Below are 288,358 nucleotides of genomic sequence, written 5' to 3' on the forward strand. Positions count from 1 at the left end.
AGGCATGAGTATGGAAATTAGCTTGCACATTTTTGTTGTGTGTCCCCAGCTCTTGAATGGGTGCTTTTATTTATTCATCTTAAAGCAGTATTAAACATCAGATGCACATAAAACATAAAAGGGCTCAAAAGGAGCAGAACAGACTGGAAGAGTCAAGGAGTCCATGTACGGCAAGGGGCAGTTCAGTTTCCATGGATGGTGTAGAGGCGAAATGGCCCTGTGCTGGTCGCCTACTCCTGCTGGTTTTTAAGGTTTTCCCCAACACGTGTCTCCATAAAAACAGTCCAATATTGTGCTTTATAATTACCGGCCCCTGTGTCCAATTCCTCTATTTCCACATGCCGTGCAATGTAGACATCCTGTGTTGTGTAAGAAACAGTTTACCTCTAAACCAGCAGCACCTGGGTCACTGTTTAGGCCCTTTTTGTAGGGAAATCTGACATTCAAACACATGTTCACCAGCGCCCCCTACCGGAGAAAGGTACATTTTGGGATGGGATGCGATGTACGGTTGTATGGTCTTAAAATCACTGGTCTTCATTTCACATGAGCCGCGTTATGCAGTCACTGTGATTTCTCCGATAGCGTTGCGTTAGCTGCAGCGCTAATCACCCGCTACACGCTCTGATGCACTTATTACAGAAACGTCCTCACCTCCAGATTCACATGTCCCGGCCTCCACAGAGGTGAAGGTGAGCCTGTGCTGCTTGTAAAGAGGAAAGAGTCATTGCAGCTCAGGCTAGGAGGCTTATGTTTGGGAATGGACGCTCGGCAGAGGACGTGCCGTGGCCGCTGCGTTCTGATGTGCGTTGGCCTTAAAACACAATAAATTGAAATTGCCATATTGATTGAAAAAACTCTTGAAAAGTTTGAATGGTTTCTCCTCATGTGTCTTTTAAGGTATTCAGAGTGTGTTTACAAGGGGTCCATATTTCCGTTTATTCGCAATATTCCAGTTGTAGCAGGTTTTGGGATATGGTGCTTATATGCCACTGGGAAATCAGGAAACTGAAATCAAATATGGAAACCCACTATTTCGTATTTAAGCTCTGTCTGTGCAGGCGCATCCATTACATAATTTTGAGCACAATATGGTGGAAATATTATAAAACCGGCCCTCCATCATCAAACTCTGGCCCTCGAGATGATTTTGAGAAATATTATGAGTCAAATCATAGATCAAATGCCTGTTAAAGTACTCTAGAAATGTTAAAAATACTGTCAATTCCTTAAAATGTCTTAGCAGAGCACCCTTTTAGGCTATAATCCTAAAAGAATACTCTAAGAATACTAAGAAATTACTTAAATCTACTTGAATTAAGAGATTAACCTCTTATCACCCGCCTGAACCAAATGCATTCTGTCCTCTTTGGCCATTATATAGGTCTGTGTAACACCTCATTTGAAAGCTAAGACCCACAAAACTGATCTTTTTCCTCGCGCTGTGTTGTGTAACCTTTTTTATGTTTTTTTTTCTCTTTTTGGTCAAATTTTTGTTGAGTTTTTGCATGTTTTTTTGTTGAGTCTTTGTCACATTTTTGTTGAATTTTGGTCTAATTTTTGTTGAGTCTTTGTCACATTTTTGTTGCGTTTACATCCTTGTTTTCTTCTCAATTTTTGTGGCTGTTTAGGTGCTTTTTTCCCAAGAAGGTTTTTGATTAGGGTAAAGCCAACCTGGAGAAAATGGGATCCGTTCAGGTGGGAGTTAAGAGATTAAAGATTGAGTGGATTTGGTCTGACCTTAAAGCAGATAAAACCTATTCTTGCCGATGGAACAAGCACAAGTTTTTTCTTAATTCAGATCATTTTGTATAATTTCAAGTGAAAAATAAATATTTTTTACAGAAAAGTTAATTTGTTTGATTTCCAGTGGGATTTCTATTGGTTCCATTGGCATTGGTGTTTTTATCTGATCTTAGATTAGTTCAAACCGACTCAAATTTAACATAAAAAACCCTTTATTCAAGTGATTTTAAGTAATTTATCTAATTTACGATGGACATTTTTCCAGTATATGATGTACAACACTGGCATATGTACAAAGTGATGCTTTACTTCAATTGCTTCAATTGGAGGGTGAAGAAAACCGGCCCTTCATCGAGGAAACTTGCCGACCCCTACCCCCGCTCTACATCCTGAGCTACAGCAGACGACAACGATGACAGATTGGGGATAAGTCATTTCCTGGGTCTGTCTTTGCCACCAACGTGCACCAGGGGGAAGGGTAAAGCCGGGGCGTGAGAGAGTGGAGCTGATGGAGTTCACGACAGTTAGCGGAGGAAAAACTTGATCTGTCTCTGTGATATGGTCAACTCCTCTCTGCGTAGACATGCTGTCCGGAGGAAAACCAGCCTTGATACTGTCAACAACAGTTTCGCATTAAATCCACATTACGAAGCTTCTTTTTAAATATTCACTATCTTTAGTTCTTTCATAGTTAAATAAAACACAGTCTCCTCTTCACTCCAGAAACAGGAATGCTACCGCCATGTTTGCTTACTATGAACGGCGCATGCACAAGAAATGTGAAGTTTTGTAAAAGCGGAAAATAGTGTATACATGATTACTGATGGAAAATCCCTGTCAGAAAATCTGGGTTTCTCAAAACCGGGAAACTGCTTTTTTCTGATTCTTTAATCTGGAAACTGCATGTACAGGATTAAAGACGAGATTGGAACGACAAAAACTCCCAATAATAACCGGGAAACTCGAGCCTTTGTAAACACACTCCATGTGAAAAAAGTCATTGCTCAATGTGCAGCCCTGAAGGGTTTCTCTCCCGCGTGGCTCCTCATGTGCTTTGTCAAATAACTATTTCTTGAAAAACTCATTGCACAAACAGAGCATCTGAATGGTTTCTCTCCTGTGTGAGTCCTCATGTGTAACTTCAGGCTACTATTTAGTGAAAACCTCTTTCCACAAACTGAGCATCTGAACGGTTTCTCTCCTGTGTGAGTACTCATGTGTGATTTTAGGCTACCATTTTGTGAAAAACTCTTTCCACAAACCGCACATCTGAATGGTTTCTCTCCTGTGTGGGTCCTCATGTGTTTTGTCAGGAAACTATTTCTTGAAAAACTCACTGCACAAACAGAGCATCTGAATGGTTTCTCTCCTGTGTGAGTCCTCCTGTGTATTTTTAGGCCACTATTTAGTGAAAACCTCTTTCCACAAACAGAACATCTGAATGGTTTCTCTCCTGTGTGAGTCCTCATGTGTTTTGTCAGGAAACTATTTTGTGAAAAACACTTTCCACAAACAGCGCATATGAATGGTTTCTCTCCAGTGTGAGACCTAATGTGGTTTATAAGATCACTATTTTGTGAAAAACTCATTTCACAAACAGAACATCTGAATGGTCTCTCTCCTGTGTGAGTCCTCATGTGTTTTTTCAGAATACCATTTTGTGAAAAACTCATTTCACAAACAGAGCATCTGAATGGTTTCTCTCCTGTGTGAATTCTCAAGTGGTTTGTCAGGAAACTTTTTCGTGCAAACGCTGTTTCACAAACAGAGCATCTGAAGGGTTTCTCTCCTGTGTGAGTCCTCATGTGTTTTGTCAGATAACAATTTTGTGCAAAAGACATTGCACAAATAGAGCATCTGAATGGTTTCTCTCCTGTGTGAGTCCACATGTGTTTTGTCAGATAATTAGTTTGTGTAAAAGTCATTGCACAAACAGAGCATCTGAATGGTTTCTCGCCTGTGTGAGTCCTCATGTGGTTTGTCAGAGAATGATTTCTTGAAAAACTCTTTCCACAAACCGTACACGTGATTGGCTTCTTTCCTGTGTGAATCCGTACGTGCCTCCTTAAATTGAAATGAGTCGAAAACCTCTTCTCACAGTGAGAGCATTTGTGTGGTTTGTCTGAACCTCCATCTCCACTCACATTGCTCCCATGAGCCGGCTCCTGCAGCTGTTCAGTGTGTGTTTGTGGAGTGGGACTTTCAGCTGAAGGAGTCCAGTCTGCAGAGTCGTCAGTGTCAGAGGAATCCTCAGCTTCTACTCCGCCTCTGTCCTCTCTGTTCTCACTCCTCACAGAGACAATGACGGGGAACACTTGGATAGACTCCTGTTTGATATGAATCTCCTTTGGTTCTTCTTTAATCTGGACCAGACTGGAAGCCGCCTCATGTGGACTCTGAACACCTGCAGTGACAGACAGACAACAACAAATATAAAAAACAAGCCTAAAAATCTCTCAGTTGCAGAGCTAGGAGGAGGCCCTGGAGCAACACTGGCTTTGACTGACAACCCCCAGGTGCCAACCCCACCCAGAATGGCTGAAAGATGCGTTTCGAAGGTGTGGGACACACATTTGCAGCGGGGAGGGGGGCGATCCATAACTCCTACCATCGCAAACCTCTGCACTTGTATCTTCACATTTCCCACAAATGCAGATCAAATTGAGTGAAAGGAGAAAGGAAGCCAACATTTACCTGTTAAATTAATTCTTCTGATATTATTTGGCTAAATTAGAGTCCAGACAGTGAGGTTTAACACGCGTGGATGAACACTCGTGCCGGCTCAGTGCAGTTTCCCCAAACTCACGCTACATCAGCTTCATCACCCGCATTGTAAACACATCTAAAACTGATGTTCCTTACCTTTAAGTTACCGGTCAGGCCCTTTGTATCGACGAAGAAGGGAAACACGCTAAGGCTCCTTCATGTGATAATCTGTGAAAAACTCGATGCATGAGTGTCCTTGTGCTTTGGTTTGGTCAAATCTGCCAGTCCGTCCAACGATCAGCCTCTTGTCTTCGTAGTTTAGCCGCTTTATGGCAGTGGAGCCGCATAAACACAGCTACGCAAAGCGGAGCGACATGGCGCGGATAATGCCAACAATTAAACAATTTTTTAATGGAAAATGAGACGCGGGTCAGATTTAATTGTTGCCCCCGGGCCGCCCATTGAATAGGCCCAGTCTTTTTTCATCTTATTTCCACCTGTGGCTCGTCTTTTTGAGACTTTTGTTAGTTTTTCGTTGAGACATTTGTTCTGGTATATTATTAGTTCCTTTTCTGGTTAAATTTCGTTTGCTTAAAGGCATTTTTTTTTTTGCCGGTGATGACGGTGAGGAGACCCCCGTGTGCGTCAGGTGACCGCGGTATGGCGGTAATCCGGTTTCTGCCCCAGGCCTACACGCATGGCACATTCTCAGTGCAACAGACTGAAGCGACTGCTCCACAGATTCTACTGCGCAGGACTAGCTCAGACAAGCCCAGTCAAAGTGGAATTTACTATTTAAGCAGCAACTAGCGGGGGCCATGGAACCGTCCAACTACTCTAATCACAGGGGGGTTTACGCAACATTTTTTAGTTTGGCTTTTCTTACCTCCACAGTCTGGGTCATCTTTGATCGCTCTGTAAAAGAATGAAAAGGTATTAATTACTATGCCCACAAAATATAAACCACACTAATACATTAAAGTTTGTTTCTTCCAGTAAAGAATTTTATAATCAAAATTTAATACTGACACATTCTTGTAACTATTCTACTTACACTGGTAGTTTTGGACCGTCTTTGTATGGGCTGCTTGTAATGGCATGTAGTCGTTTGGAGGTACATAATTTGATAACTAATGGATGGTTATGTCCTACCCGTGTATAACAGAGAGCAAAGTCACGTGTGCCAGTTATGGTCTGGAAACCTTCTCAGTGCAATTATGAATTGATTTTCTTCAGAGTTAGACTCCAGTCAGATCAGTGACAGCAACAACACAATAAGTGTCATTCAACAGCGCAAATGACTACAAAGACTCGCGATGCACTGCTCACAGTACTTCAGTCAAACTGTTAAGTGTCAGGACTAAAGCTTTAGGCTGTTGTGGTGACTAGAGCCAGGGTCCTCACTTAAAGGGGCTAGATGCAAGTTAGTCATTTTGTACTCACTACTGCCACCTCAGGTCATATGTGCAACTGCACCTTCTATTCCTTGAGCTTGTGCATGACGGCAATTCGGACCGAAGTGACACCTTTTTGAGTGACAGTGCAGGATTTTAGAGGCAGTTGTGGTGAACAGGTCTGGGCTCACTCTACACATTAGTACATTGCTGGAACATGTAGGGGGAGGAAATTAGATAATTTTACCATTTTTAAACTCTGTATAGTCCCTTTAACAGACCAGTGGGAGGTTGCACCTCGCACTGGCCCAATAAAGGCCTCTTGTAGTAGGCCTTTATTGCATTGATGAAATGTAGCCAGCATTTTATGAAAATTTAAATACACAACTTGAACCAAACTAACCTGCTGGGGCACCTATAAAAAGGCACCAAATTGGAGGAAGTGCAGTCTGTTCTGTTAAACAATTCTGGTGGAGCACCACCCCTCACCCATTACTGTAAGTAAATGAGTATATAGCTGATTTTCAATTAGTTATTTTTTTTAAAAATATGGGGTGCCCAGAATTATTTTTCTGCCATAGGGGCCAGAAGATCTAGAACCGCCCCTGATGACCCTAAATACAATGTGGCCTTTATTTACAACAAAAAGGCTGAATCAACAAATTACCTAAATTGAAGATTTTCACAGTTGTTACTAAGGACTACTAGAATTGTGTTTATTCTTACATTCAGCAGAAGTAAATTCCAATGCAGAATCTCCATGACTTCCTTCTTCACTTCTCAGTCTGCGACAGAATGAAGTGCAATGAGGCCTCAGCCTTTCAACTGAATATATAGGGCTCACTGTCATTGCTGCTGTCACTCACAGTGTAGCTCTGAAGCCAATCAAATCACAGTGACTCAGAGTGGGTTGGGCTCAAACATGCACCAAACGCTAAGCTCTGAGACAAATAATAATAATAACAGACAGACGGCTTCCGGTAACTGCTGCAGACACGCACACGAAAAAAGATGCAAAAATAAATGAATAAATAAATAAAAAGGTGCAGAAATTGGAAACAAAACGCACATTTTGTTTGTTGATTATGGATGTTTTATTTTACTTCTGGGTTTAATTTCATTGATAAATAGATTGTGTATTTTGCTTGTAGTTTTACACGCTGGTTGGTCCGAGGTCCAGTGATAAGAGAATTAAGCTGTGACAAAATAAAAGACGACTTAACATCAGTCGGTTATAGGTCCACACATTATTACACTATGCACAAGTACTATATTCAAACATGTTGTTACAGATTTTTTCAAACTAGGCTCAAAAGACACACGTGATAAAATAAACTCCATTTCGAGATGATGAACTAACAGTTTGTCAGCGGTTCAGTCGGAGTGTGTGATAAAGTCCCTGATAAAGACACAAAGGCCCCGTGTTGTTGTGGACAGTCCTCTGTATCTGAGAGAGTCCTGTCTTGGCTCTAAACTCACCTGTTTTCCTCCTCCGCGGGCTCCCACAGCTCCTGCTCCTCCTCCAGCTTCACTTCTGACATGTTTCGCTGCGCTCTGTCCGCTTTAAGGCGAAAAGAGTGTCTCACTTCTGTTCAGAGCTAACGCTAACACTGCAGCACAACACAGCGCTCACTTCCGGTCTGACTCATTACTGCCCTCTAGCGGTCTGGATCACAACTGATTCGGTTCTCTTGCTCTTCACGAGTGACTTCATAAAAATACTTCGACAGCCTGTTTCAACTTTGGGTTTGAAGAGGATTGGGGACTATTTTTTTTTTACACAAATTGCTGTAAACGCTATCATTGTAAACTAAATTCAGTGGGTAGACTGCAAAGCTTTCTTAACCTCGTAGCCCCCGCCGTGCATTTTCTACAGTTCAGCTTTAACCCAAAGTAAAGTTCTCTAAAAGCTCCTTGACTGGAGAGCTATAGGCTAGTGTCATTTGAAAGCTAAGACCTACAAAACTGATCTAAAATGATCTTTCCTCTCGCTCTGTTACCTGGATGACACATTTTTCACTTTTTTTCAGAACTGACAAAAATACTAAATTATCCTACATTTAAAGAACAATGAAATCTATGTCCCCTCCTGGAACCGCCACCTTAACGTGGTGGAGAGGTTTGAGCGCCCGAATGATCCTGGAGCTCTGTTATCGGGGGGTGTTGTGCCCCTGGTAGGGTCTCCCATGGCAAACAGGTCCAAGGTGACGGGTCAAACAAAGAGCGGGTCAGAAGCCCCTTATGAGAGACCAACAGGCCTGGTTAGAACCATGAGGCCGTCCTCCTGTGGACCCACCACCTGCAGGAGGAGCCATAGGGGCTGGTGCAATGGGATTTGGGCTCCAACAGCTGCCCCCACGACCCGGAAACGGACAAGTGGAAGAAAATGGATGGATAGGATAATATCACGTTGTCAGCGTTTTTCAATCAAAAGAAATGCAGTGAGAAAAATTCAGGTTGTTTAATTTCAAGCGATACAAATGGCTGCTTTTATCTATTAATTCTAAAGCAGTGTTAAACATCAGATGCAAATAAAACATAAAAGGGCTCAAATGGAGTAGAACAGACTGGAAGAGTTACTGGGAGTCCATGTACAGCAAGGGGCAAGAAACTGGATTGATCAGACGGACGGACAGACCGACCTTTATTGTCCCATGGGGAAATTTGTTTTCACAGCTGTCACAGGGCCCACACATAACAGTCAAACAAAGAACAGTATCAACACAATATGCAAAAAATATGCAGGATTTTCTTAAGTGTGCCCACTCCCACCTCGGAGTCCTGATGGCAGCAGAACGAAGTGTGTGTGGAGACGATGATCAGAGTCCATGGCTGTTGTACGGCAAAGGCTTGTGAATGCTTTGTTATTGACAATAAGGATGGACGGTTGCATGGTCTTAGCATCACTGGTCTTCATTTCACATGAGCCCAGTGATTCCCTCTCTCTCAATTTTTTTCACCTAACGCAATATTATTGGTAAATAAAGGATTCCAAACCACTAACAGTCGTCCAAGAATTTGAGCTTGTCTTTTGTTGTGGTTCTCAGATTCACCTAAATCCGCCCTGTCCACTGTTGCCTTTTTTTTGCCACGGATTCCATTGTTTTGACACTTCCAGTAAAGCGTGAAGTTCGTTTATTAAGCAGAGATTATAATTCACACTATAAAAAGGACTTGACACAAAGCTATCCTTTAATAAATCTGTTGTAATATTTCATTGTTCTCTCCAGCGTGAGTCCTCATGTGTCTTGTCAGACTACCTTTTTCTGAAAATGTCTTTCCACAAACAGAACATCTGTATGGTTTCTCTACTGTGTGAGTAATCATGTGTCTTGTCATATAATGTTTTCGTGAAAACCTCTTTCCACAAACAAAGCATCTGAATGGTTTCTCTTCTGTGTGAGTTATCATGTGCATTTTTAGGGTACCAGTTTGTGAAAAACTCTTTCCACAAACAGAGCATCTGAATGGTTTCTCTCCTGTGTGAGTCCTCATGTGTAATTTCAGGCCATTATTTACTGAAAACCTCTTTCCACAAACAGAGCATGTGAATGGTTTCTCTCCTGTGTGAGTCCTCATGTGGTTTTTCATATCACTATTTTGTAAACAAGATATTCCACAAACAGCGCATCTGAATGGTTTCTCTCCTGTGTGAATCCTCATGTGTTTTCTAAGATTACCACTCTCTGAACAGGTCTTTCCACAAACAGAGCATCTGAATTGTTTATCTACATGAGTCTTCATGTGGTTTGACAGAGAACTATTTCGTGAAAAATTCTTTCCACAAACCGAACACGTGATTGGCCTCTTTCCTGTGTGAGTCTGAACATGCCTCCTTAAATTGGAACCAGTCGAAAGCCTCTTCTCGCAGTGAGGGCATTTGTGCAGTTTTTCTGGACCTCCAACTTCACTCATATTGTTCCCATGAGCCGGCTCCTGCAGCTGTTCAGTGTGTGTTTGCGGAGTGGGACTTTCGGCTGAAGGAGTCCAGTCTGCTGAGCCGTCAGTGTCAGAGAAATTCTCTGCTCGATCTCTGTCCTCTCCGTTCTCCTCTGTCCCTGTTTCATGAAGCAGAAACTCTTCTTCCTCGATCTTCACAGAGAAAATGACTGGGAACGCTTGGATCGACTCCTGTCCGATTTGAATCTCCTTTGGTTCCTCTTTAATCTGGACCAGACTGGGAGCAGCCTCACGTGGACTCTGAACACCTGCAGGGACAGACAGACGACAAAGATAAAACAATAAAATAAAGTCTCTCATTGGCAGAGCTAGATGGAGGCCCTGGGGAACCACTGGCTTTGACTGACAACCCCCAGGTGCCAACCCCACCCAGAATGGTTGAAAGCCTAAGGGGCTGTTTACACATCAATAGGAAAATGCAACATCCTCTGTGAATCTGCTTCCACACCAAAATGATCAGATGTCAACAAAAAACAAGTACACACCTTTGTCCAGCAAATGGCACAGAGGAAGACGGTTTAAAAATGTTTCAACTTCCTGAATACTTTTGGATGTTGTGGCTTTCTGAAGGAACTTTTTTGTTAACATACTTTTATTTGACAAAATATACAGTAAACATGAGAAGCCTATAAACATGATATTGTGTGTTTGTCCCATAGGGGGTTTAAGTGAAAAAAATAATTCATCTGAAAATGACTTTCAACAGTGATATTCCTTCATCAATGCCGGTCAGTGGAGAACATACATGTACTACACAAACTGTATTCTCACACCGCCGGTCCCCTAGATCCCCCGGAGGAGGGTTTAGATGACATTTCCTGCTTTCTGGTGCATTTTCAGGTGGACTTTTTGTAGTTGTTTAAAATGGGTCATTTGCTCAAATTTCCTGTAAGATTTTAGATTGGAGGGGTTTTCTCTGGGTCCAGTTTTATCGATCACAATGGTCTGAGTTACAAAAGCTATGGGTTCAGGAAGTATCAATTTGTTCCAATGTTGAAATGTTCAAAATGTTATTTTTTATCTTTAATAATCTGTACTCAGGCTTATCTAAACACTGTAATGTTTTATTTCGTGGGTGTTCACATTTCCAGGTTTATAATTGGGAAATTACTGAAGTTTGTACCAACAGAAAATACATGTGTATTATCTCCGTATCAGGCTGCTGCAATAAGACAGAAATTATCAAGAGATTTCCAAACCTTCAGAAGCTGCAGTATCACAGTACTTAAAGGCACTATCAGAATCAGAATCGTTTTTTTATTGCCATTGCTTGTAAACAGGTTCACAAACTAGGAATTTATCTAGGTGAGACATGCAACATTAAACATAAAAAACGGAGTTTAGATAAAAATAAGCTATAAACTTTAAACTATAAGGCTTTAGGGGCATAAGAATATTAAAATAAATAAGATAAAAGGAGGTAAAATATAGTAGACAACAACTGACATAGAACTACAGGATTGGATTTACATATGGTGCATAAAGTGATAAAGTAATACGGTGATAAGTGGTGCAGTGGATCTAAGTGTGAGTTATTAGGTCTCTTTATCGTTCATGAGTCTGACAGCGGTGGGGAAAAAACTGTTCAAGTGGCGGGATCTATGGGTCTTGATAGACCGTAACCTCCAGCCTGAGGGGAGGGGGGTGAATAGTCCGTGTCCAGGGTGAGAAGGGTCTGCAGTGATCCGGCCCACGCGCTGTTACGGGCTCCCCCTCTGTAACCTAGAAAGGTACAGTCCAGCCATACTGTGAACCGGGAGTGTTCTACTGAGTTGAGTTTCGGACACAAGCATTGAGTTACCTTGTGTACGAAATGCGAGGTATAAATAAAGTTGCCATGCCTTGCCTTACTGAAAAGTGTATGTTTGGAGACACGCTACGAAAATAAGAGAAGTACTAGTACACCCGTCGCCTGGAGAAACAGTTGTGCAGCAGTGAGCAGAGCAGCACCGTGGACTCGGTGAAGTTTGGAAGCTAGGGTCGGTGGGCTAGCGGCTAACAGCAGACAACATGGCATCGAGCATTCCACCTCCGGAGGAAATGAAGCTAACCGGCGATATTACAAGTAACTGGGACAATTTTATAAGCACAGCCAGGGACCTGCCTGAACTAAACATTGGCCAGTCAATCAGAATGCAGCCACTGCCAGGAGACCGGACGGGCAGGTGGAGGAGAGGTGTCTGCCTCCAACAGGTGGGCCCTCGGTCGTATTTGGTGGATGTTGAAGGGACCGTGTACAGGCGTAACAGAGTAGCCCTAAGACCAGCTGAACCGGACACATCGGATAGACCCATTGAACCACAGGAAGGACAGGTACCAAACGTGGACGCAGCAAGAGCGATAAAAGATATGCAACAAAACACAAATGATCAAAGGCCAGCTAAACAATTTACAACCCATTCACCAGAGACAAGGGAATACAGGACCAGCAGGGGCAGGCTGGTAAAGCCACCAAAAAGACTTGATCTATAATGAAATGAAAAAAGAAAAAAAAGAAAAAAAAGAGAGAGACAGTATTGAAATGTTTTTTTTTAAATTACAACTAAAAGGGGAGATGTTACGGGCTCCCCCTCTGTAACCTAGAATGGTACAGTCCAGCCATACTGTGAGCCGGGAGTGTTCTACTGAAAAGTGTATGTTTGAAGACACGCTACTAAAATAACAGTCCTCCACAAACACACGCCTCCGCGTCCTGGAGGTGAACAGGCCTTGGAGAGATGGAGCTCAAAGCCAATCACCCTCTCAGCAGCAGCACAATGCGCTGTAGTCGGTACTTGTCCCGGTCTGTACGCCGGGGAACCACACGGTGATGGAGGAGGTGAGGATGGACTCGATGATGGTCGTGTGGAACTGCACCAGCATCTTGGTCGGCAGCTTAAGTTTCCTCAGCTGCCGCAGGAAGAACCTCCTCTGCTGGGCCTTCTTGATGAGGGAGCTGATGGTTGGCTCCCATTTGAGTTCCTGGGTGATGGTGAAGGAGTCCACAATGGAGATGGGGGTGGGAGAGTCTGTCAGGACGAGGGGGGACGGTGGGGCTGGTGGGGCTGTGTCTTTCCCGAAGTCCACAACCATCTCCACTGTCTTCTGGCGGCACGGTAGCGCAGCGGTTAGTGCTCTCGCTTCACAGCTAGAAGGTCCGGGTTCGATTCCCACCTGGACGGGCCTTTCTGTGTGGAGTTTGCATGTTCTCCCCGTGTCTGCGTAGGTTTCCTCCGGGTACTCCGGTTTCCCCTACCACTAAAAACATGTACAATAGGCCAGGATGAATGATGTGTGTGCGTGAATGTATGGTGGTGGTCAGAGGGTCCGTTGGCGCAGACGTGTGTAGTCGCGAAAGCGCCTGACAGTCTCCCCCAGGGGAAGCTGAAGCTACAAACATAGTTTACCACCACCGAGTGTGGAGTGAATGTACCATTGTCTCATGTAAAGCGCTTTGTGACTATATGTCTGTGAAAGGCGCTATATAAATAAAGATCTTCTTCTTCTGGGCGTTCAGCTCCAGGTTGTTGTGGCTGCACCAGGACGCCAGCTGTTATTAGCCATTTTAAAATGATCTATTTCCCTCCCCCTACTTACACTAATTGATCAAAATGAAGGAAATCCATCGCAGCGACAGAGTATTTTAGCGCTCGACTTAGCCAATCAGGGTGCAAATCAGGGCAGTGGCAATAAAGAAACAAATGCATGTTTTAGTTTGGATTTTCTTACCTCCACAGTCCGGGTTATCTTTGATCGCTCTGTAAAAGAACAAAAGGTATTAATGCCTATGCCCACAAAATCTAAACCACACTCATACATTAAAGTTTGTTTCTCCCAGAATTTTATCATCAAAATTTCATACTGAGGACAACAAATTCCTTTAATTAATATACTGGTAGTATGACAGTTTTTTTTAATGAGCTGCTTATAATAGCTTGGATATTCTGTTTTTGACTTTTGGATATGGACATTGGACATGGCACACAAAGGCCTCGTGTTGTTGCGGACAGTCCTCTGTATCTGAGAGAGTCCTGTCTTGGCTCTAAACTCACCTGTTTTCCTCCTCCGCGGGCTCCCACAGCTCCTGCTCCTCCCTCAGCTTCACTTCTGACATGTTTCACTGCGCTCTGTCCGCTTTAAGGCGAAGCTTTGGGGGAAAGAGTGTCTCACTTCTGTTCAGAGCTAACGCTAACACAGCAGCGCAACACAGCGCTCACTTCCGGTCTGACTCACTGCTGCCCCCTGGTGCTCAGGATCACAACACATTCGGTTCATTCATTTCATGCTACTTCAAAACTGTTACAGACACATATTATTGCGCAGGGTTTTAACATAAGATGAGCTGAGCTTTTGTCATATTTTTATTGTTTATTCTTTTTTTCTCTTATTGTTTTTTAAATTGTTGTTTATTCTGGTTTTCTTTAACAAAAGACAATAATCAGTGTACTGTGCACTCTGAGCCTGAACAGCGCTTTGGGGGCAGTGATGACTGTTTTGCAAATATGCTTTACAACCTCTTGACCTTCACCTGAACCAAGCACATTATCTCCAGTTTGGCTTTACCCAAATCTAAAAGCTTCTTGACAAGAAAGTGTCATAAGAGCGACAAAAACGAGACAAAAGCGAGGATGAAAATGCAACAAAAGAGCAAAAAAAAACACACCACTGAAGAGCAACAAAAGACTGACAAAAATGTGATGAAAGAGTGACAAAAAAAGAAAGAATAAAAGGGACGACAAGGCGAGGAAAAGGATCTGTTTGTATGAGTTTTCTACTTGTGCTTCCAAATGAGGCGCTGCTCTGGCGTGTAGGCTGTGAGATTTTAGGTTTGGGTAAAGCAGAATTAGCGAAAATGCCCTTGGTTAAGGCAGGGGTTAAGAGGCTTAATGTATATGGGAATTACCCTGTTAATCATCATAACAATTTTGTTGATCTGCAAACACATTGTTGGCGTATTATTAAAAAAAGGGGAATGGTTAGAATTAGAGTCCTGTAGCTGTGGCACTCTATATATATATTTTTGTTTATATTGTAAATTAATCCGCTCATGAACACATAGAAAAAAAGTGTGGTTAAAAATATTCCACCCAGCCCAGCATTGTCATATAGACAGAGCCGGTGCTGGACCTTCTGTGGCTCTAAGCAAAAAACCTCACGGGGGCCCTGCATGGTTATTCGACGAAGAGCGTATCCATTTACGGTCCAAACGGTTCCACTGTGCAGTAGTGCAGGGCAGAAGTGGAAAATAATGACCCCAATTCAGGCCCCTTCCCTCTATGTGAAACCACTAAGCCACTGTAAGACTGGGATTTAGGACGACCACTAGCCTATTGTCCAACTTTTTAAAATGGCAAATGGTCACATTCTCTCACCTCTGGTTCCTGACCCACAGTTTTGGAACCGCTGATTTGGAACAAGAACAGGACATACACAAAATAGGACAACGCCTTCATCAATCAGTGTAACAACACCGTATTGACTAAGATGCGGGGCCCTTGCGGCTGCGGGGGCCCTATGCAACTTGCATAGTTTGCCTATAGGAAACACCGGCTCTGCATATAGATCATAGCGGTTTTTAGTGGTGCAGATGGTAGAGCGGGTCGTCTCTTGATTGGAAGTTCGAATTCCACCTCCTGAAGGTGCACATGGTCATCGTGGGTGGGTGACACTTGACCCATCCACTCCCGGTGAATTCACTTCACTACAGAGGTAGAGGTTCTTCCTCCAATATAACTGTTATGCACGTTTCATGATGCACATGTTCTATTTTTGTTAAGTGAACAAATAATCATCAATCATTTTAGGGAGGGGGGGTGCACAAAATGCTCCCCAATGCTCTCTTAACAGACCTGAGACCATCACAGATCAGATGTATTTGAACTGACATTAGATTACACATATTTAGTCATTTGGTCAACATGTGATCATTCAGAAATCATCAGGCAACTTCTCAAGGCAATAGGTTGCACTAAAAGGAACGATGGTGTGTTACTAGTGTGTGTCTTGCACATTATACATTATACAGGGTTAGTGCTAGATCGTCTGCTCGGGAGGGACGGTCTGCTGTGATTTCGTACAGATCTATGAGTAAAAATACAAATAATCCTGATCCTTACCCTAAAGTTAACAATTTCCCTGGCCCTAACCTTAACCTCTTAACTCCCACCTGAACATGTTTTCTCCAAATTCTCCAAATCTAAAAGCTGCTTCAAAACAGAGGCAAAAAACGAGAAGAAAATGAGGATGTAAACGCAACAAAAAAAAGCTAAAAAGTTACTAAAAGAAGCGACAAAAATTATAAAAACTCAACAAAGAAGTGAAAAAAATCCAGCAAAAAAAAGACAAAAATCCTGCAAAAAGTGACAAAAATCCAGCAAAAAGAGACAAAAATCCAGCAAAAACTGACAAAAATCCAGCAAAAAAGTGACAAAAATCCAGCAAAAAAGTGACAAAAATCCAGCAAAAAAAGACAAAAATTCAGCAAAAAGTGACAAAAATCCAGCAAAAAAAGACAAAAATACAGCAAAAAAGTGACAAAAATACAGCAAAAAGTGACAAAAATCCAGCAAAAAGTGACAAAAATCCAGCAAAAAGTGACAAAAATCCAGCAAAAAAGAGACAAAAATCCAGCAAAAAAAGTGACAAAAATCCAGCAAAAAGTGACAAAAATCCAGCATAAAAAAGTGACAAAAATCCAGCAAAAAGTGACAAAAATCCAGCAAAAAGTGACAAAAATCCAGCAAAAAGTGACAAAAATCCAGCAAAAAAAAGACAAAAATCCAGCAAAAAAAGACAAAAATCCAGCAAAAAAAGACAAAAATCCAGCAAAAAGTGACAAAAATCCAGCAAAAAAGTGACAAAAACACACAAGGGCAATAAAAACAACGACAATGGCATAGAGAGAATGGATTTGGTTTTGGCGGGGGGTAAGAGGTTAATTTGTGTCATGATATCTCATGTTTTCACAGCAGATTGTCCCTCCGGAGCATACGATCTAGCACTAACCATTATACAGTCACGTGGTACGGCCACTTCCGGAGGCTTCGAACGTCACCACACACGTGATCAACACACGCTTCAATAAACACTCCTCCGGATTACTCGGCACACGCTTCGAAGCCTCGACACGATCGGCACATCACTGCTTTTCAGTCTTACAAAATGCCTTCATGGAAGAAATGTGTCTTTGGATGCCAAGACAACTGCACTGTTTTTAGTCTTCCAAAAAATGAGACCGTTCGTCAAAAATGGTTGGACTTTGTTTTTGAAAACGAGCCTCTTCCGAAGAAGACATGCTTTGTTTGTGCGAGACATTTCACTGACGACAGCTTTATGAACAAAAACTTTTTCGACACTGGATTACTTAGCAAGTTGTCGCTAAAAGACAATGCGGTCCCTTCTGTCAAGAGTGCGCCTTCAGAACCAGCACCAGTAAGTTGAATTGCTCTCACGTCGTGTTGTTAGCATAGCATAGCTTACTTTCTAGCACAATCTTGTCTGCTGTATTATTCTGAATCAATCTGAGGAGACCCTATTCCGCGTTTGTAATTTAATACTTCAGTTAGGCATACAGGCGTATTGGCATCACACCTGTGTGTTTTATGGAATATAAATTATTGAATTATTAGCAATCCATCTCGAAATATTGGCCTTTTGTCATGCAATCTGTCGTCAGACATGGGTTATAACAGTAAAAAAAAAGAAACAAAAAAAAATGTTGTATCAAAACAGATAAAAAATAAAATAAAAGACAGGTCATGATGCTCTTACTCTGATTAATCTGCAAGAAAACACGTGAAAGACGTCAAAAAGTAGGCCAACTTTTTATGGTAAGTCTTTTTTATCTTGTCTATCCATCAACATTTTTTAAAGCACTGTACATATTAACAGTATGGTAACTCGGAGTGCTTTACAGTAAAAAAAAATAATGCAAATTTACAATAAGAAACAGAATAAAAGCAGAGAGTTAAAGTCAATACATGTGTCAATATAGTCCTGAAATTCTTTACTGTAATTTCTGATGCCTGTCTTCTGAACACCACAATTTGAGTTTCATTTTTAGTTTGATATTTTGGTTTATTCATTTATATTTGTATTTTTTTGTCAAGAGGCCACCTGCACCTGCAAGCTCCAGATCACATCATTCAGCTTATATGCCTACAACAAGATCAGTGGCTACACAATTGTCAGCTGGAACCTTGAGGAAAGAACACTACAGGAGTAAAGGTAATCAATATATTTACTGCCATGTTTTTGCAAATATCTAACATTTCAAATGCTATTTTGTACAGGTATTCAAGCCAGTGTTAACACTATAAGCAGAGGCACAGGTACACACCAGTCCTTGCCAAAGTTTTCATCAACATCTACTAAACCAACATCTGGGGTTAGTGCAAGACCACCAAAACGGCCTCATCTAGAGGAGGAAGAGGAAGATGACGGGAGCATGTCCATTCCTGCATCTCAAGATTCAACTTATGAGCCAGGAGATACAGCTACAGACCTGTCTGACTTGATGCAAGATTTCCATTTTCATTTGTTGTGATATCTTACATATTTATTTGATGTACTGGCATAACATTATTTTTTTGTGTGAACAGTGAAATGGAGTCTCCTTCTGAGTTTGAAGATGCAAAATATATCGTATTTGAGAGTGCCCTCAGAGAGCTGTTTGACAATTGCCCTGTCTGCAAGAGACACTGCATCGTGGAGCAGCGCAGATGTGGAACTTTAGTTGCTTTCAACCAGGACTGTCCACATTGTTCCTTCACTCGAAAGTGGCAGAGTCAGCCAATGAAGGGCAAGATTCCACAGGGTAATCTGGAGTTGTCGGCGGCCGTATACTTTAATGGGGGATCTTTTGTAAAGATGGAAAAGGTATTTTCTTTATCACAACCCATGATCTAAATGACATGCATGCATAGAATAAAAATACATTTAAAAATCATTAATTTTATTCAACATTTAATTTTTAACCATGTTTTTGTAGATTTGCAAAACCATGAACCTTAAGGTTCATCAATATGATACCTTTAGGAGGCATGCACGAAACCTATTGGAACCTGCAATTTACCACAAGTGGAAGGTGGATCAGAGCAAAGTCTTTGAAGAAATGAAATCCAAAGGCAAAGTAGCCGTTAGTGGTGATATGAGAGCATATTCACCAGGTACTTATTTTACCACCAATCGTTATCATACTGTATTGACTGTTTACTGATAAATTGTTTGGTCCAGGGCACTCGGACAAATTTGGGAGCTACACAATAATGGAGAATGAAGAAAAAAAGGTCCTTGACATTCAACTGGTGCAGGTTTGTTCCTCTTGCCACTGTTTACATACACCCTTCATGCCCCCAGATACTCTGGCACTGTGAGGAGAGGATGCAAACATTTAAAATGAGCAAATACAAGTTAATGCACATAATTGACTATCTGTTGCATGTTTGTTTTGAAATTAAAATGGTTAAAAATGTAGCACCTGTTTTGTTTTATCCAAAGCCAAATTACTCTGAACTATGCTATATTGCATTGTTTTTTTGTTTGTTTTTGTTTTTTTTAGAGTAACGAAGTGGGCAGCAGTGTAAATATGGAAAAAGAAGGACTCAAACGCAGTCTTGATCTTCTGGAGTCCAATTCTGTAAAATTGGACTACATTGTAACGGACAGACATCCTCAAGTACAGAAATATCTTCGGGAGAGAGAGGTTCTTCACTACTATGATGTTTGGCATGTAGTAAAAGGTATAAACTATATTTTCATTTCTCCGTTTGGACTCTTTGGACATATGCCTATTAGTGTTTGCGTAAAGTTGTAAAAAAAAAAAAAAAAGGACCTTAAAAAAAAGATGTGAAAGATTTTTGTATTTTAGGCACATCTAAGAAACTGGACGCTTTAGCCAAAAAGAAGGATTGTGAGGTGGTCCAAAAATGGTTGCCTGGTATCAAAAACCACATGTACTGGACTGCGTGTTCCTCTACATCTGGTTCTGAGAAAGTGGCCAAGTGGACGTCTCTTGTAAATCACATTCAAGATGTCCACGAGCATGAGGATCCTTTATTCCCGAAGTGTGAGCATCCAATCAAAGTTTCCAGGGATCGGAATAAGTGGTTCAAACCTGGTATGTGTGTGTTATTTATCAATGATGTTCATATATCATGAGTTACAGCATTATGTTCATTAACCTTATTGCCAATATTCCAGGCACTGTTGCACTTTATAAAGTGGAAAAACTGCTCCTCAACAAAAGGATCCTCAAAGATGTGCGTAAGATAAGCTCAAAGCATCAGACATCAGCGCTTGAGTCTTTCCATAGCCTGATTTTACGCTTTACACCCAAGAATGTGAATTTCTCCTTCATTGGAATGTTGTGCAGGTGTGTTTATCTGTCATTTTATGGATTTATCATGCTTACGCTTTAGCAAAGGCTAATTGGGTGTACTAATGGCTTGTACGTTTTACAGACTCTATCTGGCTGCTATGCACCATAATGAGAATGGTTGCCACGAGCAGGCTATGGCAAAGGGACAACTTTTGTGGAAATTACTTTTTCCAAAGTCAACAAAGGGACGGGCTACTGCAAGGCCGATCAAAACAGATTCCACATTTGGTACATTAAAAAAAACTTTATTATAAAATATCTTCTACTAAAGTGCACACATTTTCTTCAAGTTTTTACAGTATTTATGATTTCACAGCCTACAGAAGTGACCTGATGCAGCTGGTTTTCAATGAGGTACTTTGCGATCCAAAAAAGTTTCAGAAAGAGCTGCAGAAGGTCCCAGTGCCTCCCACCCTCAGTTCCATGTTTGACAGGCCTTCTACAGAGGATGTTGTGGCCGCTCAGGTGTCTCAGTTTAATCCAGTGGTGGCACAAAGTCAACTGGCTGGAAGCCGACATAGTTCCCACCAGGGTCAGGGAACTCCTGCCGAATCCGCAGAACAGCACATGACGGGATAACAACTCGTACTCTGGCTCCAAGCAATCCCCAGCACCAACTCACCAAACTGTGATATGCCACATATCTGCAACGTCTGCAATTGTGACAAAAATATTGTAAATATTACTGCTTCTTAAAATTGTAATAAATGTTTAGTTATTTTTATAACCGTATTTATATTCTTTCTGTGTTCTTCTCCGGACTGGCCCATAATCAGCTCTGTATACATTATTGATATTTTGGAGAACCCAGCGATTGGACAGTTGACGAGAAATCCTGGATGGTCTGTGATGAAGCTTAGTTCTGTAGGGAACTGGTAGAGTCTTCTCCGAACCTTTTGGGGGAAAAGAACATTTCAATTAGCTTCTCATTTTGTCTAGCTAAGTTAGGATAAACATTTGTATATTTTATTGCATGCTAAGATACAGAGCTTTTATACAGCTTTCCAGAACAGAGATGATACTTGAGCGCCATGAGATTTTTGTTCACAAAAGTGAACATGAGAATTGGCCAGCTTAGACTGACGCTAATCAATTCAGGATGTCTCAGGGAGGTGTCAGGACAGGTGTTATTTCTGTACAATGGAAGAGGTGTGAAGAGCAGCGAGAGCCTGTATCTGATCTATGGTCATGGTGACTGAAGCTGAGCACAGGTTTGATACACTAGCATGATTGAAACATCACAGTGCACACACTAAGACATGTAAGAAGTATTTCAATAACATACCCTAGGGGTCTCCAGGCAGCAAATGTTTTCTGCTTCTGTGGGCATGATGCGGCAACAACCGCAGTCACACCTATGAGGAGAAAACACATTGGTTTCATTGCAAAACATAGTTAATGCTATATCCGATTTAAAGGATCTATATCATGCTATTTTAGCCATTCCAAAGTTAAGTATAGGCATTTATATGATATATTGTACCTCTACCACTATGGAGCACTCATTTTTGTGATAAATATAAGTGTTTTCTGGAGGTATTTTTCGAACCCGGAAGACACAACGCTTCGATTCAGTTAACACATATAACTTTACCGTAATATAAATAAACAGCAATAAGTGAAATTGCTTCACGATGCAGTTATATGGAGTTGACATCTGCAACACAGCTTCATAAATGGCTAACACACACATGCTAATATGCTAACACACAAGCTAACCCGCGTTTGGATTGACTCACCGCTCTGGTCCATCGCTGTTTACATTATGGGACTCGCGTTGGTTATAAAAGTTAATCCACTTTGATGCTGGCGAAGGTTCACAAACATCCATCAGTGACAGTCACAGAAAAACACCATTTTGGTGATAGTCGCCGAATCCCGGAGAAAAAAACAACTTCGAGTGGCCTCTTCTTGAAAAAGGTTGAATAAACTCCCGTCCTCGTAGCCAAACGCGCTTCTTTTTCTCCGTGACATTATCGTTAGTTAAGAATAAAGAACAGGTGTGTCCAGAATAAGTTGCAACGAGCTCCATCTTCAGCTGCAGCGCAAACATGACGTCTGTTCAGACGCTCAGGGGATGTGTTTGTTTTGGCCACAGCTGACCTGGAAGCACCTCGGGCACGTCCTTTCTTTTTCTTTTTTCTTTATTTCCTTTACCTTTATTTCTTTCTCTCTTACAGCAGAAATAATGAAAAGGGTGGTTCACAACACATTCGGTTCTCATTTTCTTCACAAATGAAAAAATATTCTTGTTCTAAAGCGTGTTTCTGCTTTTATCTGTAATAAAACATGCAGAATTATGGATGTCTTGAAAGATATAAACCATGATCTGTCTTGAACTTTTTTTTTTTTTACAAATGAGGTGTCACTCTGGCCTATGTGAGCTTTTAGATTTGGGTAAAGCCGAACTGGAGAAAATGCATTTGACATTTGGCAAGAGATTAAATAAACCTGACCATGACCTACAGTTTCAGAGTCAGAATCATCTTAATTGCCATTGTTTGAGAACAGGTTCACAAACTAGGAACTTTTCTCTGTACAACATTAAACATAAAGCACAAAATCTGACGTAGAACAGCGGAATCATGAAGACGGGAAAGCTCTCTTAACTTCATACCCCCTGCCGTGCATTTTCTCCAGCTTGGCTTTACCCAAATCTAAAAGCTCCATGACTGGAGAGCGATAGGCCAGTGTAACACCTCATTTGAAAGCTAAGACCTACAAAACTGATCTTTTCTCTCGCTCTGTTTGTTTCATTTCATATGATACAAATCTTTATTAATTTCAAAGCAGTATTAAACATCAGATGCACATAAAACATAAAAGGGCTCAAATGGAGTAGACCAGACTGGAAGAGTCCCTCGGAGTACATGTACAGAAAGGGGTAAACAGTTTAGTTTGTTGCCGTTCCATGGATGGGACGGACATTGTGTTGTAAATCGCTGGTACTCATTTCACATGAGCCATATTACTGCCTCCGGCTCTGGCCATTTAAGTGGTCGGCAACCCCGCGGCTCCAACACTGCATGTGGCTCTTTAGCCTCCTCGTCATGACTCTTTGTCCCACTGGCACAGCCATGACGTATATGCCCAGATAGATACCTCGAAAGCATAAGCCTATAAACTAGGATCTGTCCTCTTTTGGCACCGCTGTCATTCTTCCCAGTCAGACGTGCTGGGCCGTCCTGCACCAGCCCAGTCCGTGCTTTCAGCGTATGTGTTTGTGCTCTCATTCATCTGCCCGCTCTCACTGAATGAGCCAATGTACTGACACAACTGTAGTCTCTGTATGAGTAAACAGGGAATATACTGTATCATTCCTTATTGGGACTGGAGGCATCTCTCAAATGACGCTTGGTCAATGTCAGGAGGAGAAGCAGTGCAAACTTCAATCTACCCGCTCGCCTCTGCAGTGCTGAAAACGAATCAGCACCGATCTCACATAATACAAAACGTAAAGTCACAAACGCAATGTCACACACGTCTTCAACACGCCCCCTTCTGGCAAAGGAGTTTGTCAATTGGAGCGATCTGGAGCTGTCCCCGCAGAGCAGAGTGAGGAGAGTGATGGTGGTGAGGGGACGACATGCAGCGAGTGTGGTGAAGCAGGGGCGGAGCAGAGAAAATCTGGTGCCCTATTTACAGTGTTAGAATATCTGGGTTTTGTAGATTTGTATCAATGCAAGTAGCTAAAATATATATCTAAAATGCAACAGAATTCTGAAAGTTGTATTTTATTTGCCAAGCCAAATGACACACTGAAAATGGTTTCTATAGCCAGATCAGGCAGCACAACTGATCGGATCAATATTTTTGACCTGACAAGCTTGGAGAGCTCTTTTTTAGACTTGGAATAACTTCAAACCAACAGATCGTTTTGAATGGTGTCTCCACATGTGTCTTTTCAGGTATCCCTCTAATGAAAAAGTCATTGCACAATGTGAACACCTGAAGGGTTTCTCTACTGTGTGAGTCCTCATGTGTGTTTTTAGGCCACTATTTTGTGCAAAACTCTTTTCACAAACAGAGCAGGTGAAAGGCTTCTCTCCTGTGTGAGTCCTCATGTGGTTTGTCAGATTTTTATTTTGTGAAAAACTCATTGCGCAGACAGAGCACCTAAAAGGCCCCTCCTCTGTGTGAGTCAGCATGTGTGCTTTCAGGCTACCATTTTGTCTAAAACTCATTGCACAAAAAGCACACCTGAATGGTTTCTCTCCTGTGTGACTTCTCATGTGTTTTTTCAGGTTATTATTTTGTGAAAAACTCATTGCACAGACGGAGCATCTGAACGGTTTATCTCCTGTGTGGGTCCTCATGTGTGTTTTCAGATGATCATTTCGCGATAAACTCTTTCCACAAACGGAACACGTGAATGGCTTTTCTCCTGTGTGAGTCCTCATGTGGTTTATCAAATAACTATTTCGTGAAAAACAATTTTCACAAACAGAACATCTGAATGGTTTATCTCCTGTGTGAATCCTCATGTGTGTTTTCAGATGATCATTTCGCGAAAAGCTCTTCCCACAAACTGTACACCTGAGTAGATTTTCTCCTTTCTGGACCTTGTCTGGACCTCCATCTCCACTCTCACCGCTCCCATGAGCCGGCTCCTGCAGCTGTCCAGTGTGTGTTTGTGGAGTGGGACTTTCAGCTGAAGGAGTCCAGTCTCCAGAGTCGTCAGTGTCAGAGGAATTCTCTGCTTCTGCTCCGTCTGTGTCCTCTCTGTTCTCCTCTTTCACTGTTTCATGAAGCGGAGACTCTTCTTTCTCACTCTTCACAGAGACAATGACTGGGAACTCTTGGATCGACTCCTGTTTGATTTGAATCTCCTGTGGTTCTTCTTTAATCTGGACCAGACTGGGAGCAGCCTCATGTGGACTCTGAACACCTGCAGGGACAGACAGACAACAAAGATAAAACACAAGCCTTAAAATAAAGTCTGTCAGTTGCAGAGGCAGAAGGAGGCCCTGGGGAAACACTGACTTTGACTGACGACCCCCAGGTGCCAACCCCACCCTGAATGGCTGAAAGCTTATGGGGCTGTTTACACGAAATAGGAAAACGCAACAATAACATCCTGGATTAATCTGCTTCTGTACAAAAATGATGAGACGTCAACAAACCAAGCACAGGCCTTTGTCCAGCAACTGGCACAGAGGAAGACACTTTAAACCTGTTTTAACTTCCTGAAGACGTTTGGCTTTCTGAAGGACCTGGTGCATTCTAAAGTAAAAGTAAAACATTATGTTTGTTTACAGACTTTAATTTGTCTTAATATACAGTAGACGTGAGAAACCTATAAGCACAATATTCTGTAATTGTGATTTAGTCAATCAGGGTTCAGATCAAGGCAGTAGCAATAAATAAACAAATGCATATTTAAGTTTGGCTTCTCTTACCTCCACAGTCTGGGTCCGCTTTGATCGTTCTATAAAAGAACAAAAAGGTATTAATGACTATGCCCACATAATCTAAACCACACTCACACATTAAAGTTTAATATTTAATTACTGATGGCAACAAATTCTTGTAATTACTTACACTAGTAGTTTTGGGCTGGTTGTAGTAGCTCGGATGTTCTGTTTTTGACTCATGATGCTAAGATTAATAATAATGCTTTAAAGGGGGGGTATTATGCAAAATCAACTTTTTCAAGCTTTACATCATGTTATTATGTCATTCCCTCATTAAAAACATGCCTGAAGTGTTGCCTTGGCACATTCACGTATTTTTGAATAATCTGTAAAAACTCTGATGGCGGCCATTTTAGGGATAGGTTTGCCTGAGTCCTCCTACGAACGCCCCCACCTCCTGGAGACGCCTCCAAGCTTTCGTCACCAGCCGAGTAACCAACCACTGCTCCTCAGCAGAACCCCCTCCCCACTGATGCCACAGACAGCGTGTGGAGGGGGCGTGTCGGAAAGGCTCAGAGGTTCTTAAAGAGACAGAGGCCTATTTCAAGACACTCGCTACAGCCATTTTGAGAGAGCAATTTTATACAAGGCAGTTATTCTAATTTACTGCATTTACAGACCAACAGAAGGTTTGGTCATCATTGTAGTGTGATATAGACTGGTGCTATGTGATTGAAAAAAGCATAATACCCCCCTTTAATTAATAAGGTGTATAGTTTGGAGGTACATCATTTAATAACTAATGAATGGTTATGTCATACCTGTGTGGCGCTACTGACCTCTTGTGGTTGAATAAGAAAATAACAGAGTTTGGAAACAAAATGGACTCTAACCACCTGGTACAAAAGGCGTACATTTTCCTGTTATGATTATAAATGTCTTATCTTTCTTTAAACTTAAATTGTATTAATACATACAGTATATTGTTTTTGCGTGCAGTTTTAATGGTTGGTCGATGTCCAGTAATATAGAATTAAGCTGTGACGAAACATCAGTTGGAGCCACTCAAAATTAATTTTCTTTCTTGCAATTTAGGAGCACAGTCAAAAGATTTTAACAGGGAATTTTAAACATATCTCATGCTACTTCCATCATTCTGTAGCATTTTAGCTGTTTACATCGATTCAGCATTCTACAAAACTTATATTTCAACACTGTAAATGAGACACCAGATTTTGTGCCTCCCAACCCCCGACTTTCTCTGCACTAACCCTGCTCTTTCACTCTCTTCTGTCTGTGGTACGGGGACAGCTCTATTGATCTTATTACAAGCAGCAGACTCCTTTGCCAGGACCCTTGAAGACGTGTTGTTGATATTACATTTGTGACTTTACATTTTGTATTATGCGAGAGCGGCGATGATTCGCTTTCAGCGCTGCTCAAGTTTGTGCTGCTTCTCCTCCTGACATCGATTTGAGCGTCATTTGAGAGATGCCACCAGCCCCAATAAGTTCATGAATGATCGGCTTTACTCATACTGCATGTTTTGGTCTGATGTCTCGTTGCTGTAGCTGAGCTCTCCCCCTCCCCTGTCCTCACAGCGCTGTCGTCTCAGACTCTGCTCTGTCTCTCCCAGGAGTTAAAACTTTGGTGCTGGTCTTCAACAGCACATGTGGAGTAAATAATGATTGTACGAATAGTATAGACGTTATAGAGAGGCTCCACATTAGGGTTGGGCCATATCGTATCGTATATCGTTTTCGCGATATAGTGTTTTACATCGTTGTAATTTTTTATATTGCTGGGGACACGATATAACTTATGTTAACCTCAGCTCCATCAGACCAGCATAAACACGGACTGTGTCGGGCACAGGGGCAGGTGCTTCAAAAGTAAAATGAAATGAAGGACGTAAAATAAATATAAAGAGTGAAATATCTTTGCATTAATCTTCCCAATAGGCGTAAGGCTGGGATTTTGAAGTAATTTGTCCGTTGTCAATTATATCGTCAAATATAACGTTATCGTGATATTTCGGTTTTGTATCGTGATAGAGATTTTAGGCCATATCGCCCAGCTCTACTCCACATCACAAGCTTTTGGCCAGTTTTTAATGTTTGAAAATCTGCCTCTTATACACAGACTTACACCAGCTGAAAAACAGATATGTTTGTGCATTCAATGGCTTGTAGCGCATGAAGCTCGTGTCTCGCTGTATTTCAGGTGAATGAGCCCCTATAGAATCATCACATCCACTGTAAAACATCATTCTCGGAGTCCTGATAGAGGTTTTAGACTTTAGTTTAGTCTGTAGTCACAGCCTGCCTAATTACATTATGTACAGAACTACTAACACACATTATTGCATCGTGTATCTGTACTACTATCAAACACATGCTAGACTATTATTATTATTATTAATATTATTATTATTATTATTACACAGTAAATTATTACAAATTCCGTAGATTCCGTGCATCAAGGGTAGTGTAAAATAAAATGAGACTGAAACATAGACTTTTATGCAATTTCTCCATCTGTGAGATCACTAAAGTACCATCTTATCTTAAAATAATGTAGTAATGCTACGGTATTGGCAAAAGTCTTCATACATTATTTTTTGTTTTATATTTGGGTAAAGCCACACTGGAGAGGGGGTTAACTTTATAAGTATTGGTGAACGCTGCCTCCGTTTTTGACCAAGTAGGCCTACGTATAAATAAACAAAAAGCAACGCACTACGGACTCTACAAGAAACATGTGAATAAAGAAACATCAATTCGAGATGAAAAAAAAAACAGTTCGTCAGCGGTTCAGACGGAGCTGGTCCTGGTCTGTGTGGAGTCCGTGTGTGATAAAGTCCCTGATAAAGACACAAAGGCCTCGTGTTGCTGTGGACAGTCCTCTGTATCTGAGAGAGTCCCGTCCTGGCTCTAAACTCACCTGTTTTCCTCCTCCGCGGGCTCCCACAGCTCCTGCTCCTCCTTCAGCTTCACTTCTGACATGTTTCACTGCGCTCTGTCCGCTTTAAGGAGAAAAGAGTGTCTCACTTCTGTTCAGAGCTAATGCTAACACAGCAGCACAACGCAGCGCTCACTTCCGGGGTCTGAGGAGGCGCTCACTTCCGGTCTGACACACTACTGCCCCCTGGTGCTCAGGATCACAACACATTCGGTTCACTCGGTCTCTTCACAAATGACTTCATAAAAAAATACTTGCTCTAACTTCGACAGCGTGTGTCTGTCTGCATTATATATGTATTCAAATACGCGGAGAAGGATGTGTTTGCTCGTCCGTCCAAGATCTCATTTCAAAAGTAAAGGGGATAGAGCTTTTGCAGGAGCAGGCCCTAAACTGTGGAACTCCCTCCCTCTGAACGTCAGACAGGCTCCTTCAAAACTGCTAAAGACAGACTAATAGACAGACGTGGTTCATAATTCTGTGCAAATATTAACACAAAACTGCTAATAGCTAAAATAGTTAAAATCTGGTTTATCAGCTAAACCCATTTGAGATCTACAAATTTCTTCTTCTGAGTCACTGACGAGGCACCAAGAGCCACCACACCTGCAGCACAGAGGAGGCGTCACAAGAGGAGCTACAGGAAACAAAAAAGGGACAAACGAGGAGAAAGTGAAAGACTATTGTGGAGCGGAGGGAGCTGCAGGAGGAAGAGAAAGGAGGAGGAGCTGACCTGTGCAGGACACCACGCTCTGAAACAGAGACAAACCCACAAGGCACTGCACCGTTTCAGAGGAGACAGAGAGCAGCCAGTCAGGTTTCTTCCGGATGCTCCAGTTTCCCCGACCTCCAAGGTCGTGCGGGTCAGGTTGACACAGTGGCGGCTCTGGACTGACCCCTGAACACTTTTTCGTTGTATGCTTGTATAATGACAATAAAGCACTTACTTACTTACTAATAACACTGCATCAATGGCAAATGGCAGACGGCCCTTCACTGATTGGTTGACTCCGCTTCCTGTTTGCCTTCGTATGCACCGCTGTGCGAAATGGAATTGACCTCTGTTTGTGAACATGGGGAACATGTGTGTCTCCCAATTGGTCAACATTGGAGAAGATAAACGTTGGCGATTTAATAAGAAAAGGAGATGGCCAACCACGAGACGGAGGAGACAGAGGAGACAGAGGAGAGAAGCTAATGGAGAAAAGGAGCTGAAAAGTTCGTGTCCAAACTCAGTAAGTCTGTAGCCGCCGAGCTGAGTAATGAAGCGGACAAGTGGATGTGTTTGCTATCTTTATTTTCCATTGGGTAGTTCTCAGTTCAACAAATTCAATAAACAATCGTTATACAAATCAAAGTTACCTTTTTTCCCCTTTTTCAGCCAAGAGTAGGTTAGATATTATTCATTTTAAAGCAGTTTGAAACATCAGATGCACATAAACCATAAAAGGGCTCAGATAGAGTAGAACAGACTGGAAGAGTCACTCGGAGTCCATGTACGTAATAATGACTTCATTAAAACTACTAATGTGCATTAGTAGTTTCATCCTTTAAGAGCAAGTGAATGGTTATATAATACCTGTGTTGTACTACTGACCTCTTGTGGTCGAATAAGGAAATAACAGAGGGCAAGGCACACGATCAGGCGCCAGTTATGGCCCTTCCAACCTTCTCTGTAAATGCAAATTGATTTTATTCAGAGTTAGACTCCAATCAGACACCATGAGTGACCGTAACATGCCACTAAATACAATGTGGCCTTTATTTTCAACAAAAAGGCTGAGGCCTCATTGCACTTCAGTCTGATACAGGTGAAGAAGAAAGTCATGGAGATTCTGCCTTAGACAGAACTTCAGACTCCTGCAGGATAAAACAGTTAGATCATATTCTGCAACTCAAATATGTAGTAAAAACATACAATATAGAGGAAATTATTATTACCATTACAAAAAACAAACACATGATTGATGAAGGTTGAAAAAATATCTATGTATATCATCTGATGTCGAGTCATGTTTGTCCCAGTTCCTCTGAGTCATGGTGGGTCATGACAGATGTGGACAGGACTGTGGAATGATCAATAATGAACTAAAATCTGAATTAGATTAATTCAGGATTTTCACACTTGCATGTATTCTTCCATTCAGCAGAAGTAAGTTCCAAGGCAGAATCTCCATGACTTCCTTCTTTACTTCTCAGTCTGTGACAGACTAATGGTGCTCCTCTGCTCCTGTGCGGCACGTTTTGAAGCTTTCCGCGCGTTGTAAGCTTTTGACGCGCCTCCAGCGCGGCCCACGCTAGAGTTGGGAAATGTTGAACTTTTTGGAGAAATTTACGAGCGTCGACCAATCAGGAGCTTTCTCCAACAGTGACGTACGTTGTAGCTGAGCCACCGGGGCAGATTCTATGCCGGCCAAGGACAAAAAAAAAATGAAAACAAGTCACGGAGATTTAGCTTCATTGTGAACCGGAGGTACAGCAGCTCTGGGACTTTTACAACGACACACTTCAGTGTTTCTTTACCTAAACACCCAGGATTACAGGCAGCGACAAGAAAACTTATTTCTGTGGCTGAATCTGCGCTGGGAATGTGTTTGGGCCTCGAAGACGCCTGTTGTAGCTACGAACACACGCTGATGTGCCAGAGCGTGATAAGCGTCTGACTTCAGGTAAGCACAAGCGTCTTACTACGGGCTTTAGGCACGATTTTGACGCTCGAAACGCACCTTAAAAGGGTTCAGATGGAGAACAGACTGAAAGAGTCACTCGGAGTCCATGCACAACAAGAGGCAAAAAAACAAGAGTTTAGTTTGTTGCCATTCTATGGATGAGATGGATGTTTGAGGAGTTTTAAAATCACTGGTCTCCTTTTCACATGAGCCGTGTAGTTGCTTTTTCTTGACCTCTCCAGTCCTATGTCTATGACTGTTTTCCGCCTCTGTGTCTGTGAATTTGCGGCTCTGTGTGGCCTTTATAATTGCCCCTAGGGGACAAATAGTGTTTTAATTGAATTGAATATGCTAACTAATAGAAGTGATGGAGCGGGCACACTTCATGGTGGTGTCCACAGGAACTTCCGGAATTAGGTGAATAGACCACCAGTGGCTTCCAACCTGGGTCCACACCCCAGGTTGTAAACCACTGCTGAAGACCATTCTCAGTCATGTGACTTCTGGTTGACAATCAGCTGTTTGGAACTGTGCCTATTTAAATATAAATTAAAATGGAAGCACAAATTAATGGACATATTCAATAACAACAAATCTGTAGTGGTGGGCGGAGTTACAATCAGCTGATTTGCCAACCAAAATGGCAGACTGAGAATGGTATATATATCCAGTTCAGGAAGCACACATTGGACGTTTTCTCAACTTTGTGAGCTTTCTGACCTCTGAGCAGCCTGTGTATGGACTCATGACATTTTACTGTGGCTTAATGTGATCAGTTGATCGGATCAATATTTTAACCTGAAAAGCTCAGCTTTAGACTTGAAATAACTTCAAACTAATTGATCGTTTAAATGGCTTCTCTTTATGTGTTTTGTCAGATTACCATTTTGTGAAAAAGTCATTGCACAATGTGCACACCTGAAAGGTTTCTCTCCTGCGTGAGTCCTCATGTGTATTTTTAGGCCACCATTTTGTCTAAAACTCATTGCACAAACAGTACAGCTGAATGGTTTCTCTCCTGTGTGAGTCCTCATGTGTTTTGTCAGATTACCATTTTCTGAAAAACTCTTTCCACAAACAGAGCATCTGAATGGTTTATCGCGTGTGTGAGTCCTCATGTGGCTTTTCAGATAACTATTTTGTGAGAAACTCAATGCACAGACAGAACACTTGAATGGTTTATGTCCGATGTGAGTCCTCATGTGTTTTGCCAGATTATCATTTACTGAAAAACTCTTTCCACAAATGGAGCATCTGAATGGTTTATCGCTTGTGTGAGTCCTCGTGTGTTTTATCAGATAACTATTTCGTAAAAAACTCTTTCCACAAACAGAGCATGTGAATGGTTTCTCTCCAGTGTGAGTCCTCATGTGGCTTTTCAGATAACTATTTTGTGAAAAACTCTTTCCACAATCAGAACATCTGAATGGTTTCTCCACTGCGTGAGTCCGCATGTGTCTTTTCAGCTCATTATTTTGTGAAAAACTCACTGCACAAACAGTACACCTGAATGGTTTAAGTCCGGTGTGAGTCCTCATGTGTGTTTTTAGGCTAGCATTTTGTCTAAAACTCACTGCACAGACAGTACACCTGAATGGTTTCTCTCCTGTGTGAGTCCTCATGTGTTTTGTCAGATTTCCACTTTCTGAAAAAGTCTTTCCACAAACGGAGCATCTGAATGGTTTAACTCCTGTGTGAGTCCTCATGTGGTTTTTCAGGTAACTATTTTGTGAAAAACTCAGTACACAGACAGAACACTTGAATGGTTTATATCCGATATGAGTCCTCATATGGCTTATCAGATGGCTATTTCGTAAAAAACTCTTTCCACAATCAGGGCATCTGAATAGTTTCTCTCCTGTGTGAGTCAACATGTGGCTTTGCAGATAATGGTTATCTGAAAAACCCTTTCCGCAAACAGAACATCTGAATGGTTTCTCTCCTGTGTGAGTCCTCATATGGCTTTTCAGTCTACCATTTTGTGAAAAACTCTTTCCACAAATAGAGCATTTGAATGGTTTCTCTTCTGTGTGAGTCGTCATGTGTGTTTTCAATCTAGCATTTTGTGAAAAACTCTTTCCACAAACAAAACATCTGAATGGCTTTTCTCCTGAATGAATCTGCATGTGTGTCGTTAGGTTACTTTTTGATACAAACCACTTGGCACAAACCGTACACTTAAATGGCTTCTCTCCTGTGTGAGTCCTTATGTGTGTCCTTAAATTGAAACGAGTCGAAAGCCTCTTCCCACAGTGAGGGCATTTGTGTGGTTTGTCTGGACCTCCATCTCCACTCCCATTGTTACCATGAGCCGCCTCCTGCAGCTGTTCAGTGTGTGCTTGTGGAGTGGGACTTTCAGCTGAAGGAGTCCAGTCTGCAGAGTCGTCAGTGTCAGAGGAATTCTCTGCTTCTGCTCGATCTCCGTCCTCTCTGTTCTCCTCTTTCACTGTTTCATGAAGCAGAGACTCTTCTTTCTCACTCTTCACAGAGCCAATGCCTGGGAACACTTGGATCGACTCCTGTTTGATTTGAATCTCCTTTGGTTCCTCTTTAATCTGGACCAGACTGGGAGCCGCCTCATGTGGACTCTGAACACCTGCAGTGACAGACAGACAACAACAAATATAAAACACAAGCCTAAAAATAAAGTCTCTCAATGGCAGAGCTTGAAGGAGGCCCTGGGGCTACACTGGCTTTGACTGACAACCCCCAGGTGCCCCTCCCACCCATGGCTGAAAGCTTATGGAGCGGTTTACACGTAAATAGGAAAACGCAACAATAACATCCTCGGTCAATCTGCTTTTGCACAAAAATTATGAGAAGTCAACAAACCAAGGACAGGCCTTTGTCCAGCAAACGGCACAGAGGAAAACAGTTTAAACTAGAAAGTTTAGAGTGTTCAAGTTTTCATTTAGGCTCAGTCCCAGAGCTTACGGTCAAATCTAACCAACAGCCGGTGATTAACAAAACATTTAATCCTTCATTTACTAGATACAAATACATCTTGGTCTGTATTTGTATTTAACTTCCCATATATTAAGTGTATGTAAGCTAATTCCAAATAAAACAGGTCCAAATGTAGAGAAAATGTGTAATAAAAAGTGCAACAAAGAATAAATATAGGCCTAGGCTAGTTAGACAGAAGGACATCAAACTTTTCCTCCTTTAAAAGTACCGATAAGAGCACTGTTAAAGTACGGATCGATAAGGAGTATCGATAAGAATAGTAGTATCAATAAATCCTTAACTATATCCAACCTTAATTATGACACGAAAATACTTTGTTGATCTCACAATGAAGATAAGAGGACCGTTCACTTTTTCCCTCAGAGAAAGCCACTTTTCAGTAAGTCTCTTGGTATCGGTTAATATCGGCAGATACTCAAACCCCAGTATCGGTGTAGCGGCCAGAATGCCTGCCTGACCTCTAGGAGTCACTGTGGCTGATTCCTCCTCATGCTTCTTGCCCTGGCCCTATTTAAGCCTGGCAATTAGTGGTGCCAGGTGTTGCAAAGTGAGGAGGAACAGTCTTTTGACCGTGCTGAGCTCAAGTAAATAAAGGAACATATTACAAGATTACTGCGCTCCCTTTTTGATTGGAACACGCGTCTGAGAGCCTTCAAAACTTTGCATCCTAGTGGTTTGTGTGGCACAAGGCCACACGGCCTCTACATTAGTCAAAAGACTCCTCGTTTGGTTACAACAGACGACAAGGTGGAGAGCTGGAGCTGTTCGACACAGCCGTGTGGGTTGCTACAGGCAGTATTTGGACCACTTGTGGCGTGGAATCTTTCGAGTTGGTGCTGTGGACAAGCAGTGCAGAAGGTTGGAACGAAGATTACCATTTTGAGTCATTCACCGCTGGATCTGGACACTGATTACACGGTTAAATGCAAGAAACTGCAAATGTGTTCATGTTAAAGCTGTTGAACTTTCAATGGAACTCTTGCAAAGACAAAGTTTATAGCATATTTAAGTTTAAATGTACAAATGTTTGCGATGAACTATTTCCAAGGGGAAAGTTGTTTAAAATCCACCATTGCTGCTCAATTACAAGTTGAAAGTGAAATCGCAGCGCTTTTGGTCCGAAAGGCTGTGTTTGAAGAGAAATATGCATTGGAAGAACGACTGGCAAACATCAGAAGAAGAAAGGAACAACTTGATCTTGAAATAAAAATTGCAGATGCTAAATGTGCCTTACTAAATGCTACAAAAAAGAGTAAGAGGCCCACGCCCGGTTTAAAGGAACTGAAGAAACCAACTGTGGAGCTACCTGATCAACATGCAGTTGCTAAAAAACAGTCATCCTCTCTGGTATGTGAAGATACAGGGGCCGGGACATGTGACCCCTCGACTGTTGCAGAGACAATTCTACACACATCCATTACATCTGATCAGACATCTCATGTAACTTCTCCATGTCAAGAGGAACAAATAACCACCTCAATCTCCAGTGAAGTTGAACCCTCTGATTTGTTGGATTCCCCAGATGTGGTCAACAGTGCAGGCATAGGGCCAAATGCTGTTAATACCCTATTGGAAAAGGGTTTAGGAGGCCCTCTGGGGAAAGAGCAGGGAAGGATAGGTCTCCCTGTGTTAGGTTTTGTGGACAGAGGGAAGAGGAAGAGATTGGCAATGGCTGATGGAGGACCATTGTACATGGACATGATGAGAGCTGCTTATGAGTTGTTTTCTGACTTGGATGATGTTTTTTGGTCATTGCAAGGTCTGGACAAAGTGGAAGGCCTTTTCTGTTTAAAACGACCAAAGGCTTTCAAGAGAAAACGGTGGAAATCATAATGTTATCTTTTTGAATATTTGTATCTATGTATCTATGCATCTATAAGTGACTGAAATGTGCATTGCTAACACTGGTCAGAAGCTCTAAAATGTTTCCAAATGTCATTGTATATTGCTAAAAAAAAAAAAAAAAAATTCTGAATTGTTTTCCTTGATGAATTATTGTTAATGTTTGTAATTGTTCTGGCTGAGCAGAGACAATTAAGGGGCCGGTGTGTAGCGGCCAGAATGCCTGCCTGACCTCTAGGAGTCACTGTGGCTGATTCCTCCTCATGCTTCTTGCCCTGGCCCTATTTAAGCCTGGCAATTAGTGGTGCCAGGTGTTGCAAAGTGAGGAGGAACAGTCTTTTGACCGTGCTGAGCTCAAGTAAATAAAGGAACATATTACAAGATTACTGCGCTCCCTTTTTGATTGGAACACGCGTCTGAGAGCCTTCAAAACTTTGCATCCTAGTGGTTTGTGTGGCACAAGGCCACACGGCCTCTACAATCGGTATTTGAAGCACAAAAGCTGCATGTAGTTTAAACCTGTTCGAACTTCCTGAAACTTTTGGTTGTTGTGGCTTTCTGACGGAACTCTGGTGCATTCTAAAGGAAAAGTAAATCACTACATTTTAGTTTACAGACTTCTATTTTACTAAATAAACAGTAAACATGAGAAGCCTATAAGCACAATATTATGTAATTGTGATTTAGCCAATCAGGGCAGTGGCAGTAAATAAACAAATGCATATTTAAGTTTGGATTTTCTTACCTCCACAGTCTGGGTCTGCTTTGATCGTCCTGTAAAAAAACAAAAAGGTATTAATGACTACGCCCACATAATCTAAACCACAGTTAATCACTTTTTCATTTGTTTTGGCCTTTTCATCCTTATTATATTGACACGTTTGTTTCTCCAGAAGCTTTTCGATTTGCGTAAAGCCAAACTAGAGAAAGGTCCTCAGTTCAGATGGGGGTTAAAAGGGATAATGACAGATAGCTTCCAGTAAGTGCTGCAAACACGGACACAAAAAGGTACAGAAATTGGAAACAAACTGGACTAAAAATGGACTCTAGCCACTTCTTTATGTTTACAGCAGGCACACACGGTATGTAATTTTCTTTGATGATCATGGGTGTTTTATTTGACTTTCAGTGTCATTTTATTGATACATATATTGTTTTTGCTTATAGTTTTTCACTGAGGTCCAACAATATTTAAATGTTACGTTATGGCAAAACTGATGATAAAAAAACGTCAATTTGAGATGAAGAAATAAAACAGTGTGTGTGGAGTCCGTGTGTGATGAAGTCCCTGATAAAGACCCAAAGGCCTCGTGTTGTTGTGGACAGTCCTCTGTATCTGAGAGAGTCCTGTCTTGGCTCTAAACTCACCTGTTTTCATCCTCCGCGGGCTCCCACAGCTCCTGCTCCTCCTTCAGCGTCACTTCTGACATGTTTCACTGCGCTCTGTCCGCTTTAAGGAGAAAAGAGTGTCTCACTTCTGTTCAGAGCTAACGCTAACACAGCAGCACAACACAGCGCTCACTTCCGGGGTCTGAGCAGGTTCTTCTTCTGTGTCTGCTTAACGGCGGATGCGGACTGACTTAGCGCATTACCGCCACCCTTCGGAAAAATTGTGCATGAACGTCATTATGGCTTACATCTTTGGGAATAATGTAGCCTGCAAGCTACACAGGAATAAAAAAAAAAACTTTTACTCTATCAGTGAGTCTGGTGAGTTTTAAAAACGTATATTTCATTACTCAATGATGTGACGTCTTAGATAAACTGTCTTTTAAGATAAACCTTTTCCCACTGTCCTTTATTTTCCTTTTCATTAAAACCCTTCCTCCATCAAATTTCCTACACATCATTAAAGGAGCTATATCAAACAAAACTTTTTGGAGCTTTAAAGATAAGATAAGATGATACTTTATTTATCTCACAGATGGAGAAATTGCATTCGATGAGAGAGCATCCGGCAGCAGCACCCATTCAGTGCGCACCACTCTTTTTCCACTCTTTTTTTTCTTTGGTGAAAGATCGTTGTGTCGCGGCCGCCATCTTCACTGTTTTGGTCACAGGAGGAGCACTGGTTGATGGGAAATCTGTAGACGATGACCACGGCGGTGGAGCTCTTGCGCTTGGCCCCGATGTTCTTGGCCACACAGGTGTAGTTGGCCGTGTCAGACAGACGCGCCTGCTTGATGATCAGGTTGTGGTCCACAAGCCATGTTTTTTATGCTATTTCCTTATCAAAAACACCCCAAGAGTGTTTTTTGGCTTAATTCACGCAGTTCTCAGCAATCCTCCTGAATCCTGCTAAAACAGCGTTTTCAATATTTCTGTTGTAAAAAAGAAATAAAGGGAAAAAAAAGAAAAAAGAAAGGAAGTTCCCGGTCAGTGCTGCCCCTGCAGACAAAACGAACGCACCCCCTGAGCATCTGAACAGATGTCATGTTTGCACTGGGAGCTGTGAAGAAAGAGCTCTTTCTAACCTACTCTGGACACACCTGGTCTTTTTTCAGAGAGAGAGGGGGCGGAGTTAACTGAATCCAAGCGTCTTGTCTACCGGGTTTGAAAAATACCTCCAGAAAATACTTTAAAAATTGCCTCTTCTTTTCAACACCTTACTACCGGGCGACCCTGACCAACCTCAAGATTTACACTATAAAAACCCCTCCCTTTAGCCCCCCTGTCCCATTCATCGTGCCACAACTTTTTTACATGTTTTTTTAAACATTGACTTGGCCTCTGATTTTGAAACTTTACACTGAATCACATTTGTAGGTCTTTGTTTTATTTTCTCACATTTTCGGCCTATTTGCACACCCTGAGTGTTTCTAAGAGCTGTATGTGACAAGTACATTTCTCCATTGTGAGATCAATGAAGGCTTATCTTATCTTATCTTTCAAATATGGCGTTACACTATTGCTCTCAAGTCCAGAAACTGTAAGATTTGGGTAAAGCCGAACTGGAGAAAATGGGCGCGTGGTAAGAGGTTGAAATGTGTCTTTTCCTTCTTTGTGGAAGTATCGCATTGTTATTTGGGCCAGGCTGGTCAGAATCCAGGGCTGTTTTTCAGTCCCAGTCCGCCCCTGTTCATGGGTCTCAGAGGGTTTAGACAGCACTTCATCAGTTTCAGTACCTGATACATAAAAGGACGATCAGTTTCATTGCAGAAAACAAGAGAGCAGAGCCTGTTCCCTTTTAAATGTAAAGACGGCCTTTTTACTGAGCTGTTGGACACACCCGCCTCTTCATTCATAGAGAGGTGTGAACTGTTGACTCCCCAACAGCAAACCTGTCCTCCATTGGCTCCTCTCTGTGGGAGGGTATCGTCTGCATCTTCACTGCAGAGCTTAAACAATTGGAGATTGGAGGGAAGACACTGATGCAGTTTCTGTTGGAGCACAGGGAAGGATACAGCACTAAGGTACGTGTCGTTCGTGTTTGTTCTTGTGCTACAATTGTATAAAACAGGAGAGCTCTATTGTAACTTTTGTTGTTCTTTTGTGGCATTTGTGTGACTTTTTGTTGCGGTTTTGTTGCATTCTCATCCCCGTTTTTGCTTCTTTTTTTTTGCAAGAAGCTTTTATATTTGGGTAAAACTGAACTGGACAAAATTTGCTTGGTTCAGGTTAACAGGGGATTTGATCTCTTAATTGTGTAATAATATTTCTCATCTTGGGGGCCAGAGGTTCTGTGCTGGAGGGCCAGATTTGGCTCCTGGACCTGACGTTGCCCAGCCCCGGTCTAAAGCATGGCCCATTTTGTCTAATAGAATAAACATCAGATGCTAAGTCGACATTATGTAGGTCTGTGATAACCAGTGTGATAATGTATTACAAAAGTTTTGAGTTACTTTTTTTGCTCTTACCTGAGCCCATTTTCTCCTGTTTGGTTTTACACAAATCTTAAAGCATCTCAGTGTCTCATTTGAAAGCCAACTCCTCAAAGCAATTGATAACCATATCACTTTGGAAAAATCTACTACTACAGCATTTTTGCCTTGACGTCTCCTCCTCCGACTCTGATACAGACTCCCCCTCCACCCGGTCCTCCTTCTCAGACTTCATACAGAAAAATATATCATTGTTCTTTCTCTTTATGTATTGAATTGGTTTTTAAAATTTAACAGTTTCATTAACCCTGTTTTTCGACATCTATATAGACTCAAAAATGCAGAAAAGAAAAAAGGATAAAAAAAGAAAAAAGGCAACGCAGAAAACAAGTAACAGTGGATACAAATACATGTGTATAATAATAGCAATAACAATGTTCATGAGTATATCAAAAGTGAACCCAAAATGGAACAAACTCCACATTACAACACATTATCCCTCAGCTTTTAATCCAACACAAAACTCTCACATTGATACAACACATCACTAAGTGAGCTGGTCGTAACCACACCCGAACAGGCATGAGTTTACTGTTAATCAAGAGGGATTACGGCCCTACGGCCCATTGAATTGTAAAGAATTTGACTCACATGTATGTGTGCCTGCTTTATGGATATGTATGTATGCGTGTATGTGTGTACATATGTATATACATATAATGATGATTATTATTATTATGTTGAAGTAATGATCATTGTCATTATAACCAAATGACAATGAAACACTCATCTTCATGATCAATTTATCACTATTTTCAGCCTGCTTTTGTGATGTTCGTCACTATTTTGACATTTTTTTTTCAAGACGCTTTTAGATTTGGACAAAGCAAAACTGGGGAAAATGTGCTTGGTTCAGGTGGGAGTTAAGAGATGAAACATAATATGGTAATATATTTGTCATCACAGTTTTCCTTCTCACCCCCCGCCTTAACCGAGTGCATTTTCTCCTGTTCAGTTTTACCCAAATCTAAAAGCTCACAGCCTACAGGCCACAGTGACGCTTCATTTGAAAGCTAAGAAATAGAAAACTCATTGAAATATATATTTTTCCTTGAGTTATCATCTTTTCTTTTCTTTTTAATTACTTTAATTTAAGGTGGTTTGGAAGTTAAACTCTGGTGAATAAGATCTGCAGTTGTGTGTAGCTAATGTTGAGAGAATGAGAATGGGGGAAAGAGAAGGAAAAGTAAATCTTCGACTTCTTCCTTTCTTTTTGTATCTCTGTACACCAAACAGGCTCATTTATGTATGCATTTATTTTTTCAGGCTAACTGGTTCTTTGCTGTTCTCCCATGCACTCCCAAAGCCTTGAGATCCTCAACTTGGATTAAATAAAGACACAGAAGAAACGCCGAGACTCCAGACAGGACGTTTACATAAACCCTTTGCAAAGGACGTAAGATGTTCACTCTTGAGCTCCCCGCCGAGATGTGGACCCTCGCGTTTGGACATCTCTCTTTCGCGGACAGACTCAGGGTCCGTGTTATGTTTTCAATAAAACATAGAAAATCAGACGTGTGGGTCAGCTTAGCCTTTTATTACAACGTGGCTGCTGCATTCAAGTAACAACATCAACTGACGTCCTTACGCTGCTTCTACTATCTAGCGAGTAGGTTTAGCTCAGACAGCCCCCTAGTGGTGTAGCTGTATATAACAATACTACTATCAGCACATCCCTCTTTCTTTAGATGAAAACTGAATTATAACAATACCTGGCAATCACATATTGCATACTTGTAGTTACATCACCAATAGATGATTAATAACAAACAATTTAACAAGCATTTGTATTTTCTTTGAGCATAAGAACTTTTTTTTTTTTTTTTTTTTTACTTTGTCACTTATTTAAAGATTCAGTCTATCAGGTGGTTTGACAGTGCGTGCAGATCTTCTGAGCTCAGGTGATTGGTCACCTTGCTCAACACTGTCCTTTACAGGTGAGGCTGGTACAGGCATTTTGTTGTTTTCCTCAAACTGTTCATCTTGTGATCTCATAGTCTCTTGTGTACGCAACAAACTCCTCCGGTTTCTTCTTAGTATCAGTCCATCTTCAGTTTTTACATTGTATGATCTCGGATTCACTTCCTCCAGTACAGTTGCTTTCTTTGTCCATACTTTAGCATCTTCCACTCTGACAGTGTCATTGGGTGCAAGTGGTTTTAAAGTTTTTGTGGACTTGTCATAGTTGACCTTTTGTCTCTTCTGCAACCGTCTCATTTTGTCTTTCACTTGTTTGTGTTTCTTGGTCATTGTGTAAGGAAGAGTGGTTCGTAGTTGCCTTCCCATTAGTAGTTCGGCGGGAGATCTTCCATGTTCTAATGGTGAAGCTCTGTAGCTCAGTAGCGCCAAGTAAGGATCTGCCTTACTGTCTTGTGCTTTCTTAAGTAACTGTTTCACTATGTGTACCCCTTTCTCTGCCTTCCCATTGGACTGAGGATATAGTGGGCTTGAGGTCACATGTTTAAAGTCATATTCTTGAGCAAATAGTTGGAATTCTCTACAACTATAGCAAGGTCCATTGTCACTGTAAACAATCTGCGGTATTCCATGTCTCGCAAAGATTGATTTCATGTGCGTTATGACACAAGTAGCTGACATGTTGGACAATAGTGCCATCTCTGGGTAGTTCGACAGGTAATCAATAACTAACAAGTAGTTTTTACCATCCAGGTGGAAAATGTCTGTCCCTACCTTTTGCCATGGTTCCTCTGGAATGTCTGTTATTGTCAAAGGCTCTTTTGGTTGTTTTGCCTGGTGTTTGATACATGTCTCACAAGTTGCAACGACTCTCTCAATGTCTGCATTTATGCCTGGCCAATAGACTGCTGTTCTGGCTCTTCGTTTGCATTTCTCTATGCCAAGATGTCCCTCATGCAGTCTTCTCAGCATTTCCTGTCTCAGTGAGTGTGGAATTACAACTCTGTCTTTTCTTAGCAAATGTCCATTCACAACACTCAACTCTGCTCTTATGTTGTAGTATGGTTGGCATTCACCTCTTGGCCATTTACCATTTAACAGTGTTATGACTTTTTGCAGACAAGTGTCTTTTTGTGTCTCAACGGCGATTTGCTTTGATTTCATGTCTGACATAGGAAGCGACTTAGCAACCAGGTTTACATGTCCATCCACATCAGTCTCTGTGGAGCTTTGCTCTTTGTTTTGTGTTGTGGCCCTTGAGAGAGCGTCTGCTAACACAATGAGTTTACCTGGTGTGTAGATCAAGTTGAAATCGTATCGTTGAAGCTTCATCATGAGCCGTTGAATTCGGGGAGACATTTCACTCAAGTTTTTCTTGATGATGGCTATCAACGGCTTGTGGTCTGTCTCTGCCACAAATGTTGGTAACCCGTAGACATAGCTGTGGAACTTCTCAAATCCATACACTAGCCCTAAAGTCTCTTTTTCAATTTGGGCGTAACGGCATTCTGATGCCGTCATTGTTCTTGAGGCGTAGGCTACTGGCCTCCAGTTGTCTCCATAAGCTTGTAATAACACCGCTCCAATGCCATCTTTTGATGCATCTGTGGATATTTTCGTCTTCCTCCTTGGATCAAAATATGCCAAGACTGGTTCTGTTGTCAGTGTCTTTTTCAGTTGCTGCCATTCTGTGTCAAGTTTGTCACTCCATGTGAACTCGCATCCATTGTGTAGAAGTTGTCTCAGGTGCACTGTTTTTGAAGACAGATTAGGGATGAATTTTCCGATAAAGTTGATCATTCCAAGTACTCTCAGAACACCCTTTTTGTCTTCAGGACGTGGCATCTCTAGTATAGCCCTTATTTTATTCTTATCCGGCTCGATGCCCTCTGCTGTCAGCTTGTCCCCGAGGAAGGTGATGTCTGTAACTCCAAACTGACATTTTGCTCTGTTCAGTTTAAGTCCGTATTGTTTGACTCTTTGTAGCACCTTAGTGAGTCGCTCATTGTGCTGCTCAAGTGTGGATCCCCACAAAACGATGTCATCCACATACACTCTGACTCCATCAATGCCTTCAATCATGTGCTCCATTGTCCTGTGGAAAATCTCAGGAGCTGAAGAGATCCCAAAAGGCATTCTCAGGAAACAGTAGCGTCCGAATGGCGTATTGAAGGTACAGTATTTTGTACTGTCCTCATGAAGCTTGAGTTGCCAAAATCCTTGTGACGCGTCGAGTTTACTAAAAAACCTTGCGCCTGCCATTTCACTTGTTATTTCATCCCTTGTAGGTATTTGGTAGTGCTCTCTTTTTATGTTAGCATTTAAGTCCTTTGGATCCATGCACACTCTAAGAGCACCTGTTGGCTTGTTAATGCACACCATAGAGTTAACCCATTCAGTGGGTTCCTCCACTTTTCGTATCACTTTCAGTGACTCCATTCGATCCAGTTCCTCTTTAAGCTTGTCCTTAAGCGCAGCTGGAACGCGACGAGGTGCATGAATTACAGGCTGAGCTCCATCTTTCAGCTGTATCTTGTAGGTGAAAGGTAAGACTCCAAACCCTTTAAAGATGTCTGGGTACTGGTTCACTATACATTTTACACTGCATGGCTCAGAACTGTTTATTGTGTAGACCCGTCTGACTAGGCCTAGCTTCTCACATGCTTTGTCTCCTAACAGTGACTCATGTCCTTCTGGTACGATGATAAACATCAGACTGTGATATTTCCCTTTAACTTGTACTTTGAGTCTGCATTTACCTTTGGTGTTGATTGGCTGTCCATTATATGCTTGGAGTGAACTGTTGTTTTGGTAAATGTGTGGTTTTACCTTCATTGCTTTCACATCCAACTCATTCACCAGATTAGCTTTGGCTCCTGTGTCCAGTTTAAATGTGACCAGGGCTCCATTCACTGGTAATGTCTCTGTCCATTTGTCCGGCTCCACTGTATGGATCGTCACCTGCTCCATGGGTGTGTCCTGCTGTGACACCAGTCCCACGAAAAACGTGTCACTGAGAGAAGTTTCCTCCACTGTGTGCACTTTGTCTTTATGGAATTGTTTGTTCTTTGAAAAACATTGTTTAGCAAAATGGTTTTGTCCCTTACACTTATTGCACATCTTGCCATATGCTGGACATTGCTGCCTTCCATGTTTTGTGCCACATTTCATTTCATTTCATTTCATTTTATTTATTCTTTTTTCAAGGTAATGCAACCTAAAATAAAGCAACAATCCAACAAAAAACAAACAAACAATACATTCCATGAAAAGAAGAACAGGAGTTGGATGAAGAAAAAAAATCTTATAAACTCCAACCCCATTCTTGAAGAGAAACTTACAAACTAGATGGCCTAACCGATGTAAAAAACAGCAACAACAAAAACAACAACAATTACATATACACATACATACACATATACACACATATACATACATTTACACACATATACACACAATACACACATATACATACATTTACACACATATACACACGCAAAAAACAGATGTAATCAACTTTCGATTTTAACTTTTTATTTTTTTATTTTTATTATTATTATTACTATTATTATTAATGATTGTTTGCTAAAACAACAGTGATGCAATGGTGACAACAGTGGCAATGGAAACAACGACGAGGCCACCAGACCACACAACGCACACCCACACACGCACACAGGCAGGCATGCACGGGCACACACAGGCACACACACAGCACACACACAAAAGGAAGAAGAGGAGGATGTATGGATGTATATGTGATGAGCCCTATGCTGTGTATTGCATTAAAAAACAAGGTTTGAGTGGGCATCTGTCGAAAGATGTTTACCCTCTCACAGCTGCCCAGCACCTGCTTGTCCTACATTTGTGATTGACTGTGTGATGCCCTAAAATAGGTGGTGTGTTTAAAAAAGAGACAGGAGTTAGCAGAAGTCCAGAGGTGCTACGCCCCAGACATTCCCCCACTCCTGCATCACATATACTGAGGAGGATGTGTATATTCGTGATGAGCCCTATGCTGTATGGTGTGTTAAAAAGCCAGGTTTGTGTGGGCAGATGTTGACAGATGTATGACCTCCCACAGCTGCCCAGCACCTGCTTACCCTGCACTAAAGAATCTTTAATGATTTTATTATTATTGTTTTTTCCTCTTTATTACTTTTTTTAAATTATACTTTTGTTTCATATACTGTAAGCATACCCGTATGCACCCATACACACACACCCATACACATGCATAGGTACACGCCACACAACCAGACAGTCCCGCCACCGCCCCCATCACCACCACATCTTTTGCAATGAAATGTCTCTGTGTCTTTTGATCCTTTATTTTGCACCTTTTTATACATGCGTCCTTCATGCCGTGTGGTCACTGCAGCCACCGCTGTCCCTTCCGCGTCCATTTCCTTCACTGGACCGCTAAAGGTTTTTGCATGTTGTAGAGCAAGTTCACTGGCATGGCAAATTTTTACTGCGCCTTCCAATGTTAAATCTGCCTCTCGTAGAAGTCTTTCTCTCATTTTCTTGTCCTTTATACCAAATACGATCTGATCCCTTATCATGGACTCCTGTAGCTGTCCAAAATTGCATGTTCTCGCTTTTAGCTTTAAGTCAGTCAGAAACGTATCAAAACTTTCTGCGGGTTGTTGTAAACGTGAGCGAAAGACGTACCGCTCGAACGTTTCATTCTTTTTGGGTGAACAGTGTTCATCAAACTTCCCCACTACCACGTCAAACTTTTCTTTATCTTCTGCAGTCGCGAAAACAAACGTGTTGTATACCTCCACCGCTTGTGGACCCGCTACGGTAAGAAGCAGTGCAATCTTCCGTGCATCAGGCTTGCCATCCAGGCCGACAGCTTGCAGGTATAGCGTAAACCGTTGTTTAAAAGTTCGCCACTCACAGTCCACATTTCCAGTCCAATTGACGGCATCTGGCGGCTTCACACTTTCCATCACATCCGTCTTTGCTGGTCCACTCCTGGTACCATGTTATGTTTTCAATAAAACATAGAAAATCAGACGTGTGGGTCAGCTTAGCCTTTTATTACAACGTGGCTGCTGCATTCAAGTAACAACATCAACTGACGTCCTTACGCTGCTTCTACTATCTAGCGAGTAGGTTTAGCTCAGACAGCCCCCTAGTGGTGTAGCTGTATATAACAATACTACTATCAGCACAGGTCCGGGCCACGTGTAAATACTTCCGGGACCTGGTGGATAACACTCGATGGAGCGACTGGATCGTGGACTTGAAGAAGTCCGGTGAAGAGTATGAAGATGACTTCTGGTGCTTGCTCCGCCGCTGGAGAGTGACCTCTGTGCGACTGTTTTCGGACCACGGCTGCGAACGCGTGGCCGATGAGCTCCCGCAACTAACCCATCTGATAATAAACATCAGATACTATACCATGCCGGACTTCAGGATATTCAACAACTTGGATCGTCTGCATGTAATACATCACACTGCGGTAGATTTGGACTTGTTGTTCCGCACGTTGCCGCGCCGGTTGACGCACCTCAGAGTTTGCCAATGCTTTAACGTCAGCGCTCCCATTCTCCCCTTCGGCATCTACCCAAATTCACAGTTGAAGAAGCTCAAGTCGTTCGCTTTCCACTGTGTGTCTGACACCCATCCAGTGGAGACGCTGCACTTTTTCCTGTACTATTTACCTCAGCTGCAGCACTTCTCCATGGACATGTACACAGATGATCCCTATTATGGCATCATATCAGACCTGCGTCCACTGCACAACAGCTCCCTCTCAAGTTTGGAGCTGATAGGCTGCCAGACCGAGTGTTTACCAATGGACTTGGCAGAGATGTTGCGCACGTTACCTTCCCTGCGGAGCTTGGCCATGTATTGCACCAAATATGAGAGTATTGATGCATCCCTGAAGCTGTCTGCCTGGCTGAGGGACCTTCCTGCTCTCACCTCTTTGGTCGTGGAGTCCAATGATACGCATGGGATTGTAGGGTCTATCCCCTCTTCGGTGACCCGCCTCTCCCTACTCCCGTTGTACGTCGACCGTCAGATCATGACAGCTTTATCCGCGCAGGTCCCAAACATCCAGCATCTGCACGTGGAGCCAAATGACCCTCTGGGCTCCGACGCCGCGCTCATCCCGCAGCTCTTCCCCAGACTGAATACTTTGCGCCTGTGCCACAGCCAGGTCCCAGAGGACGCCTTCCTTAGTCTGGCTTCGCTGAAGGAGCTGGAGATCCTGGAGATGCAGGACGATGAGCCTCCGCCCGCCGGGCTCGTGTCCAAACTCCGAGCACTGACCAACAACAGAGTCATGATCAACAAGAAACCAGACTCGAATAAGCTGTGGATGAAGTACTGTAGCTGCATGCCTCATGTCCCAACACACTACTGGGCATGAGTGAAAGGTCAAAGTCAGGACTACGCCTTGTTTAAACTCACCTTGTTTAAGCAGGTTCATGAATAAAGCAATGTTGTTGAAATCCAATTGTGTTGGATTTTAGAGGCTTATTTCTCGTTCACATCATGCTACAGTTGGTACATGTAAGTTGCAATAAAGATCGTCAACTGCGATCATTCTTCCTATGAAGTGCTTTACGTCCATTTACAGTCTCATGTAAATGTGACCACCTGACCCTTTTAAGGTCGTGATGCACAGCCAATTCATCCTTTATCCCATCTGTTAAGATAATACGTCTTTCTGTCACTTTTTAGTTATGTTTTTGGCGCTTTTTAATTGTGTAGTTGCTGCTTTTCCGGCACGTTTTTATCTCAATTTTGAGGCTTTTTTTTTTTCAAGAATCTCGCAAATCTCGCAAATTTCCATTCATTTGTTGCATTTGAACAGAGGTGGGTAGAGTAGCCAAAATATTTACTCAAGTAGGAGTAAAAATGTTCTTACTGGAGTATTGTGAGTAACCGAGTAACTGAGCAAAAAAGTCAGATTTATTTTCAATGACGCCATCAATTGTGGGAAACAAAACATAAAATCATGTGGAATTCGTGACATTTCCCAAGTAAATTCTCAGAAAATTTCAGAAAATATAGAAAAAAACAAGAACAAACAACAAAGAACAACGAGCATGAGACCATTTACATCTGTTTTACTGATAAAAATGAAGCATTTGCTATTTAAAGCAGAACTAAGTAAGTCATGCCCCTAGAGGCCATCAGCGCAACTGCAGGGGTCCTAGCATGTTACGTTTGTTTAACTTAATTAATTGTTTGTGAGAGTAAATATTACACTGACAGAAAAGGCGAAGGGAGAGGGAGATACTATACATCCAATTGCACACTGGACATATTTTTTTCACCCATACATGGCTGTAAATACTGTTGAAAGCGCCGCAAGCCCGAAGCTAGCTTTGACTGTTAGCCTGTTAGCGTCTTCTTAGTGATTCTATTAGTGTGTATTGGTTGTTCTTGTCCGGTGGCAGTCAAGTTGCAATTGTGGTTTTCTGGCCTGAGACACCGGGGGGGATGAAAGACCCCCCAATCATCCCATTAACACTTGTATTACCCCCAGAGGGACTACGGAAAGCGTTTATGAAGGTAAACACGTTACTTAGTACTGCTTTGAAGCAGAACTAAATAACTCATACCCCTGCAGGTGTCGTAGCATGTTGCGCTTTTTTTTCCTCATTAATTGTCTGTGAGACTCAATACTACACTGACAGAAAAGACAAAGGGAGAGAGGGATATTGTTCATCCAACTACACAATGGAGATCTTTTTTTTTTCACTCAAACTTGGCTGTAAATACTGTTTAAGCGGCGCAAGCCCACAGCTAAACCTCGCCCCGGTTACATTTAAAATCTCTCCTTCAGCCTGTTTACATGTATAGCTTTGCTGCAGCGGCTAGTTTTGTTGTGTCTTAACTTTAAAGCCTTGTTGGCCAAATCAGTGACTTAAAGATCATTTACATGATCTGTAACACATTAGCCTATGTACAGCAGGTACATCATCAACCATGTACCAGGTTTGTGTATAACCTTGGTTGTTGTACATTGGCCAATTGTTAAAGCTTGACGGCATGTTGAGCTTTGTCGCTTTATGTTAAAGGGGCTAGATGCATGTTTGCCATTTTATACTCACTACTGCCATCTCAGGTCATACGTGTAACAGCACCTTCTATATTAAGCTTGTGCATGACGTCACTTTGGACCCGAATTAACACCTTTTTGAGTGATAGTGCAGGATTTTAGAGGCAGTTGTGGTGAACAGGTCTGGGCTCATTCTACACATTAGGACATGGCTCTAGTCCCTTTAATGAATTATTGAATGAATTATTGAGCAAACAATTCATTTGATTATTGAATGAATTATTGGATGTGGACTGCGTAATTTAGTCCCTAAGGATAATTGTGATCATGATTACCGGTAAGTGTGAATTTAATTGTTTTATTTTGACCTTTATTTCCAGGTCAGGTTTTTTTTATACCCATTCACCCCATGAACTGAACCCCTGGCGAGCTGGTAGAACAATCTTTTCTGTTTTGTTCCCCTGTGATCCTTGGAATATGGACTTGAGCTTTTATTTTCCAACTACTCAAATATGGATTAAAAACTGAACTTCTGCGAACAAAGTCATTCAGACACAGTAAATCTCAATTCTGTTTTTGATTGTTGTTTTATTTGTGGTTAATATCCCATGTCATTTCCCCCTTCATACTAATGAATGCACTTTCTTATTTACAACTTATTGGTCTTTTGTCATTCAAACCCCACAAGCTCCATGAGTACAGTCATATTATCATATTGGCATAACCCTAATCTTCAAACATATACAGTGTTACATACACCACGAGTGAAATGTAAATCAGCTGCATTTCCTCCGTTTTCCAAATTAACCGCGTTCATGCACTTCTCCCTCATGTTGTATGTCGTCCTCAGCCCTTCTCAAATAGGCTCCAATCGCTGTGAGAAAGCCGCCATGCCTCAGAAATAGGGCCTGAACGTCTCCCTATAAAAGCAAAAAGCATTGACGACATTAACATCCCAACAGATAAAACATTGATTTGGAAAGAAAGTCTTTGCCTTTGTTAAGAAAGTGATCAAATTGGAGATTGTGCGCTTGCTCGAAGGCTGTCCTCCAATGAAGAAGCCGCCAAAGTAAATTCTGGATATGTTTTGGACCTTGGCGTGTAGACAGGCCAGCTGCCCGATGTCACTGCTGATCATGTGCAGTAAACTCGCAGCCAAATCATCTTTCGAAAACTCTGAAATCAAAAAGGACATTCAAATGTGTTCAATAAACCCAACAAATAAAAGGATTGATAGTTATAACATGATTGTGCTGCACCTTGATCGGTGGTAGCTGACTTGCCAAAGCTACTTGCAACAATGTCCTCTGCGTAGGAGTTATATGATCCGTCATAGATGTCTTTAACGAGCAGATCGACTTTCTTACATTGTCCCTTTGAGGCCAGTTGTAGCAATTCATCAAAGCTCTGCAAAAACATAAAAAAACAAACAGGTATTGGGAACTAGAAAAGTTGAAAAATTTGATTTTTCCCAAAGGACGACGTGGGCCCACCCTGAGTACTCAATACCGGCAGAGTCGGGTGCAGAAAGCACTGGGCAGTAGTTGAGGCCAGGTGCCATGACGGCCCAGAATCTGGCTGTTGGCACGTGGAATGTCACCTCGCTGGGGGTAAGGAGCTTGTGCAGGAGGTTCAGAGGTACTGATTGGATACAGCTCTGGCACTGCCCACGGTGAGAGACGACAGGCTGGGGTGGGCTTGCTTATAGCCCCTGAGCTCAACTGTCACAGTGAACAAAAGGGTTGCTACGCCTTTGGGTCGGGGACAGACTCTCACCATTGTCTCGGCCTACGGGCATAACATCGGTGCAGAGTACCCGGCCTTCTTGGAGTCCCTGGGAGGGGTACTAAACATTGTTCTACTGGGGGACTTTAAACGCCCACGTGGAGAACGACAGTGAGACCTGGACAGTCCGGTTTTGGTCTTCTGTGCTAGTAAAAGTTTGTCCATAACTTACACCAGGCTCATACACAAGGGTGTCCCTAAGTGCATGTGGGGACATAGTGGGGTGCTGGAGAGGAGAGAAACAGTGTGGTTTTCATCTCGGTTGTGACAAACTGGACTAGCTCTATATCTTCCATCGGGTATGAGGTCCGGGACATTCTATGTTGGAGTTTGGTTCATTGTCGGCAACCAGTCAGACCTGTTCCCAGTGCAGGTTGGTCTCCGTCAGGGCTGTGCTTTGTCATTGGTTCTATTCATTATTTTTTTTGAACAGTTATTTAACCAGGGGCTGGAGGGTGTCCAGTTTGGGGACCATGGGATCTAATCTCTGCTGTTGCTGATGTTCTGAATTTACATGCACATGTACATAGTAAAACAAATGAGTAATTTGATATGAAGTGACTGTGATTCAAATGAAAAAATTATACAATAAAATTAGGAAAAGGAAATACCTTTGCTTGGGTTAACAGTTTTCCTAATCCCCCAAAAGTCGTTCCAGTTATTAAACTTCCTCCAAGCAGCTCAAATGTATCTTCTGATTCAACCTGTTGGTGAAATGTGCAACACTGTTATTGGCTAAGGATTCTGAAGGTCAGTGGTGGACCGTCAGGTAGGGGAAGGTGAGGCGTGTGTTGGGGATGAGGAGAGGGAGGTGCGGAGCTGCTGAGGATAGCTTTAATATAATAACAAAGAGTCAATGTCACCACTTCTAATGGCCAGTTGGACGTGTTCAGTGCCGAGGTACCTTAATGCACTTCCGTTGTGTTGAGCCTGTCGAAGTGGATGGCTACTGGACTTTTTGTGTTGTGGGTCTTAATATTAGATCTATGTTTTCCGATTCCTCAGTGGCCTGGTTGTTTTGCCAATATATGCCAGGCTGCATAGGCATTTTAACGTATAAATTAGCCTACATTGTTTGTATTGCAACTGATGACAGCTTTTCAGATTTTTGTGATGTGTGTGTCTTCCTAATGTACTGGGACTCAGCCAGGAACAGGTGCAGGACTACAAGTCCTAATAGGAATCCCACATAGCACCAAACTGTGGGTCTAGTATCTTTTTATTACTTTGCATTTTGCGTTGGGTTGATCTCGGGATGTCTCACCCGGGTAACCACTAAACTGCAACCTTAGGGTTAGGGTTGACAATTATTTACATTGAAATTTCAAAGCGTATTGACTGGAGAACTTGCAGCCTATATGCCAGCGTGATACCTAATTTGAAAGCCAATACCTTCTAGTTGCTAAAAAAAAGATCTGTGAGAGTGAAACAAAACTTACGCTACATTTGCCATTCTTAAAGGAACAGGCCACCGTTTTTCCGGACTGAGATATGTTCTTACCTGGGCTTAGACGAGTTGATGCGTACCTGTCAAGTAAGCCCTCAGTCAAGCAAGACGACCAAAGATGTTGTTAGCATTTGGCGTCTCCCAACATATTCCTATAGCTCCAAATGGGGGTGAAGTTGGAACTAAGCTACTTGCTACTAAGATAATCCAAGGGCACGCACAAAGACCAGACAGGTACGTATCAACTCGTCTAAGCTCAGGTAGGAACATATCACAGTATGAAAAAACGCTGGTCTGTTCCTTTAAGCTCTTTAGCCCCACCTGAACAGAGCACATTTTCTCCAATTTGGCTTTACCCAAATCTAAAAACTTCTTGCACAAAGCGTCAAAAAAGCGAAAAAAAAGAAAGAAAGAAAACAAGCATGAAAACCAAAAAAAACAACATAAAAAGTAACAAAATAAAGCCACAAAAGAGCTACAAAGGAGTAACAGAAAAGTTACAAAAATGTGACCAAAATGTAACAAAAAAGCAAGGAAAGTGCAGCAAAAAAAGTGAGAAAAACAATGCAAAAATGTATTGAAAACGCAACAAAAAAATCCACAAAAGGGCAACAGAAGAGCAACAAAAAGTGGCAAAAAATAGATGAAAAAAAAGTTTAAAAAAAAAGTGATGACAACACAGCAACGATGCGAGGAAAAAGATCAGTTTAGATTACTTTTGTAGGTCTGAGCTTTCAAATGAGGCATTACCCTTGGAGAAGCTTTTAGATTTGGGAAAAGCTGGAGTGGAGACAATGTGCTTGTTAAGGCGGGTGGTTATGAGGTTAACTGTAATTACATCCTTATTAGGTTTTAACTAACCCTAGCCCCGTGATCGGGGGGAAGGCAGGTAATGGGGGGGGGGGGACTGCTGCTTTGGTTTGCATTGGTGAACTTCGGTGAACAAAAACACCACGTAAAATAGCGGTTTATCCATTGTGCCTTTCTCAATCAATTCATATGCTTTAGAGTGAACCCAGGTTGCTGCTGGAGGCCCTGACTGAAGCCCCACAGCACGCCACTACTAAAAGTCTGCATCGTCGTTACATTACCTTGAGGATGGAGGCACCAGAGCCGACGTTTACCAGTAGATAAGGGAAGATATCTGGGCGAGTTTTCTGAAATTTGAACTCAGAGTCTGCGTTGTCGGCAAACACAAAAGCTTCGTTGGGAACGTTCCTCAAGACAAAATTGCAACCCTTTATCAGACAAAGCATCTCATCCTCTTCATCCACCCTGCCACAAGAGAAAAAACATTAACTTGTCATTGTTAGTCTCCTGGTATAGTTGCCTAAGTTAGTGTTGTAGACAAGTCAGGACAAGATAAGGACAAGACGAAGTTATTACTTGAGTCCAAGTTTCTTTTCAATAACATCTTTGAACCTTTGAGCTCCTCCCCCTGTGGCTTGAATAACTTTGGATTCTGCATTCATCAGGTGATCTTTGATAAAGTCCAAGTATGTCTCAAAACAAGCATTTTGGAACATGATAAACCTCAGGCTTGCAGGGATTTCTTTCCGGGCTGATATTTCATACAGCTTGCTGTGTGCCTCCTTAAAAATTTGCAAAAAACAGAAACACCCTTAGGGTAAATCGACCCCAAATCTCATATAATCCATCAATCTTTCCAAAAGACAGAACTTAAGAATTTCCACATTACCTTGGCAGCGTGGTTCTCTGAGTGCACGTTTGTCACTTCATATTGAACAGTTGAGTAATAAGCGATTTTAGTAAGAGATGCACCTGAAGAAATGATTTGGATCAGCCACAACTTGCTTGTTTACTTGCTTGCATAAGCTTAACCATTAAGATTTAAAGCACGCCAAAATGCACTGCCACGCCTTACATTTCACTTACCATACATATAAACTTACAGGAACATTGCTACACAGACACTAAACACCACATTTTCAACATTGCAATAGCCGAGTATCATGCAAACAACAAACACACACACACACATACACACACACACACACACACACACACGTCAAAGAAAATATGGACATATCGATACCTATATCAATTGCAAAAGGCATTGCATTCTCAAAGTGGTGGAAGATTTCATCAGGAGGAAGAGGAATGCTTAAGTCCATGGTGTCCATTATTACTCTGAAAAATAAGCAACATGTTGACAATGTTAAAATGAGACAAATAAAGGAAACTGACCTTCAAGTTCCTTATTCAACCTCAGAATCAGACTCAAGAAGAATGGGTTGCTTTTTGAGAACAAAAGCTCTTTTCTTTTACAATCGAATGTTGATCTCTTTTGGAAGTCAGACGACTAGAAGCTCATCCAAGTTTTTTCACAATTTATTCAGCTTTGGTTACAGGTTAAGCCAGATTACTCATTGTAATGTTGCCTTGACATACAGTATGTCTTGACATACAGTATGTCAAGGCGACGTCACAAAAGTTATTGAACAAGAGCTGGTGTTTATTTGCACTAGAACTAACAAAAGATACTGCAGCACATCCCGGGATGGTACAGAGCCTCTCGAATGTATTCATACACCTTGAACTTTTGCACATTTTGTCATGTTTACAACCCTAAACATAAAGATTTTATTTTGATTTTTTTACTGAACGTTCACACACAAGTAACCGAAAACTGTGAAGTGAAAGCAAAATGACACATGATTCTGTTATTTTTCAAAAAATAGAAAAGTGAAAAGTGGGGCGTGCATAAGTATTCATACAGCATTTTCTGAGTGCATTAAATTGCCTTTATAATAATTATAATGACTCCAGAATGTTCACACCTTGGCCTAACCATTAAATAGAGGCCACCTGTGTGTAATCTACTCTCAGTATAATTTCAGCTGTTCTTTTTGGCCCTCAGAGCTATGGTCGGAGTGTATTGGTCACTAAACAACATTATGAAGGCCAAGGAGCACCAGAGAGGTCAGGGATAAAGCTGTGGAGAAGTTTAAAGCAGCATTAAGTTATACAAATATTTCTCAAGATTTAAACATCTCCCGGAGCACTGTTCAATCCATCATTCAGAAATGGAAAGAGTAGAGCACCACTGCCAACTTACAAAGACACGGCTGTTCACGTAAACTAACAAACTGAACAAGGAGAGCACTGGTCAGAAATGCAACCAAGTGCCCCAAGATAACTCTGGAGGAGCTGTGAAGTCCTGCCGCTGAGCTGGGGGAATCTGTACATGGGACAAATGTAAGTCGTATCTACACAAATCTGGCCTTCATGGACGAGTGGAAGAAGAAAGCCATTATTGAAAGGAGGCATAAGAAATCCTGTTTGAAGTTTGCTAGAAGTCATATGGAGGACACAGCTCCATGTGGAAGAAGGGGCTTTGGTCAGATGAGACAAAAATTGAACTTTTTGGCCCAAATGTGAAACGTTATGTATGGAGCAAACCTAACACTGCTCATCGTCCTGAGTGCACCATCCCCAGTGTCAAATATACGGGGCGGAGCATCATGCTGTGGGGCTGCTTTTCCTCAGCGGGGACTGGGGAGCTTGTAAGAATAGTTGGGAACATGGATGGAGCCAAATACAGAGACATTTTGGAGGAAAACCTGCTGGAGTCAGCAAGAGAACTGAGGCTGGGGCGGAGATTCACCTTCAGCAGGACAATGACCCTAAACACAAAGATAAATCTACAATGGAATGGTTCAATAAAAACATATGCATGTGTTAGAATGGCCCAGTCAAAGTCCTGACCTAAATCCTATTGAAAATCTGTGGAAAGGTCTGAAAACTGTTGTTCACAAACGTTCTCCTTCTTATTTGACAGAGCTTGAGTTGTTTTGTAAAGAGGAATGGGCTAAAATGTAAGTCTCTACATGTGCTAATCTTGTAGAGTAAGACACCAGAAGACTTGCTGCTGCTATTGCAACAAAAGGGGGTTCCACAAAGTATTCATTCATGCTGTATGAATACTTATGCACGCCCCTCTTTTCGGTTTTCTATTTTTTGAAAAATAACAGAATCATGTATCATTTTGCTTTCACTTCACAGTTGTCGGTTACTTGTGTGTGAACGTTCAGTAAAAAAAATCAAAATAAAATCTTTATGTTTAGGGTTGTAAACATGACAAAATGTGCAAAGGTTCAAGGTGTATGAATACTTTCGAGAGGCACTGTATGCTGCATTTACCGACCACTTAGTGTGGAAATAACATTCACCATTCATTACATCTCCCCCTCTGTTTGAGAAAGTAACATCCATGAAATTATCACCACGGCAGTATATTGGACAAATATAAACTGCTGAACTGGGAAAATGTTGCGAAATTTTACTATGCTAATCTGTTTTTTTAGAATCTTGCGTGATTTGGCCCCTCCATCCCTTTCTAATTTTGTAATTCTAGACTAGATCCGCTACCTCATATAACCAGTTGTGGGCCGTCAAGGTCAGCAGCTAGTCTTAGCAAAATGAAGAATAAAAAAGTTTAAAATGTCTATTTAGCTTCTAATTAATTTGTGAAATGTACAATACAGTTGCTTGGTATTATTGTCGAGGTTAAACTCAATTTTCCACCTTAAAAAGTGTCGAGCTGCTCCTCCTTTGGGTCTTCTACACAAATTCATCTGGCCTTGTGTTATAAAGCCACACAAATGACTAATCACTAGCATGACTGACAGAATAATCAGCCAATCAAAATTTGACAAACAATGAGAGCGCATCCCCCAGGCCTAGCTCTGTGCCATTAGCTACTTTGGTTATTTTCACATTGTATGTGAACGTTATTTTAATAAAAAGGCCGCTGCTGCCGCTGTGCCCTTCACCTAAAATAGGACATTATTGGAAATAGAAAACCCACACCAAACCTGGATTCACTATCACAGACCAGTAACTGTTGTGTAAGGCATTTTAAAGACAGTATATGAGCACTATGAGTGGCTAACAGTGTGAGTGAACACACCAAGCTATTTTGCTTTTCAACCCAAACAGAGGTACATGGAATTAAACTGGTTTTAGCCATTTGCACAGCTTCACAAAGGCAGCACTTAAGTACCAAAGCTCCGAGTGGCATATGATGTGTGTGATGTATGGCATAAAATGTTACCCAAAAAACAAAACTGAAATGCAAGCATTTATTTTATGACAAATATTTTCATCATTGAAAAAGACCTCATAAACACATGCCTTTACTGTGAGCGGTTCACCTCTCCTAAGACATGACTGTAACTTCACCGGGAGTGGGTACGTCTCCAGCTCGTCTCCATGGAGATGTAAGATTTGAGACTGAAACAGGTTAGGTCCTCATCCAGATCCAATTCTTTGATTACCCACTGCAGTAATAGCACTTTCTGTGTCGAGCTGCTCATTGGGATCATGTTTTGTATTGATGGAAACGGTATAGTCTAAACTGTTACGCAGTGTGCCTTTGAGGACAAGGAATCAAATAAGGCAACTTCCTTCACATTGGTTTTCTACATGATGCAACATTGAAACATTCTGAAAAAGGCTACAACATAATTGAAGTTGTAAACTTTTTATTGAATTGCTCTGTAAAGGGCAAAATTCCTTCAGCACATGTAGAAAAGGCCAGAGTTATAGTTATGTTCGGATCAAAGACATGACTTTGAAATCGATTCTTATAAGAAATACTAATAATACTAATACAAAAAACATGTTAGAATGTGTTGTAAACCTGAGCACTGGGGGGCAGTAGTGAGTCAGACCGGAAGTGAGCGCTGTGTTGTGCTGCTGTGTTAGCGTTAGCTCTGAACAGAAGTGAGACACTCTTTTCCCCAAAGCTTCGCCTTAAAGCGGACAGAGCGCAGTGAAACATGGAGGAAGTGAAGCTGAAGGAGGAGCAGGAGCTGTGGGAGCCCGCGGAGGAGGAAAACAGGTGAGTTTAGAGCCAAGACACGACTGTCCAACACGAAGCCTCTGTGCCTTTATCAGGAACATTATCACACACGGACTCCTCACAAACTGAGACCATCGCCGCCTGAACCGCTGACGAACTGCTTTGTTTCATCGTTTTCATTTATTTCATTCATCTATACATACTTGGCGCATGCGCGTTTCACACCTCTTCCTTGCTTTGCGGCATATCGTAAAGCTTATTTGTCAACAAACGAAGCTAGCAGGCACTTGCATTTACACAGCATTCACCAAATACTTAAAACGTCAAAATCTAATGCAGGTTGTAATACAGGGTAAAAAGTCTTTAAGGAATGTTCTATCCTGCAGGTACCCCCAAAAAGTTGGTTACTTGGTTGTTTAAGCTCAAATAAATGTTATTTTTAAAAAAACGTTATTTCTGTATTCTGGTTCACTATGACAAACACTTTTGGACAGGCATTGAAGTTCAGCTCTCAGCATTATAAACTAAGTGAAAGTACTGGTATATAAAATGTAGCGATACCCAGCCCGACACAACAGTGCACAGGGTTTTTCACATTTACAATGTAGTTCTATGGTGCCAAATGACGTTTGCCTCACTACAAGAACATAATCTGATTACCACAGCTTTAAAACCTTTTGTTCTTTTACAGAACGATCAAAGAGGACTCAGACTGTGGAGGTAAGAAAAGTCCAGCCGCAGGGATAAAGCCCGACCCGAGCCCGAGCAATCAACTTGAATTTTCGACGTAAATAATTATTTCAATTAGGTATTAAGTCTCGGTCTGAGAGCAGTGTGTTCAGCAGCAGTGACACCGAGAGGAGCGTGTCGTGTGTGAGAGGGTACGTGCACGGCACACGTGCGTTACCGGCCTGCCCGGTGTTTGAACAGGACACGCTCCAGCACTCCTCCCTCCTCTTTCTCTCCCTTCTCCTCCTCGTTGTTCATAAGCATTGCGCTGTATTTACAATACGATAGCCTACTTTTTACGCACATCAGTAGCCAAACTGCTTATTTATCCTCTGTAAATGAAACACTGTCCTAAGAGAAAGAGTGAATAGCGAGTGATGTTCCCTATGTAGCGCCAGCATCACAGAGATTGCCTTGCCATGCTGCAAAAACGGGACAACACCATCGTTCTCCCGGCGAGGGAGGGAAATGGTGCTGCATAGTTTGCGTCCAATAGATTAAGGCTATAGTTTAGATTTTTACGCGAGATAATAATGACATTAATGATAAGAGATGCTTGGAACACCTCTCGCCTTCCGCGGGAGGTGTTCCAGGCATGTCCTAGTGGGACAAGACCTCGTGGAAGGCCCAGGGCACGTTGTTGGGACTATGTCTCCGAGCTGACCTGGTGTCGCCTCAAGGTCCCCCCAGAACAGCTGGAGGAGGTGTGCGTGGATCGGGAAGTTTGGGCATCTCTGCTGAGACTGCTGCCTCTGCGACCCGACCCCGGATAAAGCGGAAGAAAATGGATGGATGGATGATAAGAGGGAGAAAAGGATGCTATTACTTTATTCAATGGGGGTCCCGAGTTGTTTACTTGTCGATTTTTGGGGTCTCCACCAAAAACGTTTGGGAACCCCTGACTTAAGTTATGTCAAATGTCCCACAAATTATTTTTAATTTTTATTCTATTATACTAATGATTTAGCAAAACATTTAAACTTGCAGACTCACTTTGATGCCAACCCTCAGAACTGTGGATCACTTTGGATCACCTTTTTAGGTTCAGTTTTGGCTTTTGAAGCACCTTCTGAACACTCACACGTGGTTTAAGAGACTCGAGGTAAAAGCAATTTGAAGCTTATGTAAAATTCACCTTTTTGTGCTTTTATCATATTCCCTCATCAATAACATACTCTATGTGTATTGAGCCACCCGCCCCTGTCTAAGTGATCTTTAAATGGCACCTTGACAGCAGCTTATGCCCTGAGCTCCTCACGTGTTCATTGTGTCTGTCTGCAGGTGTCGAGAGTCCACATGAGGCGGCTTCCAGTCTGGTCCAGATTAAAGAGGAACCAAAGGAGATTCAAATCAAACAGGAGTCGATCCAAGCGTTCCCAGTCATTGTCTCTGTGAGGAGCGAGAAAGAAGAGTCTCTGCTTCATGAAACACTGAAAGAGGAGAACAGAGAGGACGGAGACGGAGCAGAAGCAGAGAATTCCTCTGACACTGACGACTCTGGAGACTGGACTCCTTCAGCTGAAAGTCCCACTCCACAAATACACACTGAACAGCTGCAGGAGCCGGCTCATGGGAACAACATGAGTGGAAATGGAGTTCGAGACAAACCGCACAAATGCCCTCACTGCGGGAAGAGGTTTTCAGCTTGTTTCAATTTAAGGAGGCACGTACGGACCCACACGGGAGAGAAGCCCTTCAGGTGTCCAGAGTGCGCTCAGGAGTTTACATGCAGCAGCAACCTAAAGAGACACGTGATGTATCATAAAGCCGAGAAGCCATTCAGTTGTTCTTTTTGTGCGATGGGCTTTTATCAAAATGATCACCTGAAAAGACACATGAGGACACACACGGGGGAGAAACCATACAGGTGTCCAGATTGTGCTAAGGAGTTCACATGTGGCAGCAATTTAAGGAGGCACAAGAGGTTTCACACCCAAGAGAAGCAATTCAAATGTTCCGTGTGCGCTATGAGTTTTTCAGGAAATGGTTTCTTGAAAAGACACATGAGCTCTCACGCCGGACAGAAGCCGTTCAAGTGTTCGGTTTGTGCTATGAGTTTCTCACAAAATCGTCACCTGCAGAAACACATGAGGTCCCACATCAAACCGAAGCCGTTCAGTTGTTCCGTTTGTTCGAGTACTTTTTCACAAAATAAATACTTGAAAAGACACATGAAGACCCACGCAGGAGAGAAGCCATTCAGCTGTGCCGTTTGCTCAATGTGCTTTTCTAACCGCGCGAGCCGAATGAAACACATGCGCTCTCACACAGGGGAGAAACCGTTGGAGTGTTCGTTTTGCGCCAGGGAGTTTGCGTTCAGGTGTGATCTAAAGAGACACATGAGGACGCACACAGGGGAGAAGCCATTCAGGTGTTCTGTGTGCATGAAGAGCTTCTCACAAAATAGTGTCCTGAAAACTCACATGGGGACTCACATAACATGAAACCGTTGAGATGATCACATTGTAAAGACATGTATAAATGTATAAATGTGCTGATTGTTTACTGAGGGTCTTTAGCCGGTCACACAATAGAGAATTTGTATTACTATTACTTTTTGTAATTCTGAAGTTGATTCAAAGGGCACAGGCTACACACTTAAAGGGGGGGGGGGGGGGGGGTATTATGCAAAATGGACTTTTTCAAGCTTTACATCATGTTGTGATGTCATTCCCTCATTAAATTTTCCCCATTTTAGGGATAGGTTTGCCTGAGTCCTCCTAGGAACGCCCCCACCTCCTGGAGACGCCTCCGAGCTTTCATCACCACCGAGTAACCAACCACTGCTCCTCAGCAGAACCGTGTCTGAAAGGGTCAGAGGTTCTTAAAGAGACAGAGGCCTATTTTAAGACATTCACTACAGCCATTTTGAGAGAGCAATTTTATACACAGCAGTTATTCTCATTTACTGCATTTACAGACCAACAGAAGGTTTGGTCATCATTGTAGTGTGATATAGACTGGTGCTATGTGACTGAAAAAAGCATAATACCCCCTCTTTAAGGACCTTTTCCCACAGTTAATCTCCCACTTGTTCTCACAGACTGAATGTTTCCGTGACCCACATGAGAGTGTTTTTTTTTTCCAAATGGCTTCTCCAGTCTGGTGATCAGAACAGACACAACATTTGCTCGAGGAAGATCAACCCCAAAACATTCAATGCCACAAACCTCTGAAGAATCGTCTCTCAGCAAATTATGAGGAGTTTACCAAACTAACTAGCATGAAGGGCGCACAGCGGGATATCAACGAAAAACAACAACTCCCACAGCTTTCAGTTACGGAGACACTAGAGCGACGGCAACTGTTCAGGAAAGATGGTAAAAAACATAAAGGAAGAAACGGAAATATGCACAAAGGTTATTGGAAAAATGCTGGATTCAAACACCAAATGTCATGGATCCACATAACAAAATGCCATCATGGAAATGTTTTACTGATGTCTGCCTGCCGAAGCTTTACCACCTCTGTATGCTCACAATTACACACTTTTAAAAGACGACATCACCGCAATAAGCTTTACGAGTGGCATTTGGACTTTGAGTGTGTGCCCCATGTGCCCCACTTCAATCTTCAAGGTGGAAGATTAGACACGGAAGAAGCCTTTGTCTCTGATTTTAACATGTTCAAGTCATGGGGGATCCTGAAGTAAAAGGTGCAAAGTCTACCATGCATGGCACACACCCTCCAGCTAGTGGACTGTTTCAGAGGACTTTAATTCAGTGGACAAAAAGTGACATTATAGCAGCTGAACGGCGCATCGTGGGGCACTTTGAACATTCACAGCCTGCTTACTCTCGACTCAATGAGATTCAGACAAGGCTCAGTCAGTCTGTAAAAACACCGCAGTAAGATGTCCCTTTGAGATGGAATAGTTCCTTCTCCAAGTGAAACTGGGAAAATCAGAATTCAACTTAAAATGTGAAACTGATTTATGATATAGACCAGGGGTAGGCAAGTTTTCTTGGCGGAGGGCCGATTTTCTTATCGTAAATAGGGGCCGAAGCCACTGATTATTAGCCCAAAGTAAAGCACAACACTGGAAAAATGACCATCTTAAAGGAGATAAATGACTAAATTGCTTGTATTAAAGATCTTCTATGTTGAATTCTAGTATAATTTGAATTTCAAGATAGAATCCAAGATACAAATGTTAGCGCCAATGGAACAAATAACTACTACTAAAGGTTTTATCTCGTCTAAGACCAGACCAAATCTACTCAAACCTTAGATTTAATCTGTTAATTCATGTAAATTTATGTCATTTCTTCCTTAAAACGAGAGTGCACTTCTTTCAAATGCCAGTGTTGTACATATATACTTATAATGTTAAAAGTACTCTCTGATTTGTGTAATAATGTTTCTCAAAATCATCTTGAGGGCCAGCGGTTCTGTGCTGGAGGGCCGGATTTGGCCCCCGGGCCTGACGTTGCCTACCCCTGATATAGACTCATTACATGCAAAGGGACAGTGACATGTCTGTGGCTTACAGTCCATTTTCAAAATATTCCTATTTTGTGAGATTTTTTATTTGGGGGTTTTACGAGCTGAGCCATAATAATCAAAATGATAACAAATAAAGGCTCTACATATCTCACTTTGCAGGTAATGACTCTATCATATGTTAGTTTCACAGTTTAAGGACAGAAATGAATGCACTTTTGAACGATATTCTGATTTTCCGAGTTTCACCTGTTTATGTTTCAGAGCCTGTGCAGCTGATTATTACTAAAGGTGCGTCCACACCAAACCGGTCAAATCGCATTACCATTTGGTCACTTGAAACGTTCTATCTGGACCTCCCTGGATGGTAATTGTAAATATTGTAAAAAATAAAGAAATAATACCATGAGTGCAGATATCATAAGATTGCTCTTCCCATTGCTCCTTTTCATTTAAACTGCGTTGACTTAGCAGTTTTTTTTTTTGCTTAATCGATTTGATGTGAATAATTTCAAAATACAGAGACATTTGAGGCCACTCAGGACGGATTTGCATTTGCATTGTTTTTCCCCATGTAATTAAGTCTAATTTTATCTAATTTTATATGAGGTTGGAAAAAGGTCTGCAGGAAGATTAACGGCTTGCTGTTAATTGAGTTCCAACTGATAAATAAATATATATATAAACAAGCCTCCCACGACATGTGTTAGAAATTACCTTTAACACTTCTGTGTAATAGTTAGGCTTTGTCCATATCAAATAGTCGATTTTTTAAATTAGAAGTAAATAAAACTAACACGCTGTAGGAGTTGGAACACGATTTTTTTTAAATTTGAGAAAACAATGAACAGAATGTGTTGTAAATCTGAGCGCCAGGGGGCAGCAGTGAGCTGTACCCGGAAGTGAGCGCTGTGTTGTGCTGCTGTGTTAGCGTTAGCTCTGAACAGAAGTGAGACACTCTTTTCTCCTTAAAGCGGACAGAGCGCAGTGAAACATGTCAGAAGTGAAGCTGAAGGAGGAGCAGGAGCTGTGGGAGCCCGCGGAGGAGGAAAACAGGTGAGTTTAGAGCCAAGACAGGACTCTCTCAGATACAGAGGACTGTCCACAACAACACGAGGCCTTTAGGTCTTTATCAGGGACTTTTCACACACGGACTTCACACAGACTGAAACCAGCTCCGTCTGAACCGCTGACGAACTGTTTTGTTCTCTCTACCTTTCCTGACGAAGACCGACACGACGCATGCGCACTTTTTACTCTTTCCTTGCTTTACGGCATTCCTTTAAAATATTAAAAGTTTGCAGGCAAACAGCAATCACCAGGGATGTCAAAAGCTGAAGTGCAATATGGGTATAATACTGAGACGGCGTGTTAGGGCCATCTTTAAACATGCAAGTTCATGAGAAGAAAAAAAGTCTCAAATTTAGCCTACTGTGTTGGCCTCCAAAATAAAAGCAGCTGAACTGAAGACTTTGCTTAGAGCGGTTGTATTACAAAATATCTAGCCTTGCTCATGTTTTGATTGCTCAAATTGATTTATTTGCTCGGGAACATGAGCAGTGTCATAAACGTGAGAAGATGCTTTATCCCAGACTGTAACTGGCAGAGCTCATTTCCATCTGCTCGCCTTATAGTAGAAATAAGAAAGGAGTAGTTCGACATCTGCGCAGTAATATCTTCACTTTACTGTGTGGAAGTACTTCTGGTATTATTACGCCTTACAAAACACCTCCCCTTTTTATTCGCTTAGAAAATCCACATTGTTTAATTTTGTGTTACTATTCTTTATCATGTAACACTTCACATAACCATATTTAAATAGGGAAAACGTGGAAGAGCTTGGTAGCTTCTATGTTGACCTGGTTTGGAGCTATAGAGGCTAAAGGCTAACGCTGCCTGTGCTGTGTTTACGTGACTGAGGGCACGCGTGAGTCCAGACAGGTACAAATGAACTCGTCTAAGCTAAGCTAATTTGTCACATAATTGTCTGTTTTGTCAGCTGCTTTAAGTCAAACTAGTCTATCTTCTCATGTTTATGATAATGTACATGTTCCCGGTAAAAAAAAAATCTAATTTTAACATAAACAAGGCTAGATGTTTTGTAGTATAACCGCTCTAAGCAAAGTATGCAGTTCAGCTGCTTTTACTTTGGAGGCCAACACAGTAGGCTGACATGATTATTTTTTCTGAGCAAATTTTCAACTTTATTTTCTCAGTTTCTTTTTTGTCACTAGATGGCCCTAATACGCCGTCGTAGTAAGACAGTGCCAATTGTGTGTAAAGAATTTTGCCATTACATATCCAAACATTTCATCGTTATAAGTAAAAGACAAACGACCAAAGCAGTCCATAAAAAAAAGAACTGTCATTTACAACATAACCAACTAAACTATAGAGCTCAACAGTCCCACCCACTCCCAGTCACGTCTCTGGATCCGACGTAAAATATATCCCATATATTTTTAGCATCGACTTTTCGAAAAATGTAAATATTAAAGGGGGGGTATTATGCAAAATGGACTTTTTCAAGCTTTACTTCATGTTATTATGTCATTCCCTCATTAAAAACATGCCTGAAGTGTTGCCTTGGCACATTCACATATTTTTGAGTAATCTGTAAAAACTCTGATGGCGGCCATTTTAGGGATAGGTTTGCCTGAGTCCTCCCAGGAACGCCCCCACCTCCTGGAGACGCCTCCGAGCTTTCGTCACCAGCCGAGTAACCAATCACTGCTCCTCAGCAGAACCCCCTCCCATAGACTGTAAAAAATAATGGACGTCTTATGCTTACTCCTCCCCATTTACCATAATGACCACGGTCGTGGGGGAAGTCATGGCGGATTTACAGACTCCTCCTCCCCAGCTCTGACGAAGCATGTTCCTAAAAAGGACATAAGGGCGGGATTTTCACTGTAGACTCGGCCATTGTGTGACATGTAGCTCGCGCTGCTCCAATGCTAACAGTCCGACCCTCATTAAGTACGAGATTTCAAAAATTCTTTTTACGAAAACCAGCCTGGTTTCACATATTGTGACAAACCCAGCGTTACCTCAGGAGGAAGATCGAGCCTAGTCTAGTGTTGAACCAGGCGTTAAAGGTGTTTTTAAGTTGTCTAAACTCCAATGCTTTTCAATGGGGGCCTAGCGGCGATATGGAGGTACTGCAGCGGCGCAGTGTCGTGGTCATATAACAGAGCAGCCAGCGGCCATTGCCCCCTCCCCACTGATGCCACAGACAGCGTGTGGAGGGGTCGTGTCGGAAAGAGTCAGAGGTTCTTAAAGAGACAGAGGCCTATTTCAAGACATTCGCTACAGCCATTTTGAGAGAGATTTTATACAAGGCAGTTATTCAAATTTACTGCATTTACAGACTAACAGAAGGTTTGGTCATCATTGTAGTGTGATATAGACTGGTGCTATGTGACTGAAAAAAGCATACCCCCTCTTTAAGCATTGTGCATCAGCGATGTGCCAACTCATGGACATAAAACACACAAGATTAATTGAAGATTTGTCTAAAACACACTGAAAAATAAAAATAAAATAATTTTGGCGTATTGGTCGGTACAGTTAGCTGATTAGCCTGCGTCGTGCTTTTAAACTATTTGAAATTTCCAAAAGTCTATGCTAAACATGAATGGGATATTTTACTTTCTTTTACTTTCTTTTACAGAAGGATCAAAGAGGACCCAGACTACGGAGGTAAGAAAAGTCTGGCCCCAGTGAATGCATGCATTTATTTATCGCTTCCCAGAAAACATAATTACAGCAAGACATACCACAACACATAATAATGGGCGGCGTGGTGGCGCAGCAGTTAGCACTCGTGCTTCACAGCTAGAAGGTCCCGGGTTTGGTCCTCTGGAGTTGGCATGTTCTTCCCGTGTCTGTGTAGGGTTCCTCTGGGTACTCTGGTTTCCCTACCAATAAAAGCATGTGCCAGGTGTTACTGACCTGGTTCTGGAGGTGGTCCTATGTGGCTCTTTGAGTAATAGGAATTGCTGTTTTGTTCCTTTTTATGGACTATTTGAGAACAGAAGGACACTTGTACTATTTAAAGAACTCTGGCCTCTTGAATTAGACCAACAGGTCCACATACAACATTTTTCTAATGTTTATTCCCATGTTCATTAATTTCCCCCCCTCATAAGATCATGTAAGCCCAGCTTGTCTTAAAAAATGTGAAGGTGCATTTGAAATACGGTGTTTTGTAATCCCATTAAAAAGAACAGGCCACTGTTTTTACACATCTTTTAAAGTGGAAAAATGTACAGGTGAGAGGAAGTACCCTGAAATCCCCTCAGACCTCTCAGAGTTTTAAGCACTTCAGTTTAATGGTATGTACTAGAGCAAAAGTCACTAAATGAGCTATGTGACATGGCTCATGCTTCACATCTAGAAAGTCCTGGGTTCGATTCTCCACCCTTTCTGTGGAGTTTGCATGTTCTCCCCGTGTCTGTGTAGGTTTCCTCCGGGCACTCCAGTTTCCCCTACTAGTGATGCGCGGGTTGCGGGTTCCACCGCGGGCCCCGCGGTCTGCCCGCGGTTCGGGTCGGGTCGTGAAATTCTCCTTCGATCGCGGGGCGGGTTGGGGCGGGTCAAAAAATGCCGGTCGCGGGCACTGTATGCCTCCGTACGCGCATTCATTGAATTCATTCACAACTTATTCCGTCGTCTTTACAGCAGGTTTTTAGCGTAAATATACGTCGGATTTTCATAAAACAAGCAGCGTTTTGCAGCTTGTGATCCAGAGAACGCTTTTGTGGAGCTCATGTTTCCTATTTTCCACCGTATGTGCGGCTGTGTGTCACTTCGCGTTAGGCCGACCTCTGCTCTCTTCCTCTCTCCCTCTTGCCCAGCGCTCTTCGGAGGGGGAGAGAGAGAGAGAGCGCGCGCGCGCGCGAGGGGCTGACACGCCGGTGCTGTTCATACGGATCATAGTTGTAACGCGTAATTTTTAATGGTTGCGGGTGCGGGTGCGGGGCGGGGCGGGGCGGGCTGTAAAAATAGAACAACGTTGCGGGGCGGGCCGGGTCGGGTTAGAACCTGCTCCAAATGCGGGACCCGCGGGTTGAAAAAAACCCTGACCCGCGCATCACTATCCCCTACCACAAAAAAACATGTGCAATCCTCCAGCCAGGTGATTCTGACCAGCCTGGCGCTACATCATGGAGCCTGGACTAAACCGGTACTATACCAGGACTAGGGCTGGGCGATATGGACCAAAAGTCATATCCTGATAGAAAGGTTGAATATCGATATACGATATATATCCTGATATTTTACCGCAAAGTGAGAGCTGTGAAATGAAATGTTGAATCAAAGCCAAATACTAGTAGTTTTATTGAAAACTCACGATAAAATGTAAACAAAGCTCTGTAAGGTGCACATTTAAATAAAAAAAAATATCCTAGAAAGCCTAGAAAATAAAATAGGTCAATCTTTTTCTGACGGCAGCATTTATATATAAAGAGATAGCAAAATAAAATGCTCAGTTTAAGATAAATCTTTTTAAAAATCAGCTTGAATCCTTTCACCCTCTGCACAGCCCACTGTAAGGTCTGAGGAGCACGTTCAGTGACAGACTGGTCCTTCCCATATGCGCCATTGAGCTCTTTCCTCCGAAAAGCTAATAGACTGTAAAACTCCTCTCTCTGTAGCACTTAATTATGCTTTTGGATTCTTTTTATTGGAGCATAAATAAAGTGTTCTGATTTAGATGAAATACTGCTGTTTTAAAGACTTGTCATTTGCTGATCAAGTGTTTATTGTGTCTGTCACTGCAGGTGTTCAGAGTCCACATGAGGCGGCTCCCAGTCCAGTCCAGATTAAAGAAGAACCAAAGGAAATTCAAATAAAACAGGAGTCGATCCAAGCGTTCCCAGTCATTGTCTCTGTGAGGAGTGAGAAAGAAGACTCTCTGCTTCATGTAACAGTAGAGGATGGGGATGGAGCAGAAGCAGAGAATTCCTGTGACACTGACGACTCCGGAGACTGGACTCCTTCAGCTGGAAGTCCCACTCTACATACTCACGCTGAACAGCTGCAGGAGCCGGCTCATGGGAGCAATGTGAGTGAAGATGGAGGCCCAGACAAACCGCACAAATGCTCTGACTGTGGGAAGAGCTTTCCGACGAGCTTCAGGTTAAAGCTGCACATACGGACTCACACGAGGGAGAAACCATTCAAGTGTTCTGATTGTGCAATGAGTTTTATACACATGAGTAAACTGAAAAAACACAGGAGGAGCCACACGGGAGAGAAGCCATACAGATGTTCATATTGTAATAAGGACTTTGCATATAGGAGTAATCTACAGAAACACATCAGATGTCACAAGGGAGAAAGACCATTCAGGTGCCCTGTTTGTGCAATGACTTTTTTAGAAAAGGGTAACATGAAAAGACACATGAGGGTTCACACAAGAGAGACACCATTCAGCTGTACTGTTTGTGCGTTGAGTTTTTCACAGAATAGTCACCTGAAAGCACACATGATGGCTCACACAGGAGACGCACCATTCAGGTGTTCAGACTGTGACAAGGCGTTTGCGCGTCGGGGTGATCTCAAGAGGCACATCAGATCTCATCACATGGGAGAAAAGCCATTCCTGTGTTTTGTCTGTGCAATGAGTTTTTCACAAAATGGCAACCTAATAAGACACATGAGGTCTCACACGGGAGAGAAACCGTTCAGCTGCACCGTTTGTACATTGAGTTTTTCAGAAAAATGTTCTCTTAAAAGACACATGAGAACTCACTCGGGAGAGAAACAGTTTAGGTGTCCAGTTTGTGCTAAAGGGATCGCATGTAAGCGTGATGTGACGAGACACATGAGGACTGACACAGGAGAGAAACCGTTCAGGTGTTCATATTGTGCTCAGGAGTTTGCATGTAAGCGTGACGTAACGAGACACAAGAGGACTCACACAGGAGAGAAACCATTCGGGTGTTCAGATTGCGCTAAGGAGTTTGCCTGTAAGCGGGATCTTAAGCGACACCACCAAAGGACCCACCAGAGAGAGAGAGGGCCTGGTCGGTGCTTGGATGGGAGACTGTTTGGTAACACCAGGAAGTCTAGCGAATGTGAGTGAGTGGTTGGTGGTGGTCGGAGGGGCTGATGGCGCAGACTGGTTGCCTTGCTTTCGTCAGTCTATCCCAGGGCAGCTGTGGCGGCAATAGTAGCTTACCCCCACCAAGTATGGGGTATATGAATAATGCAATGTAAAGCGTCTTTGAGTGTCCAGAAAAGCGCTATGATGGGCCTGTCACACCTTGACGATTTCGCCAGCGTCTTGACGTACTTGACGTGTGTGTCAGCGAGCTTCAGCGTGCTCGTAACTTATACAAAACTTACCCATAACTTATCCAAGGTACACCAGCGCATTTGCCAAATTTTTCATACATCGGCATATGCTGGCTAAATCATCACGGTGTGACAGCCCCGTAAAACCGATGCATTATTATTATTATTATTATTTTTATTTAAAGGGAGGGTATTATGCAAAATGGACTTTTTCAAGCTTTACATCATGTTATTCTGTCATTCCCTCATTAAAAACATGCCTGAAGTGTTGCCTTGGCACATTCACGTATTTTTGAGTAATCTGTAAAAACTCTGATGGCGGCCATTTTAGGGATAGGTTTGCCTGAGTCCTCCTAGGAACGCCCCCACCTCCTGGAGACGCCTCCGAGCTTTCGTCAACAGCCGAGTAACCAACCACTGCTCCTCAGCAGAACCCCCTCCCCACTGATGCCACAGACAGCGTGTGGAGGGGGCGTGTCTGAAAGGTTCAGAGGTTCTTAAAGAGACAGAGGCCTATTTCAAGACATTCACTACAGCCATTTTTAGAGAGCTATTTTATACAAGGCACTTATTCTAATTTACTGCATTTACAGACCAACAGAAGGTTTGGTCATCATTGTAGTGTGATATAGACTGGTGCTATGTGGCTGAAAAAAGCAGAATACCCCCTCTTTAAAAAAGAGCCACATTTGCTCTATGTGTTGTTTTTTATTTTAGATAAATGGATTTTTCATGTGTTTAAAGCGCTGCACGGTTTCAGAAAAGCCATTGAAATGCCGTTGTGCAGCAAGCGCCAGTTTGTGTTGGCACGGCACATGGCGCTGGACTTGATAAAACTCGGGACTTGTCGGGACTCCCTCGGGAGGACAGTCCCGTGGCAGACTCTGGAGCGGACAGGAGGACGTCGGGAGCGGATGGAAGCGGGATTGAAAATCCATTCCCGAGCAAGTTTCTAACATGGAGTTACACCGTTGCACATCTCCATGTCTCCTGATGACACCAGGCCGATGGAGGTGAAGTTATAGTTGTAGTGAAGTCATGGCTCCCTGTGATCAGGATCCAGTTTAAGGTTGAAGTTTTTTGTTTTTTTAAATGTCTTAATGGTCTTGGTCCTTCTTATCTTTCAGAACTCCTTGAATGATGAATTCCAGATGAAACAAAAAGAAAAATGCTACTTTTTCTTTAGCATATTTTTAAATAAAAAAAGAAAACAGCCTATAATTTGTGAAATCCATTCAATTATTCAAAAATAAACAGTTTAAATACATATTCACTTGATTTTGAAATGTTTTCCTCTCCTTAAGTAGATGCAACAAAATTATATAGTGGAAAGATTTGTTTAGATGAGTTTTGTAGGCCTATAGGCTGTGACCTTTTACATTTGGGTAAAGCTGAACTGGAGAAAATGCACTTGATTAATTGGGGGGTTAAGAAGTTAAACAATTTCTAAAGGTAAAAATGTGATTGTTTAATCCGTGATTGTGTAACTGATGGTAGCTGTGGATGGTATAATCAGGTTGATTTAGCTAAAATCAATTCCTAGAACTGTGATTCTGAGGGATATATGTTAACATTAAAATACCAAGAACATTTGTTTGATTTAAAGGTACTGAAATGCTTCTCTAAAATGACTGTTGAAATGTTAAATCTATATATTTAACCTTTAGTTAACGTTTTCTTTTGGTCAATTGAGCTAGTTTTCCTCCTTGGACCTGGCAACCCTTCCCAGACCCCGGAAGTGAGCGCTGTGTTGTGCTGCTGTGTTAGCGTTAGCTCTGAACAGAAGTGAGACACTCTTTTCTCCTTAAAGCGGACAGAGCGCAGTGAAACATGTCAGAAGTGAAGCTGAAGGAGGAGCAGGAGCTGTGGGAGCCCGCGGAGGAGGAAAACGGGTGAGTTTAGAGCCAAGACAGGACTCTCAGATACAGAGGACTGTCCACAACAACACGAGGCCTTTGTGTCTTTATCAGGGACACTCACGGACTCCACACAGACCGGGACCAGCTCCGTCTGAACCGCTGACGAACTGGTGTATTTCAATACAACGATCAATATAGTCAATATTAGCCTGGTTTTACCATACCCTGGTGCTCATTGCATTTCATACAAGGGTATGGACCTTCTCAATTGAGCTCCGTTGTCAGGTGGGAGGGCGGAACTCTTTTGAAACGATTGGATCGGATTTTCGCTAGTGTTTGGTCGTGATGTATGTAATGCGTCCGAGTGAGTGAAGCAGCCATTATAACTCTATCATAACTGTCTCATAACTCTATCATAACTCTATCATAACTCTGTCATAACTCTGTCATAACTCTGTCATAACTCTATCATAACTCTGTCATAACTCTATCATAGCTCTATCATAGCTCTATCATAGCTCTATCATAGCTCTATCATAGCTCTATCATAACTCTATCATAGCTCTGTCATAGCTCTGTCATAGCTCTGTCATAGCTCTGTCATAGCTCTATCATAACTCTATCATAACTCTATCATAACTCTATCACAGCTCTATCACAACTCTATCATAACTCTATCACAGCTCTATCACAGCTCTATCACAGCTCTATCACAACTCTATCACAACTCTATCACAGCTCTATCACAGCTCTATCACAGCTCTATCACAACTCTATCATAACTGTCTCATAACTCTGTCATAACTCTATCATAACTCTGTCATAACTCTGTCATAACTCTATCACAACTCTATCACAACTCTATCATAACTGTCTCATAACTCTGTCATAACTCTATCATAACTCTGTCATAACTCTGTCATAACTCTATCATAACTCTATCATAGCTCTATCATAACTCTATCATAACTCTATCATAACTCTGTCATAACTCTATCATAACTGTCTCATAACTCTGTCATAACTCTATCATAACTCTGTCATAACTCTATCATAACTCTGTCAGCTCTATCATAGCTCTATCATAACTCTGTCATAACTCTATCATAACTCTATCACAGCTCTATCACAGCTCTATCACAGCTCTATCACAACTCTATCATAACTCTATCATAACTCTATCATAGCTCTATCATAACTCTGTCATAACTCTATCATAACTCTATCACAGCTCTATCACAGCTCTATCACAGCTCTATCACAACTCTATCACAACTCTATCATAACTCTATCATAACTCTATCATAACTCTATCACAGCTCTATCACAACTCTATCATAACTCTATCACAGCTCTATCACAGCTCAATCACAACTCTATCATAACTCTATCACAGCTCTATCACAGCTCTATCACAACTCTATCACAACTCTATCATAACTGTCTCATAACTCTGTCATAACTCTATCATAACTCTGTCATAACTCTGTCATAACTCTATCATAACTCTATCATAGCTCTATCATAACTCTATCATAACTCTATCATAACTCTGTCATAACTCTATCATAGCTCTGTTATAGCTCTGTCATAGCTCTATCATAGCTCTATCATAACTCTATCATAACTGTCTCATAACTCTGTCATAACTCTATCATAACTGTCTCATAACTCTGTCATAACTCTATCATAACTCTGTCATAACTCTATCATAACTCTGTCATAGCTCTATCATAGCTCTATCATAACTCTGTCATAACTCTATCATAACTCTATCATAACTCTGTCATAACTCTATCATAACTCTATCATAGCTCTATCATAACTCTGTCATAACTCTATCATAGCTCTATCATAACTCTGTCATAACTCTATCATAACTATCATAGCTCTATCATAGCTCTATCATAGCTCTATCATAGCTCTATCATAGCTCTGTCATAACTCTGTCATAACTCTGTCATAACTCTATCATAACTCTATCATAGCTCTATCATAACTCTATCATAGCTCTATCATAGCTCTATCATAGCTCTATCATAGCTCTATCATAGCTCTATCATAGCGCTGTCATAGCTCTGTCATAGCTCTGTCATAACTCTGTCATAACTCTGTCATAACTCTGTCATAACTCTATCATAACTCTATCACAGCTCTATCACAGCTCTATCACAGCTCTATCACAGCTCTAGCACAGCTCTATCACAACTCTATCATAACTCTGTCATAACTCTGTCATAACTCTATCATAACTCTGTCATAACTCTGTCATAACTCTGTCATAGCTCTATCATAGCTCTATCATAACTCTATCATAACTCTATCATAACTCTATCATAACTCTATCATAACTCTATCATAGCTCTATCATAGCTCTGTCATAACTCTGTCATAACTCTATCATAACTCTATCACAGCTCTATCACAGCTCTATCACAGCTCTATCACAACTCTATCACAACTCTATCATAACTCTATCACAGCTCTATCACAGCTCTATCACAACTCTATCACAACTCTATCATAACTCTATCACAGCTCTATCACAGCTCTATCACAACTCTATCATAACTCTGTCATAACTCTGTCATAACTCTATCATAACTCTGTCATAACTCTGTCATAACTCTGTCATAGCTCTATCATAGCTCTATCATAACTCTGTCATAACTCTATCACAACTCTATCACAACTCTATCATAACTCTATCATAACTCTATCACAGCTCTATCACAACTCTATCATAACTCTATCACAGCTCTATCACAGCTCTATCACAGCTCTATCACAACTCTATCACAACTCTATCACAGCTCTATCACAGCTCTATCACAACTCTATCACAACTCTATCATAACTCTATCACAGCTCTATCACAGCTCTATCACAACTCTATCACAACTCTATCATAACTCTATCACAACTCTATCATAACTGTCTCATAACTCTGTCATAACTCTATCATAACTCTGTCATAACTCTGTCATAACTCTGTCATAACTCTATCATAACTCTGTCATAACTCTGTCATAACTCTGTCATAACTCTGTCATAACTCTGTCATAACTCTGTCATAGCTCTATCATAGCTCTATCATAGCTCTATCATAACTCTATCATAACTCTATCATAACTCTATCATAGCTCTATCATAGCTCTATCATAACTCTGTCATAACTCTATCATAACTCTATCACAGCTCTATCACAGCTCTATCACAGCTCTATCACAACTCTATCACAACTCTATCATAACTCTATCATAACTCTATCACAACTCTATCACAGCTCTATCACAACTCTATCACAACTCTATCACAGCTCTATCACAGCTCTATCACAGCTCTATCACAACTCTATCATAACTCTATCACAGCTCTATCACAGCTCTATCACAACTCTATCACAACTCTATCATAACTGTCTCATAACTCTGTCATAACTCTATCATAACTCTGTCATAACTCTGTCATAACTCTGTCATAACTCTGTCATAACTCTATCATAACTCTATCATAGCTCTATCATAACTCTATCATAACTCTGTCATAACTCTATCATAACTCTATCACAGCTCTATCACAGCTCTATCACAGCTCTATCACAGCTCTATCACAACTCTATCATAACTCTATCACAGCTCTATCACAGCTCTATCACAACTCTATCACAACTCTATCACAGCTCTATCACAGCTCTATCACAGCTCTATCACAACTCTATCACAACTCTATCACAGCTCTATCACAGCTCTATCACAACTCTATCACAACTCTATCATAACTGTCTCATAACTCTGTCATAACTCTATCATAACTCTATCATAGCTCTATCATAACTCTGTCATAACTCTATCATAGCTCTGTCATAGCTCTGTTATAGCTCTGTCATAGCTCTATCATAGCTCTATCATAACTCTATCATAACTCTATCATAACTGTCTCATAACTCTGTCATAACTCTATCATAACTCTGTCATAACTCTATCATAACTCTGTCATAGCTCTATCATAGCTCTATCATAACTCTGTCATAACTCTATCATAACTCTGTCATAGCTCTATCATAGCTCTATCATAACTATCACAGCTCTATCATAACTCTATCATAGCTCTATCATAACTCTATCATAACTCTGTCATAACTCTATCATAACTCTATCATAGCTCTATCATAACTCTGTCATAACTCTATCATAGCTCTATCATAACTCTGTCATAACTCTATCATAGCTCTATCATAGCTCTATCATAGCTCTATCGTAGCTCTGTCATAACTCTGTCATAACTCTGTCATAACTCTATCATAACTCTATCATAGCTCTATCATAACTCTATCATAACTCTATCATAGCTCTATCATAGCTCTATCATAGCTCTATCATAGCTCTATCATAGCTCTATCATAGCGCTGTCATAGCTCTGTCATAGCTCTGTCATAACTCTGTCATAACTCTATCATAACTCTATCACAGCTCTATCACAGCTCTATCACAGCTCTATCACAGCTCTAGCACAGCTCTATCACAACTCTATCATAACTCTGTCATAACTCTGTCATAACTCTATCATAACTCTGTCATAATTCTGTCATAACTCTGTCATAACTCTCATAACTCTATCACAGCTCTATCACAGCTCTATCATAACTCTATCATAACTCTATCATAGCTCTATCATAACTCTGTCATAACTCCGTCATAACTCTATCACAGCTCTATCATAACTCTTGGGGAGTCCATTCCAAGGCTTTAGTTTATATTTCTGGATATTTGGGAGCTGAGCCAGACCGGACTGAAGAGCTTCCATTACTTTCGTATCGGCCGCCATTGCCAAACTACAACCAGCAAATGTGGCGCAAATGCTTGACGTCACCTACAAGCCCCGCCTCCCCCGCTCACTGAATGGTTGGTTGAAATTCAACCGATGTAAAGCGGCCACTGAGATCAAGCCCAGACGTACATGTAGGGAAATGATAATTGGCCGGCGTTTACGGATGGCTAAGGCAACACTGTAAAAACCTAATATCCAAGCCATTACAAGCTGCCCCTATACAAAAATATAAAAAAAAACAACAACAAAAATGAGTAAAATAATCACAAGAATTGGTTGACAATACTATAATGTATTTATGTTCTTTACATGTTATGTGCACAGTTATTAACACACTTCAATCTTTTGCAGATCGATCAAAGAGGACCCAGACTGTGGAGGTAAGAAAACCAAACTACAGGGCCGTGCAGAGAGTTACAGAGGGACAGGGCTCAGAAATCAAACACATTTTCACTTTGTCAGATACCAAGAGCCCCCTGCTAAAAGAATAAGGACATCAAAAACTCACTGCAATCACCTTAATTTCGTATTCCCAAATCCAAAAACTAAGAAAAAAAAATGGGGGGGATAATCGCCACTTCGCCGATATATTTATTATTTGATTTTTGTTGTTTGTTTGTATGCTTTATTGTCCCCGTAGGGAAATGTGTCCTCTGCATTTAATCCATCCTTTGATGCCGCTGGGGCGACCCGTAAGGAGCAGTGGTTCTTTGCATGTTTATGTGTGCGTGCACCCTGAAGAAAGACCTCAGCATCCCTGAAGCTTCTCCTGCAACAAATGTCAAATGGTGCCACTGCAGGCTGTGGCTGACAACAGGGACTTGGGAAAGATATCAATTATTGAGAGTGTTACATACTTTTATTTCACATTCATAGAACCTGGGTTAAGTGACCTTCCAGACTCAGCCATTCTGCTTGGCTCTTGGCTCTTGGGGGTGGCCAGTCAAAGCCAGTGCGGCCCCAGGCCCTCCCTCTTTTCTGCCGTTGAGAAACTTAATATTTTTAGTTTTGTGTTTTATTTGAATCTTTCTGACTGAAGTTTTAGAAGAAGCACTGCTGTTTTAAAGACTTTTATTTGGTGATGAAGTGTTTATGGTGTCTGTTTGTCATTGCAGGGGTTCAGAGTCCACATGAGGCTGCTCCCAGTCCAGTCCAGATTAAAGAGGAGCCAAAGGAGATTCAAATCAAAGAGGAGTCGATCCAAGTCATTGTCATTGGAAAGAGTGAGGATGAAGAGTCTCTGCTTCATGAAACGGTGAAAGAGAACGGAGAGGACAGAGACGGAGCAGAAGAAGAGAATTCTTCTGACACTGATGACTCTGCAGACTGGACTCCTTCAGCTGAAAGTCCCACTTCACAAACACACACTGAGCAGCTGCAGGAGCCGACTCATGGGAGCAATGTGAGTGAAGATGGAGGTCCGGACAAACCACACAAATGCTCTCACTGTGAGAAAGGGTTTTCGAAAAGATTCAATTTATGGAGGCACTTGCGGACCCACATGAAGGATCATATAGTAGAGAAGCCATTCAAGTGTTTTGTTTGTGCAAAGAGTTTTTTACAAAATACTCATCTGAAAGACTCACATGAGGACTCACACAGGAGAGAAGCCATTCAGGTGTTCTGTTTGTGCAAAGAGTTTTTTACAAAATATTCATCTGAAGACTCACATGAGGACTCACACTGGAGAGAAGCCATTCAGGTGTTCAGATTGTGATAAGGCGTTTGCACAGAGGGGTGATCTAAAGAGACACATCAGAGCTCACGTGGGAGAGAAACCATTCAGGTGTTCTGTTTGTGCAATGAGTTTTTCACAACATGGGACCCTGATAAGACACATGAGGACTCACACGGGAGAGAAACCGTTCGAGTGCAATGTTTGCAAATCAATATTTTCTAAGAATTGTACTCTACAAAGACACATGAGGACTCACACAGGAGAGAAACCATTTAGGTGTCCAGATTGTGCAAAGGCATTTAGATATAAACATGATCTATCGAGACATGTGGCGGGACGGCGGTGCAGTGGTTAGCACTTGTGCTTCACGGCTGGAAAGTCCCGGGGTCGATTCCCACTAGGGATGCAACGAAGACCTTTTGTCACGATTCAATAAGTATTTCAATATGAAGATCACGATTTCGATTCTATTCATTACACTTAACGCACTGAAAAAGAAACGTCCTATTTTTTTTTGAATGGACAGAATGGACATCTTCACAGAGTTTACTAGATTAAGTGTTCAAAACAATATTTTTATCTGATCCACTGTTAAGTCACAAAAGGCGTCATTCGTAACTTCAACGCTTTGACAACAAATGTTCCAACAGCGCAAGTCATTTTTCTCATGTTTATCGGAGGCGAAGGAAGCTAAAGCTGGCGACAATTCTCTGAGCAGTTTTTTTTTTTTTTACCTTTTCTAGGTTTGTGGAGATTTCTTAAATGGAAGTTGCCATTTTTGTCCCCAATATCTGTGACCGGATTTTTCCTTGATCATTATTAGAGCGGGACAGCAAATGGCCTGTTTGGCTGAAATTCGTAGTAGTTCCCAGTCACGTCAGGATAATTGTCTTCAGTCTCTTCGGTCTTCATTTACTCCCACAGTAGCAAATTCAAAATTTTACTTAAACTTCAATATGCAAGAATTTAATAAACACCTTTCAAATCCTGTGGACACTGTGGAGAAGGAGGTGGACATGAAGAGTGTCTTGTTGTCGTTTGCTGCTCAAAGTTTTGTGATCTTTCAAACTCCCCCACATGTTTGTCACTCCTGCCAATGCACGTGTGGAAGAGATAAACCTTAACACCATTCAGTTACTCAGCTCCACTTTTGTTGCTTGTTTTTTCCCACTTTCTGTCCACTATCATTAGTTTTGTTTACTCTGCCCACTGACACAACTGAAAACAGCCTAATTAAACCAAACTCCAATGTTTATATGAACAAAAGGAGCTAAAATATAAAATTATGTTTTAATGGAAATATATTAAATCAATGTTTACTGAAATTTTGAATATTTAAAAAGTTCTGGTCATTTCTCTTTTTAGGTCACACTGATCTCCATTCGTTTCAATGGAAGGGGCGGGACTAAAGATGCTGATTTTGAACTAGAAACCGCTGTAACTTTCTTCATACTGAACATACACACACATTACGGGGTTACTGCATCTTTCCACTTAAACTATTTACTTGCCTTTCTATTGAGTTTGAACATTTTATCCACATGCCTACCTTTTCTGTCCTGCTCGCTGACAGCTGACCAAGCCGGGCATGACGCCGTAGATGGAGCTCATGTTGGTTGTTTTCGGACAACATTGTCTTCCACTGGTCGTTCTAATCATATCAAAATCCTGCCACAGCTGATCTGTGTTGCCCAAATGGTCCCGGTGTCTGCTAGAAGCTAATAATGCTATAAACACCAGCTGGCTGTCATGTGTTGCTCCCTCACAGGAGGAAGGGGAGGGGGGCAGTGAGAGCACACAGGAGAAATGGCTGAAAACTGATTAAAAATGTGTTGAGCTCTGCTGTGAAGAGCATTATTGAAGTCGGTGCTACATATGGTTCAGTGGCAGCTTTTTATAGCCACACTAGAGGGCGCTGTTTGCTGGTACTGATATAGAATATGTGAATTGGTATTCCTCTCTTCTCTTCCAAAATAACTTTTTATCAATACAAGTGATTTGACATGTGACAGTTTTTAATTATTATTATTTTTTTTTACCACGTTTACTTTTTTCAAATTCACATCCCCTTTGGCCAAATATTTTTTGTTGAAACTATATATGAATTAAAGAAGAAGCATTTGCTGAAACAACACTTAAGTTGAACAAGAAAATGTAAAATTCCAAGGGTTTGTCAAGTGAGCTAGTTTTCATTCTCGGATCTGGCAACCCTGCCCAGACCCCGGAAGTGGACGCTGTGTTGTGCTGCTGCGTTAGCGTTAGCTCTGAACAGAAGTGAGACACTCTTTTCGCCTTAAAGCGGACAGAGCGCAGTGAAACATGTCAGAAGTGAAGCTGAAGGAGGAGCAGGAGCTGTGGGAGCCCGCGGAGGAGGAAAACAGGTGAGTTTAGAGCCAAGACAGGACTCTCTCAGATACAGAGGACTGTCCACAACAACAGGAGGCCTTTGTGTCTTTATCAGGGACTTTATCTCACACGGACTTTTACTGTCAATAAGGTTTTGTTTTTTATAAATAAATAAATGGTTAATAATTAAATTACAAGAAACCCATGTACAAAAACTATAAAATAATCACACGCATTTGTTGTCTTTAATATTGATGATGCTATAATGCATTAGTGTATTATGGTGATATTATGTGCACAGTCATTAAAACATTTGGTTCTTTTACAGATCGATCAAAGAGGACCCAGACTGTGCAGGTAAGAAAGGCCAAACTGCAGGGCCGTGCAGAGAAGCTACAGAGGGGCAGGGGCTCAGAAAATCAATTCATCAATTTTATCACGATATCACACAACGTGATTTCCAAATCGCAGAGGCAGGTGATTTTTATCTGGCCACAGAAGTGAATGGATCAGACCTCATCCGCTCCACTGCGAGCTTTTGTTTATTTCTCAGTCTAGTTAATGTTCACAGTAGATCGTGGATGTACAGTGAAAATATCAGTCTTTATATTGCAGCCACCATGAAGGACTATTCTATTGCTTTATTCTCCGTTAGCATATTGCTTTGGCCGCAGCGCTAATCACTCCATTCAGAGTCCTTCACTGCTACTCGCTGATGCCCTGATCACAGAAACTCCTGTCACGTCAATAATCTCACCTCTGACTGCCTCCACAGAGACAAGGGTGAGCCTGTGCTTCATAAAGAGTCGTTTGCAGCTCAGTTGGGACCTTTTAAAACCTAAAACGAGGCTTATGTTTTGGAATGTTTTGGATAAAGATAAGAACTTATCTCATTAGCACAGAGTAAAAACACAATTAAGATGCAAATAGAAAGAAATTATTACGCCATTTACACACAATATAACAGTATACAATTATATAAATGTGGGATGTTTCGAAATATATTTAAAAAGTAAGTAATACCGTTTCCTAACCTTTAACAAGTCAGTTGTAAATATTTCATGAGCAATAACATTGTCTCAGTTTAGGCAACATTTTAGATACAAGCAAAACAAAGTTATTCATGATTAATGGGGGGAAAAGTCTGGAAACATTTTGATATTGATTTTTGGCAAAAATGGTTCAGCCCGTGTGTGTGTTTTGTCTTAATCTTTCTCAGAGGCTGTTGTGAAGTGATGGTTGTAGCTCAGGGCCCGTTTTTAAGAGCAGACTCAAGACCCACCTTTTCAGTTTAGTCTTTAACTGATATTTATTCTCGCTAGGCCTATTTATTTATCTCAGCACCTTATAATTAGTATTAATTGCTATTAAATTGTTTCCCGCTGTGCCTCGGGGGTGGGGACTGGGGTGCTGTCCTGTGGGTGTCTGAGTGGAGGCGTGGTGTCGCTGCCGTGCCTCCACTGGGAACCCTGTGCTGGTCCCTGTGGCTGCAGCTGAGGTTCTGCTCCCGATGCAGTGTGTGTGGTGTGTCACTGGGGAGGTGGATGGGGCGAATGTGATTGTGAGAATGTATTTGTGGGAGGAGATGGGTTTGAGGGAATGTTTTTAAATCTGTAATGCACTTTGTGTTACATGAAATGTATGGAAAATCTTTATGAATAAAGAGCGATTGATCGATTGTTGTCTGTCCCTGCAGATGTTGAGAGTCCACAAGAAGATGATCCCAGTCTGGTCCAGATTAAAGAGGAGCCAAATGAGATTCAAATCAAAGAGGAGTTGATCCAAGTCATTGTCATTGGAAAGAGTGAAAATGAAGAGTCTCTGCTTCACGAAACTGTGAGTGAGGAGAACAGAGAGGACGGAGACGGAGCAGAGAATTCCTCTGACACTGACGACTCTGGAGACTGGACTTCTTCAGCTGAAAATCCCGCTCCACAAACACACACTGAACAGCTGCAGGAGCCGGCTCATGGGGACAATGTGAGTGGAGATGGAGCTCCAGACAAACCGCACAAATGCTCTCACTGTGGAAAGGGGTTTCTGAAACGTTACAACTTAAGGATGCATGTACGAACTCACACAGGAGAGAAGCCATTCAGGTGTTCTGTTTGTGAAAAGACTTTTTCTCAAAATAGTTGCCTGAAAAGGCACATGTGGACTCACTCAGAAGATAAACCATTCAGGTGCGCAGACTGTGCCAAGGCATTTCCATGTAGCAGTGATCTAAAAATTCACCTGAGGACTCACACGGGAGAGAAACCATTCATGTGTTTGGTTTGTGCAATGAGTTTTTCAGAAAATGGCACATTGAAAAGACACATGAGGACCCACACAGGAGAGAAACCATTTAAGTGTTCCATTTGTGCTATGACTTTTTCAAAAAACGGTAGCCTGAAAGTACACATGAGAACTCACACTGGGGAGAAACCATTCAGGTGTGCTGTTTGTACTATTAGTTTTTCTGAAAATGGCAGCCTGAAAAGACACATGATGACTCACACTGGAGAGAAACCCTTCAGGTGCCCAGATTGTGCCATGGTGTTTGCATTGAAGGATGCTTTAAAAACACACATGAGGAAACACACAGGAGAGAAACCGTTCACGTGTTCTGTTTGTACAATGAGATTTTCACGAAGTGGTGCCTTGAAGCGACACATGAGGACTCACACAGGGGAGAGATCGGTCGCAATCAAATAATTAATGGAAACCTGAAAAGACACGTTGATGATTCCAGGTCTTTGAAGAAAGAAATGCTTGTTTGTTGAGGGTTAACTGAGGGTCCCAAGTCTGTTACACAGTAGAGCAGTGGTGCCCAACCAGGCGATTGAGCTGGTAGATCGAACTGGTCGACCGCAGACTGATCCCAAGTCGATCACGAGGGGTCCAGGCAAAGAGAAAAAGGCAGGATTTTGTGATCGCTATCTAACACGTGTTAGTCGTGGTTGTCCTTCAGTCTCATTTCTCTTCTATTGGACCTTTTTTGTATCTGACAGACAGTTAGAACCACATCTCGGGTTAATGGATCTTCTCTGCCTCAGACACAGGACTTGTTTGATAAGCGTTGTGAATAAAAGGCTCTCGGTATTATGGAGGACCCGAGCCATCCTGCACATTCCCTCTTCTCCTGCCTCCCTTCGGGGAGACGACATGAACATTAGCATAAAGGAGAGCTGAGGCTTTTAATTGCTGGAATGCTGTGTCATGTTGTATTGATGTTTTTATTTATAGATGAGCTTCCTGTTCAGCAGAGAGAGCGCCAGGGCAAAAGGGGATGTGTCATGTGATGTCTAGTGGTTGTGTGACAATAAGAAAACTTGTAAGGTTAGTTACTGCAGGAAGAACATGTTGACTGTGTTTACAGGAGAGCACAGCAAAGGCTTTTCCTGCTGCGGCAGCTGAGAGGTTTTTAAATCTGTGACCATATCGCAACAAGGGTTTATCAGTGTTTAATTGAGAGCACACTGATATTTCAACTCAACTTCAACTCAAGGTTCAACTTTATTATTATTATGTCCCGAAGGAAATTATTATGCAGCAGGTGTCCACACATAATAGAGCAAAAACAAACAAAAAAACACAGTGAGACAACAATTGTGTTTGGGACAAAGATCATACAGTCACAGCATCCTCAGTCCGGCTCTGGAGCTGAGAGACAATCAGCAAAAGATCAAATAAAGCCTCATTTGCAGCAGCTTCACAGAGCAACATATGATGATTTACCTTCGCAACAGCCTCTGGAATAAAAGAGTCCCTGGCCCGACGAGTTTGAGTACAGGGCATTCTTAGCCTGCGTCCGGAGGGGAGGAGGTTAAACTCCTTAAAAAGCGGATGGTGGTAAAACGTACGTAAAACCCTTTGGCTCTAAAGGTCATGTAAAGGTCATACAGCTGAGTCTGCTGTGCACCAATGATTTTACCTGCTACTCTGACCAACTTCATCAGACAATTTTTGTTGGTCACAGAAAGAGCCCCAAACCAAGATACAAAACAAAATGTTAAAACTGACTCAATAAAGGACTGGTAAAAGATCGTCATGAGGACATTACAAACTCTAAATGAATTCATTTTCTGAAAAAGAAGAGTCTTTGCTGCACCTTTTTGCAGATGGCGTCAGTGTTCGACTCAAAGCGCAAGTCCTTGTCAATAATAGACCCGAGGTACTTGTATTCGGAGACTGCTTCAACCGGGTTTCCCTGGATCACAGTGTTGGTGCCACTAGGGGGCGCCTTGCGGAAATCTATCAACATCGTCTCAACTGTCACAAACGAAGCTAAACTTGGCAGAGTTGTTCAACAGGGCAGTAAAATCACAGGCCAACAACAAATCCAATTTTACAATAAGGAAGTGCTTTGTGTCTGCAATAAGGTCACAGATGATGATATCCATCCACTGTCCCGTTTGAGCTCCTTCCATCAGGGCAGAGGAGCTGAATAAGTTCTAATGTTGCTCAGTCTGTTCTGTTCCTTTTCTTTAGCTGTGTCTGCAACAAACTGATTTTATAATGGATTTTAATGTACTATGTATTTTTATTTCATTGCTGGGCAAATGTATCGAATGTGTGAGCAAGCCAAAGGTACATTTCTGCCATCACTGTGCATGGTACACAGTAAAGTTTTTCTATTCTGTTCTATTCTATTCATGTGTGCAGGTTTACAACGTTGACTCTGAGCTGGTGGATCTCGGGAGGTTGGCTACTTGAAAGATATAGCTTGGGCCAAAAAAGGTTGGGCACCCCTGCACTAGAGCGTTATGTCAGACTCAAGACCCGAGGCCGAGATGATTTTAAAAAAATTATAATCAATGACAACGTAGTGTACATGTTGTTTAAATGTGAAAATTCACTATCCCCTCAACACAACTCGAGAAAACTTAAATCTTAACTGTCTGAAGGCTTAACCCTAGTGTACATGTTATTCTTGAGCTAATTGTCAAATAGTTTTTATGGCGTCTTCAATGAAGGTATTCAAGTCGTCTTCTGTACTCAGTGGTTGAAGTCTCAAACGTTTCGCCTCTCATCCAAAAGGCTTCGTCAGCAAAAACTAAAGTTATGTTCAGCTCGCAGCCTAGATAAAGACCAAAAGGGGAGGAGTTGGGGTAGGCCCGGTCCCTCCCCAGAAACTACCGGTACCCTCCCTGTGCGTGTGTTTTTATGGTGCTTGTTTTATAAATGTCACTGGTGCCTCGAAAAAGAGATTCATGTCAAGACTTTCAGGTGAAATAAATGTTCAATAAAAACTGCCTTTGATGTCGGCCAGGCAGCGTGGTGACGTGTCCGGTCCCGACAGACCGGTCTAGCTGTGAAACTGCTCCAGGCCCCAGTACTGCAGGGGTCTGGGGTTGGAGAGGTCCTGAACCCCCTTTGGGTGCCGAGAGGTTCACTTTTGTGTAAACATCTGCATTGCGCTCTGGCCGGTCCCGGTCCACTCTTATGGAAAAGCAGATTCAGGCGCACCGTTTGTTTAATCTTTATGCCCCGTTCTGTGTATGTCGATGCTTTGCACCGCCAAAAAAATCCTCATATATTGATGGATTTTAAATTTTCTTTTCTTTTTCTCGTGAAGAGGTTCTCTCAAAAATGATGCGGTGCTTTCATCCATTATCTTAAATCATTAACCTTTTAGACGTCAATTTGAAAAACACGTCTCCTTATGGAGAGTTTTGTCCATTCTGTGTGTTTTGATCTTTAAACTACCATAAAATCATCAACATTTTCCTTTTTTTATTTCATGAAAGAGCCCTCTTTATATGTTTAAACTTGATAAATGATCAGATCATATTAAACCTTTAGTATTTGCCGTATGGGTCTTTCTCATTTATTGCCACTGCTCATCATGTGGTTCAATAATTATAGCAAAACTTGTATTTAATACTTAATAAAACATCACATTTCTGTTGCTGAAATATGAATGTCTGTCACACTTTGTTCAGGTGAATGGTATTCCTAAAAGTTTTTCATCAGTTTTATCCAATTAACAGAAAAAAAAGAAGTCTGAACTATATGACTTATATGACATTATTATAGTATAACTTTAAGTATAAGTTGTATTTTTTTTTTAAAAACTAAAAGTAATGAATATAAATAAAAGGAAATGTATAATTTCCAGGTAAATCAGTCGCACCACATTTTTTTTTAAGGCTACGTCCAAGTCATTACTTAAAAAAAATGGATTTGTCAATTGACCTAGTTTTACCTCTTGGACCTGGCAACCCTCCTCAGACCCCGGAAGTGGGCGCTGTGTTGTGCTGCTGTGTTAGCGTTAGCTCTGAACAGAAGTGAGAAAATCTTTTCTCCTTAAAGCGGACAGAGCGCAGTGAAACATGTCAGAAGTGAAGCTGAAGGAGGAGCAGGAGCTGTGGGAGCCCGCGGAGGAGGAAAACAGGTGAGTTTAGAGCCAAGACAGGACTCTCTCAGATACAGAGGACTGTCCACAACAACACGAGGCCTTTGTGTCTTTATCAGGGACTTTATCACACAGGGACTGTAATTAGGGCAAATTCGCCTGAGTGTCCAGAGATTTGAGTGTAGGGGAACTCTTAACAGCAGGTCCTTTGTTTATTGATTTGCCGATCGACCCCCTTGGGGGTCCCTACCCCCAGGTTGAGAACCACTGTTTTACATCACAACTCTTTCAGCCCCCACCATTTATTGTAAGCACACAGCATCTCTTCTTCCGTTTTGATTTCCCTACGTTGACCTGATCCCTACGTTGATTTGTCACACCGGCTTTTTTTGCTCCTTAAGATCTTTGCTTTTACCCATTAAGCTGCCTATTTTTACTCTTTAACTCTTTGCACATTTCCTATCTCTTTTGCACACCCTGAGTGATTTGATTGAGAGCCAAGTGAATTTCTCCATTGTGAGATCAAAAGGATTATCTTATCTTGCACATCCATGATTTTGCACTTTCTATAATGTATTAGTGTTGTTTAAGTTTTATTGGTCTAATCATTAAAACATTTGTTATTTTACAGATTGATCAAAGAAGACCCAGACTGTGAGGGTAAGAAAAGCCAGACTGTGTCGAGAGCAGCAGAGGGGCAGGGGCTAAAGGGCATCGGCCCCACCCACCCCACCAAACCCACCACGACTCTGCCCACTCCCTGTTGATAAATGTGTACACTTCACACAAAAGCTGCATTATGCAAGTTTTTATGTGTAAGAAATATTCAATGTTTACACAGACCCACTAATTATACTTTTACCCATTTACTTAATCAAGTAAAAATTATATTTTTGAAGGAAAAGGTGACACTATGTTTGTTCGACAGCGGGGGCCTTAAAAGCAAAATGATTTGGCCGATATCATTTATAATTTATATATAGTGTGTTATTTTCAGGAAAGAATTATGCCTCCCACCCAAAAAAGTCCACATTTAGTTTAACTTGTTCGTAGAAGCACAGATTCTCACCCTCGATATTTTTTATGATGCTTTGTTGATGTACCACAGTTTTGATGCACATTTCACATTGGGATTAGCGTGCGGGATTAGCGTATCCCAATTGACCTTTGACCGGAATCGCTAATTTGACTTAGAAGGTCCTGTGTTCGATTCCCACCTGGACGGGGCCTTTCTGTGTGGAGTTTGCACGTTCTCCCCGTGTCTGCGTAGGTTTCCTCTGCCTTCTCCGGTTTCTCCTACCAGCCCGGTGATTCTGACCGTCAACCTGGCTTCACATCTGGAGATTTTTTTGCAAAAGATACCAACCTTTTGTGAATTTCACCAGCCGTCTTCTCTGCACCAAATAGGAACAGCTTCCACGCTTCCAGGGATGATCGCTGATGGAAACGCGCTGTGTGTGCATGTGCGTGTAGGCTGTGTGACAGAGGGACAGCACCGAACACATGCAGCTTAACACTAGGGTTCTGTACGATGCATGTTTTAAACAGCGTTACAAATAAATAACAAAACGCAATATGTGGCAGTCGGTGCTGCTTCTGTGGCTTCTGTGTTCTTCTACTGCCACTAATTAGTCTATTTGTGGGGAACACTGGATTGGTATAATCGTATCGGCAGATATGGAGCGACATAAAGTCCTTTCAGTTTCCAGATTATTAAACAGCCATTGTTGAGTTTCTGACTGTTTGAAGCTGTTCACTGTTTCTACTGTTTGGTTGTTGATGACAGTGGGTGGTTGTGGTGAGGTGTGAAGTGGAGTTGAATACGAGTTCCTTTGTTTTATTAACATTGAGGTGTAGGTGATTCTCTTCACACCATTTGGTGAAGTGTCTGACAGTGAGGTTGTCATCCAGGCCCATATTAGGGTCATTGTCTGTATACAAAGAAAGAATGCCAGTGTCGTCTGAGTATTTTAAGAAATATGATGTGTGGTGCGGGACGGATGCTGTCATTTATGTACAGTGTGTAGAGGAAAGGGCTGAGAACACAACCTTGTGGAACCCCACTGTTTATGGTGAAAGCATCTGATGTGGTAGATCCCAGCCGCACAAACTGTTGCTCAGGAAGTTGTGGAGGAGCTGAATCATCAGAGGGTAAAAAAAAAGATTAAAAACTAACTAGCTTGAACCATGAGGAAATGTTTTCCTCAAAGTAATAAAGCAATAAGCTATAAACCAATACAGCTTTGTACTGATATCAGTAATAATAAATAATCCTAATAAAGTTAAAGGTAAAACAGGACAATGTACAGATTTGTAGCCAGTATATAATATTCAATTAGAAATATACATTTATAATAAAGTCACACAATTCACATTTATTTTCACTATAAAATGACGAATCATAATTCATAATAGGCCACTCTGGCCATCTGTAGGAGCAGTGCGCAGTAGTGATGGCGCTCCGGAGCTTGTATCGCTCTTCCTGAAGCAGATGCTTTGAAACACTGCGTCGGAGCCTCTTTCAGTAACATCTGGTCACGTGACTGACTCGAAAACCGCTTCATTCTGTGAGTTGTGTATCGTGTCTCAAAGTGGGTCATCGGCTCAGGACGTCTCTGAGCTGCCTTTAGCGGCGAGGAGCTAAACAACAGAGGTTTCCTCGTCTATATAGTGATAAATAAATGTGCTGTATTTCACCATTTCCCATTTAACCACGTTCATGTGGAGAAAGACTGTGAGCCAGAATAAGATAATAAAGCAGAAGTGGAGCTGATCAGGCGAGGGAAACATAAGGAGTGCCAACTACAGCAAATAGTGCCAAAATGAGCTCTGACTGAATGAAGTAAAAAGATCACGCATTGATGTCCTGCCTTTAGCAGCAGAGCCGCAGGTGACTGAGGCCCCGCCCACTGGAGCTCCGCCCACAGACCCACGTTACAAAGAAAATGACTCTTATTTATCGGCCATTCAAACATCAATATCAGACCGCAAATAATAAAACTGCCACACGTCTGTTGGAAGCTTCTATTCCGCATGATTGTGTTGATGCTTCAGTCGTGTTTATGAGACGTCACAATAACAAAGTTTGTCCACAAGAGGTCAGTGTTCAAACAGAATGAAACAGCTCAGAGACTTCGAAGCATACCACACTTTTTTGCTAGGAAAGCCTCAAAGTGTTACAAGGCTTCACTCGCCCATCACCAGTGAGCAGTAATGGTCAGAACCACCTGGCCAGAGAATTACCCGGAGGAAACCTACACCCACGGGGAGAACATGCAAAGTCCACACAAGAAGCACAAGCACTAACCACTGTACTACCGCGCCTCTGACAGTTCCTTTTTATCCTAGTTTTGCAGCTTACTCTGCGCAGAGAGGGTGACTGCCTACCAGTGAGTCAGTTGTTTGTGGCTGTGTGTTTGTGCTTTATCTGTGTTTCACGTTAGGTGCAGAATGACTCTGGTGATGACTATTGTCAATCAGCTAATCTCTCACTGATAAGATGTAGTCGCGAGAGACTTACTTTTATATCTTAATCTTTCTGAGTTTTAGATTGAATACTGCTGCTTTAAAGACTCGTCCATTGGGGATCATGTGCTTATGGTGTCTGTTTGTCACTGTAGGTGTTCAGAGTCCAGATGAGATTAAAGAGGAACCAAAGGAGATTCACATCAAACAGGAGTCGATCCAAGCGTTCCCAGTCATTGTCTCTGTGCGGAGTGAGAAAGAAGATTCTCTGCTTCATGAAACAGTGAAAGAGGAGGACAGTGATGGAACAGAGGCAGAGAATTCCTCTGACACCGACGACTCTGCAGACTGGACTCCAACTGAAAGTCCCACTCCACAAACATACAACGAACAGGCGCCCGCTCATGGGAACAATGTGAGGGAAGATGGAGGTCCAGACAAACGGCACGAATGCTCTCACTGTGGGAAGAGGTTTTCATCTCGGTCTCATTTACGGGTACACACTCGGATTCACACAGGAGAGAAGCCATTCAGTTGTTCTGTTTGTGGAAAGGGTTTCTCACGAAATAGTTGCCTGGTTGCACACGTGAGGACTCACACGGGAGAGAAACCATTCAGATGTACTCTTTGTCCATTGAGTTTTGCAGAAAATAGTAACCTGAACCAACACATAAGGACTCACATTGGAGAGAAACCATTCAGATGTCAAGAGTGCGCCAAGGGGTTTGCACGTAGGCATGCTTTAAAGGTTCACATTATGACTCACACGGGAGAGAAACCATACAGGTGTCCAGATTGTGATAAGGCCTTTGCATGTAGGACTGTGCTTAAGAGACACATCATGTCTCATAAGGGAGAGAAACCATTCAGATGTACACTTTGTCCAGTGAGGTGTTCTGTAAAAGGTGGTCTGAAAATACACATGAGGACTCACACGGGAGAGAAACCATTCAAGTGTGATGTTTGTGCAAAGACCTTTTTAAGAAATGGCCACCTGATAAGACACGCGAGGATTCACACAGGAGAGAAACCATTTAAGTGTCCACTTTGTGCAAAGGGTTTTTCCCAAAAGACTTACATGAAAACACACATGAGTATTCACACAGGAGAGAAGCCATCCAGGTGTTCTGTTTGTGCAAAGACTTTTTCAGATATTGCTAACATGAAAAGACACATGGGAACCCACGCAGGAGAGAAACCATTCAGGTGTGCAGATTGTGATAAGGCGTTTGCACGTAACTGTGATCTTAAGAGACACGCCATTTCTCATAAGGGAGATAAACCGTTCGGGTGTTCGGTTTGCCCAATGAGTTTTTCCCAAAAAAGTCATCTGAAAATACACATGAGGACTCACACAGGAGAGAAACCATCCAGCTGTTCTCTTTGCACAAAGAGTTTTTTAGATAATGGACACCTGATGAAACACATGAGGACTCACACAGGAGAGAAACCATTCAGTTGTACGGTTTGTGAAAAGACTTTTGGCGATATTGGTAACATGAAAAAACACACGAGGACTCACAAAGGAGAGGCACATTTCAGCGGCACAGATTGTGATTACGGCATTTGCCTGTAGGACTGATCCAAACCGGAACAGGACGTCTCAGAAGAGAAGTAGCAATTTAGCTGGACTATGTGCGCAATGAATTTTACACAAACACACGGGAATGTGAAATTGTCTTGATCCAGGCCAGTTTTTATTGGGACTCCCAAAGCAATGTATTCTTATCCTACATTTTTGAAAACATTTTTTTTTGGAAAAGTATATTCATCAAGTGGATGATGGACAAACACAGAGAGGTAGAGTGAGATACGTGCTAACTTGAGAGGAAATTATTATTCGTGTATAGATATTTGACAGTCTCTTACAGAATACCTGCCGGGAGATGTTATTATTAAAGGCTCAGGTACAGTAGCCTGATCTTTTAAATAAATAATGCTTTTAATTAATCTGATGATGTTGCCTGTGTTGGAAGAAAGTATTTTTTATTTCCTTTTTTTTCCATGTTGTGCCCTTTGTATGCTTATTTCCTGTTTATTTTGTTTATTTTTCATTTGTTTTACATAGTCTACTCAGTCAGGGTTCCCAGGGGTCTTCAAAAGTCTTAAATTTGATTTTGTAAAAATAAGTCCCAAACAAGTCTTAAATTTGCTGAAAATGTGGGATTAGGTCTTACATTTGAATTTTTAAGACCTTGTTGGGTGCATCAATGATCTGAACGCAAAAAATCGCACAACCAAAAATGCGTATGTTCGGTTGTGACATAGGCTTAGCCTTCTCATCACTGCCAATAACAACTAGTCAGTCTTTTAATTTTGATCGCTTGTTCCTTATTGTTATGACTTAAATGCTTTTAATGGACACAATATTAATGAGTGTGTATTGTGTTATCAACGACCATATTATATGATTTATTAATATTGTATTTATTCCATATTATTTGCAATTATATTGTTGATAACTAATTTATTATAATATTATTGTATTATTCTTATTCTTATTCTTTTTATTCTTTTTTTATTATTATTTGGTTTGTTTGTTCAGGACAGTGCATGTTAACCCCTTAACTCCCACCTGAACCGAGCACATTTTCTCCAGTTTGGCTTTACCCCAGTCCAAAAGCTTCTGGAAAAAAGCTGTGAAAATAGCAACAAAACTGAGATGAAAACAATGATGGAAATGTGACAAAAAAGTGAGAAAACATTGAGAAAAAGTGACGAAAAATTGATGAAAATGTTGCAAAAATGTCACAAGAAATTGACAAAAAATTGATAAAAATGTGACCAAAAAATGACAAAAATGTGACAAAAAAATTATAAAAAATTGAGAAAAAACGTATGAAAAAAATGTGACAAAAAATGACCAAAAAAAAGACAAAAATGTTACAAAATGTGACAAAAAATGACAAATATGTGACAAAGAAAGTGATGAAAAATTGATGAAAAAAATGACAAAAAATTGACTAAAAATGACAAAAATGTGACAAAAATAAGTTGAACACCCAACAAAAAAAATGATGGAAAAATAAATCTGATGACGTGAGGAAAAAGATCCTCTCGGTTCAGGCGGGAGTTAAGAGGTTAATGAGCATATTATTTTTTATTGTTTTTAATTCATATTCAGGCACTTCATTGTCACCATCTACAGCAGACTGTGATGGAGAGAGCCCTATTCTGTGAGGTACATTACACAGCGGTGTGTGGGCCAGCCGGGAGGGGGCAGTGACCCCCAATCAACAGGCCCAACCCTGCTGCCCTGAGTAGTGACTGTACAAGTGAATGTTGGTCATCTGTGCTGTGTGATGCACTACATGACGAGTTTAATGAGCCAAAAGGTCCATGTTTCGCCTGCCCTTATCCTTTGTATAGTTGAGGAGCAGTGATGGTGACAAGCAGCCACAATAGTGTGTTTCTTGAGTTTACTCTTGGTTTCTTTTAGTTTAGTTACAACACATCAGGTGAGAGCAAATGATTACGTTACACTTTATTTGTATGTGATAAATAAGTTTACATTCTGCCAGAAAACGGCCCAAAAGAGTGAAAATTGTTTTCCCCAAAAGATACTTCCATCCCCTCGGCGAGGCCACGCCCCCTTCTGTGACGCGATGCAGACTATCTATTGAGCCGGTTTTCCTTCTTGGACCTGGCAACCCTGCTCAGAGCGGAAGTGAGCGCTGTGTTTGTGCTGCTGTGTTAGCGTTAGCTCTGAACAGAAGTGAGACACTCTTTCCCCCAAAGCTTCGCCTTAAAGCGGACAGAGCGCAGTGAAACATGTCAGAAGTGACGCTGAAGGAGGAGCAGGAGCTGTGGGAGCCCGCGGAGGAGGAAAACAGGTGAGTTTAGAGCCAAGACAGGACTCTCTCAGATACAGAGGACTGTCCACAACAACACGAGGCCTTCGTGTCTTCATCAGGGACTTTATCACACACAGACTCCACACAGACTGATTGTGTCAAGTGGGCCGTTATCCGCACTGAGACCCGTCAAGCCTGCTGCAAAGCTGATTCATTTTTTACGCAGGACAATTACGGCCAATACGCTGATATTTAGCGACAGTGATCATGTGACGATGTGGCGTGTTGACATTTTGCGCAAGCTGTGCGCCATCATGGCCCATTGGCTGTTGTGGACCTGCCGTCTCCCCCTGCAGTTTTGACAGCAACAGGGAAAGATTGCTCTGAAATAAATATTATGATAATAATAATAGTGCATTGGTTTTATAGGCTTTTATGGACTCTCTAAGATGCTTTACATTGCATTATTCATTCACTCCATACAGCTGCCTTGGGGTAGACTGATGGAAGCGAGGCAACCAGTCCGCGCCATCGGCCCCTTGGACCACCAACCACTCACCCACTCACTACATTCACCCAGGTTTGCTGGTGTTCCCAAACGGTCGGTCACGCATCCAAATACCAACCAGGCCCTTGCCTGCTTAGCTTCCGAGTGCTGAGTGGATCGGGCTTGATCTTTTGATCAAGCTTTTGACCCTGTTAAATAGTTAAGCTCGAAAGTTTATTGTCAAAGAAGTACAGTGTTTGACTGACATACATCATCAGGTACAATTGATGCTATTGGCTATGGCTACGTGCAGATGCATATGCATATGATAGACATTCGTAGCCAATAAATAGCTATGGACAATCGTAGACTTCGTGGATCAGCCTGATTGTTTCCGTATGACCTCAGATCGGGCCTGTATGACCTCCCTACAATGCCTAGGCATGCTCCTGATGAGACGGGGAATTGTCTCCTGAGGAATCGAACTGCTGACACGCTTCAGCCACAAGAGGTCTGGCATTGTCATGGGGCCCGTTGCACCAGCATATGGTCTCACAGTGGGTTTGAGGATCTCTTCCCGGTTGCAGACACCGCCTCGTGGTACCTCAACGGGTGGGACACTGACAAAATGCAAATGTGTCCACAGAAGTGTGATTGTTGTTTTGGTGTTCCCCTTATTTTTTTACGCAGTGTAGTTGTTGACGGTCCCGAAGTATGAGTGGAAGTACAATACATTGTTGACGGTCCCTAAACATTGATGCATTGTAATAGTTGCACATCATTAATCAGTGTTGCAGCTGGCCTGACCAGAACCAGAATGTTGTAGTTAGGGGATCTTAAGAGATGCTAATTCCTCAGAAAATAAAAGACCAGTTTAAATACAACCAAATTCACATTTAGAATGGCATAATTTAAAATGGATTACAAGTCCAAACTGTAGATCAATATGAGTCAAAGACATGATACCAAAGTGATAATAACCAGCCATGTTCAACAATTCCCAAAAATACAAGAACAAATAATGTAATTGTGCTCTGTCATTAAAGCCTTTTACTCTTTTACAGAACGATCAAAGAGGACCCAGACTGTGAAGGTAAGAAAAGCCCAGCAACCGGACAAACCACAACATGTCTCCGACGCCATAAAGTAAAAAGTCAAACTGGTTTATTCATTTAAAAAAAGCACCCAGGGCTGAAAGGACAAAGATATAAAAGTATGTGTATGTAGTCTCTCAGTTGTACAGGAGTTGTCCATCTTCAATGAAGGTTCTTGAGTCATTTTCTGTACTCTGTAGTCGAAGTGTCGAACATTTCACATCTCATCCAAAAGGCTTCGTCAGCGCGCTAAGGTTTCAGCTCAGCCCGCTGCCCAGACTAAAACCACAGGGAGGAGTTCAGCCTGGCTCAGTCCCTCCCCTCTATTAACATCTACTCTCACCTGTGGGTAAACATCTTTGTAGTGATGAGCCATTGTAGTGATGAGTCACACCAAAAATTGGGAAAAGAGTTTGAGGCTCAGACTGGAGCCTGTTCTGCGGGCTCTACCTGGAACATGCAGTTATCTCCCTGTGCAGACCAGTGCTGAGCAAGTTACTAGATACAATTGTAGTATGTTTGTTTTACATGTTACTGTCTCAAAAATATAGCTGCGTTACAGTGCTAAAAGTGTTACTTATGAGTTATTTCAAATGTGTCTAGTTTAATGTTATTGTGAGGAGCAGTTTCAAGGAGAAACTCAAGACTGACTGATAGGATTTTCACACACTCTGACCATGTGAATTTAAACTGTTGTTGAGTGCTTTGCTGCAAGAGGAATGAGGCAAGGCAAGTTTATTAGAGCACAATTAATACACAAGGCAATTTAAAACAAATCTATCCATAAAACATCATCATGAAAATGTATTTATTACAGTAAAAAGCAAGGGTGCATATAATTTACTTTCAGTTGTCATATGGACGGGTAAAAAGAACTGTTTTCAGCCTGGATTTGAACATTGTCAGAGTTGAGGCCTGTCTCACATCCTCATGAAGGCTGTTCCAGATTTTAGCTGCATGAAATTGAAACGCAGCCTCTCCGTGTTTATTATTGACTCTGGGAACCACCAGGAGGCCCCTCCCTGAAGTTCTCAGGGCCCGAGATGGTTCATACGGCTGTAACGTGTCAGAGATGTACTTCGATGCTAAACCATGAAAAGACTTGTAAAAAGCAGAGCTGTTTTAAATTCTATTCTCTGAGCGACAGGAAGCCGGTGCAGAGACCGGAGCACTGGACTAATATGGTCGTATTTCCTGGTTCTTCTTCAGCTCTGATAGCTCGTTTAGAGAGGCCAGTGAGCAGCCGTTACAGTCGTCTAACCTGCTGGAGACAAATGCATGGATAAGTCTCTCTAAGTCTGGTTTTGACACTATTCCTCTGATCTTAGCCATGTTTTTCAGATGGTAAAAAGCTGCTGATGTTATTGCTTTGATGTGGCTGTTTAAGTTCAGGTCTGAGTCCATGATTACTCCTAGATTTCGAACCTGACATTTTTGTTTTAGAGAGAGGGAGGGAGGGTTTATAACCTGTCCCAATGGATGCATGTACAAGTTGAATAAAAGGGGTCCCAAGATTGACCATTGGGGGACTCCACGGGTCATTGAAATTTTGTCTGAGACACATAATAAGTACATGAATTGAATGTGCTAGGGTCCCTCATGTACTCGATGTGTATTTTGCCCGTTTTGACTGACAAATGGGGTATGTTTTTTGAGCTATATCTTTACTGTAGAAACATTGCTTCCATAGGGCCCAGAATTTCTGGCGTTTTATTTGAAACACTGCTGCTCTAAAGACTTGTCATTTGTTGATTAAGTGTTTATGGTGTCTGTCTGTCTGTCCCTGCAGGTGTTCAGAGTCCACATGATGCTGCTCCCAGTCTGGTCCAGATTAAAGAGGAACCAAAGGAGGTTCAAATCAAAGAGGAGTCGATCCAATCGTTTCCAATCATTGTCTCTGTGAAGAGTTTAAATGAAGAGTCTCTGCTTCATGAAACAGTGAATGAGGAGAATGGAGAGGATGGAGAGGAAGAAGAGAAGTCCTCTTACACTGATGACTCTGCAGACTGGACTCCTTCAGCTGAAAGTGCCACTCCACAAACCCAAACTGTACAGCTGCAGGAGCCGGCTCATAGGAGCAATGTGAGTGGAGATGAAGGTCCAGACAAACCGCTCACTGTGGGAAGAGGTTCCTGACTAATTTAATTTTAAGGAGGCACTTATGGACTCACACTGGAGAGAAACCATGCAGGTGTGATGTTTGTGCAAAGAGATTTTCGGACAATAGCACCCTGAAAATTCACATGAGGATTCACACGGGAGAGAAACCATTCAGGTGTTTTCTTTGTGCAAAGAGTTTTTCAGCAAATAGCACCCTGAATAAACACATGAAGATTCACACAGGAGAGAAACCATTCAGGTGTGATGTTTGTGCAAAGAGTTTTTCAGAGAATTTCTCCCTGAAAATACACATGAGGACTCACACAGGAGAGAAACCATTCAGGTGTAATGTTTGTGCAAAAAGTTTTTCAGAAAATGGCTCCCTTAAAATACACATGAGGATTCATACAGGAGAGAAACCGTTCATGTGTGATGTTTGTTCAAAGAGTTTTTCAGAAAATAGCCACCTGATGAAACACATGAGGAATCACACAGGAGAGAAACCATTCAGGTGTCATGTTTGTGCATTGAGTTTTGCAGAAAATAGCAACCTAAAAAAACACATGAGGATTCACACAGGAGAGGAACCATTCAGGTGTAATGTTTGTGCAAAAAGTTTTTCGGGAAATAGCACCCTGAAAAAACATATGAAGATTCACACAGGAGAGAAACCATTCATGTGCGATGTTTGTGCAAGGAGCTTTTCAGCAAATAGCACCCTGAAAAAACACATGAAGATTCACACAGGAGAGAAACCATTCAGGTGTGATGTTTGTGCAAAGGGTTTTTCAGAGAATGACTCCCTGAAAATACACATGAGGATTCACACAGGAGAGAAACCATTCAGGTGTAATGTTTGTGCAAAGAGTTTTTCCGAAAATGGTCACCTGAAAATACACATGAGGATTCACACAGGAGAGAAACCATTCAGCTGTGATGTTTGCCCAATGAGTTTTTCACAAAAAATCCACCTCAAAAAACACATGAGGAGTCACACTGGAAAGGCACCATTCAGCTGCACAGATACAGGCATTTGCATGTAGGGCTGATCTAAAGAGCCAAGTCAGGTCTCATCAGGGAGAGAAACCATTTAGGTGTACCGTTTTTTGCAATGGGTTTTTCACAAAAAAACAAGATGATAGTACGCGAGTCCACCGTACTTGTACTTTTCGATTTGACACTGTGGATTGCAGTACATTAACGTTGCTATAAACAATATATCGGCAGATGTAACCAATTTGTCCTGCAGAAGGACGCAAGGGTCAGTCTTGGTATTATGTTTTTGCTGTACATTTTGCCACTTCGCCAAATCATCATTTCTATGCCTATGAAGTCCAGTTGTATTGTTCTTTTTATGATGCTGAGTTCCATCGTTGTGTGTGTGTGTGTGTGTGTGTGTGTGTGTGTGTGTGTGTGTGTGTGTGTGTGTGTGTGTGTGTGTGTGTGTGTGTGTGTGTGTGTGTGTGTGTGTGTGTGTGTGTGTGTGTGTGTGTGTGTGTGTGTGTGTGTGTGTGTGTGTGTGTGTGTGCGCACGTGAAAGAGGAGAACGGAGAGCAAAGTGCAAAGTGTTTTTCAGAAAATGGAATCCTGAAAAAACACAAGAAGATTCACACAGGAGAGAAACCATTAAGGTGTGACGTTTGTTCAAAGGGTTTTTCAGTAAGTGGAACTCTGAATAAACACATGAAGATTCACACAGGAGAGAAGCCATTCATTTGTGATGTTTGTCCCAAGAGTTTTTCAGAAAATGGCCACCTGAAAATACACATGAGGATTCACACAGGAGAGAAGCCATTCATTTGTGATGTTTGTCCCAAGAGTTTTTCAGAAAATGGCCACCTGAAAATACACATGAGGATTCACACAGGAGAGAAACCCTTCAGCTGTGATCTTTGCCCAATGAGCTTTTCTCAAAAAATCCACCTGAAAGTACACATGAGGACTCACACAGGAGAGAAACCATTCAGCTGTGATGTTTGTGCAAAGAGTTTTTCAGAAAATGGTTCACTGAAAATACACATGAGGACTCACACAGGAGAGAAACCATTCAGCTGTGATGTTTGTGCAAAGAGTTTTTCAGAAAATGGTTCACTGAAAATACACATGAGGACTCACACAGGAGAGAAACCATTCAGGTGTGACGTTTGTTCAAAGGGTTTTCTACAAAATTGCACCCTGAAAACACACATGTGGATTCACACAGGAGAGAAACCATTTAGGTGTGATGTTTGTGCAAAGACTTTTTCAGAAAATGGAACCCTGAAAAGACACATGAAGATTCACACAGGAGAGAAACCATTCACGTGTGATGTTTGTGGAAAGAGTTTTTCAGAAAATCGCCGCCTGACAAAACACATGAGGATGCACACAGAAGAGAGACCATTCAGTAGTGATGCATGTGCAAAGAGTTTTTTTAAAAATAGCACCCTGGAAATACAAAAGAGTCATACAGAAGAGAAACCATTCAGATGTGATATTTGTGCAAAGAGTTTTTCAGAAAAGGGAACCCTGAGAAAACACATGAAGATTCACACAGGAGAGAAGCCATTCAGGTGTGATCTTTGTGCAAAGAGTTTTTCAGAAAATTACCTCCTGAAAAAACACATGAGGATGCACACAGGAGAGAAACCATTCAGGTGTCATGTTTGTGGAAAGGGTTTTAGAAAAAATTGCAACCTGAAAACACACATGTGGATTCACACAGGAGAGAAACCATTTAGGTGTGATGTTTGTGCAAAGACTTTTTCAGTAAGTGGAACCCTGAAAAAACACATGTGGATTCACACAGGAGAGAAACCATTCACGTGTGATGTTTGTGGAAAGGGTTTTTCAACAAATTTCACGCTGAAAATGCACAGGACAATTCACACAGGAGAGAAACCATTCAGGTGTCATGTTTGTGCAAAGGGTTTTAGAAAAAATAGCACCCTGAAAAAACACCTAGGACTCACGCAGGAGAGCCACCAAAATGCACACATGAGGAGTCACACTGAGGCACCATTCAGCTGCACAGATTATGATTGAGGCATTTGCTCGTCGGATTGATTTCTTTCCTCTGAAGTCTGGTGTTTTGGCATGTACTAAAGTTTAAAGATCCTTTAACATGTATTTTTATCTACTTCAGTTTTATATGGTGGGCACATTAAGGTCTTAATTTTTGCACTGTTTTCTTTATACATCATTGTAGGATGAATATCCAGGGCACACAAGGTCATCTGCAAAGACGTCCCATCCTCTTGCCGTGTCTGAGAAACAGATGGAAGCAGCTTTGTGTCCACAGGACAGTCCTCAACAGGTACATTCACCTTCATCACTTGTTGTTTTTTGCAACAGCCTCTCTTAAGTTAGTTTTAAGTAACTAAATAAAGCAAATGGGGTCATTGTGCAGTTAATTTATTGTCGATCAGATCTACTAACAGTTAAATCTAATGCTACAATGTCAGTGTCATTTAGCAGACACTTTAGTCCAAAGCGACGTACATTTTAGAGTTATACATTCACATTCACACACCAATGGCACAGCCTTTGGGAGTAATTTTGGGTTAAGTGTCTTGCCCAAGGACACATTGACATGGAGAAGCCAAGAATCAAACCACTGATCTTCCGATTGGTGGACGACTGCTCTACCTCCAGACCACAGTCGCACTAAATAAAGCAAATGGGGTCATTGTGAGGGTAAGTTATTGTCGATCAGATCTACTAACAGTTAAATCTAATGCTACAATGAGGCAAAAGATAAAAGCTCTTTTAAGATGGATCTGAACCTGTCTGGGCATTTTCTTTTGGCCTAAATATCACTGTAATCCAACACATTTACGATGTCCCCACAATGTACTTATGATACTATTAGTGTTAAATAACATCCAGAGATGCTTAGTCCCCGTGAAGGATGATAACATGGTGTGTATTAAAGTCCCCATGAAGCTTGTTGTATTGAAGATGTGTTAAAGCAAACACAGGTTTACTCATTAGTCTGAAATATTACAATTTGGTGTTCTCTTTCCTCTGAAGTCTGGTCTTTTGGCATGTACTAAAGTTTAAAGATCCTTGAACATGTATTTTTATCTACTTGAGTTTTATATGGTGGGCACATTAAGGTCTTAATTTTTCCATTGTGTTCTTTATACATCATTGCAGATGATATTGTGTGCCCTGGATATTCATCCTACAAAGACGTCCCATCCTCTTGCCGTTTCTGAGAAACCGATGGAAGCAGCTTTGTGTCCACAGGACAGTCCTCAACAGGTACATTCACCTTTATCACTTGTTGATTACTGCAACAGCCTCTAAAGTTAGTTTCAAGTAACTAAATAAAGCAAATGGGGTCATCGTGCAGTTAATTTATTGTCGATCAGATCTACTAACAGTTAAATCTAATGCTACAATGTTAATGTCATTTAGCAGACACTTTAGTCCAAAGCGACGTACATTTTAGAGTTATACATTCACATGCACACACCAATGGCACAGCCTTTGGGAGTAATTTTGGGTTAAGTGTCTTGCCCAAGGACACATTGACTTGGAGAAGCCAAGAATCGAAACCACTGATCTTCCGATTGGTGGACGACTACTCTACCTCCAGACCACAGTCGCACTAAATAAAGCAAATGGGGTCATTGTGAGGGTAATTTATTGTCGATCAGATCTACTAACAGTTAAATCTAATGCCTCAATGAGGCAAAAGATAAAAGCTCTTTTAAGATGGATCTGAACCTGTCTGGGCATTTTCTTTTGGCCTAAATATCACTGTAATCCAACACATTTACGATGTCCCCACAATGTACTTATGATACTATTAGTGTTAAATAACATTCATAGATGCTTAGTCCCCGTGAAGGATGATAACATGGTGTGTATTAAAGTCCCCATGAAGCTTGTTGTATTGAAGATGTGTTAAAGCAAACACAGGTTTACTCATTAGTCTGAAATATTACAATTTGGTGTTTTCTTTCCTCTGAAGTCTGGTGTTTTGGCATGTACTAAAGTTTAAAGATCCTTGAACATGTATTTTTATCTACTTCAGTTTTATATGGTGGGCACATTAAGGTCTTAATTTATCCATTGTTTTCTTTATACATCATTGCAGACGACAATGTGTGCCCTGGATATTCATCCTACAAAGACGTCCCATCCTCTTGCCGTGTCTGAGAAACAGATGGAAGCAGCTTCGTGTCCACAGGACAGTCCTCAACAGGTACATTCACCTTCATCACTTGATGTTTATTTTACAGCCTCTCTTAGGTTTAAGTAACTAAGTAAAGCATATGGGGTCATTGTGCAGTTAATTTATTGTCGATCAGATCTACTAACAGTTAAATCTAATGCCTCAATGAGGCAAAATATAAAAGCACTTTTAAGATGGATCTGAACCTGTCTGGGCATTTTCTTTTGGCCTAAATATCACTGTAATCCAACACATTTACGATGTCCCCACAATGTATTTATGATACTATTAGTGTTAAATAACATCCAGAGATGCTTAGTCCCCGTGAAGGATGATAACATGGTGTGTATTAAAGTCCCCATGAAGCTTGTTGTATTGAAGATGTGTTAAAGCAAACACAGGTTTACTCATTAGTCTGAAATATTACAATTTGGTGTTCTCTTTCCTCTGAAGTCTGGTCTTTTGGCATGTACTAAAGTTTAAAGATCCTTGAACATGTATTTTTATCTACTTGAGTTTTATATGGTGGGCACATTAAGGTCTTAATTTTTCCATTGTGTTCTTTATACATCATTGCAGATGATATTGTGTGCCCTGGATATTCATCCTACAAAGACGTCCCATCCTCTTGCCGTTTCTGAGAAACCGATGGAAGCAGCTTTGTGTCCACAGGACAGTCCTCAACAGGTACATTCACCTTCATCACTTGATGTTTATTTTACAGCCTCTCTTAGGTTTAAGTAACTAAGTAAAGCATATGGGGTCATTGTGCAGTTAATTTATTGTCGATCAGATCTACTAACAGTTAAATCTAATGCCTCAATGAGGCAAAATATAAAAGCACTTTTAAGATGGATCTGAACCTGTCTGGGCATTTTCTTTTGGCCTAAATATCACTGTAATCCAACACATTTACGATGTCCCCACAATGTATTTATGATACTATTAGTGTTAAATAACATCCAGAGATGCTTAGTCCCCGTGAAGGATGATAACATGGTGTGTATTAAAGTCCCCATGAAGCTTGTTGTATTGAAGATAGAAATTTCCTTAAGTAATGGCTTAAAAACTTCTGTCACTACATTTTACTATGATTCTCTAAAGAATGTTTGAGTCTCATTTAGCTTCATACACTACTTTTTTTTGTACTTTTCAGTTTAATGTCATACTGTATAATGATTTAAGTTGTTGCTTATTTTTACAGAGTCTGGAGGACTTCCATAATGAGAATGAAGAAATTGTACCAAGACTAAGACGGACAAAAAGCATTATGGTAAGTCCACAACTAACTGCCTGGATTAACATTGTGGAAATGTTCCACAATCTTTCATAAAGTACATGATTTAATGGAGTGTTTATTTTAGAGAAAATATGTCCAAGTGACTTCTTTTTATTTATTTCAGAATGACATATTTCTTGAAGACACAGAACTGTATGATACCACATCATCAGTCAGTGGAGATGAAGACGAGTATGTTCCTGATTCTGACCCGGACACTGACAGTGATTCTATTGACCTCACTCCAAGAGAAAAAAGACTTCTTCATCCTCGTCTAAACCTTGGCTCAGATATGCCTTTTGAATGTGACACCACAACACCTGGATTGGACACCCACTCCGTTGCATCTGAATCCTCTGTAGAGGAAGAACCCTGCCTGGAACTTGGTGTAGAGGAAGAACCCTGCTCAAGTCAGCGAACCAATGATCTTCTAGTAGTTGGTGCTCACCAAAATAAAAATGGCAAGAGATGCTACGATAAGAGACACTATTGTTTGTATTGCAAAAAGCCATATGCCAAAATGGCAAGACATTTGGAACATGCACACAAAAATATGGTGGATGTGGCGAGAGCTTTTAGCTTTCCAAAACAGTCCAAAGAGAGAAAAGATCAGCTAGAATATATTCGGAACAAAGGCAACTATGCCCATAATGCTACTGTGATGGAGTCAGGAAAGGGACAACTTGTCCCATGTAAACGGCCACCAAAAGAAGCGCAGGGAAGTGACTTTATGCACTGTGCACACTGCCAGGGACTTTTCACACGAAATGTTCTATGGAGACATATGCGAGTTTGTAGATTCAAGTCTGGATCAGTCAACCCAAAACCTGGCAAGAACCGTGTTCAGGCTCTATGTGCATACACTGCGCCTGTGCCTTCACATATCAGCAAGCAGCTTTGGAAAGTTGTCAGTGCCATGAATCCGGGTCCTGTCACAGAAATAATTAAGAATGACCATGTCATTATTGAATATGGAGAGCACTTGCTCAATAAAGGTGGAATAACATTAAAAAGTCAACAGTGCATCCGTGAAAGAATGCGTGAATTGGGACGACTGCTGGACAATGCCAGGAAAAATACCAGGTTAAGAAAGATTGAGGATTTCATTAATCCTGCGAATTATGTGGAGATGGTCAAAGCTGTCAAAAGTACTTGTGGCTATGAGAGCAGTACCAACGCATTTGTCATTCTCTCACTGGCAACAAAACTTGGACATGCTTTGGTAAAAGTCAGCAAGCTCTTGAAAGCTCAAGGACTCATTACCGGCAACCAAGAGCTTGTGAAGCGTGCATCTGAGTTCCAAGAAGTGCACAACGAGAAGTGGAATGCATTGGTTTCTGCAACAGCACTAAGGAACATCGTTGAGGCCAAGTGGAATGCACCCACTGTGATGCCCTTTACCGAGGATGCACCAGTTTCTCAGTCAAAAACTAGATGAATGTTGCATCACATTGTCTGAAAGTCCCTCGACAAAGGCTTGGATTGACCTTGCAAAAGTTTGTTTAACAGACACCATCATGTTTAACAGACGCAGAGAAGGAGAGGTGTCAAGCATGCCTTTGTCGGCTTTTTTGTCAAGGGACACATCAGATCCCCATGAGGACTTGGACTGGGCACTCTCAGAGGTAGAAAAAAAGCTCTGCAGACATTTCTCCAGAATTGTCACCAGAGGAAAGCGAGGCAGACCAGTTCCAATTCTCCTGACTCCAAAAATGCTCCATGCTTTGGAACTCCTCGTTCAGCAAAGAGATGCCTGCGGGGTTCTTGGTGATAATCCTTACTTGTTTGCAAGACCTTCAGCTATGTCACATTTCCGTGGCTCAGACTGTATACGTGGCTTTGCAAAGTCATCTGGCGCAAAGTGTCCAAAGGCATTGTCATCAACCAAACTGCGAAAACACGCTGCAACTCTATCAACAGTGCTCAACATGACTGACACCGAGATGGACCAACTAGCAAACTTTCTTGGTCACGATATCAGGATCCACCGAGAGTTTTATCGACTCCCTGACAAGACCCTGCAACTGGCAAAGATCAGTAAAGTTCTGCTGGCACTAGAGAAAGGAAGACTGGCTGAGTTCCATGGAAAGAACTTGGACGAAATCACAATTAACCCAAATGGTATATTTGATTTTCACTGTACTTGATGTATCGTGTTTTCATTTTGTCTGACCAAATTATAAGCGTGTCATGTCTCCTGCAGAAAACGTTATGGGGAGTGATGAGGAAGATTCATGCGGAGAGGATGGAAATCGTTCATTTCCTGTTGATGGTATGTTTCAGTAATTTCATGTAAAAAAAAAGAGTAAGATGATTGTTTTTAAAGGTGTAATAAGGGATTTAATTTCACTGCTAGAGTTTGCGTTGTGCGCGGCCTGAACACCAAAACATTAGGCACACCAAAATAAACTCAGATTTTCATGAGATTTAATCGTACTAAAGTGATCAAAAGTATCCCGAAATGACAATATCATGATGCAGATTCATAAAAAGTCTGAATTGTTTCTTTGTGAGGTCTGTCTGCAAGACGACACGCAAACAACTGTTAAAATGTTTTTGTGAATGAGGTCTGGTGGTTCAGCGCTGTACTGTGCAAACACTGTAGTTAATTGCTCTAACAACACTCGAAATAATGTCATCTAAAGGCAACTTAAACATTATAAACCGGGTTTTATGACCGGGTTTTATTGATGAAGGCAGCTGAGCTGGCGTGACTCCTCTTGCTCCACCAGGTTGAGGTTATTGTTGCATTCTTGCAACAATAAATGACCTACTTTTGTTTTCTATGACCAGAATGTTTGTATTACTTTTTGAAGTATGTCTTTGTGTGAATGTCATCGAAACTGTTGCAGATACTTTGAGGAATGAAAACTCAACAGACAAGCAGCAAAAACTGCCATCAGCAGAGCACGGATCATCTTCTGGAGTCAGTACTGTGGAACATTCCTCCAAAGGTAATTGTTGTTTTTCCTCTTTTGTGAAACAAACTTTTGTCAAGTTAATACTGGATGCAACAATGTGACGTGAAGTAGATATCACCCCAACTTGATCAATTATTAAAGAATATTTAGATATAGTTAATGAAGAAAACAGTTTTTTGAAACTTAAATAAATGACCTACTTTTGTTTTCTATGACCAGAATGTTTGTAGTGCATTTGAAGTATGTCTTATCAGGTACATTGTGTGTATGTCATAGAACCGTCAACAGAGGAAACTGTTGCAGATGCTGTGAGGAATGAAAACTCAACAGACAAGCAACAACTGCCATCAGCAGAGCATGGATCATCATCTGGAGTCAGTACTGTGGGACATTCCTCTAAAGGTGATGTTTTTTTGTTTGTTTTTTACTCTTTTTTTATTGTAATATCACCAGATTTGAGGACAGGAGATTAATGAGAGCCATCATTGCAACCCTCAGTCTGGTGGCGCCCAAGCACTGGTGGACTGTAATTTGTATTTCAGTACAAATTGACCCTTTGCTAAGTCCCGCCCCCCTTGGATACTGTCAAGCCTGTCAAGTTTTCGCTCCTAGCATGAGAAGTTTTCAGCTATATCAGTGAGGGGTATACCAAAGGAAATAATATCAAATTTCTGACAAAATGGTTCGAAGATATCAGAAAGAAGACAGAAAGGTCTTCAATACGCATTGAGAGCTACATTCACAATATCATCTGCTGGCGGAGTATTGTCAATCATGAGGAGATCATTAAAATAGAGGGAAAAGCTCAGCGGTCACAATGCAAGCGTCAGGTACCCCACGTCTTGACACTTTACGTGAAGGACAAGAATAACAATGCTCTGGGTAACTCAATACATTGTTTACATTTTAGTTTAAGCTATAAAAAGTGATTTTATTTCACTGTTAGGGTTCGCAGTGTAATGTTACTGCCTGTACACCAAAACAAAGTGTCATTAGCCACATCAAAATAAACTCAGATATTCACAAGATTTAGTCGTAATAAAGTGATCAAAAGTATCCCGAATTGACGACATGATGCAGATTCATAAAAAGTCTGAATTATTGCTTTGTGTCGTCTGTCTGCAAGACGACACGCAAACTGTTAAAATGTTTGTTTTGTGAATGAGGTCTGGTGGATCAGCGCTTTACTGTGCAAACACTGTAGTTAATTGCTCCAACAGCACTCAAAATAATGTCATCTAAAGACATAAATACTGCAGCGACATTATTGAAGATGTACAGAAAACATTCTTGTTTGTTCCACGTCCGGAAGGAACCTCAAAAACTAAAACACTTTTAAGGGCCTTTCTTATGGCCTATAATGCCATCTAATCACAAGTTGTGGCTCGGCTGTAAATTTGTCAGCTGTAAACTGATCAAATCATTGAGGACCGATGCTTATCTCAGTTCTGATCAGCCTCTTAATTTCACTTGTACTGTATGTACTGGCACAGGACTTGGAACTGTAGCGTCTCCCTTACACTGTTAATGAAACTTTTGTTTTTGTCTCCTCACTTACAGGTAAAGCTCCACAGAAAAGAGCACGCTGGCAGCCGACAGAGATTAGGGCAGTAGAGAGGCAAATGAATCAGTTCATCCGATCTTGTACTGTACCGTCAAAGAGTGATTGTGAAAAATGTTTAAGGGCTGAACCTGAAGCTCTCAGGAACAGAGACTGGCAGAACTTGAAATTTTATGTGTACAACCGGATTACAGCCTTAAAAAGGAAAATGTCTAAGTAGTCTAATCTAAATGTCTAGATTTAACCCTCTTGTTGTCCTCGGAAGAAAGAAGAGGGAAGGATGGAGGCAAGAAAGAAGGATGGAGGAAAGAAAGTTAAGTAGAGGAAGAAGGAAAGAGGGAGGGAGGACAGAAAGGAGGGAGGAAAGATAGATGGAGGGGAAGGTGGAAAGAAGGGAAGGGGGATAGAGAAAGGAATGGAGGAGGGATGAAAGAAGGAAGAAGGAAAGGATGGAGGAAGGGAGGAAAAAAGGAATAGTCAAAACACTGGGTAAATAATATGGCAATTACAAAGAAAAGGGTTGTAGAGAAGTTTTGTTTTTTTCTTTGATATGTAGTTTTATGATGCCAATTGTTCAGTTTGGCAGGTATTTCTTTAAAAGTTAAAAGTTTAGAAGTTGTAGATGTGTACAGTATATCACGAAAGTGAATACACCCCTCACAGTTTTAGCAGATTTGTGAGTATATCTTTTCATAGGAAAGCATTGCAGAAATTTCACGTGGACACAATGATTAGTTACCTTTTAACGACATATGTAACCGCTTAAATTTCTTGTTCACTCAGAAAAAAACAAAATACAGCCAAGAGTGTTTGAACATGTACTCACAAAAGTGAGTACACCCCAGATTAAAATGAAAAGGGAGGTCATCAGTGTGCGTTTCAACCTTTCTTTGCATTGAACTTTTACATTTTGAGTCTGCATCTGGCTTAAATAGATTGGTGTGAGATTTGAATGCAATCCTATGGAGAATAACAGGATCTGCTTCAGTAGTCACAGTGCATGTTGACATGCATGTTTCTTTTAGGTGTATTTCAGATTACCAATGTTGACAGCATTCATGCATCCCCAAACCATAGCAGTCCCACTACCATGCTTGGCTTTTGATAGGATACACTTTTTTTTGTAAAACTCACTTGTTTACCACCACACATGCTTGACACCATCTTGTTTATCTTGGTCTCTTCAGATCACACGACATGGTCTCAAGAGAGATGAACAGACCAATGATATGGATCACTGGAACCAAGATAAACAAATTTGCTTTAGATAGTGTCAAGCATGTGTGGTGGTAAACAAGTGAGTTTTACAAAAAAGGTGTATCCTCAATAGCCAAGCATGGTAGTGGGACTGGTTTGGGGATGCATGAATGCTGTCAACATTGGCAATCTGAAATACACCTAAAAGAAACATGCATGTCATCATGCACTGTGACTACTGAAGCAGATCATGATATTCTCCATAGGATTGCATTCAAATCTCACACCAATCTATTTAAGCCAGATGCAGACTCAAAATGTAAAAGTTCAATGCAAAGAAAGGTTGAAACGCACACTGATGACGATGATGATGATTTAGTTAGATGATGATGATTTAGTTTCATTTCGAGACGATTCGAGCCAACACAGCCCCTTCTCTACCAGATTTTAATCTGGGGTGTACTCACTTTTGTGAGTACATGTTCACTCAGAAAAAAACAAAATACAGCCATTCATGTTTGAACAAGAAATTAAAGTGGTTAAATATGTTGTTAAAAGGTCACTAATCATTGTGTCAAAGTGAAATTTCTGTAATGCTTTCCTATGAAAAGATATACTCAAAAATCTGCAAAACTTTGAGGGGTGTACTCCCTTTCGTGATATACTGTGTGTTGCAAAATTGTAATATGTGAAGAAATGAAAGAGTTCTCCGCTAATTTACCTTGTTTAATAAAAGGTATGATGTACAAGTCAAATTGGTTTGATTTTTGTGTGGATGAGTTGACTGAGTAGTTGCGCAGTCTTCATAGGCTAACAAGACCAGACATGATATATATTTTTTTACACTTGGGAATCAGTCTCCATATATTTAGCGGATACTGGAGTTAGTTCCACAGATCTAATCATTCAGGCACAGCTGTTACCCTGTTAGCACATTTTTTAAATAGCCATGAAGGTTTTAAACCGATTCAAAAGGTAATGTGTTGACATGGGTAGTATTTATAATAGTGAAATTTGTCACAATGGCCATCCTTTTAAGAATCATCCTCATCACTTGCACAACACGAGTGATTAGAAATGAGTCAATCTGCATCTTTCTAGATACCGCTACAGTAGAAGTTAAACTCCCAGATGCAATATGTTTTGCAGATTGCAGATCACTCACTGGGGTGGGAGGGTTTCTCTTTTTGTTATTGTTGATTAATTGCTGACATTTGGATGTGTGCATGAAGGTGTGTATGGGTGAGGCAGACTTGAGTGTTGCTGCTTGTGTGTACCGTTTTTTGTTTTTCAATGTATATTGGACAATATGCTGCTACAACCAAAGGTACAAATATATGCACACTGTCTGTCTTCCCTGTTTAAGGTGGCATAAAAAGAAATTTAAAAAAAAAAAAAGTAAAAAAAAAAAGAGGTCCCCACAAGTAAAATACACATTTGTGTGAAGTATGTAAATTTATGCAAATAGTGTCCCCTGTAAACACATTGACCCGTTTTTACGGAGGTCCCCATATAGCATGGGGAAAACACTACATTGCATTTTCAAAGGTTTGAAGGTGTGTTTAGGCTTACTGACCAATGCATACTTTACCTGATTTTTTTCAGACTTGTAGAACCTCTAGAAAGGGTGGTCCCCAGAAGTGATGATTAAAAACTTAGTCCCCATGAACCATGGAAACCAGACTGTGTGTGTGTGTGTGTGTGTGTGTGTGTGTGTGTGTGTGTGTGTGTGTGTGTGTGTGTGTGTGTGTGTGTGTGTGTGTGTGTGTGTGTGTGTGTGTGTGTGTGTGTGTGTGTGTGTGTGTGTGTGTGTGTGTGTGTGTGTGTGTGTGTGTGTGTGTGTGTGTGTGTGTGTGTGTGTGTGTGTGCACGTGCCCGTGTGTCCCTGTGTTCACCATCAAAGACTGGCTGGCCACTAGTTACTTGGAGATGAATTCAAACAAGACTGAAACACTGACCTTTGCTCCAGACCACAAAGATCCGGCTAATCAAACAGCACCTTGGCTCTCTTAGCTCCTCTGTCAAATCCAGCCTCAGAAACCTGGGGGTTGTGTTTGACCAGGCCAGGTCTTTGGAGACACACTCAACACAGCTCGTCCGAAATTGCTTTTATCACCTGAGGAACATCTCTAAAATTCGCAAAATGTTGTCAAAAAAGGACCTGGAAATTATAATTAATGCTTTCATATCAAGAAGACTTGACTAGTACAACTCCAATTTAAAGCAGTACTAAGTAACTCTTCCCCCTAGAGGCCATAAGCGCAACTGCAGGTGTAGTAGCAAGTTACGATTTTTTAACTTATTAATTGTCTTGGAGAGTAAATACTACGCTGACAGGAAAGGCGAAGGGACAGAGGGTTACTGTTCATCCAATTATACAATGGAAATATTTTTTTTCACTCAAACTTGGCTGTAAATACTGTTTAAAGTGACGCTAGCCCGCAGTTAGCTTTGCCCATTAGCATGTTAGCTTCTTCTTCGTGATTCCATTAGTGTGTATTGGTGACTCCCGGTCGGTGGCAGTCAAGTTGCAAACATGGTTTTCTGGCCAGAGACACCAGGGGGCGATGAAAGACCCTCCAATCATCCCATTAACACTTGTATTACCCCCACAGGGACTACGGGGAGGATTTATTAGGTAAACACTAGGGGTGTAACGGTTCACGGGGATGTATTGAACCGTTCGGTTCGGCCTGTTCGGTTCGGTCCACTTGCGTACCGTTTCGGTGTATTATTTTCATTAAATAATGTAAATTTATTATTAGCGTCATATTAAGTGCCGCGGAACAAAGTTTCTACGCGAGCTTCCGCACGGACGCTATTGAGTGACGTACATTGAAGCTGCATGAGTAGCCGAGAGAAACTACAGGCGCTGGCTTTAAGTATTTGATTAAAAGTCTTGAGCCTCGCTACAATATCCCGTCACGTCCGCACTTCAGCCAAAAAGTTACACCAGCGCTCAGAGCCGTTTCTTCCTATACGCAAACTACGCAAGGTGCGTAGTGTTGTTTCACTGATTAATCAACGCGTTGTTGTTACGGGGACAGGCTCTTCCAGCGCGCACTCACTCTCCGCCTACTTCGCCACATATAACTCCAAAACGGAGTAGTCTGGTGAAGTGAATGAGCAGGAGAGACCGACCGCCTTCCCCCTGTCTCTTCCAAAGCGCGAGTGCTTCTCCGCTCGTGTCCCGCTCGGCCGTCTGTCTCCCGGTGCTCGCTTCGCCTCATGCGCGGCTCCTCCGCGGTTGCATCATGTCACCTGTGTCCCGGGCGCAGCTCTCAGGTTTTCTCTGCGCAGACTCTGGGCCTCACTCTCATTTAAACCCTCTTCTTACTGAGTCTGGTGAGTCTAGAGTATCAGGACAGTAGTTTGGCGAGTAGACGAGAGTAAAAAGCCGTTCACTGTGGCCTTTTTGTTGAGTTGAATCCACATGGTTCTCATGAGTTACAGTAACTCTCATTATAAGAGTGCAATTTATTTAAAATATCACCCAAATGGGTCACTTTTATTTATTTTATGCAAGAATTCTATTGTGTATTGGCAGCTTTTCAAAAGAAAAAATGTGTTAGTTCTTATTTATTTGTACCGAAAATTAACCGAACCGAGCCCTCCAAAACCGTGAACCGAACCGAATACAATTTTAGCGTACCGTTACACCCCTAGTAAACACGTTACTTAGTACTGCTTTAAGAAAGCTTTTGGTTTATGGGTTTTCACTATCGTCACTTTAATTTCATACATGTATGTACATATTTATATTGCAGCACTTTGTGATTTAATCTGTGAAAAGCACTATCTGTTCCAAATAGTTCCATGTGAGTGAATGCTCTTGTGTTTAAGTTTTATATTAATGTTATTGTTTTAATTTAATGACTGTCTACGTTGTATGTTTTAATAGGTCTTTATTGCAAATGAGATTTTGAGTCTCAAGAAACCTGCATAGATAAAAAACATATTCATATTTAATGCAGTCATGTTTGACACATGTTTGAAACGACCCGTCTTTCTCGACATTTCTATGTAATTGTTTTGTCCACATCAAATAAACACATATGAAACCTATTTTTATCAGACAGAAAGTTAATCACGCTGTAGAAGTTATGTTTATATTTTTATAAACTCCATCAAAATAAATAAGTTAGTTACATCTTTGATTACTTTATTTCAAAAGTAATCTGATTACTGAATATGAGTACTTAATGTCAGTAAAAGGATGAGTCTGTTTAGCTCTGATTCATTTACTGTGGGGGAAAAAAAGTCCTCCAGTTTGAGCGGCTGTGCAGAACTTTCAAGTGTTTTATTAATGCTGCCTTCATGTGCTCTGGTAAAGATGATCCTTTCCAGTTGTCAAGTGAAAAGTACGAGTGCATTGTGTTCAAGTGCTTTTATGTCGTAGTAAAGCAAAACGTTTATAAAAACAAACCAATACAGTATTAACAAATAAATTCATTCGAGAAAGTCGTCTACAAACTTCTGCTACTTTGTATCTGCTTTGATCGATAAAAAAACAACTTCCGACTTCATGCTGGATATGGATATTTCATACTTGCGTTTTTTGAGCAACTTGAAATGTTCATTGTAATTTTGGAAATGCTCTCAGATTGGAACTAATGTAATGAGCCTTATAACGGTCACAATATAAGAGTAACGTATGGTTTCTTTGTTTTACTCGGCTCTTACTTTGGTTGATGACAAAGGACGGCGAATAAAAGTCTTTTAACCACCAGTTCTGGCCTTCTCATATTGACTGGATGCTACAACTGTGTTTCGTTTAAACTAACTATATGGTGGTGGATAAGTCCAGTTAGTTTTCTCTCTTGGACCTGGCAACCCTGCTCTGACCCCGGAAGTGCGCGCTGTGTTGCGCTGCTGTGTTAGCGTTAGCTCTGAACAGGCTTAGAGCGGACAGAGCGCAGTGAAACATGTCAGAAGTGAAGCTGAAGGAGGAGCAGGAGCTGTGGGAGCCCGCGGAGCTGGAAAACGGGTGAGTTTAGAGCCAAGACAGGACTCTCTCAGCTACAGCCCTGCGCCCTGAGGGCTGTTGCTGTAGGGCACAAAAACACCAGGCCTTTGGGCCTTTATCAGGGACTTTGTCATTCACGGACTCCGCACAAACGGATTGAGTTCAGAGAAAAAAAAGTGAAAAAAATATAATAATTGTGCCACGACGCTGATAATTTATTTATTTTAGGTGCGACTATTACGGCTAATACGTTTGGCCGAGGCACTGATATTTAGGGACTGTCAACAATGTGTTGTATTTCCACTCATACTTCGAGATCCTCAATAATGTGTTCAACTTACCAATTTTCTAAAATATAAGTAGCTATTGTAGCTTTTGGGTGAAAAATACAAGGACGTTCCCCTCCTGGAACCGCCACCTTAATGTGGAGGAGGGGTTCGTGCCCCTGGTAGGGTCTCCCATGGCAAACAGGTCCTAGGTGACGGGTCAGAGAAAGAGTGGTTCAGAAGCCCCTTATGAGGGGAAGGAGGAGCCTTAAGGGGCTGGTGCAATGTGATTTGGGCATCGCCAACAGCTGACGACCCGGTAATGGAGAAGTGGAAGAAAACAGGAGACAAAAAAGGGACAGACGAGGAGGTATCTGGGCAAGACTCACTGCTAAATTTCCCTTGGGACGAATATAATGAATCTTGAGCTAAGCCACACGTGCCTTCTATTGTTTTGGTTAAGGACGTTCACTGGAGAATAAAACAGAATAACTGCTAAACTCTTCCCTGGAGATAGTGAAAGACTGTTGTGGAGCGGAGGGAGGAAGAGGAAAAAGTCGCCTCTGAAACAGGGACCAACCCAGGAGGTGCTGGACCATCTCAGAGGATCAGAGGAGACTGAAGGCAGCCAGCCAGGTTTCCTGCGGGTGCTACGGTTTCCCTCTACCTCCAAAAACATACTGGTCAGGTAGACCCTCAGTGGTGGCGCGGCTCAGTGGCGGCGCGGCTCTCAATGTATGAAGTGTGAACTCGTAGTCCATTCATTTGAAATAATACATTATTGTAATTCATATAGAATGGTATCCGTATAAATAATCTGCATAAAATTGCTAATTAAGACAAAATGTAAAATAAATTGCCTCCATCCCTAATACTTATTTCCATAACCATCAGTTAATTGATATTATGCAGGTTGCCTGTTTCTGCTCTAAATTATGTAAATTTATACAATTTATACGCTCAAATGTTTTTTTTATTTTTTTTTTCAATTTCAATATCTTTGTCATACATTTGTCTTAATTTTACATAGAATGCATGTCATCTTTAGGAGCGTGTGGTCTTCAATTTTGTAATTCAAGGTCTGAAAAAGGTCTTAAATTTCTCATTGCAAACTGTGCAGGAACCCTGATAAAGGGAAGCGGAAGGAAAAAAATGGCTGGATGGATACTTACTTAAACTGTAATATAGTAGTGTAAAGATATTATGGGCATTGTCATTAAAGCCTTTTGCTCTTTTACAGAACGATCAAAGAGGACCCAGACTGTGGAGGTAAGAAAAGCCCAGCAACAAGACAAACCACGACACATCTACGTTATAAAGTAACAAGTCGTTTCCCATTGAGGCTCCAGTCTGAGCCTCGTCCTGTCCTGCAGACTCTACCTGTAACATGCAGATCTCTCCCTGTGCAGGGTGGGGGCAATGTGGGGGGGAATGAGGACTGAGGTTAGACGGGAAGAGAGCGGAAGAGAACAAACATCTGTTCTTATCTCTGTTGCACAACCACATGTGATTAAACTGTGGCTAATATTGGCCCAGGGTTTGATTCCCACCTGGACCGGGCCTTTCTGTGTGGAGTTTGCAGGCGCTTTGTGACTATGTCTGCGAAAGGCGCTATATAAATAAAGATCTTCTTTTTCAGACCTGCACTGAGCAGAGAAACCCTCCTCACATTCCTGCGGAGAGGTTTAAAAGTCTGTGATGGACATAGACGAGAGCTGTGCTCTCATTAATAACCTGTTAAACCACTGCCTCCTCTCTTTGGTTACACATCTCCGCGCTACATTCAGTAGGTGAATTGAGGAAGAAGAACTTGTTTTTTAGCCTTAAAACACACGCACTGTTCACACGCCAACAGTAGATGACACGCAATTGTACTGCCAGACAGTTTTGTACATTGCAATGTTCAAAAAAGTTATTGCCCGTTTTGTTTTCATTGCCAATCAACAAACAAATGGGTTTTTAGATCACCCTCTGTGTAAAATCAGAGATGGAAACTAAATACAGATTACATGGTCCAAATCTACTCTAAGTTACTCTCTATATCCAAAACCATGGATGAAAACAAGTTGAATCCTGCTGAACGATAACAGTTTTGTAAAGAGGAATGATCCAAATTTCATCCTGATTGTTGTTAATTCAGTTAATACAGGGGTACTGAGGCAACAAAACAGCCCCACACCATGATTCTCCTGCTCCAAACTTCAGAGTGGGGACAGGGTTTTGCTCTTGGATGCTCCACAGCACTACTGGCAAACTATTCTGTGGACTGAACTGGCGTTATAGTTGAAACACTGCTACTTTAAAGACTTGTCATTTGGTAATCAAGTGTTTAGGGTTTCTGTCTGTCCCTGCAGGTGACCAGAGTCCACATGAGGGTCCCGGTCAGGTCCAGATTAAAGAGGAACCAAAGGAGATTCAAATCAAACAGTCGATCCAAGGGTTTCCCGTCATTGTCTCTGTGAAGAGTGAGAAAGAAGGGTCTCTGCTTCATGGAACAGTGAAAGAGGAGAACAGAGAGGACGGAGACAGAGCAGAAGCAGAGAATTCCTCTGACACTGATGACTCTGCAGACTGGACTCCACAAACACACACTGAACAAGTGCAGGAGCCGGCTCATGGGAACAATGTGAGCGGAGATGGAGGTCCAGACAAACCACACAAATGCTCTCACTGTGAGAAACGGTTTGCTACTCGTTCCGGCTTGAAGAGGCATGTACCGACTCACGCAGGAGAGAAACCTTTCAGGTGCACTGTTTGTGATAAGGGGTTTGCATATAAGAGTGTACTCAAGACACACATGAGGACTCACGCAGAAGACAAACCATTCAGGTGTAAGGTTTGTTCAAAGAGTTTTTCAGAAAATGACCACCTGATAAAACACATGAGAAATCACTCAGGAGACAAACCATTCAGGTGTAATTTTTGTGCAAAAAGCTTTTTAGTGAATAGCACCCTGATGAAACATGTGAGGATTCACACAGGAGAGAAACCATTCAGGTGTAGTGTCTGTGCAAAGAGCTTTGCAGTAAATAGCACCCTGAAAATGCACATGAGGACTCACACAGGAGAGAGACCAGTCAGGTGTGATGTTTGTGCAAAGGGTTTTTCAGAAAATAGTCACCTGAAAATACACATGAGGATTCACACAGGAGAGAAACCATTCAGGTGTGAAGTTTGTGCAAAAGGTTTTTCGGTAAATGGCAACCTGAAAAAACACATGACGATTCACACAGGAGAGACACCGTTCAGTTGTGATGTTTGTGCAAAGAGTTTTTCAGTAAGTGGAACTCTGAAAAAACACATGAAGATGCACACAGGAGAGAAACCATTCATTTGTGATGTTTGTGCCAAGAGTTTTTCAGAAAATGGCCACCTGAAAATACACATGAGGATTCACACAGGAGAGAAGCCGTTCAGGTGTGATGTATGTGCAAAGAGTTTTTCAGAAAATGGTTCACTGAAAATACACATGAGGATTCACACAGGCGAGAAACCATTCAGTTGTGATCTTTGCCCAATGAGTTTTTCACAAAAAAGCCACCTGAATGCACACACGAGGAGTCACACTGGAAAGGCACCATTCAGCTGCACAGATTATGATTAAGGCATTTGCACGTAGGACTGATCTAAAGAGCCAAGTCAGGTCTCATCAGGGAGAGAAACTATTTCGCTCTTCTGTTTGTGCAATGAGTTTTTCACACAAAAGCAAGACGGCCATCTGAAAACAGGAGAAAAGCTATTTTTTTACTTGGTGAATCTTAGTGAATCATACACAAACTCAAGTGGAGGAGGGACTATTCAGATGTGAGGTTTGTGCACAGTGATTTTCAACATTTTCAACAACTCTTAGGCTGAGACATGCCTCAACGCACGGCCTATTGCAATCAAGACTTTTACCCTGAATGTTCCTTTCATTACTTGGATTTTATGTTCATTACGTAGACATGGCTTCGGGAGAATGAGCACTTTCATCGTAAAGAACTATGTCCCCTGGACTGCTCCGTGTTTGGGACTCCTCGGCTCGCACGCTGTAGAGGCTGCAGACGTGTAAGGTTGGGAAAACAAACCCAATATTAATAGGGGTGTGTATTGTCTAGTGTCAGGTAGGCGATACGATATGTATCCCGATACACAGGTCACGCACGATACGACATGTCTTGATATTAAAATATTAGACGATTATTGAGATTATTTTTTCCACTACTTTGGAAACAATTATTCAGTTAACTAATCCACCTTCTTTAGATTTGTATCGAAATCTATCTATCTATCTATCTATCTATCTATCTATCTATCTATCTATCTATCCTATCTATCCTATCTATCCTATCTATCTATCTATCTATCTATCTATCTATCTATCTATCTATCTATCTATCTATCTATCTATCTATCTATCTATCTATCTATCTATCTATCTATCTATCTATCTATCTATCTATCTATCTATAACTTTGAACGGAAAACAGATTTCTTGGAAACCTAGTAAATGGAACCATCTAAAATGGGGATCCACGTTTTCTAGTATTTCTATAATTGGGAGTCCTTCGTGCACAGTAATAACAGAACATGAGTCTGTTTCATCCATTAAAATATACGATCACTTTAGGGCTGTGCAATTAATCGAAATTCGATTACGATTTCGATTACAACAGTAAACGATTACAAAATTAGCATAATCGCAAAAAATCAATTATAATTTATTTATTTCTCTTCTTTTTTTTAATTTATTTTTCTCTTTTTTTTAATTTTTTCTTTGGCCATTTTTTTGTTTTTGCAAACCAGACTTGCGTTATTTCAGGCCGCTGGGATTATTTTCCCTTCGCTTTTCACGTGCCATGGCTTATGCTTTTGACTGACATTAAAACAAACAGTGCTGTGTGATGATCTCATCAGGCCGCACTGCTTAGTTTACTTGCACAGGTGTGAGGGCTGGCCAGCAGGGGGCAGGTGTGAAACAGGGACCTCTCTTTAATCAAAGCGTACTTGAAATCATTTGTACTTTTATGAATGTCCAGAAAACATAAAGTGTAGTGTAGCGTTTTGATTCATAAATAAATAAAATAAACATAGACTTTTTTTTTAAGGGCAACAAATAAGCGTTTGAATAATCGTGATTTCAATTATGACAAAAATAATCGTGATTATTATTTTTTCAATAATCGAGCAGCCCTACGATTGCTCAGACAAGGGCATTTAAAACCTACAACACGGACACCACTGTGACTATTGAGCTCATCTCTTCGATATCTTTTGTGTTAGCAGTAGCACACAAACGAAGCTGAGGGGAAACTAAATACAGCAGGCTCTTTTTAAACTTGTCGTAATACTGCAGCAGCGAGACTGCTCAAGACGTTAGCATGCTACCGGTTAGCAACTGTCAACCACTGACAGTAGATTCAATCAGCTGTCAATGGCTTCAACACGATAAACACTTGTGCGACTCAAATCTATGAACACTGAGGAAATGCTCCAGTAACAGCTCAGCTCTGACCTCTGTCACATGTTGTACTCAAGGCTCGATGTTTGGACTGTGGCTCAGGGCTTTGTCTTGGGGAGGTCGTAGCTGAGCCTTTGAAGCTAAATGCTAACCGGTAGCATACTAACATCTTGAGCAGCTTAAACACTGACTCACATAAACGTGCGTCTCTGTGGCTGTGTTTTTACTGTTTTCTTCTTGAGCAATGATTACGAGTATGTAAAAATGCCAGTGTCGATCAGTTGTCTTTCATTAATAGCCTGAGTAGAGAGATTAAGTTAAATGTTGTAGTACTGCATAATTCTACTTCGGTATTAAAAATGGCCGCCATTACAACAAAAGTCACATGACTGAAAGGCACGTGTATAAATAATAATAATGTAGCCCTTTTATGTTTGTTTACTGCAGTCTCCAAAGACATAAAAAAAAAGTTTCACAAGTGATGGAAATGGCCTGTCTTTGTCTGACATTTGTTATGTCCACCTCAAATAAATGAATATGAAAGCTTTTTTTTTTTTATCAGAGACAGAAAATTTAAACAAGCTGTAGAAGTTATTTTTATGAATTAGTTCATAAAATATAAACAATTTAGTTCCTTCTTATGAGAAACAGCTGGACGTCGCGGAGTCCGGTTATTCTGATAATGGACACTGGGTTGCAGGTGACATCACAGCATTCTAAAGGCCAATGCTATTGTATGGAGGAAAACTTATTTTGTTTTTGTGGAAATTTTTGGTCTTGTACAGAGAGATCATGGACCCAGCGAATGATATTAATGATATTTTTTTTAATGCATACATTTTCTTTTGAGCTATGACTTGTGAAAGTGTAATGCTGTTAATTGGAAAAACTGGCTCCTGCCCCCCGATGACATCATCACATTCTAGAACCTGCAACCCACCAATACCATGGTCCCGCGAACTGAAACTGTACATTGGGGTTATATTGTGCATTCATATGGTCCTCGGGAACCAGCACCGGCTCCAGAACAAACTGACTGAGGGTGCATTCGTGTTTCAAAAGGGTGCAAATAAGAGTTTCTCGCCATTGAACAACATTGGGATGCCATTAAAACTGAGGGTGCAAACATTTCAAAATGAGGTTGCAATGCACCCTTTTGCTCCCCCGTAGATCCGGGCCTGTTGGGAACTCGGGTGAACTTGACTTGTTGGGGAATTCACGTGAACGCTCGCTCAACTGGGAAAAATATTATTGAAAGGTCAAGGGTTTTCTCATCTCGGGCACTCGGCCATCAAAGTGATCTCCCAATTTCCCAGTGGAAAATATGAGATGTGTAATTTTTAACTCGGCAAGTGGTATTGTAGTTATGAGATCACATGGAGGCAGCTTAAGTTGGACGTGGAGTTGTTCCTGCAAATACCCTGTAACTGACCACAATATTGTTTGCTTCAGTTAAGAAAAGCTCAAAATATTTCTGTATTTCCAGTGAGAAGACGCTTACTTTTCACCCTCTGCCTCCATGCTGGATATGTTTTGTACGTACTTCGGAGATGAGTGACGTTACTCGCACTTTCTACATTTCAGTTGTTTTTATCTGTCAATGTGTTACAACAAAATCATCGACGCTTGCTTTATGAAGTGTGATTACAATCTAATTATCTGTTTTGCATTTGAAAAAAAGTTAAACATTACTGTGTTACTTAACCCCTTAACTCCCACCTGAACCGAGTACATTTTCTCCAGTTTGGCTTTACCCCAGTCCAAAAGCCTCTGGAAAAAAGCTGTGAAAATAGCAACAAAACTGAGATGAAAACAATGATGGAAATGTGACAAAAAAAGTGACGAAAAATCAATGGAAAAGTGGCAAAAATGTCACAAAAATGTCACAAGTAATTGACAAAAAATGGACTAAAAAATGACAAAAATGTGACAAAAAATGACAAAAATGTGACAAAATGTGATAAAAAGTTTGACAAAAAAATGTCAAAAATGTGACAAAAAATGTGACAAAAAATTACAAAATAGTTACAAAAATGAGTTGAATACCCAACAAAAAAATGATGGAAAAAACATCTGATGACGTGAGGAAAAAGATCCTCTCGGTTCAGGCGGGAGTTAAGAGGTTAAAAAGACGTTTAGTCCTAGCTATTTAGTTTAAGAGGATGTTGGGATAGGTTTGCTTTTTGGACCTGGCAACCCTGCTCAGACTCCGGAAGTGAGCGCTGTGTTTGTGCTGCTGTGCTAGCGTTAGCTCTGAACAGAAGTTAGACGAGACACCCTTTTCCCCAAAGCTTCGCCTTAAAGCGGACAGAGCGCAGTGAAACATGTCAGAAGTGAAGCTGAAGGAGGAGCAGGAGCTGTGGGAGCCCGCGGAGGAGGAAAACGGGTGAGTTTAGAGCCAAGACAGGACTCTCTCAGATACAACCCTGCGCCCAGAGGACTGTCCACAACAACACGAGGCCTTTGTGCCTTTATCAGTCCGCGTTAACAATCTTGCAGCTGCATTTTGAACTAATGGAAAACTTTTCAGGGAACTTTTAGGACACGCTCCTAGCAGGCAGTTACAGTAGTCCAGCCTTGATGAAACAAATGCATGAATAAGTTTTCTGCATCACTCTTAGAAAGGATGTTTCGTATTTTAGCAATGTTGCGCAGGTGAAAGAATGCAATTTTACAAGCCTGGTTTATTTGTGTTTTAAAAGAGGTCTTGGTAAAACAGAACTCCACGTTTGTTTGTTTGTTTGTTTGTTTTTACGTCAATACACTAGCATTATCCAGGGAGATGATCTGCTGAGATGAGGACTCTCTCCGTTTTTTTATATATATATATAATAACCTCGGTCTTATCTGGGTTAAGAAAGTGGTAATTTCCAGCCATCCAGGTCTTAAGGTGCGTTTGGAAGCTTTCCACGCGTGGCAAACTTTTGACGCGCCTCCAGGGCGTCCAGCGCGGCCCACGCTAGAGTTGGGAAATGTTTAACTTTTTGGAGAAATTTGCGAGCTTCGACCAATCGGGAGCTTTCTCCAACAGTGACGTACGTTGTAGCTGAGCCACCGGGGCAGAGGCTATGCCGACCGAGAGAAAAAAAAAAAAAGAAAAGTCACGGAGGTTTAGCTTCATTGTGAACCGGAGCTACAGCAGCTCTGGGACTTTAACAACGACACACTTCAGTGTTTCTTTACCTAAACACCCAGGATTAAAAGCGGGACAAGAAAACTTATTTCAGAGGTTGAATCTGCGCTGGGAATGTTTTTTTTTGGCCTCTAGGATGCCTGTTGTAGCGCTATGAACAAACGCTGACGTGCGGCCAGAGCAGTGTTACAAGCGTCTGACTTCAGGTAAACACAAGTGTAACTACGGGCTTTAGGCACGTTTTTGACGCCCGAAAAGCGTTTGGTGTGTACGCACCTTTATGTTTTTTACGCAGGAGCTAAGCCTATCTAATTTTTCCGTCTGACTAGTTTCAATGATAAGTACAGCAGTGTGTCGTCCGCAAAACAGTGAAAATTTGACATACTTGAACTTTAATGTAATAGTGTTGTTAAGACTGTCATTAAAGGCTTTTGCTCTTTTACAGAACGATCAAAGTGGACCCAGACTGTGGAGGTAAGAAAAGCCCAGCAACCAGACATACCCCGACACATCTCCTACATTATAAAGCAGTGGTTCTCAACCTGGGGGTTGGGACCGCCAAGGGGGTCGCGAGACAAATTTGGGGGGTCGCCAGATCATTTAGATAAAATATACATATTTTCATTAGCATATAATGTAATGTTTTATTGTAGCATGTGTTTGCTATTTTACCACTAGGGTTCGTACAGTCCTAGAAATCCTGGAAAGGTCATGGAATTTTAAAATCAAATTTCCAGGTCCTGGAAAAGTTTTGGAATTTTGAGAAACTTATTTCAGAATCCTAAAATATAGTAGTAAAAATAATGGGTAAATCAAAAGTAAATCAGGAATCACGGCGCACATTTTGATTCAGGCAGTGGTTTGGCCTGTAGCGACAGGTCCGGCCTGTGAGCTCTGAAGGAGCCGGGCTCCCTGAACAGCTAATGCGAGTTAAAATGACAATAATGCGCTCATGGAGGAAATTATTGGAACTGGCTTCATAATTACACAAACACAAGACCAGAGGATGCAGGAGAAGCGAAAGTTTAGCTACCGCCGCGCATAACCGTGGAAATGCAGACAACGTGAAGTTGGAGATGGACTTTTCCTCAGGCGAGTAAAGAATCAAGGACCTTGTTTCTCCGCTCTTGCATGTAAGTGTTTAAATTGGCAACATTAGATCACGAGGACTCCGGTGGGGTACGTGCATGTTCTTAGGCAGTAACGTAACAACGGGACTATAGCAGGTACCGCGCGCTACGCAGTGTTTTGTTTACGGACGCTCTCAGAGCATCCGACTGAAACATAAGCTTCTACCTGTCTGTCCGAGCCGCTCCCCGCGACCGTTTGTTTCCAACAACCCGAGCAGCGCACGCTTCAGGCCACTCCAGACTCACAGCGAACAAAACCCGAACAAAAAATTTGTGTTTGTTTTGTCACGATCGCGTTGTGTGTTGAACAACGTTACGTTAGTAAAGAATAAAACATGCAGTTCTATCGTCTCCATGGTCAGAGTAGGTTAAAGGCGCATCTCCGGGGGATCGCCTTCACAGCAGTATTATAAAAATTATAAAAGTAACAAAGCTATAACATTAGGCGTGGACAGGATCAGTATTTTATCCTGGCTGTGTCTTTTGCAGTCACTGCTCACTCCAGTGAGAAACTATTTCCACAAAGCATAGCCAACCATTGTTTAAAATCCTGGCTAATAACAGTAAAACAGTAAAAATGTGAATCCTCAGAGTTACAAAATATTACCCCTCATGTACCATAATATTTAGCAGAAAGCCTGTTTTTCTTATTTATTACTCAAGTACAAGTCAATAACAGAACAGCTCACAGAAGTACCATTTATTGTACAGTTTATCCAAAAGTTCAGCAGCTGAGCCTAAATGTAACTATTGCCCCCCCCTCTGCTCCACGCTGATGGAGCCTGTGATGCTCAGAAACATCCTTAGAGCTAAAAGTGAGATGTTTAGTGCGTTACATTGTGTGAGCTAAAGATGTTTCAAAGGTAAAACTAAAAAATGTTCCTTTTAAGGTGACTAAATCTTAGAACCATTCTCACGCTTGGAATTGCACTAGAATGCAGGAAAATGGATGATAAGCTATAAATTTGTTGGGGGGACCCCAAACCTTACACTAACCCCACTTCAATGTATCTGTACGACACACAGTTCTAGAGAAGCACATTATAGAAACTGATTCATAATAATATATCAGACCGCAATGTGTGAGACACTGTTATCAATTCCCAGTGATTCACCAATGCTCAGTGTCTATGAGTCTATGGCACGTGCACAGGAGCATGAGCACGCTTGCTGTCACCTTTTTCAATAAGCCTGAGTTTGCTGCCCAGTCAGGAGGCGCCCTGGTCATGGTCTCAGTATCATTGATCTTTCTCTAGTATTCTGGTCTCGACTACAGTAGGCCTAATCTTACAAAATGATGGCATTGGGGTCCGGGAAATGTTGTTAAGGGTCATGGAAAAGTCATGGAAAACCTCCAGAGAAAATCTGTATGAACCCTGTACCACAGTAACTTGTTTGTAGTTGATGAATTTTCTTTCAGCCATTTGTTTTTTTTCTTTGGTTTTTCAGAATTATGTATAGGCTAATGTTCCTATTTCTTAAGGTGTGACCCGGGCGTGGGGTCACGGATCCCTCTACCTGTTATAATGGGGGTCGCGGCTCCAAAATGTTGAGAACCACTGTTTTAAAGTAACAAGTCTTTTCCCATTGAGGCTCCAGTCTGAGCCTCGTCCTGTCCTTCTGCAGACTCTACCTGTAACAAGCAGTTCTCTCCTTGTGCAGACCAGTGCCGGGAGAGTCATTTGTTACACAGATAAAATTGTAGTATGTTAGTTTAGCAAATTACTAGGGATGTCCCGATTTAATCACCTGACCGAAAATAGGGCTTGATCACATGGTTTCAGACGCGATCGGAATCGGTGCATATTACAGTACCATTACAGAACCATTACAGTATATGCATGTCCATTCTCATTACTTTTGATCAGATTTCCATCATCAGATTTCATTGTGGTCATCAATGTAAAAATGAATTCACAAGTTTATCAAGATTTTTTCCAGAAAAACCAGAGACTTTCAAAACAGTGTGGAATAAGTAATTGAACCATGCATTAAATAGCTGGTTGATCCGTCTTTTGTTGCAACAACTGCTTTTCTGTAGTTGCAAATTAGACGCTCACAAAGATCAGGATGAATCTTGGACCGAACAAATTACAAAACTGTTGCAGTTCAGCAAGATTCCTGGGTTCACTTACTTTTTCCTCCCTGTCCTGTGAATGTTTACATGTTATGGCCAATAAACATATGATAAAATGTAGTTGTGTGGGTGGTAATCACTTTGTAGTGACTTTAAGACACTGTTTATTAATTCTTATGATTTAGATGAAGATCAGACCACATTTTATGACTAATTTAGGCAGAAATGTGAGAAATTGTGAAAGTGTTTACATTCCTCCCACTGTAAATGAATTGTGCTAGGGTCCCTCATGAACTCATACCATATTTTGTCCATTTTTACAAACAAATGTACCTCATTTGTTCATCAAAAAAGGCAAGATGCACAGTTTATTGGGTTGTATCTTACCTGGAAAAAACATATATGGGACCTAGACATTTTTGCTTCCATAGGAAGGGCCTAGAATTGCTGGTGTTTTAGTTGAAACACTGCTCCTTTAAAGACTTGTCATTTAGTGATCAAGTGTTTATGGTTTCTGTCTGTCGCTGCAGGTGTGCAGAGTCCACATGATGCTGCTCCCAGTCAGCTCCAGATTAAAGTGGAACCAAAGGAGATTCAAATCAAACAGGAGTCGATCGAAGCGTTTCCCGTCATTGTCTCTGTGAAGAGTTTAAAAGAAGAGTCTCTGCTTCATGAAACAGTGAAAGAGGAGAACGGAGAGCAAAGTGCAAAGTGTTTTTCAGAAAATGGAATCCTGAAAAAACACAAGAAGATTCACACAGGAGAGAAACCATTAAAGTGTGACGTTTGTTCAAAGGGTTTTTCAGTAATTGGAACTCTGAATAAACACATGAAGATTCACACAGGAGAGAAGCCATTCATTTGTGATGTTTGTGCCAAGAGTTTTTCAGAAAATGGCCACCTGAAAATACACATGAGGATTCACACAGGAGAGAAACCATTCAGCTGTGATGTTTGTGCAAAGAGTTTTTCAGGAAGTGGTTCACTGAAAATACACATGAGGATTCACACAGGAGAGAAACCATTCAGCTGTGATCTTTGCCCAATGAGCTTTTCTCAAAAAAGTCACCTGAAAGTACACATGAGGACTCACACAGGAGAGAAACCATTCAGGTGTGACATTTGTTCAAAGGGTTTTATAAAAAATTGCACCCTGAAAACACACATGTGGATTCACACAGGAGAGAAACCATTTAGGTGTGATGTTTGTGCAAAGAGTTTTTCAGAAAAGGGAACCCTGAAAACACACATGAAGATTCACACAGAAGAGAAACCATTCAGCTGTGATGTTTGTGCAAAGAGTTTTTCAGAAAATGGTTCACTGAAAATACACATGAGGACTCACACAGGAGAGAAACCATTCAGGTGTGACGTTTGTTCAAAGGGTTTTCTACAAAATTGCACCCTGAAAACACACATGTGGATTCACACAGGAGAGAAACCTTTCACGTGTGATGTTTGTGGAAAGAGTTTTTCAGTAAATGGAACCCTGAAAAAACACATGAAGATTCACACAGGAGAGAAACCTTTCACGTGTGATGTTTGTGGAAAGAGTTTTTCAGAAAATAGCCGCCTGACAAAACACATGAGGATGCACACAGAAGAGAGACCATTCAGTAGTGATGCATGTGCAAAGAGTTTTTTAAAAAATAGCACCCTGGAAATACAAAAGAGTCATACAGAAGAGAAACCATTCAGATGTGATATTTGTGCAAAGAGTTTTTCAGAAAAGGGAACCCTGAGAAAACACATGAAGATTCACACAGGAGAGAAGCCATTCAGGTGTGATGTTTGTGCAAAGAGTTTTTCAGAAAATTACCTCCTGAAAAAACACATGAGGATGCACACAGGAGAGAAACCATTCAGGTGTCATGTTTGTGGAAAGGGTTTTAGAAAAAATTGCAACCTGAAAACACACATGTGGATTCACACAGGAGAGAAACCATTTAGGTGTGATGTTTGTGCAAAGACTTTTTCAGTAAGTGGAACCCTGAAAAAACACATGTGGATTCACACAGGAGAGAAACCTTTCACGTGTGATGTTTGTGGAAAGAGTTTTTCAGAAAATCGCCGCCTGACAAAACACATGAGGATGCACACAGAAGAGAGACCATTCAGTAGTGATGCATGTGCAAAGAGTTTTTTAAAAAATAGCACCCTGGAAATACAAAAGAGTCATACAGAAGAGAAACCATTCAGATGTGATATTTGTGCAAAGAGTTTTTCAGGAAAGGGATCGCTGAGAAAACACATGAAGTATCACACAGGAGAGAAGCCATTCAGTTGTGATGTTTGTGCAAAGAGCTTTTCAGAAAATTATCTCCTGAATAAACACATGAGGATTCACACAGGAGAGAAACCATTCAGGTGTGATGTTTGTGGAAAGGGTTTTTCAACAAATTTCACGCTGAAAATGCACAGGACAATTCACACAGGAGAGAAACCATTCAGGTGTCATGTTTGTGCAAAGGGTTCTAGAAAAAATAGCACCCTGAAAAAACACCTAGGACTCACGCAGGAGAGCCACCAAAATGCACACATGAGGAGTCACACTGAGGCACCATTCAGCTGCACAGATTATGATTGAGGCATTTGCTCGTCGGATTGATCTAAAGAGCCACGTCAGGTCTCATACAGGAGAGAAACCATTTAGCTCTACTGTTTGTGCAATGAGTTTTTCACAAAAAAACAAGATGATAGTACGCGAGTACACCGTACTTGTGCTTCTCGATTTGACACTGTGGATTGTAGTATATTGATCAACCAGCTTCAGCGCTGTTGCCTCTATTCTATCAGACGCTTGTATGTCTTCACCTCAGTCGGAGCTACTTTTGTGCGATTCTGTAGAGAAAAAAAACTGCACAGTTCTTGCTAAGCATTAAGTTATAAATGAAAACTGTTTCCTGATTCTTTGTTTGTACTTTGGTGATTGTAGAACGGTTTTACCGGCCTACATTTCCCTGACACTTGAGGCAAATCTTGCCCCTTTCCTCTCTCCCTCTCTCAGATATTATTTCAATACGTGTGGGTTTGAGTGTGCAGCACCTGTCTGTCCAGCGATCATGTCACAATAAAATCCCCTAAACATGTTAGTAATTCATTGCCTTGTAAAATGTGCCCACGTTTGTTTTTTCACAAGCTTATTGAAGCGATTCTGTTAAACATTCTCACACTGTGAGACAAATAAAGCTTTGCCTTACTAAATAGCCTCTACCAGTGATTTTAACTCATTATTCCATTATAATTTGTGTGTGCGTGCGTGCGTGCGTGCGTGCGTGCGCACGTCACGTCACCCCTGTTTCCCGGGTGTCCCCAAACGTGCGATTGGTGGAGCTTGTGTTCATCCACCATGACGCCCACCGCGGACCATTACATCCACCTGTGACGCGCCATTTATGGTCTTGCAGCACAGGGATAAGAGCCTGGTCATGGACAGTGGTGGTAGGCCTGAGACTATCTCTATTGATAGAATTGAGCCTGCCCACGTGGACATTTCCAGGCCATTGGAATTGGCCTGGCTAACCTGACTGAGTCCCGTACTGCCCTGTCAACCCGGCGGTTTGTCCAGCTGTGCCTGCCGCCGAATTTTATTAGAACTATAGTCGTGGTGGATTAGTCCTATTTAGTTTAAAGAGGGGGTATTATGCTTTTTTCTGTCTATAGCACACTACAATGATGGCGACGCCTTCTGTTGGTCTGTAAATGCAGTAAATTAGAATAACTGCCTTGTATAAAATTGTTCTCTCAAAATGGCTGTAGTGAATGTCTTGAAATAGGCCTCTGTCTCTTTAAGAACCTCTGACCCTTTCCGACACGCCCCCTCCTCACGCTGTCTGTGGCATCAGTGGGGAGGGGGTTCTGCTGAGGAGCAGTGGTTGGTTACTCGGCTGGTGATGAAAGCTCGGAGGCGTCTCCAGGAGGTGGGGGCGTTCCTAGGAGGACTCAGGCAAACCTATCCCTAAAATGGCCGCCATCAGAGTTTTTACAGATTATTCAAAAATACGTGAATGTGCCAAGGCAACACTTCAGGCATGTTTTTAATGAGGGAATGACATAATAACATGATGGAAAGCTTGAAAAAGTCGATTTTGTATAATACCCCCCTTTAAAGGAATAGGCCACCGTTTTTACATACTAAGATATGTTCTTACCTCACTTTAGACGTGTTAATATATCCCCGTCTGGTCTTTGTCCGTGCGCTCTGTCACGCAAACGGAGCACATACGCAGCCTCTCCCACATGTCACATAGCTCCGAAAAAGCTTACGATAGAAGCTACCAAGCTCTTCCACGTGTTCCATATTTAAATAAAGTTACGTGAAGTGTTTTCATGCAAAGTATATTTACACAGAAATGTAGCATGTCGATTTTATAAGCAAATAAAAAGGGGGACTATATTGTGAGGCGTAATGATACGAGGAGTAAAACGTCCGCGCAGTACCTCCTAAAGGTTATTGACGGAAGTGAGCGGGGGAAGTCTTTAGGAGTTACTACGCGGACGCTGTGCTCCTCGTATCATTACGCCTCACAATATAGTCCCCCTTTTTATTTGCTTATAAAATCGACATGCTACATTTCTGTGTAAATATACTTCGCATGAAAACACTTCACGTAACTTTATTTAAATAGGGAACACGTGGAAGAGCTTGGTAGCTTCTATCGTGAGCTTTTTCGGAGCTATGTGACATGTGGGAGAGGCTGCGTATGTGCTCCGTTTGCGTGACAGAGCGCGCGGACAAAGACCAGACGGGGATATATTAACTCGACTAAAGTGAGCTAAGAACATATCTTAGTATGTAAAAACGGTGGCCTATTCCTTTAAGAAGATATTGAGCTAGTTTTACTTCTTGGACCTGGCAACCCTGCTCAGAGCGGAAGTGAGCGCTGCGTTGTGCTGCTGTGTTAGCTCTGAACAGAAGTGAGACATTCCTTTCCCCAAAGCTTCGCCTTAAAGCGGACAGAGCGCAGTGAAACATGTCAGAAGTGAAGCTGAAGGAGGAGCAGGAGCTGTGGGAGCCCGCGGAGGAGGAAAACAGGTGAGTTTAGAGCCAAGACAGGACTCTCTCAGATACAACCCTGCGCCCAGAGGACTGTCCACAACACGAGGCCTTTGTGTCTTTATCAGGGACTTTATCACACACGAACTCCACACAAACTGATTGAGTCCAAGTGAGTCCTGACAAGTCTCAATGCGGATAACGCATTGAGACTTGTCAGGCCTGCCACAACGCTGATTATTTATTTTTTTATGTGCGACTATTACGGCTAATACGTTTGGCCGTGGCACTAGGGACTGTCAACAATGTGTTGTATTTCCGCTCATACTGTGTTGGTCTCATACGAGATCATAAATAATGTGTTGTATTTCCGCTCATACTTCGAGATCATAAATAATGTGTTGAACATACCAATTTTCTAAAATACAAGAAGCTATGCTGTAGCTTTTGGGTGAAAAATAAAAAAGACAGAAAACAATCAGTATAGAAATAGAAGTCATATCACAGTTTCCTAATAAACTTTATCAATAAAAGGAACAAAAAAATCTCACTGGATTGTAATATGCGCTAACGACTTCCGCATTCCATAAGCGAGTAAACCACTTCCGGTCACCGTGTTGTTTAATAGGAGCAAGAACTTTTTAGCAGCTGTCACTTGTTTTACACATTGGAAAACGGGTCAAAATAGCTACCACTACGTAGAGCTACAAATTATTCGCTGCCCAAACGAGAGATTCCAGGAGTAAAAGTCTCGTATTTATTGAATGCTAACGCTTGTACCCGTAGCTATCATTAAGCTAGCTTTAGCTGCCTCACCCGATGCACTTTATTTAAATTCATGTACTGCCCACGGACGTGTATTTGCATCGTCTGTGATCACAAACAATACACAAGAGCCAGTTTTAATAAAGTAAATTCAACAGAAGACTTCAAATTGACGCGTTATTGATTTAACCGGACTGTTACGATGCTGTAGCTGTTCCTCTGTAGATTAAGCCTGTTATTTTCACACACACACACGCACACCCTTCTCTGGATGCGATTTTCACATGTTGTATGTATATTTCACTGAAGACTTAGCTGAATGTATGAAACTAAACTGGTCTAATCGGTATAGCCTCCGTGGTGGAGCTGCCTGTGCGTCAGGACGCGCGGCTGGCAGCTGCTCCACATCTGCATCAGTCAGGGCAAGCTACAGGTGTGAGCTGCAAAAGCCAAACTACCGCCTGCCTCTGATGAAAGTGATCAGCGTCGAGACTTGATGACTTTTGGACAAGTCCCGATGCCCCCGCGCAGACCTTTTTTTTTTTTTCCCTCCACGAAGGAAAGACGCAGAGCATGGAACAGCAAAACGCAGAATTCAATCACCATTTACCGCAGTCATTTTGTAAACTAAACCAACGAGATGAGCCCAACAACATGGGTTCGACTGACAACGTTACATTTAGGCAATTATATCATTTCCGAAATCATTTTTCATGTTGGGCCTAGGCTAGTTAAATTTACTATAGCCTGTGCGTAATGCCTGTTCCTGAACAAGAGGAAAATAAAGCCTGTATTTTGTTATAAACGCTCTCTGCTGAACTGTTCAACAAGATTGCATAAGATGGTCTATATATTCTTCCAGCTGTGTGTGCATCATGTGCAGCATATGCTTTAATTTTGCAGACGTGACATTGAAACTTTTTAAGTTTCTAAAATTTGAAAGAAAAAACTTGAAGGTTGTTAAAATAATCTTCATATTTTTATGATAATTATGAATGCATTTAAATGATTAAATAATGTTGTAAATGTTGGACCAAGATAATGCTGTACAGACGCGCATCTGGAAGTCTGCGGTCGGTGCAGGTCCAAGTTGAGGACAAAAGCTCACATCTCTCATAAAGACCGAGCTGCACCGGTAGGAGCCGGTGCTCTGGACTTTAACACGCCTGTGTGGACAGTGGGAGGCTGGTGTCTTTTACCTGGTTGGAGCTGCTCTTGGGGACTTGCTACGCGAAGCTTCACATCTCGTGGTGCGTAAAAGAGCTCCGCGCTCATTGGGACCGCCCGGTAAGACATCTTCTGCGTCTTAATTTTGTGCCATGATCTATAAAGTGCCAGACATCGCGTGTTTCCCCTGAACTGTAAAGGCGCACGTAAATAAACTCCATTAAACGGATGCTGCTCAGTTGCAATCCGAAATTTTGAAGACCTCCGCAAATATTTGACCGATCAATACGAAACCAAAAGTGTTTTGTAAAGGCCCTGCTCGCCCTCCTCTTTACGAGCCTAAAGTAAAACCTTTGTGGAAGATTTCACAGTGAAAAGATCTGCACATGACCATGGCCTGATAAATTACACCCATTGCTGACCCATATGCGCGTATCTTTTCTCTCTGGTCAGAGGCGTGTGCCTTTCGTAGTCAGTTTATGGGGAGAGATGCGCCCTGACGCACAGGCAGCTCCACCACGGAGGCTATATCGATTAGACCAGTTTTGTTTCATAAATTCAGCTTAGCCTTCAGTGAAATATACATACACCATGTGAAAATCGTATCCAGAGGTGTGCGTGTGTGTGTGTGTGTGTGTGTGTGTGTGTGTGTGTGTGTGTGTGTGTGTGTGTGAAAAGGCTTCAGAACAGGCTTAATGTATCTACAGAAGAACAGCTACAGCATCGTAACAGTCCGGTTAAATCAATAACGCGTCAATTTGAAGTCTGTTGAATATACTTTATTAAATCTGGCTCTTGTGTGTTGTTTATGACGATGCAAATGCACGTCCGTGAGCAGTACATGAATTTAAATAAAGTGCGTCGGGTGAGGCGGCTAAAGCTAGCTTAATGATAGCTACGGGTCCACAAGCATTCAATAAATATGCAACTTTTACTCCTCGAATCTCTCGTTTGAGCAGCGAACAATTTGTAGCTCTACGTTGTGGAGCTATTTTGACCCGTTTTCCAATGTGTAAAACAAGTGACAGTGTTTTCAGCTGCTAAAAAGTTCTTGCTCCTATTAAATAACACAGTGACCGGAAGTGGTTTACTCACTTAGCGGAATGCGTAAGTCGTTAGCGCATAACCCCTATTCCACAACAAGCTCATCCAAATTACTTGAGAAAACAATATAACAGATTCCATATATATGACACATATCCGATCTTTTCTAATGCGACCCAGGCCACTTGGATATGTGGTCAAAATCCAATATGTATCTGATCTTTTGTGATGTGCTACAAATATCATCCATTTTGTATTAAAGTATGGCTGGAGCGGACAGGAAAACAAGTGCACTTGTTATGAATGGTTCGCGTGAGTGACAGCACTGCCTCTGCTCCACAAAGTCCATAGTTCAAAAAACTGTCTCTCTTCCTTTTTAAAATGATTCAGTTATTGATGTACTAGCTCCGTTAGCTTCCCGAAACTTTTCAGGTACATTCAGACTGAACGCAATGGAGGAGTCAGGGGCGAGTGATTTACATGTTATCCCTATGCCAGTCTGCGTTAAAGAGTGAATGAAAGGCCGGCGGTGCGATGGATGTGAGTAGAGCACAGTGATGAGGGTGAGAAGAACGACCAGAACGGAACCAATGTGGCGGAAAGGGCGTTTGATGAGCATCTGGAGCAAAGCGGGAAAGCGATTCTACAATGTCTTAATTTCAAATAGATTACAAATCCAAGTCAAAGAGAAGATACCGAAGTGATGATAAGTAGCCATGTTCAAAAAACGTTCCAAAAAGGCAAATGATAAACATGGTGAAAAGACTAAACATTTGTGACCTCCACATTTCTTCATCTGAAACACTGAAGAGGCACCAAGAGCCCACACACCTGCAACACAGTGTAGGCGTCACAAGAGGCGCTGCAGAAAACAAAAAAGGGACAAATGAGGAGGTATCTGGGCAAGACTCACAGCTAAGGTTCTGTCTTGAATATTATGTCCTGTCATTATGTCATTGTATTTGTTCATTGTTTTTGTTTGTTTTGGTTTATTTTCATATGTCCATGTTTTTAATGTGTCCATTGTACAGTGTCCTTGGGTGTTCTGAAAGGCGCTTTTAAATAAAATGTATTAAAACGTTAAACTTCCCAAGATTATAGATTCAGTATTTAGTATTTCGTTGTCTATTTGTACATAATGTTGGCTTCCAGTTCACAAAACCCTCGAAGAGGGTGAATGTTTTAAACTGAGTGTCACACACTACTCATCTACCAAACTCAAAGCACCTGCACAGGTTTTCCCAGGTGTCATTAAATTGCTTACTTAAGGATCAATATGGAGAAGACTGCAATCTTGACAAATGGCCAGAAGACCGTTATTGATACCCTCCTTAGGATGGGTAACCACAAAAGTTCATAGCTAGGGAGGCTGGCTGTTCAGAGTTCTGTGTCCAAACATATCAATGGAAAGTCTAGTGGAAGGGCAAAATGTGGTAGGGGAAGATGCACCAGAAGAAGAGCTGACCGTGTGCTTCAGCGGATTATCAAACAGAGAAGATTCATGAATCTGGCAGAAATACAGAAAGAGTGGAATGAGGCAGGAGTCACAGCTTCAAAAACCACCACATTCAGACGCATCCGGGAGAGGGGCTACAACTGTCGGGTTCCTCGGGTCAAACCACTTCTGAGCCTGAGCCAACGTAGGACCGTCTCAACTGGGCCAAGGAGAAGAAGAACGACTGGACTGTTGGCCAGTGGTCCAAGGTCCTCTTTTCCCATGAAAGTAAAGTGTGCCTTTCATTTGGGAATCAAGGTCCAAGGATTTGGAAGAAGACGGGTGAGGAACAGAACCCAAGCTGCTTGACGTCCAGTGTGAAATATCCACAGTAAGTCATGATTTGGGGCAATGTCCCATGCAGGTGTTGGTAAACTCTGCTTTCTTAAATCCAAGGTCACCACATCAGCCTACCAGAATGTTTTACTGGACTTAAGAGACATGATTCCTTCTGCTGAGGATCTGTATGGAGATGCAGATTTCATCTTCCGGCAGGACCTGGCCCCTGCCTATACCGCCAGAAGCACGGTATGGTGCCCATACCGTCACAATACTTGACTGGCCAGCCAACTCGCCGGACCTAAACTTTTATCAAGAGGAAAATGAGGGACACCAGACCCAAAAACAAAGAAGAGCTGACAGCCAGCATCAAGGAAAGCTGGGCTTCCATAACTCCCTGGCAATGCCACAGGCGGATGCCTCAATGCCACGGCGCATCAGTGATTAAGGCAAAGAGGTTCCCTACAAAATATTGAAGATTGACGTATCATTTTGAAAGTACCCTATTTTGATTGATTTGATGAGATCCTTATTTCTTTTTTTTCCCGCAAAAACAGAGATGTAAATGGTGATTTCTTCACAGTATTCTAATTTTTTGGAAATACTGTTTTTGTGGGTTTTGTGAGCTGGAAGCCCAAATTATGTACAAATAAACAACAATTGTTTAAATTGTGAGCCCTGAATCTACAATATATAGAAGTTAAACATTTTGAATGGAATTGTGAAAATAAATAAACTTTTCCATGGTATTCTAATTTTTTGGAAACGGTCTATATGTGTGGCAGCCTGTGCGTCCCAAAACAAATTTCCATTGGGGCGAATACAATAAATCTTGAGCTAAGCCAGACATGCCTTCTATTGCTCTGGTTATACATTCACTGCTCTTACATACTTACTTGAACTTTAATGTAGTAGTGTTGTTAAGATATTATTGACATTGTCATTAAAGCCTTTTGCTCTTTTACAGATCAATCAAAGAGGACCCAGACTGTGGAGGTAAGAAAAGCCCACCTACGTTATAAAGTAACACGTCTTTTCCCATTGAGGCTCCAGTCTGAGCCTCGTCCTGTCCTACTGCAGACTCTACCTGTAACATGCAGTTCTCTCCCTGTGCAGACCAGTGCCGGGAGAGTCATTTGTTACACAGATAAAATTATAGTATGTTAGTTAGTAGTAGTAAATTGCAAGGGATGTCCTGATTTTATTACCTGATCAGAAATAGAAGACAATCACATGGTTTCAGACGCGATCAGAGTCGGACCGTTACAGTAAATACATGTCCATTCTTATTACTTTTGATCAGATTTCTGTCATCAGATTTCATTGCTGTCATCGATGTTAAAATGAATTCACAAGTGAATCAAGATATTTTGCAGAAAAACCTGAGACTTTCATAACAGCGTGGAATAAGTAGGTGAACCCCTGTATTAAATAGCTGGCTGATCCTTCTTTTGTAGCAACAACTGCTTTTCTGTAGTTGCAGATTAGACGCTCACAACAATCAGGATGAATCTCAGACCATTCCTCTTTACAAAACTGTTGCAGTTCAGCAAGAATCCTGTTCACTTACTTTTTCCTGTGAATGTTTACATGTTATGGCCATTAAAAAATGGTAACATGAGAATGTTTATTAATTCTGATGATTTAGATGAAGATCAGACCACATTTTATGACCAATTTAGGCAGAAATGTGAGAAATTCCAAAGCGTTCACATTCCCCCTACTGTATATTAAATGTGCTGGGGTCCCTCATGCACTTAGTGTATATTTTGCCCATTTTGATGAACAAATGTACCTCATTTGTTCATCAAAACAGGCAAAATACACAGTTTATTGGATTATATATTATCTGGAAAAACATTTAGGGGATCCAACACTGCTGCTTTAAAGACTTGTCATTTGGTGATCAAAGTTTATGGTGTCTGTCACTGCAGGTGTTCAGAGTCAACATGAGGCTGATCCCAATCTGGTCCAGATTAAAGAGGAACCAAAGGAGATTCAAATCAAACAAGTGTGGATTGAAGCGTTTCCGGTCATTGTCTCTGTGAAGAGTTTAAAAGAAGAGTCTCTGCTTCATGAAACAGTGAAAGAGGAGAACGGAGAGGACACAGACGGAGCAGAAGGAGAAGATTCCTTTGACACTGACGACTCTGCAGACTGGACTCCTTCCGCTGGAAGTCCCACTCCACAGACACACACTGGACAGCTGCAGGAGCCGGCTCTTGGGAGCAATGATGGAGGTCCAGACAAACCACACAAATGCTCTCAGTGTGGGAAAGGGTTTTTAACTCGTTACAATTTAAAGAAGCATGTACGGACTCACACAGGAGAGAAACCATTTAAGTGTCCTGACTGTACATCGACCTTTTCACAAAAATGTCATCTGAAAACACACATGATGCATCACTCAGGAGATAAGCCATACAGATGTTCAGATTGTGACAAGGCGTTTTCACGGAGGTGTGATTTTAAGAGACACGTCAGGATTCATACGGGAGAGAAAACTTTTTGGTGTGATGTTTGTGGTAAGGGTTTTTTAGATAGTGGAACCCTGAAAAAACACAGGAGGATTCACACAGGAGAGAAATCATTCACGTGTGATCTTTGTGCAAAGACTTTTTCAGAAAAGGGAACCCTGACAAAACACATGAGGATTCACACAGGAGAGAAACCATTCACGTGTGATGTTTGTGCAAAGAGTTTTCCAGAAAATTGCCGCCTGAAAAAACACATGAGGATTCACACAGGTGAGAAACCATTAAGTTGTACAGTTTGTGCAATGAGTTTTTCACAAAGCAGCCCCTTGAAAATGCACATGAGGATTCATGCGGGAGAGAAACCAATAACGTGTGATGTTTGTGCAAAGAGTTTTCTTGGAACACACCAACTGATAAAACACATGAAGATTCACACAGGAGAGAAACCATTCCGGTGTTCCGTTTGTTCAAAGAGTTTTTCCGAAAATGGTCACCTGAAAATACACATGAGGACTCACACAGGAGAGAAACCATTCAAGTGTGATGTTTGTGCAAATAGTTTTTCTGACAATAGCACCCTGAAAAGACACATGATGATGCACACAGGAGAGAAACCATTCAGGTGTGATGTTTGTGCAAAGGGTTTTATCAAAAATAGCACCCTGAAAATACACATGTGGATTCACACAGGAGAGAAACCATTCAGGTGTGATGTTTGTGCAAAGACTTTTTCAGAAAATGGAACCCTGAAAAAACACATGAGGATTCACACAGGGGAGAAACCATTCCCGTGCGATGTTTGTGCAAAGACTTTTTCAGAAAATAGCCACCTGAAAATACACATGAGGATTCACACAGGGGAGAAACCATTCAGGTGTCATGTTTGTGCCAAGGGTTTTGTAAAAAATTGCACTCTGAAAACACACATGAGGACTCACACAGGAGAGAAACCATTCAGGTGTGAGGTTTGTGCAAAGACTTTTTCAAAAAAATACACCCTGAAAAAACACATGAGGATTCATACAGGATGTGCAGTTTGTGGAATGAGTTTTTCGCACAAAAGCCGCCTAAAAGCACACATGAGGAGTCACACTGAGGCTCCGTTCAGCTTCACCGAATGTGATTAAGGCATTTGTTCGTAGCTCTACTGTTTTTGCAATGAGTTTTTCACAATAAAACAAGATGGCCACCTGAAAACAGAAGAGAGAAGCTATTCTTTACTAATGTAGTAGTAGAAATGTATTTATTCAATCAATCATTTTTTATTTATATATCGTTTTTCATACATTTCATGTAGCACAAAGTGCTTTACACATTTAAAAACATTCTCTCACACCCACGCCGTCCCACAAATACAAACACACTGTCGCACTCACACTCTCCCCACCACCTCCCCAGAGACACACCACACAAGCACATCACACACACTCAAGGTAAAACATTGGACGCAATGGACATAAGGCTGAGGTAAGGCTGGGTATAGATAAACCAGGTAAGGAAACACCATCCAAGGAGCCGTCTGCATCAGGAGCGGCACCTCGGCTGCAGCCACAGGCAAGGCACGGTAGAAAAACCACACCTCCATCCAGACACCCACTGGGTAGTGTACCCCAGCGGCCACAGCCCATCACCGCTCCCGAGGCAGAGGGCTCCTCCAGAGGAGGAGAAAGCTCCTGGGAAAGCATAAAAATTGGTAACAAAAAGAAAAAGTAAAATTGAATTAAGACCGAGGGCCGTAATATTGGAAAGACGACTCACCATGAGTCTTTTTGTTGACTTTGGGAATAACTAGGAGAGCCCTGCCGGAGGAACGAAGGGGCCGTGAAGGTTCATAAGGTAAAAGCAATTCTGAAAGATAAGAAGGACCAAGACCATGAAGACATTTAAAAAACATTAAAATAACTTTAAAATCGATCCAGACACACACGGGAGCCAATGCAGCGATTCTCAAACCGGTGTAATGTGGTCCCGCCTCCTGGTCTTCGTCAGGACACGAGCTACTGAATTTTGTAAAAGTTGTAAACCTGAGATGCTCTTTTTGGGAAGACCAGAAAGCAGGGCATTACAGTCGATACGACTGGTGATAAAAGCATGCATGAGCGTCTCCGTGTTGGCCCGAGAGAGAATGGGGCGGACTCTGGCTATGTTCTTTAGATGGTAAAAACCTAATGTGTGGAATAAAAGTCAGCTCAGAGTCAAAGATCACACCCAGGTTCTTCACCTGTGAGGAAGGATTATTAGGCAGTGACTGTAGTTTGGGTAAAAGTCTCTCTCTCAGGGCCGATGATTAACATTTCAGTTTTGTCCTGGTTAAGCTGGAGAAAGTTTTCTGCCATCCAGAATTTGATATCTAAAATGCAGTTAGAAAGTGCATCTATTGGCCTGGTGTCATCAGGAGACATGGAGATGTATAACTGTGTATCATCAGCATAACTGTGAAAGTTGGCTCCATGTCTCCTGATGACATCGCCAAGAGGAGCACATACAGGTTAAAAAGCACTGGGCCCAAAATCGAACCCTGGAGCACACCACATGTAATTTTATGCACCTTAAAGGAGCAGGTATCCACAATTACCATGAATGTCCTGTCTGTGAGGTAGGATGTAAACCATTTGTGCACAGCACCAGAGAGGCCGATGTGTTTTAAACGAGTTAAAAGAATAGTGTGGTAACGTGCACTGTCCAGACTAAACAAACCAATAAATAAAAAATGTGTTTTCAGTACCCTGGGAACCAAAATCTACTGGCAGACTGCCTCTCACGTGTTCCCCTTGAGTCACTCCACAGACTGAACCTGAGCCTGACATGTTTGTTCAGATAGCTGAAATCTCCGAGCTCCGCCGAGGATCATCCTACACTCACAAAGCTTAGACAGGTCAGTCAGTCCAAATGGCCAAGGACCAAAAAGTCGATGTCCAGTTGTATTGTTCTTTTAATGATGCTGAGTTCCATTGTTTGTCATTGTTTTTAGAGTGTGTGTGATCCTTCATCAAAGACTGGCTTGTCACCAACTACTTACCGATGAATTAAAACAAGACTGAAACACTGATCTTTTCTCCAGACCACAAAGATCTGGCTGATCAAACAGTTTAATGATGCTGAGTTCCATTGTTTGTCATTGTTCTTAGAGTGGGTGTGATCCTTCATCAAAGACTGGCTTGTCACCAACTACTTATAGATGAACTAAAACAAGACTGAAACACTGATCTTTTCTCCAGACCACAAAGATCTGGCTGATCAAACAGCACCTTGGCTTTCTTGGCTCCTCTGTCAAATCCAGCCTCAGAAACCTGGGGGTTGTGTTTGGCCAGGCCAATTCTTTGGAGACATTACAGCTCGTACGAAATTGCTTTAATCACCTTAGGGACATCTCTAAAATTTTGAAAATGTTATCAAGTCCTGTTGATATGAAAGCATGAATTATACATTCCAGGTTATTGACAAGTCTGCTCTGAACAAACAGCAATTTGTTCAAAATTCTGCTGCCAGACTTTTAACAGGTGCCCCTCGAAGGTCGAGTTGACCTGTCTTCAGTCTGTTGCCCACAGCTCTGATTCATTTACTGTGAGGAAAAAAGTGCTTAAGTTTTAGCGGCTGTGCAGCCCTTTAGATGATTGTTAAGTTGGACGTGGAGTTTTTTCTGCAAATAACCAGCAAATGACCACAATATTCTTTGTTTCAGTAAAGAAAAAAGCTCAATATGTCTGTATTACCAGCGAGACGACACTAACTATTCACCCTCCGTCTCAATGCTGGATGGTTTAGTACTTATGTCGGAGATGAGTGAAGTTACTCGCACTTTTCTCCATTTCTAATAATTTATGATGAATACGTTTTTTCATCTGTCAGTATATTACAACAAAGTCATTGATAGTTACTTCATAAAGTTATTAGAATCTAATTATCTGATTTGCATTTGCAATAGTAAAACATTAATGCGTTCCTTAAAAAGAAGTTTAATCGAATTATCGTCGTGGTGGATTAGTCCTATTTAGTTTAAGAGGATATTGCGCTAGTTTTACCTCTTAGACCTGGCAACCCTGCTCAGACCGGAAGTGAGCGCTGTGTTGTGGTGCTGTGTTAGCATTAGCTCTGAACAGAAGTGAGACACTCTTTTCCCCAAAGCTTCTCCTTAAAGCGGACAGAGCGCAGTGAAACATGTCAGAAGTGAAGCTGGAGGAGGAGCAGGAGCTGTGGGAGCCCGCGGAGGTGGAAAACAGGTGAGTTTAGAGCCAAGACAGGACTCTCTCAGATACAGAGGACTGTCCACAACAACACGAGGCCTTTGTGTCTTTATCAGGGACTTTTCACACACAAACTGATTGAGTTCAAGTGAGGCTTGTCAAGTCTCAATGCGTTATCCAAGCCTGCCACAACGCTGATTGTTTATTTTGTATGTGCGAATATTACAGCTAATATGTTTGGCTAAGGCACTGATGTTTAGGGACCGTCAACAATGTGTTGTATTTTCACTCGTACTTCGAGATCCTCAATAATGTGTTCAACTTACCAATTTTCGAAAATATAAGTAGCAATGCTTTAGGTTTTGGGTGACAAATAAAAATGACAAAAAACAATCAGCACAAAAATATAAGTCATATCTGAGTTTGCTATGGAAGCTTTGATATTAATTAAAGGAAAAAAATCAAAAATAAAATAAAATAATATTGTAATGTAAAATTACTCATTGCTTGTGGAATTACATTATAACATCTACATGTTTCATCTGCCATCTGCAGGCAGTCATCAGAAGTATCAGTGGTATCAGTAGTATATGATACTTCTGATAACGGCCAGCAGATGGCAGATGAAACATGTAGAGGGTAAAGATTTCAACATCTCTAAACCTAGTGCACTCTGAGATCTGAGCCCCAGCTACAGCTTGCGGTTCCTAAGACAAAGCATAAAACTAGATGGGACAGAGCGTTCCACAGCTTTGGGCCGACAACGGAGAACGCTCTGCCCCTCCACGCCCGAACGGCCCCCACTGTGGACTGTTTTAAATCTCGTCTTAAGACCCATTTTTATTCTCAGGCTTTTAACTGCGCGAGTTGTATGATCCCCTGTGTCTTTTATTTCTTTTATCTTATTTCTTTTATTGTTTTATCTATTGTTTTTAATTATTTTATTGTTTTATCTATTTTATTTTTATTCATGTCTTTTACGAACAATTTATTGTTTTATGCAGGTTTTAGTATATTCTCCTTTGTTTTATTTTTAATCAGTTTCTTTTGTGGTAGAGCTAGTTAGTATTGTATCTGTTTTAGGATATCATGTGCAGCACTTTTGGAAACATTTTTGTTGGTTAAATGTGCTATACAAATAAAGTGGATTGGATTGTCTGACCAAATGAATGCTGAAAGCTGTTCTAGTAGCACAAGTAGACACAGTGAACATTGCGAAGCTTAAGGTGGGATCTGGGCAAGACTCACAGCCAAGCCACTCATGCCTATTCTATTGTTCAGGCTAATGGATGTTCAATGGAGAATAAAACAGATTAACTGCTAAGCTCTTCTTTGTGCTGCTCAAGACTAACGCCTAAACATAATTTCTTTGTATAATGACAATAAAACACTTATATACTTATTTATTTACTTAAACTGTAATGCAGTAGTGTTGTTTAGATATTATGGGCATTGTCATTAAAGCCTTTTGCTCTTTTACAGAACGATCAAAGAGGACCCAGACTGTGGAGGTAAGAAACCAGACCAGACATACCACGACACATCTCCTACGTTATAAAGTATCAAGTCAAATTTATTCATAAAAAGCCCCCAGGTCTGAATTATTATGCACAGCAGCATTCCAATACATTTTATAGAAAATTGTAGTTTGTTTTGTAGCATTAGGAGGTCATATTCGCTGAAATCAAAAGCTATTGCAATCCAAAACATCTTAACAGGTCGAGTTATATTTTAACATAGGACCCTTATTTGAGCAGCTTCACAATATTTGCATCCATTGAACTTGAAGTTTTTGGAGTTTCTGCTTGGTTTTCTATGCAGGATGTCAGAATAGCCTCCCAGAGCTGCTGTTCAGATGAAAACTGCCTCCCACCCTCATAGATGTTTTGCTTGAGGCTCCAAAGGTTTTCAACAGGGTTGAGGTCAGGGGAGGAGGGGGTCCACATCATGAGTTTCTCTCCTTTTATGCCCATAGCAGTCAGTGATGCAGAGGTTTTCTTTACAGCAGGACATGGTGCGTTGTCATGATGAAGATGATCTTATTAGGGAAAGCAAGGTTTTTCTTTTTGTAGCATAGAAGAAAGTGGTCAGTCAGAAACTCCACATATTTTTCAGAGGTCATTTTCACACCTTCAGGGAGCCTAAAGGGGCCGACCAGCTCTCTCTCCCCATGATTCTGGCCCAAAACATGACTCCGCTCCCTCCTTACTGACTTCACAGCCTTGTTGGGACATTGTGGCCATTCACCAACTATCCACTACTCCATTGATCTGACCATCCAGGGTTCCACGGCCTCATCAGTGAACAAGACTGTTGAGTCGTCATGTATTTCTGAGCCACTGCAGCCGTTTCTGCTTCAGCTTCAATGAACAGCTTAGGGGAGGCCCGGATAGAAGGTTTATGCACAACTGCAGCCTCTGGAGGTTCCTACACCTCGATGTTCGGGAGACTCCAGAGCTGCTTTGTAGCAGCTGTTTTATTCATCTGATGTATTTGTCTGGCTGAAACCGTCCTTATTGTGCCTTTATCTGCACAAACCCGTGTGTGTCTGAATCAGTCACAAATCTCTTATCTGTATGATGATTACGCTTCCTCTTTCATGAAATATCAAAGGTTTTCATACCTAGACCAAGGCATTCAACTATTTCACACTTTTCATCAGTAGAGAGATCCTTTTTCTTTCCCATATTGCTTGAAAATGGTGGTTTGCTTAATAATGTGGAACACCCTTTTTCAGAAGTTTTTCCCTTGACTGGGCATAACTGACAACAAATCATCCCAGCTCTCTGAGATTGATGTCAGTGATTCAAAGAGCCCCAAGACACAAAACCATCCATGATGGTAACTTGCCAAACTTTAGTTTGTGAAAGAGCTCTTGGATGCTCCACAGCACCAAAGTCCAAACCTTATCACCACTGTGAAGTTTGGTGCAGGAGCATTATGGTGCGGGGCTGTTTTGTTGCCTCAGGGCCTGGATAACATGCTATCATCAATGGAAAAATTAATTCACAAGTTTATCAAGAAACTTTGCAGAAAAACCTGAGACTTTCATAAGAGCATGGAACAAGTAAGTGAACCCTGTATTAAATAGCTGGCTGACCCTTCTTTTGTAGCAATAACTGCTTTCCTGTAGTTGCAGATTAGACGCTAACAATGATTAGGATGAATCTTGGACCAAATCCTCTTTACAAAACTGTTCAGGAGGATTCATAAACATCCTCCCTGTCCTGTGATGTTTACATGTTATGGCCAATAAAAATATGATAAAAAGTAAATGTTTGGGTGGTATTAGTTTAAGCAGACATTATCTATTAATTCTTATGATTTTGAAGAAGATCAGACCACATTTTCTGACCAATTTAGGCAGAAATGTGAGAAATTCCAAAGCGTTCACATTCCCCCTACTGTGTATTAAATGTGCTGGGGTCCCTCATGCACTTACTGTATATTTTGCCCATTTTGATGAACAAATGAACCTCATTTGTTCATCAAAACAGGCAAAATACACAGTTTATTGGATTATAAATTATCTGGAAAAACATTTAGGGGATCCAACACTGCTGCTTTAAAGACTTGTCATTTGGTGATCAAAGTTTATGGTGTCTCTCACTGCAGGTGTTCAGAGTCAACATGAGGCTGATCCCAATCTGGTCCAGATTAAAGAGGAACCAAAGGAGATTCAAATCAAACAAGTGTGGATTGAAGCGTTTCCGGTCATTGTCTCTGTGAAGAGTTTAAAAGAAGAGTCTCTGCTTCATGAAACAGTGAAAGAGGAGAACGGAGAGGACACAGACGGAGCAGAAGGAGAAGATTCCTTTGACACTGACGACTCTGCAGACTGGACTCCTTCCGCTGGAAGTCCCACTCCACAGACACACACTGGACAGCTGCAGGAGCCGGCTCATGGGAGCAATGATGGAGGTCCAGACAAACCACACAAATGCTCTCAGTGTGGGAAAGGGTTTTTAACTCGTTACAATTTAAAGAAGCATGTACGGACTCACACAGGAGAGAAACCATTTAAGTGTCCTGACTGTACATTGACCTTTTCACAAAAATGTCATCTGAAAACACACATGATGCATCACTCAGGAGATAAGCCATACAGATGTTCAGATTGTGACAAGGCGTTTTCACGGAGGTGTGATTTTAAAAGACACGTCAGGATTCATACGGGAGAGAAAACTTTCTGGTGTGATGTTTGTGGTAAGGGTTTTTTAGATAGTGGAACCCTGAAAAAACACAGGAGGATTCACACAGGAGAGAAATCATTCACGTGTGATGTTTGTGCAAAGAGTTTTCCAGAAAATTGCCGCCTGAAAAAACACATGAGGATTCACACAGGTGAGAAACCTTTCAGGTGTGATGTTTGTGCAATGAGTTTTCTAGGAACACACCAACTGATAAAGCACATGAAGATTCACACAGGAGAGAAACCATTCCGGTGTTCCGTTTGTTCAAAGAGTTTTTCCGAAAATGGTCACCTGAAAATACACATGAGGACTCACACAGGAGAGAAACCATTCAAGTGTGATGTTTGTGCAAATAGTTTTTCAGACAATAGCACCCTGAAAAGACACATGATGATTCACACAGGAGAGAAACCATTCAGGTGTGATATTTGTGCAAAGGGTTTTTTAAAAAATAGCCACCTGAAAAATCACATGAGGACTCACACAGGAGAGAAACCATTCAAGTGTGATGTTTGTGCAAATAGTTTTTCAGCAAATAGCACCCTGAAAAGACACATGATGATGCACACAGGAGAGAAACCATTCAGGTGTGATGTTTGTGCAAAGGGTTTTATTAAAAATAGCACCCTGAAAATACACATGTGGATTCACACAGGAGAGAAACCATTCAGGTGTGATGTTTGTGCAAAGACTTTTTCAGAAAATGGAACCCTGAAAAATCACATGAGGATTCACACAGGGGAGAAACCATTCACGTGTGATGTTTGTGCAAAGACTTTTTCAGAAAATAGCCACCTGAAAAAACACATGAGGATTCACACAGGAGAGAAACCATTCAGGTGTCATGTTTGTGCCAAGGGTTTTTTAAAAAATTGCACTCTGAAAACGCACATGAGGACTCACACAGGAGAGAAACCATTCAGGTGTGAGGTTTGTGCAAAGGCTTTTTCAAAAAAATACACCCTGAAAAAACACATGAGGAGTCACACTGAGGCTCCGTTCAGCTTCACCGAATGTGATTAAGGCATTTGTTCGTAGCTCTACTGTTGTTGCAATGAGTTTTTCACAATAAAACAAGAAGGCCATCTGAAAACAGAGGAGAGAAGCTAATCTTTACTTATGTAGAAGTAGAAATTTATTTATTCAATCAATCAATCATTTTTTATTTATATATCGTTTTTCATACATTTCATGTAGCACAAAGTGCTTTACATATTTAAAAACATTCTCTCACACCCACGCCGTCCCACAAATACAAACACACTGTCGCACTCACACTCTCCCCACCACCTCCCCAGAGACACACCACACAAGCACATCACACACACTCAAGGTAAAACATTGGACGCAATAGACAGGCTGAGGTCAGGCTGGGTATAGATAAACCAGGTAAGGAAACACCATCCAAGGAGCCGTCTGCATCAGGAGCGGCACCTCGGCTGCAGCCACAGGCAAGGCACGGTAGAAAAACCACACCTCCATCCAGACACCCACTGGGTAGCACACCAGCGGCCACAGCCCATCACCGCTCCCGAGGCAGAGGGCTCCTCCAGAGGAGGAGAATGTCCTGGGAAAGCATAAAAATTGTTAACAAAAAGAAAAAGTAAAATTGAATTAAGACCGAGAGGTAAAATACATAAATACAAAACAAATATTAATAACAGTTAAATATCAATTAAATAAATTATAAGGTGCTGAGAAATAAATAGGTATAGCAAAAATAAATATCAGTCAAAAGCTAAGCTAAAAAGGTGGGTCTTGAGCCTGCTCTTAAAAACATTTTCGTTCTCCACAGCCCTGAGCTCCTCCGGCAGGTCGTTCCAGAGGCGAGGGCTGTAATATTGGAAAGACGCCTCACCATGAGTCTTTTTGTTGACTTTGGGAATAACTAGGAGACCCCTGCCGGAGGAGCGAAGGGGCCGTGAAGGTTCGTAAGGTAAAAGCAATTGTGAAAGATAAGAAGGACCAAGACCATGAAGACATTTAAAAAACATTAAAAGAACTTTAAAATCGATCCAGAAACACACGGGAGCCAATGCAGCGATTCTCAAACCGGTGTAATGTGGTCCCGCCTCCTGGTCTTCGTCAGGACACAAGCTACTGAATTTTGTAAAAGTTGTAAACCTGAGATCCTCTTTTTGGGAAGACCAGAAAGCAGGGCATTACAGTAGTCGATAAGACTGGTGATAAAAGCATGCATGAGCGTGACCGTGTTGGCCCGAGAGAGAATGGGGCGGACTCCAGCTATGTTCTTTAGATGGTAAAAACCTAATGTGTGGAATAATAGTCAGCTCAGAGTCAAAGATCACACCCAGGTTCTTCACCTGTGAGGAAGGATTATTAGACAGTGACTGTAGTTTGGGTAAAAGTCTCTCAGGGCCGATGATTAACATTTCAGTTTTGTCCTGGTTAAGCTAGAGAAAAGTTTTCTGCCATCCAGAATTTGATATCTAAAATGCAGTTAAAAAGTGCATCTATTGGCCTGTTGTTATCAGGAGACATGGAGATGTATAACTGTGTATCATCAGCATAACTGTGAAAGTTGACTCCATGTCTCCTGATGACATCACCAAGAGGAGCACATACAGGTTAAAAAGCACTGGGCCCAAAATCGAACCCTGGGGCACACCACATGTAATTTTATGCACCTTAAAGGAGCAGGTATCCACAATTACCATGGATGTCCTGTCTGTGAGGTAGGATGTAAACCATTTGTGCACAGCACCAGAGAGGCCGATGTGTTTTAAACGAGTTAAAAGAATAGTGTGGTAACGTGCACTGTCCAGACCAAACAAACCAATAAATAAAAAATGTGTTTTCAGTACCCTGGGAACCAAAATGTACTGGCAGACTGCCTCTCACGTGTTCTCCTTGAGTCACTCCACCGACTGAACCTGAGCCTGACATGTTTGTTCAGATTGCTGAAATCTCCGAGCTCCGCCGAGGATTATCCTACACTCACAAAGCTTAGACAGGCCAGTCAGTCCAAATGGCCAAGGACCAAAAATTTGATGTCCAGTTGTATTGTTCTGAGTTCAATGCTGAGTCCCATTGTTTGTCATTGTTTTTAGAGTGTGTGTGATCCTTCATCAAAGACTGGCTTGTCACCAACTACTTACCGATGAATTAAAACAAGACTGAAACACTGATCTTTTCTCCAGACCACAAAGATCTGGCTGATCAAACAGCACCTTGGCTTTCTTGGCTCCTCTGTCAAATCCAGCCTCAGAAACCTGGGGGTTGTGTTTGACCAGGCCAATTCTTTGGAGACATTACAGCTCGTACGAAATTGCTTTAATCACCTTAGGGACATCTCTAAAATTTTGAAAATGTTATCAAGTCCTGTTGATATGAAAGCATGAATTATACATTCCAGGTTATTGACAAGTCTGCTCTGAACAAACAGCAATTTGTTCAAAATTCTGCTGCCAGACTTTTAACAGGTGCCCCTCGAAGGTCGAGTTGACCTGTCTTCAGTCTGTTGCCCACAGCTCTGATTCATTTACTGTGAGGAAAAAAGTGCTTAAGTTTTAGCGGCTGTGCAGCCCTTTAGATGATTGTTAAGTTGGACGTGGAGTTTTTTCTGCAAATAACCAGCAAATGACCCCAATATTCTTTGTTTCAGTAAAGAAAAGCTCAATATGTCTGTATTACCAGCGAGACGACACTAACTATTCACCCTCCGTCTCAATGCTGGATGGTTTAGTACTTATGTCGGAGATGAGTGAAGTTACTCGCACTTTTCTCCATTTCTAATAATTTATGATGAATACGTTTTTTCATCTGTCAGTATATTACAACAAAGTCATTGATAGTTACTTCATAAAGTTATTAGAATCTAATTATCTGGTTTGCATTTGCAATAGTAAAACATTACTGCGTTCCTTAAAAATAAGTTTAATTGAACTATTGTCGTGGTGGATTAGTCCTATTTAGTTTAAGAGGATATTGCGCTAGTTTTACCTCTTAGACCTGGCAACCCTGCTCAGACCGGAAGTGAGCGCTGTGTTGTGGTGCTGTGTTAGCATTAGCTCTGAGCAGAAGTGAGACACTCTTTTCCCCAAAGCTTCTCCTTAAAGCGGACAGAGCGCAGTGAAACATGTCAGAAGTGAAGCTGGAGGAGGAGCAGGAGCTGTGGGAGCCCGCGGAGGAGGAAAACAGGTGAGTTTAGAGCCAAGACAGGACTCTCTCAGATACAGAGGACTGTCCACAACAACACGAGGCCTTTGTGTCTTTATCAGGGACTTTTCACACACGGACTCCACACAAACTGATTGAGTTCAAGTGAGGCTTGAGAAGTCTCAATGCGTTATCCAAGCCTGCCACGACGCTGATTGTTTATTTTGTATGTGCGAATATTACAGCTAATATGTTTGGCTAAGGCACTGATGTTTAGGGACTGTAGGCGATTTTACAGGAAATATTAGCACTAATATACACAAGATGTGACTCCATAAGATCAATTTAAACACAGTAAAACAGTTAAGTTTAAAGTATTAAAGTATCAAAAAGGTCTCGCCAAGCGTGTTCGTTGATCCCAAGGTCCAAGAAGAAACCACTAAAATTCAGTAGCTTTAGTCAAAGAAGATTTATTCCCTATAACAATTACAATTCTAAACACAGATTCTCCGAGCGCTAAAGTCCCTACACTAACACACACACGGTGCTCGAACGGGGCAGTCCCGGGAAAAAGCATCGTCTAACTGCGCTCTTACAATATATATTATCAAAAATGTGACGTTCACGAAGAGATAGGAGATGAGTTGAGCTTAGGCCAAGGTCACCAAGCTTTCCTCTCAGTAGTTTTCCACTAGAAGTGTCTTCCTGATGCCTTATTTGGAGTTATTATTGTCCAGACGGTTGTGGGCACCTGGACGTCTCCATAGATATGAGCAAAAGAATGCAAGAGCGAGAAATGGGGTATTGTTGCAGCAATGTGCGTGTGAAAAGATTGGTTTTCAACTGGAACTTAAAGCACATAGATTAAATTCATCAAAAACATTCAATAGCATTATAAAATATAACATTAGCTAAAAATCATCAATTTCCCACATTCCCTCTTTTGATCTCTCACCAGAGATCACAAAAATGGCAAAAGCAAACAATGAATTGGCTGTGTATAAAAAATATATATTTTTGAAATGTCCAATACAAATAAAAAAAAAAAAAAAAAACTTACAATACGTGTGTGTGTGTGTGTGTGTGTGTGTGTGTGTGTGTGTGTGTGTGTGTGTGTGTGTGTGTGTGTGTGTGTGTGTGTGTGTGTGTGTGTGTGTGTGTGTGTGTGTGTGTGTGTGTGTGTGTGTGTGTGTGTGTGTGTGTGTGTGTGTGTGTGTGTGTGTGTGTGTGTGTGTGTGTGTGTGTGTGTGTGTGTGTGTGTGTGTGTGTGTGTGTGTGTGTTAGTTATGGCAGGAGTTCATCAGTCTCTGTGTTGTCCGCTGTCTCCGCAGCATCCGTTGATACCGGCATCAGTATGTAATGTACTGTCCTCCTGGTCCCACCATCGAGGTTATGATTTTTTTTTTGACAGCATGCTGCGAAGACAGGGCACTATGGCACATGGCGAAGAAACAGAACCAAATCAATATGATTAGTACAAGCAACAGAAATTTCTGGTCAGCGATGGCTTTTGTGACAAAATTCTATAGAAGTTTCTAATTCAAAGGTGGGGGTTCTGTTCAATATGAGTGATATATTTTAACAGTCCTTTAGACAGGACAGAGGGTAGCATGTCAGAGCTGGTTTGGATTGGTATGGTCTGACAAATAAAGATGGGGTTCCTGAAGCGTTGGGCATTTGGATACACACAAAGCAATTGATCAGATTCCTGTGATTAGCAGTCCATTTGGCATATTTGTACCATATATTGACTTAATGCATTTTTATTTTTTTTATTTTTTTTGGTTGTCTGTGTCATGCCATGCGGGTCAATGAGGTTGGTATAAAAATCACTGCGTCGGGCACACATTTTAAAAGGTCTGGTCACATCATACCATAAATCATTGTTCTGGAAAGTGTGATTGCATGTGGTCTTGGCAGTTGCCATTATGTGTATGCCCCACCTCCCGGTCTGGGTTATTGTAATAGAGTAAGCGTGTGCCATATTGTCTCGTGGCATCACGCCAACATTAAAATAGTAGTCTGAGATTGTAAGGTCTGTACATGCCGCTATTAAGTGAGTGATATCTACTGTTAATGGTGAATGTTGTGGTGTGTCAGGTGTTTATTTGTAAAAAAAAAAAAGAAAAAGAAAAATTCCCGCCATTATAATTCCCATAATTATTATACTACCAATCTTCCCTCTTTTGGACTGGGGTAACCCAGGCCATCAGAGTAGTTCAAACGAGGCATGTAAGCGGTGTAAAGTGTGACTTACGACCAGGGAGCAATATATCCACGTACAGTGGGAACAGGAAACACTCCTAAGAACCAACTGGAGACCTTAACTTGCAGCTCTGACCTGGAGACTAACTGACACAAGTGGTTAGCGGAAGCAGAAAAAGGAAAATTATTCAATGGAAGAAGAGACGTCCGGTGTGGAATAGTTTGCAGCCGGCCTGGTTTTAGTCAGATGATACCACCTTCCAGGGCTGTTTTCAAATTCAAAGTAGGATGGGCTCGATGGGAAAAATGTTTATCATTAGCTCATAATCATGTGTTTCAAAAAGGAATGTGTGGGGAGTGTTAGGATGGAGTGTTGCGATGTGCTGCTGGAGCACTTCCTGTCCTGATCTTGGCCTGATTAGAGCACCTTTCGGATACAACCGAAACAATGCACTGTGTTTTCTGGAAGCGGCCTGTTGCGTTACAATATCCCAGGCGCTTCATTTTCATATATATTTAAACTACGTGAAAGTGACCCTTACTATACCCCGTTAGCTTGTCCACCCATGACAAGCTACAAACCCCGGAAGTGTAACATTATATTACTGTATAGGCAGGAAGTGGCTAGATATGCAGATCTCCATTTAAACCATCAGAAACGAGCACTGCCAGGCCAGCACATATCCGGTCGCCATGGAGATAGATACCAGACCACTATGGTGCCCCATCAGCGGCTATGTGTAAGCAGCAATGATGTGGCATAGCAGCACAGAGTAAGAATGTGTCATAACAATGGGTGGAAAAGAAAAAATGCCCTAAAACTATTAGTAAACTACTCTCAGAATCAGCCCCCTTCTTCACGGCAAGAAAGTTTCAGATGTGCCGGTACCAGGCATGAATTTGCGACGAGTACCAGGAGATTCAAACCCTCTCTATCCCTGCCTCGTCGTCTGTCCCTGGGCCGTAACTAATGGTGTACCTGATTAAAACCTATTTGTTAGCTCCAGCTCTATGTGTGTGCGAAATGTGGTTCCAGGAGAACTGAGATCAACAATTTAGAAGTTGTCATTTTAAGGTTTAGTTTAATATGATAATTAGAAAGACCAAATTTAAACATGGCATTTACGTAAAGATATATAATAGAGAATCAACACTGTTCTTAAAATAATTTGATTATAACACATGGGTATAACGTGAGTGTGATAACAGAGTGCATATATTTCTGTCACAGAATATATCAAATGAGTATAAGGTTTGTGGCAAAGTAGAAAGCTTTCATACAATGGCTACTACATTATTAGTCATTAATAATGCTAATAATGCTCTTGTCTTGTCAGTAAGGCACATGTGATATATAATTGATCACACAGTTCTCATGGAACAGTTATCTGTAGTGAAGGTGTATTAGCAAATCGTAAAGTGTGTATTGTGTGCTACAATCAATACTAGGGACAGGGAAGATGTCTTCATCCGGGTCTTCACCCCACAAAGGGGCCATTTTGGAACCAGGGAACGCTCAGAGTCCGTCATGTCAAAGTCAGGGTCAGTCAGGGTAACTGTCAATGGCACCGTTACTATTACCTGGCAGTGCCAGGGCTCACTAAAGCCCTTAATATACAATTTTGGTTCAAATTAGCATTCATTTTGCCCATGTTTTTTATTTTTTCCTATAGAACCCTTATCAAAATAGGTCAGACAATAAGAATGGTGACTGCGGCCAGGTTGATCAGGTCTGTCCACGTTCCACATTCTAGTCTCTAGAACGGCTTTTCCCCCATTCATTGTTCAGGGGTCCGTTTCAAGTGTCCCCCTCATTATTGTTATATACCTGGAAAGGTCCTCGCCATCAGGGTGTTCAAGTCAATCTCCACAATGTGCCAGGTACCTGAGAAGATAAACACTGCACCGTATTGTTTAGTGTTCAAGTCCATTATTTTTATTTATTTCATTTAGAGGTGCCATTAAAATGATAATACTAAAACTGCTAAGCCAATACAGTTTGAATGTAAGGGATCAGGAGATCAATCTAATGATCTGCCCCTCAGTTCCTACTATTAATTCACATCAGGCTGTGTTCAATAATATTTTCAATTATCAGTCAGTTCTTGGCAATATTTCAACGTTCATGTTCGATGTTCTAAATATTTACAGTTATTTTTTGTATCTTCTGCACAGTATTTACAAATCTTCACAATACAAAACCATCATATTCATCTTTGTATGTATAAAAACTAGATTTTTCATATTTCTTCAGAATTTTAGCTCAAACACGATGTTTGGCTCATTGCTTTGGTCCTTATATGGTCAGTTATTTCAGATTAAAGTGAAGTAAAGTTTATTTTTATTTTTTATTATTATTTTTTTTTTAGTCAGTCTTGGGTGTTCATTTGCAATTTAATTATTTATTTATTTATTTATTTTTTAATGTATTTATTGGCTTATTTGGTAGGGACAGTGCATGTTAATGAACATACACGGGTCTCATGCATGTAAACAAGCCACACCGGATTGTAGCCTTGGGCTAATTTCCATCCGTCGTCCCCCATGCGCACTCTCAAACACACTCTCTTTCATCCAGGCCTATTGTACATGTTTTTATCCCAAACTTTATAAAAAACTCTATAACTCTATATAGTTCTCTCAACCCATGTCAGTGTTTCCCTTATATGTTTACCGGTTTGACTAAGAAGTTAAGTCCAAAATGTGCACACTGCCGGGGAAAATATCTAGCCTGTAGATATTGTAACCATTTTTGTTTGAATTCCTTTATGATAAATATCCAGTTCAATTTAGACAACTCTCTCCAGAAAATGCAGCTCTTTCAAAACCGTACAGCACACGCCATCACACGGACCTTCACCTCTCACAAGCAACTTCACTCGCTTCCCATAAAACAAAGAATCTAATTCAAAATACAAAAATCATTACATTCAAAGCACTTCCTAACCTGGCTCCTCCGTGCATATCTGACCTCCTGCCCACACATTCTGCTCCTTCTCTCCAGCTCCGTCACCAGGGGGTGAGCCTTCAGCCGCTCTGCCCCCAGCTCTGGAACTCACTCCCCCGACCTACGTACCATAGACTCTCTGCCACTTTTCAAATCCAGACTGTCCCACACCATCGAGTCACACACTCACCATCTCTCACCAATGCTTTGCTCTATTTTATTCTGTTCTACTTGTAAATAATGGCAGGGGAAACGCTGCATGTTGCTACAATGTGATTTAGGTTTGTGTTATCTTTCGTCGACTGCTCACAGGAATATTTGTTTCAGTAATTTGTCGCAATTAATACATTTTTGTGTTTTTCTTTCACACGGTATTTAGTTTCGAGGCCAGATATCAGCAAAGGTTTTCCTTAGGTCTATTAAAACTGACATTTGTCATGTGCACGATTATGGCATTAGACAAACATTGTGCTAAAACATTTAAAACAATTATACTTAAGATTCTGCAAACATTTTTAATATTCATTAGGTTCTACCTACAACACAAATACTATGGTCTCACTTCCTCATTGGACAGTAACAATAAGTGACATAAATACAAGTAAGATTTAAACTGTCGCTGTGCCAACCATGTTTTATCAATGAGAATTCAATCATCTTGTAATTCTTTTCTATGGATTTCCCTACAGGGATTAAAGTTTAACTTCTATGGGACTATCCTTCTGTTATTAACTATATATATTGATAGAAATAATTTTTCTTCCCATTTGTCCTTTATTAAATTGCTGCTTCACTAAACAAATCTTATCTCTGTAAATATAAAAGAAATTAAAACCTCCCATATGCACTTAAAGTACGGACGTTTGAGTCCATAACCTAAAGCAGTGTCCTTTTATTTATTTAACCTTTTGCATTTGATCTATTTCTGTTAGTATGCATGTTATAGTTTATTATATCCATTATATTTTTGCTTCCTTTTATATTATTATTATTATTATTATTATTATTATTATTATTATTATTATTATTATTATTATTATTATTATTATTATTATTATTATTATTATTATTATTTCCTCCTCAACTTTAGTTATGTGAACTCCTTTCAATGCCAGACGCTAGTTTCAAGGAGCTCTTTGCACAACTTTTATTTATACACATACTCCCACATATCCATCCATCCCATCCATATTCTTCCACACTCTCTCTCATGTTCACCATCCATTTTCACTCAACGTTTTCACACAATACTTAATATCACGGGTTACACAATTTCAAAGCTTTCACACAATACTTAATATCACGGGTTACATGTACCATGTACATTTTTCTATACAACACGGCACGCCGACCGTACAACGAGTGACTTTTATATTTACAACAGTTTTCTGGCCCGTTACTGACTTCTATAGTATCACGCGGTGCCCGTTACTGACTTCTATAGTATCACGCGGTGCCCAAGGTGGCCCGTTACTGACTTCTATAGTATCACGCGGTGCCCGTTACTGACTTCTATAGTATCACGCGGTGCCCAAGGTGGCCCGTTACTGACTTCTATAGTATCACGCGGTGCCTAAGCTGTCCCGTTACTGACTTCTATAGTATCACGCGGTGCCCAAGGTGGCCCGTTACTGACTTCTATAGTATCACGCGGTGCCTAAGCTGTCCCGTTACTGACTTCTATAGTATCACGCGGTGCCCAAGGTGGCCCGTTACTGACTTCTATAGTATCACGCGGTGCCTAAGCTGTCCCGTTACTGACTTCTATAGTATCACGCGGTGCCGACCGTACAATAAGTGACTTATATTTACAACGGTTTTTGAGGACCACAAACCTCCCCAACGTATACCGTAACGTTGCAACAAAGAACCTACGTCTAGGTCTTTCCCAGTCTACGGGGTGGCAGGCTACAATATCGTTAATGAGCAAGGCACGCCGACCTCCTCCGATAATTGTACCTTTAGGCGAGCTGGCCCGTTACTGACTTCTATAGTATCACGCGGTACCAAATCTGGCCCGTTACTGACTTCTATAGTATCACGCGGCACCACTCCCTTTCAGTCACTTTAAACTTATATACATTTTTATATACATTTCATTTCACTTTTCACACTTCCAGCACATTTCACAACATTAAGTCCTGTCCCTACTTCTCCGTTCGAGCCACCACATTCAGACAATCTGTGTTTTTCAAAAACCTTTAACTAAACGTTTTCTTAAGTTTTACATTTTTGTATTTTATTTCAAATTGAAACGGCAGACACTCAGTGATATGCTTACTTGTGTACACACAATTTTCTGTTTCCAATGTGGACAATTTTGGTTATTTAAAAACAACAGGCTTGTCCTTACCTTTTTAGAAGTGCCGCGGCGGTGTACACAAGTGAGCAGAGGTCACGGAGGTCTGTTGCCTGTCTCAAATCCTTGCGGACGAGACTGGGGTTCCCATTGGTCACTTGGAATCACGTCGGGCAGGTCACCAAAACTGTAGGCGATTTTACAGGAAATATTAGCACTAATATACACAAGATGTGACTCCATAAGATCAATTTAAACACAGTAAAACAGTTAAGTTTAAAGTATTAAAGTATCAAAAAGGTCTCGCCAAGCGTGTTCGTTGATCCCAAGGTCCAAGAAGAAACCACTAAAATTCAGTAGCTTTAGTCAAAGAAGATTTATTCCCTATAACAATTACAATTCTAAACACAGATTCTCCGAGCGCTAAAGTCCCTACACTAACACACACACGGTGCTCGAACGGGGCAGTCCCGGGAAAAAGCATCGTCTAACTGCGCTCTTACAATATATATTATCAAAAATGTGACGTTCACGAAGAGATAGGAGATGAGTTGAGCTTAGGCCAAGGTCACCAAGCTTTCCTCTCAGTAGTTTTCCACTAGAAGTGTCTTCCTGATGCCTTATTTGGAGTTATTATTGTCCAGACGGTTGTGGGCACCTGGACGTCTCCATAGATATGAGCAAAAGAATGCAAGAGCGAGAAATGGGGTATTGTTGCAGCAATGTGCGTGTGAAAAGATTGGTTTTCAACTGGAACTTAAAGCACATAGATTAAATTCATCAAAAACATTCAATAGCATTATAAAATATAACATTAGCTAAAAATCATCAATTTCCCACAGGACCGTCAACAATGTGTTGTATTTTCTCTCGTACTTCGAGATCCTCAATAATGTGAATCAACTTACCAATTTTCGAAAATATAAGTAGCGATGCTTTAGGTTTTGGGTGACAAATAAAAATGACAAAAAACAATCAGCACAAAAATATAAGTCATATCTGAGTTTGCTATGGAAGCTTTGATATTAAAGGAAAAAAATCTCATCGGATAAAATTGTAATGTAAAATTACTCATTGCTTGTGGAATTACATTATAACATCTACATGTTTCATCCGCCATCTGCAGGCAGTCATCAGAAGTATCAGTGGTATCAGTAGTATATGATACTTCTGATAACGGCCAGCAGATGGCAGATGAAACATGTAGAGGGTAAAGATTTCAACATCTCTAAACCTAGTGCACTCTGAGATCTGAGCCCCAGCTACAGCTTGCGGTTCCTAAGACAAAGCGTAAAACTAGATGGGACAGAGCATTCCACAGCTTTGGCCCGACAACGGAGAATGCTCTGCCCCTCCACGCCCGAACGGCCCCCACTGTGGACTGTTTTAAATCTCGTCTTAAAGGTCCTATATCATGCAAAAATCGACTTTTTGGAGCTTTTAGCCATGTTGTTATGCTATTTCCTTATCAAAAACACCCCCAGAGTGGTTTGTGGCTTCATTCACGCAGCTCTCAGTAATCCTCCTGAATCCTGCTCTCTGAGCAGCTGCTCCTCCCTCTCCTGGTGAACGACTGAGTGTTCAGTTGTGTCGTCACAGCGGAACGGAAGTGCTCGACGTCTGTAATGTAATGTCTTAATTCTATGCTTGCAGCCTGATTTTAATTTGTAAACCACCCTTTTCATTTTCTGTCGTAAGAGAGAAACAAAGAGGAAAAAAAAAAGGATGTGCCCGAGGTGCTTCCAGGTCAGCTGTGGCCAAAACAAACACCCCTGAGCGTCTGAACAGATCAGTCATGTTTGCGCTGCAGCTGAAGATGGAGCTCGTTGCAACTTATTCAGGTTGTTTTTCTGTGACTGTCACTGATGGATGTTTGGTGAACCTTCGTCTGAATCAAAGTGGATTAACTTTTATAACCAACGCGAGTCCCATAATGTAAACAACGATGGACCAGAGCGGTGAGTCAGTCCAAACGCGGGTTAGCATATTAGCTTGTGTGTTAGCATATTAGCTTGTGTGTTAGCCATTTATGAAGCTGTGTTGCAGATGTCAACTCCGTATAACTGCATTGTGAAGTATCTTCACTTATTGCTGTTTATTTATATTACGGTAAAGTATGTGCGGAGAGAGGGGGCGGAGTTAACTGAATCGAAGCGTTGTGTCTTCCGGGTTTGAAAAATACCTCCAGAAAACACTTATATTTATCACAAAAATGAGTGCTCCATAGTGGTAGAGGTACAATATATCATATAAATGCCTATACTTAACTTTGGAATGGCTAAAATAGCATGATACAGATCCTTTAAGACCCATTTTTATTCTCAGGCTTTTAACTCTGCGCGAGTTGTATGGTCCCCTGTGTCTTTTATTTATTTTATCTTATTTGTTTTATTGTTTTATCTATTGTTTTTAATTATTTTATTTTTTTATCTATTTTATTTTTATTCATGTCTTTTACGAACTATCTATTGTTTTATGCAGGTTTTAGTATATTCTCCTTTGTTTTATTTTTAATCTGTTTCTTTTGTGGTAGAGCTAGTTAGTATTGTATCTGTTTTAGGATCTCATGTGCAGCACTTTTGGAAACATTTTTGTTGGTTAAATGTGCTATACAAATAAAGTGGATTGGATTGTCTGACCAAATGAATGCTGAAAGCTGTTCTAGTAGCACAAGTAGACACAGTGAACATTGCGAAGCTTAAGGTGGTATCTGGGCAAGACTCACAGCCAAGCCACTCATGCCTATTCTATTGTTCAGGCTAATGGATGTTCAGTGGAGAATAAAACAGATTAACTGCTAAGCTCTTCTTTGTGCTGCTCAAGCCCACCTAAACATAATTTCTTTGTATAATGACAATAAAACACTTATATACTTATTTATTTACTCAAACTGTAATGTAGTAGTGTTGTTTAGATATTATGGGCATTGTCATTAAAGCCTTTTGCTCTTTTACAGAACGATCAAAGAGGACCCAGACTGTGGAGGTAAGAAACCAGACCAGACATACCACGACACATCTCCTACGTTATAAAGTATCAAGTCAAATGTATTCATAAAAAGCCCCCAGGTCTGAATTATTATGCACAGCAGCATTCCAATACATTTTATAGAAAATTGTAGTTTGTTTTGTAGCATTAGGAGGTCATATTCGCTGAAATCAAAAGCTATTGCAATCCAAAACATCTTAACAGGTCGAGTTATATTTTAACATAGGACCCTTATTTGAGCAGCTTCACAATATTTGCATCCATTGAACTTGAAGTTTTTGGAGTTTCTGCTTGGTTTTCTATGCAGGATGTCAGAATAGCCTCCCAGAGCTGCTGTTCAGATGAAAACTGCCTCCCACCCTCATAGATGTTTTGCTTGAGGCTCCAAAGGTTTTCAACAGGGTTGAGGTCAGGGGAGGAGGGGGTCCACATCATGAGTTTCTCTCCTTTTATGCCCATAGCAGCCAGTGATGCTGAGGTTTTCTGTACAGCAGGACATGGTGTGTTGTCATGATGAAGATGATCTTATTAGGGAAAGCAAGGTTTTTCTTTTTGTAGCATAGAAGAAAGTGGTCAGTCAGAAACTCCACATATTTTTCAGAGGTCATTTTCACACCTTCAGGGAGCCTAAAGGGGCCGACCAGCTCTCTCACCCCATGATTCTGGCCCAAAACATGACTCCGCTCCCTCCTTACTGACGTCACAGCCTTGTTGGGACATTGTGGCCATTCACCAACTATCCACTACTCCATTGATCTGACCATCCAGGGTTCCACGGCCTCATCAGTGAACAAGACTGTTGAGTCGTCATGTATTTCTGAGCCACTGCAGCCGTTTCTGCTTCAGCTTCAATGAACAGCTTAGGGGAGGCCCGGATAGAAGGTTTATGCACAACTGCAGCCTCTGGAGGTTCCTACACCTCGATGTTCGGGAGACTCCAGAGCTGCTTTGTAGCAGCTGTTCTATTCATCTGATGTATTTGTCTGGCTGAAACCGTCCTTATTGTGCCTTTATCTGCACAAACCCGTGTGTGTCTGAATCAGTCACAAATCTCTTATCTGTATGATGATTACGCTTCCTCTTTCATGAAATATCAAAGGTTTTCATACCTAGACCAAGGCATTCAACTATTTCACACTTTTCATCAGTAGAGAGATCCTTTTTCTTTCCCATATTGCTTGCAAATGGTGGTTTGCTTAATAATGTGGAACACCCTTTTTCAGAGGTTTTTCCCTTAACTAGGCATAACTGACAACAAATCATCCCAGCTCTCTGAGATTGATGTCAGTGATTCAAAGAGCCCCAAGACACAAAACCATCCATGATGGTAACTTGCCAAACTTTAGTTTGTGAAAGAGCTCTTGGATGCTCCACAGCACCAAAGTCAAAACCTTATCACCACTGTGAAGTTTGGTGCAGGAGCATTATGGTGCGGGGCTGTTTTGTTGCCTCAGGGCCTGGATAACATGCTATCATCAATGGAAAAATTAATGCACAAGTTTATCAAGAAACTTTGCAGAAAAACCTGAGACTTTCATAAGAGCATGGAACAAGTAAGTGAACCCTGTATTAAATAGCTGGCTGACCCTTCTTTTGTAGCAATAACTGCTTTCCTGTAGTTGCAGATTAGATGCTAACAATGATTAGGATGAACCTTGGACCAAATCCTCTTTACAAAACTGTTCAGGAGGATTCATAAACATCCTCCCTGTCCTGTGATGTTTACATGTTATGGCCAATAAAAATATGATAAAAAGTAAATGTTTGGGTGGTATTAGTTTAAGCAGACATTATCTATTAATTCTTATGATTTTGAAGAAGATCAGACCACATTTTCTGACCAATTTAGGCAGAAATGTGAGAAATTCCAAAGCATTCACATTCATCCCACTGTGTATTAAATGTGAATGGGTCCCACATGCACTCTGTATTTTGCCCATTTGACGAACAAATGGGGTATGTTTATTGGGTCATATCTTATCTGGAAAAAACATTTAGCGGACCCAGACAGCCCCCTCTTCCATAGGGCCCAGAATTTCTGGCGTTTTAGTTGAAACGCTGCTACTTAAAAGACTTGTCATTTGGAGTTCAAGTGTTTATGGTGTGTGTCTTTGTAGGCATTCAGAGTCCACATGAGGGTGATCCCAGTCTGGTGCAGATTAAAGAGGAACCAAAGGAGATTCAAATCAAACAGGAGTCGATCGAAGCGTTTCCCGTCATTGTCTCTGTGAAGACTTTAAAAGAAGAGTCTCTGCTTCATGAAACAGTGAAAGAGGAGAACAGAGAGGACGGAGCAGAAGAAGAGAATTCCTCTGACACTGACGACTCTGCAGACTGGACTCCTTCAGCTGAAAGTCCCACTCCACAAACACACACTGGACAGCTGCAGGAGCCGGCTCATGTGAGTGAAGATGGAGGTCCAGAAAAAACATTCAAATGCTCTCACTGTGGGAAAGGGTTTTCAACTCGTTACAATTTAAAGGTGCATGTACGAACTCATACTGGAGAGAAACCATTCAAGTGTCCTGAATGTGCATTGACTTTTTCACTAAAATATCATTTGAAAACACACATGATGCATCACTCAGGAGATGAGCCATACAGATGTCCAGATTGTGATAAGGAGTTTGCGCATAGCTGTGATATCAAGAGACACGTCAGGTCTCATACGAAACCGTTCAGGTGTACAGTTTGTGGAAAGAGTTTTCCACAAAAATGCCACCTGAAAATACATATGAGGACTCACACAGGAGAGAAACCATTCAGTTGTGATGTTTGTGCAAAGCGTTTTCCGGAAAATAGCCAACTGATAAAACACATGAAGATTCACACCGGAGAGAAACCATTCAAGTGTTCTTTTTGTCCAAAGAGTTTTGTAGATAATGGCCACCTGAAAACACACATGAGGACTCACACAGGCGAGAAACCATTCAGGTGTCTTCTTTGTGCAAAGAGTTTTTCAGTAAATATCTCCCTGAAAAAACACATGAAGGTTCACACAGGAGAGAATCCATTCAGGTGTGATGTTTGTGCAAAGAGTTTTTTAGATCATGGCCACCTGAAAACACACATGAGAGTTCACACCGGAGAGAAACGATTCAGGTGTGAGGTTTGTGCAATGGGTTTTTTACAAAATAGCACCCTGATCACACACATGAGGATTCACACAGGAGAGAAACCATTCAGGTGTTTTGTTTGTGCAATGAGTTTTGCTCAAAATGGCTCCCTGAAAAAACACATGAGGATTCACACAGGAGAGAAACCATTCAAGTGTGATGTTTGTGGAAAGAGCTTTTCAGAAAAACGCACCCTGAAAGTACACACGAGAACACACACAGGAGAGAAACCATTCAGTTGTGATGTTTGTGCAAAGAGTTTTTCAGAAAATAGCACCCTGAAAATACACATGAGAACACACACAGGAGAGAAACCATTCAGATGTACAGTTTGTGCAATGAGTTTTTCACAAAGAACTCACCTGAAAGCACACATGAGAACACACACAGGAGAGGCACCATTCAGCTGAACAGATTATGATTAAGGCATTTGCACATAGGACACTTTTTTATTAATTAATCACAGACACACACACAGTCACAGTAGACATTGAAGCAACAAACAAAAACAACAAATCAATACAATAAACATTTATATATATGTATGTTTCACTTTTTTACAGTGGCTCTCAAAGAATGGGTACTCCACCTTTTGTTCTGTTGGAAATTATTCAAATTTTTATCCTCATGTGTGTGTGCGTGCGTGCGTGCGTGCGTGTGTACGTGTGTACATGCATACATGCATACATGCATGTATCTGTATGAATGTGTGTATGTGTATGTGTATGTGTATGTGTATGTGTATGTGTATGTATGATGTATGTGTGCATGTATACATATTATTTTTATTTAATTATTTTGCCATCATTTTTTAGAAAGGGGTAGGAGTTTATAAGATTTGTTTCTTCATCCTACTCCTGTTCTTGTTTTCATGGAATGTATTATTGTTTTTTGTTTGATTGTTGCTTTATTTATGTTGCGTTACCATGAAAAAAAGAATGAATTACAATTTGTATTCGTCATATTTAGCATTTTATAGTGTATCTACTTTTTATTTTCATGTTGACATTAAAATAGTATCTTATGAAATCCCCCCAAAATATATTATATTTTTTTTATTTAATGTAATTTTGAAATCTGATCCAATATTTGTACATATATTGTCTTTAATTGGGTTTGTCATTCCAAATAAATGTTGTGTTTTATAATCTTCTATAATAACTATGACCTGTCTAATATTTTCTTTTTCCAATAAACCGTCCTTTAATAAATCCTGGTTGTTCATGTTTAATATTATATCCAATAACCTTTTTGAATCATAGAGCAACATTTGGCAAGTATGTGAGTATCACAGCAAAGTAACATCAGAGGTCCAGTCTTCCTCTTTACTGGCATCCCGAGACACACACCTAGCTGTTGGTTGCCACAACAGCTAAAAAACAAACAAACAACAGAGCTACACATGACATTGTATATTATGTCTGGGCGAAACCCAGAACAATTATGTGTAGCTCTGTTGTTTGTTTGCTTTTTTCTTCTTTTGTTTTTGTGTATGTTTTTTAAGTATGCGCACCAGACGGTCCATACGCACTTCCTGTACTCAAAAGACCAGTAAAATTCTTTTTTAAAAATCCATTGTGTTCTTTATTGCGTCCGCCTCTTTTGATTTCATATGTTTATTGAATCGTATTGGAATGCCTGGGTCTGCAGGGCATTTCATACAACCATCATAAAGCTTTTCCTCCTCGTTTAACCATTATTGAAAGTCTCTTTGCACAAATCTGACATGTGAACAGACTCTCCTCGACCTGAGTCTGTGTCTGATTCCTGAAGATTTAAGAATAGCTTCTCTCCTGTGTTTTCAGGTGGCCGTTTCTCATGTGTGTGAAAAGCTCATTGCACAAACAGTACAGCTAAATGGTTACTTCCCTTATGCGACGTCATCTGCCTCCTTAGATCAGCCCTATCTGCAAATGCCTTAATAATCAATCTGTATATATAAAAAATTATCATTATCATTGGACAAACTGTACACCGGAATGTTGTTTATTTACATTACATTATCACATCATTATACCATTATATCATGATACCTTGATACCTCATGATACCTCAGATTACGAGTTCCCCTTAGTAGTAGATTACAGTTTATTGTCAATGTTGTGGGTGACTTTCTTGGTTAGATTGATTAACGCATGTGCAGTTGACCCATTGTTTCTGAACCCACACTGACAGTCACTGAGTAAGTAATGTTTATTCATGAAGCTCACCAGAGGACGGTTTCTCTCCCTTATGAGTCATGACGTGCCTCTTAAGATCACTCTTACGTGCAAACGCCTTATCACAATCTGAACAACTGAATGGGGTCTCTCCTGTGTGAATCCTCATGTGTCTTTTCATTTGACCGATATCTGGAAAACTCTTTGCACAAACAGAACACGTGGATGGTTTCTCTCTCGTGTGAGTCCTCATGTGTGCCTTCAGGTGGTAATTAACACAAAAACTCTTTGCACAAACCGAACACTTGAATGGTTTCTCTCCCGTGTGAATCCTCATGTGTGTCTTCAGGCGGCCATTTCTTAAAAAACTCTTTGCACAGACAGAACACTTGAATGGTTTCTCTCCCTTGTGAGACATGCTGTGTCTCGTAAGATCACATCTACGTGCAAACGCCTTATCACAATCTGGACATCTGAATGGCGTCTCCCCTGTGTGAATCTTCATGTGTCTTTTCATGTTATCTTTTTTTTAAAATCTCTTTGCACACTCAGAACAGCTGAATGGTTTCTCTCCTGTGTGGGTCTTCATGTGCATGTCCAGATGTTTTTTTAGCAAACAACTTATTGGACAAACTGTACACCTGAATAGTTTCTCTCCCTTATGAGACATGATGTGTCTCTTAAGATCACTGCTACACACAAATGCCTTATCACAATCTGTACACCTGTATGGTTTCTCTCCCTTGTGAGACATGACGTGTCTCTTGAGATAACTCCTACATGCAAAAACCTTGTCGCAATCTGAACATCTGAATGTTTTTTCTGCAGCGTGAGTCCACACGTGTTTATTCAGGTTACTATTTTCAGAAAAAGTCATTGCACAAACAGGACACCTGAATGGTTTCTCTCCTGTGTGAATCCTCATGTGTGTTTTCAGGCAACTATTTCGTGAAAAACACTTTTCACAAACAGAACACCTGAATGGTTTATCTCCTGTGTGAATCCGTATATGTATCCTTAAATAAAACCGAGACTTAAACCTCTTCTCACAGTGAGGGCATTTGTGTGGTCTGTCTGGACCTCCACTCACATTGCTCCCATGAGCCGCCTCCTGCAGGTGATCAGTGTGTGTTTGTGGAGCGGGACTTTCAGCTGAAGGAGTCCAGTCTGCAGAGTCGTCAGTGTCAGAGGAATTCTCTGCCTCTGTTTCATCTCCGTCCTCTCTGTTCTCCTCTTTCACTGTTTCATGAAGGAGAGGTTCTTCTTTCTCACTCCTCACAGAGACAATGACTGGAAACGCTTGGATCGACTCCTGTTTGATTTGAATCTCCTTTGGTTCCTCTTTCATCTGGACCGGACTGGGATCAACCTCGTGTGGACTCTGCACACCTGCAGTGACAGACAACATAAACACTTGATCACCAAATGACAAGTCTTTAAAGCAGCAGTGTTTCATCTACATCTCAACAACAGTCCCTGAGAAAGATTAAGAGAACACAAACCTAAAAATAAGAAGCCTCGAGGGAAGAACAGAGGGACGGCCTGGGGCAGCACTGGCTTTGACCGGCCACCCCCAAGTGCCAACCCCACCCAGAATGGCTGGGATCTTAAGGCGCTGTTTGCACGTCTCCAGTAATGGTGTCCTCTCTTGATCTCACGAAAATGAAAGTAAAAAAGAGGCTGTATTTGACAAGACTTTGCACAGACTGCTGCCAGATTCTTAGCTATTTTATCTGTTTCTTTTCTCTTTTTTTTTAGTCCGAGAGGGTAGGGATGAGTAACGTTAAGGATTTATCAATACTACTACTCTTATCGATACTCCTTACCAGTCCGGTACTTTAACGGTGCTCTCATCGATACTTTAAAAGGGGAAAGGAAGTTAGATAGAGGCTACTGTATACGTAGGCATTAATCCTTGGTCTATATTTCTTTTTTCATTACTCTACATTTTTATTTCCAATTTGCGCATACACTTAAAGGACACTACAAAGGTATAGTTACACAAAATTAAACAATGTGGATTTTCTAAGCGGATAAAAAGGGGAACTATATTGTAAGGCGTAATAATACCAGGAGTAGTTTGACACGCCGAACTACTCTTGGTATTATTACGTCTTACAATATAGTTCCACTTTTTATCCGCTGTGTTTATGCGGCTGAGGGCACGGGTGAAGATCAGACCGGTACAAATGAACTCTAAGCTAAGGTAAGAACATATCTCAGTATGTAAAAATGGTTACCTTTAATATATGGGAGGCTGTTGGTTAGATTTTGCAGAAGCTCTGGGGGCTGAGTCCAAATGAAGTAAAATAATGCAGTACAATAAAAGAAAGGTTAAATAATGAACTAGACTGTGTCACTCTCAGCTTGTGTCCAGTGGGTCTAAACTGTTTACTTTGAAAGCTTTGACCGTTTCCGACTGTTTTCACTGAACTTCCAAGTCGTTCCACAGGTCCCACAACACCTCTTTTTTTAATTCTTTATTCTTTTACTTTTTTGAAAATGCCAGTTCCTCAGAGGTTATACTGACTTTTCCTGCGTTCAAGAAGCTCCTGGATGTGAGGAGGGAGAAGATTATTATGTGCTTAGTAAACTATTACTAATGTATAAAGGTCAACAAGATCATGGATTTTCAATAGATTTGGCTCTACAAAAACATAGAAATCTGCTTTAGTGATAATTCTTATTGCCTTTATTTGGAGTAGGAAATAATGTGTATGTCAGATACAAAGCGGGGGCGGCTAAGACGTTTTCACTTTCCTCTCGCTCTTCTGGAAAATAGCACAAGTGCTACAACCTGGTACAATACATCTGTCCTTTCTGAGGTTAATTTAAATGGAATATTGTCCCTGTTAGAATAGAATAGAATAGAATAGAATAGAATAGAATAGAATAGAATAGAATAGCCCCCCTAGCCCACCCCAGGCCACAGCCTAGTGAAGAGAGTGAAGTTATATTATCTTTGCAGTAATCGTGCAACATGAAACATACAACTTCAGTTTAGCAAGTTTTAAATACACACAAACATATAACAAATGATTTAAACTACATTTATCTGCACTCCTGAGATTGCGATTTCGCCTGGGTGCCCAAAGATTTGAGTGGGTGCTCAAACCCCGTACCCCCCACAGGATCAGCGCCTTTGACCCCAGTGTCACCGAGCCTCTGGTGGCCATCTCCAGTCTAAAACAGGCTGAATAACAAACTGGTGTGAGTGAAAGTATAATCATATGTAGGTCTGTGGGCTTTTTTATGCAGATAAACTTGCATATTGCAGCTTTTATGTGAAATGTATATATTCATAAACGGGGAGTGGGCGGAGTCCGTGGTGGGTTTGGTGGGGTGGGTGCCCTTTATGATGTTAGAGCCCCTGCCCCTCTGTTGCTCTCTGCACAGCCCTGCAGGTTGGCTTTTCTTACCTTCACAGTCTGGGTCCTCTTTGATCGATCTGTAAAAGAACAAAATGTATTAATGACTATAAATCATCTGTGATTACAAATCAAATCGCAAACTCAAAAATCTAGTGACGTAGGATACTAGGATGCGCTAAGTACGTGCAGATTAAACAAACACACGTGATTAAAGTCCAAAGAAAATCAAGATGATGAAATAAAAGAGTTTGTCAGCGGTTCAGACGGAGCAGGTCCCAGTGTGTGTGGAGTCCGTGTGTGATAAAGTCTCTCAAAGGCCTCGTGTTGTTGTGGACAGTCCTCTGTACCTGAGAGAGTCCTGTCTTGGCTCTAAACTCACCTGTTTTCCTCCTCCGCGGGCTCCCACAGCTCCTGCTCCTCCTCCAGCTTCACTTCTGACATGTTTCACTGCGCTCTGTCCGCTTTAAGGAGAAGAGAGTGTCTCACTTCTGTTCAGAGCTAACGCTAACACAGCAGCACAACACAGCGCTCACTTCCGGGTCTGAGCAGGGTTGCCAGATCCCACAAGGAAACTAAAGTTTAATGCCTCCATATCTCTCTTTTCTTCAGTGTTTTACGACTATTGTAGTAAAACGTATTTTCATGTAGCGCAGTCATGATCAAATACACATCATTTATACAAATAATTACGGATGGGCAAAGTGAAGTGAAACTAAAGCCGAAGAGTCAAATCATAGTTCGAACTAATCACTCCACAGTGACATCTAGTGGCAAAGTGTCGCTACAACCCCATTTACACTGTTGCAGGATTCATACGCCTGTGATTGAAATAAAACCACATTCTGTTTGTTTGTTTGTTTGTTTTCATTTCACATTAAAATATGGACTTTTCCGGAATGCGTTATTGTTTTTACTGCTTTACTTTGGTCCTAGACAAAGAAATCAATTATGAAATTTTCATAAATGTTCCACATTTTCCTCAAACTCAGTGCTTAATGTACATGTAAATATGATGTATATCTGGGTACAGATGAACCTTACCTGGTTCATCTGTACCCAGACTCAGCACTACGTCTCATCATGTGCGTCTACAAAAAAAAAAAAAAAAAACTCTTCACCCTCCGCGGGCTGTCTCTCTTTCTCCTCCAAGCTCAGGTCCTCTACCAGAGGCCTGGGAGCTTGAGGGTTCTGCGCAGTATCTTTGCTGTTCCTAGAACTGCACTTTTCTGGACTGAGATGTCTGATGTATTTCCTGGGATCTGCTGGAGCCACTCCTCCAGTTTGGGGGTCACTGCCCCGAGTGCCCCAACGACCACGGGCACCACTGATGGACGTAGCTGTTTATTGCCCGGGACTTGTTCTTGCCAGTGAGCTGCTTCTTATGAACTGCCTTACTCGTTGGAGGTATTTGGCTGTAGCCGCTTTCCTTGTCACCTCTTCGAAGTTGCCATTTGCTTGTGTGATTCCGAGGTACTTGTAACTGTCCTCAATGTCCGCTATTGTTCCTTCTGGGAGTGAGACCTTCTGTGTGGACGACCTTCCCTCTAGTCACCATCGACCACACTTCTCTCGTCCGAATGACATCCCAATGTCTGCACTGTAGATCCGGGTCTGGATCAGTGAGTCGATGTCTCACGACTGTCTCACTCAGTAGAGGTCATAACTTCACCTCTATTAAAGTTAGCAAAATCAATACAATTAAATTAAAGTTAACTATGCTTTTAATTGAATATGCTTAAAATAAACAGCTTTCATCAAAGATTTCTTTTATTCGTTTTTTATTTATTTTTAACAAAAGAAAAAAGGTAATCCACAGCGAAATAATACAATTACTCACCAGCACAGACTGACATATAGCTCACAGTATCTTAAAGGGACTATACGGAGTTTAAAAATGTTGAAATGAAGTATTTTCCTGCCCCTACATGTTCCAGTAATGTCCTAATGTGCAGTTTCTTTTTTCTTTTTAAATAAATCACTTTTATTTTTTACAATTAAAAGTGCACCAATGAAAAGTGGGCCGGGGGCCATAGTTTGGACACCCCTGATCTGTAGTGTCAAAGGCTTTCTGGAGGTCTATGAATATATCTGAAGAATAGAGTTTAATGTTAATATTGTCTCTGAACTCTAATACTAACAGTCACTGAGTAAATGATGTTTATTCTTAAAGTTGTCCAGAGAATGTTTTTTCTCATGAATCAGGGCGTGTCTCTTAAGATCATTCCTGCGTGCAAACGCCTTATCACAATCTGAACACAGGAATGGCGTCTCTCCTGTGTGAATCCTCATGTGTCTCTTCATTTTACGAACATTTGCAAAAGTCTTTTCACAAACGGAGCACCTGGCTAGTTGATCTCCTGGGTGAGACCTCATGTGTGCTTTCAGATGGTAATTAACATAAAAACTCTTTGCACAAACAGGACATTTGAAGGGTTTCTCTCCTGTGTGAATCCTCATGTGTGTTTTCAGGCGGCAGTTTCTTGAAAAACTCTTTGCACACACATGACACATGAATGGTTTCTCTCCATTATGAGACATGATGTGTCTGTCAAGATAACACCTACGTGCAAACGCCTTATCACAATATGAACAACTGAATGGTGTCTCACCTGAGTGAATCATCATGTGTCTTTTCAGGCAACCGTTTCGTGAAAAGCTCTTTCCACAAACTTTACACCTGTATGGTTTCTCTCCTGTGTGAGTCCTCATGTGTTTTTTCAGATCACCATTGTGTGAAAAACTCATTGCACAAACAGAACAGCTGAATAACTTTTCACCGGTGTGAGACCTCATATGTCTCTTTAAATAACTCATACATGTAAATGCCTTATCACAATCTGAACACCTGAATGGCGTCTCTCCTGTATGACTCATCATATGTCGTTTCAGATCCCCATTTTGTGAAAAACTCATTGCACAAACAGAACACCTGAATCGTTTCTCCCCTGTGTGAGATCTCATGTGTGTCGCTAGTGCACTGCTATATACAAATCCCTTATCACAAACTGTACACCTGAATGGCTTGTCGCCTGTGTGAGTCCGTATATGCCTCTTTAAATTGGAATGTGTCGAAAACGTCTTCCCACAGTGGGAGCATTTGTGCGGTTTGTCTGGACCTTCATTTCCACTGCCATTGCTCCCATGAGCCGGCTCCTGCAGTTGCCCAGTGTGCATTTGTGGAGTGGGACTTTCAGCTGAAGGAGTCCAGTCTGCAGAGTCATCTGTGTCAGAGGAATTCTCTGCCTCCGTTTCATCTCCGTCCTCTCTGTTCTCCTCTTTCACTGTTTCATGAAGCAGAGACTCTTCTTTCTCACTCTTCACAGAGAAAATGACTGGGAACGCTTGGATCGACTCCTGTTTGATTTGAATCTCCTTTGGTTCTTCTTTAATTTGGACCAGACTGGGATCTGCCTCATGTGGACTCTGGACACCTGTAGGGACAGACAAACGCCATTAACACTTGATCACCAAATGACAAGTCTTTAAAGCGCAGTGTTTCATCTACATCTCAACAACAGTCCCTGAGAAAGATAAAGATAAAACACAAACCTTAAAAAAAAAAAACCTCTTGAGGGCAGAACAGAGGGCGGGCCTGGGGAAGCACTGGCTTTGACTGGGCACCCACAATTGCCAACCCCCCCCAGAATGGCTGTGATCTTAAGGCGCTGTTTACACATCTCCAGGAACAGTGCCCTCTCTTGATCTCACAAAAATGAAAGTAAAAAAAAATGCTGTACTTGACAAGACTTTGCACAGACTGTTACTGCCAGATTCCACATTCTCCGTGTTCGCCCCATTCCACTCCGTCCCGACCTCCACAGCAATTGCATAGATATCTTATTCATTCATAGACATTCCACATCCTCCACTCCGAGGGTCCTACATGGCCTCGGAGATACGGATCAAACAGCGAACAGGTGGAGGATGTGGAATCCTACCATTAGTGACTGGAAAACTCCCTGCTTGACTTTTACGTCAGCAGTGACGTACCCACGCATTTGCATGAAATAACTTTATTCTTTATAGTTCACTAGTGGACACAAGTCGTGCGACACCAGCATGGCGCTACGAGCATGACATTTATTTGGGTGTACGTGTGCGTTAATGACGATGTGAGTTCACAATGTCGGTCTATATTTTGGTTACATTCACCCTATTTGCTTTTGTTACATGTCAGGCCGTTTGGTAACTCGTAGACTTACTTTACCTCGATGTTTAATGTAATGGTACCGTTCTTATTCCACTAGAAAATGGTAAATTCAATTTATATTTCCTAAGTTACTGCCTAACGCATGTTCGGGATTGGAAGTACATTTATACATATATGAAACTTACAGTGTTTATCCAGCTGTCAAGTTCATAGTTCCAGTATTATTCCAATTGGTAGAAATGTTAATATTTCTTGTGCTTCGGCGCCATAACCCATTTTTTCCATGTGTGGTCTTGGAGCGCCATCTTGTGGCTTATAATGGTAGTGCAGTGTAATTTACCTGCATTTCTTTCAGTGACTGCATAGCATATTATTAGTAAATTAGTAATTTCGTTTATTGTCAATCTTATGTTTATGAGTGCAATTATACTATATTATGCTATACTATTGAATAGGTCAGTACATATTGATGTATATTATTTGGATGTTGTATAATAGTATACAATTTGTTTTGCACAACACATTTCTGTACTCTAATATATAACTATGTTGTTCTGTATGTTCATTTGCAGAAACCACACACTCACCAAATCCTACAATAAATCTGTCCTTTAGGAAGTCGCATCTATTCTCTGACAGGAATACTTAGCCAGTGAGGGCGCCACCAGATGTTAACGTACATGCCGGCTACAGTGACTTCTCTGCGGAGTCCAGAGACACTTAACCCTAGTTCTCTGAATGTGAAATAAATGTGATAGGGTCGATGATTGCGGTGAAGAACTGCACCAGCATCTTGGCCGGCAGCATAAGTTTCCTCAGCTGCCGCTGGAAGAACAAGCCCTGCAGTTTGGCTTTTCTTACCTTCACAGTCTGGATCTTCTTTGATCGTTCTGTAAAAGAACAAAATGTTTTAATGACTATCCCCATAAAATCTCAACAACACTTAAACATTATAGAAAGTGCAAAATTATGGATGTGTCCACAGCTGCATGGTAGTCATGAAAGTTGTGTTCTTGTCTGCTTCTTTTTCAGTATGACAACAAACTAGTCACAAGTGCTCTTCAAGATCCAGGTACAACATTTGATGCGTTAAAAACAAGATGGTGATCCGAGGCACACTGACTTAGATAGCCCTTTAAGGGGGATTTCGACGCGACCGGACCAGTGCAGTTCACTTGAAGCTGGTTTACTTAAGCTGTTGTTCCACGTATCAACACTACCCCCAGACCTTTCTGTTTCCACCACACACACAGAGGAGCACGCTGTGCAGATCGTCATTAAGAGTTTTTAGAGCCGCGATGAGAACAAATGTGGACAAATGCTGCCTTCTGGTGGGGGTTATGGAATCATTCAGAAGTGCCAAGCTGTATTAAAACAGAAAAGAAACCACTAAATACAACTATGAAGGTAAGCTACATGCAAATGTTATGCTAACATCAGCATAAACATAAAGCTGCACTAACAGCGGCTAAATGCTAATATCGGCAAAATCCTCTTTTAGAACAGCCGTATGATTAAAATATATATGACCTGTGTGTCAATAGTGAGGGCTGTCCACTCTCTTGTTGCCAATCAGAGCCCAGAGTCTGTTCACGTCACATCAGACACGGGTCAGCGCTTTGGCCACAGCCAGAGGTTGGTCCCAAAACCTATACCTGGTCAGACCGGTTTGGCCCTGGCCTTTGTTATGGAAAAGCTCGACAAAGCGGCTGAAAGAGCCATTTGGCTGACGCGCGCCTGTATGTGGAAAAGAGCCTTTAGGGAGGGGCAGCACCCAGCAAGTTTGTGTTTCAAGTGTCTTTAGGGTAAAGTGGTCTGGGTCGTTTTGGGAGTGATATTCATGTGGCAACAACCACAGCCTGATATCACTGAGCTGTAGTCCTGCATCAAAACAGCTTTGTATATGCAAAATTTGGCCATTAGGTGGGACACGGCCCTCATCGACAAAAAATACCTGTACAGTTATGTAAGCTCAGACATGTAGGCTTTGAGTCGAGATGGCCAAAATTGCCGATATTTTCTGTGAACAAGTCATGATAGAGGCTGGTTCAAATGTGTGAAGAGAAAGCTTTGAATACGCAAGCCTATTGTCTTTCGAAGGCCTGACCAATCAGAGGGGTGACAAGCCCCCATCCCCCCAAAACCGGTCTAGTTTGTAAACCACCCCGGACCCCATGGGTGAAGTGGTCTGGGACTGCAGTGGTTTGGACCCCCCTTTGGGAGCGGACCGGTTCACTTTTGGCTGTCGAAACCATAGACTGTATATATAAATGGACAGCTTCTGCTCACTCCTCCCCGTTTACCATAATGACCCCGTTTGAGGGGGACATCATGGCAGGTTTACAGACTCCCCCTCCCCAGCTATGACGAAACATGTACCTAAAAAGGGCACAAGGGCGGGATCTTCACTGTAGACTCGGCCCTTGCGTGACGTGTAGCTCGCGCTGCTCCAATGCTAACAGTCTGACCCTCATTAAGTACGAGATTTCTAAAATTCTTCTTACGAAAACCAGCCTGGTTTCTTTAATTGTGACTAACCCAGCGTTATCTCGGGAGGAATATCTAGCCTAGTCTAGTGTATAAAAAAATAGAAACCAGTTGTTTTTCTAAAGTCCAATGCTTTTCAATGGGAGACTAGCGGCGATACGGAGGTACTACAGCAATGGCGGCCTCTAGTGTCGTGGGCATAAAGCAGAGCAGCCAGCGGGCATTGGTCGAAACACCCTCCAAAACAGGGGGATCGAGATGATGAAATACAACAGTTCGTCAGCGGTTCCGACGGCGCTGGTCCCGGTTTGTGCGGAGTCCGTGTGTGAAAAGTCCCTGATAAAGACACAAAGGCCTCGTGTTGTGGACAGTCCTCTGTATCTGAGAGAGTCCTGTCCTGGCTCTAAACTCACCTGTTTTCCTCCTCCGCGGGCTCCCACAGCTCCTGCTCCTCCTTCAGCTTCACTTCTGACATGTTTCACTGCGCTCTGTCCGCTTTAAGGCGAAAAGAGTGTCTCACTTCTGTTCAGAGCTAACGCTAACACAGCAGCACAACACAGCGCTCACTTCCGGGGTCTGAGCGGGGTTGCCAGGTCCAAGAATGAAAACTAGCTCAATTACTCCATATCTCTCTTTTCTTCCGTGTTAGGCAAACTAATTCACGACTATAATAGTAAAAGTTAAAAATGGTAAAGCACCTTCATCAACTAAACCATTTGGGCACATTCGCTACTATGCACTAAGCTCTATACAAACATGGAGAAAGATGTAAAGCCTTGTGGTTCAATCAAGATTCAACATAAACGCCTTCTAGCAAAGTGTTTTGGGGGAAAAATGTGTTTCATGACGTTACTCACACTTTTCTACATTTCTGATATTTTATAAAACTATCGACAAGCGTATTAGCAAAATATAATAGAAGATTAGTAAATGTCGGTACACGTGCCCTGCTGCTGTGTGTGTTTTTCACTTGTTACCCTGAAAGAAGAAGAAGAAGAAGAATTTTTCACATGCCCAATCGGGTAACTAGGAAGAACAGGGCCTATATATTGAGGGCCTCAATATATTACAACAAAGACATCGATAGTTACTTGATAAAGTGATTAGAATCGAATTATCTGTTTTGCATTTGAAATAGCAAAACATTACTGCGCTACTTAAAAAGAAGTTTAAACTAACTATAGTTGTGGATTAGTCCTGTTTTTGTTTCTGAGGATATTGAGCTAGTTTTACTTCTTGGATCTGGCAACCAGACCCCGGAAGTGAGCGCTGTGTTGTGCTGCTGTGTTAGCGTTAGCTGTGAACAGAAGTGAGACACTCTTTCCCCAAAGCTTCGCCTTAAAGCGGACAGAGCGCAGTGAAACATGTCAGAAGTGAAGCTGAAGGAGGAGCAGGAGCTGTGGGAGCCCGCGGAGGAGGAAAACAGGTGAGTCTCTCAGATACAGAGGACTGTCCACAACAACACGAGGCCTTTGTGCCATTGTCGGTACGGACACACACAAAGTCTTGGCCTTGCCTTAGGCTACATCCAAATTCCTTCGATAATTCTTATGTTCTGATCTTATTTCCTATCACCTTGTCACGTGATCAGGCACAATCCGACCGCGTGAACATCATTAGCAATAGCCGCGACTTTTTTAAGTAGACAAGCTGTAGTGCGGTTTTTTCTTTCTTTCTTTCTCATTGCTATATATATATATATATATATATATTTTTTTTTTTTTTTTGCATTCATTGAAATAAAGCCTAGTGTAAATATCGTCAATGTTTTACTCATCAACTCACTGAAATGTCTAATTGCCAATATTTGACACCCTTTTTAGGGTATGTTTATTTCCGCAGTTGTCTTACAGCCCTGTTCATTATGTTATTTGTTTTATCACGTTGTATAAAGTTTGGCCAATTGGCCTAAATGTTAAGGATGGGCAAAGTGAAGCTTCATGAAACTCTAAAGCAGCTGAAGGGATTGTGCTTGAAAAATCAGTGAAGCAATTGTCATACAGTGAATAATCTTGACATCCCACTTTTCCCATATTTCGTTATCCTCATTCCAAAATGTATTGATTTTTTAATTTTTGTTATATTTCACACGTTACTCTATAATGGCAAAGTGAAAGAAAGCTTTTTGGTTTGTTTTACAAACTTATTAGAAATAAAACTCAAAACTGAGCTCAAGAGCATCCTGTTTCCACTGACATGCGTCTAGTAAGTAAGTAAGTAAGTAATCTTTATTCATATAGCACCTTTCACAGGCAAAGGCCACAAAGTGCTTCACAACACAGTAAAAAACTGACCAAAGTCCACCTTGTGTAAATGAAATGGATGAAACTTGATTTGGAAAGATACACAGACGTCAGAGCAGAAACCTGAAGTCAAAGGAACTGTCTGTCTACAGTTTGTATCGAGGCACAGATCTGGGGACGGGAGAAAAATGGTTGGAGCGTTAAAGTCCCAAAAGCACAGTGGCCTCCATTATTCCTCGATTTAGAAGACGTTCAGAACCACGAGAACTCCTCCCATGGACCATCTCTGAAGTCTGATTAGTGGAGTGCTGCAGTTTTATTTTTAATACATTTGCAAAACATAAAAGCACTATGTGATTATGGAGTATTGCATGTAGATTGATGAGAAAAAATATTAGATTTTAATCAATTTTGGGATGAGGCCATCTCTGCAGCACTCCACTATAAGACCTTTATGGTAGAGCACTGCAGAGATGGGTATCCATCTGTAAGTTCTCCCACTTCCTCAGCGTAACAAATCTGGTTCTTTGTTGGTTATACAGTGTATATACATTGACAAAACAAATCTATTGTTGACTTAAAAATACCTTAAAAAACTCATTAATTAATTAGCCATAGATAGATAGATAGATAGATAGATTGATAGATTGATAGATTGATTGATTGATTGATTGATTGATTGATTGATTGATTGATTGATTGATTGATTAAAGTCCAAACTTTACATCAATATAATCAATCAATCGTTTTCTATAGCCCAATATCACAACAGGAGTTTCCTCGCAGGGCTGCAGCAAACACTACAACAACAAAACAAAAAACAAAGCAATGTATGTAATTAAACCTTTTCTTCTCTTACAGGAGGATCAAAGAGGACCCAGACTGTGGAGGTGAGAAAAGCCAAACTGGAAAGTGCATAATACTTTATCGCCCCTCCAAATCTATTACCAACAAGACACACCACGATACGTCTCCTGCTTTTGAAAGTAACAAGTTAAATTGTTTTATTCATAAAAACACCCAGGCCGGACGGGAAAAAGACATAAAAGTAGTTTGGTGAATGGGCAAAGCCGAGGTCATGAAGGCAGGCACCGCGCCTCTCTGAAAGCAGCACTCACTGCATGCTTTTCAAGGGCCAAAACCGTGCCCAAAGCCCCTAGTCGGACACTTATTCAGGTTTCCCGCGTGGTCTTAAAATGTCTTAAATATAATGTAAATATTTACTGAAGTGTCAGTAAATTGCAAGGAGCTCAACAATCCCAACTCTGGCGTCGGCCATGTTGGAGACACTGGGCATGCGCCAAAAGCTTTCAATTCGCAACAAGCTTCAAAAGGCACTGCGGGATCTCTAGACGCTCGTACATGCGCGTTTACCATATGCAGTAAACCAGACACTTTTATAGATGAAACGCTGCTGTTTTCAAGACTCATTTGGTGATCAAGTGTTCATGTTGTCTCTGCAGGTGTCCTGAGTCCACATGAGGCTGGTCCCACTCCGGTAAAGATTAAAGAAGAACCAACAGAGATTCAAATCGAAGAGGAGACGATCCAAGTCATTGTCATTGGAAAGAGTGAAAATGAAGAGTGTCCGCTTCATGAAACCGTGAAACAGGAGAACAGAGAGGACAGCGATGGAGCAGAGGCAGAGAATTCCTCTGACACTGACGACTCTGGGGACTGGACTCCTTCAGCGGAAAGTCCCACTCCACAAACGAGTGGAGATGGAGGTCCGGACAAACCACACAAATGCTCTCACTGTGAGAAAGTGTTTTCGACGCGTTTCAATTTAAAGATGCACGTACGGACTCACACAGGAGAGAAGCCATTCGGGTGCTCTGTGTGCGAAACAAGTTTTTCCCGAAATTGTGACCTGAAAAGACACATGAGGTCCCACTCAGGAGAGACTCCGTTCAAGTGTCCAGATTGTGCTCGTGCGTTTGCGCATAGCGGCGACCTGAAGAGACACATGAGGACTCACAAGGGAGAGAAGCTATTCACATGTTCTGTTTGTGCAAAGAGTTTTTTACAGAATACTCATCTGAAAACACACATGAGGACTCACACAGGAGAGAAGCCGTTCAAGTGTCCGGTCTGTCCAATGAGCTTTTCACAAAACTTTAACCTGAAAAGACACATGAGTACTCACTTAGAAGAGAGGCCTTTTAAGTGTTCTGTTTGCGCAATGAGTTTTTTACGAAATGGTGACCTGAAAACGCACATGGGGATTCACACGGGAGAGATAGAGTTCGGATGTTCACTTTGCTCAAAGAGTTTTTCGGCCAAGAGCAATTTAACAAGGCACATGATGACTCACACCGGACAGAAGCCATTCACGTGTGCTTTTTGTTCAATGACTTTTTCACGAAATTGTACACTGAAAAGACACATGCAGAATCACATAGGCAAGTGACCGACCATTCAGTGAAACATTTCTGTGCGCAAGAGTTTGCGTCTGTGAAGAAATAAATGCTTGAGTGGACATCAGTATGAGGTGTGATGCCGTTTTTTATGTGCAGTGGATTTTTTACTTAGTGTAGTAGAGTTTGGACCGTACAGATATGAGGTTTGTGCACAGTATTTTTGGACACATGAAGGATCAGATGTAAATACCTGTGTCTGGGGTTATAGCCCCAATGCCCTTGAGGAAAGACCCCAAAGGAACCATAAATCAGCTCATTTTAGTGTATATTCAACAGTCAGTGTCTCCACAGAATTACATGAAGAATGGAAGGTCAATCAAAAAGGAAATGTGGCCAATTAGGAAATGTGCATAAATACTCCTCACATAAATCAAATTATGCCCAGTCTGACCAAAACCAGCTTCTGTGGTTCTAAGGCGCCTTTGGGCTTGAATGAGCTGAAATCAAGGGCATATGCTTGGTGTCATTATCTTTCTATTTTTGAATAAGCAGAAAATTTTGCCTCCAGACTTGTCAAATATAATTATTTAACCACATTAATTGTTTTTTGTTTTGTATTCACTAAAAGTCGGTCTCTCAGAAGAGAGTCTCCATGGTTCCCACGCAAACTCCTCCAGTCCAAAGCTGTGGCCACAATAGATGTATCAAAACATGAAAATAATTATTTTTTCCAAGCATTCCAACCTGTAGTCCTTTCTCAGTCATATAATTGATGATTTTTAACCACATAATTTGCTACCACACTTCTGACCAGTTAAAGCTCTGGACTCTGCAATCCCAGGCGCCCCCCTGTGGAGCCCCGCCCTCCAGGGTGGGAACCACTATTCTAAGAGATGCCTCATGCATCACTCTTGATCCATCACTTAATAAACTACTGCTTGGAGCCAATGGAAAAATCATTGGCCTCTGAATTTATGACAACAGAACCTTGGGCTGGTACTTTAACGATGCTTACGGTAATAAAACTTTTTTCACTACCTGCTAAAATATTTGTCATCTGTAGGTATCATTTAAATGGCACCAGCTCTAATAAAACCCCTTCAATTTCAAACCAAACAAATCCAATTTCTTGCTTAATGTCAATACCTGACACCTCCTGTTATTCTTTTTTAAGTGTCCGCTCTGTGCGGTCACTCACACTGGCCCATCACTGAGGAAATGTTCAAGCCTTTTCTGTTTATGTTGAACAGAGTTCATGGCCTCCAAGGACATGTGTAGAAATGGCCAGTGTGTCTCTGCTTAGCCTCTGTGCCATTGTTATATCTACGTCATAAAATCAATCAATATAAAAGATTTAAACACGAAGTTAGAATAACTAATTTGTGAAAAGAATCAACATAATGTGTGATCCTGAGCACCAGAGGGCAGTAGTGAGTCAGGCCGGAAGTGAGCGCTGTGTTGTGCTGCTGTGTTAGCGTTAGCTCTGATCAGAAGTGAGACACTCTTTTGGCCTTAAAACGGACAGAGCGCAGTGAAACATGTCAGAAGTGAAGCTGAAGGAGGAGCAGGAGCTGTGGGAGCCCGCGGAGCTGGAAAACAGGTGAGTTTAGAGCCCCGAGGACTGTCCACAACAACACGAGGCCTTTATCTGGAACTTTATCACACACTTGGACCAGCGCCGTCTGAACCGCTGACACTGTTTCATTTCATCATCTTGATCCCTTTCATCACGTTGTTCTTCTCTTGTAAATACCACTTGCCGAGTAGAACATTGCACATGAACGCCACCTCATCTGGTATCTTCCTCTGGGAAACTGGGAGATAAATTTGATCCCCCAGATCTGAGATAACCTTTGACCTTTCAACACAACAAAGAGCAGCGATAATGCTTTTTTATGTCTTTTAGCTGAATGTTATGAAGCCGACACTATGCATGAACTATTTTGCTCTCAATACTATAGTGTAGTCCTATTGTTGGATTGTCATTAAAGCATTTTGTTCTTTTACAGAATTATCAAAGAGGACCCAGACTGCGGAGGTTAGAAACAATCATTTCATCGGCATGAAATAATGCGAGCTTGCTTTGAGTTCCGTTTGTGGATCTTCTCCTCTGAAGAGTTTTTGACTCTTCTGCACACGACCAGTGCCTGGGCAAAGGGTCGGAGAGGCTTCTAAGCTGCATGTAAAGGTTATTCAAATACAACAGTTCCCTCAGTGAATCTGACACCGTGCAGGAGGGACTTTCCACGGATGGACAAGCGCAGGGCATCCTTAATAGGTTTTTTTCTCAATTATGCTGTTTTTGTAATCATTTACTGTAATAATCAAAATCGTCATTTAATTTCTATTTATTTCTATTAATTAATAACAAGTTCAAGTATTTAAAAGAGAATTTAAAGCCAAAAACTAAAAAATGTACATGTGCCGCTCAGTGGCAGCAGCTCAGGACTAACACCTGAACACAGTTTCATTGTACGGCTCTACAATGACAAATAAAGCACTTACTTAGTTCCTCTGCACCCACTGGCCACAGCAGGGGCTCAGTAATCACACAGGATCAAAACAAGCTCAAAGTTGAATTCACTAAATCACTAAAACTCACAATATCGGTACCTTTTTATCTATTGATTTTGAAAAGTCGATCGTTTTCGATTCTTGGAGCAATTCTGAGCACAGAAGAAGTTGTTTATCATCTTTCTTTGGCTGTAGCTTCACTCGCACTCAATGGCCTCGAGCTCGTAGGTACCTCCCAAGGCGCAAAGCATTATGGGTCATGTGTAATAAACAATAAACATTTGTTTTTGTAATGTGTATGTTTATCTCCAATATATCGATAAAATGTATAATTATGAATTACAAGTGATGTGTGGCCAGGATCGAAACTAACCGAGCTTTAGTTTCTTACAAAACTGATCGTACCTCTTGTTGAGTTGAGTTTTTTTTGACGCCGATCGATAGAAGACACATATAGATATATCAATAAAAAGTAGTTGAATCGTGAGACACCCCTATAAAATATGTTTGCATATTGCGTAAACGCAGATCAAAGCATCTTGGGTTGTCCAGGCAAAGCCAGTGCTGCTCCAGGCCTCTCTCTGTTCTGCCCTCGTTAGACTAGGTTTGTGTTTTATCTTCGTCCGTCTCAGGGACTGTTTGGTTTAGATTAAACACTGCTGACTCATTTGGTGATCAAGCGTTCATGGTGTCTCTGTCTTTGCAGGTGTACAGAGTCCACATGAGGCTTCTCCCAGTCTGATCCAGATTAAAGAGGAACCAAAGGAGGTTCAAATCAAACGGGAGCCGATCCAAGCGTTCCCCGTCATTGTCTCTGTGAAGATCGAGAAAGAAGAGTCTCTGCTTCATGAAACTGTGAAAGAGGAGAACGGAGAGGACAGAGACGGAGCAGAAACAGAGAATTCCTCTGACACTGACGACTCTGCAGACTGGACTCCTTCAGCTGAAAGTCCCACTGCCCAATCACACACTGAACAGCTGCAGGAGGCGGTTCATGGGAGCAACGTGAGTGGAGATGGAGGTCCAGAAAAAACCCACAAATGCTGTCACTGTGAGAAAGGGTTTTCGACAAGTTTCAATTTAAAGATGCATGTACGGACTCACACAGGAGAGAAACCATTCAGGTGTACGATTTGTGCTAAGAAGTTTGTATCAAGAAGTAATCTAATGACACACATGACGACTCACTCAGGAGATAAGCCATACAAATGTCCAGATTGTGATAAGGTGTTTGCACGTAGGACTAATCTTAAGAGACACGTGAGGTCTCACACGGGTGAGAAACTATTCAGGTGTTCTGTTTGTGCAATGAATTTTTCACAAAATATCCACATGAAATCACACATGAGGATTCACACAGGAGAGAAACCATTCAGGTGTAAAGTTTGTGCAATGAGTTTTTCACAAAATAGCCATCTGAAAAGGCATATGAGGATTCACACAGGAGAGACACCATTCAGGTGTTCAGATTGTGATAAGGCGTTTGCACGTAGGAATAATCTAACGAGACACGTCAGGTCTCATAAGTGAAAGAAACCATTCAGGTGTTCTGCTTGTGCAAAGTCTGAGCATAGAGTTCCGACTGCGACTTAACTTGTTTTGTGGACATATTCCACTGGGACAACTCTACACACGAGAGAGGTATCGTGGCACAGACTGAGACTGCTTTGAGGCACTGGGTTATTTTTATTACTGTGATTCCACTGTCATTTTACACAGCTAGCGGCTTAGCATTGAGCTAGAGCTATGTAAGCATCGCAGCTGAGGGACCGAATGTAACTGTGTCCTGACTGGTTATTTTCAGAATTTAATTTAAAAAAATTAGAATGTGGAAACAGGCGGCTGATTTTATGAGATGTTTTGTTGACAGAGCGAGACATCAGAGATCGACTGAAACGCAAAATCCACTTAAATGAAAAGATACTAAACTTTAAGTTTGATGCTTTGTGGGATCCTTTTTTAATGTGCTTGTCGCTCTGTACCTGTTCCCTGCCGAGTCCCAGCGCAGCTGGCGTGGGGAAGCTGGAACATCTTGCCCATGTGCAGTTACATTGACAGTTTTCCTAAGCGAGGAAAGCGAAGGGGAAGCTACTGAGATGCAGCAGGCTCTGCGGGGGCGTGCTGTCTTTGTACATCGAATTTTGATTGGTTGATAATTCTGTCAATCATGTACGGCCTGACAAAAGAGGGCCTGAGGAGGAGCAGCTCGCTGGATTAAGCCTATTTTGTTTCAGAGGATATCGAGCTAGTTTTACTCCTTGGACCTGGCAACCCTGCTCAGACCGGAAGTGAGCGCTGTGTTGTGCTGCTGTGTTAGCATTAGCTCTGAACAGAAGTGAGACACTCTTTTCGCCTTAAAGCGGACAGAGCGCAGTGAAACATGTCAGAAGTGAAGCTGAAGGAGGAGCAGGAGCTGTGGGAGCCCGCGGAGGAGGAAAACAGGTGAGTTTAGAGCCAAGACAGGACTCTGTCAGCTACAGAGGACTGTCCACAACAACACGAGGCCCTTGTGTCTTTATCAGGGACTTTCTCACACACGGACTCCACACAGACTGATTGAGGTCAAGTGGGCCATATCCGCATTAAGTCTGGTCTAACCTGCCGCAACCCTGTTTCTTTTTCTATTATTTGTTTGCGCGACAATTACGGCTAATACGCGAGTCCAAGGCACTGATATTTAGGGACTGTCAAGAATGTGTTCAACTGACCAACTTTTAAAATTACTAGTATGTTGTGGGTTTTGGAAGAAAAATATATAAAACAATCAGTACAAAAATATAAATCAGAACAGAGTTCACCATAGAACATTTTTTGTAATAAAAAAAAGCGAAAATGCCCATAATACTACACCTTAGCATTTCTATCTGGATAATGATTACACAGTAATCTCAACCAAATTACCGGAGAAAATTAATATAGGGGCAATTTTACTATGTACATTTAAAACATATATTTTTAAAAATGTTTACTATGTTAAAATGTAATTTGTCTTAAATTTATAAATTTATAAATTTATATAATGTCTTTTAACGTTTTCTCACTGAACTGTAATTGCATAATCTTATTCAGTTTCACTAGAAAAAAGCTGAGAAGTAAATGACAAAACTGCCCGTTAGTTGGCATGAGTGTTATATTTTGACAAGCAATAGTCTCTGGGGAAAAAAAGACCGGTTTAAAATGGATTACAAGTCCAAACTGTTCATCAATATAAGTGAAAGATAAAGATACCAAAGTGATAATAACCAGTCATGTTAAAAAGCTGTTCCTAAAATACAAGTGAAATATTAAACTACTAAACTTCAATGTAATAGTGTTGTTTAGCTCTTATTGGCATTGTGATGAAAGCCTTTTGCTCTTTTACAGAACGATCAAAGAGGACCCAGACTGTGGAGGTAAGAAAAGCCACCAGACATACCACATCTGGTGCTCTCAGGGAAAAGAATAATCTAATGGCAAAATCAAATCCGAGGCACATAAAATCAGCTTCTGTGTCTTGCATTAAATGTCAAAGTGTTTCAACTGTCAGAGTCTTCGTCAGGGCTGTGTGTGTGAGCATGTGGTCTGTTTATTGGGTTATACAGTTGTACGCAAAAGCTTTTTGTTCACTCATAGTTAGCGGTTGTGTGACAAAATTGTAAAGTGAAACGCTGTATATTATTATTATAAAGCTGGCCATTCTTTTTTTAGGGGGCAAAAAGCCTCCAGTTCCTGTAAATTCCTCGGCTGTCTTCACTTTATTCAGCTGGAGCCAATGAGAGGTCGACATAGCTTTGTGCTTTGGATCGTTCTCATGTTGAAACGTCCAAGTGCTTCCCATGTGCAGCTTCCAGGCTGATGAGTAACACTTTTCCTCCAGTATTCTTTAATAACATGATGCATCCATCCTGAAACAGTTTTGACCATGTTCCCTGAAGCTCACACATCCCCAAAACATCAGTGATCCACATCCATGTTTCACTGCAGGAATCGTCCACCAATCGTTGGCTTTCTTTTGTCAACTTGGCCATTCATCCCATTTTTCATCAAGGAAGGAGGCGCTCTTAAAAACATCCAAAAATCTGCCATAGCATGTGAGCATTTGAACACAACTGTATCTCATCTACAAAAACATTTAGGGGACCCAGACATGTTTGCTTCGCGTTTGCTGCATCTGTTCATACCCGCGCCGCATGAGAGTGCACGGTGTGGGATCATCCCCACGTTCTTCCTCCCTCTGCTCAGTGTGTGCAGCCAGACAGGTGCAGTGTTTAACATTTAAACATTAAAAGTCCCCGAGGTGCTGCCACTAACCCGCTTTTAAAAAGGGCAACGTAATGAGCTTGTGTTAAACAACCAGATGAGCCACTGGCACTTTTCTTCATTCACAAATACTAAAACTAAGGTTTGGGTCTGTTTCTCCACAAACAGCCCACATAGTGGCGTGTACATGCATGTCGACCCACTGGACACAAGCACGAGAGGCAGAAAACCGACTGTGGCTCGAGTTTAGTGCATTATTTTACAACACTAAGTTTTCATTTGGACTCAGCCCCCAGAGCTACAGCCAAATCTAACCAACAACCTAGAAATCCTTGATTTATACATACTAGATAATAATAATAATAAATAATACAATTAGTATAGTAAGTACAGCATTATAACTCCCATATATTAAATGTGTGCACAAATTGTAACTGAATTAGATCCAAATGTAGAGTAATAAGAAATAAATATAGGCCTACAGTAGCCTCTATCTCTATTCCCTTTTAAAGTACTGGTAAGAGAACTGTTAAAGTACCGGATCGATAAGGAGTGTCGATAAGTGGAGTAGTATCGATAAATCCTTAACGATACCCATCCCTAGTTTTAGTTCAAACACTGATCCTGCATTGACCTGTCATTTGGTGATCAAGTGTTTATGGTCTGTCTGTCTCTGCAGGTGTTCAGAGTCCACATGAGGCTGCTCCCTGTCCAGTTCAGATTAAAGAGGAACCAAAGGAGGTTCAAATCAAACAGGAGTCGACCCAAGCGTTCCCAGTCATTGTCTCTGTGAGGAGTGAGACAGAAGAGTCTCTGCTTCATGAAACAGTGAAAGAGGAGAACAGAGAGGATGGAGATGGAGCAGAAGCAGAGGATTCCTCTGACACTGACGACTCTGCAGACTGGACTCCTTCAGCTGAAAGTCCCACTGCCCAATCACACAGTGAACAGCTGCAGGAGGCGGTTCATGGGAGCAATGTGGGTGGAGATGGAGGTCCAGAAAAAACCCACAAATGCTCTCGCTGTGAGAAAGGGTTCTCGAGAAGATTCAATTTAAGGATGCATGTCAGGACTCACACAGGAGAGAAAGCATTCAGGTGTCCATGTTGTGATAAAGTGTTTGCACGTAGGAATAATCTAACAAGACATGTCAGGTCTCATAAGGGAGAGAAACCGTTCAGGTGTTCTGTTTGTGCAATGAGTTTTTTAGAGAAAGGTACCATGAAAACACACATGAGGACTCACTCAGGAGAAAAGCCATACAGATGTTCAGATTGTGATAAGGTGTTTGCACGCAGAACGGATCTTAGGAGACATGTCAGAACTCATACGGGAGAGAAACAGTTCAGTTGTCCTGTGTGTGCAAAGAGTTTTTCAGAAAATGGCAACCTGAACAGACACATGAGGATTCACACAGGAGAGAAACCCTTCAGATGTACAAATTGTGCCAAGAGTTTTTTAGATAATGACCACCTGAAAAATCACATGAGGATTCACACAGGAGAGAAACCATTCAAGTGTGCTGAATGTGCATCGACTTTTTCAAGAAACAGTTATCTGAAAGCACACATGAAGACTCACTCAGAAGAGAAGCCATACAGTTGTCCAGATTGTGGTAAGGCGTTTTCACGTAGGTGTGGTCTTAAGAGACACATCAGGTCTCATACAGGAGAGAAACCATTCAGGTGTACAGTTTGTGAAAAGACTTTTTCACAAAAATACCACCTGAATGCACACAGGATGTCTCACACGGGCGAGTCGCCATTCAGATGTCCAGAATGTGATAAGGAGTTTGCACGTAAGTGTGACCTTCAGAGACACGCCCGGTATCATACGGGCGCGAAACCGTTCAGATGTACAGTTTGTGCAATGAGTTTTTCAGGAAATTGCCACCTAAAAACACACCTGAGGACTCACTCAGGAGATAAGCCATACGGATGTCCAGATTGTGATAAGGCATTTTCACGTAGGTATGATCTTAATATACACATGAGGACTCATACTGGAGCGGCACCATTCAGGTGAACAGATTATGATTAAGTCATTTGCATGTAAGTTATTTTATTCCCTTCACATAACAACTGGCCAGGGACTACAGATGAGAAATTGCCCTATTAGCACAGGATACGTAATATTTAGGGACTCCATGTAATAAAACTATTATCCCCGACATCTGCTTGTTGTGTTGTGCATTTGCACGGGATAACTGAAGCTTTGTACAGTCATCTCCTGGAAGTGACGTCAAAGCGCTCCTTTCTGTTAAATTTGTAAAATTAACTTTCACCTGAATGAATTTGTGAAACCTGTTTTAGTCTTTTACCTTGAACGATTGTCTGTAAAATGTGTTTAACCATTGTTGGTTTAATGTATGTAAGTTGTAGTGACATTAACTCAGAGCAGTTCTCTCTAAAGCGCATCGATATGTGGAAGGCCGCGTGGTTTCGCTTTGCATTTCGTCTTTTAAACAGCCGCATGGAGCAACATAACCACCCCGCTACATCATAGAGACACAAGTGAAACGAAAACACTGTCTGAAAGAGGAGGAAAAGCCACATCAGCTGTGGTTTGAAATGCTTTTCCAAAGCTCTGACATTCAGATCAGAGGAATCATACGCTTCAATAAACTTATGAAAACACAGGTGCGGGCTAAATAAAGGACGCCCTGGATTACAAACGTGTTTTAAATGGACAGACAGGTGCTACACACTCAAACCCACACGTATTGAAATAATATCTGAGAGAGGGGAAGCGGAAAGAGGCAAGATTTGCCTCAAGTGTCAGAGAAATGTAGGCTGGTTAAACTATTCTACTGTCAACAAAGTACAAACAAAGAATTAGGAAACCGTTTTCATTAGCAGCAACAGGGCAGAGGTTTTTACTATAGAATCGTGCAGCAGTGGCGCCGCCTGAAGTGAACGATCGTACGATTAGGTGTGTAGGCAGCATTAGCCACGGAGCATCAAAAATGCACGATGGAACCGCTGAATCCCTGTTCGCCCTATGTGTTACTTAAAGCCACACGTGTAACATTTTACCCCAAAAATAGAAGAAAATACCCCTGACTGGAACTTTACTGGGAGGGGGGACGTCTCCAGCTCGTCTCCATGGAGATGTTGACTAAAGACAACCATTACAATTACACACTGCAAAAACAGCATTATCTGTCTCTAGCTGGTCACTTTTGTGTATTATCTAAAATGTTACGCAGTGTGCCTTTAAACAAGTTGAAATTGAGGAAATCCAAATAACAAGCTATATTATTTTCATGTATTGAAATGTGAGCCTTAATATTGACAAGAAGAGGATGTTCTGAATAACTCGTCCTCCTTTGTGACTTTGTGGGTTTTAGCATTTGTGTTGCAATTTGTGTTCCATGATTCTGTTATTATGTTTAGTTTAGCTTCATTTAGAGAGATGAATTAATGACGGATAACAGCTCAGGACAGATTTTTTACGCCTCTGATTGTCAAAATTGTGGAGTGAAACTATGCCTAACGAAACCACTGGTTTAAACTCTAAAGCAGCCTCCATTCTTCATCAAAAGTAAACAAAAATGTGCACAGGCAACAAAAGAAGCCTAATCACATGTCGGCTTCCCCCCATTTCTGTCCAAATCACAGACATACAGTATCTATTCACATTGGATTAGGCTTATCACACGACCTCGGAGTTCAGCAAAATATAGTAGGTAATTTGCGGGGAATTTTTTACTGATTCGAACAGGATTAACATCACAGACATTCTCCGCAATTAACAAATCGCATGTGGTCCCGAGCACAACGAATCCCGTGCAAATAGTTAGGGCTTTATATGTCACTGTCCCTAAAATAAAGAAAGAAAAAGGGGGGAAAAAAACACATCAGGTTAAGATGTACTGTCTGTGCAATGAGTTTTACACAATGGCCGCCTGAAAATGTTGGCCGGATGTTTTGGTGAATGGTCGGCAACAGCTGATGCATCCAGGCCTCTAACACGGTTTTATAAAATGATCGATCTGTTACAGCACAAGAGAAGCAACGCCCTGTTTATGAACATTGTTTTTTGCCGATCATAGGATTCTTATCATTTGTTTAAAACATAAAATTCCTACCATAGATGTGACGACGTCGCGATTGCTCGTATTCTTTACTCAGTAAATCTGAGTGAATCAGACAAAAACTCAGGTCGAGGAGGGACTGTTCAGATGTGAGGTTTGGGCAAAGTAATTTTCAACACAGCCTGTTGTGCAGGGACGGATCTAGAGTGGTGGCACGGGGTGGCAGCTGCCACCCCTAGTAGAGGTCTTGCCACCCAAGCTGCCACCCCCTTGATGTCATGTAATGTCTCACATCTGCTCTAAAAGCTAGGGTGCTTCATAGGCTCACTCTCAGTTAGTACTTTTTTGACAGGACAAAGAATTGTAACAACTTTATTGCTAAATAAGGAGCCAGGTGCCAACTCCTGTGGCTCCCAAGATTTTATTTTTTACAAAAGTTAAAACGGTATCTGAGTTAGAAACCCCCTACTTAGAATATGTACAATACTACTATTTTTACATAATTTTATATAAAATTCTCAGGCGGCTCAAGGAAAACTTGCGTACCCCTGCTATTAACATTCGACATTGTAAAATGTGTTGCCACCCCAGAAATTGTCTCTGACCCTGCTTACCACCCCGTGATTTTTTTTCTAGATCCGCCACTGCTGCTGTGAGCTCACAGGCTGTGAATGGATCAGATAGTTTGCTGCCTTCATGTGCTCTGGTAAAGATGATCCTTTCCCGTTGCGAAGTGGAAATTAAGAGTGTTCAAGTACTTTTGTTGTCAAAGTGTAGCAAAGCATAAAAAAACCCACACCAATAAACTATAAACAAATGAATTCACATGAGAATGTCATCTACAGAGCGCTGAACTACTGCTACTCTGTATCTGCTTTGATAAAAATAAAACAAAAGCTTCTTTTTTTATGCAAGAAAGCCAAAGACTTTAACATTGAGAAGTGTAATAGCTAAATGCACGGCTTCAGAACAGTCAGCTAAAAGACATAAAAACGCTGCTCTCTGTGTTGAAAGGTCAAAGGTTGTCTCAACTCGGGCATCATTATGATCTCCTAGTTTCCCAGTGGAAAATATGAGATAAGGAATCGAGCGTGTGCAATTTTCCACTCGACAAGTGGTATTTACCATAATCAGGAAACCACATGAAGGCAGCATTAGTGCTCCATCTGCCTGGGAAGAATATGAAGTGATGTAGGGGCCGTATGAGTTGAGTTTGTGAGCGACAAACCAAAGCCAGGGGCAGGAGGCTCGAGGTGCGTTCACACCGAACAGGACGGATCACGCTAATTTGCAATCTGTCGCTCGAATGTGTTCAAGCAGAGCCACTGCTGTAAAAAAAAAAAAACTATGCTGTTGCTGATAAGCACTAAGATGTGAATGAAAACACTTCCCTGATTCTTTGCTTGTACTTTGATGACAGTGGAATAATTTTACTACTATGTGTGGGTTTGGAGTGAGCAGGACCGTCTGTCCAGTGATCTTGTCGTGATGAAGTCATTATTAATCGGCCAATTATTAGTCGTCTTGGCCCAGGAGCGTAGCCAGAATTTTTTTTTACAGGGGCGCCAAGGGGGTCCAGTTATATTACTGGGGTGGCACTTAAGACGATTCAAGTTTGCTGTCGCCTACAACAATATGTTCAGAAAGTATTAAAAAAATGCTTGAACATAGAAATTAATAATGGGACACAAAAGCATTAACTTTGGTCAATATTTATTTGAAAAAAAGGTCAGGGTCAGCGCGTCAGATCGCTCCGCAGTGACTGTTTTCAGAAATGACTCCAGCGACTTTCTGACGATCTCCACTGCTTCACAAAGAACGTGTGTTGTGTGTTAGTAATGCTAAAAGGGCTAAAAGGGAGTCTTCTTCCGCTACAAAGTTTGCCCTGGTCTGATCCTCTCTACCCTGCTCTCAGCATTTAACCTCGCCCCTTTCCCCTTGAGTCTCCATGGAGACGGCTGTCAATCACAGCACAGCTCAAGGATGAGAACGCTTTTGAAACTCCATGGCTTACTAAAAAAATTTGCTCTCAAATTTTTATTATTCATAATAATAAAATTATTATTATGAATAATAATAATTTTGAATATGAATGAGCAGGACCCTGAGCAGTTGTCTTCATAATGAAAGATCAGAAGACCTTTTAAGCTTATTTCCAATGAAATCGATTAAAATCGTAATCGTACAAACTGAGTAAAAAAAAACTCGATTTTATTTTTTGGCCATATCACCCAGCCCTATGTTCAATAATTAATCAGCACACACTGAACTTGTTACTGTTCTTTTACATGTTTACCTTGCATTTTAATTGGGCTATGTAAGAGAATATTCTGAATGAATTTATTAGGGGTATTTCGCTTATTGTGCCGTGGAATTAGTGGGTTTAAGTTTTAGTTAAACAAGGTTGGCAGTTTTTGTGCAAGTGATTTCCTTCTCCGCCTCCCTGTTGGCTTTGTTTTGCTTTTACGTCGGAGATGAGTGACATTACTTGAGCTCTTCTACATTTCTGATATTTTGTGATTATCAAATCAAAATCAAGGATAACGAGCTAGTTTTACTTGTTAGACCTGGCAACCCTGATCAGACCCCGGAAGTGAGCGCTGTAATTGCGCTGCTGTGTTAGCGTTAGCTCTGATCAGAAGTGAGACACTCTTTTCCCCAAAGCTTCGCCTTAAAGCGGACAGAGCGCAGTGAAACATGGCAGAAGTGAAGCTGAAGGAGGAGCAGGAGCTGTGGGAGCCCGCGGAGGTGGAAAACATGTGAGTTTAGAGCCACGACACGACTCTCTCAGCTATAACCCTGCGCCCAGAGGACTGTCCACAACACGAGGCCTTTGTGTCCTTATCAGGGACTTTATTATGGACTTTATCACACACGGACTCCACACGAACTGACTGAGGTTAAGTGGGCCGTTATCCACGCAGAGACTGGTCAAAGAACAAAACAATGATGGTCAAGCCTGTTTTTTATTTTATTTTCCTGCTCGACTATTACGGCTAATACGCTAGGCCAGGGAACTGATATTTAGGGACTGTCAACAATGTGTTGTATTTCCACGCATACTTCGAGATCCTCAACATTATGTTCAATTTACCAACTTTCTAAATTTATGCTGTAGCTTTTGGATTCACAATAAACAATCAGTACAAAAATATAAGTCATATCCGAGTTCACAAAAAAAAGGAAAAAATGCCCATATTTCTATATTTTACAGTAATTTGTCTTTATTGAAGATTATAATTAGCAATTACCCAAATTATAATAATAAATAAATTATAAATAATGTATTCAATGGAATTTGTTACTATTTCACAGTTAAAATTACACAAAAAAGCAAAATCTAGTATTGGCGATAGCTACATACTGATCTAATGTGGGACATTTATCCAAATAAATGTATTTAAAAAAAAAAAATCTTCAATTTACTTGTTTTGTAGACCAATTTTGGGAACCACTGATTTACGGGGAACATTTGATGGCCAAGTATGAGGAAATAGTTGTTGACGGTCCTTTAGTACGATTGGAAGTACACTACATTGTTGACGGTCCCTAAATATTGATGCATTCGACTGTAATACTTGAGCATCAATAATCAATGTTGCAGCTGGCAACATTAAGTATTGAACAGGAACTCTTTACATACTACATACTTTGTACATATACTTAAAGGAACAGGAACTTTTTACATACTGTGTTTTGTTCTTACCTGAGCTTAGACAAGTTCATACTTGTTCATACTCAAATACCAGACAGGTACTGCCTGCTCTTTGTGCATGCCTGTGGAAGAGCGTGGTAGCTTCCAGCTTCACCCCCCGTTTACAGGTATAGGAATATGCTGGGAGAAGCCAAATGCTAACAACATCTTTGGTCGTTTTGAGTGACTAAGGGCACACACAAAGACCAGACGGGTACGTAAAACTTGTTTAAACTCAGGCAAGAACATATATCAGTATGTAAAAATGTTGGCCTGTTCCTTTAAGATATGCTAATTTCTTGGAAAGAAAACGACTGTTTAAAAAAAAAAAAAAAAAATTACATAAAGAGTTTTGTTAAGTTTTAAAATGGATCACAAGTCCAAGCTGTAGATCAATATAAGTGAAAGACAAGACACCAAAGTGATAATAACCAGCCATGTTCAAAATCCGTTCCTAAAATAGAAGCTTGGTTTAATACTAAACTTTTATGTAGTGTTGTTTAGATATTATTGGCTCTATCATTAAAGCCTTTTGTTCTTTTACAGAACGATCAAAGAGGACCCAGACAGTGAAGGTAAGAAAAGCCCAATAACAAACATACCACGACATATCTCCTACAAAACAAGTCAAACTGGTTTAAAAAAGCCCACAGGTCTGAAAGGACAAAGATAAAAGTAGTTTTGTGAATGGGCAGCACTGAGGTTATGAAATGCCAATAGATCACAGGCATATCAATCAGAATCTTCTGAAAAACAAGAGACTCTTTAAGGACCGGGATTAGCGAGGCATGATATTACAGGTCAATAAATGATCAGATGATGTCGCCAAACTAATAATTTGGGAAAAAGTTTTAGTCTCAGACTGGAGCCTCAGCCTGTCCTGCAGGCTCGAACTGCAACATGCAGTTCTCTCCCTGTGCAGACCAGTGCTGGGGAAGTTACTTGTTACAGATACAATTGTAGTACGTTCGTTTTACATATTCCTGTCTCAGAAATGTAAATGACTTGCAGTACTCTTTTGAGTTATTTCAGTCCGGCTCAAATGTTGTCTATTTTAATGTAAATGTGCGGAGCAACTTCAGGGAGATCAAACTCAAGACTGATAAGATTCTCACACACTCTGACCCTGTGAATTTGAACTGTTGCATGAGAGGCATTTTGGAGAAGTCAAGACATTCCTTTGGTTTTAGGTTCGGGCCATTCTAACCCCCGGCTCACATTAAATCTGTTTAAGGTCCGGTACGGCATCCGTGAACTTAGAAAGTCATTAAAACCAATGTTGCAGACTCACACTCCGCAAAGTCTGGGTCCGGCTACCGAGGCCATCCGGCGGCCTTCCGGCGTCAACGGAAAGAATCCGCAAGAAGTCTATTTTTGCCGGACGCCGGAGCCCCAGCGGATCAACCTGACAGAAAAACACGAGCCAAGCAGGAAGTCAGGTCTCGTGAGGAAAGAAGATCCGGTGTATTTCAAAATAAAATCGTTCTGCTCGCTACCTATTTGGTCTCGTTTACCACCTGTACACGCGCGTAACGTCGTAAATGTAAACATTTCTCCGTTACCAGTGTCACGGGGGAGTAGTGTGTTGCAAAGCATCCACTTCACTGGGGAGAGTCGTTGTAATGACAAATGCGGCTTTTGTTTACAAAAACTACGTATATACGGGGCTAATCATCACGTAAACTCGCACCAAGCGGGCGACCCGCGCGCACTTCTGTTCTCGCGAGTGCCGTTTCTGTGCCTGGAGCAGTGTCTGGGCCGGAGCCGGCGGAGCCACAGTGTCAGCCGGACTCACTGTTAGTGGTAGTTTGGGGCAAACCTGGACCTGATCAGGACCGAACCCGGACCGTAGTTAATGTGAGCCGGGGCTAAGTGTCCAGGCTGAAGAAGGGCCCAGAAGAGCAGAGCAGTTTTTTGTTTTTTACATAATGAAATGTTCTGGGGTCCCTCGTGCACTCAATGTGTATTTTGCCCGTTTTGACGAACATATGTAACAAATGGGGTATGTGTATTGGGTTATACAGGTGGGGGGCAGTTAAAATAATTTTGTTTTTGAGGACTTTTTTGGTGTTGTACATTAGGGCTGCACGATATTGAAGTAACTTGCGATATGCTGTACAATCTCACGATAACGATATTATTGCGACATTTCAATATATATAGTCTGTAGGTCTTAGCTTTCAAATGAGGCGTTACACTGGCCTATAGTCTGTAAAAGCTCTACTCAAGAAGCTTTTAGATTTGGGTAAAGCTGACCTGGAGAAAATGTGCTTTGTTAAGGCGGGTGGTAAAAGATTAAACACAAACTGTAAATCACTAGTTTTTCATTCATTGAACTAATTAGGAAAATGTTCAACTAAAACTTGAATTGACTTTGCACGTTTTTAAATTCCGTACATTATTTCAATGTTGCAAAATGAAAAACGTGTGGATCTCAGTCAGATGAAGAGCTTAGTGATGTTATATCGTATATGTATATATAGATATTAAAGTATTGGTAAGGTATAGCTTTGCTTCGCTTTAAGAAAACATCTGCATTTGCGCTGAAGCTGCTCGTGAGTTCAGGCTTTTTTAGACTCACTGCGTTTTACTTTGTGTTTGGGTCTCCACCTTTTTCTAAAAGCTCTGGGTTTATACAGTTCCATCATCTGAGCAGGTCTGTCTCTGTTCATCTGTGTCACATCTTATTTTTTTTAAAAAAGGGGAAAAAAAGAATAATATTACTACTACTACTTCCTTCCTAGTATTTTTCTTTTTGTTGACATCAGGCTAATGAATTCTTATTTACAATACTGGTATATAGACAGTATTATAGTATTTCACTGAGTCTCGAGGCGTCTCTGACATGAGAGAGAAGTGCTGCCAAATCTGGCAATGTGACAGATTCAGGTTTGACTAATAATAAGATACTACAGCACCAAAACAAGACGCTCACTCCTGCATTGCGTGGCTCATTTCATCAAAGTAAAACTTCTCTTTTTCATAGCACTTTGACTGCAGGGCTTTTGTCTGTATTTGATCAGAAATACAAAGATAAAACATCGATTTACATCAATAATACACAGTACGCATTTTTGTAGCTGAATTGGTCTTGGATTTCCTCTCCGTGTGCATTTGCAAGGCTCGCTTCAGCCTGCTCCCTGTTTATCAGATGAGGGCGCTCTCGTGCGAGGAGGCGCAGCTGAGGCGCAGCCGAGCTTCAGCTCGCAGTCGCTGCCACTCCTAAACTCAAAAAGCACTAGTGCATTTTTCTTGTCTGCGGCTCGCGGTGCGAAACCGATTTCTGGCCGAAAATGTGTAAAACACATTATTACTAAATAAATAAAAGATTGCCCTGCATTGTATGATTTTTTTTTTTACATGAGTGTATACAAGTTTAAGATTTTTATTATGATTATTATTACCACTATAGTAGTAGTATTGGGTGCTTATTTCATAAAGAGAGGAATATTACCTGACACATGGCAGTATAGCTACACGACCTTGTCATTTTTCCACATCAAGACTTTCCCTCAAGTCACTCTGCTGCTCTTTTTTTGTGGCCTCGTCACTTTTCCCAAAAGGAAAGCAGTGAAGGTGGATGACATCAAGTTGATTGAGGCCAAGACATACGTTCAGTTCATGTTAAACAAAGAAACAAGTGGAGTGAACAGCGTGGCGCTTCTCAGCGCTCGCCTGCAGTTTACATGTATTTGCTCGGCACTGGAAGGCGCTCGGCTCTGAAAGGCGCTCGGCTCTGAAAGGCGCTCGGCTCTGAAAGGCGCTCGGCTCTGAAAGGTGCCTGCAGTGTATTACTGGCGTTAGGCCCCGCTCTGTTCCAGTAACTTACGTGAGCGCGGGTCCACGGTTCGCATTTCCTCGTCTTTTTCTCTTTTTGTTGCGGTGCTAATGTTGAAGTTACTTCAATGTAAAAAGTCGAAAAACTCTTCCTTCACGGAGAGCGCCTGCACAGCGTTGTTTCGCTGGAAAACTCTTCGTTTTTTTCAGCTAAAGCAGTGCAGAAGTCGGCCAGGGAGAGCGTATATCTGCTGCTGTAAATGTGCTGTCCTGAGTCTGCAGCAGCTCCGCTTCCGATTCAATGCAATTTGAGCTTATAATTGTCGGGCCGAATTATCGGCCGAATTTTTTTTATCTGCTTATCGAGGATGGCGTCAAAAATGCCGATAATTATTGGCGGCCGATATTATCGTGCATCCCTAGTTCCTGGACAACATTACACTTGGACTTTATTGGAAACAAAGCTATTGAGGCGTATTATGACTAAGATTGGATCTGCCAAATCTGTACCAATTCAAGGGGCTGTTTCTGCGGTTTGTGAATTTCCCTTCAGCACACACTTCACACTCTAGTTCAGCATTTCCTGAGATTTCATCACTCAGGTTATTTTAGCACCTCACTCACATTACAATGTCCTAAGTTCTCATGCCACGTCTTTACATCACATGTCTAGTTTACGTTGTCACAAGATAATAAGTCGCTGAATGAAGCTTTACTGTTTTCAAGTAGTAGACTCTGTTGTATTCCTCAATGGCGAAGACAGTCCCATCTTTCTGGATGAGTTCATTGTGTCCTTTCTTGAAGACCACCCGGGCTCCATTTGCTGTTGCCGCCTTCACTGAGAGTATGATCTGGGGGTAGGATGGGATGAAGAGGGCGTCCTTCAGATGGTGGTCCATTTTCCTAGTGTGTCCTGTAGAGCAACACTGGCTCTACAGGACACGTTGTTGGTCCTGGATCCGTCAGCGAGTTCCATGAAGTGCTTTCTTGGGTGAAAGGTCTTGTCAAAGTGTGTGAACTTGCTCTTCTGTTGTAATGTGCGAGGTCGCTCCACAATCTTCCATTAATCTTTCATCCATTATGTCAGTTGGTGAAAGTCTATGGCTGACTTTAAACACAAAGGTTTGTTCTTCTTTCTGGTCTTCTTGTCTTTCCGCTGTCTGTTTGGCCTCATTCTTTTGCTTATTTTTCATTCGGCATGTTTCGTTACTGTGCGTAGAACTTCTGTGATAAGTGCACCACTTTGAAACTGCTTTTTTGGCGCCGTGTCCGCGGTTCCCACATCCACAACATGTGACTGTTTTAACGTCAACTTTCATCACATTGGCTGCTTTCGGCTTATTTTTGTTTTCAAGTCTCTCAGTCTCTTCATAGCTTCGTAGGTTACTCTTAAACTGTGTGAATGTTTTGTCTTCTTTGTTTTGAGTTGTGTGAATGGCAAAAGATTTGTACGTTTCTAGAAGTCCCTTTTTAAAATCATAGCGATAATGAGGCTGTCGTTAATGAATTTGTTTTAATTTTTAAGGAAGTTCCTGCTTTCTCTGCACGAATAACATCGTCCGTCTCTGGTTCATTTGGTCTCTTTTGCCGGGACCAGATGATCCTGGCTTTACCTTGTCTGGTGCAGTGATCTTGTAAAATCTTTCTGGCTTTTCTGCCGTCTTCAGCTGCATCCTGCATGACCAGGGATAGGCTTCTATCGTCGAGGAATTGTTTAAGTTCTGCATAGCAATCAATCAATTTTTGTCGGCATCAGGGTCGGTGGTTGAAAGTATAGTATCCTTCAGGCCCATGATACGGAAATGGGTAAATTAGGACTTTACTTTACTTCCCAAAGCGCATAGTCATTTTCATCTCCGCTAAACACCAACCTTTGCCTGTTACCTGCGTTTGGAGCATCCTCAGCTTCGTTGGACATAGTCGAATGAGCAGATAGATCACTTTTTCTCTTCTTTTTTTTCTTTTACCAACATGTGCCAGGGAGCATCGTCCATTGCATCATTAAAAGCGGGCATAGGAAATAACAAACAGGAAGTAGTTGCATAGTGCTTCATCTTAACGGTGCATTTTATTTTGAAATGTATTGACCTAACAGTACATATGAGAACACACATCAAACAATTACAAACACAGGTCACAGGCGAGGATGCTCACCTTTAGTAGCCATTCAAACACGTTTGTGTCAACTTGTGTGCTTATTGTCATGACCAGGGTCATTTTGGTAGTTTGTCATTATTATTCAAAAAGAGCAAACTCAGTTGTTTTGACCACATGCTTTTGCACAACCATTAACTATGAGTGAGAAAAAATGTTTGGTGTTATCATTCATATTCTCTAAAAATCAAAAAATCTACCGGGGTATGTAAACTTAAAGGACACAGACATTTTTCTTCCATAGGACCCAGAATTTCTGGTTCCAACACTGATGCTGTTAAGGCATGTCTTTTGGTGATAGAGTGTTTATGGAGTCTGTCTTTGCAGATGTCCAGAGTCCACATGAAGCTGATCCCAGTCTGGTCCATATTATAGAGGAACCAAAGGAGATTCAAATCAAAGAGGAGTCGATCCAAGTCGTTGTCATTGGAAAGAGTGAAATTGAAGAGGACGGAGCAGAAGCAGAGAATTCCTTTGACACTGACAACTCTGGAGACTGGACTCCTCCCACTCCCCAAACTCACGCTGAACAGCTGCAGGAGCCGGCTCATGGGAACAATGTGAGTGGAGATGGAGGTCAAGACAAACCGTACAAATGCTCTCACTGTGGGAAAGGGTTATCGACGAGTTTCAATTTAGGGATGCATATGCGGACTCACACTGGAGAGAAGCCATATTCATGTTCAGATTGCGATAAGGCGTTTGCACGCAGGTGTGATCTTATCCGACACGGCAGGACTCATAACAGAGAAAAAACATTCATGTGTACAGTTTGTGCAAAGGGTTTTACAGATAATGATTATCTGAAAAGACACATGAGGATTCACACAGGCAAGACACCATTCAGGTGTACAGATTGTGATAAGGCGTTTGCACGTAGGTTTGATCTTACGAGACACATGAAGTTTCATACGGGAGAGAAACCATTCACGTGTGATGTTTGTGCAAAGAGTTTTCCAGAAAATTGCCGCCTGAAACAGCACATGAAGATTCACACAGAGACACCATTCAGTTGCACAGTTTGCGCAATGAGTTTTTCACAAAAATGCCTCTTGAAAAAACACATGAGGCTTCATGCAGAAGAGAAACCATTCAGGTGTTCAGTTTGTGCAAAGGGTTTTCCAGAAAATGATGCCCTTATAAAACACATGAAGATTCACACAGGGGAGAAACCGTTCAGGTGTAGTGTTTGTGCAAAAAGTTTTTTAAATAAAAAGAGCATGAGGATACACATGAGGACTCACTCAGGTAATAAGCCATACAGATGTCAAGATTGTGATAAGGCATTTGCACGCAGGGATGATCTCAAGAGGCATGTGCGGGCTCACAAGGGAGAGAAACCATTTATGTGTGATTTTTGTGCAAAGACTTTTTCAGAAAATTGTAACATGAAAAAACACATGAAGATTCACACAGGAGGAAAGATACCATTCCAGTGTCCTGTTTGTGCAAAGAGTTTTTCAGAAAATTGCTCCCTGAAAACACACATGAGGACTCACACAGGAGAGAAACCATTCAGTTGTACTGTTTGTGCAACAAGTTTTTCACAAAGCTGCCACCTGCAAGCACACATGAGGATTCACACAGGAGAGAAACCATTCAGCTGTACTGTTTGTGCAAGGAGGTTTTCACAAAGCAGCCACCTGAAAACACACATGAAGATTCACACTTTATAGGCACCATTCAGCTGAATAGATTATGATTAAGGCATTTGCACATAGGACTGATCTAAAGTGTCCTGTCAGGTCCTGTACGGGAGACTCGTACGGGAAACTATTTAGTTGTACTTTTTGTTTTTTGTTTTGTTTTGAAAAACTCATTGCATAAAGTAAACCTTAGTGAATCAGACACAACCTCAGGAGGTGATTTTCAACACGGCCTGCTGTGAGCCACAGGCTGAGAATAGATCAAACATAAATTAATCGTCTGCCTGGGGTTATAGGTCATAGTGCATCAGGAACAGCACATGAGAAAAAACATATTTAGATATGTTTGTAACCTGTTATCCATTCACCACTGTGGGACAAATAAAGCTTTCTTGACTCATTTAATGGCCTCAACAAGTCATTTTAACTCATTATTACATTGTTATTGATACTGATCGTTGTAATAGGCTTAATAGAGAAGTTTGGTCTTATGCTTTATTTGGTTCAAGTTCAATTAAACAGGAAACAATAATCCACCATTTATGTGTCCACTCTGTCCGGTCACAATGTGTCCTTTTCTGTTCCTTATATTTTCATGTAACATCGTCAAGTGAATGCTTTTGTTTGTAAGAATTATAATGATGTTGTTGTTACTGTTTTCATTTAGTGACTGTTTACGTTATTCACATTGTATGTTTTAACAGGTCTCGCTTCCAAATGAGATGTTGAGTGTCAAAAGACCACCTGTGTAAATAAATAATAATAATTTAACCCTTTTGTTTATATTTAATGCAGTCTCTTAAGACATAACATTATGTTTGTCACGTTTGACACAAATAAATGTAATGATGTCCATATAAAGCCTGGCCTTAGCCATCCGTAAACTCCGCCCTAGTGATGGGTAGACGATACCTCAAATTGTACCATACTGTACCACGCAGTGTTGGTAAGCTTATAGGCGCCATCTGGTGGTGAAAAAGCGTTACAGCAATGAGCCTGAAAACGGCGAACGCAACACTGACTGAGCTCATTGATTCTCGTTCAGAAATGTGAACCAAATCTCAGCTGTTTAACCAGCTGAGAGTGATGATATTGATTTTCACAAAAATATCCTGAAAGTTCATTAAATTGATACAAACGTTTTACAATATACTTTAAGAGACTATATGCAGTTTAAAAAAATCAAAATTGTGTATTTTCCTCCCCCTACATGTTTCAACAATGTCCTAATGTGCCCCTTTAAGGAGGAAACAATATTTTTTAGTACATTTCTAAAGTAAAATCAGGCATAGCTCCATTAAGTTTGAGCAGTGTTCACTTGTATTAAGTTGAATGTGGAGTTTTTCATGCAAATATCCATAGCATTTGAAATCGTAGAACATTATTGAGTTACTTAGAAAGAAGGTTAATCTAACTATAGTCGTGTAATAGCCCTATTTCTGTTTCCGAGGATGTCGAGCTAGTTTTCCTTCTTGGACCTGGCGACCCGGCTCAGACCCCGGAAGTGAGCGCTGTGTTGTGCTGCTGTGTTTGCGTTAGCTCTGCACAGAAGTGAGACACTCTTTCCCCCGAAGCTTCGCCTTAAAGCGGACAGAGCGCAGTGAAACATGTCAGAAGTGAAGCTGGAGGAGGAGCAGGAGCTGTGGGAGCCCGCGGAGGAGGAAAACAGGTGAGTTTAGAGCCAAGACACGACTCTCTCATATACAGAGGACTGTCCACAAAACGAGGCCTTTGTGCCTTTAGGGACTTTATCACACACGAACTGACTGAGGTCAAGTCATTATCCGCATTAAGTCTGGTCAAACCTGTCGTAACGCTTATTATCTTTTATTCTTTATGTAAGAGTAGTATTATGGCTAATGCGCTTGGCCGAGGTACTGATATTTAGGGACCGTCAACAATGTGTTACCAACTTTCTAAAATGTGAGTATGCTGTAGCTTTTGGATTAGCAATACAAAATATACAAAAGCAATCAGTACAATTGCTTGGTATTGTAGTGAATGCACTATAGAAACTTTGATGTGCATAAAAGGCAAAAATGCCCATACGACACATTACTGTAATTTGTCTTAAATTTTGAGCGAGGTTGTGAATTGTACATTTACATTTCTCACTGGATTATAATCCCACAGTAATCTCATCCAAATCACTGGAGAAAATAATGTAACCGATTGCATATAGAGGCGATTTCTGAACAGAAGGTTGTAATTAGGGGATCTTAAGAGATGCTAATTCCTTCGGGAAAACAATTACTGGTTTAAATACAACCATAAGTACGTTTAGAATTGTGTCGTGATTTAAAATGGATCACAAGTCCAAACTGTAGGTCAATATAAGTCAAAGACAAGACACCACAGTGATAATAACCAGCCATGTTCAAAAAAACGTTCCTAAAATACAACAAAAACTTGGTTTAATACTAAACTTTAATGTAGTAGTGTTGTTTAGATATTATGAGCTCTGTCATTAAAGCCTTTTGCTCTTTTACAGAACGATTAAAGAGGACCCAGACTGTGGAGGTAAGAAAAGCCCAATAACCAAACATACCACAACACATCTACGTTTATAAAGCATATAAGATATAAAAGTAGTTTTGTGAATGGGCAGCACTGAGGTTATGAAATGCCAATAGATCACAGGCATTTCAATCAGAATCTTCTGGAAAACAAGAAACAAAGGTCTTTAAGGACTGGGATTAGGGATGCATGATATTACAGGTCAATAAATGATCAGATGATGTCGTCAAACCATTGGGAAAAAGTTTTAGTCTCAGACTGGGGCCTCAGCCTGTTCTGCAGGCTCGAACTGCAACATGCAGTTCTCTCCCTGTGCAGACCAGTGCTGGGGAAGTTACTTGTTACGGATACAATTGTAGTACGTTTGTTTTACATATTCCTGTCTCAGAAATGTAAATGACTTACAGTACTCTGTTACTTCGATTCAAATGTTGTCTATTTTAATGTAAATGTGAGGAGCACCTTCAGGGAGATCAAACTCCAGACTGACTGATAAGATTCTCACACACTCTGACCATGTGAATTTGAACTGTTGCATGAGAGGTGATTTTGAGCGCTTTCCTGCAGGAGGAAGAAGTACAGACATTCCTTTGGCTGAAGGTTTGGCCCTAACCACATTTATGAATTCCGTGCATTTTTTGGCTGGGTTTGTAAAAAAACAAAAAAAAGAGTGTGTCTCAGTCAGATGAAGAGCTTAGTGATGTTGTGATATCAGTTTCAGTTTCAGTTTATTCGGTCAAAATTATGACAAAAGATTTACATTCAGTTAAGTATACTTCTTCATAACATAACATACAAACTGACCGAAAAGGTATAGGCTGAAGCTAATGCTTATTTTGCCTACCCTTGTCCCTTGTATATTGTGGCTTCTTGTGATATGGATATTGCATCACCTCATGTCGCGATACAATATTTTTTTGCAATTTTGTGCAGCCCTATTGTCCAGAGAGATCATGGACCAAGTCGATGATATTGATGCTTTTTAAGGTACATGTTGTGAAAGTGTAATGCAGTTAATAGGAACTACTGGCTCCTGTCCCCCACATGGTAGTGAGACATTCTAGAACCTTAAACAACCAATACTGTGTATTTCCCCTTTTAACATCAATGACAGCTCAGATTCTTTTGTGGTAGTTGTGGATGGACCTCTTTATTTCCTCAGATGGTAAAGCTGTCAGGAGACTGAGATGGCCACTTATGAGACCAACTGTATCTTCTCTGTAAAAAATATTTAGGGGACCTAGAATTGCTGGCGTTCTAGTTCAAGCACTGATGCTAGAAAGACATGTCAAGACAAGTGTTAATTGTCTGTCACTGCAGGTGTCCAGAGTCCACCTGAGGCTGCTCCCAGTCCGGTCCAGATTAAAAAGGAACCAAAGGAGGTTCAAATCAAACAGGAGTCGATCCAAGTGTTCCCAGTCATTGTCTCTGTGGGGAGCGAGAAAGAAGAGTCTCTGCTTCATGAAACAGTGAAAGAGGAGAACAGAGAGGACGGAGACGGAGCAGAAGCAGAGAATTCCTCTGACACTGACGACTCTGGAGACTGGACTCCTTCAGCTGAAAGGACACACACTGAACAGCGGCAGGAACCAGCTCATGGGAATAACGTGGGTGGAGATGGAGGTCCAGACAAACCGCACAGATGCCCTCACTGTGGGAAAGGGTTTTCGACGGGTTTCAATTTAAAGAGGCACGTACGGACTCACTCAGAAGAGAAGCTGTACAGATGTCATGATTGTGATGAGGCGTTTTCACGTAGGTTTGAACTTAAAAGACACGTCAGGACTCATACAGGAGAGAAACCATTCAGGTGTTCTGTTTGTGCAATGAGTTTTTCAGAAAAATGCTTCCTGAAAGAACACAGGATGACTCACATAGGACAGTCGCCATTCAGGTGTGCAGATTGTGATAAGGCGTTTTTACGTGGGAGTGATCTTAAGAGACACCTCCGGTCTCACAACGGGGAAAAACCAATCAAGTGTTCTATTTGTGCAATGAGTTTTTCAGTGAATAGTAACATTAAAACACACATGAGGATTCACTCAGGAGAAAAACCGTACAGATGTCCAGATTGTGATAAGGCGTTTTCACGTAGGGGTTATCTTAAGAGACACGCCAGGACTCACACGGGAGAGAAACCATTCAGGTGTACAGTTTGTGCAATGAGCTTTTCAGAAAATGGCACTCTAAAAGCACACATGAGGACTCACACAGGAGAGAAGCCATTCAGGTGTACGGTTTGTGCGAAGAGTTTTACAGGAAGTGCCAGTTTAAAACTACACATGAGGACTCACACAGGAGAGAAATCATTCAGGTGTAAAGTTTGTGCAATGAGTTTTTCACAAAGATTCCACCTCAAAGCACATGGGATGACTCACACGGGATAGTCGCCGTTCAGATTGTGATGAGGCGTTAATGTAGGTTTGATCTTAAAGGAACAGGCCACCGTTTTTCCATACTCAGATATGTTCTCACCTGAGCTTAGGCGAGTCGATACTCACCTGTCTGGTCTTTGTGCCTGCCCTCAGTCACGCAAAACGACCAAAGATGTTGTTAGCATTTGGCCTCTCCCAGCGTATTCCTATAGCTCCAAACAGGGGTGAAGTTGGAAGCTACCACGCTTTTCCAGGGGCACAAAGACCAGACAGGTACGTATTAACTCGGCTAAGCTCAGGTAAGAACAGATCTCAATGTGGAAACACGGTGCCTGCTCCTTTAACCTCTTAAAGGAATAGGCCACCGTTTTTACATACTAAGATATGTTCTTACCTCACTTTAGACGTGTTAATATATCCCCGTCTGGTCTTTGTCCGTGCGCTCTGCCAGGCAAACGGAGCACATACGCAGCTTCTCCCACATGTCATATAGCTCCAAAAAAGCTCACGATAGAAGCTACCAAGCTCTTCCACGTGTTCCCTATTTAAATAAAGTTACGTGAAGTGTTTTCATGCGAAGTATATTTACACAGAAATGTAGCATGTCGATTTTATAAGCAAATAAAAAGGGGGACTATATTGTGAGGCGTAATGATACGAGGAGTAAAACGTCCGCGCAGTAACTCCTAATGGTTATTGACGGAAGTGAGCGGGGGAAGTCTTTAGGAGTTACTACGCGGACGCTGTGCTCCTCGTATCATTACGCCTCACAATATAGTCCCCCTTTTTATTTGCTTATAAAATCGACATGCTACATTTCTGTGTAAATATACTTCGCATGAAAACACTTCACGTAACTTTATTTAAATAGGGAACACGTGGAAGAGCTTGGTAGCTTCTATCGTGAGCTTTTTCGGAGCTATATGACATGTGGGAGAGGCTGCGTATGTGCTCCGTTTGCCTGACAGAGCGCGCGGACAAAGACCAGACGGGGATATATTAACTCGACTAAAGTGAGCTAAGAACATATCTTAGTATGTAAAAACGGTGGCCTATTCCTTTAACTCCCACCTGAACCGAAAGGATCTTTTTCCTCACGTCATCAGATTTTTTTTCCCATCATTTTTTGTTGGGTATTCAACTCATTTTTGAAACTTTTTTATTTTTTTGGTCATTTTTTCACCCGCCAAAACCAAATCCATTCTCTCCTCTATGCCATTGTCGTCACTTTGTATTTCTTTATTTCACTTTTTATGTGTTTTTGTCACTTTTTTATTACTTTTTTGCTGCTCTTCTGTCACTTTCTTGCTGGATTTTTGTCATTTTTTCTGCTGGATTTTTTTCATTTTTTTGTTGAATTTTAGTCTTTTTCTGCTGGATTTTTGTCATTTTTTTGTTGAATTTTAGTCTTTTTCTGCTGGATTTTTGTCTTTTTTTTGCTGGATTTTTTTCATTTTTGCTGCTGGATTTTAGTCTTTTTTTTGCTGGATTTTTGTCATTTTTTTGTTGAATTTTAGTCTTTTTCTGCTGGATTTTTGTCATTTTTTTGCTGGATTTTTTTCATTTTTGCTGCTGGATTTTAGTCTTTTTTTGCTGGATTTTTGTCATTTTTTTGTTGAATTTTAGTCTTTTTCTGCTGGATTTTTGTCATTTTTTTGCTGGATTTTTTTCATTTTTGCTGCTGGATTTTAGTCTTTTTCTGCTGGATTTTTGTCATTTTTTTGCTGGATTTTTTTCATTTTTGCTGCTGGATTTTAGTCTTTTTTTGCTGGATTTTTGTCACTTTTTGTTGAGTTTTTGTCATCTTTGTCACTTTTTTTGGTCATTATTTGTCATTTTTTTGTCATTTTTTTGTATTTTTTTTGTCAAATTTGTATCATATTTTTGTATTTTTTGTAGCATTTTGTCACATTTTTGTCATTTTTTTGTCAATTTTTTATCAAATGTTTGTCATTTTTTTGTCACATTTTTGTCATTTTTTGGCAATTTTTTGTTAATTTCTTGTGACATTTTTGCCACTTTTTCATCCATTTTTCGTCACTTTTTTGTCACATTTCCATCATTTTTTTCGTCTCAGTTTTGTTGCTATGTTCACAGATTTTTTCCACAAGCTTTTGGACTGGGGTAAAGCCAAACTGGAGAAAATGTGCTCGGTTCAGGCGGGAGTTAAGAGGTTAAGAGAAACGTCAGGATTCATGCAGGAGAGAAGCCATTCAGGTAGACAGTTTGTGCAAAGAGCATTTCAGAAAATGAAGCCATGAAAAGACACGTGAGGACACAAACTGCAGAGGCACCATTCAGCTCTACAGATTATGATGAAGTTATTTGCACGTAAGCCTGATCTAAAGAGTCTAACTTTATTCCCTTCAGGCCTACAGATGAAAAATGGCCCATAGGCTAATCCTGTCATATTTACAGAAATGTATAAGCACTATCAAGGGCCCCCCATGTAATAAAACTATTATCCCCCGACATCTGCTTTTTATGTGGCGCATTCGCACGGGATAACCAAACCTGAGTGTTTTGTTGAAATTTACATTTCGCCTTTTAAACAGCCTTTTACTGTTGCTAAGGCCAACAATGATGCACGCTAACGTCGCAACAGTGAGCGTGTGGATAAAATACGCAAAGCACGGAGAGAAAGGTGGGAGAGGTGAAGGTAAGCCATGGAGCAGGACTCGGGAGCATCAAAAACGCATTTTGGAGCTGCTGAAAATCGCCCTGTTCGCCCTCTGTGTTTCTTAAACAAGCTGAAAATGAGGAAATGCAATAAATAATATATCTGAGCTGTAATAGTTACGAGCAGATGATGCTCTGAATAACTCGTCCTCCTTTGTGACTTTGTGAGTTGTAAACATTTCTGTTGCAATTCGTGTTCCATGGTTCTGTAATTATGTTTAGTTTAGCTCCATTTATCCTGTTATTTCCTCATTTAAATAATAGGCATATACTGTATCTCTAAAACAAAAGAGAATGTCATGAGAGATTTATTAACCTCTTACCACCCGCCAAAACCAAATCCATTCTCTCCTCTATGCCATTGTCGTCACTTTTTATTTCCCTTATGTGTTTTTGTCACTTTATTACTTTATTTTTTGCTGCTCTTCTCTCACTTTTTTGCTGGATTTTTGTCTTTTTTTTGTTGGATTTTAGTATTTTTTGCTGGATTTTTGTCATTTTTATTGCTGAATTTTAGTGTTTTTTGCTGGATTTTTGTCTTTTTTTGTTGGATTTTAATCTTTTTTGCTGGATTTTTGTCTTTTTTTCTGCTGGATATTTGTAATTTTTTTGTTGGGTTTTATTCTTTTTTTGCTGGATTTTTGCTGCTGGATTTTTGTCATTTTTTGGTTGGATTTTAGTATTTTTTGCTGGATGTTTGTCACTTTCTCAGCTGGATTTTTGTCATGTTTTTGCTGGAATTTAGTCTTTTTTGCTGCTGGATTTTTGACATTTTTTTGTTGGGTTTTAGTCTTTTTTGCTGGATTTTTGTCACTCTTTTGTTGAGTTTTTGTAATTTTTGTCGCTTTTTTGGGGTCACTTTTTAGCTTTTTTTGTTGCGTTTACATCCTCATTTTCTCGTTTTTTTGCCTCTGTTTTGAAGACGCTTTTAGATTTGGAGAATTTGGAGAAAACATGTTCAGGTGGGAGTTAAGAGGTTAAAAAGCCTCATATGGGAGAGAAACGGTTTCGCTCTACTGTCTGTGCAGTGAGTTTTACACAAACAAGACAACAAAATGGCCACTTGAAAACACAGGAGAGAATAAAACAACAAGACAAGCTTCAATGCCCATGTGTGAGTGGTTGGTGGTGGTCGGAGGGACCGTTGGCGCAGATATGCAGCCTCGCTTCTGTCAGTCTGCCCCAGGAGAAACTGTCAAAGCTTGTTCCCACGGTCAAAACACACTTAATAATCCAGGGATAGTTGCAAATGCAAAATTCCTTACTTTGGTCTGACCGTCTAAAGTGAAAGTTAACATACACGTACATGGCACAGCAGATTTTTTTTTAATCCTTTTTCAGCACCCTTTGTATTTAGCTAAATATATTTTCCCAGTATATTTTTAAAAGTGGACATGACCAGAACATATGGAAATAATTGGCTATTTTCTCTCCACAGGCTCTCCAATATTTCGATGTTATGGATTTTTGATATTTAGACGGTTGGATTGGTGTTGTGAAATATCAAGTGTTTTATTAACCCCTTAACTCCCACCTGAACCGAGCACATTTTCTCCAGTTTGGCTTTACCCCCAGTTCAAAAGCTTCTGGAAAAAAGCTGTGAAAAAACAACAAAACTGAGATGAAAACAATGATGGAAATGTGACAAAAAAGTGAGAAAACATTGACAAAAAAGTGACGAGAAATGGATCAAAAAATGACCAAAAAATGACCAAAAAATAATGAGTTGAAAGGGTTATATTTTTTATTTATTTATTTTTTATTCTACCCAACAAAAAAATGATGGAAAAAAATCTGATAACGTGAGGAAAAAGATCCTCTCGGTTCAGGCGGACGTGGAGTTTTTCCTGCAAATATCCAGCAAATGACCACAGCATTCTTTGCTTCAGAAAAGAGAAGCTCAAAACATGTCTGTATTTCCAGCAGAAGCCCCTGACTTTTCACTCTCCGCCTCCATGTTGGATGTTTTGCTTTCACGTCGGAGATGCGTGACTTTACTTGTGCTTTTCTCCATTTCTGATATTTCATGATTAATAAGTCGTTTTCCTCTGTCAATATATTACAACAACGTCATCAATAGTCATAGGCAAGTGCACACGTGTTATTATGTGTCTACTTGCGTGTGGAAACAAAACAAAACACAAAAAAAAAATTTATAAAAAGTCACTACTGAATATGTACGGCACAAGGGTGATTATTAATGGTGAATGAGGGGTAGGCACTCATATGCTCTGCTTCAGCCTACTCCTTTTGAGCCCAATTGTGATGAAATGTTTAAATAACAAAAAAATATAAATGTAAACAGCTCAAATAAACAGCTCAATCAATCAATAGTTACTTTATAAAGCGATTACAGTCTGACAATACAATTTGCATTTAAAATAGTGAAACATTACTGCCTTACTGAAAAAGAAGGTTAACCCCTTAACTCCCACCTGAACCGAGCACATTTTCTCCAGTTTGGCTTTACCCCAATCCAAAAGCTTCTGGAAAAAAGGTATGAAAATAGTGACAGAGCTGAGATGAAAACAATGATGAAGATGTGACAAAAAAGTGAGAAAACTTTGACAAATAAGTGATGTAAAAATGTGACAAAAAATTGACAAAAAAAATACCCAAAATTGATTAAAAAAAGACAAAAAAATGACAAAAAATGTGACAAAAAATGACAAAAAATGTGACAAAAAATGACAAAAAATTGATTTAAAAAAAAAAAAGACAAAAAAGTTACAAAATGAGTTGAAACCCCCCAAAAAGATGGAAAAAAATCTGATGACGTGAGGAAAAAAGATCCATTTAGATGGGTTTTGTAGATCTTAGCTTTCAAATGAGGCGTTACACTGGCCGACAGGATTTGGGTAAAGCTAAACTGGAGAAAATGCTCTCTGTTCAGGCGGGAGTTAAGAGGTTAATCTAACTGTAGTCATGGATTAGTCCTATTTTGTCTAAGAGGATGTCGAGCTAGTTTTACTTCTTGGACCTGGCAACCAGACCCCGGAAGTGAGCGCTGTGTTGTGCTGCTGTGTTAGCGTTAGCTCTGAGCAGAAGTGAGACACTCTTTCCCCCAAAGCTTCGCCTTAAAGCGGACAGAGCGCAGTGAAACATGTCAGAAGTGAAGCTGAAGGAGGAGCAGGAGCTGTGGGAGAACAGGTGAGTTTAGAGCCGACACATGACTCTCTCAGATACAGAGGACTGTCCACAACAACACGAGGCCTTTGTGTCTTTATCACACACGGAATAAACACACACTGGGACCAGCTCCGTCTGAACCGCTGACGAACTGTTTTATTTCGTCATCTCGATCGTTTTTCTTCCAATATGTTGCTGTTTATTATAAAGATATATATTTAGATAGAATGTGCACAGTCATTCAAGCCTTTTTCTATTCTTTTTTTTTTTCTTTTCTTTTTTTACAGAAGGATCAAAGTGGACCCAGACTGCTATGGTAAGCAAAGAGAAGAAGAATGCATTTTTATCACTCCCCACAATATATAACTAGAATCAGAACACTGGAGTTAGGGATGCCTGATATTATTGGTCAAAGCTAAGCATCTCTTAAGCCTCTGAGGACAGACATATATAGAGGACACAGGAGATCAAAGGTTAAGACACATGACCTTACCTTCAATTAACCCTTCCTGTGTCCCAAAAGCCCAAAGGATGGACAGAAAGGTGAGCCGCCCAAACATAACAAAAAGATGTGGTACCAGGCCAGTGCTGTTTTTGAGCTTTTAGTCTTAATCTTAGTTTTTTGGAGGAAAATGCTTTTTAGTTTTAGTCACATTTTAGTTCTTTCCAGTGTTGGGTAATGTTACTTTTAAAAGTAACTCATTAGTTTGCTCGATACTCCTCTGGAAAAGTAGCTTGTTACGTTACTGCGCTACTTTATTAAGATAAGAAAAGCCTTTATTAGGAACGGATCAAAAAGCTCAGGGTTCGGATTGTTCTCCGGGAGGGAAGAATGCACATAGATGACCCGACATGGAGGACTCTCAGAGCGGGATGAACAGGGAAGGTGGTGTTGACAGGGAGACGCTGAGCTGATGAGGATGGTTAATAAGCCTCTGTTATTATCAGATATTCTCAGGGTTTTGTTTTGTGCCCAGACAACACGGGAGTCGTGCGCTCTATCCAAACTCTTTCCTTCATCATTAAATTTGACAGGGAAGCCAAAATGTTCCCATTTTAATGACGCGTTCAAGCTCCTCCACTCGCCCTGGTCACGCTGTGTGTGGACTGAAAGTGCACAGTTTTTTTTTCTCCATAAATCAATCCGCAGATCACGTGTGTGCCGCCCCGGAGATATCGATCCGAACGGATCAATGATGATCCGTTGCACCACAAGCTTTTATTGATCTCACAGCGGTCTCTTTCTCCTCCAAGCTCGGGTCTACCAGAGGCCTGGGAGCTTGAGGGTTCTGCGCAGTATCTTTGCTGTTCCTAGAACTGCACTTTTCTGGACTGAGATGTCTGATGTATTTCCTGGGATCTGCTGGAGCCACTCCTCCAGTTTGGGGGTCATTGCCCCGAGTGCCCCAACCACCACGGGCACCACTGATGCCTTCACCCTCCAGGTTTTCTCCAGCTCTTCTCTGAGCCCCTGGTGTTTCTCTAGTTTCTCGTGTTCCTTTTTCCTGATGTTGAAGTCGCTTGGTATCGATATGTCGACCACAACGGCTTTCCTCTGCTCTTTGTCCACCACCACAGTGTCCGGTTGGTTCATTACCATTCTGTCCGTCTGTATCTGTTAGTCCCACAGGATCTTGGCTCGGTCATTCTCGACCACCTTTGGAGGTGGTTTTTTAGTCTTATTTTAGTCGACGGAAAATATCTGGACATTTTAGTCACATCTCATTTTAATCTAATGAAAAACGTTGAATTTAGCCCGGTCCATATTGATGCTTAGTGAAAACAGTATGCCAAATCACTCAAAGTATTATTTAGTAATATTCAAACTTGATAAATAAATCACTGGGGAATTCAAAAAGCTTTTCTCTGTCATTCATCACCTCCTGAAGCCAAAGACGCCCTCAAACTGAAATTCTGAATGAACTCTGCTGCTAAAGTTGACACCATTCACTTCACTCTGGCCTCTCCTACATCTAAATTATTTTTTGGAGTCCACTGTGCCACCGAATCAACTTGTGGAGTTTGCGGAGTGCTCTATCCATTGGATGGGGTCCTTCATCTGTCGACTGGAACCTCTGGCCACACCTTTATGAAAACAAAACCTCTCTGGCCTCAGCCCCCTCATCGGTAACTACACTGCTCAGGTCCAGACAAGGTAGAAATAAGAATTGAGAGTGGACCTTGAGCACACAGCCAGAAACTTTCTTTTTAGGTTTCTGTTTTACCTTTGTCTTTCTCAAGGAAACACGGCTGCTTTTAAAGACTTGCAATTTAGTGATCAAGTGTTTATGGTGTCTGTTTGTCACTGCAGGTGTTCAGAGTCCGGATGAGATTAAAGAGGAACCGAAGGAGATTCAAATCAAACAGGAGATGATTCAAGTTTTCCCAGTTATTGTCTCTGTGAAAAGTGAGAATGAAGAGTCTCTACTTCATGAAACAGCGACAGAGGAGAACAGAGAGGACAGAGATGGAGCAGAAGCAGAGGATTCCTCTGACACTGACGACTCTGGAGACTGGACTCCTTCAGCTGAAAGTCTCACTGCCCAAACACACACAGAACAGCCGCAGGAGCCGGCTCATGGGAGCAATGTGAGTGGAGGTCCAGACAAACCACACAAATGCCCTCACTGTGAGAAGGGGTTTTCGACAAATTTCAATTTAAGGTTGCATGTACGAACTCACACAGGAGAGAAGCCATTCACGTGTTCTGAATGTGCATTGACTTTTTCTCAAAATAGTCACCTGAAAATACACATGATGACTCACTCGGGAGATAAGCCACACAGATGTCCAGATTGCGATAAGGAGTTTGCATATAGGACTAACCTAAAGAGACACATCAGGACTCATAAGGGAGAGAAACCATTCAGGTGTTCCGTTTGTGCAATAAGTTTTTCGCAAAACGGCCACCTGAAAACACACATGAGGACTCACACTGGAGAGACGCCATACAGTTGTTCAGATTGTGACAAGGCGTTTGCACGTAGGGGAGATCTAAAGAGACACATCATGTCTCACAAGGGGGAGAAACCATTCAGATGCTCCGTTTGTCCAATGAGTTTTTCAAACAATGGCCACCTGAAAAGACACACGAGGACTCACACAGGAGAGGCGCCGTTCAGGTGTATGGTTTGTGCATTGAGTTTTGCAGAAAATGGCAACCTGAAAAGGCACACGAGGATTCACACAGGAGAGATGCCATTCGGGTGTTCGGATTGTGACAAGGCATTTGCTCGTATGAGTGATCTAAAGAGGCATGTCAGGTCTCATAAGGAAAGCGTTTAGCGGTGGAGTTTGTGCAATTACTTTTTCCACAAAATAGCAAACAAACCAAAGAACGAAATTGCCACCTGAGGGAACGCAGGAGGGAAACTTTTCTTTACAATCAGACACAAACTCAGGTCAAGGAGGGACTATTCAGCAAGTGATTTTCAACACAGCCTGCTATAAGCTCACAGGGTAGTAGTAGTAGTAGTAGTAGTAGTAGTAGTAGTAGTAGTAGTAGTAGTAGTAGTAGTAGTAGTAGTAGTAGTAGTAGTAGTAGTAGTAGTAGTAGTAGTAGTAGTAGTAGTAAGCTCAAAGGGAGTAGACTGAAGTCCCTCCCCCTTGTTCATGTAAATGACATTTGCATTTCATGATGTTAGACATTACTTTTACATTTACATCAGATAAACAGTCCGTCCTGTAACAGTCTGAAAACACAACTATACCTGTGCATGTTTGTGAGTTCACTTTTATCCTAATGTCGTTACAATTGTCAACATACAATCAGCAGACTTGGCTTCCAGCATTGGCAAATGAAGAGGCTTTAGCTGCATTTCTCATCATTTTCACTGCATGCTAATAAATAAATATAATTGTAATGAATAGTTATTGTTATTGATCATAACTACTATACCTCTTGTCATGAACAATGAATGAATATCCGATTTCATGTTATATAGGCACATTGGACATTATATTCTGTCTTCTTGCCACTTCCTTGTTGTAATTACTATCATAATAATGGTTTATTTTCATTATTATGATAAAGACAAGCCCTGTCCAGTATGGTGCGTTCAAAAGGCCGAGTGTATCGTGGCCTGTTGAGAGTGGGATGTAAATGCTCCGTCTGCCTGGAATATGAAGTGGTGTTTGGCCGTGTTGGGTTTGTGGGCGAGTAAACCAAAGCCTGAGGCAGGAGGCCTTAAGGGGAGAGACAAAACTATTCCACTTTCACTAAAGCGCAATGGAAGAATCAGGAAGACATTTTTGATTCAGAACTTTGTGCTAAAAAAGAACAATGTAAAGATATGTTTGTAATCTATTAAACATTCAGTACTGTGGGACAAATAAAGCTTTGTTGCCTCATTAAATTAATGTATTATTCCATTGTAATTCATAGTAATAGCCCTATTAGAAAAGTTATAAAATATAAAAGTGTAAATTCAATTGAACAGGAAACAAAAAAAATCCACCATTCACGTGTCCACTCTCTGCGGTTTCTAATGTTTCCATGTGATATCTCTGAGTGAACGCTCTTGTTTTCTTAAAGCATTATATTGTTGTTATGGTTTTAATTTAATGACTGTTTACCTTGTATTAACTAAACTAATGTTTTGGCAGGTCTCTTTTGCAAATGAGATGTTGAGTCTCAAGGAACCACCTCTGTAGATAAATAATAGTAATTTAACCCTTTAAGGTTCATATTTAATGCAGTCTCCAAAACCATAACATTCTCTCTGACATGTTGGAAATGACCTGACATTTATATGTAGTTGTAATGTGCACATCACATAAATAAATACGAAACCTATTTTTATCAGAGACAGAAACTCTGATGAATGTTTTTTTTTTTTTTTTTAATTGTCAATATAATACAACAAAGTCATCAATTGTTACTGTATGAGATTAGAATCTAATAATCTGTTTTGCATTTGAAATAGTAAAACGTTATTGAATTACTTACTTAAAAAGAAGTTTAAACTAACTATAGCCGTGGATGACTCCTATTTTGTTTCAGAGGGTATCGAGCTAGTTTTACTTGTTCGACCTGGCAACCCTCCTCAGACCCCGGAAGTGCGCGCTGTGTTGTGCTGCTGTGTTAGCGTTAGCTCTGAACAGAAGTGAGACACTCTTTTCCCTTTAAAGCGGACAGAGCGCAGTGAAACATGTCAGAAGTGAAGCTGAAGGAGGAGCAGGAGCTGTGGGAGCCCGCGGAGGAGGAAAACAGGTGAGTTTAGAGCCATGACAGGACTCTCTCAGATACAGAGGACTGTCCACAACAATACGAGGCCTTTGTGTCTTTATCAGGGACTTTATCACTCACGGACTCCACACAAGGTTAGGTTTAGGTTTTGGTTTTAGGTGGAACCAGCGCCGTCTGAACCGCTGACAAACTTGTTTTTCTTGTCAAATCTATACGCATGCGCGCCTCACACATAGTCTGTGCTTTACGGCAGGGGCCCTCAAATTACGGCATTTGGCCCGCGAGACGATTTAACCCGGCCCCTGAATATGTCATAAAAAAGTCTCTTGCCCATTCCTGTACGGAGTTATGATTGTTTTTAATTAAATAACCAGTATACTCATTCCAGCCACTAGGGGGCAACTTAAATAAATAAAAACGAATTCCACACGTGTCCAGCAGAGGGCACTGACATAAGAGATCAAGCTGACTACAGATGACTACAGTGAAACCTGTGACACAGGCTGGTAAGGCGCAATACAAGTGTATGCAGTTATTACTTACCTAATACCTGTTGGTTTTTTTTCAAATTGAAACAAAATGTGAAGACTTTCATCACTATTTTTGCAAACCATTACAGCTAAACAACTATGTTTCTTTCATGTTCTCCAGCACAAGTTCAGCCCGTGTACAAAAACTGTCCCCAAAAATATAAGTAAAAGCGTTGTTTAGATATTATGGACATTGTCATTAAAGTCTTTTGTTATTTTACAGAGCGATAAAAGAGGACCCAGACTGTGGAGGTAAGAAAAGCTCGACACGTCTCCTACTTCATAAAGTAACAAGTCAAACTGGTTCATTCATAAAGTAGTTTTGTGAATAGGCAGTGCTGAGGTTATGAAATGCCAACAGAGAACAGGCATTTCAATTAGTACCTTCTGAAAACGAGAGACAAGGTTATATAACACGGGTTAGGGATGCCTGATATTATGTAAGGATTAATGTATAGAACGCTGGTCATTATCGGGAAAATAAGTACCGACAGGGCGAACTGGCTTGTTTCGCCCCGCTTATTATACGGCCACTTGCCAACTGAACACACACAACATAAACTTCGTACACTTTTATGAAGGCCCAAAGGTTTATTTAATGACTTCCGCAACAAATAGTTCCCAAAAGTTTGCGCGTTGCTCGGCAACGTTTGGCTAGGCTAGAAGCAGCAAGGCTAGTAGCTAGCCTAGCTACTTAGATGAAGGCGCAGTTGGAGGAATGATGGTGAATCTATGGGTAAGTTGAAAGCCAGACTCACGCTAACTTTACGAGCAATTCCCCCAACTTCTCTCTCAGTGACGGGGACAGAGATAGTGTCCGCTGCTACGTACGTGCGGAGTGATATGAAAGCACGAACTCCGTTGCCATTGGCAGCGGTCTTTATTTTTTTCAGAGGTCCTTTATCAGAAAATAATGACCGGTAGAACGTTGGGAAATCCCATTCAAATCAACGGAGCTTCTACTTACGTTGTGAAGAGCCGTATAATAAGTGCAGATAATTATCGGGCCGATGTGGTCGCACCGATAAATAGGACACGGTTGTCTTTCCTATTGAGGCTCCAGTCGGTGAGCCTCATCCGGTCGTACAGCAGCCTCAGCTCTGTAATTATTGTGTGTATAAAAGGTCAGTGAGTTTTTGGGCTCCTGACAGACCCTTACATCTGTCATCCAGTGTTGCGCTGACGTTTCTGGTTTCTGAGTCATAAGCTAAGCAAAATAATTCATCAAAGGATCTGCGAGAAAAGATAGTTGAACTGTATGAAACAGGAAAGGGATATACAAAGATATCAAGCGGCAGTGTTCGAACTCTAATTAAGAAGTGGAAAATTAGGGGTTCTGTTGAAACCAAACCATGGTCAGGTCGACCAACAAAAAATTCAACAACAAAAACCAGGAAAATTTTTATTGGACCCTCTGGAAAAGAAAAAGTGGTATAGCAGTTTGAAGATGCACAATAAGGAGGCACTTAAAGTATCCACCTACAAGATGCCAAACAGCACAGAGACAAGCCTCAACATTTCTGAAACAATGTTATTTCGAATGATGAAACCAAAAGACTTGTGGGACTCAGGATAAGAGGATGTGCCGCACTCCACTCCATTTATAGTCTGGCAATACAGAAAGAAAAATGTCAGCCCCGACTGTAGTCTACCGTGCCGCCATGACAGAATACCAGGTAACAAAGAACATGAAGACAATCGATATATTTACAATTATAATATGCAATGGTTTCCAAACAAACACAACTCGATGCACAGTACCACACAGAGCCAGACGAGGGTGCCACCATCCAATATATCAGGATTCAACGGGCTGTGTTATCTATGCTACATATATAACAATGATACAAATGGCAGCAGCGCGTCAGCATGCAGTAGAACTCTTTTGATATGCATATGAGAGCTCTATGTGTTCCATCTAATAGTTCCTCAGATAAAAAGTTACATTACTTTGTGTTACTTTTGAGTTACTTTAGTCCAGCTCAAATGTTGTCCTTTATTTATAACATTTACATTTATTTTTCCTTCAAGGAGACTTGGAGGAAACAAACTGTTAGACTGGCTGAATTTGAAGGCCATTATAACTGACTTTCTCTAGAGTTTAGGGTGGGGCCTAACATAGTCCATGTCCTTGCCCAGTTTCATTTTGTACAATAGCATTTTCTTCCATAAGCTCCATGTAAACTGCCTGTTTGAGAGGGCACCACAGAGCCATCTTGTATTATTGTTTCTCACGGACCCCATTCAAAATTAGAGCTCACTGAGCTTCCTGTATCGGTGAATGTTTGCATTAAATTTTGTGTCACTTCTTGTACAGCTCCGAATGTGCTAAAAACGTATGTAAACATCACCAAAATAGAGGAAATTAGACGCAAATTTTGCAAAGGTCCTCAGGGATTTACTCTGCCCTCTAGATCCAAACATTGCATTTACTATTTTTAATTCTTAATGGTTCAAAGTGGCAGCCCTAGATCTGTTTTAATACGTACATGAGCTGAAACACTTGTGAAAACGTAGGCAGTTTGTTGAGGGCTGGTTTATTGAAGATAAACTCTTCTTTTCTCACTCCAGCCTTGATCATCATGATATGTTTGTTGGTTTTTCTCTCTTTTACTGTTCATCTATCCCTTGTGTGGTCTTTGAGTCATTTTGACCCGAAAGCCAGTAAATTGAAAAAGGTTTGAACTGTCTTCCTTTGTTTAGTCAAGGCATATTTAAAAGTGTGTTTTTGGCACACATTGCTGTCTGCTGGACAAAGTCGTGCACTGTAGTTTCATTGCTACAAAATATATTTAAATGCTTTTTGACATATATTTTGCGTTGAAGCAGATCAGTAAACAGCCCCTTAAAGGGACTATACGGAGTTTAAAAATGTTAAAACTAAGTATTTTCCTCCCCCTACATGTTCCAGCCATGTCCTAATGTGTAGAATGAGCTCAGACCTGATCACCACAACTGCCTCTAAAATCTAAAGTCACTCAAAAAGGTGTTTCTTTGGGTCCGAAGTGCCGTCATGCACGAGCTTAATATAGAAGCTGCAGTTACACGTAAGACCTGAGGTGGCAGTAGTGAGCATAAAATGACTATCTGGCATCTAGTCTCTTTAAGCTCTGTCAGTCTGTGGTTGTGTTTATCACCTTGGGGTAGCCAGTTAAAGCCAGTGCCACCCCTTGCCTTGCCTCATCTTAATTGTTCTGAGGGACTGTTGTGGGGGTTTAGATGAAACACTGCTTTTTTAAGACTTATTATTTGGTTATCAAATGTTTATGGTGTCTGTCTGTCCCTGCAGGTGTTCAGAGTCCACATGAGGCTGCTCCCAGTCTGGTCGAGATTAAAGAGGAACCAACGGAGATTCAAATCAAAGAGGAGTCGATCCAAGTCATTGTCATTGGTAAGAGCGAGAAAGAAGAGTCTCTCCATGAAACAGCGACAGAGGAGAACAGAGAGGATGGAGATGGAGCAGAAACAGAAGATTCCTCTGGCACTGACGACTCTGGAGACTGGACTCCTTCAGCTGAAAGTCCCGCTCCACAAACGCACAGTGGACAGCTGCAGGAGCCGGCTCATGGGAACAACGTGAGTGGAGATGAAGGGACAGATAAACCGCACAGATGCTCTCACTGTGGGAAGAGGTTTTCGACTGGTGCCAGATTAAGGCTGCACATACGAAGTCACACTGGAGAGAAGCCGTTCAGGTGCTCGGTTTGTGCAATGAGGTTTTCACAAAATGCTCACCTGAAAAGACACATGGTGACTCACACAGGAGAAAAACCTTTCAGATGTTCTTTTTGTGGAATGACTTTTAAACGAAATAATGACTTGAAAAGTCACTTGAGAACTCACACAGGAGAGAAACCATTCACGTGTACGGTTTGTGCAATGAGTTTTTCAAGAAATGGTAACCTGAAAATACACATGAGGACTCACACAGGAGAGAAGCCAATCAGGTGCCCGGTTTGTGCTTTGAGTTTTTCACAAAATGCGTACCTGAAAACACACTTGAGAGTTCACTCAGGGGAGAAACCATTCAAGTGTCCTGTTTGTGCAATGTTTTTTTCACGAAATGGACACCTGAAATCACACATGAGAACTCACACAGGGGAGAAACCATTCAGGTGTGCAGTTTGTGGAAAGAGCTTTTCACGAAACGGTGACTTAAAAGCACACATGATCACCCATACAGGAGAGAAACCATTCAGATGCTCTATTTGTGGCATGAGCTTTTCAAGAAATGGTAACCTGAAAACACACATGAAAACTCACACAGGAGAAAAACCATTCCAGTGTTCTGTTTGTGCTTTGAGTTTTTCACAAAATTCCTACTTGAAAAAACACATAAGGATTCACGACGAAGAGAAACCATTCAGATGTTCCGTTTGTGTGAAGAGTTATTCACAGAATAGTCATCTGAAAAGACACATGACAGAGACTCACACAGGAGAGAAACCATTCAAAAGGATCAGTAAACGATAAACGAGGGTGTTCCAAGTCTAAAGCATAGAGGTATCCAAGCTAGATATAAGGGTTCACCCAAACTACCCTGCAAAGGAAACTCATTCTGGCTAGTATCCGTCATTACCCAGATCTCATGACCATAGGTAAGTGTAGGAACGGAGATCAGGTGTTAAATTGAGGTTCTGTTGATACCCCGAGATACTTGAACTCTTCCACTTGAGACAAGGACTCTCCACTGACCTGGAGAGGGGAAACCACCTTTTTCCGGTGGAGAACCATGGCCTCGGATTTGGAGATGCTGATCCTCATCCCAGCTGCAAACCACCCCAGACCCGCTAAAGGTCTTGATTTGATGAAGCTAACAGAACAACATCATCTGCAAACAGCAGAGATGAGATCCTGAGTTTCCCAAACACCCTCCGGCCCCTGGCTGTGGCCATAAAAGTGATGAACAGAACTGGTGACAAAGGGCAGCCCTGTGGAGACCAACATGCACTGACTTACTGCCGGCAATGAACCAAGCTCCTGCTGCGTCATACAGGGAACGGACCGCCCTTTGCAGAGGGAGCACCCCCCACAGGGCACCACGAGGGACACGGTCGAACGCTTACTCCAGATCCACAGTACACATGTGGAATAAGTGAAATAAACCAATTATCAATTAGCGGACGTGATGACTGCTGTAGTCCAATTCAATTCTTCATCCATGATTAGTTTTGGTTAATGTTAAATATAACTATACAAACCAGTCAGAAATGCAAAGCTTTCTTAAAAGTATAGTTTAGTTATGGCCACTACCTTGAGATATGACTAACACCCCCACTCCAGCAAAGAGAGAATCTACAATTTATGTAGCATGCAGCATTTATTTTTGTTTTTTTAGCTGATTGGAATCCTTCCGTTATGCACAAACACCCACCAGCCCATGCTTTGACACATTTACACATCTGTGTCCACGCAGCGCCACTTTTAAAGGAACAGGCCACCGTTTTTACAGACTGAGATATGTCCTTTCCTTAGTCGAGTTCATTTGTAGCTGTTTGGTCTCAGTCACATAAACATAGCACAGACAGCGTTAGCATTTAGCCTTTCCTCCACTATAGCTCCAAACCAGGTGAAGATAGAAGCTACCAAGCTCTTCCACGTTTTCCCTATTTAAATATGGTTACGTGAATTGTTACACGATAAAGTATAATTACACAAAATTAAACAATGTGGATTTTCTAAGCGGATTAAAAGGGGAACTATATTGTAAGGCGTAATAATACCAGGAGTACTTCGAAATCCGCGCATTAATATCTTCACTTTACTGCTCGGACGCCGTCTGTGCTGTGTTTACGTGACTGAGGGCACGCGTGAAGACCAGACAGGTACATATGAACTCGTCTAAGCTCAGGTAAGAACATATCTCAGTGTGTAAAAATGGTGGCCTGTTCCTTAGCTTTATATAATAGCTTTATATTGTTTTTATCCACTTTTCTATTTTAATTTGTACCCAGACCTAAAACCCACAATGACACGTGTTGAAATGGCCAGTCTTGCTTACTTATGTGTAATTGCTATATCCACAGAGAATAAATAAGATTGAAGCACATTGTTGACGTTAAATATATATACTATATCACTATTTCGTTGACAATGTATATATATTAATATAAATTTGTGGAAAAGAATAAACAGACTGTGATCCTGAGCACCAGAGGGCAGTAGAGAGTCAGACCGGAAGTGAGCGCTGTGTTGTGCTGCTGTGTTAGCGTTAGCTCTGAACAGAAATGAGACACACTTTTCGCCTTAAAGCGAACAGAGTGCAGTGAAACATGGAGGAAGTGCAGCTGAAGGAGGAGCAGGAGCTGTGGGAGCCCGCGGAGGAGGAAAACAGGTGAGTTTAGAGCCAAGACAGGACTCTCTCAGATACAGAGGACTGTCCACAACAACACGAGGCCTTTGTGTCTTTATCAGGGACTTTATCACACACGGACTCCACACACACTGGGACCAGCTCCGTCTGAACTCGTTTAAATCTAAATTATAAAATAAAATTAAAGAAATATTATAAAGTAAGAACTCACTTCCGGGTGAGTGTGTTGAAGCCAGGTTGTAAATAGCAGGTTAAAGGGGGCATGGGTCTGCAGCACCTTTCAGATATTTAGAATATAAAAAACAAAACAAAAAATACAGACCATTTCAGTTGCAGAGCAGGTGTCAATGCAACTGAATAGGAAAGAAACCGGGAAAGTCCAAATTTCATGAGGAAATAATTAGACCACATTTCATATGTGCTGGAAGAGAAGACTTTGAAACTTCAAGACAGTTTTTGCTTCATATGAATTGGCCCAGGAATTACAGAGAAATTAGGCTAGAAATCGACCGTAAACAAAGGAACCACCATGGAATTCTAAACTTTAGGCTCTTCAGAATGTTTGTGATGTCACATGACCTAAAATGTAGCTTATTAAATTACCTTCAAGTAATTGAGTACATTTTAATAAAAGATGTGTCCTATAGAGCTTTGCGATATGACATTCCCAAACTCCATAAAAGCATATGTAATATCACACAGATTTCCATAAAAGACAATTAATTGTAAATGATTTTTTTCCTCCAGTAACAGTCTAAACTTACGCCATTCTAAGTCCAAGACAAAATGCCCAAGTTATTATAAGCAGCCCATATATAAAAACTGTCTGCTTTTTGTTCTTTTACAGAAAGATCAAAGAGGACCCAGGCTGTGAAGGTAAGAAAAGTCCAGAAACAAGACATTAGATTCTGTGGTTGGACCACATACTACACTTCAGCCCAGCACTGTTCGGTCACAGTCGACGGCGCGGCATGGTTTTTCACGTACAGGGACAATAGAACAGCAAAATTCTGTGAGCCACGATGAGAACAATGTGGATAAATGATGCCTTTTTTGGGGGTTTATGGAATTATGTGGATGATTAGCCAGAGGAGAGAGGACAGCCCTCACTAAAACAGGCTTGTGCTACGAGATTTAAAAGTTCAGATCAAACCATTAACATGTAGCTTACCTTCATAGTTTTCTTTTAGCTGCATCTTTCTTCTAGTGTTTGCCACAGCACTGTTAGAGAATATAACAATGATGTCTAGGATAGAGAGGATAGATGAAAAATAGGCAGGAGTCTGGATCTCTTATGCAGGAGAAGTTAAATCTGCCTCTGCTTCCACAGAAGAGGGATAAATACAAATCCCCTCTGTCGAGCGCCTGGACCACAGTCAAGGCCACGACAGACATAGCACGACTGCACAGCTTGACCCACAGTGATAGATTTAATGTTATTCTCTAACAGGCACCTCTGAATAATTCCATGAACCCCACCAAAAGGCAGCATTTGTCTACATCAGGGGTAGGCAACGTCAGGCCCGAGGGCCAAATCCGGCCCTCCAGCACAGCACCTCTGGCCCTCAAAATGATTTTGAGAAACATGATCACACAAATCAGAGAGTACTTTTAACATTATTAGAGTTAAATAGGAGGGGAAAAAAGGTAGAAATACTGTCAATACACCCACTTAGATAATATATTATGTACAACACTGGCATTTGAAGGAAGTGCACTGGAAAAAGTATAATCGTTTTAAGGAAGAAATGACATAAATCTACTTGAATTAAGAGATTACATCTAAGGATTGAGTAGATTTGGTCTGGTCTTGCACGAGATAAAACCTCTAGTAGTAGTCTCTTAATTCAGATAATTTTGTGTCATTTCAAGTGAAAAACAATTATTTCTTGCTATAGCATTTGTATCTTGGATTAGGTCAAACCGACTCAAAGTCAACATAAAATTGCTTGAATAAAAGTTCTTCTAAGTCATTTATCTCATTTAAGATCGGCCCCTCCATCAAGAAAACTTGCCTACCCCTGGTCTACATTTTTCTCCTCGCGGCACACAAAACAGGCATCGGTGCAATAGTGATTGATGCTCTCAGATTAAAAGTGGGACAACACATTATATCAAGCTCTTTTCCGCTGGTTGTCATATTCCGTCTCACACGTTTATTGTCTGTGTTCAGCTGTCCTTGAACATGTATATTGTGTCTCTGTATAGTTTGTGTTTTTATGTTTTCTGTAAGTATCAGCCTGCCAGAGAGTCTGCAGATAGAAATAATTGTACATATTTATATTAAGAATGTTCATCATTATGCAATGTTTTCCACTTAATCTTAAAATAAATAAAAAATGACATGCCCAGCTGCCTCAACCCAACCAGCCCTTTGGAAAATCCTCTTGACTCTCCCGATTAACCACTCCGGCACTGTTTGAAGGATGTGGAGCCATGCAAGCTGCTAAAGGGCAAGTGACTCCAACAATCTACGGTGGAATTCAAGCTTTTGTCCCATTCATAAATTTACCTCCGCTGAAAGTTCAACACAACCTTTCCAAATCAAAGCCAGGACTTTAGATAGTAGTGGCAGTAGAAGTAGCCTACATTGGCACAATTTACTCACAGATTGTTTCTAGTTGAAGAAAAACAGGAGAAACTGATACAGACAGATAAACGGTTTACTGATTTAGAAGTGTCAAGCCTTGATGAGTCAGCTAACATTTATAAGCTACTTAAGCAGCTCTATTCTGCCTTAGTTATAGGTTTGTGTTTTCCCAGGTACTGTCTTTGGGTTTAGATGAAACACTGCAGCTTCATTTGATGATCAAGTGTTTATGGTGTTTGTCTGTCGCCGCAGGTCTTCAGAGTCCACATGAGGCGGCTCCCAGTCCAGTCCAGATTAAAGAGGAACCAAAGGAGATTCAAATCAAACAGTCGATCCCAGGCATTGTCTCTGAGAGGAGCGAGAAAGAAGAGTCTCTGCTTCATGAAACAGTGAAAGAGGAGGACAGAGACGGAGCAGAAGCAGATAATTCCTCTGACACTGACGACTCGAGTGACTGGACTTCAGCTGAAAGTCCCACTCCACACACTCACGATGAACAGCTGCAGGAGCCGGCTCATGGGAACAATGTGAGTGAAGATGGAGGTCCAGACAAACCGCACAAATGCTCTGACTGTGGGAAGTGTTTTCTGTCTAATTTCCATTTAAGGAGGCACTTACGGACCCACACAGGAGAGAAGCCATTCAGGTGTCGTGTTTGTGCAAAGAGTTTTTTACAAAATAGTCATCTGAAAACACACATGAGGACTCACACAGGAGAGAAGCCATTCAGCTGCTGTGTTTGTGCAAAGAGTTTTTCAATCAATTCTGACCTGAAAACACACATGCGGATTCACACAGGAGAAAAACCATTCAAGTGTTCTGTTTGTGCGATTCGTTTTTCAGACAATGGCACCCTGAAAAGGCACGTGAAAACTCACACAGGAGAGAGATCATTCAAGTGTCCTGTTTGTGCCATGAGTTTTTCAAGAAATGGTAACCTGAAAACACACATGAAAACTCACTCGGGAGAGAAACCGTTCACGTGCTCTGTTTGTCCTTTACGTTTTTCACAAAATTCTCACCTGCAAACCCACATTAGAACTCACACAGGAGAGAGACCATTCAGGTGCGCTGTTTGCGCAATGACCTTTTCACAAAATCATACCATGAAAAAACACATGAGGATTCATAGAGAAAAGCCATACGAATGATCATTTTGTTCGATGTTGTTGTAAATCTAAAGCACATGATCTCCAAGCTTTTCAGGCTCGCAATCCCCAAAATATCATTTCATACAACCACCTGTTGCTTATCCTCCCCTTAACTCCTCCCCTTTCAGGCAATGTTTCTGTTTGAGGTTGTGTTGCTCCAAATTCAAACAGATGATCTGATCTTCTTCCTTTTTTGAAGCATACAATTAAGGATGCATGAAAATATAATTATCGGTGGCCAATATGCTCAAATTGCATTGGATCTTCCCAATCCTAAAGTGAGTGGCTAACTGTGTTTAAGTAGCTTTTGTTAAATCCAAACTAAAGGTTTGTTGGCAGAAATAGATTCTGTCATAATAGGCAACATTGTATAGTATTACTTAGAGGTATATTTTATGGTAGGCGGAATAAAAAACAATGACATCTGACCAGAGAGTTCGTGTCGTAGGCGACATTAGGCCTAATTGATTTGATTTCTCTGACAACCTGTTATGAAAGAATGTGCAGTATTTTGACTTGTTCTGAACTGAGCTGCTGAGGAAGTGACCCAAGAGAAAATGCTCTTTCTCAGGTTAGTGAGAAGCTGCCGCCTTCCTTTGTGCTGCTGCTGCATCATTTTCATCAAACAGTCTGTCGTGCATGTGCTCGGGTTTCAGGTCGACCTGCGCATCACTACCAGAAACACACAAGAAAAAAGAGACCAAACTGAAACAGTATCCGACTCCTGAGGACTGTGTGACCTTGATCTTACAGTTCATGAAAACAGGACTGTGATTGTAGATTTGACATATAAATGGTAAATGGTCACATTTATACAGTTTACGCCTTACACACGTCAGGCCAGTCACCCATTCACACTCTCGTCCATGCGCCAGTGCAGACACGGGAGGCAAGGTGGGTGAAGTGCCTTGCCCAAGGACACAACGACAGTGTGCACCTGCAGGATTCGCACTGCCGATCCTCACACTTTCACACTCTACATGTTCTGATGATTTTGTTCTGATTGTTTGACCAGGTTTTGGTCTATACCTGTATTTTGTAACGTGTTTATTTCATGTGAACACATCGATAGATTATTATTAATTCTTCCTTTGAGCAGCACTGCACTTATGCTTTTTATGTTGTGAATCATTCTGTAAATTATGCATCTTTTATGTTACTCAAATGAACTAAACTTTTTCAATTCATAGCTTGGACAAATTAAGATGTGTCTTTTTTTAATAGCACAAAAAAACGTTTTGTTTTAACTCATTTTACCATTTTACATTGTACTGATGATCATTACAATGTAATTGCCAAAGAATTGCATTAAGACAATGAGATTTTTTCTTTGTACCTAACTAAATTTAGTACAATATAATGGGCTTTGTAACAATGTGTAATAAATTGTATGTAGGGCAGGGGTAGGCAACGTCAGGCCCGGGGGCCAAAACCGGCCCTCCATCAAACTCTGGCCCTCGAGATGATTTTGAGAAATATTATGAGCCAAATCAGAGATGAAATGCCTGTTAAAGTACTCTAGAAATGTGAAAAATACTGTCAATGCCTTAAAATGTCTTAGCAGAGCACCCTTTTAGGCCATAATCCTAAAAAAAAATACTCTTCTAAAGGAAGAAATGACTTAATTCTACTTGAATTAAGAGATAAAATCTAAAGTTTGAGTAGATTTGGACTCGCCTTAGAGCAGATAAAAACTTTTCTTGCCAATGGAACAAGCAGAAGTTTTTTCTTAATTCAGATTATTTTGCATAATTTCAAGTGAAAAAAAAAATATATATATTTACAGTAAATGTTAATTTGTCTGATGTCCAGTGGGATTTCTATTTGTTCCATTGGCATTAGCGTTTTTATCTGATCTGCTTTAATTGGAGGGTCCGGCCCTTGGTCTTTTGACGATGAAGAAAACCGGCCCTCCAACTAGCAAACTTGCCTACCCCTGATGTAGGGGTGGGATACACAATGAAATAATATGTATTTGTAGTTTGTAGGTACATAATGTAATAAGACATAATTCAAACTCTAACCCCAACCTTAAGCCCTAACCCTAAGGTTCTCGTGTACTTACTAATACAATACCGATTGTTACAGAGCGCATTACATTGTACTAAATTTAGTTTGGTACATTGTATTAAGGTAGTGTAAAATAAAGTGATAGCTTTTTTCTTATTTCACAAATTGTGTGTTTTTCTTAACATAACATAAAATCCACCATCTCGGTGTCCACTCAGTGCGGTCACAAACTGTAGCCCATCACTGAGGAAACCCTACAGCTGATCAGTTTGTTATGTTTCCATTGAAGGCAGTGTCATAAAACCCGCAATGACACGTGATGGAAATGGCCAGTCTTGCTCTAACACTTATTTGCGTTTGTCTCATTCACATAGAACAGAATGTGTGCATGTGTGATCCTGAGCACCAGGGGGCAGTAGTGAGTCAGACCGGAAGTGAGCGCTGTGTTGTGCTGCTGTGTTAGCGTTAGCTCTGAACAGAAGTGAGACACTCTTTTCTCCTTAAAGCGGACAGAGCGCAGTGAAACATGTCAGAAGTGAAGCTGGAGGAGGAGCAGGAGCTGTGGGAGCCCGCGGAGGAGGAAAACAGGTGAGTTTAGAGCCAACACAGGACTCTCTCAGATACAGAGGACTGTCCACAACAACACGAGGCCTTTGTGTCTTTAGGGACTTTATCACACACGGACTCCACACGAACTGGGACCAGCTCAGCCTGAATCGCTTTATTTTATCCCGATCGGTTTTTCTTTATTATTCAGATGATTCTCGTGCCGAGTCCGCACGTGCTTTGCGCATCCTTTTCAAAATGTGTAGTTTCGCAGCATTCACGAAATACAGTTAAACAAAGTCAAAATGCGATGAGGTTTAAAGACTGAGCGGGCACGTTGTGAAGAGTTCTTAAAATCTTCATCAATATGATCCCGAACTATAAAAATGTACATTTTAATATCACAGATTTTGCCATAAAAGACCATTCATTGTCTAAACTTACATCAGTCTAAGTCCAAGACAAAATTCTCAAGTTACTATAAGCAGCCCATATACCAAATCTCCCAAATAAAATAAAACACGTTCAAAATAAACAGTGTCAAAGTTCTTCACAGGGATAAACTGCTTAACTGTAATGTAGTCGTACTGAGATATTACAGGCTTTGTCATTAAAGCTTTTTATTTTTTTTATTTTTTTACAGATGGATCAAAGAGGACCCGGACTGTGGAGGTAAGAAAAGCCCAGCGACAAGACGAACAACACAATCTCTATTTTGAAACCATAAGAAATTCTCCACGTGGGGTTTGAACCATCAGCCTCATGCACTTCAGTCACACACAGGATCCACTTTGCCATGCAGCTGCACACAGGGCATTAGAATGTCAATGAGTAGAAAAAAACACATCACTGCAATGTCACTATTCAGCTTATTTCAGTTTGTTGGAATGAATATAAAGGGTTGAGAACTGTTTCTTTCATTTGCGCCATATCACCAAGCTGAGACAGTTGGTCTCACAAAAAGAGCTGGAGACGATTATTCATGCTTTTGTGTCGTTGCGGTTGGACTATTGCACCAGCCTGTTCACCTGCCTAAATAAAAAGGAGCTGACCCGCCTACAGTATGTTCCAAACTCTGCAGCGAGGCTCCTGACCCACACCAACAGGACAGCCCATGTTACTCCTGTTCTAAAGTCTCTCCACTGGCTTCCAGTTGCCTCCAGAGTTCTGGCTCTGACTTTCAGGGCGCTTCACGGACAGGCTCCAGTTTACATCACTGACCAAATCCAGCCCTACACTTCAGCTCGGAGTCTGAGGTCTTCAGGTCAAAACCTGCTCATGGTTCCTCGGACCCTTTACAAAACCAGAGGAGGCGGGTCCTTCAAAGCCGTTGCGCCCCGTCTCTGGAATGAACTTCCTCTGTCATTGCGTTCCCTCGATTCTGTGGAGACTTTTAAAAAGCAACTTAAGACTCATCTGTTCAAAAAGGCTTTCGAGAGCAAATAGAGCTGCCTCTTTGAATACATATTTTTTACTGTCTTTTACTGTTTGTTTTAGTTGCTGTCAACTGTAAAGCACTTTGTGACCTCTGTCTGTGAAAAGCACTATATAAATAAAGATTACTTTCTTTCTTTCTTTCTTTCTTTCTTTCTTTCTTTCTTTCTTTCTTTCTTTCTTTCTTTCTTTCTTTCTTTCTTTCTTTCTTTCTTTCTTTCTTTCTTTCTTTCTTTCTTTCTTTCTTTCTTTCTTTCTTTCTTTCTTTCTTTCTTTCTTTCTTTCTTTCTTTCTTTCTTTCTTTCTTTCTTTCTTTCTTCTTTCTTTCTTTCTTTCTTTCTTTCTTTCTTTCTTTCTTTCTTTCTTTCTTTCTTTCTTTCTTTCTTTCTTTCTTTCTTTCTTTCTTTCTTTCTTTCTTTCTTTCTTTCTTTCTTTCTTTCTTTCTTTCTTTCTTTCTTTCTTTCTTTCTTTCTTTCTTTCTTTCTTTCTTTCTTTCTTTAATGACATCAACCAGCCTGGCAGGTGGAAAAAAGGTTGAATCAGTGGCACCTCTGGCCGGCTCCTCCGTCTCCTCTTGGCTCTCTCCCCCCCAGACTGGCTGGGTGTGGCTCTGTCGCCGACCCCTCCTTCTCGTCACCGCTGATAGTGAAATTCCTCCTCTCTGACACTATCAGCAGCCTCGGGTGTCGGTGTGCACTTCATCCCTTTGGCCGCTTTGGCTCGTTGGCTCGCGCCTCTCTTCTTCTTTAGCTTCAGTAGCTTGAGGGCCACCAAAAATTGGCATGAGGTCCTCATTTGGCCCCTGGTTTAGATGAAACACTGCAGCTTCATTTGGTGATCAAGTGTTCATGGTGTGTGTCTGTCTCCGCAGGTGTTCAGAGTCCACGTGAGGCGGCTCCCAGTCCGGTCCAGATTAAAGAGGAACCAGCGGAGATTCAAATCAAACAGGAGTCGATCCAATCGTTTCCAATCATTGTCTCTGTGAAGAGTTTAAATGAAGAGTCTCTGCTTCATGAAACAGTGAAAGAGGAGAACAGAGAGGATGGAGATGGAGCAGAAACGGAGAATTCCTCTGACACTGACGACTCCGCAGGCTGGACTCCTTCAGCTGAAAGTCACACTCAACAAACACACACTGAGCAGCTGCAGGAGCCGGCTCATGGGAGCAACGTGAGTGAAGATGGAGGCCCAGACAAACTGCAATGCCCTCAATGTGGGAAGAGCTTCCTGACTCATTTAATTTTAAGGAGGCACCTCCGGACTCACGCGGGAAATAAGCCGTTCAAGTGTTCAGTTTGTGCCATGAGTTTTTCACGAAATAGTAACATGAAAAAACACATGAAAACTCACACGGGAGAGAAGCCGTTCAAGTGTTCGCTTTGTGCGATCAGTTTTTCACAAAATGGTAACCTGACAAAACACATGAAAACTCACACGGGAGAGAAACCCTTCAAGTGTCCAGTTTGTGCAATCAGTTTTTCACAAAAGTCGGGCCTGAAGACACACATGAGATCTCACACAGGAGAAAAGCCGTTCAAGTGTTCTGTTTGTGCAAAGACTTTTTCACATAATTCTTCCATGAAAACACACATGAGAACTCACACGGGAGAGAAACCGTTCAAGTGTCCCGTTTGTGCAAAGACTTTTTCACATAATTCTTCCAAGAAGGAGCACATGACGAGTCACACAGGAGACAAACCATTCAAGTGTTCAGTTTGTGCAAAGAGTTTTTCACATAAATCTTCCATGTTTTCACACAGGAGAACTCACACAGGAGAGAAGCCATTCAGCTGTCCTGTTTGTGCAATGAGTTTTTCACAAAGTTATAACCTTAAAAGACACATGACAACGACTCACAGAGGAGAGAAGCCAATCAAATGATTACTTGATGTGAAGTTATTCCAAGCCTAAAGCAGATGTCTCCAAGCCTAAAGCAGATGTCTCCAAGCCCTAAAGCAGATGTCTCCAAGCCTAAAGCAGATGTCTCCAAGCCTAAAGCAGATGTCTCCAAGCTTAAAGCAGATGTCTCCAAGCTTAAAGCAGATGTCTCCAAGCTTAAAGCAGATGTCTCCAAGCTTAAAGTAGATGTCTCCAAGCCCTAAAGCAGATGTCTCTGAGCCTAAAGCAGATGTCTCTAAGCCTAAAGCAGATGTCTCCAAGCCCTAAAGCAGATGTCTCCGAGCCTAAAGAGCCTAAAGCAGATGTCTCTAAGCCTAAAGCAGATGTCTCCAAGCCCTAAACCAGATGTCTCCAAGCCTAAGGCAGATGTCTCCAAGCCTAAGGCAGATGTCTCCAAGCCTAAAGCAGATGTCTCCAAGCTTAAAGCAGATGTCTCCAAGCCTAAAGCAGATGTCTCCAAGCTTAAAGTAGATGTCTCCAAGCCCTAAAGCAGATGTCTCTGAGCCTAAAGCAGATGTCTCTAAGCCTAAAGCAGATGTCTCCAAGCCCTAAAGCAGATGTCTCCGAGCCTAAAGCAGATGTCTCTAAGCCTAAAGCAGATGTCTCCAAGCCCTAAAGCAGATGTCTCCAAGCCTAAAGCAGATGTCTCCAAGCCTAAAGCAGATGTCTCCAAGCTTAAAGCAGATGTCTCCAAGCCCTAAAGCAGATGTCTCCAAGCCCTAAAGCAGATGTCTCCAAGCTTAAAGCAGATGTCTCCAAGCCCTAAAGCAGATGTCTCCAAGCCTAAAGCAGATGTCTCCAAGCCTAAAGCAGATGTCTCCAAGCCCTAAAGCAGATGTCTCCAAGCTTAAAGCAGATGTCTCCAAGCCCTAAAGCAGATGTCTCCAAGCCCTAAAGCAGATGTCTCCAAGCCCTAAAGCAGATGTCTCCAAGCCCTAAAGCAGATGTCTCCAAGCCTAAAGCAGATGTCTCCGAGCTTTTTCATTGTTGCAAACCCCAAAGGAGAGGTGAGGTTGTGTTGCTCCAAAGTGAAACAGATGATCTCATCTCCTTCCTTTTTGCCTTAATGCTTACAATACCGTGTGGAGGACTAATCAAGTACAAGGTGAGCCAATAATAAATAGAGCCCTAGCCTTATTATTTTGCATGGACTTTTCTGAAAACTGCAAATATTATGAGTTTAAAAGTATGACTCAGGCTAATCTACGGAGCCCCTAATAGAAAAAAAAAAACGTATGTTCAAAACAAGAAAAAAAGGGGCTGAATGACATTTTTTTTGTAATTTTTGTTTTTTTTTGGCCGCTGGGCTGAATTAAGTTTTATTATTTTTGTGCATGACATGCGTCAGAACAAGAGCACTGGCATTGCATGGCTGGACCCAGCCCAAAGGAACGCAGAGCAGCTTATACTATGTTATACTTCCTTCTTCATAAATAAGATATATATCTTAAGATTTTTTTTTTTTTTAAATTGAGCTTTCGACATTGTTTTTTTTTCTCCCTTTAGGGAACTTTAGGGGCTCCGTACTAATCAGCACATGTCAGAAGTGTTGTTGATATTGTTGATCGATATAAAATTGTTCCAAAGCGAGTGACAATTGTCTTGTTGCACTGTAACCTTGTGACAAAACCTTAGCCTGGCGACCGCCAGACTAAAATCACAAGTGATATTTAGTCTGGGGACCACCAATTCCTTTTCTCGTAGGAGAGATGTGGTTTACGATTGTCCATAGTCGTTTATTGGGCGCTACGAATGCGTCTGCACGTAACCACAGCCAATCATAATATCGTATGAGATGACGTATGACGTACCCGCTGTAAACTTTCGAGCTAAACTATTTAGAACAAGGTCTAAATCTTGATCGAACAATAGCATCGCGTCTGCTGCCGTCATGTTTGATCCGTAAATAAACTTTTTTTTTTTAATCCGTAAATAAACTACAAGCTTCCGTATATCGAATAGCGCGTCATCGTCTTGCCGTCCCTCCTCGCTCTGTGATTGGTTCCCAAATCCATGCGAAAATTTCGGCCATGGTCCTGTTGTGCAGTTCGAAATAATTTGAGCGCACACAGCAGCATGGTGTTAGCCAGGTTAACAAAACCTTGCAATTAACGATAAATGCTAAACTAGTAAACCACACCTCTCCCACGAGAAAATGAATTGGTGCTGCTCCCCAGACTAATGTAACTTGTGATATTTTGTCTGGCGATAGCCCGGCTACGCCACCACCAGAAACACACAAGGAAAGAAAAAACGTAAACAATATAAAGGTTATGGTGCGTTTGTTGTCATTATTCATCAACTGTACAATCAAATGTGTCCTCTGTACTGTATGATCAAATTACTGCACTGTGAGATCAATAAAAGCTTATCTTATTTTGTGACGTCTTTATTTAGTGTGAACACATTGATACACTTTGTTTCTTTCTCAAATACCCTATAAACAGACTGTGTTGTGATCCTGAGCACCAGAGGGCGGTAATGAGTCAGACCGGAAGTGAGCGCTGTGTTGTGCTGCTGTGTTAGCATTAGCATTAGCTCTGAACAGAAGTGAGACACCCTTTTCCCCAAAGCTTCGCCTTAAAGCGGACAGAGCGCAGTGAAACATGTCAGAAGTGAAGCTGGAGGAGGAGCAGGAGCTGTGGGAGCCCGCGGAGGAGGAAAACAGGTGAGTTTAGAGCCAAGACAGGACTCTCAGATACAGAGGACTGTCCACAACAACACGAGGCCTTTGTGTCTTTCAAATGAGACGTTACACTGGCCTACAGGCTATGAACTCTAGTCGAAATGCTTTTAGATTTGGGTCAAACTGAACTGGATAAAATGTGCATGGTTAAAGTGGGGGTTAAGAGGTTAAAAGACAGTCTGAAACTTCTAACGAGTCCTTTAAATCTTCATTAGTTTATTATGGGAAAAGTGCTGCAGCGGATCTCATAAACTGTGCGATTATCACATTCCCGAACTCTATTAAAGCACATTTAATATCACACAATTGGCCATAAAAGATAAATGACTTTTTTCACCCTCCAGTAACAGTATAAACTTACAGTGGTATTTGAGAAGTGAATAAAGTTTTTATGATTTATGGAAAGTGTGCAAGAATGATTTATACGAAATGTGTATAAATGTAGGCACCCATGTCATTTTATAGATTTCAACCTTTAGCACTAATTATTAGCGCTCAAGATTGGTTTGGTAGCCTCAGTGACCCTTGACCTCCGTACACACGTGATTCCAATCATGAGAAAAGGTGTTTAACCCCTTAACTCCCACCTGAACCGAGCACATTTTCTCCAGCTTTACCCCAATCCAAAAGCTTCTGGAAAAAAAAGGTGTGAAAATAGCGACAAAACTGAGACGAAAACAAGGATGAAAATGTGCAAAAAGTGAGAAATAATTGACGAAAAAGTGGAAAAAAATGTTAAAAAAGAAAACGCAAAAATTGACAATAATTTGACAAAAAAGTGAGAAAAATGGGACGAAAAATGGACAAAAAAGTGACAAGAATTTGACGAAGAAAAACGAAAAATTTGACAAAAAACTCACCAAAAAGTCACAAAAATTTGACAAAAATGAGATGACTGCCCAACAAAAAAAAGTGATGAAAAAAAATCTGATGATGTGAGGAAAAAGATCAATTTAGTTTTGTAGGTCTTAGCTTTCAAATGAGGTGTTACACTGACCTGAAAACAATGCTTGTTCAACTTCATGGTTTAGGGGAAGGAGACAGAAAGCTCTCAGAGATGTAACCTCTCAGATTCAACTGTGAGCAACATTGTGAGGAATTAGAAGACCAGAGGCACAGTTCTAGTTCAGACCCGAAGTGGCAGACCAAGAAAAGTCTCAGATAAGCAGAGGTTGGTGAGAACAGTCACAGAGCGGCTCCAAAGACCCACAACATCCTCCTGCTGCAGATGATGTCACTGTGCATCGTTCAGCCATTCAGTAAACTCTACACAAGGAGAAGCTGTGTGGACGAGTAATGCGGAAAAAGCCTTTTCTCTGCACACGCCACAAACGGTGTCGCTTGAGGTGAAGCTGAAGCACATTTGGACAAGCTTCATTTTGGAATAAGGTGCTGTGGACTGATGAAACTAAAATAGAGTTATTTCGGTGCTTGCGATTTCGTGGCGGTTCCATCATGTGGGGCTGTGTGGCCAGTGCAGGGACTGGGAATCCTAAAGTTGAGTGTGCATGGATTCAGCTCAATATCAGCAGATTCTGGGGAACAGTGTCCAGGAATCAGTGACAAAGTTGAATGCCTAATGCTAATGCTCACTGTGTTTGTCTCCTATATGATATATTTAACTGAAATGTCTTATCCAGACAACTAATAATTTATAAAGGACAATCATGAACATTTACAGGGGTGCCCAAACTTTTTCATACCACTTATATCAATGCCAGTCCAAGACAAAATAATACCCAAATTATTTTAAGCAGCCCATATACATAACCTCCCAAATAAAATGTAACTAAAAAAAACATTAATCCAAAACGTATTTTCTGTAATGTAGTCATATTGTTTAGATATTATAGGCTTTGTCATTAAAGCTTTTTCTTCTCTTACAGAAAGATCAAAGAGGACCCAGACAGCGGAGGTAAGACATGTCCACACATCTCCTGCTTTAAGAAATAGATGGGACTACTCAATAATATAGTATAAAGTCAAACTGGTTTATTCATGAAAACAAGGAGGTCTGAAAGGAGGAGGAAATAAATATAGTTTTGTCAAAGGGTAGCGCTGTGGTTATGAAATGCCGACAGAGTCATTTCAATCAGAAACTTAGAACAGGCAGATATGCTCTGACCTGACTTTCCTATCCACACACTTTCACATTTCCATCCCAACTGGACCGAACAAACATCACTGAAGCAGTGAATGTCACTCTGTAGGAGAGCACTAAGTTCTAAATAGTTTTAATACCTTCCTCCGACACTTAACGCAAACCACGCTGCTTTCACCTGCTCTAAACAGCTGACGTGGAGCAACTGATACAATCTGATATACAGTGGGCCGAATACTTTTTTCCCCCACTGTAACCCAATATCAGCTCGATATAGCGGTAGTTTTTTCAATATCAGATTTTTTATCGACCGATATCTCTAAAACTGTGATTTGCATTGGAAAGCCAAGTCATGGCTCTAAAATCCCACAACTTCCTAGGCCTCAGGGGAACTGAGAAACATCACAATTAAAATAGTTAGCTACAAGTTTGTTAAACACAAGTTTCACCAACTAAACCTCAGTGAACATGGACATGTCACTTTGAAGCACAGAAGCTGGAGATTTCAATCGCTCAGTTAGTTTTAAATGCAAATGTATTTTTGATTGGCGCGCAAAATGCTAGCAACAGTATGATAATGCTAGCGGCAGCATGCTAATGCTAACAACAGCAACTAATCAAGGCTGGGACAGAAGCTTTATTGGCTCACCTTTATTATAGTCTTTTAAATAACTGATGGAACATATTTAATATTTAGATCACTTTATGTGAGTGAATATCGACCTAAAGCCTGTCATGTAGCCAAGGTTAGTTAGTTAGTGTAGAAAAGACAAGTGATCCTTGTTTGCAAGAAAAACCCATATCAGTCGACCTCTGATCTGAATACACCTTAAAGGGACTAGATGGAGTTTAAAAAATGTGAAAAGTATGTATTTTCTACCCTCTACATGTTCCAGTAATGTGTAGAATGATCTCGGACAGCAACTGCCTCTGAAATCCTGCACTGTGACTCAAAAAGTTGTTAAACTGGTCTGAAGAGCCGTCATGCACAAGCTTTATATAGAAACTGCAGTTACGCGTATGACCTGAGGTGGCACCAGTGAGTATAAAAATGCCAACTTCCATTTGGTGCCTTTATGGCTGAAGCTTCTATTCTACTTATTAACATGGACACTAAAAGAGTACCTCCACACAACCCCAACTTAAAATCAGTCAAGCATTGAAATTTGATCACTTATCATTTTACTATTTCTCTTTTAAACTGATGATTTTAATTGTCGTTTTTTTATGTATGATTTTCACTTTAAGCCAAAAATTATATTGAACATTTTGACCTTTCACCAGCTTTCTAAATGATTGGCCTGTCAAAGCCAGTGCTGCTCCAGCCTGCCCTCTCTATTCTCCTTTTTCATCATAGGTTTGTGTCATAGTCTTCCCCTGGTACTGCTGTTGGGTTTAGATGAAACACTGCTGCTTCATTTGATAATTAAGTGTTTATGGTCTTTCTGTCCCTGCAGGTGTCCAGAGTCCACATGAGGCGGCTCCCAATCCAGTCCAGATTAAAGAGGAACCAAAGGAGATTCAAATCAAACAGGAGTCGATCCAAGTGTTCCCAGTCATTGTTTCTGTGAAGAGCGAGAAAGAAGAGTCTCTGCTTCATGAAACAGTGAAAGAGGAGAACAGAGAGGACGGAGATGAAACAGAGGCAGAGAATTCCTCTGACACTGACGACTCTTCAGACTGGACTTCTTCACCTGAAAGTCCCACTCCACAAACACACACTGAGCAGCTGCAGGAGCCGGCTCATGCGAGCAAAGTGGGTGAAGATGGAGGTCCGGAAAAAAACAAATGTTCTCACTGTGACAAAGTGTTTTTGGCAAGTTTAAATTTAAGTAGGCACTTACAGACCCACATGAAGGATCATGTAGTAGAGAAGCCGTTCAGGTGTCGTTTTTGTGCAAAGGGTTTTTCAAGAAATACTGACCTGAAAACACACATGAAAACTCACACAGGAGAGAAACCATTCAAGTGCTCTGTTTGTGCAAAGAGTTTTCCACGAACTTGTCAACTTAAATCACACATGAGATCTCACACAGGAGAGAAACCATTCAAGTGTTCGCTTTGTGCAATTAGTTTTTCACAAAATGGTAACCTGAAAAAACACATGAGTACTCACACAGGAGAGAGACCATTCAAGTGTTCGCTTTGTGAAAAGAGTTATTCACTTAATTCTCATCTTAAAACTCACATGAGAACTCACACAGGAGAGAGACCATTCAAGTGTTCTGTTTGTGCAAAGACTTATACAATCAGTTCTGACCTGAAAAAACACATCAGAGGTCACACTGGAGAGAGGCCTTTCAAATGTTTTGCTTGCGCAATTAGTTTTGCAGCAAAATCTGACTTGAAACGACACATGAAAATTCACACAGGAGAGAAACCATTCAAGTGTTCGCTTTGTGCAATTAGTTTTTCACAAAATGGTAACCTGACAAAACACATGAAAACTCACACAGGAGAGAGACCGTTCAAGTGTCCAGTTTGTACATTTAGTTTTTCACAAAATGGCAGCCTGAGAAAACACATGAAAACTCACACAGGAGAGAGACCATTCAGGTGTTCTGTTTGTGCAATAAAATGTTCACGAAGTGCTCACCTCAAAGCACACATGAAAACTCACACAGGAAAGCCAGTTGTATGAGCATTTTCTAGTATTACGGAGATGTCTCCAGGCTTTCAGGTCAGTAGATTTATTATAGGGATGTAGCGACTCACTCAGTTCCCAATTTTGACTGTTTTTCTGATTTATTTAACCCCTTAACTCCCACCTGAACCGAGCACATTTTCTCCAGTTTGGCAAACAATGATAGAAATGTGACAAAAAAGTGAAAAAACATTGACAGAAAAGTGACGAAAACGTGGCAAAAAATGTCACAAGAAATTGACAAAAAATGGACAAAAAAATGACAAAAAATCGGACAAAAAATGACCAAATCTGACAAAACAGAAATGTGATAAAAATTTGACAAAAAATGACAAAAATTTGACAAAATGTGACAAAAAATAACAAAAAATGGACAAAAAATGACAGAAATTGGACGAAAAAATTACAAAAAAATGACAGAAATCTGACAAATTTTTTTTTTAACAAAAATGTGATAAAAAATTGACAAAGAAATGACAAAAAACGTGTACGAAAAAGTTACAAAATTGAGTTGAATACCCAACAAAAAAATGATGGAAAAAAAATCTGATGACGTGAGGAAAAAGATCCTCTCGGTTCAGGGCGGAGTTAACTTTAAAAAACAAAAAATGACTCATTCTCATTCCCTCGAACGCCTCACAGCCTCCCGGTTCAGCCTTTGTAATCATCAGGAGGAAAAAGACATGACAGCTCTGTAGACATAGTGACAAACGGGCATTTGATGAGGATTTCAGCAGAATCAGAGCAGGTCGGACTGAACCTAGGGTTGTCTCAGCGAGCAACGTTGTCTCAGTCAAGAGTATTTTTTGCAACTCTTTCTGGATTTATCACTTGCTTCTCAAATCTACAAAGACGGAGTCCTTTTCTTGAGTCGGAATGTGCTCTAGGCTTCAAAACTAGATTCTGCATCTCAAGTGGTTTTCCATTAATAAATGTACACAATGAATATCCTTTTTGTGGGTTGCAATTTTATTTGAGCTCATAAAAAACACAAAACCAAATCATACATAGAATAGACACACAATATCAACAATGATTATAAATGGAAAAAAGAATAGTAAACAATAATAAAGAGAGGGGGGGAATTCATATTGTTTTTTTAATTTTTTTTGCCAAGCAGAAAAAAAGAAGTTAACTCCCCATCGTCGTGGGCTTCACCTTTCACAGAACAGCAGCCGCCACTGACAATGATGTGTGTTGGAAATGGCCCTTATTTGAATTTTTTATTTCCACACATCACAATAATTATACACTTTTATTTTTTAAAAGAAAAGATTAAAAGACATTGTGGAAGAAAAAATGAACCGAATGTGTTGTGATCCTGAGCACCAGGGGGCAGTAGTGAGTCGGAAGTGAGCGCCTCCTCAGACCCCGGAAGTGAGCGCTGTGTTGTGCTGCCGTGTTAGCGTTAGCTCTGAACAGAAGTGAGACACTCTTTTCCCCAAAGCTTCTCCTTAAAGCGGACAGAGCGCAGTGAAACATGGCAGAAGTGAAGCTGAAGGAGGAGCAGGAGCTGTGGGAGCCCGCGGAGGTGGAAAACAGGTGAGTTTAGAGCCAAGACAGGACTCTCTCAGACACAACCCTGCCCCATGTTCATTAAAGGAACAGGCCACCGTTTTTACATACTGAGATATGTTCTTACCTTAGCTTTGACGAGTTCTTTAGGACCTGTCTGATCTTCACCCGTGCCTTCAGTCACGTAAACACAGCACAGACGGCGTTAGCATTTAGCCTCTCCCTCTCTCCTCTATAGCTCCAAAACAGGTCAAGATAGAAGCTCCCAAGCTCTTCCACGTTTTCCCTATTTAAATATGGTTATGTGAAGTGTTCCACTACAAAGTATAATTACACAAAATTAAACAATGTGGATTTTCTAAGCGGATAAAAGGGGGGACTATATTGTAAGGCGTAATAATACCAGGAGTAATTTGGCATCCGCACAGTAAAGTGAAGATTACTGCACGGATTTCGAACTACTCCTGGTATACGTGACTGAAGGCACGGGTGAAGATCAGACAGGTCCTAAAGAACTCGTCAAATCTCAGGTAAGAACATATCTCAGTATGTAAAAACGGTGGCCTAGTCCTTTAATGTGCATTGTTCCATTGAAATAAATTAATAAATTTAATGAAAAATGACATTCCCGAACTTAATAAAAGCACATGTCATATTGCATAATATCACATTTGCCATAAAAGACTATTAATTGTAATAGTTTGTGTATTGAAATGTTCTAAACAGATCAACATTAATATTTATCAGTTTGTTGGGTCGTTTGAACGTTAAAACCTTTGTGGCTCTTTGAGACTTTCATTTGGTTTGAGATGGTCCGAAATGGCTCTTTGAATGTTAAAGGCTGCAGAGCCCTGGTCTAAACCTAAATCAATCTAAGTGCAAGATTATTATAAGCAGTCCATGTACCAAAGCTGTCCCAAATAAAACATAAGTAAAGAAAAACACGTATGTAGTAGTGTTGTTTTGATATTATGAGCTTTGTCTTGAAAGATTTTTGTTCTTTTACAGATGGATCAAAGAGGACACAGACTGCGAAGGTAAGAAAAGCCCAACAGGACAAACCACAGCACAGAAATACAGTAGGTACTACACAAAACTCTCTTGATACTATTTAAAAAGACAGGTCAATTAGAATTTAGTCCTGCACAAACTGAAATCATTTCAAAAAAGTTTAACGTTGCTTATTATATACAAAAAAATAAAAATAAAATACAGACAAAGTGCAACTTTTCACATCAAAGTAAAGTATTGCGGCTTCCAAACAAACCTTATAGCCGCGGAGAGGATGTGAGGCTGGGTCCTGTGGCTCAGTTTTGTGACGCGCAAGGAGGCTATGGTGACAGATACGCTGAGATCCAGAGTTGCGTTTCTAGTGCATTTTTTGCGTAAGGACAAAGGACAAAGCTATAACAGCGCATTAAAAATCCATCCATCCATCCATTTTCTTCCGCTTTATCCGGGGCCGGGTCGCGGGGGCAGCAGTCTCAGCAGAGATGCCCAAACTTCCCGATCCACACACACCTCCTCCAGCTGTTCTGGGGGGACCCCGAGGCGACACCTGGCCAGCTCGGAGACATAGTCCCACCACCGTGTCCTGGGTCTTCCACGAGGCCTTGTCCCACTAGGACATGCCTGGAGCATCTCCCGCGGGAGGCGACCAGGAGGCATCCGGAACAGATGCCCGAGCCACCTCAGCTGGCTCCTTTCGACGTGAAGGAGCAGCGACTCTACTCTGAGCTCCTCCCGGGTAACTGAGCTCCTCACCCTATCTCGAAGGGTGCGCCCAGCCACCCTGCGAAGGAAACTCATTTCGGCCGCTTGTATTCACGATCTTGTCCTTTCGGTCAATACCCAAATCTCATGACCATAGGTGAGGGCGGGAACGTAGATCGATCGGTAAATCGAGAGCTTTGCCCCGACTCAGCTCCCTCTTCACCACGACAGACCGATATAGCGACCGCATCACCGCACCGATCCGTCTATCGATCTCACGCTCCATCCGTCCCCCACTCGTGAACAAGACCCCGAGATACTTGAACTCCTCCACTTGAGGCAAGGACTCCCCACCGACCTGTAGAGGGGAAACCACCTTTTTCCGGTGGAGAACCATGGCCTCGGATTTGGAGGTGCTGATCCTCATCCCGGCCGCTACACACTCGGCTGCAAACCGCCCCAGTGCGTGCTGAAGGTCCTGGTTCGTTGGAGCCATCAGAACAACATCATCCGCAAACAGCAGAGATGAGATCCTGAGGCTCCCAAACCGGACACCCTCCGGCCCCTGGCTGCGCCTAGCATTAAAAATGAATATGACAAAATTATGGAAACCAGAAGGGATGAACGGACAAAAAATGACTAATGGAATGGGTGCAGTGCGGTCAACAAAAATTGTGGCTACCCAGACCAGACCTCTCATCCGGACCCCAGGTGAGTGCGCGTTTTTACACACTTACACTTCCGCGTGCACACGCCCATGCCCACGTGAGTACCCCGCCTCAGAAGCACACACACACACAAGCGCACCGTGCACACACTCAGACACAGATACGTCTCCTACATAAAGGAACCACAACGATGTGTTGTTGATCGTTTCGAGGGTATTACATGTACTATTTATAGCGCCAGAAACAAAGTAGAAGAATAATTTTGAACTAGATAAACCGTCTACATCAGGAAAATTGTTCTCAGTTTGTTTCCTTCCAGTAAGTTTAAATTCATAAAACTGCAGCGAGAGTGAATCTATTGCAATCTGCCACTTGGAGCCCGTAATGCATTGTGCCATTGTGCGGAGGTATCCGGACACGGCTTGTTTGCTGGTGGTGGCGCTGCGGCCGCACTATGGGGCGACTCGTTACATTCTCCCTCAGCCCAAAGTCCCACATCAGCCTTTCAGCTAAAACGCTAACGTTAACTTACTGCTATAGAGCAGTGACCGTCACGCAGGTGAGTCAGAGGTTTGAGGTATTTCTGCCTTTACTAATGGATCCATGCCTTTAGAAACACTTTTTCTAACAGGTCAAGTTACATTTTAATATCTTACCCTTCTCTGAAGTACCATAGAAGAAAGTGGTCAGTCAGAAACTCCACATATTTTTCAGAGGTCATTTTCACACCTTCAGGGAGCCTAAAAGGGATCGACCAGCTCTCTCAACATGATTCCAGGACATGGTGGCCATTCACCAACCATCCACTACTCCATCCATCTGACCATCCAGGGTCACACGGCCTCATCAGTGAACAAGACTGTTTGAAAATGAGTCTTCATGTATTTCTGAGCCACTGCAGCCGTTTCTGCTTCAGCTTCACTGAACAGTTTAGTGGAGGCCCGGATAGAAGGTTTATGCACAACTGCAGCCTCTGGAAGGTCCGACACCTTGACGTCCGGGAGACTCCAGAGGCACCAGCAGCTTCAAATACCTGTTTCCTGCTTTGTAGCAGCTGCTCTCTTAATCTGATGTGTTTGTCTGGCTCATTGTGCTTTTATCTGCGTAAACCCATGTGTTCTCTGAATCAGCCACAAATCTCTTAACAGTACGATAATTAAGCTTAATCTAATGAAATATCGAAGGTTTTCATACCTAGTCCAAGGCATTCAACTCATTCATGCTTTTCATCAGCAGAGATAATTTTTCTTTCCCATATTGCAACAATACTATCCGTAAGTTTCATTGAAAAACATTTGTTTTTTTACCTTCATGACAGTGAAATGCAATTTGCATAATAATTTGGAACGTGGTGTTGACCTTTGAACAATTTGGGAAAACCCAGGTGACGATGTCATGTCATTGGAAGCACAAGTCTGGGTCTTCCTTGGGTGCAATTTCCAGATGCCTGAAACTGCCACGTTCATTGGTTCAAACAATGCAAGTATACAACAGTGTGCAGACGCCTAAGCGGTCGAATCGCGTTTCCCTGTCTGTTCTCTGGAAACACTTGTAATCAGCCGCTCGCATGTGTTCACTTCAGGAAGAACCACTGCTGCTGAGCCATTCTGAAAAAACTCTGGGTTAGCGAGCTCTGAGCTGTCAATGAAAATTGTTTCCTATTTCTTTGCTTGAGTTTGGTGACAGTGGAATAGGTTTACTCCCTTTCTCTGACACTGAACCAACCAAACCTCTGCGCTTTCACCCGCCCTAAACAACTGACCCCCCCAGTGGACTGTCCACAGTAGGGCTCAACCAAATACCCAAATTAGAGCTGTCCATGGTTAACCGATTATTTGCTGTGGAAGTGAATATACTTTTAATATATTTTTGCACCACCAGAGACCGCCAGAGTGCTCCCAAACATTTGTATCGTTTATAAGGAGTAGTTGATCTCATGACCATTTTTCCAATACGAAGCGGGCAAAAAAAGCACATCTTGGGAGCACTTTACAATCAAGAATGATGAGGCAAAATGCAAGTATTGCAATGCAGTACTTAGATTTATTGTAACATCCCATCTCAATAGCCGCGGGCAACACTGCTGCTTCATTTGATGATGGAGTGTTATTGTCGTCTGTCTGTCTGTCCCTGCAGGTGTTCAGAGTCCACATGAGGCGGCTCCCAGTCCAGTCCAGATTAAAGAGGAACCAAAGGAGATTCAAATCAAACAGGAGTTGATCCAAGAGTTCCCAGTCATTGTTTCTGTGAAGAGTGAGAAAGAAGAGCCTCTGTTTCATGAAACAGTGAAAGAGGAGAATAGAGAGGACGGAGATGAAACAGAGGCAGAGAATTCCTCTGACACTGACGACTCTGCAGACTGGACTCCTTCAGCTGAAAGTCCCGCTCCACAAACACACACTGAACAGCTGCATGAGCCGGCTCATGCGAGCAACGTGAGTGACGGTGGAGGTCCAGAAAAAAACAAATGTTCTCACTGTGACAAAGTGTTTTTGACAAGTTTAAATTTAAGTAGGCACTTACAGACCCACGTGAAGGATCATGTAGTAGAGAAGCCGTTAAGGTGTCGTTTTTGTGCAAACGTTTTTTCAAGAAATGGTGACCTGAAAACACACATGAAAACTCACAAAGGAGGGAAATCAATCAAGTGTCATGTTTGTGCAATGGGCTTTTCCCAACATTCTCACCTTATAACACATATGAAAGCTCACACAGGAGAGAAGCCATTCAAGTGTTCTGTTTGTGCAAAGACGTTTTCACTTAATTCTCATCTTAAAACTCACATGAGATCTCACACAGGAGAGAAACCCTTCAAGTGTTCTGTCTGTGCAAAGAGTTATTCAGTCACTTCTGACCTGAAAAAACACATCAGAGCTCACACTGGAGAGAGGCCTTTCAAATGTTTTGCTTGCGCAATTAGTTTTGTAGCAAATTCTGACTTGAAAAGACACATGAGAACTCACACAGGAGAGAAACCATTCAAGTGTTCCATTTGTGCCATGAGTTTTTCACGAAATAGTAACATGAAGAAACACATGAAAACTCACACAAGAGAGAAACCATTCAAGTGTTCCGTTTGTGCCATGAGTTTTTCACAAAATGATAACCTGACAAAACACATGAAAACTCACACAGGAGAGAAACCATTCAAGTGTTCCGTTTGTGCCGTGGGTTTTTCACAAAATAGTGACCTGACAAAACACATGAAAACTCACACAGGAGAGAAACCATTCAAGTGTTCCGTTTGTGCCATGAGTTTTTCTCGAAATAGTAACCTGACAAAACACATGAAAACTCACTCAGGAGAGAAACCATTTAGGTGTCCAGTTTGTACAATGAGTTTTGCACAAAAATTTAACCTTAAAGCACACATGAAAACTCACACAGGAAAGCCAGTTGTATGAGCATTTTCTAGTATTACGGAGATGTCTCCAGGCTTTCAGGTCAGTGGATTTATTATAGGGATGTAGCGACTCACTCAGTTCCCAATTTTGATTGTTTTTCTGATTTATTTAACCCCTTAACTCCCACCTAAACCGAGCACATTTTCTCCAGTTTGGCTTTACCCCGGTCCAAACGCTTCTGGAAAAAAGCTGTGAAAATAGCAACAAAACTGAGACAAAAACAACGATGGAAATGTGACAAAAAAGTGAGAAAACATTGACAAAAAAGTGACGAAAAATTGATGAAAAAGTGGCAAAAATGTCACAAGAAATTGACAATAAATGGACAGAAAAATGACCAAAAAAATGACAAAAATTTGACAAAAAAATGACAAAAAATTCACCAAAAAATGACAAAAAATCTGACAAAAAATGACTAAAATCTGACCAAAAAATTACAAAATAATTACAAAAATGTGACAAAAAAAATAACAAATGTAATAAAAATGTGACAAAAAAATTACAAAAATTTGACAAAAAAATTACAAAAATGTGACAAAAATTAGTTGAATACCCAACAGAAAAATGATGGGGAAAAAATCTGATGACGTGTGGAAAAAGATCCTCTCGGTTCAGACGGGAGTTAAGAGGTAAAACTTAAAAAAAAAAAAAATGATCATGACTCATTCTCATTCCCTCGAACGCCTCACAGCCTCCCTGTTCAGCCTTTGTAATCATCAGGAGGAAAAAGACATGACAGCTCTGTAGACATAGTGACAAACGGGCATTTGATGAGGATTTCAGCAGAATCAGAGCAGGTCGGACTGAACCTACTCTTTCTGGATTTATCTTTTTCTTCTCAACACAAAGACGACGTCCTTTTCTTGAGTCGGAATGTGCTCTAGGCTTCAAAACTAGATTCTGCATCTAAAGTGGTTTTCCATTAATAAATGTACACAATGAATATTCTTTTTTGTGGGTTGTAATTTTCTTTGAGCTCCTAAAAAAACACAAAACCAAATCATACATAGAATAGACAAACACATTTGTATACATTAATATCAACAATGATTATAAATGGAAAAAAGGAGAATAGTAAAGAATAAAAAAGAGAGGCCGCCACTGACAATGATGTGTGTTGGAAATGGCCCTTATTTGTATTTTTTAATTCCACATATCACAATAATTATACACTTTCTTTTTCTTATTAACCTCTTAACTCCCACCTGAACCGAGCACATTTTCTCCCGTTTGGCTTTACCCCAGTCCAAAAGCTTCTGGAAAAAAGCTGTGAAAATAGCAACAAAACTGAGACGAAAACAATGATGGAAATGTGACAAAAAAGTGAGAAAACATTGCCAAAACAGTGACAAAAAATTTATGAAAAAGTGGCAAAAATGTCACAAGAAATTGAAAAAAAAAAATTACGAAAAAAATGACAAAAATGTGACAAAAAAAAATGCTAAAATGTGACAAAAAATGTACGGAAAAATGACAAAAATGTGACAAAAAATGACAGAAATGTGACAAAAAAATAACAAAAATGTGATAACAATTTTACAAAAAAACGACAAAAATGAGTTGAATACCCAACAAAAAAATGATGGAAAAAAAATCTTATGTGAGGAAAAAGATCCTCTCGGTTCAGGCGGGAGTTAAGAGGTTAAAAGTCATTGTGGAAGAAAAAATGAACAGAATGGGTTGTGATCCTGAGCACCAGGGGGCAGTAGTGAGTCAGACCGGAAGTGAGCGCTGTGTTGCGCTGCTGTGTTAGCGTTAGCTCTGAACAGAAGTGAGACACTCTTTTCGCCTTAAAGCGGACAGAGCGCAGTGAAACATGTCAGAAGTGAAGCTGGAGGAGGAGCAGGAGCTGTGGGAGCCCGAGGAGGAAAACAGGTGAGTTTAGAGCCAAGACAGGACTCTCAGATACAACCCTGCGCCATGTTCATTAATGTGCATCGTTCCATTGAAATAAATTAATAAATGAAATGAAAAATGACATTCCCGAACTTAATAAAAGCACATTTCATATTGCATAATATCACATTTGCCATAAAAAGACTTAATTGTAATAGGTTGCGTATTGAAATAGTCTAAACAGATCAGCATTAATATTTATCAGTTTATTAACGTTAAAACCTTTGTGGCTCTTTGAGACTTTCTTTTGGTTTGAAATGGTCCGAAATGGCACTTTGGATGTTAAAGGCTGCAGAGCCCTGGTCTAAACCTAAATCAATCTAAGTCCAAGATTATTATAAGCAGCCCATGTACCAAAGCTGTCCCAAATAAAACATAAGTAAAATAAAACACGTATGTAGTAGCGTTGTTTTGATATTATGAGCTTTGTCTTGAAAGATTTTGTTCTTTTACAGATGGATCAAAGAGGACACAGACTGCGAAGGTAAGAAAAGCCCAACAGGACAAACCACAGCACATCTGGTGCTTCACAAATACAGTAGGTACTACACAAAACTCTCTTGATACTATTTAAAAAGACAGGTCAATTAGAATTTAGTCCTGCACAAACTGAAATAATTTCAAAAAAGTTTAACGGTGCTTAATATATACAAAAAAAAATACAAAGTGCAACTTTTCACATCAAAGTAAAGGAACAACAACGATGTGTTGTTGATCGTTTCGAGGGTATTACATGTACTATTTATAGCGCCAGAAACAAAGTAGAAGAATATTTTTGAACAAGATACACCGTCTACATCAGGAATATTGTCCTCAGTTTGTTTCCTTCCAGTGAGCTTTCGCTTTGCAGATCTGTGAAAATGCCATCAGACAGTGCGGTGAGAGTGAATCTATTGCAATCTGCCACTGGGAGCCCGTAACGCATTGTGCCTAACGCATTGTAACTTACTAGAGTAGTGACGGTCACACAGGTGAGTCAGGGTTCAAGGTATTGCTGCCTTTAGCCTAATAGATCCATGCAAGTAACATTTTAGTATCTTTTCCTTCTCTGAAGTACCATTGAAGAAAGTGGTTTTCACACCTTCAGGGAGCCTAAAGGGACCGACCAGCTCTCTCACCATGATTCCAGGCCAAAACATGACTCCGCCCCCTCCTTACTGACGTCACAGCCTTGTTGGGACATTGTGGCCATTCACCAACCATCCACTACTCCATCCATCTGACCATCCAGGGTCACACGGCCTCATCAGTGAACAAGACTGTTTGAAAATGAGTCTTCATGTATTTCTGAGCCACTGCAGCCGTTTCTGCATCAGCTTCAATGAACAGTTTAGGGGAGGCCGGATAGAAGGTTTATGCACAACTGCAGCCTCTGGAGGGTCCTACACCTTGACGTCCGGGAGACTCCAGAGGCACCAGCAGCTTCAAATACCTGTTTCCTGCTTTGTAGCAGCTGCTCTCTTAATCGGATGTGTTTGTCTGGCAGAAAACATCCTCATTGTGCTTTTTATCTGCACAAACCCATGTGTTCTCTGAATCAGCCACAAATCTCTTAACAGTTCAATGATTAAGCTTAATCTAATGAAATATCGAAGGTTTTCATATCTAGTCCAAGGCATTCAACTATTTCACGCTTTTCATCAGCAGAGATAATTTTTCTTTCCCATATTGCATCAATTCTATCCGTAAGTTTCATTGAAAAACATTTGTTTTTTTACCTTCATGACAGTGAAATACAATTTGCATAATAATTTGGAACGCGGTGTTGACCTTTGAGCACTTTGGGAAAACCCAGGTGACGATGTCATGTCATTGGAAGCACAAGTCTGGGTCTTCCTTGGGTGCAATTTCCAGATGCCCGAAACTGCCATGTTCATTGGTTCAAACAATGTCTGTCTGTCTGTCTCTGCAGGTGTCCAGAGTCCACATGAGGCGGCTCCCAGTCCAGTCCAGATTAAAGAGGAACCAGAGGAGATTCAAATCAAACAGGAGTTGATCCAAGTGTTCCCAGTCATTGTCTCTGTGAAGAGTGAGGAAGAAGAGTCTCTGTTTCATGGATCAGTGAAAGAGGAGAACAGAGAGGACGGAGATGAAACAGAGGCAGAGGATTCCTCTGACACTGACGACTCTGCAGACTGGACTCCTTCAGTTGAAAGTCCCGCTCCACAAACGCACCCTGAACAGCTGCAGGAGGCGGCTCATGGGAACAATGTGAGTGGAGATGGAGTTCTAGACCCACCGCATAAATGCTCTCAGTGTGGGAAGCAGTTTTCGAGAAGATTCAATTTATGGAGGCACTTACGGACCCACATGAAGGACCATATAGTAGAGAAGCCATTTAGGTGTTTTGTTTGTGCAAAGAGTTTTTTACAAAATAGTAATCTGAAAACTCACATGAGGACTCACACAGGAGAGAAGCCATTCAAGTGTTCTGTTTGTTCAAAGAGCTTTGCAATCAATTCTGACCTGAAAAGACACATGAGAACTCACACTGGAGAGAGGCCTTTCAGATGTTTCGCTTGCGCAATGAGATTTTTAACAAATTCTGACCGGAAAAGACACATGAGGACTCACACAAGAGACAAACCCTTCAGGTGTTGTATTTGTGCAATGAGTTTTTCACAAAATTTTGATTTGAAAACACACATGAAAACACACACAGGAGAGAAACCATTCAAGTGTCCTGTTTGTGCAATGAGTTTTTCAAGAAATGGTAACCTGAAGACACACATGAAAACTCACACTAAAGAGAAACCATTCAAGTGCTCAGTTTGTCCTTTGAGTTTTTCTCAACATGATTACATGAAAACACATATGATCACTCACACAGGAGAGAAAACATTCAAATGTCCTGTTTGTGCAATGAGTTTTTCACGAAAATCTCACCTTAAAAGACACACGAGAACTCACACAGGAGAGAAACCATTCAAGTGCTCAGTTTGTCCTTTAAGCTTTTCTCAAACGTATTACATGAAAAGACATATGTTGACTCATACAGGAGAAAAGCCATTCAAGTGCTCTGTTTGTCCTTTAGGTTTTTCACAAAGTTCTCACCTTAAAACACACATGAAAACTCACACAGGAGAGAAAACATTCACGTGTCCTGTTTGTGCAATAAGATTTTCACGAAATTCACACCTTCAAAGACACACAAGAACTCACACAGGAGAGATTCAGGTCGAATGATCATTTTGACCAAGTTTTTTACTTCCAATATCGATACGGCGGAGTTGAGTATCTTTCAGTAAACCAATACCGAGACCCTTTCTTAATAATGACCCTCTTTTCTCCTGTGTGAGATTAATACAGTCTTTTTACAGTCATTTTTTTCTTCTATCAATAAATTCTATTGATAAACAAATGTATGAACATTAAACAAGGATCACTGAACTTTTCTTCACAAAATGTCCTTGACTAGATGAGAGGTGTTTAGGTTGTATCAATATTAAGAACTCAGATAAAGTGATGTGATCATTATGAATATGTTAGGTCAGATTTCATGAACTAAAATACAAAAACTTGGCCACTCCAGCAGTGGCTGATTTTATTATATTTCTTTACGTGATCCAATCATAGTTTCTGTCCCAACCTTGATTAGTTGCTTTTAGCATTAGCTGGTAGCTTTGGCATACTGTTGCTAGTCGCAGCATTATGCGCGGTGATCAGAAATACAATTGCGACAGTTAAACAGATACAATTCTCCACCAAGTCCATATTGACTGTTTTTTAGTGAAACCGAAAGACGATATCGTAAAATGTCCAAATATATCGGTTGACCTCTAACTAGAATACTCTTCTAATAGTTGATGACAGATATTGTCAGATGTCAGGGAAAGACGATGATGTAAAAGCACACTTAAATGTGAATGTGTAAAATGTACTGTGTATTATACAAGTAAAGTTATTCGGCTGTAATAGAAATGTAATGTGTCTGTCTCACTTTGTTATCTTTACTGACCTCACACCTTCCTCAAAAAACTGATGGCAGTCCGATATCCGCTGCATGGTATATAACATGATATATAACATGGTATATTTCCAGTAGTTAATTTATGCAGCTTACATTTATCTTTGAACCGGCCGTGTGCACGGGAAGATGCGGGCTGTGTTTAGGACGTGATAATCCCACAGCAGCGAATAAACAAACTGCTTCACCTGGGGATCAACACATCACTGTGCAACTGGCTGCTGGACCTTCTGACGGGGAGCCACAGGCTGTACGTGTCCTCCAGAACCATCACAATGAACACAGGGGCTCCTCAAGGCTGTGTGCTTAGCCTCCTCCTGTTCACTCTGCTCGCCCATTATTGCACACCGAAGCACGACTCAAACCTCTCCATCAAGTTTGCAGACGACACAACAGTGGTGGGCTTCATCAGCAACTGCAGAGGAGAGGGTAACCAGCACTAAGTTACTGGGTTTGCACATCACAGAGAAGCTCTCCTGGTTCAAGGGCCTACTACAATTTAATTTCGGGTTTCGAGTTGACCTACGCATCACTACCAGAAACACACAAGAGGAAAGAGACCAAACTGAAACAATATCCTGACTCCTGAGTAGGCCTTCTGTATATCCTGCAGTTCATGAAAACAGAAAACATTCACACTCTCCATATTTAGTAAGATATTTGTTCCTGATTATTTGATGAGATTTTTTTCCTGGTCTGTTTTTGTGGTTTATTTAGTGTGAACACTTTGATAGACAGCTTTTTATTTCTTAATTAGGACAAATAAAGACTTGGTTTCTTTCTTAACCCCTTAACTCCCACCTGAACCGAGCGCATTTTCTCCAGTTTGGCTTTACCCCAGTCCAAATGCCTCTGGAAAAAAGCTGTGAAAATAGCAACAAAACTGAGATGAAAACAATGACGGAAATGTGACAAAAAAGTGAGAAAACATTGACAAAAAAGTGATGAAAAATGTATGAAAAAGTGGCAAAAATGTCACAAGAAATGGACAAAAAATTGACGAAAAATGACAAAAATGTGACAAAAAATGACAAACATTTGATAAAAAATTGACTAAAAAATTACAAAAAAATCACCAAAAAAAATTACAAAAATGTGATAAAAAATGGACAAAAAAAATGACAAAAATGTGACAAAAAATGACAAAAAAGTTACAAAAATGAGTTGAATACCCAACAAAAAAAGATGGAAAAAAAAATCTGATGACGTGAGGAAACAGATCCTCTCGGTTCAGGCGGGAGTTAAGAGGTTAAATAGCCCACTTTTCCATTGTTATTTGTCCCCAGGCATGAAACCCACAATGACACGTGTTGGAAAGGGCCAGTCTTGTGATGTATTGTGATCCTCCTGAGCACCAGAGGGCAGTACTGAGTCAGACCGGAAGTGAGCGCTGTGTTGTGCTGCTGTGTTAGCGTTAGCTCTGAACAGAAGTGAGACACTCTTTTTCGCCTTAAAGCGGACAGAGCGCAGTGAAACATGGCAGAAGTGAAGCTGGAGGAGGAGCAGAAGCTGTGGGAGCCCGCGGAGGAGGAAAACAGGTGAGTTTAGAGCCAAGACAGGACTCTCTCAGACACAAATGTCAACAACAACACGAGGCCATTGTGCCTTTATCAGGGACTTCATCTCACACGGACTCCACACGAACTGGGACCAGCGTCGTCACAACCGCAGACAAACTGTTTTATTTAATCACATCATTCAGGTTTTTTTTTACCACAACGTTTGTTTTTGTTTAGTCTGTACGTTCTCTGCGCATGCGCGTATTCCTTGCTTTACGGCAGGTGGTAGCTTACAGTGAAACCGTCCTCCAAATACTTAACCCCTAACCTCCCTCCTTAACCAAGTGCATTTTCTTCAGTTCGGCTTTACCCAAATCTAGAAGCTTTTCGACAGGAGCTTCCAGCCTATAGGCCAGAGTAACACCTCATTTGAAAGCTAAGACCTACAAAACTGATCTAAACTGATCTTTTTCCTCAGTTCATTTTTGCCAGTTTTTCATCACATACGTGTAACTTTTGTGTCGTTCTTCTGTTGCGTTTTCATCCTAGTCTTCGTCTTGTTTTTTTTTTTTTTGGGCACTCTTTTGCTGCGCAAGGCAGTGGGAAAAAAACGAAAGCCCCTCATCCCCTACAGGTCAGGTTATTGAAGTCTCTAAACCCTCAATTTTGGTTTGAGAAAGGGTCATTGCGCAGCCCCACTTTGAGAAACTTGATAACACAGGCTTGAAAAGCGCAGTACAAGTGTAAGCCATTATTATTATTAAAATGTCACCCCATCAATACAAGTCCAAAACTATATATCCAAGCTAATATACACAGCCCATATACAAAAGCAATATCCAGAAGTACCAGTATAGTAAGTAGTTTAAACACAAGAATTTATTCATGTTAAATTTTGATTATAAAATGTACAAATAAGCTAAACAAGCTGGTGTTTACATTTTATGGGCATAGATAGTTATTTAAATCTTTTGTTTCTTTTACAGAACGATCAAAGAGGATCCAGACTACGGAGGTAAGAAAAGCCAAACTGGAAAAGTCGTCTGTACGACTGTTCTGTTCGACTGCTGGGAAAAAGTGTTACCGTCTAAGGCTGCAACTGTAGTGCAACACATTCTTTCCTTACAAGTAAATATCTGCCTGCAGGATTAATTAGGCTGTGAGGCCTGAATGACCAAATATATCCAATTAGGATTTTATTACGATTAGCAAGTTGTATTTTACATAAAATAGTAATTTGACAATGACCATGTTAAATACAACCGGGAGAATTATTTCAGCATAATATAACGCCTAACATTGATTAGTTTGCGCTTAAGCTATGTATATGTAAGAAAAGCTTCAAAAGTATATTTATAATGTACATTTCAGTCTTGGGGGGTTTCCACACTGGGGCTGATTAGGTCGACCTAAACAGCCGTCCCAGAACGCCGGAAACACTTGGTCTCATAGCAGGTGTGGTGTGAAGGCACTGACCTCGAACTATTCCTGCTTTAATTTCTCTCTTTTTTAAACAAAAATATTTTAGTGAATGTGTGCTACAGGATCTTTGGATCAGCCCTAGTTCAGCCCTAGTTGTAACTAGGGCTGAACAATATGGACTAAATTCCATATCTCAATATTCATGTCAGATATCTCGACATCGATGTGATGCGATATAACTATGGGTTAGGTGAAAACCACAAGAGTACAGTTTTATTGATGAAAATCTATATCGTTTATATCTTGCTTCTTCGATTTTAATATTTTTAATGTACATATCTCGATATAAATACGATAATGATGTATTTTGCGATGTTGACATCTTGAATGTTCATATCTCGATATCGATGCAATAACGATATATCTTTCAGCCCTAATTACCACTGTGATGAGGCAAATTAACTTTATTCTATCAAGGCATGCCTCTCGTGCTCCTGCCTTGTGCGCATTAAAGCCTTTGTCTCCATGTGCCGATTTAAGGCATTTCTTCTTGGTAAATACAATTGAAACTAGAGCGATCTCGTGTTGGGCCACACAGCTCCCACATGTGTGAAAACCATTCTGTCAACATACAGTGGGGAAAAAAAGTATTTGGTCAGTTTCACATAGACATTCTATTGGATTTCGGCCAAATACGCAGTTAGTTAGCTCGAACTAATCTAATCCTACTCTAATCTTGCCTGGCCCCTGTCTGAACACTGATTGGACATGTTTTCACTTGTCACATTTACTGCGTATTTAGTCAAATAATCTGTTATGACTTACTTGGACGTTTCACCAGATTTCCCTCAGAAACCCTCAACATCCAAAGCTTTTCAGGAAGTTGAAACAGGATTAAACTGCTGTGTTTTTCGACAGGTTTTTGCTGCGTTGAGAAAATAGATGTGATCACAGCTGCTCTGGGTGGGGTTGGATCTTGGGGGTGGCCAGACATTCTTAGGTTGTTGAGTTTTAGTTGAAACACTGCTGCTTGTTGCTGGTCATTTGGTGATCAAGTGTTTACGGTTTCTTTTTGTCACTGCAGGTGTCCAGAGTCCACATGAGGCTGATCCCAGTCCGGTCCATATTAAAGAGGAACCAACGGAAATTCAAATCAAAGAGGAGTCGATCCAAGTCATTGTCATTGGAAAGAGTGAGGATGAAGAGTCTGTGCTTTATGAAACAGTGAAAGAGGAGAACAGTGAGGACAGCGATGGAACAGAAGCAGAGAATTCCTCTGACACTAACGACTCCGGGGACTGGATGCTTTCAGGTGATGTTCCCGCTCAGGAGCTGCAGGAGCCGGCTCATGGGAACAACGTGAGCGGACATGGAGGTCCAGACAAACAATACAAATGCTCACACTGTGGAAAGGTGTTTCCAACTCGTTTCAATTTAAAGAGACATGTACAGACTCACACTGGAGAGAAACCGTTCACGTGTTCGTTTTGTGCAAAGCGCTTTTCACGAAACGGTCACTTGAAGAAGCACGTGAGGATCCACACAGGGGAGAAGCCATATGGGTGTTCTGTTTGTCCACTGAGTTTTTCGCAAGACGGAGACCTGAAGAGACACATGGTGACTCACACAGGAGAGAAACCCTTCAGCTGCGCAGTTTGTTCGAAGTGTTTTTCTGTCAAGGGTGATCTAACAAGACACATGGTGACTCACTCCGCGGAGAAACCCTTCAGGTGTTCCGAATGTGCAGTGAGCTTTTCACAAAACGGTGAGCTAAAAAGACACATGGTGACGCACACAGGAGAGAAACCCTTCAGCTGCGCAGTCTGTGCAAAGTGTTTTTCTGCTAAGAGTGATCTCACAAGACACATGGTCACCCACTCAGCTGAGAAACCGTTCACGTGCTCCGTTTGCGCCGTGAGCTTTTCGCGAAACGGTGACCTAAAGAGACACATGGGGACGCACACAGGAGCCAAGCCATTCGGGTGTCCGGTTTGCTCCAAGTGTTTTTCGGCCAAGAGCGATCTGACCAGACACACGATGACTCACTCGGGAGAGAAACCGTTCCGGTGCACAGTTTGTTCAAAGGGTTTTACTCAGAAGGGTAATCTTATGAAACACATGGTGACTCACTCACGAGAGAAACCGTTTCAATGTTAAAGTGATGACCTGTAAGTTTAGATGTTTTACAAATCAAGTAGTTTGCGTATAAAACAAAACAAATATAACTATATAATAAATTGATGAACTGCGCTTTCCCTTGGTCCTAAAGAAACTGACGGTTGAGCATTGTTCTTTTTTAAAGAGGGGGTATTATGCTTTTTCAATCACATAGTACCAGTCTATAGCACACTACAATGATGACAAAACCTCCTGTTGGTCTGTAAATGCAGTAAATTAGAATAACTGCCTTGTATAAAATGTCTCTCTCAAAATGGCTGTAGTGAATGTCTTGAAATAGGCCTCTGTCTCTTTAAGAACCTCTGAGCCTTTAGACACGCCCCCTCCACACGCTGTCTGTGGCATCAGTGGGGAGGGGGTTCTGCTGAGGAGCAGTGGTCGGTTACTCGGCTGGTGACGAAAGCTCGGAGGCGTCTCCAGGAGGTGGGGGCGTTCCTAGGAGGACTCAGGCAAACCTATCCCTAAAATGGCCGCCATCAGAGTTTTTACAGATTACTCAAAAATACGTGAATGTGCCAAGGCAACACTTCAGGCATGTTTTTAATGAGGGAATGACATAATAACATGATGGAAAGCTTGAAAAAGTCGATTTTGCATAATACCCCCCCTTTAAAACAACAGCTCCCCATCACTAACGTCTATTTTAGTATTTTTATCAATACTGATGGAACTGCATAAGTCCATTTTCTTTATAAAGGTGGTGATCTTTTTGACCTGAACATTTATAGACCAACCTCTGTATTTCTTTGTGAATTGGTCAGTATGTCGTGGTCTTCAATTCAGTCTGTTTTTTGTTCAGGTCAAGGCTGCATCAGTTTATTTTGTGACATCCCTCAAGCTTTTAGCAAAGGAATTGTGGCCCTGTATGCAGATGACCCCAGTTTGTATTAAGGTAAAGGTAAAGGTACTTTTTAGTGCCCGTAAGGAAATTTGTCTTCTTTTGTCTTAACCCATCCTTCGATGCCACTGGGGTAACCCACAAGGAGCAGTGGACGATGGGAGTACCAGGGACCCATCTCCGGTTGTAGAGCCAGGCTGATGGTCAGAATCACCTGGATGGAGGATTCACCTAGAAAGGTTAAACCGGAGAACCCGGAGGAAACCTACGCAGACACGGGGAGAACATGCAATCTCCTCACAGAAAGGCCCCGTCCAGGTGGGAATGGAACCCAGGACCTTCTTGTTGTGAAGCATGAGTGCTAACCGCTGCGCTTCCGTTGCAGTGGAGCATCCATAGAAACTGCGATCTCAATCCTCAGACGATCTTTACAAATTTGGACCTCTCTCTCAAAGTGAAGAAGATAAAGATTATATGGTTCAGTCGTAACTCAATGACTTCAGATGGATTGATCTGCAGGAAAACATGTGCATCCTTCCTCTATGTGACTGAGGGCATCATTTATCGGCTTGTAATGGCCACCTTCAATATCGTTAGAAACACCCCCTGCAGGACACTCCAGTGTTTGCTTTATTCTCAGGCGAGCTGGCCGTGTCTGGAGTCCTGTCGCAGCATCCACTGGCTCATGGTTTTCTACACAATGATGTCGTTCTTATTACTTCTGCCTGTCTGAACCAGCTGTTCCAATGTGAAGTACCTTCCACGTAGAATCACGGTGGGAGTTGTACCGGGATTTTACTCTAGCAATGAATCGTTTTTCTTTTACTGTAAAAAAAAAACGAGAGGAAAAAAACATCTACTTTCATATGACTGTGGAGATGAGTTGTACATGAAGCTCCTGAGTCCTGGGATGTTGGACAGTGTGTAACATGGAGCCCTGCGCTTTATAACCACCAGTCGGCCTCGCACTCGCCACCACTGTTTATTCTAAAGATAAACTGAGTTGGACTTCAGGCTCGTCAACTCTCAGTGGTTTGTTTTTATTTTTCCATGACTTACCACTTAAACATGAAGCAGCGTCAGTCGTCTTTGCTCTAATACTTTACAAAGTGCTGTTCCTAAAGTGCAGACTGAATTCTGAAAGTGTGAATGTTTTAACTAATGCTGCGAATGTTTTTTAATATTATTGAAACCATTGTGTTGCTGCCCGAGTCTCTTGTAAAGGAGATCTTAGTTCTCAGTGGGACTAACATAGTTAAATCAAAGCTGAATTAAATCAATAAAGAAATGAACACCAGATCGTCCCAGCTTCTCAAAACCCAAGTCCTCATGTATTTTATTTATCAGTTTCTTTGACACGGACAGTACACATTAGTGAACACTTCTGTAAAAGTGTCAGTATCGGGGCTGCAGAGCTAGTCCCTGGACAAGATGCATCATGCCAACAATGATAAGAAAACATAGATTTTAGAGAAGGACACACACACTAGGGCTGCACAATATATCGCGAAAAATATCGTATCGCAATATTAGCTGATGCAATATCCGTATCGCGAGAAGCCACAATATATCGCCACATCACCATAGCCTTCATCTGACTGAGATCCACCCATTTTTTTTCGCAAGTCATGTGTAAAAGTTCAGTTTTAGTTTAACATTTACTAGCTTTGTTTAATTCTACCCTTGTTTTGGTCCTGATTGGGTGTTTTTAAGTCTTCTTTTGACACAATATCGTGTTTGGTGAAATATTGCAATAATATCGTTATCGCGATATTGCACAGCCATATCGCATATTGCATGTCACTTCAATATCGTGCAGCCCTAACACACACACAGTTTATAGGTAAAGGCTCTGAGCCAGTGTGCTGGATCAAAAGGCAAGAATAATAAATAACGAAAGCACAATTGTTGGCTCACCGGCTGTTTAACATGAGCTCACCACAGTGACGTTTCGGGCAAAAAGCCCTTCAGACAAAGCCGCTCAAACACCTGTACATACACACAGTCTACTTGATTACATACATCATGTGACAGGATACAGACACATCATATAGTTTCTATAAATCATACATCGAAAACACCATATCCTTCAACTCTGCTGCTACTAAATGTTAATCTGCTGGAGTAACAAGGTCCTGATAATGCTGCCCCTTTTTACATCAGAGACGTAAAGTTTAACGCGCTGTTGAAGTTGGAAAAGTAGATTTAAAAAAAAAAAATTCTGCAAAACAATGAGCAGAATGTGTGGTAACCCTGAGTGAGCACCAGGGGGCAGCAGAGAGTCAGAGCGGAAGTGAGCGCTGTGTTGTGCTGCTGTGTTAGCGTTAGCTCTGAACAGAAGTGAGACACTCTTTTCCCCAAAGCTTCTCCTTAAAGCGGACAGAGCGCAGTGAAACATGTCAGAAGTGAAGCTGAAGGAGGAGCAGGAGCTGTGGGAGCCCGCGGAGGAGGAAAACAGGTGAGTTTAGAGCCAAGACACGACTCTCTCAGATACAGAGGACTGTCCACAACAACACGAGGCCTTTGGCTTGAGCCATAATCAGACTTTATCACAAACTGCAACAATTAAAACTACAGATTTTATTTTATTTTATCTTTTTGTAGAGTCTGTAGAGTTCGTTAAAATCCACTGTTACCATGGAGATCCGCCATGTTTATGGCCGTTAGCTAACATTTTCCATAGACATTAGCTAAAAAACGGTCAAAAGTGGAAAGTAAAGTCGTGGAACAGCTTCATTAACTGTGGAGTCACTACTGGTAAATCTAACACACTGTGGTGTCCAAGTGTTTTAATGGAAACAGTATTTGCCTTTTAACCCCTTAACTCCCACCTGAACCGAGCACATTTTCTCCAGTTTGGCTTCATCTCAGTCCAAAAGCTTCTGGAAAAAAGCAACAAAACTGAGACGAAAACAATTTTTCATTTCATTTTTCATTTTTTTATTTATTTCATTCATTTAAAAATGCAACAGCAGCATTTAGCATGAATGAAAAGGAGCAGAAAGAAGTAAAAACTTATGTCTGCCCCTAATCAACACAAAATCATTTACAGTTCCTGTTCATTTAAATGTTAAACTGTCTCATGCAGCTTTTTTTTTTTTCTTGTCCAAGACATCAAAACACAAAATACAAATACATGAATAAAGTTGATCTGCTACTCCGCAGTGTCATATTTTTGTAACATTGATAATTTTACATATTTCTTAAACACATCAATGGACTTAGAAGTTTTAACTTTACAATCAAGACTGTTCCACAGAGTGACTCCTTTGATTGAGATACATCTTTCCTTTGTTGCCGATTGAAACCTGGGTTTTGTAAAAACCTCAGTACCTTTTAGTTCATATCTGCTTTTTCTCTTATTGAATCTGCTTTGATGGAATCTGCAATGATGGAAATGTGACAAAAAAGTGACAAAAAATTGATGAAAAAATGACAAAAAAGTTACCAAAATGAGTTGAATACCCAACAAAAAAATGATGGAATAAAAATCTGATGACGTGAGGAAAAAGATCCTCTCGGTTCAGGCGGGAGTTCAGAGGTTAAAATCTCCATTAGTCTATAATTGCTGCTAATCCCATCATGTAATAGCGATATGACGTCACAGTCCTGAATCTGTTATTTATTTGTTTTGGGGAAATTGCCGGGCGACCAGATTGTTTGGCGAGCCGGACCTGGACGGGCCAAACAATTTTGTACGGGGATTCTCTAAGTCAGTGGTTCCCAACCTTTTTTTCCTTGATGCCCCCCCAGTGTGTACTTCCTTTCCCACCTCTTCCTTGTTTTATGGTAACAACAACACCCCTAACCCCCCCCCACCTCCTACTATTTACCATTTGAGCAGAATCCACACAATGCATCTGAAGTCAGAGCCAGAATGTTGTGAAGAGTCCTCACAGATGCTTTAAGTAGCAGTTTAAACTTACATTAATCTAAGACACAATACCCAAGTTATTTTTCTTTCCAGGAATAAAAGGGTAAACTATGATGTGGTGTTGTTTGGATATTACGCCCATTATAATGAAAGCCTTTTGTTTTTTTTACAGAAGGTCTAAAGAGGACCCAGGACGAGGTAAGAAAAGCACAGCACATGAAAATGCATTTGTTTAGGTTGTATGAAAAACAGCGAGACTAGGGCTGCTCGATTATTGAAAAAATAATGATCACCATTATTTTTGTCATAATTGAAATCACGATTATTCAAACGATTATTTGTTGCCTTTAAAAAAAAAGTCGATCTTTATTTTATTTATTTATTAATCAAAACACTATGATGATATTTTACGTTTTCTGGACAGTCATAAAAGTCCAAATGATTTCAAGTACGCCTTGATTAAGGAGAGGTCTGTGTTTCAAACACCTGCCCCCTGCTGGCCAGCCCTCACACCTGCGCAAGTAAACTGAGCAGCGCGGCCTGATGACATCATCACACAGCGCTGTTTGTTTTTATGTCAGACAAAAGCATGAGCCGTGGCACGTGAAAAGCGAAGGGAAAATAATCCCAGCGGCCTGAAATAACGCAAGTCAGCTTTGCAAAAAAATAGTAATAATTTGAACAAAAAAATATATATATATAATCGATTTTTTGCGATTATGCTAATTTTGTAATCGTTTACTGTTGTAATCGAAATCGTAATCGAACTTCGATTAATTGCACAGCCCTAAGCGAGAAACACCACAGCACATCTGCTTTATTATGTGACATGTCAGATAAATGTATCAATAAAAGCAGTCAGGTCTGAAAGGAGAAAGATCTAACAATAGCTTTGGAAATGAGCAGCGCTGAGGCTACAAAATGGGACCACAGATGTTGATTAGCCATCGTGATTAATCTGGTGCCACCAGCTAAATGTAAGGAAATATACGAGAGCACTAAAAGGTTTAGGGAGTCGGGCGTTGAAGACAAATCCAGAATTGATGCAAATCTCTGGCTTCACGTGACAAGATCGAGACGCTACGAACACCCAATCCCAATGACGTCAGAGGTGAGGGTGTTCCTTTTACTCATTAAAGCTTGATTAAGGAAATTGATTAACAACTATTCAACATGTTCACACTGTTACTATTAAAAAGTATTCTACTGGAAGAAACAAATGTTAGAGGCTACTTTTTTTTGTTGCATGAAAGCAGCTCAATGTTTTGGTGAACCTTTCACAATCCAAAGGGCATTCAGGCAAAAAACTGGCCAAAATTAATGAAATGAAACTTCAAACCGATCACTCAGAGCCTCGTGCGTCTAATGTGTTTCCCAGTTTTAAGGACTTTGTTTCATTTATCACAGTTGAAGCAGGACTTTCCTGTAACCCGCTTCATCATCATATTTTAAACAGGATTTTGATTATGACATGAGGCTGGACAGACTGAACACTGGTGATGTTTAGGTTGTACGAGTTGTGTTTGTGGGCGAGTAAACCAAGATGATTTCTTCACAGCCAGGGCAGGAGGCTACACTGTAAAGGTGCATTACCAGGAGTACATCCGAGACCAGTAGATTGGTAAGAGGTCTAATGCCAAACCGGATGTGCGTCAGCGTCCGAATAGGGCTGTCTGTTTGGAAGGAGGTAGGAAAAGGAGCCTCAATGATAGCTATCATATCTCCTTTAGCATAGGGACCTCTGGTGGTCCCTTACCGGCGATTAGGAGCCATCCCTGTGCGGCTTCATATCGTTATTGTGGTTCTTGTTTGAGTAAGTTTGAGTCAGTGGCTGAAGTAGGAGTTTTATTTGTAATACAAAACTATATGAGGGAGGAAAAGCTTCATGACAACGCAGCAGCTGTGCTTTGTAATGCCTTTCTCGAGCTCAGGCATTCGGATCAGAGGAATTATATGCAATAAAGAACGCGCTGTATTACAAACATGATTTTAACAAGATTTTATCACATGAGCCCACATCACACACTTATTTGGTGATCACGTGTTTATGTTGTCTGTCTGTCACCACAGGTGTCCAGAGTCCACATGAAGCTGCTCCCAGTCCGGCCCAGATTAAAGAGGAACCAAAGGAGATTCAAATTAAACAGCAGTTGATCCAGGCTTTCCCTGTGAGGAGTGAGAAAGACGAGTCTGTGCTTCATGAAACAGTGAAGGAGGAGAACAGAGAGGACGGAGATGAAACAGAGGCAGAGAATTCCTCTGACACTGACGACTCTGGAGACTGGACTCCATCAGCTGAAAGTCCCGCTCCACAAACACACACTGAGCAGCTGCAGGAACCGGATCAAGGGAACAATGTGAGTGGAGATGGAGGTCCAGACAAACCACACAGATGCTCTCACTGTGGGAAGGGATTTACGACTTGTTTCAATTTAAAGATGCATGTACGGACTCACACAGGAGAGAAACCATGCATATGTTCTGTTTGTGAAATCAGTTTTTCCCGAAATAGTGATTTGAAACGACACATGAGGTCTCACACAGGTGAGAAACCATTCAGGTGTTCTCTTTGTGAAATCAGTTTTTCCCAAAATTGTGACCTGAAACGACACATGAGGTCTCACACCGGAGAGAAACCATTCATGTGTTCTGTTTGTGGAATGAGTTTTTCACAAAGTGGAGTTCTGAAAACGCATATGAGAACTCACACGGGTGAGAAACCATTCATGTGTTCTGTGTGTGAAATGAGTTTTTCACACAGTGGTCACTTGAAAAGACACATGGTGACTCACGCAGACGAGAAACCGTTCAGGTGTTCTTTTTGTGCAATGAGTTTTGCACAAAAGAGCCAGCTGAAGACACACACAAGGGTCCACATAGGAGAGAAACCATTCCGATGTTCTGTCTGTGAAATTGGCTTTGCACAGAGTGGTCTGCTGAAAAAACACATGGTGATTCACACAGGAGAAAAACCATTCAAGTGTTCTGTTTGTGAAATGAACTTTTCAAGAAATGGTGATCTGAAAAAACACATGCGGATTCACACGGGAGAGAAACCATGGAGGTGTCCTATGTGTGAAATGGGGTTTATACGAAATAGTGATCTGAAAAGACACATTAGGTCTCACACCGGCGAGAAACCATTCATGTGTACAGTTTGTGCAATGAGTTTTTCACAAAGTGGAGTATTGAAAACACACATGAGGTCTCACACGGGAGAGAAACCATTCATGTGTCCTGATTGTGGGATGAGTTTTTCACAAAGTGGTCTACTGAAATCACACACGAGAACTCACACAGGGGAGAAACCCTTCAGGTGTTCCGTTTGTACGATGAGTTTTGCACAAGGCGGTCAACTGAAAACACACATGAGAACTCACACAGGAGAGAAGCCGTTCAGGTGCTCTGTCTGTGAAAATAGTTACTCACATAGTGGTCAACTGAAAACACACATGATGACTCACACGGGAGAGAAACCCTTCAGGTGTTCTGTTTGTGAAATGAGGTTTTCACGGAATAGTGACCTGAAAAGACACACGATGACCCACACAGGAGAGAAACCATGCATGTGTTCTCTTTGTGAAATGACCTTTTCACGAAATGGTGATCTGAAAAGACACATGATGACTCACACAGGGGAAAAACGGTGCCGGTGATCAGTTTGTGGAAGAGTTTTACACAAAATGGTGACATGAAAAGACACATGACAGAAACTCACACAGGAGAGAAGCCATATCAACTGAGGTCTCTAAGCTTTTCAGATTGCTAACAAGCTAACACCTGCTCCAACACACCCTTCACCCGCCCCAACAGACCCAACACACCCTTCACCCGCTCCAACACACCCTTCACCTGCCCCAACACACCCTTCACCTGCTCCAACACACCCTTCACCTGCTCCAACACACCCTTCACCTGCCCCAACACACCCTTCACCTGCTCCAACACACCCTTCACCTGCTCCAACACACCCTTCACCTGCTCCAACACACCCTTCACCTGCTCCAACACTCCCTTCACCTGCTCCAACACACCCTTCACCTGCCCCAACACACCCTTCACCTGCTCCAACACACCCTTCACCCACTCCAACACACCCTTCACCCGCTCCAACACACCCTTCACCCGCTCCAACACACCCTTCACCCGCTCCAACACACCCTTCACCTGCTCCAACACACCCTTCACCTGCTCCAACACACCCTTCACCTGCTCCAACACACCCTTCACCTGCTCCAACACACCCTTCACCTGCTCCAACACTCCCTTCACCTGCTCCAACACTCCCTTCACCCGCTCCAACACACCCTTCACCCGCTCCAACACACCCTTCACCTGCTCCAACACACCCTTCACCTGCTCCAACACACCCTTCACCCGCCCCAACACACCCTTCACCCGCTCCAACACACCCTTCACCCGCCCCAACACACCCTTCACCTGCTCCAACACACCCTTCACTTATCCAACACACCCGTCACTTATCCAACACGCCCTTCACCCGCCCCGACACACCCTTCACCCGCTCCAACACGCCCTTCACCCGCCCCGACACACCCTTCATCTGCTCCAACACACCCTACACCCGCCCCGACACACCCTTCACCTGCTCCAACACACCCTTCTCCCGCTCCAACACACCCTTCACCCGCTCCAACACACCCTTCACCTGCTCCAACACACCCTACACCCGCCCCGACACACCCTTCACCTGCTCCAACACACCCTTCACCTGCTCCAACACTCCCTTCTCCCGCTCCAACACACCCTTCACCTGCTCCAACACACCCTTCTCCCGCTCCAACACACCCTTCACCTGCTCCAACACACCCTTCACCCGCCCCAACACACCCAACACACCCTTCACCTGGCCCAACACACCCTTGACCTGGCCCAACACACCCTTGACCTGCCCCAACACACCTTTCAACAGACCCAACAGACCCAACACACCCTTCACCCACCCCAACACACCCTTCACCTGCCCCAACACACCCTTCACCTGCTCACTCTTCACCTGCTCCAACACACCCTTCACCTGCTCCAACACACCCTTCACCCGCTCCAACACACTCTTCACCCGCCCCAACACACCCTTCACCCGCTCCAACACACCCTTCACCCGCTCCAACACACCCTTCACCTGCTTCAACACACCCTTCACCTGCTCACTCTTCACCTGCTCCAACACACCCTTCACCTGCTCCAACACACCCTTCACCCGCTCCAACACACCCTTCACCTGCTCCAACACACCCTTCACCCGCTCCAACACACCCTTCACCCGCTCCAACACACCCTTCACCCGCCCCAACACACCCTTCACCCGCCCCAACACACCCTTCACCCTTCAAAATGCTCAGCCACACATGCTACTTTTTCTGCTGACGTCCTGTTCACTGATGAAGCATCACTGAGTTGAGTGTCTTTAAACCTCAGTTGAAAACACATGTATTAATATGATCTTTCAACACTTATAGCCACTGACTTATGTACATTTGTGTTTTGCTTTATTATCGTTTCATTGACATTTGTAATGCTTGTTTTTAACTCTTGAGTTGTGCATCTTCTGGCTGTTGGCACTATACAAATAAAACTTTTTGATTGATTGTTGCACACAGTGTTTTCTATCTCCCTTTGAAAGCATCATCAGGGCAGGACAGAAGTGAGGGGCTGACACCCACTGACAAAAACAATTCAAAAAGAATAGGGTAACACTTTATTATTATTTGACTATTATTGACACTACCCTTGACACTTTGTACCTAACTACATTTAGTACAATGTAATGGGCTTTGTAACAATCTGTATTAAGTTGTACTTATGGGTTCGATACACAATGTAGAAAGGTGCTAGCCTTGCACAAGCCTAGAGCCACGTTACTCTTCAAATACAAGAACTGCATGAATTACAAAAAAAATGTGCGGGAGTGTTTGTGGGTGCTTTAAAAGGGGGGTATTATGCAAAATCACATCATGTTATTACGTCATTCCCTCATTAAAAACATGCCTGAAGTGTTGCCTTGGCACATTCACGTCAAAACTCTGATGGCGGCCATTTTAGGGATAGGTTTGCCTGAGTCCTCCTAGGAACGCCCCCAACTCCTGGAGACGCCTCCGAGCTTTCGTCACCAGCCGAGTAACCAACCACTGCTCCTCAGCAGAACCCCCTCCCCACTGATGCCACAGACAGCGTGTGGAGGGGGCGTGTCGGAAAGGGTAAGAGGTTCTTAAAGAGACAGAGGCCTATTTCAAGACATTCGCTACAGCCATTTTGAGAGAGCAATTATATACAAGGCAGTTATTCTAATTTACTGCATTTACAGAAGGTTTGGTCATCATTGTAGTGTGCTATAGACTGGTGCTATGTGATTGAAAAAAGCATAATACCCCCTCTTTAAATCTGCGGAATTGGTAAGTCTGCTATGCACCTTATTTATGGATGCAGTGTTTACATTTTGATACTATTAGAGTGATGAATATTTTAACATACCAATTATTGTATTATCCATTCTTTCAGATTTCTTCTCAGATTTATGCATTGAATCATTTTATTGTACAATAAGGAACATGCTTTGCTATTTAGATGCACCTAGTATTATTTAGTATTTGAATGTATTTATTGTGCGCAGCAGAGGTCCTGTCCTTTACACAGGCCAGGTTGGATGGCGAGCTTAGAGCCCGAACTCGAGCCTGTTGAAGCGCTAGGCCTGGATCCAAACCAACCGAATGAAGTGAATTCACCCAACCGAACCCCGGGCTGGCAGGAGGGTCCTCAGCAGCCGCTCTCTGTTTTGATCCTTTTTTTTTCCCATCAATGCAACATATTCATCGCGGTCCTTTATGAACAGTCACTTTCCCCTTCCCTTCACTAACCCCCTGGATCTTGCCACCCCAACGTGGAAGTTGTGAGCCCGTATGAACTTTTAAACCTGTGTTGCACTTATACCATCGTTGGTAGAAAGGAAGGACTCTGACATTGTGATTATTGTGTGAATGGCCGTTGGAATATCCTTGTTAAATGTTTATTTACTTTTCTATTATCACATTATACCTTGATACCACTTAAACTTAAACTCTGTGTTCAGTCTCCATTACTCGCTATTCCTAGAGCCGGATTTAGTTCTTCTGATCCAGCCCAGTCTCATATTATTTAGTACTCATACAGTCACTAGAAACACATATAGGTTACAAGTAGTTGGCGTCTGGCGCATTTCCCCGACACACTAAACGGAAGGCTTTGATCAGTTTTTGTTCAAATTAATTCTGAACAAATGTAACAGTGTTTACTCATCACTATTAAGAAAGCAAAGAACCAGGCAGGGACAGCACGCAGTGACCTTTTATACAGAAGTAGCAAAAAACACACACTATCATATATGCCTCCTACACACAATATAATAATCAGTATTCATTGGGTTCAGTAGATTGAAACATAGATCTGAGTGTCATATGCGTAGTTGTGATAATACACATATTTGCTATTATTAAGTTTAACCTCTTAACTCCCGCCTGAACCGAGAGGATCTTTTTCCTCACGTCATCAGATTTTTTTCCATCATTTTTTTTGTTTTTTTGCTCATTTTTGTAACTTTTTTGTCATTTTTTGTCACATTTTAGTAATGTTTTCGTCATTTTTTTGGTTAAATTTTTAACATTTTTGTCATTTTTTGTCACATTTTTGTCAATTTCTTGTGAAATTTTTGCCACTTATTCGTCACATTTTTGTCAATGTTTTCTCACATTTCCATCATTGTTTTCGTCTCAGTTTTGTTGCTATTTTCACAGCTTTTTTCCCAGAAGCTTTTGGACTGGGGTAAAGCCAAACTGGAGAAAATGTGCTCGGTTCAGGTGGGAGGCAAGGGGTTAATATAAGGGGTCCCAAGATAGACCCCTGGGGGACTCCACAGGTCATGGCAAAGTGCATTGTGTCCCCAGTTTAGAGCAGTACCAGAGATTCCCACGCAGTTTTTCTAACCTGTGAAGTAAGACCCCGCGGTCCGCTGTGTCAGAGGCAACGCTCGGGTCCAGCAGAACTAAAACTAGAACCACCGAACATAGGCCATAAAACGCACTAGATGGTTTCTTTATTTGGTACAATATGATGTAGTATGTCTTCTTAGATTGCTCTTGAGAGAAAAGGAGTGTGAACAAACCGAACACCTAAATGGCTTCTCTCCTGTGTGAGTCGCCATGTGTTCCTGCAGAGTATACTTAGCAGAAAAACACTTTAAACACACCGGACAGCTGAAGGGTTTCTCGCCTGTGTGACCCCGCATGTGCTTCGTCAGACTGCTCTTGGCCGAAAAACACTTTGAACAAAACGGACACTGGAACGGCTTCTCTCCCGTGTGAGACCTCATGTGTTTCTTTACATAAGATTTGATGGCAAAACACATAGAGCAAACTGGACACCTGAATGGCTTCACTCCTGTGTGAGACCTTATGTGTCTCTTTAGGTCACTATTAAATGCAAACTCCTTAAAACAAAATGAACAGCTCAATGGCTTCTCTCCCGCGTGAGACCTCATGTGTATCTTCATATCAATCTTTTTTGCAAAGTCCTTAGTGCAAACGGGGCACCTGTATTGTTTCTCTCCGGCGTGGGTTTTCATGTGTGTTTTCAGGTCACCATTTTGTGAAAAACCCATATCACAGAGTGAACACCTGAACGGCATCTCTCCCGCGTGAAACCTCATATGTTTCGTTAGATCACTCCTGTACGCAAACTCCTGAGGGCAATCTGGACACTTGAATGGCTTCTCTCCTGTGTGAGTCCGTACGTGCCTCTTTAATTTGTAACGAGTCAAAAAACTCTTCCCACAGTCAGAGCATTTGTGCGGTTTGTCTGGACCTTCATCTCCACTCACATTGCTCCCATGAGCCGCCTCCTGCAGCTGCTCAGCGTGTGTTTGTGGAGCTGAAGGAGTCCAGTCTGCAGAGTCGTCAGTGTCAGAGGAATCCTCTTCTTCTGCTCCATCTCCGTCCTCCTCTTTCACTATTTCATGAAGCAGAGACTCGTCGTTCTCGCTCCTCACAGAGACAATGACTGGGAACACTTTGGTCGACTCCTGTTTGATTTGAATCTCCTTTGGTTCCTCTTTGACCTGGACTGGACTGGGAGCCGCCTCATGTGGACTCTGAACACCTGCAGTGACAGACAGACCAGAAACACGTGATCACCAGATGACAAATCTATAAAATGATGTATAATTAGCATTTAGAGGTTTGAGGTTGTTCCCTCATCTAAAATGGCCACATGTTGTTTGAGTAATCTTTGACTCCTCCACTGCGCTGATAGATGCTCCTCCTAAGGCCTTATGTAACTCGGAAGCACTTTTTATACCTAACAATCTCTGGCAAAGCTCATCCCCCATCACAGAGCACCAACAGGCAATATAACATCCTCAGAAGCTTCACTACTAAACAACAGCACGTTAAGGAGGTTTGCTGTGAGGAAGATGGATTGCGGTTACGTCCACTGGTCATCAACGCGATCATGCAGCCTTTTGTCTCTTGGTTTCAGAAGTTCCAGATTGAATTGCTTGTGCTCTGTTGGCATTTCATAACATCAGCGCTGCCCATTCACTAAACTACTTTTAAAATCTTCCTTTCAGACCTGGGTGTTTTGAATGTTTGACTTGTTTCTTTATAAAGTAGATGTGTTCTGCTCAGAGACCGTAAACTAGCAGTAGACTGAGGAGATGTGGCTTCGTCCATGATGTTCAGCGTGAGCGAACAGAAGCTCAGCGCTTTTGGTTCCACATCCAAATTTAGAATCGGGCAAAATTAAAATAGAAAAGCAGCTGCATGTCTGATTGCTGCTTTCTGACAGATATTGCGATTGCAGTTTGAGGGCTGGTTTTCTTCATCGTCAAAAGACCAATTGCTGGGTTGCAGGTGACATCACAGCGTTCTAAAGGCCTATACTATTATATAGAGGAAAAATTATTTTGTTTTTGAGGAAATTTTTGGTCTTGTACAGAGAGATCATGGACCCAGTGACTGATATTAAAGATCATTTTTTAAATTCATATATTTTCTTTTTAGCTACGACTTGTGAAAGTGTAATGTTATTAATAGGAAAAACTGGCTCTTGCCCCCTGCTGGGTCCGATGACATCATCACATTCTAGAACCTACAACCCAGCAATTATACAAAATAATCTGAATTAAGAAAAAGCTTGTGCTTGTTCCATTGGCAAGAATAGGTTTTATCTGCTTTAAGGCCAGACCAAATCCACTCAATCTTTAGATTTAATCTCTTAATTCAAGTAGTCATTTCTTAGTATTCTTAGAGTAGTCTTTTAGGATTATAGCCTAAAAGGGTGCTCTGCTAAGACATTTTAAGGAATTGACAGTATTTTTAACATTTCTAGAGTACTTTAACAGGCATTTGAGCTCTGATTTGGGTCATAATATTTCTATAAAATCATCTCAAGGGCCAGAGTTTGATGATGGAGGGCCGATTTTGGCCCCCGGGCCAAACGTTGCCTACCCCTGATGTACAGTATATTTAGGCCCATCCCTAATATCACACCAATATTACGTACCCTTTTGAGAAAATAATTTAACTTTAGTCATTTGTGCCAGTTTTGCTTCATGTGGATAGGTCCAGGAATTACAGATTAAACATTAACCAAAAACATTTACCTTTCTACGGTTGCCATAGTTACCACTATAGAATGTGTAGCTGCCACCACTTCAGTTTTAAACTATAGGCTACACAGAATGTTGAGATGTCTCATGTGGTTGTTGTATATTTAATTGTATACAATTAAATATACAATATATATTTAATTGTATACAATTAAATGTACATTTTTCAATCAATCAAAAGTATATTTAAAGAGCGCTTTTCATACAAGGTTGTAGTGCAAAGTGCTTTACAGATTAAAAACAATTCCCACACAGCCACACAGCCAACCACCGACTCCGGGCAGAGGGCTCCCTCTGAGGAAACACTGGAGATTCTAAAAATAATAAAAACAATATTTGCATATAATAGCATTAAAATAAGATAGAAGAAATAATATAAAACAAACTAATAATCAATATAATAAGATAATCATAATCCTGATTATGAAAATAACTGAATAAATAAATTACTTTCATCCTATTTATTTATTTATTCAGTTAATAGATATCAGCTAAACAGGTGGGTCTTGAGCCTGCTCTTAAAACACGTCGTTCCAGAGGCGAGGGCCGTAATATTGGAAAGACGCCTCGCCGTGAGTCTTCTTGTTGACTTTAGGAATAACTAGAAGACCCTTGCCCGAGGAGCGAAGGGCCATATAGAGTAAAAGCAGTTGTCTAGGGCTGGGCTTTTCTTACCTCCAGATTCTGGGTCCTCTTTGATCACTCTGCAAAAGAATAAATAATAATAAATAATTTAGTGGTTACAACATGTAAAGCAAAGAAGAAGGAATCACAAAAATCGGATCGAGACAGTGAAATAAAACAGTTTGTCAGCGGTTCAGACAGCGCTGGTCCGAGTTTGTGAGGAGTCTGTGTGTGATTCATGCTGCCACCTCACCTCACTTCACTGGGAAACTGTGAGATCATTTTGATGGCCGAGTTCCCGAGATGAGATAACCTTTGATCTTTCAACACAACAAAGACCAGCCATAATAATTTTTATGTGTTTTAGCCGATTGTCATGAAGCTGACATTATGCTTTTAGCTATAGAGTTCGGGAATGTGGTGTCATATCGCTAAGCATCATGGGATTAGCAGCAATTAGAAACTAATGGAGATTTTAAAAGTTAAAAATACTGGAGTCATTGTTCACAACACTTGGACGCCAGACGCCGCAGCTAACAGAGTAGGTCCACGGCTTTTTTCTCCTGTTTTAAACTGTTTTTCATACATTGTTAGTCTATGGAAAGTGCATGCTAACAGCTGCAAAGGTGGCGGATCTCCATGGTAACTGGATTTTCCTGAACTCGATGAAGTTTCTTAGTCCGAAACCATCAAATTATAGCCTCTAAGCACTAACTATTAATCTAATCACCGGCTAGTTAACATCAGAGGTCCCTATGCTAAAGTAGCTATAGTTAGCATTGAGGCTTCTTCTCCTTACTCCTTCCTAACTGACAGCCCATTTCGGAAGCTTCTTATCATGGCGGACGCTGACGCACATCCGGTTTGGCGTAAGACCTCTGACTAATCTGCTCGTTTCGGGAGGGGCCTCCATTTTAAGCCAAACTTACTTCTTATGTGCAAAGCAGACACAAAGTAGCAGTAGGTCAGCGGTTTGTAGCCGACTTTCTCACGTGAATTTACTTGTTCATGTGAATTGTCTTTTGTGTTTCACTGCTACAACACAAAAGCACTTGAACACAACGCACGCACGTAATAGCCACTGGAAATGATCATCTTTACCATACTAGCACATGAAGGCAGCAAAAGTCCCTGATAATGGCACAGTGGCCTCGGACAGTCCGCTCTGAACTCACCTGTTTTCCTCCTCCGCGGGCTCCCACAGCTCCTGCTCCTCCTCCAGCTTCACTTCTGACATGTTTCACTGCGCTCTGTCCGCTTTAAGGAGAAGCTTTGGGGGAAAGAGTGTCTCACTTCTGTTCAGAGCTAACGCTAACACAGCAGCACAACACAGCGCTCACTTCCGGGGTCTGAGGAGGCGCTCACTTCCGGTCTGACTCACTACTGCCCTCTGGCGCTCAGGACCACATTCTGTTTAATCTCTTCACTAATGGCTTGAAAATTAACCTCTTACCACCCGCCAAAACCAAATGCATTCTCTCCACTTTGCCATTGTCGTCACTTTAAATTTCCCTTATGTGTTTTTGTCACTTTTTTATTACTTTTCTGCTGGATTTTTGTCATTTTTCTGCTGGATTGTTGTCTTTTTTTGCTGTTTTTTTTGGCTGGAATTTTGTCATTTTTCTTTTGGATTTTTGTCATTTTTTGCTGGATTTTTGTCTTTTTTTGTGCTGGATTTTTGTCATTTTTTGTTGCTCTTTTGTCACTTTTTGTTAAGTTTTTGTCATTTTTGTCGCTTTTTTGTCACTTTTTAGCGCTTTTTTGTTGTGTTTACATCCTCATTTTCTTCTCGTTTTTTTGCCTCTTTTTTGAAGAAGCTTTTAGATTTGCAGAATTTGGAGAACCGGAGAAAACATGTTCAGGTGGGAGTTAAGAGGTTATATATAATAATATTCTCTTTTCTACAACATGTTACAATCCTCTATCTATCTCTAATAAAAATCTATTTCATATGTATTTATTTGACATGGACATAACAATCAAATCTTGTATTACAGCAAAACATTGGATAAGTGAAGATGAGATAGGACTTGATTGATCACGAGTCACTTGTACCATTAGCTTTCAAGAAACACTCAGTGGATACAAATAGACCGGAAATGTGCAGTCAAGTAACAGTAAATAGAGTTATATTATATCCAATGAATAGAAAGCCTTAAAGGGCAGAAGTATAAAGAATAAAAATTAACCCTTTCATGCACAAATGATCATAGGCTACTTCAGGATGATACATCAATAAAGTGTGAGATTATCTTGTATGGAAATTGGCAAAGCACCCAGGGCACAAAGCCACGAGACACCGCATGCAGATGTACTTTGTTCTTCGCGTGCAGGCAGAGTCATGGCATCTGTTGGCATTCTTTGCTTCAATGCGCTGGGGCCAGTGGTCTCCAGGACCAAACTTGATCCCAGGTGGGGGGTTGGACATTGCTCTGCGCTTCAAAGGAGGCGGGGTGGCACTGGGTCTTCCTTGTCTCGGCGTCTGGATGGAAGTTGCATTTATAAGCGCACGAGCAACAGATGCCTTGAAACACAGAAGATCCTTCTTTTCCAGTCCACACATTCTGTAGATGTGCCAGGCATTCACAACGGTCACGTCCAAGACGTGCCTGCCTCTCCTTATGAAAGGAGAAGCAGGCACGTGGTTATACCGACTCCTCGAGCAGAGGTGGGTAGAGGAGCGTTACTTAGTTTGACTCGAACACACATAAAGATTAGTGACCCAAATAAAGTAAACTCACTCAAGTACAAGTTACAAAGTACTTGGAGAAATTTTTACTTGAGTACTGTGAGTGTTGGGGAAAAAAAGTCTGAATTCTTTTCAATGACGTGTGAAACAAAACATTAAATCATGCGAAAATTGTGATATTTCCAAAGAAAATTTAAGAAAATGGCAGAAAATATCAGCCTGGCTAACAGCAGCAAATATTTAGTCTGGGGACCACCAATTCATTTTCTCATAGGAGAGGTGTGGTTTATGATCGTCCATTGTTTATTGGGCGCTACGAATGTCTATCATGCGTTTGCTCATGGCCACAGCCAATCGTATCATCGTATCCGATGACGTATGACGTACCTGCTGGAAACTTTCGAGCTAAACTATTTAGAACACGTCTAAAACTTGATTGAAAAATAGTCTGCTGCTGTCATGTTGAATCTGTAAATATATATATATTATTTTTTTATCCGTAAATAAACAACAAGCTTCCGTGTATCGAATAGCACGTCATCATCTTGTCGTCTCTGCTCCTTCTGTGATTGGTCCCAAATCCATGGGAAAATTTGCGCCATTGTCCCCTGGCTGCTGTGCAGTTCGAATTGATTCGAGCGAACACAGCAGTCAGAAAATATAGAAAAACTAAATAATTCGAAGGACCAAGGAGCACGAGATGAAAATGAAGCATTTGCCGCTTAAATATTTACTCAGAGTGGAAAAAGTACTATTTTTACTCAAGCAGAAGTAAAAAGTATCGTATGATAAAACTACTAAGGTCAATTTCTTCAAAAAGTTATTCAAGTACTTGTGCTTTCAGAGTGTCCTTTTATTGTAGACAGTTTAAGGCACCAGTGCAATATTCATTCCACACCTGAGGCGGGACGGATTCTCTCGACACTAACACAGATTTATAAAAAAAGTTTCTTGTCTTTGAGTTCAGCGCAGTTTTTATTTTTGCTCAGTGAATTTAACTTCTGAGTTCAGCCTAATTTCTTCTTCATGGGTTCATTCCTATCAGGATTTTAGTTTAGAGCCATTCTTAGCTCATGTAGGCCCACTCTCGTCTGGAGACGCTGTGGACTTCTCTCCCGTGTGAGATTTCATGTGGGTTGTCAGGAGATCATTTTGTGCAAAGCTCATCGTACAAACCGAACACCCGAAAGACTTCTCCCCAGTGTGAGTCTTCATGTGATCCGTCAGATTGCTCTTGAACCGAAAACACTTTGAACAGACGGAACATTTGAACGGCTTCTCCCCCGTGTGCGTCCTCATGTGTCTGCCTAAGTCGCACTTGACCGAAAAAGACTTTGAGCAAACCTTGCACGTGAACGGCTTCTCTCCCGTGTGGGTTTTCATGTGTCTTTTCAGGTGACTGTTCTGTGAAAAACACGTCGTGCAAACAGAGCACGTGAAGCGCTTCTCGTCTGTGTGAGTCACGATGTGTTTCACGAGGGCGGAGTTGAAATAAAAACACATTGAACAAAACGGGCAGCTGAAGGTCTTCTCCCCCGTGTGATACTTCATGTGTTGATTTAGATTGCTCTTGATGGAAAAACACTTTGCACAAACCGAACACTTAAAGGGCTTTTCTCCTGTGTGAGATCTCATGTGTCTGTTTAGATCACTCCTACGTGCAAACTCCTTGGCACAATCTGAACATATGAAGAGTTTTTCTTCAGCGTGAGTACGTACTGGACCTCCTCTCACATTGCTCCCATCACCCGGTTCCTGCAGCTCTACTTCAGCTGAAGGAGTCCAGTCTGCAGAGTCGTCCGTGTCGGAGGAATTCTCTGCTTCTGGTCCGTCTCTGTCCTCACTGTTCTCCTCTTTCACTGTTTCATCGAGCGGAAACTCTTCATTCTCAGTCTTTCCGATGATAACGACTTGGATCGACTCCTCTTCGATTTGAATCTCATTCGGTTCCTCTTTAATCTGGACCGGAGTGGGATCAGCCTCACGTGGACTCTGAACCCCTGCAGTGAGACAGACAGACACCATAACCACGTGATCACCAAATGATTTTTAAAGCAGCAGTTTGATTTAAAGGGGCAAGATGCAAGTTAGCCATTTTATACTCACTACTGCCACCTCAGGTCATATGTGTATTTGCACCTTCTATATTAAAGAGGGGGTATTATGCTTCTTTCAATCACATAGCACCAGTCTATATCACACTACAATGATGAGCAAACCTTCTGTTGGTCTGTAAATGCAGTAAATTAGAATAACTGCCTTGTATAAAATTGCTCTTTCAAAATGGTCGTAGTGAATGTCTTGAAATAGGCCTCTGTCTCTTTAAGAACCTCTGACCCTTTCCGACACGCCCCCTCCACAAGCTGTCTGTGGCATCAGTGGGGAGGGGGTTCTGCTGAGGAGCAGTGGTTGGTTACTTGATGGTGACGAAAGCTCGGAGGCGTCTCCAGGAGGTGGGGGCGTTCCTAGGAGGACTCAGGCAATACGTGAATGTGCCAAGGCAACACTTCAGGCATGTTTTTTAAAGAGGGAATGACATAATGATGTAAAGCTTGAAAAAGTCGATTTTGCATAATACCCCCCCTTTAAGCATGACGGTAATTCGGACCCTAAGTAACACAGTTTTTAGTGACAGTGCAGGATTTTAGAGGCAGTTGTGGTGAACAGGTCTGAGCTCATTCTACACATTAGGACATGTTGGAACATGCAAGGGGAGGAAAATACTTAATTGTAACATTTTAAAACTCCGTATAGTCCCTTTAAAACCCCGCAACAGACCCTGAGAAAGAAAAACACTAAAGCTTGCACGTGGCTGTGATTACTGGATATAACTGCAGAATTGCAATATTAACTCACAACAACTGCCATGTTGTTATTGGAATCACAGAAGAGGAAGCAGCTCGGATTTGAAACAACAACTTTCTGAGCACATGAGATGTGGTGCACCACGGAGACTCCAAAACACAATATGAAGAGTTCCACCTGGTGCTGCAGGTCATGATTATTGAAGGGACGTATGAGCAGCCAATAGTTGAATAATACAATTCCTCTAAAAATCCACAGCTGAACTGCCACATGTTAAACTTGAGAGGTTTGAATGATCTTGGAAGTGAAAGTAAGAACATGCAAACTCCATACAGAAAGGCCCTGTTACAGCAGGAGGACATTGAGGTGGTGGACAGTTTCAAGTACCAGGATGTAGGGCTGGGTAACGCTCCATTTTTTCAATACATGAAGATTAAAGTTATGCCTCCCTTCACCAGGGCTTCTCTTACCTCCACAGTCTGGGTCCTCTTTGATCCTTCTGTAAAAGAACAAAAGGCTTTAATGACAAAGCCTATAATATCTAAACAACACTACTACATTATAGTTTGAGGCGGGTAGTACGGAGTTACTTTTAAGTAAGTAAGTAGGTGCTTTATTGTCATTGTACAAGCGTACAACGAAAGTGTTCAGGTGTCAGTCCTGAGCCGCGCTGACACTGTGGGTCAGCCTGACCCGCATGACCCCAGAGGTCGGGGAAACTGAAGCATCCGGAAGAAACCTGGCAGACTGCCCCGTCTCCTCTGAGCCTCTGAGACGGTGCAGCGCCTGCACATTCAGTCAAGTACATGTACTTCTTTATATTTTTTTAATTTCAGAGTATTTTGTCATAAAGGTACTCTTTTTGTTTCTACTTGAGTAATATTGTAATCAAGTATCTGTACTCTAACTTCAACTTCAACTATCAAAAGATAGTTATAGAATACTTTGAAATAGTATTTAATTACTGCCTTGCCTTAAAATGTATTTTGTAACGTATTCCATTACTTTGTTTGATCAGAGTACTGTATTCTGAATACTTTCACATTGATTATACATATGGGGTATAATTACAAAACTGAAGACTAAGATTGTTGGAACACCTGTTATAAACTCACTTGCCATGAATGAGGAACTCTTTAACTCTGTTGGCCAATAGAGCAGCAGATCCAGCATCATGTGACACGTGCAGTGTTTGTATCAACTGTGGCCTAAGGCGTTTAAATCTTTATTTTAGTTTATTAGGAAAAACAGCTCAACATTAAAAGTAATTTTTCAATAATGTTGTGCAATACGGGGCTGATCCCTTGGTATTTGGAAAGTAACTGTATTCTAAGTACTCTCAGGTGAAAGTGTAACTTTACCAGAATACAGTTACTCAAAATGAGTATTCTAAATACAAGTACCGAGTTACTTCCCAACACTGCTCACACCTGTATAGTACACAATGGAATAATGTGTATTAGTACATTGGATGATGTAATAAGACACAAGACGGTTTGGGTCTTATGTTTTATTACATCATGTACCTCCAAAGTACTAATACACATTATTCCATCGTGTATATCCCATCGGCACAAGTTATTACACATATCATTATACTAAATGTTGCAGGTATCCTACAATGTACAACGGTAGCGTCAAATAAAGTATTACCTTAGTTTTTAATCTATTTATATGGCACTAATTCAGTAATATCGGGACATTATTTGCTGGTCCTGGTTTGTGTGAAGTCCCTGATAAAGACACAATGGCCTCGTCTTGTATCTGAGAGAGTCCTGTCTTGGCTCTAAACTCACCTGTTTTCCTCCTCCGCGGGCTCCCACAGCTCCTGCTCCTCCTCCAGCTTCACTTCTGACATGTTTCACTGCGCTCTGTCCGCTTTAAGGAGAAGCTTTGGGGAAAAGAGTGTCTCACTTCTGCTCAGAGCTAACGCTAACACAGCAGCACAACACAGCGCTCACTTCCGGGGTCAGGGGAGGCGCTCACTTCCGGTCTGACTCACTGCTGCCCTCTGGCGCTGGAGGGTTGACACACAATTGGCTCAAATTACTTAAAAAAACAAAACAAAAAGAAGTAAATTTGCTCTAACTTCTACGGATGTTATGCTTCTTTATTTGACATGGACAAAACAATTATATATAAGAGTGTATTTCTAACTCGAGTCATGTGAGATTTTATGTGACATTTAAATTATCTGCATTTAAAGGAAACATAAAAAGGTTGAATATCATTACAAACTGCTCTAGTCCTCAGTGAGTGAGTGAGTGGACACCTAAGTGGTGCATTTTTAGTTAAGCGTGCTCTTTTCAAACAAAACATTATAATATAGGCTGTATTGTTATTGTGACACACAGGGAAAATAACAGTTCAGCGAGGGCAGCCATCTTCAATGAAAAAAACAAATCACATATCTTGTTTATTTTCATATAAAGTAGGCCCAAGATTGCCTGAGGTGATATGTCAAAAACAAAAATATTGTCAATAAACTACTAGCTGATATTTAGCCTTTGCTGTTTAAAAATTGTTGTCACGTGTTGATACTTTATCCGAAAACGATTAAAGTTTGTACGCAGCATTAGCTTGATTCAGTCTATATACAGTGGCTCTCGAAAGTGCTTGTGCACCTGGAACCTTTGCACATTTTGTCATGTTTACAACCATAAACATAATGATTTTAATTTGAAGAAGTGAGGGTTCCACAAAGTATTAACCCCTTAACTCCCACCTGAACCGAGCACATTTTCCCCAGTCCAAAAGCTTCTGGAAAAAAGGTGTGAAAATAGCAACAAAACTGAGACGAAAACAAGGATGAAAATGTGAAAAAAGTGAGGAAAAAATGGACGAAAAAGTGACAAAAAATGTACAAAAAAATGACAAAAATGGACAAACATTTGACAAAAAAATTTGAATAATTTGACGAAAAAGTGACAAAAAAGTCACGAAAATTTGACAAAGACGAGAAAAAATCTGATGATGTGAGGAAAAGGATCAATTTAGTTTTGTAGGTCTTAGCTTTCAAATAAGTTGTTACACTGGCCTACAGGATTTGGGTAAAGCTGAACTGGAGAAAATGCTCTTGGTTCAGGCCGGAGTTAAGAGGTTAATTCATGCTGTATGAATACTTCTGCATGCCCCACTTTTCACTTTTCTATTTTTGTGAAATTTAAGACGAGGGTCTGGCAAAACCAGGCTATATCTAATCTAACCATTCAGAGCCACTAAAGTGATTTAAAATGCCTATATTTATTCTTAGGGCAAAAGAGCCGC

General features: G+C 41.3%; 7 protein-coding genes and 2 long non-coding RNA genes across 17 annotated transcripts in view; 6 read left to right on the plus strand and 3 right to left on the minus strand.

The window, feature by feature from the left end:
* Positions 1-18,778: 18,778 nt before the first annotated feature.
* LOC306972367 lies at positions 18,779-19,507 on the plus strand. The gene is made up of 3 exons (XR_013793495.1): positions 18,779-18,952; positions 19,020-19,096; positions 19,345-19,507. It is a non-coding gene; the product is annotated as an uncharacterized lncRNA (long non-coding RNA).
* A 12,445-nt stretch (positions 19,508-31,952) lies between these two features.
* Positions 31,953-172,718, minus strand: LOC306972980 (uncharacterized protein). 3 transcript variants are annotated; one of them, XM_079569756.1, is made up of 4 exons: positions 172,630-172,718; positions 172,299-172,327; positions 32,318-33,743; positions 31,953-32,233 (listed from the first exon to the last, which is right to left on the minus strand). In XM_079569756.1, the coding sequence occupies exons 1-4, from the start codon at positions 172,689-172,691 to the stop codon at positions 31,978-31,980; spliced, it is 1,773 nt and encodes a 590-aa protein (XP_079425882.1). In that variant the 5' UTR covers positions 172,692-172,718; the 3' UTR covers positions 31,953-31,977. The 3 variants fall into 3 exon arrangements, with proteins under 3 accessions (XP_079425882.1, XP_079425881.1, XP_079425883.1); XM_079569755.1 differs by having other exon boundaries at positions 31,953-33,743; XM_079569757.1 differs by lacking the exons at positions 31,953-32,233; positions 32,318-33,743 and adding an exon at positions 168,945-170,268.
* LOC306972976 (uncharacterized protein) lies at positions 58,697-210,726 on the plus strand. Of its 5 annotated transcripts, none has more exons than XM_079569747.1 (3): positions 58,697-58,881; positions 181,992-182,020; positions 209,388-210,726. In XM_079569747.1, the coding sequence occupies exons 1-3, from the start codon at positions 58,820-58,822 to the stop codon at positions 210,452-210,454; spliced, it is 1,158 nt and encodes a 385-aa protein (XP_079425873.1). In that variant the 5' UTR covers positions 58,697-58,819; the 3' UTR covers positions 210,455-210,726. The 5 variants fall into 5 exon arrangements, with proteins under 5 accessions (XP_079425873.1, XP_079425876.1, XP_079425872.1 ...); XM_079569750.1 differs by lacking the exons at positions 181,992-182,020; positions 209,388-210,726 and adding exons at positions 67,688-67,716; positions 79,124-80,164; XM_079569746.1 differs by lacking the exon at positions 58,697-58,881 and adding an exon at positions 144,778-144,889.
* LOC306972754 (uncharacterized protein) lies at positions 81,974-84,729 on the plus strand (the record flags this gene model as incomplete). Its single annotated transcript, XM_079569460.1, has 3 exons — positions 81,974-82,067; positions 82,361-82,389; positions 83,729-84,729. Exons 1-3 carry the CDS (start codon positions 82,006-82,008, stop codon positions 84,727-84,729), a joined length of 1,092 nt encoding a protein of 363 aa, XP_079425586.1. The 5' UTR covers positions 81,974-82,005.
* On the plus strand, positions 91,488-100,399 carry LOC306972755 (uncharacterized protein; the record flags this gene model as incomplete). The annotated part of the gene is made up of 3 exons (XM_079569461.1): positions 91,488-91,575; positions 91,993-92,875; positions 99,488-100,399. The coding sequence occupies 3 exons, from the start codon at positions 91,488-91,490 to the stop codon at positions 100,353-100,355; spliced, it is 1,839 nt and encodes a 612-aa protein (XP_079425587.1). The 3' UTR covers positions 100,356-100,399.
* Positions 119,119-219,288, plus strand: LOC306973034 (uncharacterized protein). Its single transcript, XM_079569833.1, has 3 exons — positions 119,119-119,831; positions 204,752-205,589; positions 219,222-219,288. Exons 1-2 carry the CDS (start codon positions 119,464-119,466, stop codon positions 205,578-205,580), a joined length of 1,197 nt encoding a protein of 398 aa, XP_079425959.1. The 5' UTR covers positions 119,119-119,463; the 3' UTR covers positions 205,581-205,589; positions 219,222-219,288.
* On the minus strand, positions 174,369-179,394 carry LOC306973128. Its single transcript, XR_013793547.1, has 3 exons — positions 179,301-179,394; positions 177,262-177,290; positions 174,369-175,681 (listed from the first exon to the last, which is right to left on the minus strand). It is a non-coding gene; the product is annotated as an uncharacterized lncRNA (long non-coding RNA).
* A 27,465-nt stretch (positions 219,289-246,753) lies between the features above and the next one.
* LOC306972847 (uncharacterized protein) lies at positions 246,754-251,840 on the plus strand (the record flags this gene model as incomplete). Its single annotated transcript, XM_079569554.1, has 4 exons — positions 246,754-246,884; positions 247,866-247,894; positions 251,375-251,673; positions 251,832-251,840. The coding sequence occupies exons 1-4, from the start codon at positions 246,823-246,825 to the stop codon at positions 251,838-251,840; spliced, it is 399 nt and encodes a 132-aa protein (XP_079425680.1). The 5' UTR covers positions 246,754-246,822.
* A 24,558-nt stretch (positions 251,841-276,398) lies between these two features.
* Positions 276,399-288,358, minus strand: part of LOC306973043 (uncharacterized protein) — a 12,623-nt gene continuing 663 nt past the window's right edge. The window contains exons 1-4 of one of the 3 annotated variants that reach the window (XM_079569850.1): positions 286,888-287,060; positions 285,562-285,590; positions 284,011-284,286; positions 276,399-277,175 (exon numbers count right to left, since the gene is read on the minus strand). In XM_079569850.1, the coding sequence (XP_079425976.1) occupies positions 276,403-277,175; positions 284,011-284,286; positions 285,562-285,590; positions 286,888-286,949 (1,140 nt within the window). In that variant the 5' untranslated portion in view covers positions 286,950-287,060 and the 3' untranslated portion in view covers positions 276,399-276,402. Of the gene's footprint in view, positions 277,176-283,313; positions 284,287-285,561; positions 285,591-286,887; positions 287,061-288,358 lie in introns of those variants that run through there. The other 2 variants (XM_079569851.1, XR_013793541.1) reach the window with 2 other exon arrangements.

Source organism: Gobius niger (assembly GCF_951799975.1).
Source record: "Gobius niger genome assembly, chromosome: 13".
NCBI lineage: Eukaryota > Metazoa > Chordata > Actinopteri > Gobiiformes > Gobiidae > Gobius > Gobius niger.

Coding starts and splice junctions, on each gene's coding strand:
- LOC306972980 (XM_079569755.1), bottom strand. CDS start 172,691: ATGTCAGAAGTGAAGCTGGAGGAGGAGCAGGAGCTGTGGGAGCCCGCG. Junction 172,328..172,629: donor CCCGCGGAGGAGGAAAACAG/GTGAGTTTAGAG, acceptor GTTCTTTTACAG/ATCGATCAAAGAGGACCCAG. Junction 33,744..172,298: donor AGAGGACCCAGACTGTGAAG/GTAAGAAAAGCC, acceptor CTGTCACTGCAG/GTGTTCAGAGTCCACATGAG.
- LOC306972976 (XM_079569747.1), top strand. CDS start 58,820: ATGGAGGAAGTGAAGCTGAAGGAGGAGCAGGAGCTGTGGGAGCCCGCG. Junction 58,882..181,991: donor CCCGCGGAGGAGGAAAACAG/GTGAGTTTAGAG, acceptor CTTCTCTTACAG/GAGGATCAAAGAGGACCCAG. Junction 182,021..209,387: donor AGAGGACCCAGACTGTGGAG/GTGAGAAAAGCC, acceptor CTGTCACTGCAG/GTGTCCAGAGTCCACCTGAG.
- LOC306973034 (XM_079569833.1), top strand. CDS start 119,464: ATGAGGACTCACGCAGAAGACAAACCATTCAGGTGTAAGGTTTGTTCA. Junction 119,832..204,751: donor ACAGGAGAGAAACCATTCAG/GTGTGAAGTTTG, acceptor GACACCATTCAG/GTGTACAGATTGTGATAAGG.